Raw genomic sequence first — 288,358 nt, forward strand, 5'->3', positions numbered from 1 at the left:
ATCGTACAGCCCAAATGGCCTAAAATAGTCATTATCTGGCCTTTTACAGAATAAGTTTGCACCCCTGTGCTTGATCAACAGGGCTGCCTGCTTCCTGCTTCCTGGTTTTCCTTTTTTCATGAAAAATGGGCATCCCTTCCTCACTTTTTGCACCTGTTAAGTTCTTTGATGGTCCTGACTAGTCTTTTCTTTATAAGCAGAATGTATTTGGACTCGACCAAGCACATTTCTGTTGTTTTTCTCTACTTTATATATTCTCAGAACTATAATAATAATAATCTAAAATTTATTTTTCACAAATTAAAATTTCAACAAACTTCCAAAACATTTAAAGGGTCATTCTCAATTTCTCTCCTCCCATTGCTGCAGGTGAGTAATTTCGGGGGCACAGCTATTTATTCTCTTCTGAGGGTCACCGGCTTGCAGATTACCCAAAATGCCACTAGATGGCGCATAAATCAGGACTCACCTCTCCACCGCCTCCACCCATCCTCGTCTCAGAGTCGGTATTTCAGGATTTCAAGACTGAAATGTGCTTCTCTCCAAATCAATTAACTCTTGATAAGCAGGGAAAGATTACATTAGGACCATTTTCCAAATGCAAAATACTCAGAAACATTCCAAAATAAGTTATACATATTTTTCTGAGCTAGCAGGTTAATTGATTATAAAATAATAAAACTATCACCAATTCAGGATTTTTACTAATGCTTCATTGTTTGAATTAAAATGGTCAATAATTTTATGGGAATTTCCTGGCGGCCCAGTGGGTAGGACTCCGTGCTTCCACTGTAGGGGGCACAGGTTCCATCCCTGGTGGGGGAACTAAGATCCCGAATGCCGGCAGCGTGGCCAAAAAAAAAAAAAAAAAGGTCAATAATTCAGAATTATTTTCCATTTAATTAACACAGATGTATTTATTAGCACAAGGCCTAGGGCCTGCAATACTATTAGGGGGCTCATGAAATTGTGTTACTGTCTAAGATCAGAAGAAATAAATAAATTTTTAGGGTGAAAATTATATTCATTTTACACCAACACAGTCCTAAAATGTAAAATATTAAATTTGTATAAAACCAAAATAAATTTAAAAATTAAATTGTATTTAATTTACTTAATAAATTAAATTGTATTTAAATAAAAATTTAAAAAATAAAATTTAAATAAAAATTTAAAACGATTTTTTTTCTTTGGCTGCTCTGTGAGGCTTCTAGAATCTTAGTTCCTGGGCCAGGGATGGAACCCCTGCTCCCAGCAATGGAAGTGCGGAGTCCTAACCACTGGACTGCCAGGGAATTCCCTTTTTAAAAACAAAAACAAAAACAAAAACAATTTTTATGGAGGAAGGCAAAAGTGCCTAAGGCTCATGGAAGACTTGATGTAGCCCTGGGTATTAGATTTCCTAAAAGTATTCCTTTGTTCATTTCAGATATCGATGCTACAGGCTTTGCCTTTCTTGGGTATTCTTTTCACACGGATTGTAGAGGACCCTGTAAATTCCTGAACCATATCCCCTTGGCACTTATTCCCTTCCTTAGCTGCCAGACTTTGAATTCCCTGTACATGTGGCAGATTTGGAAGTACTGGGAAATTAACGCCTCCTGGTCAAAACTCTTGAGCAAGATGATTGGGGGCTGGTGGACAAACATCCCACTTCCCTTGTTGCCCCTCAGAGACCTCCAGGTGGGATAAAATTGTAGTGGTCCCACTAAAGAATGTCACTGGCCACCTGGCTCTTCAAGGATTGAGTCATTGGCCACTGCAGTCACTGACCTTCAACACACCCTGAAAGGGTTTAGGGCGGAGATCAGGAATGAGGGTCTCTGTGCTCTGGGAAAAATGACAGAACAGCCCTTCAGATAGTTAGATATTTTCAGGAGAGATTTTTTAAAAATAAATTTATTTATTTTATTTATTTATTTTTGGCTGCATTGGGTCTTTGTTGCTGTGCACAGGTTTTCTCTAGTTGCAGCGAGTGGGGACTACTCTTCATTGCGGTGCGCGGGCTTCTCTTGTTGCGGGGCATGGGCTCCAGGCGTGCGGGCTTCAGTAGTTGCAGCACACGGGCTCAGTAGTCCACGGGCTCAGTAGCTGTGGCTCATGGGCTCTAGAGCACAGGCTCATTAGTTGTGGCGCACGGGCTTAGTTGCTCGGCGGCATGTGGGATCTTCCCAGACCAGGGCTCGAACCCGTGTCCCCTGCATTGGCAGGTGGATTCTTAACAACTGCGCCACCAGGGAAGCCCCAGGAGAGACTTTTATGAACTCAATTTCTTGCATCTTCCCATACTTAGAAAAGCACTAAAATCATTAACTAAGGTAACTGTGCCTTGTGACCAGCAGTAATTTTCTACCAAGATGTGTGCTTGATTGCACATCCCCTTCTCCAGAATTACATATATGCTGACCTGCCCCCCACCTCTTCGGAGCAGTTGCTCAGAGCTCTCTGAGAGGTTGTCTCCTGGGCTATAGTCCTCAGTAAGTCCCCAAATAAAACTGAAACTCACAGCTCTCATTTTGTGTGTTTTTATTTCAGTCAAAACCTTGATAATACACTTTTATTGTCTGTCTCCCTTCCCCACTCCACCACCCATGGCTTTGGAGATGAGGCAAGGATTACTTAGAGACTCTAAGAACTATAATAATTGTGTGACATAATAGAGATGCTGAATATGGCTACAGTGGTAATCATATTACAATATATCAATGTAACCCAGGCCCTGGTGACCACCATTTTACTTTTTTTCTTTTTTCTTTTTTTGTATAAGTTTGGCTTTTAGGTTCCACATATAAGTGAGATCATACAGTATTTTTCTTTCTCTGTCTGACATCATGCTTGGCATGATGTCCTCAAAGTCCATCTATATTGTCAAAAATGGCACTATTGCCTTCTTTCTCACCACTGAAAAATATTCCAATGTGTCTATGTACCAGTCTTCTTTATCCATTCATCTGTTAATTGGCACTCAGGTCATTTCCATATCTGTAATTTTCTCGTCTGTTGAAGAGCTGTTAGCTGGGTGATATGAGGAAAACAGTGACCTCATTTCTGAGTCTCTCTTTCCTTTTTTTCTTTTTTTCTTTTTTTTTGTAAAACAGGGATGATTATCCTATCTCACTGGTATCTGTTGCTTAGCAGAGCCTTATTAAGTTGTCCTATTCCATTTCCTTTGCTTTCTCCTCTCAGGTTCCTGAGAAGCAGTGGGAAAATGCCACCTGGCTGGTAACGGAGTTCATGCTGGTGGGTTTCTCCACCTTCCCAGGCCTGAGGACCACCCTCTTTGCACTGTTCTTCCTCACATACTTGGTTACCCTGAGTGGCAAAGTCACCATCATCACCATGATACATGCGGATCGGACCCTGCACACTCCCATGTACCGCTTCCTGGCCGTGCTGTCCCTCTCTGAGACCTGCTACACGCTGGTCACCATCCCCAGTATGCTGGCTCATCTGCTCATGGAGAGTGGAGCTATCTCCATCCCTCGCTATTGGGCTCAGATGTTCTTCTTCCTGGGCCTGGGATGCAGCCACTGCTTCCTCCTTACCCTGATGGGTTACTACCGCTGCGTTGCCGCCTGTCATCCCCTGTGTATTGGGTGATCATGAGACCCACAGTTTGCCTCTACCTGGGAGCCCTGGTTTTCTGCTTCGGGTCCTCGGTGGCCTTGATCGAGACCAGCCTGATCTTCTCCTCGCCCTTCTGCTGCAGCGAACGCGTGGAGCATTCTTCTGCGACAGCACCCGGTCCTGAAGCTCAGCTGCTCGGGGAGTGCCAGCAAAGCGCTGGCCATCTTCTTCCTGACTATCCTCGTGGTGCTGGTCTCCTTCCTCCTCATCCTCCTCTCCTACACCTTCATTGTGGCTGCCCTCCTGAGGATGCCCTCAGCAGCCAGCTGGCACAAGGCCTTCTCCACCTGTGCGGCCCACCTCACCGTGGTCATTGTGCATTTTGGCTGCGCCTCCATCATCTACCTGAGGCCTGAGTCCAGAGGAAACCAGGACCAGGACCGTCTGGTGGCTGTGCTCTACACGGTGGTGACACTGCTGCTGAACCCGGTGGTATACACTCTGCACAATAAAGATGTGAGGGTGGCATCGAGGAGGACCCTGGCGCGAAGCCGCGGAGTTTTAAAAGTAAACACTCGTCCTAAGTTCTGGCCCGAGCTTTTTCATGAACACTTGCCCTGCCTGACCCTCAGTTCCCCCACCTGGAAAACAGAGGCCACTCCCATAACCTTAAATGAAATAGCCTGGGTGAGACAATTTACAAACAGTGCCTGAGACCCAGCATGAACTCCATAAAGGCTGCCCTTTCCCTTCGTCTTCATTTCCTTGACTTTGCTGGGTTGCGATGCGGTCTGCAGCGCATGATGGTCTCTAGTGGAGGGCGGCCCTGACCCTACCTGGTGCTGGCGGGCAGTGGAGGGCAGTGCTTTACCTAGCAGTGAACAGGGGTTGGCACCCGGTCCAGCATCCTTTTATTTTGTCTCGCTCAGAAGTAGTTCACTTTTTTTGGGGTGTGGCAGGGGGGGAATGAATGTTACCAACCAAAGGCTGCCTTTATTTTTCCTGTCACACTTAAATGATGTTTTCTTGATTGTTGGCCACCTCCCTCCCCCTTGGGTCTTTTATTTCTTTGGTATATGATGGGGAAAGAAAGAAAAAAGGAAGAATTAAAATTTTTTTATTGTAGTAAAATATATATAACAAAACTCATCCTTTTATCCTTTTAAAATTTTCTTATTGTTGAATTTTATGAATTCTTTGTATATTTTGGATAACAGTCCTTTATGAGATATGTCTTTTGCAAATATTTTCTCCTAGTCCGTGGCTTGTCTTCTCAGTCTCTTGATACTAATTTTTCCAAGTATTTATCACTAACTAAAATGATCTTATTATCTATTGTTTGTCTCCTTTAGACAGTGTAAGGTCTTCGTACAACCTCTCACTACGGTGTAAGGTCCAAAAATAACGTGTATTTCCAGTGCATAGCATGGAGCCTGGTATTTTGGATGCAGCTGACAAATATTTGCTTATTGAATGAATGGATAAGAACTGTTAACATTTTTTAGTTTGCTTTATTCTTTTTGAAAATGGCATTAAGCTGTTTTAAGTTCTTCCATCTCCTTTTTAAAATTTTGAAGCTCAATTTCAAATTACCGCCATTTTCATCTTCAAAATTAAGGATACTGGTTAGCCACTTACAAGAGCATGAGATGAATTTCTACTATTTAATCATTTTTAAGTGTACAACTCAGTGGCATTAATTACATCCACAAGTTAGTGCAACCATCACCACCATCTCTTTCCAAAACGTTTTTCATCCTCCTAAGTTGAAATTTTGTGCCCTTTAAGTAATGAATCTTCATTCCCCCATCCTCCCCATCCCTGGTAACATCTAACTTACTTTCTGTCACTGTGAATATGCCTATTCTACATGTTTCATATAAGTGGAATCATATAATACTTGTCCTGTTGTGTCTGGCTTATTTCACTTAGCATAACTTTTTTTTTGTGTGTGGTACGCGGGCCTCTCACCGTTGTGGCCTCTCCCGTTGCAGAGCACAGGCTCTGGACGCGCAGGCTCAGCGGCCATGGCTCATGGGCCCAGCTGCTCCGCGGCATGTGGGATCTTCCCAGACAGGGGCACGAACCCGTGTCCCCTGCATCGGCAGGCGGACTCTCAACCACTGCGCCACCAGGAAAGCCCTGGGCTCCTTCTTAAAGGCTGTAAGAGTGCTTAGAAACACAGGCCACCTCCTGCCCACTGAACCAGGGGGTCTGGAGATCTGGGTTCCAGTTTAGCTTTGAACCACTTGCTGAGACGTGGGAAGGTCCCTTTCCTTCTCTCTGTCTCAGAGGTCATTAAACGAAGGTCATTAAACCATGACACATGGTTTTTTCCCTCTGACATTTTTAGACCCTATGCTTTCTCTGAAACTCATAAATATGAGGATTGATGAGGAAAGGTCTAGTAAGTTCACTGTTTCCCAAAATGTGAAGCTCTTAACAGTAACATTTCCTGCATGTGGCATGAAAGAAAACTTTGAGTTACACAGGCAGAAATTTATTCCCTTCTCAGTTCTCTCTGAAGGCTGATGATTACTTCAAGGAAAAATTTCAGTTTGGTGCTAGTGTATCTCTTAAAAACATTATTTATTGGGAATTCCCTAGCTGTCCAGTGGTTAGGGCTCCACACTTTCACTGCCAAGGGCCCGGGTTCAATCCCTGGTAGGGGAACTAAGATCCCACATCCCGCGTGCTGCATGGCACTGCCAAAAAAATTTTTTTTTATTTACATAGTGTGAGTGTGTATAATATTCTGTCTATATACACACATAAATATGAAGTTACATGTATAATTTTATTTTTAAAGCATCATATAGTAAAATAGATTTTTTAGTGTACAGTTCAATGAATTTTAACACATGCAACCACCACTACAATCTGGATACGGAACAGCTCCATCACCCCCCAAAATTCCTCATGCTACCCTCCATGTGTCACACTTTCTGTACCCCCTGGCAGCCATTGATCTGTCCTCCTACACTATGGTTTTGTCACTTGGAGATTATCATATCAATGGAGTCACACAATATGTAACCTTTTGAGACTGGTTTTTTTCACTAAGCATAATTTTTTTTTTTAGCAATTTAGCATAATTTTTTTTGAGCTTGTGGGTAGAGAATGCTTTTCCCCTTAAGTTTTTTTTTTTTTTTTTTTTTTTTTTTTTTTGGTCATGTCACGCAGCTTGTGGGATATTAGTTCCCTAACCAGGTATTGCACCTGGGCCCTCGGCAGTGAAAGCACAGAGTCCTAACCACCGGACAGCCAGGGAACTCCCTCCCCCCACAAGTTTTATTGAGATATAATTGACATATGATATTGTATAAGTTTAAGTTATACAACATAATGATTTATTATTTGTATTTATTGTGAAATGATCACAATATGTTTAGTTAACATTCGTCACTTTACATGGTTATAAACTGTTTTTCTTGTGATAAGAACCTTTAAGATCTACTCTCTTAGCAACTTTCAAATATACAATACAGTACTGTTAACTGTAGTTACTACGCTGTACCTTACATAACCAGGATTTACTCATCTCATAACTAGAAGTTTGTACCTTTTGACTACCTTCATCCATTTCCTCCACCCCTCACCCCCTGCCTCTGACAACCACCAGTTGGTTCTCTGAGCATAACTGTTTGAGATTCATCCAAGTTATTGTGTTACCATATTTTGTTCTTTTATTGCTGAGTGGTGTTCTATGGTATGGATGGACTATGGTTTGTGTAACCACCTACTGAGGGGCATTTTGGTTTCTCCAGTTTTTGGCTATTACATATAAAGCCACTATGAACAATCATGTGCAGGTTTTGTGTGACTTAGATTATTGAAAACCCCTTCTGGTTTCCCAACTCACTTAGAATAAAATTCAACATAAGCACAGTGGTATCTGGGTGGGCCCCCAAAACTACACCCTGTGATAGGCATGAGGGAGCCATGTGGTTGAAGCACAGGGCCCATTCTTGAAGTGCTTCCAGTCTGGAGGCCCAGGCAGCACTGCTTGAGTTCACATTCTGCCTCTATCACTTACAAGCTGTGCAACCTTGGGTAAGTTCCTTAACCTCCCTGTGTTTCAGTTTCAGCATCTATAAAATGGGGATATTGCTAATACACCTCCCTTCCAGGGCTGTTGTGAGGATTAAATTAGTTCATATGTCAAAAGGGCATGGAACAGCGCCTGCACATAGTAAGTGCTTGACATAAGATAATCACTATTTCATTATTGGCTCGGGAAGTTTAATTGGGCCCAGAAGGCCCTTCTAGGACATTTGCATTTTATCCTGTTAATATTGGCAAGGAGAGTGGGGTTGAGCTGGTAGGTGAGAGACAGTGGGGAGAGGGACTGGTTTGGAGACTGTTGGAATAATCCAGAGCAGCTCTTATAGAGAGGCGGGTAAGAGCCTGTTTGGAGTGGGTTCAAGAAGAATAGGAGAAGAGCTTACGGAGACAGCTTACGGAGACAGTAAGTATAGATGGATTTTGCTAAAAAAAGGAGCAAATGGACAGTCACAAGTGGAGAATGTAGGGCCATCGGAAGGTTTTTTTTTTTTTTAATGGGTGAAATGAAAACCTAGGAATGATTCAATATAAAATAAAATTAACGACGGGGTGGAATCCTTGGAGGGAAATCCCAGAAGTTGACAAGGGATGGAAGTCAGTCTTGGAGGGAAGAAGGGCGCTCAGGACCAGAATTACTCCCCCTGTACTGATGGGGAGATCATTTTCCAGATGCCAGACGGCTGCAATGTGAAGCCCTGGTTGGAACCGGGGACCACTCAGAGGGCCCATTCCCCTGCACCGGAAGCAGAAAAACTCCAAGAGTCCGGGAAGTGGGCAGGGCTTACAAGGGTAGGGGCAACAGCGTAGGCAGGGATAGGGGAGAGGGGGCGGGCCTCTGCCTTCGCAGAATTGCGGTGGGATGGGAGGCAGGGCCTGGAGCTAGAGCGAGGGGCAGGGTTTGTTCGGGGTGAGAGTCCCGGATGGTGGACACTGGGCAGTGGGTCCGAAATGGTCCATGCTCGGCCAACGCGAAGGGGCGTACAGCACGCCTGGTGTGGAAAGCGGGCTGGGCTCGAAGGCCCGGAACCTGCGGGCCTGCAACGCTGGGCCAACGCAAGGCCGAGGAAGGTGGATCGCGCCAAACTCCCGGCTACTGGAAGCCGCAGAGGGGCCTGGCCTCTTGTAAAAAAAAAAAAGCGTGAGGCCTGCAGTGCGAGCCAATGGGAAGCGAGGGAGGGCGGAGCCTGTGCAAGGGGCGGCCAGTAGAGACAGGGCTCTTATAGGAGGTGCCCTGGAGCTGAGCGCACGCGCGTCGGGCCGGAATACAGGGCGCCCCGGATCCAAGTGGGCAAAAGGGGCAAGGCCACAGCTGTCCGGCCCAGCCTGTTCAAGCCGCGCGCCTGTTCACGTGACACGAAAGGAGAGGAATTCCTCTGGAGTCAGCGCCGTTTCCTGTAGGTGAAGGTTAAAATGCCCCGGGGGTTGGAGAAGCATCCCGATGCAACCTGACCTCAACTCGAGGCCTGGGGTCGGGGGACAGGCTCGGGCCCGGGCGCTCGCTAGGGGAGGGGTCTGGCTTGTGGAGAGGGTCGTGCACGCTAACTTGGGGGCGTAGACGTGGGGTGGGCTCACCACTAGGGCTGAGATTCGGGTCATTGATGTCAGAGAGGCGGGGCTTCCCGCCGATCCTTTGAGAAGTAGGTAAGTGGGAAAACAGCTATCTTGAGGCTTTGTCGCCGCATTGACCTGTGGTGACCTCTTTAGGTGGTTGTGGTGACGTAAGGGGGGTGGGCTGGCGTTGTAAGAGGCGTGGCCAGGTCCCTGAGAGGTTTGGCCTGGCCCGGAACCTGGGGATGTAAGGGGCGTGACCGCGCAGAAACTCGTGCCAAGGGGCGTGGCCCGGGATCTGGGCTGGGAGAGGGGGCGTGCCTTCTTCTGGATAATTTAATTGTCGCGCAAAAGTCCTAGCCCTGCCCTTTCTCCCTTAGGTGCCATCTCATGGAGACGCCCGCGGCTGCCGCCCCTGCTGGGAGCTTCTTCCCCTCTTTCCTGCTCCTGGGTTTCGCGACGCTAGTGGCCGCCTTGCTGGGCGCCGCTCACCGCCTGGGGCTCTTCTATCAGTTGATGCACAAGGTTCAGGGGAAATACAAGGGCGACGGGCCGGGGGCAGCCAAAGGAATGGACTTCCAGCGTTCCTTCCAGCTAACCCATTTTATAGGCGGGGAGAGTGAGGTCCAATTAATCCAGAGGGACTGGTCGGGAGATTCTTTCCAGGATCCTGTCGCTGTTGCCGAGCTGCTTACGGGGCTCTGGACTTTGTCTCTAGGAAGAGGTCACAGGGAGTGCCTGGGCACTCAACCCCCCGCCCACCTCCTTCCTCAGGGACCTCGAGCCCTTTTCACGGAGCAGTGTTCCCTAACACGATGGGGTCAGAGTGCTGAGAGCAGGCACCAGAGGACGTGGACGGCTGTGACGCTTGTGACAGTTGCTGTCTGCTGAGCTCAACGCTTTAGAGGGATTTTCCCACGTACCCAGTACATCCTGGAATAGATACTCTTGTTTCTGTCTTCATTTTCCACAAGAGGAAACCGAGGCTCAGAGAGGTTGTGTGATAGCTTGTGTTAGGAGACCTGTTCGGGGAAAAGCTGACCCCACAGACCTTGCTCTGAACTACTTGCCTCCACTCTCAGAAATGGACCCCTTCCCCAGACCCTCTCCTTAGTCTTTCCTCCCCTAACCTGGAGCACCCTTGACCCCTCCCCAGTCCCGCCTCTCCTAACCAGCAGCAACTTGAGGATTTGTGGGGATTTAAGGCAAAGGCCTCTGGCGTGCGCTGCTGTGCAGAAGCACTGTCTGTGCCAGCGGGCTGCTCCCATGGCAGGCACGTGGCAGCTGGCAGCCTGTTACCTGGGCCCAGGGAGTAGGAGGCAGTCTGGAAGGCTGGAGTCAGCAGTCACGTTACGAGGCCCTGATACTGGAGAGCAGGCCGTTCTGGAGTCCCAGCAGATGGCCCCTGGCCAAACTCCCTTGGGTTCTGTGGATCCACCTTCCCTAACCTCTCTTCCTGCTTGCTCCACCATCCCTGAGGCGGGCAGTGTTACAGAGTGGGGTGCTTTAAGATCATTGGTTCTATGGGACTTTGAATCTTGCTCAGGAGTCTTGATCTCTGTAGTTGTAAAAGGATATAACGTCAGGAGGATCTGATAAGATGATATGTCCTACTCTGAGCCAGGTGTATAGTATAATATGTGCCTAAGCAACACCAAGCTTTCCCTGCCCTCCGACCCTGCTCCTGCCCTCCTTCCTGGGGGAGGGGGATTGTCCCTCTTCCCACCTGCCCTGGTGCCCGTGCCCTGGTCCTTGACAATCTTGCTTCTCCCCCTTTTCGGGCCCAGGTGGACAAGGCAAGCATCCGGCATGGTGGGGAGAATGTGGCAGCCGTGCTGAGGGCCCATGGCGTGCGGTTCCTTTTCACGCTGGTCGGCGGGCATATTTCCCCACTGCTGGTGGCCTGTGAGAAGCTGGGCATCCGCGTGGTGGACACCCGCCACGAAGTCACAGCCGTCTTTGCTGCTGATGCTGTGGCCCGCCTGACCGGTGAGGGCAGAGTGGAGAGGGCTTGGGGCTGGTGAGACTGGGATGTCTTTGAGGGGCGGGGTTTTTTGATGGGGGGAGTGGCCAGGAGGGTGGACACAGCTGTGACAGGGTTTGTGTTTCAGGGACAGTGGGCGTGGCGGCAGTGACAGCGGGCCCCGGCCTCACCAACACAGTGACTGCGGTGAAGAATGCCCAGATAGCCCAGTCCCCAGTCCTGCTTCTGGGTGGGGCTGCCAGCACCCTGCTGCAGGTACCCTCTTCTTGAGGGGTGTCAGGGGCCCCAGGGAGCCTGGAAGTTCTCACGTGTTGACTCCCTGGACTCCTGTCTCCACCAGAACCGGGGCGCACTCCAGGCTATTGATCAGATGTCCCTGTTCCGGCCACTCTGCAAGTTTTGTGCTTCTGTGCAGAGGGTGCGGGAGATCATCCCCACCCTGAGGGCCGCGATGGCTGCTGCTCAGTCGGGCACCCCAGGTGCGGGGCGGGGGCTGGGCAGTGGTCAGGCCCTAGGGCCTGGGGGCTGGGAGACACAGCAGACGCAGCATTCTCCCTGTCCCTGCAGGCCCGGTGTTTGTGGAACTGCCTATTGATGTGCTGTACCCCTACTTCATGGTTCAGAAGGAGACGGTGTCAGCTAAGCCGCCCAAGGGCCTCGTGGGTCAAGGGGTCTCCTGGTAAGTAGCCCAACTCCTACCATACCCTTCCCTATCTGCTGGCTTCTCCTGCCACCTCCTGCTAGCACCCATCTCTCCTTTGACTCATTCATTGATCTGCACATCAGTTGAGAGGAGCCAGCCGTGGGAAGAGCATTCCAGGTAGAGGAAATAGAATATGCACATGTCCTGAGGCAGGAATGAAGTTGGTGGGTTGGGAAAGCAAAGTGGCCCATGTGGTGGCAGCAGGTGAGCAAAGGGGAGACGGGCAGAGGCTGAGCTCAGAGCAGCCAGCAGGAGCCACTTGGCAGACCTGGGGCTTTGTTTTTAATTTGAGATCCATTGAGAGGCACTGCAGGGCCTTAAGCATTGGCACGGGATACCCTGGTTTGGGTTTTTATTATGTTCCCTCTGGCTCTTGCTGGAGTGTGGACTTTGGGGTTAGGTGGAAGCTGGGAAGCCAGGGAGGAGGTGTGGCGGTCACTGGGATGAGAGATGATGGTGGTCTGGAATCTGGGTGGTAGCTGTGGGATACATCTGGATGGATCACATATGAGTGCCTGGACCTCCAGCAGGCCAGGATAAGGGAACAGTGTGTCCCTATGGGCCCATGACATGGGCATAGCTCAGTCTGGGGCCACTATGGGACTTTTGAGTGGTGAGTGGCCAGGATGTTGGAGAGAGCAGGTCAGTGGGGCTGGCCTGGGACAAGCTTGAAGGTTTTCCTGGAAGAGCTACAAGTTTCAAGGGGGAGTTTCTTTCTGTTGACGGGATAAAAAGGGTTCTAAGCAGGGGCATAGGCCTAGCAGAGGTACATGAAAAGGATCCATTTTTGGTCACCACGGAGGTGGGCCTGGCTGAAACAGGGTGCAGAAAGGAGAATCAGGGCTTCCCTGGTGGCGCAGTGGTTGAGAGTCCACCTGCCGATGCAGGGGACATGGGTTCGTGCCCCGGTCCGGGAAGATCCCACGTGCTGTGGAGCGGCTGGGCCCGTGAGCCATGGCTGCTGAGCCTGCACGTCCGGAGCCTGTGCTCCGCAACGGGAGAGGCCACAACAGTGAGAGGCCTGCGTACCGCAAAAAAAAAAAAAAAATGAGAATCAATTTTCCTCCTCCTCCTCCTCCTCCTCTTTGCCCTCTGTCCCTTGCATTTGCCTGTCCTTGCCCCTCTGCCTTCCACTCCCCCTCCAAATATTTAGCGAGTGCTGCTATGTGCTAGGTACCTGGATGGGCATGAACAGGACAGACAGGTCCCTGCACATGGGTGTGTGAGAAGCACCACGAGGGCCAGCTCAAGGAGTAGCAGGTTTACTCACATGTCTTTTATGACAACCCTTTGAGTTAAGACTCAGAGGTATTATTATGCCCATTTCATAGATTAGGTAACTGAGACCCAAGGCAGTTGAATGACTTGCATGAAGTTGTCCAGTTTGTTAATGGCGCACTAGGATTCAGCCCGGAGGAACCTTCAATGCTTTATCCACAGAGCTATGTTCCATCTATAATGAATGAAATGAAAGTCCAGAGAGATGGGTTCGAATCCCAGGACTGCCACTAACTAGCTGTGTTAACCTTGAACAAATGATTAAACCTTTTTTTTTCTTCCAGTTTTATTGAGATATAATTGACATACACAGCACTGTGTAAGTTTAAGGGTTACAGCATAATGATTTGACTTACGTATATTGTGATTAAATATATGACGTCAGCTTCCTCATCTGTAAGATGGACCAATGTTGCCTTTTCTCTCTAGACTGAGATTCTGTGATGAATAAAATGAGATTATTTTGATAGTGCAAAGCATAGGCTGAAGTATAAAGGAATTAACCATTATTATCTTAAATAAGAATAGGGCTGGGCTTCCCTGGTGGTGCAGTGGTTGAGAGTCTGCCTGCCGATGCAGGGGACACGGGTTCGTGCCCCGGTCCGGGAAAATCCCACATGCTGCGGAGCGGCTGGGCCCATGAGCCATGGCCGCTGAGCCTGCGCGTCCGGAGCCTGTGCTCCGCAACGGGAGAGGCCACGGCAGTGAGAGGCCTGTGTACAGCAAAAAAAAAAAAAAAAAAAAAAAAAAAAAATAGGGCTGAGTCCAGTGTCATACCAAGCGTAAGGCAAGGTGTCTCCCAACCTTCCTCCAACATGATTAGGGAACTAGCCCCTTGCAAGGCTGGCTTGTGCCTTGCCTCTTCTTTCCATGCTAGGGTTCCCCATGGTTCCATCCTTGGTCTCTTCTCATTTTCTGCGATCTTTACTCCTCCTTGAAAGAGAAACAGAAGCTTCAGGCTCTGACTAATTCTAGCCGGCTGATGCCCACATGTGTATTTTTGGCTGGATTGGGTATCCTTGAGGGCAGGGCTGAGCAGGATTTATCTTTGTGTCTCCAGGGCCCTGCACAGGGCCTCATGGAAAGTCAGGGCCCTGTGACCCAATGAGTAAGGAGACATCAGAAGCCAGAGAAAGGCAAGGGTATGGATGATTGTTAATAACTCCAATTAATCGAGTGTTTTGCAACGTGCTTTATATCCTGAGTGGCTAGATCACTGAACCTTGGGAGAGATGCTCCCTTTTACATTTTACAGAGGAGGAAGCTCAGAAAAGTTGAGTCACTCACCCACAGTCACACAGGAAGCAGCAGAGCCAGAACTCAAGCCCACCTCTGTCTGACCCCGCAGCCATGGCCCCTGATTCTGGCACTCCACGCCGGTGGCACTTGTTTTTGAGGGTCTGTGTCAGGTTGGGGTGGTCACCAGAACCTTCTGAGAGGAAATAGGCCACTGGGCACTCAGCCACTGGGGTCTGTCTATCCCTGGGCTGTTGCTTTTGTACCTCTGTTCCTGTCCTACTGCCTTCCTGGTCCCTTTCCCAGCCCTTCTCCTCCTTCAGCTTCTGGAACCCTGGTATGACTCCTGGTAACTGACTCTTCCTCTCCCCTTCACAGGTACTTAGAGAATTACCTGGCCAACCTCTTTGCAGGAGCCTGGGAGCCTCAGCCTGAGGGGCCTCTGCCTCTGGACATCCCTCAGGCTTCCTCTCAGCAGGTGAATTGCCTCTGTGCCCTGGCCAGGGACCCCCACCTGCTGTGTGGCTTCTCTCTGAACCAGTACTGGGGCTGTGATCTTGGGGGCTGATGGTGACTCAGGGTTGGCTATTTGAGCCCCACCTCTTGCCCCAGGTTCAGCGCTGTGTTGAGATCCTGAGTCGGGCCAAAAGGCCCCTTGTGCTGCTTGGGAGCCAGGCCCTGTTACCTCCAACACCCTCAGACAAACTTCGGTGAGAAGCCTCAGGCTTGCCCTTACTGTCACATCCCTGGTCCCCTGGGGCCCTGTGAGGAGGGGCAGGCCCTTGGCCACACTCACTTCTGTTCTGCCTGGACCCCTAGGGTTGCTGTGGAGACCCTGGGTGTCCCCTGCTTCCTGGGCGGGATGGCGCGGGGACTGCTGGGCCGGAACCACCCCCTTCACATCCGGCAGAACCGCAGTGCCGCCCTGAAGAAGGCAGATGTTGTCGTCCTGGCAGGTGGACGTCATCCTCCCACCCTCCCTTTCCTTTCCCTCCCACTAGGCACCTCCCTAATCGTGTAACCCTGCCCCTCCTAGTCAGCTACTGGCTGGCACCCCACTCTCATAATCACCCACCCTCCTACCTCTCACCACCCCCCTTCCCCTGGACCTGAAATTCAGGTAAACCCTCGCCAGGTTGCAGTTGTGTCCTGTGACCCAGCTTTACACAAAGATAGCGGGCACCTGTGGTACTTTGTGTACAGCATTTGCATTTGTATGCCTTATACAGCATTTACACAGCACGTACACCTATGGCATATATATTTTTACATAAAGTGCTTGAATCCTGCCAGAGACATAATAGTTGTATCAGTTAGCTATTGTTGTATAATAACCACCGTAAACTCAGTGGCTTAAAATGCACTTATCATTTCTCAAGACCCACCTGGGGTTAGGTGGTAGTTTTTGTCATTTTGGTAGGGCTCATTCCTGAGTCTGCACTCAGAGAGGCGGGAAGTCAGCTGTGCTGATCCAGGCTGGGCTGGCTTGTAACTTGGGGGTTGGTTGCTGGCCTAGCTTGGCCTCAGTTGGGGTAACTGAGTTCTTTCACTCTCCCCTACCTCCTCCTCCATGCTTCTCATCATCCAGCAGGCTAGCCTGGGCTTGTTCACTTGGTGGATGTTGAGAAACATGCAGGGCTTGGGGAGCAAGGTTATTTGAGAGAGAGCGAGTGGAAGCTGCAGGGCTTCTGGGGGTCTGGCCTCAGGAACGCATGCCATCACTTCTCTCACATTCTATGGGCCAAAGCACGTCCTGAGGCCAGCCCAGGTTCATGGTGTGGGGAGCTGCAGAGTCTCATTGCAGGTGACACTGGTACAGGGAGAGGTGAAGACCTTTATGCATTCAGTCTACCATGATGGATTAAGTAAGGTAGCGGGTACTCCCCAGGATGCTAGCCCTTTGTCCACCGAGACTCTGTCCTCTACCCCAGGAACGGTGTGTGACTTCCGTCTGTCCTATGGCCGTGTCCTCAGCCGCAGCAGCAAGATCATCATTGTCAACCGTAACCGGAAAGAGATGTTGATGAACTCAGACATGTTCTGGAAGCCCCAGGAGGCTGTGCAGGGTGAGCCCCTAGCAGCCCCTACACATATGTGTTCTTTCCGGTCCCTCTCCTCCTGGCCTCTGCTGCAGCTGGCTGGAGCTGGGTGCTGGTGACCAAGGCCTGGACCGTGCCCCAGGGGGCCCCGAGTCGGCCAGAGACGCATATTTGGTCCTTAGACTGATGGGGTGCTTCTGGATGAACTAATGGTAGGGTGGGCACCAGAGGGAAGGCCTGGGAATGTGCGTGTGATCACATCCCCTGTCTGTACTCTCCCATGTCGCCTGCTGCCCTTAGGACCTGCCCCGAGGTCTCTCTTGTCCTGTCGTGGCTCCTCCACCCCTGTTCAGTCCTCTTCCACGGCCTTTCCATGCCCTGCTTTGACCATCGTTCCAAGGACGTTGACTCTACCCTGCGCTGCAGGCGAGAGGGAACTTGCGTCAAGCAGAGAAGTGGCACCATTTGCATTCATGTTTGGGAAAATCCACTGTAGCAGCTGGTGGGCAGTGAGTTGGAGGGGACTGGGTGGAGGCAAGGGGGCTGTTAGGGCCAGGACAGAAACGATGAGGCCTGGAGTGGGGATGGAGAGGGAGGAGAAACTCAACTTCTCTGAGCCTCTGTGTGATCATTTCTAAAATGGAGATGGTGAAAAGTACATCATCACTGGCTTATTTGTTCACTCTGCATGCCTGGGTTGTAGAGATGTGCTTGGAGGATGGAGGTGTTTTTAGTGACGTGTTTCAGAGGCAGAATTGACAGGACTGCCTGATCTGGGGTGTGATGAGGAGGCAGGAGACAGAGGCTGATGTGAGTTTCTAACCCACTTTGTGCTCCCTAAACCTAGTTTCTTCGGCCTTGCTCTCCCTCACACCCCTGTTGCCCTAACTTGGTTCCGGCAGGCTCTGGGGTGTGTTTCACTCATTTTGTGCTAGGACCCCCCTGGCCTGCTTCTTTGCCTCCTGTGCAGATGCCTGTTTGCTTCCTGCTGTCTTTGGGCCTCTGGTGCTTGAAGGGCAGGAGGAGGCCATCTCCCTGCAGCTGTGCCCTCTTCCTTCCCCAGGAGACGTGGGCTCCTTCATGGTGAAGCTGGCGCAGGGCCTTCAGGGCCAGACGTGGGCCTCAGACTGGGCAGAGGAGCTTCGGCAGGCTGACCGACAGAAGGAGCAGACCTTTCGGTGGGGGCTGGGTAGAGTGGACTTGGGGGGTTGCGGGTTCGCGGGGGCCCATGCCACTGGCTCTGCTGACCTGCACTGCTCCATCACAGGGAGAAGGCATCGATGCCTGTAGCCGAGCACCTTAACCCGGTGCGGGTACTGCAGCTGGTGGAGGAAACTCTGCCTGACAACTCCATTCTGGTGGTCGATGGTGGGGACTTCGTGGGTACAGCCGCCCACCTGGTGCAGCCCCGCGGCCCCCTGCGCTGGCTCGATCCTGGTAAGGGCGGGCCTATGCATGGGGCAGCTTGCACTGTCGGGGCCCCTTCACACCCACCCGCTCTTGGTTTTTCTAGGGGCCTTCGGTACTCTGGGGGTTGGTGCGGGATTTGCACTTGGCGCCAAGCTGTGTCAGCCGGATGCCGAGGTGAGTCAGAGCGTGCTGGGGGCAGGAGGCTTGCTGCTTTCTGGGCCGTGAACCACCCCAGCCATCCTTGGTACCCCCTCAGGTCTGGTGCCTGTTTGGCGATGGAGCCTTTGGCTACAGCCTCATCGAATTTGACACCTTCGTCAGACACAAGGTGACCGGATGACCAAGGGAAGCTCATAGCCTGGGGTTCTGGGAGATGTCACCAGGGGTGGAGTGGGCTGGGGAGGGAGCTGCTTGGCTGGCAGGGGTCCTGTCCCTGTCTTTGACCTGTGGCTGGCCAAGCCCTGGGACTGAAGGCTGTGGCCTGGTCTCATCCTCTCCCTGCAGATCCCAGTGATGGCTTTGATAGGGAATGATGCTGGCTGGACCCAGATTTCCCGGGAGCAGGTGCCCTGTCTGGGCAGCAATGTGGCCTGTGGCTTGGCTTACACTGGTGAGGGGCCTGGAATGGGTGGGAAGGGGGAAAGCTGTTTCAGGCCCAGCTGAATGTATGTTCCTCTCCCGGGCTAGCTGCATGGTAGGCTGGGTTCTGCCATCATCCTGACTTCATCTCCCCTTTTAGGTTATCACAAGGCAGCCATGGGACTGGGAGCCCAGGGCTTGCTACTTTCACAGGAGAGTGAGGATCAGGTGGTCAAGGTGCTGCATGATGCCCAGCAGCAGTGCCAAGATGGCCACCCAGTTGTGGTCAACATCCTCATCGGGAGGACGGACTTCCGAGATGGCTCCATTGCCGTGTAGGGCCTCATGGGTCAGTGCCCTTGGCTCTCTTCCCACCCCTGGACTGTGCCAGGCTGGTTTCTCATCCTTGCTTGCCCTGGGCCTATCCTATGAGGCCCAGTGACCCTAAAACCCTCCCTGAGGACAAGGAGGGGCTGGAGGGGTCAGAGCTCAGAGAGCCTCCTTGGCAGCACTGGAGAGCCCTTGGGCCTTTTTCTTTGTGGGCTCAACTGTGTCCTTTCTCCCCTTCTCTCTTACACATTGAATAAACCACCTCTGGTCCATGTGGGCCCAAGTACTCATCCCAGAACCTGTGCATACTGATTTATTGTCCACAAAGATGGAAGTGAGGGAAAGAGGGAGGAGACAGGAGGGGACCCTACTCTCCCACTGGAACTCTGGGGCTCACTGAGGCACCATTACTGGGGATTTCAGGGTGCCTGGGCACTGCAAACTCTTTCCCCGCTCTGTGGTCCCTGAAAGAGCCCCACATGCCTGCTCTAGACATGTCCATGCACACTAGTCCTCACACACAGACACACACGCGCGGAGGCAATAAATATGTTCCGTACCAAAGTGCCCCCAGCCTGACACTTCAGGTGGGGCCCCTCCGAAAGGGAGGTCTTACAAGTGCTCAGTTTGTTCAGGAATGGGGAGGAAGAATTGGGGAGGGGAAGGGCCATACTCTGCTATCTACTTTTGCTGGTTTGAGGCAATCATGGGGTTTTCCTTGGAAAAGAGGGTGGAGAAACCAGCTGTTTTCCTATAAGCCTCAGGCTGCCCCTATCCAGCCAGAGCCCAGGATAGGGGCTTTCCCCCACCCTGCCTCAAACAGTACCTCATGATAGTCTTTGGGCCCGCCGAGGGAGAAGCAGAGTGCAGTGCTCAAAGCTAATACTGATTTGGTTGGCAGCAGCAAGAGAACTGACTGGGGGGTGTCTCACCATCCCAGGGTGATGCTCACAGGAACTGGCGTTTCCCTGGCTAAGGGGAAGCAAGAGAGGCCAGCCTGCCCTGCAAGCAGAACTGCCTTTTGGCAGCCGGGGAGAAGCCCTTGGTACTCAGAAAAGATGGCCACAATAGCTGGTCCCGAAAATTCCCAATCCCCGGCCTTCGCAACCAGTGCCCAAATGTTGAGCACTGGAAACGAGGAATGATTCTCAGCAATGGGTTGGCTGGTCACTAGGCAACTCCCCAGGAACCAGGGGCTAGGCCTGAGCTACAGGTCTGGTCCCCCTAGGTCGTTAGGGCACCGCCTTAGCAACCAGGAGCCCGGCCTTAGTAATCGGGGTCCGGCCCCGCCCGGCTCACAGACACACGTTGATCTGCTTGGAGAGCTCTCTCTCCAGGTCCATGATGAGGGCATCAAAGTCTTTGAGGTTCAGGTGCGGGTTGAAGGGAGCCTCGAAGTCGTCTTCGAAGTCGGTAGCGACCGTCGGCTCGCCAGCCTCTTCGTCCTCGTCTTCGCTGTCGCTGCCCGTCACGTGGTCGTAGTCCGGCCCGGACAGGAAGTCCCGCCCACAAGGCAGGAAGTCCCGCCCGCAAACGCTCCAGTCACCGGCGTAGCGGTTGCTCGGGGGGCTCTCGGGGCCGCCCCGGCCGCGGGGCCGAGTCACCACTTCGGGGCTCGCTAGCGGCAAGTGAAGCGGCGGCTGTCGTTTGGGCCGCAGGTACGGGACGAGCTCCGGAGCCTCTGGGGGCCTGCGCGGATCTGCGGAGGGAGAGGGAGGGCTTGGATGATGTAACGCCCAGCGGTGGCAACTAGACCTCTGATTGGCTGCTTAGGTAGCTAGGCCCCTGATTGGCCGGTCGAAAGGCAAGGCCTTCGACCGGATCAGGATTTCACTGGCTGAGCTAGAACTGGTTGCTGAGGCAACCAGGTACCAGCTTACTCGGACTAGGGGGCGTGGCTTGCCTGAAGCTCGAGACTCTAATTGGCCACTGGAGAAAGTATCGTAGCGGCAGCCTGGCTAAGATCGGCGGCGCGGGGGCGGGGGCCAGCTCACCTGGCCAGGCTTGCAGCAGGTAGTGCAGCACCTCGATGTGGCGCTTGAAGTCCACTGCATTCGAGAGGCCCGGGCCAGAGCTGCGGATGCGGGGCCTGGCGGGTGCCTGGCGCGCCGGCAGCAGCACAGGACCGAAGCAAACGGCAAGGTTCTGCGGAGTCATGCGGTTGTGGGCGTGGAAGGAGGAGACAAGGCGCAGGTGGTCCAGGAGAAGCGTCAGTGTAGCCTGAGAGGAGAGGGTTGGGAGAGCATAAGGTGGGCAAAGCCGGTCCCCTGTCGCACCTGAGGGAGACTAAGGCGGTTCAGAATGGGGAAACTGAGGTTCAAGGTCTCATAGCTGGGTGATGACCCAGCTAAGACTTAACCATTAGGTATTAGTATTATGATCCCATTTTGCTGGAGGGAAGACTGAAGCGAAAGGTAACTTAACTTTGAAATGGCAGAACTTGGGCTTGAGCCTACTCTTCTGTGTGTTAGGCAGGGCTGGTATTAATCCCATTTTATAGATGAGGATATTGAGGCACAGAGAGGGTCGGGACTTGTCCAGGATACCACAGCCAGGAACTTCCCTTATGGTAGGTTGACACACCTGTGTTCAGAGTCTGTATTTTTGATACATCCGGCCTGTGAAACCTTAAGTAACTCACTCAACTGCTCTGGGCTTTGGCTTCCATATCTATAAAGTGGGGATACTAATAGCACCTATTTTCTAGAATTGTAACAATGCCACACATTCATGGCCATCACAGGCCCAGGCATGGGTGAAACATTCTGCTGATGTCAGCCCACTCCCTGTCTCGCCTGCTCCCACCAGGCCCAACTCACCCTCTCCACATCTGGCAGGCAGCTGAGGAGCCCACGGGTGCCCTCAGTGCTGGAAGGAGCCCTGCTTGGGGGCTCTCGGGCCATGGCCTCCAACACCACCTGATAGAGGGGCTGGGTGATGAGCGGGGTAGGCAACTCCCGAAGATAATCCTTGAGGATGCCTGTGGATACAGGGCCCACTCTGGTCAGGGCACCCCTGGTTTCTGAGGCTGGAGATTCAGCTGGGGCTGGGAGCAGGGGAACAGGAGGAGGATAGGTGCAGGAAGGTAAAAACAAAGCCAACAGAAGGGGTGAGGTCCCAGAGGGACCACAGGGACTGCCTTGAGGTGAGGGTTGAATGGGGTGCAGGCAGGAGAGAGAAGGGGCATGCTGACCAGTGACGACATTGATATCGGGGTACAGGTCCTCGGAGAGGCAGACAGCTGCACTGTCCCGCTCAAAGGCATCTCGAAGCTCTTTCTTCACAGCTGCTGAGCCACACAGACGGTACAGCCCCACTACCTGGGGGTAGGAGCAGAGAGATGTCCTCTTGTCAGGGCCACAGACTGATCAGGGCCCTGTGGGTGAGGGCCAGAGGCCTAGATCACAGTGGCAATGGGCTGAGACATTGGGGGCTGGCTGTAGCTTCACTGGCTGCCTTCCTGCTCCTCTGACACCTGTCATTGGGGATCCCACCTGGCTGCCTGGACAGCCTGGCCCTGTAGACCCTCTGGATCACTTGTCCTGGCACCCACCTCCTTTGACTCAGGAAACTCTGACTCATTTTCAGCTTACTTGTCACCTCCTCTGGAAAGCCTTCCCTGACTACCCCAACCAGCGGGTCAGGTCCTGCTTTAAGCTCTCCCAGTTTCTTTGCTCTTCTCCCAGCCACAGTTTTACATATGTGATTTATTAGAGTCATGTCTTTTCCCCCATCAGACTCATGTCTTTTCCCCCATCAGACTCTGAGCTCCAGAAGGGCTGGGATCCTATATTACTAAATGAACAGATGACCCATGAATTCTGGGCTAGGTGCTAGGGTCTGGAGGGAGCGGGTGCTCCTGCCCTTGTCTAGGCTGGGATTGGAGCCAGGAGTTCCTCAGGTGGGGTAGGGGGAAGCCTGGCCTCCATACCCTGGGTGTTCTGAGGAGATGTTCTGAGGTCTGGGGCCTAGCTAGGGTGGGGTGAGGGACTTACCCGTAGCCCTCGGCGCTCAATCTGCCCAACACACTTCTGGATGATGAGGGGCACCTGGCCCGGGGACTGCTCCCGCTCCACCAGCAGTGGCAGGGGCAGCCCGAAGACTCGGGGCTCAGCTGTGCCTGGAGCTTCCTGTTGCTCCGACAGGGTCAGCTTGGCGTACAGCAGCCCTTGGGGCTCCAGGCGCACAGCCAGCTGCTGGGCCTCGCACCCTGAAGACACAGGGGACCTCCTGAGTCTAGTCTGCCCCCACAGGCTCCTGTGCCCTGGTCCCTACTCCAACCCATGCCCCATCCTGGGCTTAGTACCCTGGGCACTCTGGAGGAAGGAAGGAGCCCTGAGCTGAATCCTGTGCCCTACACCTCCTCCCCTGCAGCCATACATCCTACCTCGGAAAACCGTGGGCAGCAGCACAGTACCCTGGGCGCAGGGCCGGTGCCGCCGAACGCCGGGGTCCCATGCCAGCACCAGGGCCCGCAGCAGCCGCGCGGCCTCGAGTTCCAGGTGGAAGGTGTGGTCCAGCCGCAGGAAGTCTGGCCCCCCACGCAGTGGCCCCGTTCGGGCCCGGGCCACCCCATCCACCTGCAGCAGGCAGCAGAGGTCTCGCGGAGTGGCCCCAGGTGCCGGTCGCAGCCCCCCCAGCCCGTACAGGTGCAGGCTGAGGCGGCCCCAGAGTGCAGTGGGGGGCGTCCGGGCCGATGGGCCCACCTCATAGGGGCGGAAGGCGGTGGGCGACGGGGGCCCCGCTGGGCGCTCAGGAGAGTCACCATCACTGAGGTAACCGGCCCTCAGGCCCCGTGCGCCCTCAGACACTGCCGCCCGCCCCGGGGTCCCCACGCTGCTGTCCAGGTGGTAACGGCTGATGACGGACCCCGTGGGGGCGGCTCGCTCACGCTCTCGGACAGCCCGGGTGCTCCGCAGACTCAGGCGGCGCCGCAGCTCGGGCAGCTTCTTCATCTTCATTGAGAGCCGCCTGGCCGGGCCTGGGGACTTGGTGCGGGAGGCTTTGGTTGGGGGACTGGCGGGGGCTGCGCCTATGGGGAGAGCAGACCTCAGGGTCCAGAAATCTGGGCTCGGGATGGGGGTGAGGCTTGTAGTCATCTTGGGGGTCCCTGGGTGTCTGGCTTGTGCTCACCTGGGGAGGCCAGGCTCTCCGGCTCAGCTGAGCCTGGCTGTAGGCCTGGGAGCTCAGGTGCCGGGAGTCTGGGGTCCTCCTCAGGGATGGGGTTGTACCAGATCTCACCAGCAGGCTCCCTACTGCCAGCTGCCCCCAGCCCCAAGGTGGCCTCATCTGGTGGCTTGGCCCCGCCCAGCACCCATCGGCGGCTGCTGGGCTCCAGGCTCTGCAGGTAGGCACCCCGAGCTGGGCTCCGAGATGCCTCGGGGCTGGGGGGCCCCTCTGCTCCAGCCTGGGATCCTTCCGGGGCCTGGGGCTCTGGTTCTGGAGGACTGGGCTCCGGGCGCTGGGCTGGGCGGCCTGGCAGAGAGCAAGGGGTGTGAGACTCAGCCTCCCACTGCTCCCAGAGCAGTCCCGGCCCAGGGCTCTTCCCCCAGCAGGAGAATGCACTCAGCACTGACACTCCACACATTCATTTGGAATGGGTGGCTGCAGGCCAGCAGTCTCATCTGTTACCAGCTTACGGCCTCCTCCCCAGTCTCCCTGGCCCTGGTATCCCAAACAGGACTCTGTCCCTCTGCTCTCCAGCCTCAGAGGTCCGGTGGGGCTTCTTTGGGCCTGGGCCCTGCATTCCCCACTCTACTTCCCTACACCTCTCGTTAACTCTGCATGGAGCCCTGCCTTTGTCCCTTCTCACTGGGTGGCTTTGGGCAAGTCACTTTCCATCTCTGAGCCTCAGTGTCCTCCTGTGAAATGTGGGGATTTGATGCCACCCTTCAGGGAGGCTTCGGGGAGCTCGACATGGAGAGCACTTCATAGGCACTCATATCTTGGTCAAGCACATAGCCCACAGTGGACGCTGCCTAGCTTGCTTGGAAGACAGGAGCAGGCATGACAGTGAGTGAGTGCCTGCTGGGTTCTCCCATACCTGCAGCATGTCACTCCCCACCTCCCTGCCTGTCTTCCAAACCCCCGCCACCGTCTCTCAGCCCAGGACTGACCCCTATGGTCAATGCCTCCCCCTTGGGACTTCCCCTTCCTGCTCCATCCTCCTCTCTCTGACATACCGGGCTGTTTCCTGTGTGTGTTTGTGCGTGGGCACCCCTGTCCCTTCTCTCTGCTCTGGGAACCTTGGGAATCTTTGGGAAGGGCTGGGGGGAGGTCAGATCCATGGAGTCTTCTGCCCTCCCTCCTTTAACTCCTTCCTTTCCGGGACTTCCTGTCCCACGCAGCTCTGATTTCTTTAAGGTCCTGCCCATTTCTTTAAGGACTCCCTCCTCTGGTCACTTCAGATTTCCACTCCCCAGGACTCTCATTTAGTAGCATAGTCCACAGAGCTGTTAAGTCACTTCACTGGCACTGGGTAAATGACCCAACTGCTCCGTGCCTCAGTTTCTCCATCTGTATAAAGGGGACAGTTTCTTGGGGCTGCCTAAGGTTGGGTGTAGCTGCAGTCACTGGTTAATAGGTGAGAGGGGGTGGGGGGTAGCTACCATGATTGATGCACCGCCTCTCTCCCTCTGCAGGAGTACGCCCCCATCTCCCATCCCAGGTCTCTAGGGCTCAGGGTGTCCCCTGCCCGGCCTGAATAAGCCCCAGTTTCTAGGCCTCCCAGCTCCTCCTCCCCTGCACTCTCCAGGCGCTCTGCCTCGGCCCCATTTCCTGTCAGGGGCGAGGCCCCCTCCCGGGCCTCCCAAGGAGCCGAAGCCCTGGCATCCCTGGCCAGGCGCACATAACGGTTCGCGCCCCCTCTCCCCCCAGCCCGTTACTTTCAGGACCTTTGCGTGCCCCGGCCCCCAACCCCGGCCCGCAGGGGGCTCCGCAGGGCTTCCCCTGTCCCTCCTTGGGGCCCCGGGACCCAATTCCAGGCCGGGTGGGGTTCGGCGCCCCTTCTTCCCCACCTCCCCCTCTCACCGCGCTCCTTCGCGTCCGACTTTTTCCGGGGAAGTTTCTCCCGGCCCCGAAGGCGGGAGAAGGTTTTCCTGAGTAGCGGCTCGGCCATGCTGGGGCCCGGGCCGGGCGGAGTGCGCGCCCCGGGCTCCGGCCGCGCCGCCCCCCGCCCCGCCCGGGCCTCCCCGCCCGCCCCCCGCCCCGCGCCAGCAGGAAGCACATTCCGGGAATGCTTGGCCCAAACTCTTTTTTTTTTTTTTTTTTTTTTCCCCTTCCCGCGGCCTGAGCGAGCGATGCTGGGAGATGTAGTCAGTCGCCCGGGCCGGGACGGGGAGGGAATGGGGGCTCTGTGCTACCTTCCTGGGCTCCAACTCTGAATATCTTGGAGCAGTCGCGGGCCCTAGTCTTTCCTCTTATCCACCCTCCGTTGGTGATCGCATACAGAAAGTTCTCCGGGGTTTACTTCCAAAATGCATCCTGAACAAATCCCTTCTCTTTCCTCCCATCCACTGCTCCAGCCTGGTGCAAGCCCTGGCACCACTCTTTTTGATGACACCACTTCTTCCTTAGTTTCCCGGATGCCCTCTGGTGCCTCCCTCCGCCACCCAGTTCTCCACTCCCCTTTCCCCCAAATTCCAGTTACTACTGCTCTTTAACAAACCATCCCAAACAGCCGTTTCATGATGCTCACAGATGCTGTGGGTCAGGAATTGGGGCAGGGCAGGGCTGACATTGATTGTTTCTACTCCTCAGTTGGAAAGACTTAGAGGCTTAGGGGTGACTCAACAAATGAGGGGCCAGAGTCATCTGGAGGCATGTTCACTTGCAGTTGATGCCAGGTGTGGGCTGGGACCTCTGCAGGGGCTGTGGACTAGGGCACCTCCACAGGCCTCTTGGTGTGAACTGGGTTCCTCCTAGCAGGTCAGTAGTCAGGGTAGTTGGGATTCTTACACAGCCACCCAGGGCTTCAAAAATGAACAAGGCAGAAGCTACATTACCTTTCCTGATCCAGCTTGGAATGTCACACTGTGTTACTTCTGGCACCAGATTGGAGGGGAAGGAACATAGACTCCACCTCTGTCAATGGGTGGTGTGTCAAGGTGACCTTGTAACATTCTTTGTGCAAGAGAATGTGGGGTGGGAGATATTATTGTGGCCATTTTGGAAAATTTAACCTGCCTCACTCCTATATTCCATTCTCCATGCTGTGCCCAGAGTGGACTTAAAAACCTGAAATCAGATCATAGCACACCCCTGCTGAACAGTCTTCCCATAACTGCTCACCCCACCTAAAATAAAATCCAGATTCCCACAAATAAAATACAACCACAAGACTTCTGGCCTCATATCCTTTGTTGTCCTCATGGCCCACCATGACCTTCTTTCTGATTCTCCTTCACATCAAACTGTTCCTGCCCCAGTCCCTTTGCACTTGCAGTTCCCTCTGCCTGGAAAACACTAGTTCATTTGAAGCAGCCCTCCCCTCCCTGACCACCTACCACTGTCCAGTCATTATTACATCACTGTGTTTCATTTCTTCTAACACTTGCCACAGGTTGAACTTTATAGTTCAATGATTTGTGCTAGTTTATCTGTCTCCTTGTTCAGACTGGGGCTGACCAGGTAATACTTGTCTGTCTTATTCACTACTGAATGTTCAGGTGGGAGATCAGGTGCCAGGTGATGGAGGCCTGTACAGAGGAGATTGTGTGTGTGTGGTGATAATATGTCTTGGTGCAGATCTCTGTGCTTATCCTACTTTGAGATCATTGAGATTCTTGGACGTGTAGATTCATGTCTTTCATCAACGTTGGGAAATTTTGGGGCCATTATTTCTTCAACTATTCTTTCTGTCCCTTTCTCTTCTCTCCTTCTGGGATTCCTGTTATGCATATATTGATATGGTTGATGGTGTCCCACAGGTCTCAGGCTCTGTTAATTTTTCTTAAAATTTTTAAAAAATAAATGTATTTATTTTTGGCTGTGTTGGGTCTTCATTGCTGCACGCGGGCTTTCTCTAGTTGTGGCGAATGGAGGCTACTCTTTGTTGCAGCGCACAGGCTTCTCGTTGCGGTGACTTCTCTTGTTATGGAGCATAGGCTCTCGGCATGCAGGCTTCAGTAGCTGTGGCATGCAGGCTCAGTAGCTGTGGCTCATGGGCTCTAGAGTGCAGTCTCAGTAGTTCTGGCACACGGGCTTAGTTGCCCTGTGGCATGTGGATCTTCCCAGACCAGGGCTCGAACCTGTGTCCCCTGCATTGGCAGGCAGATTCTTAACCACTGCACCACCAGGGAAGTCCCTAATTTTTCTTGGATGTGTGTGTTTGGGAGGAGTCAGGTTGAGAGTGGAGTGCACACCATCAGATCCCTGCCCAGATGCCTTTGAGGCAACTGCCGACAGTGGAGAGAGAGGTCAGGGGTCAAGACAACACCTCTTCACAAGTTGAGGGGAAGGGCTGTAGGACTAGTGTCCTTTGGAGTACTCTAACTCAGAGGAGCTGGAGACCAATGTAAGGGTGAGAGCAGTCCTTGGCCCCACCCATGTCATGTGAGATGATTGAAGGAAGCTCACAGGTCACATCAATATTTGTTATTTTTTTGGTAAACCCTTTGGCAGGGTTTCTGTACTTTTCCTGTTGCATTTATTTGGCTGCATGTAGCTCATTTAATTCACAGTTGGCAATGATTCTTTCTCAGCAATCAGAAATTCTTGATAAGTGAGAACAAATGATCTACAAACTGTATACAATGATTATGAATGCTAAATTTCACACTTTGTGAAGTTTGTACAATTATTCATCTGAATTTTACTAGTTGCTGTTTGGATTTTGGAGTGTGTGTGTATGTGTTTTCTTTCCTGCAAATATTCACATTGTTGGCTTATGTGCTATGCTTATGATTCTTGATGGATAAATCAGCCCCTGGCAGATACAGGGATTTGTTGAAATGCAGGCAGGGGGGTAGGTCAGGTTTGAGTGGAGCCCTACACCTCTGTGGCAGACAATGGAAGTTGATGGATAGGTACCCTAGCTTCCTCACCCCTTGTATGGGGTGACTAAGGTGTGTTTTCCACACTGATTCTCAGAGGTCCCCATGGGATTGAGTTCCAGCTTCCCCCAGTGGAAACTTGCATATCAATGCACTCTTTACTGATTCCCTTCCCTTCCCTGTCTCACTTCTCCACCTCCTTTTCAGCATCTCCTATATCACTTTCCAAATAAACTACTTGCCCTTGAATACTTATCTCAGGATCAGCTTCTGGGAGACACCAAATGAAGACATTCTCTCTAGGCCTCAGTTTCCTCACTCATCCAAAGGGAAGAATAACTCCCCCTATTACCAAGGTTATGGGAATAGGAGGTGTTGGGAATGGGGCATGTGTCTGTGGGCTAATTCCCCCATCTGCTACCTCTCTGGGGGTCCTCCGTTCCTGGGAAATGGAAGATGGAGCTGGTTATGGGGAGTTTCCTCCACCTCCTGTTTTTATTCCAGTTGTCCCCACACTGGAGGCTCACATGCATCTGTCATCTTCTAGGATGAGGCAATTGCTGCAGCCTGCACAGTCCTCCTTGGTGGGGAGTCCGTCCTCAGAGGCACCAGGGAACAGGTGGCTGCCCAGAGATGTCCACTGTGGTGGCATTGAGGAACTAGAGGGACAGAGGGTGGTTGAGTTACCATGAGGCATCTTCCTGAGGCAGGATGTGGTATCACCTGGGAGGCAGTCAGAGGGGCGGCATATCTTGGACAGAGCCTCCCAATGGCCCTTGGAAAAGCCCTGCCAGACAGCTGTGGAGCTGAAGCTGAGGTACAGCAGGGCCCCCTGTTGCACACACAGTACCTCCCTTTTATTAGCTCTGCTGGGCTTTCTTGCTGGCAAGGCCTCTGCGCAGGCCCTGGCACACATTTGGCAATTAGCTACCTGCAGCCATGTCAAGAGCTGCCCTAGTGACCAGCTTGCAGGGCCTGGGGGTGCTAGTGTGGCCACCAGGGCCTCCTAGATGCTGGTTGTCCCAGAGGTAAGGAGGCGACCTGGATAAGAGTGGCTGATCAAATGAGGACAAGAAGCCTGGGGTGGACAGGACCAGGCAGAGACCCCGTGTCGTTCTTTAGCTCCTCCCTCTTCCCTCCCAGGTCTCGGGCTCTCCTGCACATTCCAAAGAAAGGTCTGGCCCTTGACTGGCTCCTGGGAGGTAGCCTGTAAGCCTCTGGAGTATCCTACCTGGTAAGAATCTCTTTGTATACCTGGGGGCCATGCCAGTTAATTTATGCTAACAGTGAGATTTATAGCGGGGGCCTTGGGCCACACTGTATCAGTTTAACCTCTGGAGGGGCCAGAGACTAACTAAGATGAGCCATGTAGGTGGTCAGCCATGTCTATGTGGCTGTTATGGGCTGGATTGTGTGCCCCTCCCAATTCATATGTTGAAGTCTTAACCCCCCAGTACTTTAGACTGTGACTGTATTTGAAGATAGAGTCTTTTTAAAAATTAAAAAATTTTTTTTTGCTGCAATGGGTCTTTGTTGCTGCACACGGGCTTTCTCTAGTTGCAGTGAGCAGGGGTTACTCTTTGTTGCGGTGTGCGGGCTTCTCATTGTGATGGCTTCTCTTGTTGCGGAGCACAGGTTCTAGGCACGTGGGCTTCAGTAGTTGCAGCACATGGGCTTCAGTAGTTGTGTCTCGCGGGCTCTAGAGCGCAGACTCAGTAGTTGTGGCACATGGGCTTTGTTGCTCCATGGCATGTGGGATCTTCCCAGACCAGGGATTGAACCCATGTACCCTGCATTGGCAGGCAGATTCTTAACCACTGCACTACCAGGGAAGTCCCAGAGATAGAGTCTTTAAACATGTGATTAAATAAAAATGAAGTCTTTACTCTAATCCAATATGACTGCCTTCCTAAGAAGAAGAAATTTGGACACAGGCATGTGTGCACACAGAGGGAAGATGAGGGGAAGAGAGAGGGAGAAGATGACCATCTATGACACCTGGATCTTGCACTTCCAGCCTCCAGAACTGTGAGAAAATAAATTTCTGTTGTTAAAGCCACCTAGTCTGTGGTGTGTTGTTATGGCAGCCCTAGGAAACTAAAACAGTGACCAACCCCTAGTGAAAATCCTGGGCACCAAGACTCAAGGGAGCTACCCTGGTTGGCAGTACACCATGTGTGTTGTCACACATTATTGCTGGGAGAATTAAGCACTGTCCACGTGATACCACAGGGAGGGGACAACTGGAAGCTTGTGCCTGGTCTCTCTTGGACCCTGCTCCGTGTGCCTTTTACCTTCGCTGATTTTAATCTGTATCCTTTCCCTGTAATAAATCATGAATATAGGGCTTCCCTGGTGGCACAGTGGTTGAGAGTCCGCCTGCCGATGCAGGGGACACGGGTTCGTGCCCCAGTCGGGGAAGATCCCACATGCCGCGGAGCGGCTAAGCCCGTGAGCCATGGCCGCTGAGCCTGTGCGTCCGGAGCCTGTGCTCCGCAATGGGAGAGGCCACAACAGTGAGAGGCCCGCATACCACACACAAAAAATAAATAAGTAAATAAAAATAAAAATAAACCATGACTACAACAACTTTGCTGAGTTCTGTGAGTCCTTCTAGTGAATCATTGAACCTGAGTGTCGTCTTGGGGACCTCCCACTACATAGATTCATAGAGAAGGAAGTGACTCCCCAAACCTCTGGCAAATGTACATTTGGAAGTAGGAGCTCCCTTTCCAGGACCTTGGGCTCAAGCCTTACTGAATCCTTCCTCATGCCTTGTTGGAAGTGGCTTTCTACCCACTCTGGTGGTACGTTTTGTCCCCCAGAACCCCACATGAGCACAACTTGAACTGTTCCAAGCTGCAGCATGATCTTGGGAAAGTCACCACCTCAGAGGCCATCCAGCATCATGGTGGAGGGAGGGATCAGGTTTTAGGGTCATACCAGGCTGGATTGGAAATCCTCCCCACCCCACCCTAATCCAGCATGTGACCTTGGGACAGTCACTTTCCCTCTATGATCCTCAGTATATGAATCTCTAAAACTGCTTTAAATACCAAATAAAATCCCATATGGAGAGAAAGAAATGTTATTGTACTTTCATACTGTCCAGGGTCATTCTGCTCCTTCAGATATAGATAAGATTGGCTCAAACCTCTTCCAACATCTTTGCTGAGATTTTGGCAGATCTCTAGATGATTTTCTCATGATCTCCTGTTGTTGCTGAATTAAATAGTTTCACTGTAAGCTCAATGTTCCTGGTCTATAGGATGAGGCACTTACTCCTCTCCTTGATTTCATCAGAAACCCACTCACCAAGGCCCCTGGGTGTGGAATGGGTTTTACTGAAGTTTAGGAGAGTGGAGGGGAAGTTTACATTGCAACTGCAGCAATTTATCATTGACTGCTAGACATCTCTGTTCCAACCCAGCCTACCTGACCACCTCATGTGGCATCCTAGAGTCTTGCCATCACATTACCTTTCCATCCATCCATCCATCCATCCATCCTCCCATCCATCCATTTGTTCATTCATTCATTCATTAATTCACTCAACAAGTAAATTTTGAGTGGCTGCTGAGCCCTGTGAACCATGAAGCTATGGCTCCCTGGCTCTCAGCTCACAGTTAAGTGGATGAAATAGACATTCATCAAAGAGTCACACAAATGAATGTAAAAATCATTGATATGGTGAGGAGAATGAGGGGATAATGAGCACCTGATGTAGCTGGGATAGGAAGGGGGTGAGGGGAGGTTTCCTTAAAGTGGGGTTTGCATTGAAATCTCAAAACTGGGGAGGCATTAACTCAGGGTGGGAGTGGAGAGACAGGAGCAGCATATACAAAGGTCCTGTGGCACCATCTTTGTTTATCCCTTCCTTTTCTGATACTGGGATTCAGCTTGCCTCACCTCTCACTTTTTAGTCCCTTTTGGTCTCCCTGCTGCTTGTCACTTGCATCTGTCTATACAAGGGTTTGCAAACTAGGGTCTGAGGGCCAAATCTGGCTCTTGAGCTATGAACGGTTTTTAAATTTTTTAAATGGTTGAAAACAAAAGACTACAGTTCATGAACCAAATTTCATGCTACTTTTGATAATTTTGTTTTGTAATTAAGACTTTCAAACCTAGTGCCCATGAAGGAAGACTTAGTGATAACCATAGGATTAACATGTCCAGTGATACTTAATTTTAGAAAGTCCACATTAGACGGCAGATTTTAGACAGGGTTTTCTGGGATGCAAATTAACTAGGGTTTTTCTGTAATCGTGGAACCTAGACAGTTGATACAGAAGGTGGAACCTTCTTCCCGATTTCCTCTTTGTGAGATGAAGTCAAGATATTTTGGTAGTTGTTATCTTTGGGAGCACCTGTTGCAAGATAGCCAGCCATATTAGGAGGGTTTCTGGGGTGGGGGAGGGGAGGGGAGAAAAGGAGTAGACAAATACCTGTCACTAAAGCCCAAACAGCCAGATCCATTTCTACCATATGTTTTACTTTCTTTAAAACAAACAAAACGAAACACCCTACATGCTATATTTTATTGCTACAATTTGGGGAAGAGGAATACACAGAAGGTAAATATTATTTGAGAATCTTTCTGCATCATTTTGATGACTTTAATACATTTTTCAATGCAATGGTTAAAAGAAGTACTATATTTTGTGACATGTAAAATAATATGAGATCCAAGTTTCAGTGTCAATAAGGTTTCATGGGTGCTCAGCCACGCACCTTCCTCAATGTACTCTCTACCGTGGCTTCCTCGCTATAACCTCAGAGCTGAGTTGTCATTGCAACAGAGACTGTATGTCCCATAAAGCTGATATTTACTCTCTGGTCCTTTACAGAAAAAGTTTGCTCATCCCTAACCCATGGTATAACTTAGCAGCAGGCTTGCTCTGAAGCACCTGCCCTCCCATACATCTGCTTAACCCTTATCATTGTCCCCTCTGCCCTTTGTCCAATCCCTGTGGTGAGGTCTGACCACAGCTCCCTGCATACTCACTCTCCCCTCACTGTGGGCTCTGTCCCACCAAGAGAACGTTGCACATGCTGTTTGCTCCCAGGGGATGATTACACCGGAGGTGGGTGGAACTGGGCCAGTCCACAGCCAGGATCTGTGTTTCTGAAAAAGAGCAGCTTTTAATCCATTTTGTGAAATGGCACTATCGCCACCTGATGGCCATTTACTCCAACTGTAGCTGCAGTTCTTTCAAAGCATTTGACATGAACCATCATCCTCTCCAGGACCCTGTCTAGGGCAGGGAAAAATGGAAAATGCCCATGGAAAAATGCCCCAGATATGGTTCGCTCATATTTCTGAACAGATGGCCTATTCAAGTTCCAAATCTCTACAGCTTCCCTCCATCCCCCATCTATCCCAGTGATCCTCAAACATTAAGGCTCATGTAACTCCCCTGGGGTTGTTAAAATTACGATTTAGTGGTCTGGTATGACATCTGAGTCTTCATTTCTAGCAAACTCCCAATAACATTGATGCCTCTGATTCATGGACAACTTTGAGTATCAGGCTTTACTTTTTTTTTTTTACTTTTTTTTTGACTGTGTTGGGTCTTCATTTCTGTGCGTGGGCTTTCTCCAGTTGCGGCAAGCGGGGGCCACTCTTCATCGCGGTGCGCGGCCTCTCACTGTCGCGGCCTCTCTTGTTGCAGAGCACAGGCTCCAGATGCGCAGGCTCAGCAGTTGTGGCTCATGGGCTCAGTTGCTCCGCTGCATGTGGGATCTTCCCAGACCAGGGCTCGAACCCGTGTCCCCTGCATTGGCAGGCAGATTCTCAACCACTACGCCACCAGAGAAGCCCGGCTTTAGCTTTTCTATAGAAAAGAGGTCAGCAAATCCTTCTGTAAAGGGCCAGATAGTAAATATTTTAGATTTTGCACATTACAGGGTCTCTGTCAAGACTACCCAACTCTGCCTTGTAGCTTGAAAACAGTCATATATGATACATAAACTAATGGGCGTTGCTGTGTTCCCATAAAACTTTATTTATGGGTTCTAAAATTTGTATTTTATATAATTTCAATCTGTCACGAAATAGTCTTACTTTAAAAAAATTTCCAGGACTTTCCTGGCTGTCCAGTGGTTAAGAATCCACGCTTCTACTGCAATGGGCACGGGTTCGATCCCTGGTCAGGGAACTGGGATCCTGTGTGCCGTGTGGCACGGCCAAAAAAAAAAATTAAAAAAAAATTTTTACCAACCACTTAAAAATGTAAAAACCATTTTTAACTTGCAGGCCATACAAAAAACAGTCTGTTGGATGGATTTGGCCCATGGACTGTAGTTTACAAACCCCTGCTTTAGACACCGAGTTCTAGACAATATCGTGTGTCATTAAGACCTGGGGCTATGGGATGGGTCCTCTGAATCTTCGCTATGGCTTATTAGCAGCTTCACTTTTCAAGCCTCAGTTTCTTCATCTGCAAAATAAGGAGTTATATTACCTACCTTGTAGGGGTTTTGTTTAAAATTTAATGAGGTAATGTATATAAAGGGCTTAGTCCTCTACAGGGCACATAATAAATCTCAGCTGTCGATGTCATTATTGTCGTTATTCTGAGACCCAGATATTGAATCCATGCAGCTTGAATCCTTCAGCTTTTTCTCCAGTTGTAGCACAACTCCCTTAACCAGAACACAGGGTAGTCATGGACTTGAGATGATATATCTGGGCATGGTCTTTGCATGATGCTGGCCCTTCCTAAACAAACTGTATCAGTTTCTTAGGGCTGCCATAGCAAATTACCACAAACTGCATGGCTTAAACAACAGAAATTTATTTTCTTAAAGTTCTAGAGGCCAGAAGACTCACATCAAAGTTGTCAGCAGAGTTGGTTCCTTCTGGGAACTGTGAGGGAGAGTCTGTTCCTTGCCTCTCCCCTAGCTGCTGGTGGTTTGCTGGCAACCTTTGGTGTTCCTCGGCTTGTAGAAGCATCAACTTGATCTCTGCCTCCATCTTCAGATGGTATTCTCTCTAGGTGCATGTCTGTGTCCAAATTCTCCCTTTTTATAGGGACACCAGTCATATTGGATTAGAACCTACCCTAATGACCTCATTTTACTTTGATCACCTCAGTAAAGACCCTATTTCCAGATAAGGTCACATTCTGAGGTACTAGAGGTTAGACATCGACCTATCTCTTTTGGAGGACCCAATTCAACCCCTACCACTAACTCTCCATGAGTTCCAGGCCACTCCATACACTGGTTGCTGATAGCACTGGTAGAATCGTATTGGGTTTGGAGCCAGGTGATGGACATCACAGGAAACACACGGACTATGGAGCTAATCCAGGGCCAGTGTCCTCCCACTGTGCTCTGTGCACTCCCTGCTTCAGGACCACCTGGAGAGCTTGTTAAGGATGCAGACTCCAGGGTCCAGTGCCAGGCTGTTGAATCACAATACCCATGATCCAAATGCCAGCATCTTCTATGTCCCAGTCCGGGAAATGGGGTGGCTGTTTTTATGCCAATTATCCCCATGCAAAGTCAGGACCACAAGGCCCCCTGTGAGACTGAGGCTGGTGGCTGCTGGATCCAATAGCAAGTGAGCTAATCTCAACAGATCCTCTCAAAGTCCTCCCCCAAGTCACTTAGGAAGCACAGTGATGTAATACCTGTGGCCAATACACATTGTCTTTATCAATATTAAAATGAGTGTAGCTAATCTTTCATTCCACTAGGATTATCCATGTAGCAATACTATAAGCCTGATACTCTAGAAAATTTAAGGTTACTTCAAAGTCTTCTCTGCTACTCTGATCTTTGGGGGAAGATAAACCATGGGGATAAACCATGCTACCCTTCCGGTAGCACTTCATTTATCTCATATGACACATTTACTAAGTTGCTCTGTGATTATTTATTGACAGGTCTGTAACCCCCACCAGACTCTGAATGCCTTGAGGGCAGAGATGGGATGTATCCCTGTGTCCCAGGCACTGAACCGTGGTCCTGGAACATGGTAGGTGCCGAACAACTATTCTGCCCTAGGACTGAGAGGGGGCTACTTTGCCGATCAGCTTCCTCAGGGCTGCCTTCATGTCCTTGTTCCTTAGGCTGTAGATAAAGAGATTCAGCATGGGGATGACCACCCAACACATCAGGGCAACCGCCTTGTCCTTCTGGGAGGAGTGGGAGATGCAGGCTGCAGGTACACAGTGAGATGGTGCCATAGTATAGTGACACCACGGTGAGGTGTGAGCTGCAAGTGGAGAAGGCTTTCCATTTGACCTGAGTAGAAAGGCTCTTGAAGACTGCTTGGAAAATGGAAGTATAAGAGAAGAGGATGCATGCGAGGGAGCTGATGCCCAAGATGATGCCGAAAGGAAAGATCAGCAACTCGTTGGTGTGTGTGCCTGAGCTGGAGAGCTTCGGCAGGGGTATGAGGTCGCAGAAGAAGTGGGGCATTTCAGAGCCGGCACAGAAGGTCAGTTGAGCCATGAGGCAGGTGTGCACAAGGGACTGGAGGTTGGTGATCAGCCACAGCTCCCCCACCAGCAGCCCGCACACACGGGGGCTCATAATGGCCAAGTAGAACAGAGGGTGGACAATGGCCATGAACCTATCAATGGCCATCACAGCCAGGAGGAAGCTGTCTATGCTCCCGAACAGGTGGAAGGCATACATCTGGGCAAGACAGCATACATCTGGGCAAGGCATACAAAGGGCATGGCTTGGCTCTGAGTCCAGAGGTTCACCAGCATCTTGGGGACGGTGGTGGAAGACAAGAAGACATTGACCAGGCACAGGTTGGAGAGGAAGAAGTACATGGGTGTGTGGAGGTGGGTGTCTGTGGTGTTGGCCAGGATGATGAGCAGGTTTCCAAAGACGGTGACCAGGTACATGAGAGGAACAGCCCAGAGGAAGATCTGATGCTCTGACTTTTCCGAGAGTCCCAGGAGGAGGAATTCTGAGACTGCTGTTCAGTTTTCTGCTTCCATGGACAGTCTGTGTCTACTGTGAAAGATAAAAGGGGAGAGGGAAGAGACATAAAGCTGGGAGTCAGAGATGGAGTTCCAGTCTCAGCTCCCTACAGACCCGCAGGTTCTGTGAAAACCCATGGAATCCTTACTGTGGATCCTCCCTTCTGTGGATTTCTGTTTCCCCACACAAAACCATCCATGTCCTTCCTCCTTCCTCCTTCCTCCTTCCTTCCTTCCTCCTTCCTTCCTTCCTTCTTTCTTTCCTTCCTCCTTCCTTCCTTCCTTCTCCCCTTCCTTCCTTCCTTCCTTCCTTCTTTCCTTCCTTCCTCCTTCCTTCCTTCCTCCCTCCCTCCCTTCCTTCCTTCCTTTCTTCCCCCTTCCTTCCTTCCTTCCTTCCTTCCTCCCTCCCTCCCTCCCTCCCTCCCTCCCTCCCTCCCTTCCTTCCTTCCTTCCTTCCTTCCTTCCTTCCTTCCTTCCTCCTTTCTCTTGTAGTTTGTTAATTTATATGGTAGTATTTAAACAATATAATTGCAGCAGCAACTACAATCAGCACAGTCAGGTTGGGGATTATTTAAAATAACTGAGCAGGAATGTTTCAGCTGGCTAGTGAGTAGCCTTCTGGCCTCAAGAATTCATCATACTGGGACAGCATTCAGTATATTTTCAGGGGAAACAGAGATGTTGGGTGAACCCAGAAAGCTGGTTAAGTGGAAGTTTTATTATTTTTATTTATTTATTTTTGGCTGTGTTTGGTCTTCGTTGCTGCATGCGGGCTTTCTCTAGTTGTGGCGAGTGGGGGCTACTCTTCATTGTGGTGCATGTGCTTCTCATTGAAGTAGCTTCTCTTGTGGAGCACGGGATCTAGGTGCATGGGCTTCAGTAGTTGTGGCACGCAGGCTCAGCAGTTGTGTCTCGTGGGCTCTAGAGCACAGGCTCAGTAGTTGTGGCACAAAGGCTTACTTGCTTCATGGCATGTGGGATCTTCCCGGACCAGGGATTGAACCCGTGTCTCCTGCATTGGCAGGCGGATTCTTAACCACTGCGCCACCAGGGAAGACTATAAGTAGAAGTTTTTTGTTTGTTTGTTTGTTTGTTTGTTTTGCGGTACGCGGGCCTCTCACTGCTGTGGCCTCTCCCGTTGCGGCACACAGCCTCCAGACGCGCAGGCCCAGCGGCCATGGCTCACGGGCCCAGCTGCTCTGCGGCACGTGGGATCTTCCCGGACCGGGGCACGAACCCGTGTCCCTTGCATCAGCAGGCAGACTCTCAACCACTGAGCCACCAGGGAAGCCCCATAAGTAGAGGTTTTAAAGAGAGCTTTCACAGTAAGAAAAGAATATCTGGAGATTTAAAGCTAATGGCGTTTTGGAAGTATATTTGCTCTCAGCAGTAGCTTCGCAGGACAAGAAATTTTATATTTTCCTATGTTCTAGACAAACTGTCACTGCCAAATGAAACAGTTTTGCACCCTCAGTAAAATAGACACTGTTGTGTATATCATGTCAAACAGCTGTTCAAAAATTTTATTCAAAATAAAAAGTGTCAGACCCAACACGGACTATTCAAAGATAAGCTGTTTCCATAACAACGAGAAAGGTGTGATCAAATGCCTACTTGATGGAAAGCAGAATGTGCTATATGTGTATTCCTGGAGTTAATATGATGCAGAAAAGCCAGTTTGTAAAATAACATGCTGACATGAACTGATATGAAAATATCGACTAAAGAAATGAACACGAGAGAACAAGGTGTAAAGAAATGCAAACACATAGGCATGTTTGATACTATTCTCATTCACCCATTTTCAGTTGCTAATGGATTTGATCCTAGTTTTATTTCCCCATCTATTTGGAAAGTCCCCATTATTTATTGGGGCTTAGAGGCTTCATATCAAAAGTCTAGAGAAAGCAAATCTTTGTTGCATTCATACAAGACCACCAAAGCCAGTTGCATTTGCCTTTTTTTTTTTTTTTTTTTTTTGCGGTACGCGGGCCTCTCACTGCTGTGGCCTCTCCCGTTGCGGAGTACAGGCTCCGGACGCATAGGCTCAGTGGCCATGGCTCACGGGCCCAGCCACTCCACAGCATATGGGATCTTCCCGGACCCGGGCACGAACCCGTGTCCCCGGCATCGGCAGGCGGACTCTCAACCACTGCGCCACCAGGGAAGCCCGAGTGTATCTTTTTGAATTATGGTTTTCTCTGGATATATGCCCAGGAGTGGGATTGCAGGATCATATGGTAACTCTATTTTTAGTTTTTTAAGGAACCTCCAAACTGTTCTCCACGGTGGCTGTACCAATTTACATTCCCACCAGCACTGTAGGACGGTTCCTTTTTCTCCACACCTTCTCCAGCATTTATTGTTTGTAGACTTTTTGATAATGGTCATTCTGACTGGTGTGAGGTGATACCTCATTGTGGTTTTGATTTGCATTTCTCTAATGATTAGTGATGTTGAGCCACTCTCCTTTTTATTACCTAACTGATTCATGTTCATGTTTCAGGAGACAACTTTAATGTGATCTTTTTTAGGGCAACCTTTTATGACCTGCCTTCTCCCCACTGAGTAAGGGCTTCCTAGTTTTATGCATCCATTACACGTTGGTCTTCTCCTTTATAAAACTTCTGATTACTCAGGTCAGAATCTGTCCTGTCTTTTTATGGAGTGCTCACTGTGTGCTAGGAACTATCTTAAGCACTTTAAATGGATTATCCTATTTCATTCTCATAGCCCTGTGAGGTAAAAACTGTTATTATGAACATTTTAAAAATGGAAATAGGGCTTCCTTGGTGGCGCAGTGGTTAGGAGTCCGCCTGCTGATGCAGGGGACACGGGTTCGTGCCCCGGTCCGGAAAGATCCCACATGCCGCGGAGCGGCTGGACCTGTGAGCCATGGCCGCTGAGCCTGCGTGTCCGGAGCCTGTGCTCCGCAACGGGAGAGGCCACAGCAGTGAGAGGCCCGCGTACCGCCAAATAAATAAATAAATAAATAAATAAAAGGAAATAAAATTGACATACATTATATTCGTTTCAGGTGTACAACGTAATGATTCAACATTTCTATCCATTGCAAAATCATTACCACATTAAGTCTAGTTACCACCTGATTATGACCATTTTACATTTTGAGGAAACTAAGGCATGAAGAGGTTAAATAAGTTAACCAAGGTTTTCCAATGAATACTCGGCAACACCAGAGTTTGAATGGATTTCTGACTCTAGTGTCCATGTTCTTTACTAATTCCTGCAGCATAGAAGGACGAGAGATAAAACTAGAAAATTAAGCAGGGCCTTCCCAGAGCAAGATGGGTCTGCTATTTCCAGGCCACTCTGACACTCAGGGCTTACCCCAGAAAACAGCCATCATTAGGTCTCATGGTAGTTCTCACCAAATAGGGTTATGATGGTTTGCAGGGAAATATAAGGATTGAGTCAGTAGGTGACTCAGGTGATGAACTGGGGAAGGTGGGAGCAGAAAGCTGATTAGTGGTGCATGGCTATGCTTCTGGAGCAAAGCGACAAAAGGGGCCCTGGACTCCTGCTAACATAAGGTGGGAACTGAAAGGAATGATATATTTTTTAAAAAAGAAATTATTTGTTTATTTATTTATTTTTGGCTGTGTTGGGTCTTCGTTGCTTTCTCTAGTTGCAGTGAGTGGGGGCTACTCTTTGTTGCAGTTCACGGGCTTCTTATTGTGGTGGCTTCTCTTGCTGCAGAGCACAGGCTCTAGGTGTGTGGGCTTCAGTAGTTGTGGCACATGGAGTCAGTAGTTGCGGCTCACGGGCTTAGTTGCTCTGCAGCATGTGGGATCTTTCTGGACCAGGGCTTGAACCCATGTTCCCTGCATTGGCAGGCAGTTTCTTAACTGCTGCACCACCAGAGAAGCCCAGGAATGATATTTTTAAAAGTGTGTTATTTAGAAAATATTTGGCTGTCATAACTGGCTTAAGAAATAGAAGATCGTTGGGAACTCTACTCAATATTCTGTAATAACATACGGTAAAAGACTCTGAAAAAGAATGGATATATGTATATGTATTACTGAGTCACTTTGCTGTACACCTGAAACTAACACAACATTGTAAATCAACTATATTCCAATAAAAATTTTTTAAAAATAAAAGATAATAAAAAGTTTACTTCTTGTGTTTTGTATTTATTTACCAAAATTTATAATATTTATAATGTATTTGTTGTTTTGACCAATTAAGCACAAATAAAAATAGTTGTAATAAAAAAAGAAATAGAAGATCTTTTTTTATTTCACGTGAAAATAGAGATAGATGGCGCAAAGCTGGAATGGAAGCTCAGCAATCACCAGGGAGAGAAAATCCCTCTATTCTGTTGCTCTGCTTCCCTCAATATGCAGCTTGTATCTTGTGGCCCAAACTGGTTGCTCCAGCTCCCATCATCACATCCCACATTCCAGTTTGCAGGAAAGAGGAAAGGGGAAGGGCAGGGCATGTTCCTTTCCTTTACGGGAATGATTGAGATATTTCACATATCACTCTACTCACGTCTCATTGGCCAGAATATAGTTCCATAACCATACCTAGCCTCTCAGGATTCTCCATGTCCTCTCAGCCCATCCTCAGTTGAGATCTTCCTTCTCAGGGATCTAGTGGTGTCCTGGTTCCTACATGTCAAAGCCATAGCCTCATGGTTTGATTCCTCAGACTGACTGCAGCTCTAGAAAATGAATGGAATCATGAAGAGAGTTCTCAGCAGGGAGTCGGGGGAATTCAACTTTAGCCCTAACCTTCTACAAGCTCAATGTGAGACTTGAGACCTGCGTCAAATTGCATCAGATTTCTGGATCTTACGTCTCCATTTGTAAATGAGGTGATTTAATCCCTTTCCATGTATTCTATCATCTCCTTCTAGGTTCCAGAACATTCCTCACCATCTTCCATAGAATTCCATGGAATCTGGTGGGCTGACTAATGTGGGGATGCTGGTAGGCATGACTGACCCCTAGCCCAGCTGGTTGCCAGGCCCTGCCTAGTGCAGAGGCTGCCAGCTGCTGGTGGGCTGGGTTGGGTCCCAGCATGGCTGGCTGCATGGCCTGGCAAGTCCTGGTCCTGGTGTCAGCCTGCTGGTGAGCGGGGCTGGGGTGGAGAGGGTTCAGTGCTGGTATCCACTAGTGGGCAGAACCAGGTCCTGGGGTCTCTAGCTGTAGGTCCTGAGGATCCTGTAGTTGGTGTTGGCCCACTGGTGGGCGAGGCAGCATTTCAGGGTTAGTGATGGACCACTGGTGGATGGGGTTCGATCTCGGCTTGGCTGGCTGAGCAGATGTCCTGGAGCTGGTGTCACCCTTGGTGGTCAGGGCTGGGTCCCAAGGTGGCTGGCTGCAAGGCCTCAGGGTCCCAGGGCTCATTTCCTTCTTCCTTTATCCTTCCTGTTTACCACCGGTGTGAGGAGGACAGCCATCGTGGAATACAAGGTGAAAGCCATAGCAAGGTAATCATGCAGACCCCTTTCTCATTCCAGGCCTAGACTGCATACTTTAAATTTTACCTTGCTACACTGTTGTGCTGGGTCTCTGTGGTTTAAAAAACAAATCCATAATCTAACTAATACAGAATTTGGTACCAGGAGAAAAGTATTTCCTCGACAGAACCCCAAATTTATGACGTTGGCTTGGTATAGTGATTCTCAATCAGCAGCAATTCTACAATTCTGCCCTTCCACCTGGGGTATTTGGCAAAGTTTGCAAACATTTTAGGTTGTCTTCAGTTGGAGGGAGATGTTACCGGCATCCAGTGGGTCAAGGACACTGCTAAATATCCCACAGGACAGACCCCCAATGAAAAGGATCATTTGGCCCCAAATGTCAACAGTGCCATGATTGAGAAACCCTCAGGAAGTGGTGAGGATGCATGTATATAGGCTGGAAAGCTAGTCACTCATGTTCTACTGTGATAAAACATTTGGTAAGGCTGTTAATTACAATGTGTGCAGAGCCTGTGGTTCTAGAGGAAATGGTTTTTAAAAAACTTAAAATGTTGGAGTGTGTGGACTACTTCTTGCCGCTGTCAGCAAAGTCGTATAAAAACAAAAGGTGGACTCAGAGTGGAGCCAGCCAGTGTGCTGAAGGAGAAAACATCATGCTGAATGAAAGAAACCAGACACAAAAGGTCACATACTGTCTGATTCCTTTTATGTGAAATGTCCAGAATAGGCAAATCCACAGAGGCAGAAAGTAGATTAGTGGTTGTCAGAGGCTGGGATGAGGGGGGAAATCTGTAGTAATGGCATAACGGGGATGGGGTTTTTATTTTGCAGTGATGAAAATGTGTTTGGAAGTAGATAGTGGTGATGGTTGCAGAACATTGTGAATGTAGGAATCAAAGCTCTGCTGAAGGAGAGTTTGATGAGGGAGGGAGGGAGGGAGAGAAGGAGAGACAGAGGGGGTCATCTTGAAAGTTTAAGCATATTAAGTATGTTTAGATGAACTCATTGGCTATATTTATTCCTTACACATGGAACTGACCAGAAATCAATAGACCGAAAGTATACTAATTTTTTGAGAGAATTTTATTATTGAAGAAATTACAAGTGTGTTTTTGGTCAAAAAGCCTATAATTGTTCAAATCCCAAAACATCCTCTGGCTCTAAATCTATACTAGCAGGAAATAACCTTTGAAATGTGCACCCTCCCTCCTCAAGTTTCCATCTCTTATGCCCACTTAAGATGTATTTTGGGAGAAGGATGGACAAGGAAGACCTCTCAGAGGCAAAGCCAGGAGTCACGGAGGACAGTGGGTAAGGAAATTTCTCTAAAACAGAAGAATGAAGTGAGAAAGCGAAACGTTCAACCTATCATCAGCTTCTCCCTTTTCCCTTCATGGCTAAACATGGATATCACATAGCAATGTCAGAAAAACACCTCGCATCCTGAGAAAACCACCCCTGAGTTGCACCTTGTCTTTTCTTAAATCACTCAAAAGTTTTGCTTAGTACTAAACCCACAATAGATTAAATATTGGGACCTGTGTTAGGCAGCTTCTGACATTGTTTCCAATGGTCCCCACCACCTGGTATGCACTCCCTTGTGTAACCTGCTCACCTGGAGTGTGGCTAGGCCTAGTGACTCAGTTCTAATACATAGAATATCTTGAAAACAATGGGGTGTCGCTTCTGAGATTAGGTTACAAAAGACTGTAATTTTTGTCTTGCTCTCTCTGACTGTCTCACTTGCCTTCCTTTTCACACTTTGATGATGGGAGCTGCCAGCTTGCAGAGACCCATGTGTCAGGGAACAAAGGGAGGTTTCCAGCCAATAGCTTGTGTGGACTGAATCCTACCAGAACATTGTGAGTAAGCCTGGAAGCAGAGCATCCCCCAGTAGAGCTGTCAGATGAGACCACAGCCGCAATTGACATCTTGACCTCAGCCTAGTGAGAGACTTTTGGACAGAAAACTGAGAGATAATAAATGTCGTTGCAAGCCACTGAATCTTTGGGTAGTTTGTCACATAGCAATAGATAACTAATACACTGTATGTTGCCGACTCCTTAAAAGAAAACAATGTATTACTGATTTTTTGCAATGCTGACCCCTACACATAACCGCAATAAGGAATTGTTATTCCCCCCCAACAATTAGAATACTGAACAAAATAACCACACTTTTGTGGGTTTAGCTTTTAAATACATATCAAATATTAATTCTGAGAGCCAGTCCTCTGAAGGGGTGACTTCCTTGCAAGTTAAAAAGAAACAGTTCTCAGCTCTCAAATTTAATCGAGTTTTCCTTTCTACCACTAAAAAATTGAGATATAATTGACATCTAACATTGTGTAAGTTTAAGGGCATGACATACTGATTTGATACATTTATGTTGCAATGGGATTGCCAGGGTAGTGTCAGCTAACCCCTCTGTCGCATTACACAGTTACAATTTCTTCTAGTGGTGGGAACAAGGAAGATGTATTCTCTTAGGTAGTTTAATGTTTATAATACAGTTGTCTATAATTACTATACTGTGTATTAGATCTCTAAGACTTACTTATTTACTAGCTGCACATATACGCCATTAAACAACTTCAGTTTTTCTTGAACAAAAGGAGCCTACTTGATTGCCAGAGAAGAAAGTCTTTAATATTCTGCACAGAAGAATTTGTCATTTGCTAATAACACATGATTGTGTTAACTCTTCTCCCCATTTCATAGTAGGGGTTTTAAATCACCACTCTCCTGTTGAATCCCCACACTGATTATTTGATGTGTATGGGGCAGATAAATCACTGTTTGGTTTACTAACCACAAGAACATGAGTCACTGCATTTGGACCTGATGGAGAGAATTGCTCATTGCTCAGAAGTCCTAGAGTCGGAGGTAGCGCTATTTATGAAAGGATCTTGGGGTGTTAGCCAAAATGGAAAGAAGAACGAACTGGAATAAACACTCCCCACATGTTACATTTCCTTCCAGGATTTGGTCAAGAATTTTTGACTTTGCAAATTCATAGGAGCAGAGAGTAAAATGGTGGTTGCCAGGGGCTGGGAAGAGGAAGAAATGGGGGAGCTGTTGGTCAAAGAATACAAACTTTCAGTTATGCAAGGTGAATAAGTTCTGCAGATCTAATGAACGGCATGGTGACTATAGTTAACAATACTGTATTGTGTATTTGGAAGTTGCTAAGAGGGTAGATTTTAAGTGTTCTCACCACACACACACACAAAGAAGAATATAGTAACTATGCCAGGTAATGGATGTGTTAGCTTGATTGCGATGATCATTTCACAAAGTATACATATACCAAACATTAAGTTGTACTTGTTAAATGGATACAACTTTTATTTGTCAATTAGTCCTCAATAAAGCTCTTAAGAAGAAAGAATTTTTGACTTTGAAGATGACTCTGAGAGGCATTTAGTTTAGTCCAGGGTTTCTCAATCTTAATACAGTTAACTGTTTTTGGCCAGCATAATTCTATGCCATGGTGGGGGTCTGCCCTTTGCACTGTAGGACACTTAGCAGCACCTCTGGGCTCTATAGATGCCAGGAGTATCCCTTGCCTCTTACCTCCTAGTTGGGACAACCAAAAATGCCTCTAGACATTGCTGAATGTCCCCCGGGGGCCAGAATTGTTCTTAGTTGAGAATCTCTGTTTTTATCCAAAAACAGAGAACTACTGAGAACTTTGTTGAGAACTACTGTTTTAGTCCTGTGTGATTCTCCTCAGTACAATGTCCCTGGCAACTTCTAGTCCGTGCTTGACTATTTCTGTGTCAGGGAACTCACTACTTCACAAAATTAACCCCTCCCCTCCATGGTTGGACATCTCTGAAAAGCAGCAAGATCTTCCTTAGAGTAGAATAAGAATGACTGTTAAAGGATACAATTTCTCCTTTTGGGGGCAATAAAAATGTTTTGGAGCTAGATACAGGTGGTGCTTGTGAATTCAATGAATTACCACCGAATCGTATACTTTAAAAAGGATAATTTAAAGTCATATGAATTTCCCCTCAATAATAAAAAAAGTACATGAGTTTTTACTATTTATGGAGACCTCCCTACTACCAGGCACTGGGGTCAATGACAAACAGTATGACCTCAGTGAATCCTGACAGCAACTTGGTGAGAGAAGTAATTCTATTATCATGGTTTTACACAAGAGAAAACTGAGGCTCAGAGAGGTTAAACAAGTTGCTTAAGGTAACACAGCTAGGAGGGGTCAAGCCCAGGTCTGCCTCTCTCCCCAGCTGATGCTGTATTGTTTCCTCTGCCAGTCTCTTATTTTCCAGGAAAACTGGGAAGATAATACGGGAGCTAGCAGAGTCATGGTGAACCAGCTAATTACAAGGAAATCTTTATATTTCTAAAACTGAAAATTAAATAAGGCAACACACATAGAAACACTCTGCAAACTTTAAGTTAATCCACTTGTTCAGTGGTTCATGTAACAAATATTTACCCAACGTTTGCTATGTGCCTGGTGCTGGGGATACGGAGGGGTAAGACAGATAAGATGCCTCCCTGCAACAGACGTTGGTGCCACATCCATATCTCCTTGGCACCATCCCCATACATACTACACTGGCCTTCCCAACTGCTAGCCCCTTCAGCTCCCTGCCTGAAGGCTATCTCTGGCCACTGAAGCTTGCTTGGTCCATGCAAAGCCAGAAGCGCAGCCCTCAATCTATGACTGACTAGAGTTGATGGATAAGTACCCCAGCCTCCTTGCTCCTTGGTTGGAATAACTCTGAGATGCATGCTGTCCACAGTGTCTGAGAGGTCCCCAGCAGGACTGAGCCTCAGTTGCCCATGATGGTAATTTGTTTAACACCTGTTACTGGTTGCCTTCTTTTCCCTGCACCACTGCCCTGCTCCTATCCTGGGACTTCCTCGAATTGCCTTCCAGATAAATTTCTTACACTTGAATTCTTGTTTTCAGGTCTGCTTCCAAGAGTTCTAAAAATAAGGCAGTACCTCAGGGGCTTGATAATTACTGGACTATCACACACAAATGGGACAAGAATTCTAAGGAAAAGTGCAGGGTATTATGGAAATGTATATATAGGGGTTTGATCTAGTCTGTGGAACCAGGGAAACTGATGGTACTAGACAGAAAAAGGGGTAGGAAGAGAATTTTCTTTTCTTTTCTTTCCTTTATTTCCCCTCATTACAGCTTCAAGTAGCATTCTTAGAAACATCTTTATAACAAGAGTTCTTAAACGCTTTTCTACATGCTTTACAAATGGCTATAACTTTAATTTACTGACATAACACTGTCTTCAAAGCAGCTTGCAAGTAGCATTCTTAGAACCATCTTTAGAACAAGTGTTCTTAAACACTACATGAATGGCAGAATGGGTATAAGTTCCATTCACTGATGTAACACTGTTCCCAATGCAGCTTGCAAGTAGCAGTCTTAAGAGACATCTTTATAGCCAATGTTCTTAAAACTTGTCTACATGCATGGCAGAATGAGTATAACTTCCATTCACTCATATACCACCGTGGGAGAGAATTTTCTAAGCAGAGGGAGTAAAGTGTGCAAATTCTTGGGGGCAAAAGAAAGTCTGAAGTGTGGAAGAAACTGTGGTAGGCTGCACAGTGCTCACTTCCCCCACCTCCCCTAAAGATGTTCATGTCTAAATCCCTCAAAGCTGTGAATATGTTACCTTGGTAAAAGGTACCTCGCAGATGTGACTGAGGATCTTGAGATTGGGGAGGGTATTCTGCATCACGCAGGTCGGTCCTGTGTAATCACAGGTTTGCTTACAAGAGGCAGGCAAGAGGGTCAGAACCAGAAGAAGATATAATGGCCTAAGCGAAGAGTTAGTGTCAGATTTAAAGATGCTGCTGTGCCCTTGAAGATGGAGGAAGAGGTCACAAGTCAAGGAATGCAGGCAGCCTCTAGAAGCAGGAAAAAGCTAGGAAATGGGCATTCCTTCAGAACCTTCAGAGGAATCATGGCCCTGTGGACACCTTGATTTTGACCCAGTGAAATCCAGTTTGGACTTATGACTTCCAGAACTGTAAGATCTAAATTCACATTGTTTTAAGCCCCTAAGTTTGTAGTCGTTTGTTACAGCAGCAATAGGAAGCTCACACAGAAATAAAACTGACTGAAGCGCCAGGTGTCAGAATACGGTGGGGGAGTTGCAGGAGACTGGGCGGGGGGAGCGGGTGGTGAGGTCACATTGATATGGTCTGAATGTTTGTACCTCCCCCCAACTTCATATGTTGAAATCCTAGCCCCCCAAAATGATAGAATTAGGAGGTGGGGCCTCTGGGAGGTGATTAGATCATGAGGGTGGAGGCTTCATGAACGGGATTCATGTCCTTATAAAAGAGACCCCAGGGCTTCCCTGGTGGCGCAGTGGCTAGGAGTCCGCCTGCCGATGCAGGGGACATGGGTTCATGTCCCGGTCTGGAAAGATCCCACATGCCGCGGAGCGGCTGGGCCCGTGAGCCATGGCCACTGAGCCTACGCATCCGGAGCCTGTGCTCTGCAACGGGAGAGGCCACAACAGTGAGAGCCCCGCGTACCGCAAAAAAAAAAAAAAAAAGAGACCCCAGAGAGCTTCCTGGCCCCTTCCACCATGTGAGGACACAGTGAGAAGGTGCCTGCTATGAGCCAGGAAGAGGGTTCTCACCAGAATGCAACCATGCTGCCACCTTGATTTTGTACTTCCCAGCCTTCAGAACTGTGAGCAATAGCTGTCTGTTGTTTATAAGCCAGGGCTGAGATGTGTTTGTGTATTATGGGGAAACACGGCAACAGGAGGTCCAGTTAGGAGGTTGTAGGACCATCCAGGCAAGAGCTGATGGTGCCTTAAACTGGAAGGTGAAGGGGATACGTGGGGCAGGGGATGGAGGAAAACAGATGGATTCAAAATTATTAGGAATAAAATCAACAGGGTGTTTGATTGCAAAAAATACCCCCTAGTTCTCAGCATAGTGGCTTGCTTCAGCTAATGCTACTGAATGATGTTGACTGAATGACTAAATGAATGACAGGGATGCACCCAGTGTCCAAGGGAGAAGTTGCAGGACCCAATTATGGTTTTCATGGGCCTGAGGACCTTTCACCTTCATGGACCCCTTCCTCTGTAAAACAGGATAAAAAATTATTTTTTAAAAAAATTTATTTATTTTAAAACATTTATTTATTTATTTATTTAGGCTTTGTTGGGTCCTAGTTGTGTCATGCAGGATCTTTCATTGCGTCATGCGGGCCCTTCATTGCAGTTTGCTGGCTTCTCTCTAGTTGTGGTGCATGGGCTCCAGAGTGCACGGGCTCTGTAGTTGTGGCACATGGGCTCCAGAGTGCACGGGCTCTGTAGTTGTGGCACATGGGCTCCAGAGTGCATGGGCTCTGTAGTTGCGGCATGCGGGCTCTCTAGTGGTGTTGCGTGGGTTCAGTAGTTGTGGTGTGCGGGCTTAGCTGCCCCACAGAATGTGGGATCTTAATTCTCCCAGCAGGGATTGAATCAGCGTCCCATGCATTGCAAGACAGATTCTTAACCACTGGACCAGCAGGAAAGTCCCTAAAAAATCATTTAAAAACTGCATTTGTATAACTTATATGAGGTCCCTAGAGTAGTCAAAATCATAGGGACAGAAAGTAGAGTGGTGGTTGCCAGGGGCTGGGGGAAGGTGAGGATAGGGGATTATTGTTTAATGGGGGTAGAGTTTCAGTTCTGCAAGATGAAAAGAGGAATGAATGGCTGGTGATGGTTGCAGAACAGTGTGAATGTCCTTAATGTCACTGAACCAGACACTTAAAAATGGTTATGATGGTAAATTTATGTTATGTGTATTTTACCACAATTAAAAAATTGAAAAATAACCTGCATTGGTATAAAGATAAATATAATCCAGGCTGAAGTTATAATTTTAATAATTTAAATATATATAATATTTTATATAATCATATCATATGACATACTATATTGTACATAGTGTAAATATATTATATATTATATACTTATTTTTATATAGTTATATGTTTCTTCTGACTTTAAAGAAATTAAAAAGAAAACATTTTTGTGGGACCCTCCACCAGTGTCTGCTGTGGCCAATGCAGAAGTCAGCCCTGGGAAATTGGCAGCAGGGAGGGAATACATTTCAAACATGGTGTGCATCAGACTCATTAGAAATGCAAATTCCTAGACCTTGTCCCCTGAGATTCAGATTCTGTAGGTCTGGAGTGTGGCCCAGGAATCTGTATCATTGAAGGGCACTGTAGGTGTTCTCATGCAAATGACACCTGGACCATTCTTTGGGGCCAGTGCAGTATCCCCATGTGGGGACATCCCCACACCTTTGAAAGTCCAGACTTAACCCCTCACTTGCTGGGTGGCATTTTAAGTCTTGTCACTGCTCTATTTCTTCATCTCTAACATGGGGATGATGACATTCACCTTTTAGTGTCACTGAGAGGCTCCCTGGGTGCCCACAGCTCGACTTACGGGCAGCAGCCAAAATCTCAGCTCTGAGGGGATTCTGCAAATGCTGTTGGGGAATATTGGGTGAGCTGAAGTGACAAACTGGGTCTGTGTCAGCTAGGATGAGGGTGGCAGGTTGCAACCCAGAGGGTAAGGCATTGCATGCAAGGTGTGCATCCCCATGCAAGGTTTGCGTCCCCATGCAAGGTTTCTGGGGAAGATGGATGGACAAAGATGCAGACAAAGGGGAAAGTCCCCAGTCCCAGGAAGGACCTGGAAGGGGCTCAAAAGTCAGAAGGGTGGTGATGACTCTATACGCCAGGAGGATGGATGGATTGTGCCAATGGGCTCCCTTTCTCTTTTGTTTTGACCATTAGAGAACAGTGGCCAAGAGAGGAAGAGGGGATAGAGGCATTTATTCCCCCGGCATCCACATGGCATTTCCTTCCTTCTTGCACTTAGGAACACCAGACAGTACTTTTCTCCTTCTGACCACCTTGCCCCTTCATACTTACGAGTGGTAAATGTGGATCCTCACAATAAGTAACACCTTGGGTACTGTGTTATCCCTTGAGGTTTCCCTACATCCTGCCTACACCCCTGCAACTACAGTCCATTCTCATTACTCGTGGAGGTTACGTTCTATAAAGTTGCCCAAATACTGAACCATCACTCCCAGGAGAAACACAAAAAGTAGATTCTTGTGAGCCTCTGGTCCCATATTTGTCAACTGATCCATACATAACCTTGTCTTATGTGTGTTTCTGCTTAAAGATGACTTATTTAATTATATATTGTTCAATAAAAATATTATATGTTAATGTGAGTCATTAATATTGAACTCAAGGGCAACAGCGCTATAACTTATGCCTGAAGTGAACCTGTGTAACACACGCATTTTCTCTGTAAGGCACGTGTCAGCCTTCTTGTACTTAGGAACATGAGACAGCACTTTGGCACGATGATTAGGAGCTGTTTAAAACAGTGAAATCACGAGCAAAAAGCCGAAAAATACAAAAAAAAGTGCCAAAAAGTAGACTCGAAAAGGACGCTTGTTTAGGGATGAGACCTGAAACAGGAAGGCGGAGCCTTGCCTTGCTGTACCTTCTGGGCTTGTGTGGTCCAGACGCAAAAGTCTTCTTCTGCTCTGTGCATGCTCTCAAATGATCGGCGAAGTGCCACGGTATTGGGGGTTTCGAATAAACTTTAGTGAATTAGGTGAATTCACAAATACAGAATCTTTGAGTCATGGGGATCAGCTGTTGTTTCTTTGTTAAAATTCCTTCAAATTGTGTGGGCTCTCTGCTTCCTGTTGGCATCCTGATGGGTACAGGGAGGAAGTGCCTGAAGAACATTCCCAGGGAAATTAGAATCCCAGGGAAATTAGAACCCTAGGGAGCCCCTGATGGTCCCCAGGCTGTGGAGTCCCTCTTGAGATAAGGGAGCTGGCTGTGATGCCCAAGGACTCTGAGTCAGATACTGCTGGTTTGAACCCCCAGCCCTACTCCTCAGCTCTGTGATCCTGGGCACTCAGCTCTCCCTTTCTTCTGTGTATTTTCCTGTCAAATGAGCATAATTTGCTCCATCTATGCTAGGTTGTTATGGTGAGCCCATGGATGCTTATAGTCTGGAGCAAGAGAGAGCGAGCGTGGGGCTTCCCTGGTGGCGCAGTGGTTGAGAGTCCGCCTGTCGATGCAGGGGACGCAGGTTTGTGCCCCGGTCTGGGAAGACCCATATGCCGCAGAGCGGCTGGGCCCGTGAGCCATGGCCGCTGAGCCTGCGCGTCTGGAACCTGTGCTCCTCAACGGGAGAGGCCACAGCAGTGAGAGGCCCGCGTACCACAAAAAAAAAAAAAAAAAAAAAAAAGAGAGCGAGCGAGCATGGATTCAGACCCAGGTTTAAATCCTGCTTTGTCCCTTGCTGGCTCTATGACCCTGGGCAAATGAGTTCACCCTCCTGAACTTCATTTCCTTCTCTGTAAAATGTTGACTGGGCTCGGTTGTGACCATGTGACTTTGCCAAAAGGATAGGGCGATTTTTAGCATATGCATGGCCAGTCTCATGAGAGAGGAATCATGTGTGATTTGGTCCTTGCTGTATCCCCAGCACCTAACACAGTCTCTGGCATGAAGCAGCTGCTTGGGAAATATTTGAATATTTTGAAGAACCTGCTTGAATGAACACCCCTTATTCTATGTACACTACACCCTGGAACCTCTCTGTGAGAGCAGATGATTATCACAGCTTGGTATGAAGAGTTCTGTGATGGGAGGGCGTCCAAGAGAACAGAGAGGAGAAATTGAACTATGCCTGAATGGGTGGGTGCAGTCAGGTGGGCTTCCTGTAGGAGACCACGCTAGAGCTGCATCCAAAAGGAAGATATTGGCTGCACTTGATCAACTTGTGAGCTCCCTGAGAGCGGGGACCATGTAAGCCTTGCTCACTGCTGCACTCTTAGCCCCTGGTTCAGAGCCTGGCACTTTATAGGGGCTTAATAAAGGATGCTGTGAATTTTGAAGTATCCCCTCCCCCAGGTAAATGGAGAAAAGGGCAATGGGAAGCAGGGAGGGCTCAATTCCACCTCTGCACTGGAGTTGCTTGGGGTCTGGGAATATAAACAGCCTCCACTAGAGAGAGCTCCAGGGGAAGCTTCATCCCTGTGTGTGTGTGTTTTGTCAATAAAGGCAGAATCCGAGTTCTGCTTAGACAGCAGGCTGTAGAGTTAGGTATTAAAATTCCATCTCTTCTACTTACTAGCTGCATGACCTTGGGCATCTGCTTAACCTCACTGTGCTTCACCTTCCTTAACTGTAAAATGGGAATAACAATTCACCTGCAGTTGAGGATATTTTATGAGGCCAGAGAGGAACAGTGACTTGCCTAAGGCCACACAATCTGAAATCGGGGAGCCAGGATTTGAACCCTAGAAATATGGTGGCCAAATCCATTCTATTAACTTCCAGGATACACGACCTATAAAGTGTTGTAGGGTAAGTGACCAGTAGGTGCCTAATAAGTGGTAATTATTACGTTATTTTAAATTATAATTCTGCTAGAGGGAGCTCGGAGAGAGGATGGGTCAGGAGAGAGGGAGGGCCACTGGGCTGTGGCCGACTGGGGCTACGGTGCGCCTGTCACTTGCGGGCGATGCTGGACTCCGCGCGCGTTGGTGTGCGTGGGTCCCAGTCGTTGACCAGGCGCTGCGCCTGCTCATAGCATACGTGCGGGTGCCGCTGGCGGAGGCGCAAGCGCACCACGTTGCAGTCCACGTCCTGCCCGATCTTCTTGCAGTTGAGGCTCCAGGTGAGGTCCCTGCGCATGGAGAGCAGCTCCTCCAGGTTCTCCTCCACATGCGAGATGCGGCGCTGCAGTTTGTCAGTGCCCTGGAGATGGGGAGGGGCCGTGTTGAGAAACAGGTGAGCCCCAGCGAGGTGCTCTCTGGGAAGTGAGGACACACCTGAGCCAGGTGTGTGTGTGAAAGGACAACAGCTGAAGAGGGGACGGACCTCAGATGGGGGGGCGCACATCTGAGTCAGGTGTGCGTGTGAAAGGGCCTCGCCTGGGAAGGAGCACAGCTAGGAGAGGCGAGCCTCGAATGGGGTTGGGAGTTACACACCTGGGCCCGAATGTACTTGGAAAAGAACCTGTGACAGGGTGGGTATGAAGGAGGGGATGCACCTGCAGTTGCGGGGAGGCGCGGACCTTGGATAGAGGTGGAGCAGAGGTTGAGGGAACTTATTTGAGACAGGTGTGGGTATTGAAGAGCATCCTTCTGGTCGAGGAGTTGAAGGACTCACAGACCTGAGTGAGGGGGTCTTACCTGGGCTAAGTGTACTTGAGAAAGGAGTCTTACCAGGGCAGGGCCACGCCTGGAGAGGGTGGGCAGGCGCGGAAGGGGGACGGACAGGGGCTTACCTGGGCGAGGCGCACGGCCTCCGGGAGTTGGGTGCCCACGTGTCTCTGATACATGCGAACCAGAGGTCTGTCCAGTTTCTCTCGAGTCTCCAGGTGACTTTTTGACAGAGGACCCTGGCGGAGTGTGGTGTGTAGAGCCGTGAGGACCAGCCTACCCGACGCCCCTGGCCGCATCCCCGCAGACCCCTTTTCCCAAACCGTACCTTGATGAGGCCGCGGGTGATGTGCATCTCCTGGTTGAATTTCGTGCACTGGTGGATGGTTCCCCTCATTAGTCCTAAGGTCATGTTCAGTCTATCCTGGGTGGGTGGGAGCACAGGGAGAATCACATCGGCCTCCTGTCCCCTCTCCTCCTGCGTCCCCCTTCTCCCTCCTCGGTGCTATAGCATCCTAGCCTCCAGCCGCCAACTCGGAGCGGCGCCGGCGGGGCCCACCTTCAGCTCCATGGTCTCGCGCATTTTCTGCGCTAGCGAGGCGCACACGCGGTCGCTTATCTGCTGTTGCCGCTCTCGGAGGTCCTCCTCGTTCTTTGCCATATCTAGCAAAGTGTCCTCGGACTCCATTAACAGTCGCTTGGCTTCGTACAGCGCCGTGGCGCACTCTGACGGAGTGAGGAGGAGGGACGCGTGTGAGGTGTCAGGGTCTCCTTTTCCCAACCCAGGCTTTCTGCGTCCCCCTCTCTATTCTCAGGTGGTGGTGGGCCCTGGGCAAGGGGGCTTTACTGATGGACTGGGAGAAAGTCCAGGGGAGGGGCCAAGAGCGGGGTTAGTATGAGTAGCATCAGGGTGTGACTGAACGAGTCGGAGGGTGGGAAGCAGTAGTGCGCAGGGGAAAGAGCTAATCAAGAACGTGCGCTCTGCTGGAGAATGGCACCCCGATCTCTTGGTCGAGGGGGGCAGTTACCCGGGGAAGGCAGCAGCCAAGAAGTGGGGGAGAGGTGAGTACCAAGTAAACCCACTATAGTGGACTCCTTTCTGTGGGGTTTTACCTGGGGTATAGGTGCCCACAGGGTCTGGAGGCGGGGTTTTCAGGCCCTGAGTGTGCGGCGTGGGAACTCGGGAGAGGTTCACCCAAGAGTGGCGGCCGGCCTGCTCCAGAATCTTGTCCAGCGGCTGGTTCATTAGCTCCACAGCTTGGAGCCTCTCCTTACAGCAGAAGACCAGAGTGTCGCGGCAGGAGGCCAGGGTCTTGGAGCGAGGAAGGAGAGAGAGGCAGAGGTCAATTGTAAGCTGGGAGATTGGGGGAAGTGACTCGTGATCTCTCAGCGAGTGGCTGCAAAGTGTTTTGCCTCCAAATTGACTTTCTCCAGTTCTTGTTGCAGCTGGAAGGGAGCAACCCATTTTCAAGTGGAAGCTCAGATGCCCAATACTCTCAGCCTCTGTCCAGAAGCCTTCAGTGGTCCCCGGGTGGGGAGTAAGGAACAGTAGGGGCTGGTGGCAGCTTTCCTGTTCCCAGTATTAGTTGCTTGGGTTCTGTGCCTGGCTCTGCTCTGGCACCCTGAGAAAGCCTCTCCCCCATCAATTTCCCCATCTGTGAAGTGGAGAGGTATTTAGCTGTACCTACACTTCGGTCTTCCTGTGCCATCTCTTCTCCTCAATTGCATTCAGGGCTCATCCCACCCCCATCCTTAGTCTCCAGGTCTCCCTTCCTCTTTTCTACTCAGTATGAAGCACCCTCAGCTGTCTTCAGAGTTCCTCTTTCCAGGCTCTACTGCATCTGGACCCCCATCCCTACCCAAATCCTACTTCCACTATTATAAAATATATTGCATTCCTTAGATATATGTGATTATTTGAAAGTCATATTAAAACAGAAGACTTCATATATATATCCATATAAACACCACATTCATCAAAATATAGAATATTTCCATCACCTCAGAAATTTCCTTGATGCCCTGTACCTCTTTCCCACTAAGCTGCTTAGTAGATTAGTTAAGGGCTCAGTAAACTACAGACTTTGGACTGGCCATCTGGTTTTGTAAAGAAAACTTCATTGGAACATGGCCATGCTGATTCATGTACATATTGTTTCTGGCTGTTTTTGTGCTCCACTGGCCAAATTAAGTATAGATCTTTCTCAAGTTATGACAGGGTTACATCCCAGTAACTGTAAGTTGAAAATAGTATGTTGAAATGCATTTAATACACTTAACTTACCAAACATCATAGCTTAACCTAACCTACCTTAAACACGCTCAGAACGCTTATATTAGTCTACTGTTGGGCAAAATCATCTAACACAAGGCCTATTTTATAACAAAGTGTTGAATATTTCATGTTATTTATTGAATACTGTACTGAAAATGAAAAAAGAATGGTTGTATGGGCTCAGAATGGCTATAAGTGTATCCATTGAATATTTCATGTAATTTATCGAATAATGTACTGAAAGTGAAAAACAGAATGGTTGTCTGGGTACAGAATGGCTATAAGCGTGTCAGTTATTTACCCAGTGGCTGACTGGGAGCTGTGGCTCACTGCTGCTGCCTGGCATCATGAGAGAGGATTGTACTGCATATTGCTAGCTGGGGAAAAGATAAAAATTCAAAATTTGAATTACAGTTTCTACTGAAAGTGTATCACTTTTGCACCATCATAAGTTGAATCATTGTAAGTTGAGGACCATCTGTAATTGTGACAGAGACTGTATTGCACACAAAGCTTAAACAATTTACTACCTGACTCTTTAAGAAAAAGCTTTTGAAATTTAGAACTTCATATAAATGGAATCATACAGTGTGTACTTTTAATGTCCAGCTTCTTTTGCTGAATATCATATCACTGAGATTCATCCATTTAGGTAAAAAATGGATTTAAAAAATCTTTCATTCATTAATGAATTCAAATATTCATTAAGCCCTTCCTGTATGCTGGGCAGTGTGCCAGGTGGCAGGGATGCAGTGGGGAAAAATGATCCAGTTCCTGACCAAAGGAAGTGAGAGGGTCAGCATGTGCAGATAAGATTGGATAGTGAGTGAATCAGAGAAATGGGGATTATCTGAAAGGGTGCATGGGATCAAAAGAGGTTTTTTTTTATTGTGGTAAAATAGACATAGAAATTTGCCAAGTAAACCATTTTAAGTGTACAGTTCAGTGGCATTAAGTATATTCACAATGTGCAACCATCACCACTGTCCATTTTCAGAACTTTTCACCATCCCAGATAGATCTGTATCCATTAAAGGATAACCCCCCATTTGTTCACTGGTGAGAATGATCCAATAAAGAAAGAAATATTGATGATGCAGGAGAAGGGGAGAAGGTAGGTGTGGCAGGTAGATAGAATTATAGAACTGGCACAGGAAAAATGAGAGAAGTTTTCCTCAGTGGTTTCCATGCATTGGGGCCATTCATTGAGAATGAAGAAGGAGCAGGGAGTTGGAGAGATCTGAAGGAAGAGAAGGTATGAAATAACTTGCACAGCGGGACAGCAAGCCTTCTAGAGGCACATGGTGAGATCTCTGGGAAAGCTCTGAGTGTCAATTTGAGATCTGAGTTCATGATTTTAAGTTGAAGCATGTCTATTTGGTGTGAGCATTTTTCTCCTGGGTTTATATCTGTCTGTCTTTTCCCACCTCCCAATTTCCCTTTCTCTCTTGCAAGCCCTTCCCTAAGGGGGCCACAGGGTCTTCTCCCTTGTCTGTTTCAGACTTCCTTGAAGGGTTTTTTCAGGATCACCAGATTTAAAGGAATATGACAGAGGCCTGGGGGTGCCGTAGGTTGAGTGCAATTAAGGTTCAGCACCACGGACAGTAGGTGCACCAGCTCCTAAATCCTTTTCCCCAACTCCACTCTCCCAACCCTGGCCGGTCCCTTCTTTGAATGCCCCTATAATATGAACTCCTTGAGGGCAAGGCCAGTTCTGTACTGTTCACAACTTTGTCCCCAATGCCAAGCACGGTGGTTGGGACACCAGGGTACTGGATTAATATTTGTCAAATGGAAGAGTCAAAAGTACACACAGCCTCCATGAAACATAAGTACTCTCCCATCTCCATTAGTGATCTCATAAGGAAACCCTTGTTGCAAGAGTGAAGGATTCAGTGGGAGACCACCTCTGGCTGGAGCTGACAGAGACAAGCACATAGTACAGTGTAAAGAGCTCAAGACGTCTGAGTTGAATCATGAGGAAGTTCTCCCACTCTTGGGTACATATCCAAAGGAAATCAGGACCTCAAAGAGAAATAGCTCCCATGTACATTTCAGCATTATTCACAACAGCCAAGACATAGAAACAATCTAAATGTCTGTTGACAGATGAATGGATAAAGAAAATGTGATATAATATAATATATAATATAGTAATATAATAATATTAGTAGTAATTACCAGTAATAACAATATTACTATATTTTATTAATACTATTACTATACTAATAATATATAGCAATAATATTAATAATTAATATATTATGTAGATATCAATATACTATAGTATATAATAATATATAATATATAATGAAATATTATTCAGTCTTAAAAAAGAAGGAAATCTTGCCATTTGTGACATCATGGATGAGCCTGGAGGATATTATGCTACGTGAAATAAGCCAGATGCAGAAAGGTCTCACTTATATGTGGAATCTAAAATAGTCACATTCAGAGAGGGAGAAAGTAGAATGGTGGTTGGCAGGGGCTGAGGCGAGAGAGAAATGGGGAGATGTTGGTCCAGTTGTACAAAGTTTCAGTTATGCAAGATGATTAAGTTCTGGGGATCTAATGTAACTATAGTTAACAATACTGTCTTTTTTTTTTTTTTGCGTTACGCGGGCCTCTCACTGTTGTGGCCTCTCCCGTTGCAGAGCACAGGCTCCGGACGCGCAGGCTCAGCGGCCATGGCTCATGGGCCCAGCCGCTCCGCGGCATGTGGGATCTTCCCGGACCGGGGCACAAACCCGTGTCCCCTGCATCGGCAGGTGGACTCAACCACTGCGCCACCAGGGAAGCCCAATACTGTCTTTTATAATCGAAATTTGCTAAGTGTTCTCACCACACACATGAGGTGATTATGGTGATTATTTCACAGTGTACACATATATCGAATCCTCAATTTGTACATTTAAATATATACACAATTTAAATTTGTTAATTGTATCTTGCTAAAGCTGGAAAAAAAAAGACACCTGAGCTGAAACCACAGCCCTACCACTGGCTAGCTCCATGCCTTGGGTGAGGCCATGTCTTTCTGAGCCTCAACTTCCCCATCTCTAATGAGGGGATCATAGTTCTATTTCACAGGAGGATTTTAAAGACTTAATGACTGCAGAGGGCTTGGCACAGAGGGGGATGTTCATTACTATTTTGAGGCCCAACTCCATCTCTCAGAGCTCCAGTCTTTCCATTTCATAAAGTAGAAATACAGTGAATGTCAGGTCAGGGTGGGGCGGGTGTGTGGGTTGAGGGATTTGCTGTTGCTACAGTCCCCAAGGTTAGAGCAGTTTGCCCATTAGGTGGCCAAGGATCCCCCTCCAGCCCCCTTAAAGTGGCCCCAGGTATTCCCAACCTTGAGCAGGGCCTCTGATTTTTCCATATCTTTCTCCAACTTCCTCTTCATGCTCTTTAGCTCCTCTTTCTCCCAGATAAGCATACTGTCAGCTTTGTCAGGGATCTGGAAAACAAGGAGAGAATCTTTCACACCTTTGGGAAAGGGCTGGAGGGAGAGTTCTCCTTCCAGAGTAGTAGAGGGTTTGCCAACCTCATAAACTCTGGCTTTGGGGAATGGAGTTGGGGGCACTCTCGCCTTTTGGGGATCTCACTCTCTGAGAAGTCTTTACCTTTTAGGGGGTTCTCACTTGGGGTAGGTCTTACCCTCTAGAGAGCGGGGCTGGGGGCTTCTCCCTTTTACAGGTAGGAGCCCAGTGAGCTGGGATGGAAGTGACTTAACCTGGGGAAAGGTTATCATCACTTTCTGGGGCTGAGGGTCCCCCTTCCTTGGTGATGGTCTTATCTTCTCTCCCTGGCTAGAAGTGGAGGAGTCTCATCATAGGGATGATGAGGGTTTGCCTTCTTGAGGTCTTACTATCTGGATCTGAGGGCTGGGACTAGGAATCCCACCCCGTGGGTGGGGGGGTCTCATCTCTCCCCAGGGAGGCTGGAATATTCTCCCCTTTTGGGGTGGGGGTCTGGGGTTTCACTGTAGGGGGAGGATTTCACCAGGCCTGGGACTAGGGGTCTCACCCTTTCCCCCTGGCTAGGGGCTTAAGTCTCAGGTGCAGGGGCTGGGAGTCCAAGGGTCTCAATCTTTACGCAAAATCTGCTCCTTTCCGCCTGGGTGAGGCCCCGGGAGGGGTTCTCACTCTCTGAGGCTGGTGGGGGACTTTGGTTAGGGTTTTAAAAATAAGCATTTTGAGGAGAGTTTCATCTGGGTTGGGACCAGGACATCACCCACTCTGCTCAGCTGGGGGCTTCGTGTGTGTTTTCAATGGGATTGGGGCACTGAGGGTCTCATGCCTGTGGGAGGGTCTCACCCTCTGTGCCTAGGGACTGGGTGAGTGATTTCATGTGTGGGCTGGGGGGTGTAGATTTTACTCTTTGGAAAGGATTTCATCTAGTCTGACTCAAGGGTCCACCTTCTCTCCCTGGCTGGGAGACTGGGATAGATTCCCGCTCTGGGGCAAGGGGCCTGAGAATCTCATCTCTTTAGGAGGATCTCCGTCTCTGGCGCTGGGAACAAAGGCACCTCATCATGGGGGTATTTTCTTGTGCTCTCACTCAATGGAGCTGGGACGGGTTGGAGAGTTCTCTCTATAGGGTGGGTTTTGCCCAGGCTGAGCATCTGGGAGCGGAGGCCTCAGTCTTTGCGACTGAGCTGGGGGGAATGGTGGTCCCACCTTCTCAGACTTGGGCCGGTAGCCCCGCAGCTTGACGCTCTGCTGGTTAATAAGCAGTGCCTTGCGCACTTCGCTGAGCCTGTGGTCGGTAGCCTCCCGCTGGCGCTGCAGCAACCGCAGCTGCCCATTGATCTGCTGCTGGGCGCGGCTGAGGCGGGCGGCAGTGAGGCGCGCCCCACGAGCGTGCGCGTGCACCACCTCGGCCGTCTGCAGGGCCCGCGCGTCGCGGTGTAGGGGCAGCGGCAGGCGCGCGTGCCAGGCAGGCGGCTTCATCTTGCCCTTCCACAACGTGACGCCCTCACCCGGCGGTGGCTTCTCCGTGGTGCTGCCACCTTTGAGCGTCTCCACGCGGAAGCGCCAGGGCAGGATGTGGGCGTCCCGGCAGAGGTGGCGCGCCATGTGTGGGTCCCGCACACTGTCCTTGGGTTGCCACATGGTCGCCGCCTCTTGCCCACAGCGGTCGGTCAGCTGGTGCGCCTTCTGTGTCAAGGCCTTGGTCGCCTCGCGCCATGCTGGAGGCCCAACACGCGTGTCCTGGCTGTGCTCAACCGGGGGTATCAACACGGGCATGGTCCCTGATTGGTGTCCTCGCCTGGCCCGAGGTCCTCTCCAGGAGGGGCAGGGACCCCCAACAACACGCAACTCCTTCCTGGCCTGAAGAGTGAGAGAAGCAGAGCGCCCGTCACCATGACGACCGTGGCAACAGAGCAGGCAGAGTTCCAAAAGTGGGGGAGGGGAAAGGCTACAGAGAAGGGTTGGATGGACTCTTTGCTTTGGAGCCAGGCAGAGGTGGCTTGGAATCCTGGCTCTTTGAGAAAACCGACCGCATCTAGCCCACCCCTCACTGTTGCTTCTTACCCTCCAGGAACACGGGCCTTCTTCCAGCTCTGAGGACATGCTAAGGTCTTTCCCACTTCAAAGCTTTAGATTTGCTGTTCCTTCTGTGTAGTATACTCCTTTCCACCTCCTTCCCATGGCGGGCTCCTTTTCAGTCTTCAGAACCCAGCTTAAATATTACCATCTTAAAGGAGTCTTTCCTTAGTGCAATATCTAAGCCCTACTCTCTCCCATCACTCAGGATTTTTAGTGCAAGCCACAGCAAAGGAAAAGATGGTTTCCCGGTCAGAATCACAGCCAAAAAATACAAAGACACGTGGTGGCTCCTGAGTACACCATGGCTACCACTGCAGAAATCTCAGCTGCTGGTTGGCTGTCCCTGGGAATGGCACTGTTACTGCGACCAGCAACTGAGTCAGTTCTCTATAGTACCTGCTTTTTTGCCTCCTTAGTTCCCAGGGTCCAAGGTGGCTGCATCTAATTGCCTGAGCCTGTGTCACATGATCATGCCTGAGCTACAAGGGAAGCTAGGAAAGTGACTCATGTCTGAACTTCCTGTTTCTATGGCGGAAGGAGGTTTTTGTTTTCCACCCACCAAGACTTACATGGTGTATAATTCCTCCAACATAGGAAGCCTCTCAGAGTCTGGGGAAGAAAAAGAGACAATTGCCCTCAATCTCTCTCCCATAATTCTCCATCACATCACCTTATTTATTTCCTTCTAGCAGTGGCATCTTTATCTGGGCCATTGATAGGCATCTCAAACTCGACAGGTCCAAAACCACACTTTTGATAAATCTCCCTGATCTTTTTCCTCTGCTAGTGTTCTTTGACTTGATAGTTTACCCACCATCCACCCCAGTTGCTCATGTTAAAATCTTAGGAAGCTTCCTTAATTTTTTTGTGTCCACATCCAATCCATCAGCAAGTTTTGCCTGTCCTACCTTCAAAACTTATCTCCAATATGATCTTTTTTTTTTTTCTCCATTGCTACCAGCGGCATTCTTATTCTCATTCACACCATCATCTACCTGGTCTCCCTGTCTACCCCTCCTCCCTTGCCTCCCCAAATTCATTCTCCACACTACAGTCAGCACTATGTTTTAAACTAGAGCACATCACTTTCTCGCTTAAAAACCCTTCAGTGAATCTCATAGTACTTAGAATAAAATCTGAGATCTTTACTCAAAAGTGTCACTTCCCTGAACTAACTCATCTTCTATCTTCCACCCCCAGGTCCACTCTGCACTGTGCTCCAGTCTCTCTGGCCATCTTTGTGTTCCTCTAAAATGTCATGCTAGTTCCTACCTCAGGGCCTTTGTACTTGCAGTTACCCTTTTGGCTGAATCTCTTTCTCTCAAGATTTTTGCCTGGCTGGGTTCTTGGTCTCCTTCAGGAAGGTCTCACCTCTTAGCCAGGTCTTCCTTGACTACTCAAAAGCAGCTCCCTTAGTCTTACATTCTCTTTACATAGTGTCTTCATAACACTCACTACTACCTGAAAATGTCTTATCCATTTATTTGCTTACTGAAAAAATTTTTTTTGTCTCCCCCACCTACCCTGGAAGAATCCAAGAGTCTCTAGAGCAGGAACCTTGCTCTCAAGTGCCCAGCACAGCTCAGGGCACACAACAGGTCCTCAGTACACATGGGATGAAGGAATGGATGGCCTCAATCACATGCTGTGATAATTTTACTTGCTTCTTTTTTTTGAGATGAAAGTTTCATAAATAAAATTAACCATTTAAAAGTGCACAATTCAGAGGCATTTAGTACATTCACAATGTTGTGCAACCACCACTTCTACCAGGTTCTAAAACATTTTTATCATCCCCCAATAAAATCTTGTTCCCAGTCCCCTCTCCCCTCAGCCCCTGGCAACCACTATCTACTTTCTATCTCTATGGATTTGCCGGTTTTGTATATTTCATTTAAACTAATCATACACTGTGTGACATTTTGTGTCTGGGGCCTCTTTCACTTAGTGTGATGTTTTTGAGGTTTGTCCAAGCTGTAGCATGTATCAGTACTTCATTCTTTTTTATGGCTGTATTCCATTATATTTATATACTGCAACTTGGTTTACTCATTGATTCATTGATGGACATTTTATGTATTTTTTACTTGTCTCCTTTGTCTACCGTCCCCATCAGACTGTGAGATTCATGAAGGCAGTGACCTTGCCTATTTTATATATCACTGAAACCCAGCACCCAGCACAGATGGTGGCTCATAGTAAGTACTCAATAAACATTTATTTAATGAATACATGAGTGAAGGAATGAATAAGTGTTTTCTTATTGAGTGACTGAGAAACGCAAGGAAGAGAAAGGAATGAATGACCCTGGCTTTGCAAAATCAAAGGATCATTAGTAATGGGGAGGAATAAGATGGAAAACTGAAGGCTCCCAGGTCAGCCATGCTGGACACCCACCAGGAAGAAATGGGGGTAGGTAACCTTTGGTGATGGAGGCTTGTTTCAAGGATTCTCAGGAATGCGGGTTTAGTACACACATTAGCCCCTGGGCCCAATGGTATCTGACTCAACAGATCTTCACTAGAGTCAGGATAGTACCATGGTCAAGATTCTGGAGTCAGATGACTTGGGTTAAAATTATGATCCTGACACTTGCCATCTGTGTGATCTTGGGCAAGCCACTTGACTTCTCTGTGCTTCCGTTTCCTCATCTGTCAACTAGGATAATAGGATTGTGGCATGGATTAAATGAGTTAATAAGAATGACGTGCTTAGCATGGTAACTGACACAGAGTAATCATTATGAAAGTGTTTACATTTCATTTTTATTAATTGAATAAATAGACGAATGAGCTATTTTATTTATTTATTTTTTATTTTTATTTATTTTTTATTTTTTATTTTTTTTTACTTTTTCGGTACGCGGGCCTCTCACTGTTGTGGCCTCTCCCGCTGCGGAGCACAGGCTCCAGATGCGCAGGCTCAGCAGCCATGGCTCACGGACCTAGCCGCTCCACGGCATGTGGGATCTTCCCGGACTGGGGCACGAACCTGTGTCCCCTGCATCAGCAGGCGGACCCTCAACCACTGCGCCACCAGGGAAGCCCCGAATGAGCTATTTTAATACCAGGCCATGCAGAGAGGGTTTCACAAAGAACCAGGGAGATAGCTCATTTGGGACAATATTCTGGACTCAACCATCCACCTTTGCTCTGTTCATTTAATGCTTCCATTTTCCTAACTGGAGGACTTCACTGGATTGGGTTGCTGCCTGGTGTATGGAGCACATCTATTGGGCAGTGTTTGTGCTAAGCTACCCAAGGGACACCTGTGTCAGACCTACATATGGAGGATTTTGGCTCCAACTTGGATCTTTGGTGAAATTCATTAGGGCGATGGGTGAGGGTGTGGTCTGTCCCATTCTGGCTTTTAATTGGTTCTCCTCTTTCTTGCCAATATACTCCTAGTGTGTATTACGTCGTCTGAGCATTGAAATTGGTGCATACTACTGCCCATTGCTCAGTCTGCCAACTTCTCATTTTCATCTTCCAACACAAGTTTGACTATATCAACTTCTAAAACTCATCTCCAGTTCCTGGCTTCGGTTGTCCGTTTTGGACACATTCTTTTTCCTATCCTGACACACATGTCCATTTTTAGGAATAGGTGAACCATCTTCTGCACTGCTTTCAAAGTCTGCTGGTCAGAGCCTGGGTTGGAAGGTGCTAGAGACTGAAAGTTTGTGTCCTTCCAAAACTCATATGTTAAATCCTAATGCCCAATGTGATGGTATTTGGAGGTGGGGCTTTGGGGAGAGGATTAGATCATGAAGGTGGTGCCCTTGTGAATGGGATTAGTGCCCTTTTAAAAGAGACCCCAGAGAGCTTCCTCACCCCTTCCACCATGTAAGGACATAGCGAGAAGAAGCTGTCTATGAGCCAGGAAGCTCTTACCAGACACAAAATCTGCCAGTACCTTGACCTTGAACTTCCCATCTTCCATAACTGAGAAATAAATGCCTGTTGTTTATAAGCCACCAACCTGTTATTCTGTTATAGCAACATGAACTCAGTAAGACAGCAGGTGCCTGGAAGGAACCAGAGCAGGGATGGGGTTGGCTCTCAGTCTCCAAGAGATTGAACTATGTGTGGCTGAACAGAAATAATGAAGTTTAAAAAATGCTACAGAAACACTTACACACATGAGTTGAGGGCTGGGAAAATGTTTCACTACTCTCCAAGCCCAAATACCTTCTCAAGCTAACAGATAAATCTGTTTTCATGATATGAAAATAATGTATGCACATTGTGTAAAACACAGAAAATATGATGAGGAGAATAAGAATCATCTGTAAGTTTACCATCCAGAGATAACTATTCTGAACATGTTTTGATTTCACTCTAGCCATTTCTCTATCTCCCCCCCTCCATATATATAGTTACAGGTGTACACATCTCCCTCCTCCCAACATACTAAAGCTCAAATATTTCTAACTCAGGCCAGTGGGGAATAATATTTGTAAAATTAGCTCTCTGATTTTTATAACGAAGAACGCTTTACAGAGATTCCTTTTTGTAGCCATCTTTGGTGGGACCACCTGTTCTATATAATGAGTCCTACAAAGTGGGGAGCAGAATTCTGCCCTTGCTTTGAATAGAGTGAAAATGCAGAATGTATGAAGGAGGATCTTCTAAAACTTCTGGCTTTTCTTTCCTTTTTCTTTTGATGTTACATGGAGATGCCCTTCACTCTGAAATCTTGGCAGGTAATTATCAGAAACCCTTTTTTAGGTCCCCCGATGTCTTCCCTTCTGGGGCACCAGTTTCTACTTTTAGTAGGTGCCCCCTTTCTCTTGGAGATAATCACATCAATTGGTCTCTTGTTCCAGGGGGATATGACCTAGAATCAGTTTTGTCTTTGAGAAATGAGGTCGCTTTCCTGGGGGAGGTGTCAGGAGACTGTGGGAAGCCCCAGGCTGGGAGAGGAGGTTCTTCCTGGTTTTTCCTGGTCACCTCCTGCAGAGGTGGTGACCGCGCTGGTCAGTGAGGGATAAAGACTGGTCCGTATGTCTCTAGCCCCCATCAGTCCTCTGAAATTGTCTAGGCAAAGGTTATCAATGTCCTCCTGCAACTGACCAATTCTTAGTTTCTTTTCCATCCCATTCAACTTGACCTCTAGGCAGTATTTGAAATTATCAACCACCTGTAACGTGAATATCCTCCCCTATACTCTTTCACAGTCTTCCCTTTTGCCTTTAGTCTTGGTCCTTCACTGGCTGGTTGTCTGCCATCCACCCTCAAATATTGAGTGTTCTTTAGGTGAGTTAAGCAGTCTTGAAGATGGCTCCTAGTGGTCCCCACCACTGATCTTCATGTCCTGGGTAATTCCCTCTTTTTGAGGGTGGGCTGAACCTAGTGACTCACTTCTAACCAATAGATTATAGTGAAAGTGATAGGATGCCCTTTCTGAGATTAGGTTATAGAGAGATCATGGCTTCTGTCTTGCTCACTCTTTCAGAAAAGGAGAGGCCACATGGCAAGGAACTGAGGGAACTTCTGGTTATCAGCCACTGAGGACCTAACATTCTCAGTCCAATATTCTTGAAGAACTGAATCTTGCCAATGACCCCATGAGTAAGCTTGGAAGCATATCCTACCCCCATCTAGCCTTGAGACTAGATAGATGCCCTGGCTGACATCTTGTCTGCAGCCTGGTGAGAGACCCTGAGACAGAAGACCCAGCTAAGCTCTGCCCAGATTCCTGACCCACAGAGACCCATGTAATAAATGTGTTGTTTTAAGTTTTATGCTGCTAAGTTTTGGGATAATTTGTTATGCAGCAATAGCTAGCTAATACATTAGATTTCCATTCTCCATTCACTTCTCATCCATCACCTTCTCCCTGGAAAATCTCATCCACATTAGTGGATTTGGGTATCACTTATTTGGTTAGGATGACTGTGGCTTTAAGACCAATGGGTAGGTTTAGTGAGATGAGCCTCAAGTTTAGAATAGCATCCAAATTCCTTACCATGATCTACAGAATTCCAGTTCTTTACCATCTGGTCTACCTTTTCTTCCCCCTATCCCATCACTTTGTCCTTGGATCATGAAGCCATGCTGATGCTCAGATCCCTCAAACTTATTTAATTTCATGGTCTTTGTACTTGCTTTCCCCCTCTCTAGAATATTCTTCCCTCTCTGGAATGTTTTTCACCTGCATTTTTATATAGACCCTCTCATCTTTTAGGTCTCTGCCCAGGTATTATCTCTTAAAGGGCCTTTCCCTGACCATCTGAAGTATCACACTGCCATGTTGTACTGCATCTCTCCTACATCAGTTTGTGATTCTCTCAATTCCATCTCTAAATATCAGCTCCTTGACAGGGACCTCACCTGTCCTAGTCATCACTGAATCCCTGGTGCCTAGCCCAGTTTCTGGCACAAAGCAGGTTCTTAATACTTATTTGTTGAATGACTGAATGATGGTGGCCCTACCATGCTTGGACTTAATTCATGTGTGGACCAACCAAAGACTTTCTGCTGCTTCTGCCATGGGCATTCCTGTTCTGGTTGCTCAACCTCCAAGCGTCCTTCTTATGAGGGAACCCAACTTAGGTGGGAGGCAGGGCAGATGAAGGGCCTTGCCCACTTTCGTGGGTTGAAGTGTGTCTTCCCCAAAAGATATGTGGAAGTTCAGACTCCTTGTACCTATGAATATGACCTTATTTGGAAATAGGGTCTTTGAAGATGTAATTAGTTAACATGAGTTTTTACTGGAGTAGGGTGAGCTTTTAATCTAATGACTAGTGTCCTTGTACGAAGACTATGTGAAGAGACAGAAACACAGACAAGGAAGATGGCCATGTGAGAAAAGAGGCATGGACTTGAGTGATGCCTACAAGTCGAGGAATGCCAAGGATTGCTGGCAACCACTAGAAGCTGGAAGAGGCAAAGAAGGATCCTCCCCTACAGCCTTGGAGGGAGCATGACCCTGCCAACCCAGGGTCAAACCAGTTTGGTTTCAGAATTCTGGGCTCCAGGACTGTGAGAGAATAAATTCCTATTCTTTTAAGCCACCCAGTTTGTGGTAATTTGTTATGGTAGCCCTAGGAAACTAATATAATGGTGTCTGTCCCTTTAAGTCTGGGATCCCCTGACTACTTCTGGCCTGTCTCTACATAAGACTTCCTATCACCTGTGCACACTGGAAGCACCTCTTCAATGCTCAAAATGCAGAACCAGAGAGAATCAGCCATTTCTTCTCCTGGCTGTCTGAGCTCATCTTCTAATTTCTAGGTTTCCCACCCTCACCTTCACCTTCCTCTCTTCTCCTGCTGGGGCCTCCTTTAAACCAAACTCACCAGATCCCCTGAGGCATGGAGCTCACTGATATGGTCCACAAAGATCTGCCTCCTTGGGTTCAGAGCAGGTTGGAGGTAGATGGAGAGAGGATGTGAGGGTCCACCAGAAAAATCTGTCTTTCCTAATGGATTGATTGATTGATTGAGTTATTTGACAAATATTTACTGAGCACCTGCTCTGTGTCAGGCACTGGGCTAAGAACCAGGAGAAGAGAGTGACAAGACAAAGTCCCTTCTCTCATGGACCTTCCCATCCTGTGGGGGAGACAGAAAATGAAAAGCTAAAATAAACCACCAAGGTCATGTCAGATAGAGGTAATTGCTTAAGTTGCAGTGACAAATCATAATAATGACAGGCAGAACAACAAACTGCCAAAATGACATGATTCTTATTTTTTTTTATTGTGGTAAAACATACACAGCATAACATTTACCGTCTTCACCATCCGGACGTGCAGGCTCAGCGGCCACGGCTCATGGGCCCAGCCGCTCCGCGGCATGTGGGATCTTCCCGGACTGGGACATGAACCCGTGTCCCCTGCATCGGCAGGTGGACTCCCAACCACTGCGCCACCAGGGAAGCCCCATCTTCACCATTTTTAGTGTACAGTTCAGTGGCATAAGTACATTCACATTGTCATGCAACTATCATAACTGTCCATCTGCAGAACTTGTTCATCTTCCCAAACTGGAACTCTGTCCCCATTAAGCACTAACTCCCTATTCCCCCTCCCCGGAGCCCCTGGCACCCACCATGCTACTCTCTGCCTTTATGAATCTGACTGCTCTAGGGACTTCATATAAGTGGAATCATAAAGTATTTGTCCTTTTGTCTCTGGCTTGTTTCACCTAGCATAATGTCCTCAAGGCTCATCCACATTGTAACATATAGGCATGATTCTAATTCTGAACTGGGAAAAATATCCCCACTTGGAAAGTAACCCACCAACATTTTTTTTTCTGTTTCTTTTTTCTCCCATCAACATTTTTTTTAATTTTTAAAATTTTTATTTTTTTATTTTTTTTACATCTTTATTGGAGTATAATTGCTTTACAATGGTGTGTTAGTTTCTGCTTTATAACAAAGTGAATCAGTAATACATAGACATATGTTCCCATATCTCTTCCCTCTTGCATCTCCCTCCCTCCCACCCTCCCTATCCCACCCCATAGGTGGTCACAAAGCACCGAGCTGATCTCCCTGTGCTCTGTGGCTGCTTCCCACTAGCTATCTACCTTACTTGGTAGTGTAAATATGTCCATGCCTCTCTCTCGCTTTGTCCCAGCTTACCCTTCCCGCTCCCCATATCCTCAAGTCCATTCTCTAGTAGGTCTGTGTCTTTATTCCTGTCTTACCCCTAGGTTCTTCATGACATTTCCCATCAACATTTTAATGATGATTATGAATAGGATTTTGGTGACTTTTTTGTTTCCTTCTACACTTTTTGCATTTCCCAAATTTTCTACAATGAATATGCATTACCTCGATCACAAAAACAGTCTTTTAAAAATTTGCCCTCTGTTTATCTCTCTCTCTTCCCTGCTAGCAATGCTGCTAGGGCTCCCCAGCTCCTGGATGTGCCACCGAAGACACTTCTACTACTACAGTCTACTCATTGCCCGTTTATTTTTTTATTGCCTCTTCTAAATACCTCTCTAGACAGGAAGTCTCAGCAGGAAGCAGATATACCCTCAAACTGGGTAAGTTGAGGAGAGTTTGGTGAAGGTGTGGTTGGAGAGCAAGGAAACCACATGGGATGGCACAGTAACAGAGCTAGCAGCACCTGGTTAACAGTTGTCCATCCCTGGAAGAACATTCTGGAGATGTGGGAAGCAAAAGCAGAGAGAGAGGAGGGAGCAGTTACTTCTAGAATTTGGAGTGAGCCACCTGCCAGGACCTGTGGTCTACAGCAGGGGTCCCTAATTTTTTGGCGCCAGGGGCCGGTTTCGTGGAAGACCAATTTTCCATGGACGGGGCGGTGGGGGCGGGTGGTGGTCCAGGCAATAATGTGAGCAATGGGCTCCCTAGCCCGCCACTCACCTCCTGCTGGGCGGCCCGGCTGCTAACAGGCCGCGGACCCAGTACATGGCTGGGGGTTGGGGACCCCGGTCTACAGTCTAGGGGCACAGACATCTGCAGTGAGTGTGTAGGGAGGAACCTGAGGGAAAAAATACCCTGGCCTCACTCTCCTCCATCCCTCTGCCCTCCTGAAAGGGTCTCCCTTGCCAGAATCCAACCTCAAGTCAGAGAGCGAAGGGAGCCTGTTGGTATGATCCATGAGGGTCAATGTCCTATAGGACACAGAACGAAGGGAAGATGGAGAGTGTCTTAGGCAGCATTATGGAAGTTCTCCAGGGCCATTTCTCATTGAGATAGAGGTCTGAGCACAGTACTGGGCTTCCCCACTCAGTACAATGCTGGGCACAAAACAGGTGTTCGTTAATGTTGAATAAATAATCATGAACTAGAAGGAGACAGATTTTTAAATTGTAAAACACACTTAAGGTTTACCACTGTAGCCATTTTTTCCAGCTTTATTGAGATATAATTGACACATAAGATTGTGTAAGTTTGAGGTCTACAATGTGTTGATTTGATATATTTATTTGTTGCAAAATGATTACCACCATAGCCATTGTAACTATTTTAAAGTCATAAGTTAGTTTTATTCTTTTTTTTTTTTAATTTTATTTTTTGGCTGCGCCACGCCGCATGCAGGATCATAGTTCCCCAACCAGGGATCGAACCCGCACCCCCTGCCTTGGAAGTATGGAGTCTTAACCACTGGACCGCCAGGGAAGTCCCTAAAGTCATAACTTAGTGATGTTAAGTACATTCAAGATGCTGTGTAGGTATCACCACTACCTAGCTCCAGAAATTTTTAATCAGCCCAAAAGGAAACCCTGTACCAATAAAGCAGTCACTCCCCATACACTCCTCCCTCTAGCTCCTGGTAACAACTAATCTGCTTTTTGTCTCTATAGATTTACCTATTCTGAATATCTCAAATAAACATAAATGCAGGCTGAATTTTGGAGGTAGGTAACTTACACCTTCATCTCTGACTTTCTTCTCCCCTCCCCCCCTGAAATTCTGCTTGTAGTTTCAGACACTTTGCTTAGCAGGCCACTCTGGTAATGAGGGTGGGGTCGGAGTATGGGGGCCTAGCCTTCCTCTTCCCCCTCCCTTGCTCCCTCTGGAGCCCAGGGGATGAGGGGGCAGCTGCCAGCGGATAATGAGACCCCTTTCTCCCTTAATGACTCTGGGGGCTGCGGGGATGCCGCAGGCTAGCTCTGCCCTAATTAATTAATAGGGAGTGCTTTCCACAGAGGAATTAGCCTCGATTCCTCCATCTCAGGCTCCTCTTGGCTCAGCCGTGGCTCAGGCCCCACCCCACAGCTGGAGCAATCATCTGGGACAATCTGGGGATGCTCTATCAGGGCTGGCCTGCCCTCCTAATACTAGGGCCAGAGCTGGAGCCTCTGGTCAGAGTGGACCTGGGGTGGGCTCACAATCTGGCCACACCATTTATTAACAATGTGGGCTGTAACTTAACTTCTTTGAGCCCCCTTTACACCTATAAAAGGGAGCCAGTAGCCTTTCCCTTATTGAAAGAAGAGAGAGAGACACAGGGCCAGGCTGAGGGTGAGGAGAATGAGGCACTCACCTGGGCTGCAAAATGTTTAGGAGAGCCAAAAGAAACTCTGTAATTAAGATAAATGATATTAGAATATTATTATTGGAATATTAACTTTGAGAAGTGATAGATATGTTTATGGCCTTGATGGTGGTGATGGTTTCATGGGTGTATACTTGTTCCCAAACTCATCAGGTTGTATACGTTAAATACATTCAGATTTTTACATGTCATTTTACCTCAGTAAAATGCTTAAAAGAAAAGAAAAGAATAGGGCAGTGAGATGTGTGTAACTGTAATTTTGAAATAATGAAATAAGTCAGATTTTTTTCTTTATAAATTATTATTTGGGGATATAGTTATGTTATCTTTTCCCCATTCAGAGATAATAAAGATATTCTCCTAGAAAAAAGATAAATAATATTCCAATGTGAATAATTAAAAAGTCACACAAAATTAATGCAAAAATCCATGGTAAGCAAAATATCAAAATGTTAAAGACAGAAATCAGTAAGAGTATTGAGCTGAGCCATATGGAAGTCTGAAGCACAAGGAAAAACCAGGAATTCTGATCCTGTCTTTATTTGAAATGTTGGTATTTTGTTAATTGTGGATTTTTTGCATTAATTTTGATTTTTAAAAATATTGCATTGAAATATTATTTATATTAAATATCGAGTTTTGGGGGCACTCCTTTACTTTTCCTTAAATTGAGGTGAAATTCAAACAACATGAAATTAACCATTTCAAAGAGTACAGTTCAACTACTCAGCCATAAAAAAGAATGAAATAATGCCATTTGTAGCAACAGGATGTAACTAGAAATTATCATATTAAATGAAATAAGTTAGAAAGAAAGATAAATGCCATATGAAATCACTTATATGTGGAATCTAAAATATGACACAAATGAACCTATCTATGGAACAGAAACAGAATCACGGACATAGAGAACAGACTGGTGGTTGCCAAGGGGGAGGGAAATGTAAGCTTTTATATATAGAATGGATAAACGACAAGGTCCTACTGTATATCACAGTAAGATGTTACAAAAACCCAAAAGAACTTTTGGGCCAACCCAGTATATTCAATATGCCACGATAAACCCTAATGGAAAAGAATATTAAAAATATATAAAAATATTATATCTATAATATGTATATTATAGATACAACTGAATTACTTTGCTGTACAGCAGAAATTAATGTAACATTGTAAATCAACTATACTTCAATAAAAAATATTAAAACCGGGCTTCCCTGGTGGCGCAGTGGTTGAGAGTCCGCCTGCCGATGCAGGTGACACGGGTTCGTGCCCTGATCCGGGAGGATCCCACATGCCACGGAGCGGCTGGGCCCGTGAGCCATGGCCGCTGAGCCTGTGTGTCCGGAGCCTGTGCTCCGCAACGGGAGAGGCCACAACAGTGAGAGGCCTGTGTACCGCAAAAAAAAAAAAAAAAAAATTAAAACGAAAAAATAAGTACAATTCAGTGGCATTTGGTACCTTCACAATACTGTTCAACCATCATCTCTATCTAGTACTGAGCATTTTCATCATCTCTAAAGGAGACCCACCCCCATCCCCAGGAAACCACGAATCTGCTTTCTGTCTCTATGGATTTGCCTGTTCTGGACAATTCATATAAATAGAACCATACAATATGTGAACTTCTGTGTCTGGATTTTATCATTGTGCATAATGGTTTCGCGGTTTATCTACGTTATAACATGCATCAGTGCTGCCTCATACATTTTGTACCCATGGTGAGTGCTTCACTTGCCTCAACCTCATCCAAGCCCTGAAGAATTATAGCAGCTAATTTTGTTTTTGGATTCCAATCTTTTTTATTTTAATAACAAATGCTCTCCTGTCTGTGCTGTGATGCCGATACCATGCTCTTTATTAAAATGATGTTTTTATTGCATACTAGCAGAGGACCACGGGGCATGATGGCATTTTGAGTACCCAAGGAGAGGACCTTCTTTTTTCATTGTGTCCTTTTCTTTCTGTTTTATCTTTCTGGGCCCAGATCCTCTTTTCTAAACTCATCTTTCCTTGGCTCCACCTCTGAGGACCCACTCCTCCACGCCCACCTTGGGTCCTGAGCGCCGCCCCTTCCTGCCGCTGCCACCCCTCATCATCCAAACTCATTCTCACACATCCTTTACTCTCTCCTAACCACCTGCTTTTCATTCTTGCACATCAACCCCATCAGCCCACTTCTAGCTTCTCCTGCCTTCACTCTGTGTCCCTTGCTTTTGCCTCTGCTTCTCTTTGTGTCCTACTGTCCAGTCTCATCCCTCCTGCCTCCATGTTTCCTTCAATCTCTAATAGCAGCTAATTTTTATTGACCCCTTCATGTACGCTTCATTTTAAAACCTGAGATATAACTGACATATAACATTTTGTAAGATTAAGGTGTACAACATGTTGATTTGATACATTTATATATTGCGATATGAGTATCATCATAGCATCACATCACCTAATTATCATTTCTTTTTTTGTAGTGAGAACATTTAGGATCTACTCTCTTAGCAACTCTGAAGTTTATAATACAGAATTGTTGATGATAATCACTATGCTGTGCATTAGATCTCCAGATCTTATTCATCTTCTGGTTCATGTAACCCTCGCTACAACTCTACAGATGCAAAGGCTGTGAGCATTCCCATTTTACAGATAGGAAAACTGAAGCTTGGAGAAGTAAAGCAACCTGTTGTAAGCCTACAGAGCTAATTATTGGGGGGGAATGGATGGAATCCAAACTCAGGTAACCTGATTCCAGGTGCAGTGCCCTTAATACTATGTAGGGAGAGTACCCGGGCAGTGCCTGGCATAGAGTGGGTTCTTGGTACATGCAGAATAGCTCAGGTCATGTGGATCCAAAAAGGGTAGGCTCTGCCTGGGCCCAGACTAGGCTCCCTGATTTGCTTCCCAAAGGCTTCCTAGCTGGGGATAGGTAGATTTTGAATAGCCTGTTGGAATATGTTGGGGAGAGATGCACACACTACCATCCTTGCTCTGCGTCAAACTCCCCAGGCATGTCCTGCTCATAGCTTTTGCATTTGCTGTTCCCTCTGCCTGGATTGCTCTTCCTCCAGATATCCTCATGGCTCTCTCCCTTATCTCCCTTGTGCCTTTGCTCAAATATCACCTTCACACCCAGACCTTTACCCAGTAAAGAATGTTACTCCTTCCCTACCCTTCATACATTCTTTTCCTGATGATTTTTTTTCCATAGGGCTTATCACCATCTGACAACAGTTTGCAAAGTGTAGTCTTGCATAACCCTAAGCTGTGGTATCCCTGAGATTCTTTCAGGGGGTCGTTGTGGTCAAAACTATTTTCATACTAATTTTTAGGATATTAGGATACCCTAATTTACTAGGTTATTATTTGCTTTTTTCACTATGCTAATGTATGCACTGATGGTACAAAAGCAATGGTAACAATTGTAACATCTTAGCATGGATCTTAATGGTAACATCTTAGCATGGATCCAGGCAGCAACACCAACCTGTGCTAGGAATTGTTATATTCTTTGCTGTTGCACACTAATGGTTAAAAAGTCCAACGAAAGCCAGTTTTGCTTTATCATGACCTTGATGAAGCAATCCCTGGTGGCGCAGTGGTTAAGAATCCACCTGCCGGGGGCTTCCCTGGGGGTGCAGTGCTTGAGAGTCCGCCTGCCGATTCAGGGGACACGGTTTCGTGCCCCGGTCCGGGAAGACGCCACATGCCGCTGGGAGGCTGGGCCCGTGAGCCATGGCTGCTGAGCCTGCGCGTCCGGCGCCTGTGCTCCGCAACGGGAGAGGCTACAACAGTGAGAGGCCCGTGTAAAAAAAGAATCCACCTGCCAATGCAGGGGACACAGGTTCGAGGAGCCCTGGTCCAGGAAGATCCCACATGCCGCAGAGCAACTAAGCCCGTGCGTCACAACTACTGAGCCTGCACTCTAGAACTTGTGAGCCACAGCTACTGAGCCCATGTGCCACAACTACTGAAGCCCACATGCCTAGAGCCTGTGCTCTGCAATAAGAGAAGCCATCGCAATGAGAAGCCCGTGCACCGCAACGAAGAGTAGACCCCCCACTCGCCGCAACTAGAGAAAGCTTGTGCACAGTGACGAAGACCCAACACAGCCAAAAATAAATAAATAAATAAATAAATACATTTATATAAAAATTTCATTTGATTAAATCACAGCTCTTGAGTGCATGTCTTTATTTTGCTCCGATTTTAATTGGAGTATTCTTTTTTTTTAGAGACGATTTTTTTAGAGCAGTTTAAGTTCACAGCAAAATTAAGCAGACGGTACAGAGATTTCCCATACACATCCTGCCCCTACTCGTGCACAGCCTTCTTAGCTCTCAAAGTCCCCACCAAAGTAGTGCGTTTGTTACAACTGATGAGTCTACATTGACAGGTCATTATCACCCAAAGTCCACTGTTTACATTAGAGTTCACTCTTAGTGTTGTATGTTCTAAGGGTTTGGAAAAATGTAAAATGGCCTGTATCCATCTATACTATCATACAGAGTAGTTTCACTGCCTTAGAACTCCTCTGTGCTCCATCTATTCATCCCTTCCTTTCCCCTAATCCTTGCCAAGCACTGATCTTTTTACTGACTCTGTAGTTTTGCCTTTTCCACAGTGTGGATTCCACAGGAATCCCTCCATGTCTTTTCATAGCTTGATAGCTCATTTCTTTGTAACTTTGAACAATATTCCGTTGCCTGGATGTTCCACAGTTTATTTATCTATTCACCTACTCAAGGACATCTTGGTTGCTTCCAGGTTTTGGCAATTATGAATAAAGCTGCTATAAACATCCATGTGTAGGTTTTGTGTGGACATAAGTTTTCAACTCCTTTGGGAAAATAGCATGGAGTGAAATTACTGGACCATACAGGAAAAGTATGTTTAGTTTTGTAAGAAATTGCCAAAATGTCTTCCAAAGTGGCTGTACCAGTTCATGTATTTTTAATATCCAATACGATGAAATGAAAAGTATGCATAAAGCATTTTTGTTTCATGTTGAAGTACCGTGGTAGCTGTTCCCAGAAAAAAAACACTTGTGTGATTATTCGAATTGCAAGCTGAACAAGCCACTTTTTTCATGGAATACCATTTTAAGACAAACCTCAGTTATTCCAACATGGGTATTTGGGAGACATTTTCACAAAAATGAAAGAAATGGGTCTGTCACTTCAAGGAAAACAGCTGATGGTATTTATTGTCAATGATAAAATTTGGACTTTTAAGTGAAAATTAGAATTTTGAAAAACTTATATTTGCTACTGTAATCTTGACGGCTTGCCAACCTTTAAAGACTTTTCTGATGAGATCAGTGGTCATATTAACAAATATTACTTTTTGATATTGAATAATGAAATGTGTTAATATTTGGATGATTTGTGTAATTCAGGAACTAATCTTTTTCAGATGACTAGTGAATGATGTTTAAAAAGATGCACTCAATAGATTTTAATGTTAATAGAATACTAAAGGTTCACTGATAGTTTCAGATTCCACTTTGCAACTATCCTTTAAAACGTGTCAAGTTTTGGTGTAGTCTCAAAGAATAGCCACGATAACTGAAAAAGCTGATTAAAATATTCCTGTCTTTTCCAACCACCTGTCTGGGTGTTTCTGTTTAGAGACCCCTTATTTAATATATATTGTTGATTCATTAACGTTGAATTCACAGCCAACAGCACTGTAACTCATGCCTGAATGAAGTTTATCTAACACATGGATTTTTTCCATGAGGTGTGCACAGCACAGTCTTCCTGTGCTAAAGAACATCAGACAGCACTTCAGCACTGTGTCTGGGGCCACTTCAAACAGCAAAATCAACAAAAAGCACAAAAATGGGAAAAATGCAGCATTAAATAGACCGTGGAAAGGACATTTTTTACAGAATGACACCTGAAACAAGAAGGTAGAGGGTTGCCTTGTTTGACCTTAGCTGGAAACTTCACCTTAGCATATCAACCAGTTCAAATTTTTTACCATGCTGAGCATGTCTGCTAAAGACCACAAAAGTGCCATGGGTATCTATTTTGGGGTCACAGATAAATTTTAGCAAGTAGGTGAATTTGCAAATATGGAATCCTCACATAAGGAGGATCAACTGTATGAGAATCTTGCTTTTTTATTAAGCTAGTCATTAAACAATTTGTAAAAGTGTAAAACATTGCCACTCTTCTAATAATTCTTTTCTTGTTTTGGAAAATATAGTTATTTTCATAAAATCTGCTATTTATGTTAACATGTAATGAATTTATTATTATGCTAAAATGAATAAACAAATATTGAAATACTTTCTCAGATTTATTTCCAATAAAGATTAATAGGTATAACTTATCAGACAAAAACTCTTTCCAGTCCTCCATCATCATTTTTTTCCCCTCCGTGATTTTTTTTAACTAATAGACACAATTTCTTAGAAGAGTTTTAGATTTACAGAAAGATTGAAAAGATAGTGCAGAGTTCCCATATCCCTTCACCCCCCAAAAAATTTCCCTTATTATTATTCCCCTATCATGAATATCTTCCATTAGTAGACACACTTGTTACAATTAATGAGCCAATATTGATACATTAGTATTAAAGTCCACACCCTATTCAGATTCCCTCAGTTTTCTCCTAATATCCTTTTTCTGTTCCAGGAACACATGCAGGACCCCATATTACACTAGACAACATGTCTCCTTAGGCTCTTCTTTACTTGTTTTAGACTTTCCTTGTTTTTATGACTTGACAGTTTTGAGGAATACTGGTTAGGCATATTGCAGGATGCCCCTATTGGAATTTGCGTAACTTAAAAAAAAATCATGATTAGACTGGGGTTGTGAGTTTTGGGGGGGTCCTCCTTAATTCTAAGAGTGTGAAGTGGTTTCAAGATCCAATAGTTTGAGAACCACTGGTGTTTCTTCTTATTATTTTGTGTGAAAGGGCAAGGGGTGCTCTGTCTTCCAGCCTCTAGCACAGCTTGAAGCATAGTGGGTGGATGAACGATAAATATGTGTGGAGTGAATGACTGTATAAACCAGGACCTCAGGGGCAGCTCGAGGCTCAGAAAAGGATGCAGAATCATCTGTGCACAGCTGGTGACTGAAACAGAGGGAGTGTGAAGGTTTCAGGGAGGAGTTGCAGGTGTGGCCCAGGAGAACCTGACATCTAGGGCAGGGGTTCAACTTCAGCCAGACATTGAAATCATTTGAGGCGCATTAAAATATGCCTGAGCCCCTCGCCCAGGGAAGCTGATGAGATTGGTCTGGGGTGCCACCTGGGTATCAGAATGTTTAAAGGCTCCCCTGGCGATTCTAAGGTACAGCTAAGTTTGAGAACTGCTTATCTAGAAGGTATTGTGTCAAGAAGGAGAGTGGGGGCTGTATGCACAAAGAATTGGAATTGGGGTGGCTGCTCCCTGGCTGTGTGACCTTGGTCAAGTTATTGAACCTCTCTGAGAGCCTGTCCCCTCATCTGCAAATGAGGGTAATGATATCTACTGCATAGGGGTGTGTAGATTAAATATGAGTAAAAGAGCCTGCCTAGACTAGGAAGTTGCCGTCAACAATTGCTCAGTAATAATAGCAAACATGTATTGGGTTTTTATCACATGCCATGCTCTGTGCTCAGCTCTTAAAAATGGCAATTCGTTTTCAGGAGAGGTAGGAGATATTGGAAACAGCCAAGTCAGTGCCATTTGGGAAGAAAAGCAAAATCAACATTGCCCGGTGTATCCTAAAGAGTGCAAAGAATAATATTAATTACAATACGAACAGCAGTGATTTGCCTCCCAATTGCACAATGCTTCACGCTGCAGGGAGGATTTCCATGCTCACGCACTTCAATTTTCTCAGCTTTAATTTTCTGTGGGGTCGGCAGAGTCATCTCCGTTGTTTAAACGAGGAGACCGGGCACAGAGAGGGAGAGGGGCTGGCTCAAGCTCATACAGCGGCCAAGTGGCCAAGGATGGAATGTGCGCCCCGAGGGAGAAGAGAGGCAGCCGAGCCCACGCAGAGGCTGCTCTCACTCGGACGCTCACGCCCGCGCCTTCCTCAGACCTCCGTTGAGGATGCGGGCTTGGGCCCAGTGGTGCCAGGGCCTGGTCCCCGCGCTCTCCAGGGATGTTCTGGCCTTGGGAGTGCTCAGGAGGCGGCGGGAGGCTGGGGCTCGGAGGCGCGGCTCTGAGCTGGGGGGCGGGGGCTAGACGAGAGAGAGGCCAACCACCCCGCGTACCCCAGGATCCCCTCCCTCCCCAAACAGGCGGCGCCCTTTCTCCCGAGCTGCAGCTGAGCCAGGGCTGGGCGCGGGGGAGGCTGGGGGCATCCCGGAGGGGATCCCGACCCCGCCCCCCACCTCCAGCGACCCGGGGCCCCCACACCCACGTGAACGCAGGGCTGGCGCCGATCCCACTAGCTGCACAGCGCGTCGCGGCTCCGCGCGGGTACCTCGGCCTTTTGGTCCTGGAGCCGGCGCTGCGCGGTCTCTGGCGGGTCCCCCCTGCCCTGGCCGGGCGCTTCTCTGGGCTCCGGCTTCTGCCTCCCGGCGCAGCGCGTAGGCGGACACGCGGACTGGCCGCCCCCGCAGCTCCTGGCCCTGGTGAGTGGGAACACCACGGCTCCTCGAGGGCGGGGGCTCTGAGGTTCGGTGCAGGCGGGATCCGAGGCCGGCTTGGCCTACCCTGGGGTCGGGCGGGTGGGGCGTCCCCTGCGCCCACGTTCCCATCTCTCGGCTGCTCTTTGTCTCAGCTGCTCCCTGACTCTTAGAGTCGTAGCCTCCGCTCATCTCCCCGTAGCCCTGATCAGTTTCCTATCGCCTTAGTTAACCCAGATTCTCCCTGCCCATCTCCCTTCTCATCCTGTCCCTCTATCCCTGGCCTCTACTGGTGGGCAGGTTTCCATCTCTGCCTGATGCCTGGTCCTTTTCCAGGGCTTGGTTCCCTTCCCTGTCTGGGGCTTATTCCTCCAACTCCGGAGGGACCTGGTTGTGACAGACTTTGGCCATCGCTGCGGGGGGCGGGGGGCTGGGTCCGAAGTTGTGTGTGGGGTGGTGATGGTGTGTGTGTGTGAGACTGAATTTATGAGTAGGGTTGCCTTCCCAAAGAGGTGGATGGGCCTGAATGTTTAAATGTGGGAAGGAATTTGGATGTCTGAAGTTTTGTGTCCCAAGTTGTGCGTGTGTGTAGGAATGGCATTTCTGCAAATGTCATATGGAGTGTCATTTACAAGGGTTGTTGTGCAAGGACGTGAAGGTGTATATGTATGGGGTTGTGTGTCTGAGGAGGGGTGTGGGGTTTTGTGTCTGACGGCATTCATGAATGCGTCAAGTGTGTGTGTGTTTGTGCGTGTAGGAATTGTATGACTGATGCTGCATGAATGGAGTTGCATTTCTTTTTTTTTTTAAATTGAAGTATAGTTGATGTACAATATTATATAAGTGACAGGTGTGCAACATAGTGATTCACAATTTTTTAAGGTTGTACTCCATTTATAGTTATTATAAAATTTTGGCTATATTCCCTGTGTCGTACAATATATTCTTATAGCTTATATATTATAGCAATATAGGTTATTTTATACATAATAGTTTGTACCTCTTAACCCCGACCCCTAAGTTGCCCCTCCCCCCTTCCCTCTCCCCACTGGCAACCACTAGTTTGTCCTCTATACCTGTGAGTTTGTTTCTTTTTTGTTATATTCACTAGTTTGTTGTATTTTCTAGATCCTACATATAAGTGATATCATACAGTGTTTGTCTTTCTCTGTCTGACTTATTTCACTTAGCATAATACTTGGAGTTGCATTTCTGAAAGTGTGTGGGTTGTATGTTGAACAGTTCTGTGTGTGTGAAACTGTGTGTGTGCAGTTGTGTCTATGTCAGTTGTACACAAGAGGTGTGTGAGGTTGTGTGTTCAAGTGTGTGTATGTGGTGTGTGATGTATGTGATTTCCTCCTTGTCTTTCCCTCCCTTCACTCACTCCTCAGGCTAGCAGAGTATTGAGATAAAATGTATGGAAAGCATCCTTGTTTGCCCACTGTAGGTTGCTTCAGCTTTAGAATGTAGGAGTTCCTTCCTTTTTGCCCCTGGCTCTGAGAGATGCCCCTCTCATCACATCTAAGAGTCTGGAGGTTGTGAGAACCAGGTGGGGGACCCATCCTTGAATCCCTGAAGATCCTGGAACACTAGAAGGGCCGTTTCCTGAGTAGGAAGCCTAAGAAGCAGGGCCAAGAGAAGGCCTAGGACCAGGAGAGACTAGAAAAGAGAGAACCCAGGGTGAGGGGAGAAGGCCCCCGGGGGTCCAAGAGAGACTGAGAAGGGGCCAAGTGGTGGCCAAGATCCTGGGAAAACAAGTTCAAGTCAAGCATTTCTTGGCAAGTAATGCAGTCAGGACCAAGCAATGTTGCTGGGAAGACCGTCTCCCTTGTCAACATTTTTCTCAGTCCTCAGTCATGTGTCTGTTGGATTTCTGCTTTTTATTAACCTTGGTTGTCATCTATTTCATGCTCACTAGGTGCTGTTCTAAGTGTCGCGTGAATTGGGCCATCAAAGCCACACAGAAAGTGACCAGTTCCTGAAAGGTGGAGTGGGATTTGAAACAGAGCTCATGTACGCTTTTCCTCTAGGCCAGGGATCTCCAAAATTTTTCAGTAAAGGGCCAGAGAGATTGTATGGAGACCCATAAAATCTCTGTTCCAACAACTCAGCTCAGCGCTTGTAGCACAAAACTAGCTGTAGACAGTACATAAAGAATGAGTATGGCTATGTGCCTATAAAACTTTATTTACAAAAACAAGCAGCGGGCCAGAACTGGTCCTTGGACTATGGCTTGTACATCTCTGCTCTGTACCATTTTTTGTAAGGAAGAGATAGGAAATAGACAAAACTAGCTCTGGAGTTTTTTGTGACTAGTTTGGATCTCAGCTGAACACTCCCTTGGGACCCATGGGCAGCTTCATGCTATTTCTTGGTGACTGAGAACATACATCTTAGAGATGAGGGAATAATTACACAGTTCCCATGTAGTCTGTGGTCTCCTGTCCGGGATTTTTCACAGCCAGCTGAAAAAAAACATCACGGTTTCAAGTGACAGATCCTTTGAAGCAGGACCCCAACTGGGGTTTGACATTGGGAACCAGGGCTTAGAGCTGGAGGAAGCAGGACCAGGAAGGCTGAGGCAGATAACCCCATCCTTGGGATATGGGGAGGGTGAAGGAGGACAAGAAACATAGTGATCTCAGAAAAGTAGCTGCTCAGCCAGCAGCAGCCAAAAAAAAGTTCAGGGAACTACCTATTGGTCTGTCTCTGAAAGACTCCCAGCCTGATCTGGATGGATTCAGGCACTGGGGTTGGGGTTAGGGCTTGGAGGGGGTTGGTGGCAGGGAGAGGTATCTGAAGCACTGATATCTCAGAGAGAAGCTGGGGGAGGCCAAGTTCTCCTTACCTGTACAGCCACCCCAGGCAACCCAAATATGCACAGTCCAGCACAGGATACAATATTTACTGTCTTTCCATGGCTTGGGGAGTTTTTTCTAGGAGTTAAATGAATCTAGTATATCTGTCGGGAAGCAGAGAGCACACTCAAAAAGGGGAAGTGAAAATTAAGGACTGTTTACAGGGTTAAACCAGTAAAGTTGGCACAGCACTCAGAGATCTGCAAGAGTCGGGGAGCTGTAGGGAGGGAGCAAGACGGGGACCTGGGGAGAGCTGTGGCTGTAACAAAGGATTGCCTTTATTTTTTATTATAATACATTTTGATATATAACATTGTGTAACTTTAAGATGTACACCATGTTGTTTTGATATATTTATATATTGTAATGTGATTTCCATTGTGGCAGTAGCACCTCTATCATGTCACGGGAGCCAAGAACACTCAATGGGGAAAGGATAGTCTCTTTAAGAAATGATGTTGGGAAACTGGATAAACAGATGAAGAATATTGAAATCAGACCCCTATCTTACACCACTCACAAAAATTAACTTGAAGTGGATACAAGTCATAAACATAAGGCCTGGCACTGTAAAACTGCTAGAGGAAAATGTAAGGTAGAAGCTGCTCAACTTTGGTCACAGCACTGATTTTTTTTTTTTTTTTATATGACACCAAAAGCACAAACAACCAAAGCAAAAACCAAGTGTGACTACATCAAACTTAAAAGCTTCTGCACAGCAAAAGAAACAACAAAATGAAAAGGCAACCTACAGAATGGGAGCAAAATTTTGCAGACCATATATTGGATAAGGGGTTAATATCCAAAATATATAAAGAGCTCATACAACTCAATAACAAAAATCATAAACAATCTGATTGAAAAATGGGCGGAGGAACTAAATAGTCATTTTTCCAAAGAAGATGTCCACATGGCCAAGAACTGCAGAGGATTGTTCAGTGGGAGCTGTGGCCTTAGGTAGAGGAATACAGTTAAGGCCAAACAGGGGCCTGGCAGGGGATGCTGAGAGAATGCTCCACCTACATCTCCTCCCACCTTCCATTCTCCTGCTGTTTTCTATTGGCCAGACTGAAAGGGCAAGGAAGCCCGGGCAATGCCAACTGTAGTGGTTAGCCTTTTGCCTGGGGATGAATCTATAGGGATAACAGAATTGTCAATATGCCTACAAGAGGGGTGTTGCCACCTTTTGCTGTGAGATCAGTATAGGTAAGCCTGCTTATCTTTCTGGAATAGGAGGTGCCCAGGGCCCACGATACTTTTAGGGACACCCATGCAAACGTTTTCGCTTCTTTTAAAATCAGAACAAAGAATTTAACTTTCAAGTCAAAGAAAATGTTTTAATATGTAATATTACTGTTCTCATCTAAAAAATGGGGGTGAAATTTACACAACAGAAAACCAACCATTTTCAAGTGGCATTCAGTGGCATTTAGTTCATTTGCAACATTGTACACCAATCACCTTGATCTAGTTCCAAAATAATATATTCCTTTTTATACCAATTTGGCATACCAAATTATACCAAATATAATTTTAATATATATTTTAATGGAGGAAGGGGCCATGAAGGCAAATTTTCCTCAGACTCATGAAGGCAAATATTCCTCACAATTTCCAAGCTGCCCTATACATGGAAGGTGTTTAGTTGGTAAAAGGATAGGCAAGTTTTATTTCTTATATGCATTTTATTTAATATGTATTAAGATATAATAAGCATTTCAAGTAATGATCTAAAGTTTCCACTTTGGATTACATTTATTTAGGTAAGTAAATAAGATGACATGGATATGGCTGAATGTCAAGAGTCTGAAGTTTGGGAAACAGTGCCTGGCACCCCAGAGTGACTCTGGACATCACATTTTTCTTCAAAAATGGATCCTGAGGAGGTGCTGGGATCAAGAATTATCACCATTTCCATGCCATGGGACTCTCCCTCCCCCTGTTGCCCACTTGGGCATTCACACAGAGCAGCTGCATTTATTGGGCACGAATGGTTTGCCAGGCACCTGCTGATTCTGTCGTTGAGGAAAGCCCATTTGGTGGCACCTCCAGGCTAGACAACAAACTGTATTAATTTGGGGGGCTAACCACAGAGTGCCTTGTTTAAGGCGCTGAGTGAAGTTGATGCTCAGCAAAGATTTGTTAGTCTGGTTTGTGAGCTGCGTCAGCTCTCAATTACTTGTGATGATCTCATGAAATGAGGGGTCTGGAGTTAGAGAATGGCAAAAACGTCCATTATATGGTGACCTACTTCTCTGTCTCTTGCCAGCCATGCCTGGGAGTGATTCTGAAGACCTTGATCTTTTTCTGCCAGGACATGACCCTTGAACCCCTGGCAGTGTTCTCAGGTGGCCCAGCGCAGGCACATCCCAACAGACCGACACTGCCCCTCCCCTGCTGTTTGGACTCTCTCTGAGTTCATCACCAGCTTCTTCCACCCTTCCCCTCTTCCCACATCCGCCTTCTGTCCGGCCCCTCACCAGGCCCGGGCCCCTTTGTACCCCGCAGGTAGACGATGAGCAGCCATGGCAACAGCTTGTTTCTGCGGGAGAGTGGGCAGCGGCTGGGCCGGGTGGGCTTGCTGCAGCGACTGCTGGACAGCCTGCGGCAGAGGGCGCTGAGAACGCGCTTGCGCCTGCAGACCATGACGCTCGAGCACGTGCTGCGCTTCCTGCGCCGGAACGCCTTCATCTTGCTGACCATCAGCGCCGTGGTCATTGGTGAGTCGTCTGGGAGGGGCGGGCTCTGCCCCTGGAGGGCGAGGACTTGAGGGAAGTTTCCCGCACAGCATATTTCTTCCCTCCACTTACTTCTTCTCACCTGCACAGGTGCACACGTCCACCATTCCCCCTCCCCAGGACGTGCTCACACAAATAGGTATACATTCTTGCAAACACATCTGTGGGTACACACTATGTCTCATCTATATGCGTGTGTATATACAGGCATAAGTGTACACCATACAAACGCACACTTTCTGCATATGAACACACACAAACATGAACACGTTTTTATGCGTGCACAAAACATACAGGTGCAAAAAAGTAAACACACACTTGCACACATATACTAGAACTTATAAACACGTTCACACACACATGCATTCCTGTGCACACACAATGGCACACTTAAGAGCTTGAATACATGTGTACCCCCGTGCTTGAAAACAGTAACATACACACAAGTCATACCTGTATACACACATAGGAAAAACATGTGCATCTCAGATACATGGACCCTCATATACAGGCACAGATACATGTGCACAAGTGAGTACACACTATCACATATGTGTGCATATGTACACATGAATGTGTGCAGACATTTACACACATATCAACATAGTAACATAAATTCATACATTCCACAATGTACACACAAACATGCACATTCATAGAATGTTTCTCTCTTTCTTTCACCTCTACCCACACACACGCCCTTCTTGGGATGGATGGATGGCCCCTGCTTGGGACTCAGTGACCAAATTCAACTCTACAGACCCCTCATTTTGGCCCTAGGGGTCAGCCTGGCCTTTGCCCTGCGCCCATACCAGCTCAGCTATCGCCAGGTCAAGTACTTCTCTTTCCCTGGAGAGCTTCTCATGAGGATGCTGCAGATGCTGGTGCTGCCACTCATTGTCTCCAGCCTGGTCACAGGTGAGAGAGCCCAGGCTAGTGTTGGCGTCCAAGACCCATCCCAGAGTCCAAGCTGAAACCTGGAGCCATGGCTGTTCCAAGCATGGGACCACCTCCCCAACTCAGGACCTCAAACATGGAGCATGCACGTAGCTCTGAGTCTTTGGCCAAAGCCCTGATCCCAATCAGACCTGGGTTCCAGAACCCAGATGATCTGCAATACTTATCTCAGTACCTTTCCTGTACTTTTCCTTGGAGGTAAAATACCAGCCTGAGAGGGGCTTAGTATCATCCAGAGATGAAAGGAAGGCTGTTGTGGGGCAGCCAGGGAAGGTAGCTGGGATGTGGTGTGGAAGGTAATGGGGTGGGACGTGGATGAAGGTGTTTGAGATACAGATGACAGGGTGGTGGGTGGAGGGGGGGTGGAAGTATGGATGGCCTATGCAGGGGTTGGCAAACTTTTTCTGTAAAGGGCCAGGTAGAAAACATTTTCAGCTTCAAGGACCATGTGGTCTCTGTTGCAACTCTTCAATTCTGTTGTAGTGCAAAAGCAGCAGCAGATTAGTTTGTAAGCAAATGGGCATGGCAGTGTTCCAATAAAACTTTATTTACAAAAACAGGCAGCGGGCCAGATTTGGCCCATGAGTGGTTGATTGCCAATCTCCAGATTTGGGGATGGGTACGAAGGTAAAGGGAAGGAAGAATGATTTCTTTGGGTTGGGTTTCCTTAGAAGCAGAGACTGAGAAGGGGCTATTTGCACAAGTGATTTATTGAGGGGTAGCTCTCAAGAGGAACCTATGAGGAAGTGAGGTGAGCAGGATGGGATGGGGAAAGAAACTAAGTAGAAATGTGGGTTCAGAAGAAGGTTGGCCTCTCAGCCTGATCCCACGGGGAGCTCTGGAGAATGTGCAACACTACAGAATTGTTCTCCACAACTCTGCCACCGTCTAAATCAAAGGAGCTGGCCTTTTGAATCCCTGTACCAATCAGTCACTGGCTGTAGGTCTCCCATGGGGACTTGGTGGGTGAGTAAACTCTGTTCTGCTGAGGGCAGCCCTCAAGAGAAGGGGGCAGTATGAGTTGTTAGCAGCCAACATGCTCAGCTGTGGAAGGATAGGTGTATCAGCATGATAAAGGGTGTCTTGATAGGGGACCAAAAGTATCTACTACAGATAGTGTATAGTGAGCTGGGTTGGAGGGAGGTGTGATTTTGGGGTGGATAGGAGGATGAAGAGAGCAATGCAGATGAGCTTATGGTGCAAAATAGGGGTGAATAGAGGATGGAGTGGGGGTTGAAAATGTTGGCTTGGAATAGAGAGAAGGTTAGTGAAGTGGTGCTTGGAATAAAGGATGGAGTGGAAGGTGTATTTGGAACATAGAATGGGAGTTGGAGGATGGCGGTGTGGGGTGGGGCAAAGGAGGAGGGATGCTTGGTGGAATGGTTGTAGCAGTGTGGGGAGTGTGGAGCAAATGGATGGGAGAGTCGGTGGTGGGGTATGGATGGGGCTGCTCGGGCTGCACCACCTGTCCTCCAGGTATGGCGTCCTTGGATAACAAGGCAACAGGGCGGATGGGGATGCGGGCAGCAGTATACTACATGGTGACCACTGTCATCGCGGTCTTCATCGGCATCCTCATGGTCACCATCATCCATCCTGGGAAGGGCTCCAAGGAGGGCCTGCACCGAGAGGGCCGGATCGAGACCATTCCCACAGCTGATGCCTTCATGGACCTGGTCAGGTGACGTCCTTTCTAATTTTGATGGGAATTCCAGCCCTACATGTAACAACCTATACTCAAGGGGAGACAAAGGGGACTGGCTAATCCAGCCTGGAAATGCAACACCCAAGTTGGGCCTAGTTTTTTTGGTACCTATTTTCTGTCCTGGAGCCTTGCACAAATCCTCTGAGAGCAGCTTACTCCTACGGATATGATCTTTTGACCCGTAGGCTAGGGAGGCTATAGTTGCAGCATCTTGAGATGGGCTCAGGACAAATAGTATTTGTCTGGTGTTCCCAAGATCCATTCGAAGGTGAATGATTCTCTTAAAGTAGCAAGATTTTGCCTGCCAGAATCAAGGCTGGTCATAGTTCTACCCTAGTCACTGACTTGGGGGGAACCTAGCATTGGAAGAGCTCAGGAGCTTTCCGTGTTTTTTTTTTGGAGACATCACTGTGTGTGAATTGAAGTCCCTGAGGTGGCATGGGGTCGTACCAAAGGGCTCAAACAGGCCTGAATTTGAGGTCCATCTGTACCCCTTAGGAGCTGTGTGCCTTTGGGTCACTTACATAAATTCTTTGTGCTTTGGTTTCTTTGTATGTAAAATGGGGACATCAATACCACTCACTTTTAGGATTATTGTGGTGTTTAAATCAGATCACATAGGTAAGGCACTTAGCTTGGTTTTCAGATGTTGGCTGCTATTATTACCATTGCCATTGCAATTATTATTACTGTTATCAGTCTAGATTCTCTTCTAAGGTCTAACCACGTTCATTCATCTGATGTTTTTCTGCAGAAATATGTTTCCGCCCAACCTTGTGGAGGCCTGCTTCAAACAGGTCAGGGGGAAGTACATAGTCTGATCAAGGAGGTTTGGAGGGTTGGGGGAGCTTGCTGCTGAGTGAATGGTCCAGGAGTGAGGGATGGGAAGAAGGGCCTGACAGAGCATTGCCCAGGGGCTTTTGGAAGAGTCTGAAAGAATGTACTTCCTATTGGTGTGGTGATCAAGGCAAGGTTAGAGAGAAGGACTTAGGTCAAAGGCTGCCTGGGGATGGTAATGGAGGAGGAACCAAGGCTTCTGATCATAGACAGTTGAGGAGACAGACCCCAAAACCTGTCTGAGCATTGCCCAGGGAGCTTGTGAAAAATGCAGAATCTCTACTCATTCTTCCATTCATTGGTTGTTCACTCCCTCATTAACCTGTTTATGCACTCAATTTGCTATGCATTTGTCTATGGCCCAATATCTCCTTATTTCAGTTTAAGACGCAGTACAGCACGAGGTTGGTAACCAGAACCATTGTGAGGACAGAAAATGGATCTGAGCTGGGCACCTCCATGCCTCCTTTATCCTCAATGGAGAACGGAAGCAGCCTCTTGGAAAATGTCACACGGGCCATGGGCACCTTGCAGGAGGTGCTGAGCTTTGAGGAGACTGTGCCTGTGCCTGGCTCAGCCAATGGCATCAACGCCCTGGGCCTTGTGGTCTTCTCGGTGGCCTTTGGGCTGGTCATCGGTGGCATGAAACACAAGGGCCGAGTCCTGCGGGATTTCTTCGACAGCCTCAATGAGGCTATTATGAGGCTGGTGGGCATCATTATCTGGTGAGTGCTGGGCTGTGACAAGGGTGGGGTGGTGGTGGTGATGGCACACAGAAGAGTGTTGTCAGGGCTGGGAAGTGAGGCTGTGGGGCAGCTCCTGAAGTGGTTGTTGGGACCACTTGGCCAAAGTCATTTATATATGCATTGGTTAATTCACACCCTCACTCATTCACTTACTCATTCATTCATACCTTTGTGCAATGATTTATTCACTCATCCACTCCCTTGTTCATCTATTTATTCACTCATTTATTCATTTGTACTCAAGCTTCTGTGCATTGTTCATTCAGTCCATCATTTATCTATCTTCTCATTCTTCTATGGATTGGCCAAATTATCCATTCATTTATTTATTTATCTTCATTCTTCCATGAATTGGTTCATTCATTTTCCCATTCACTTGTTCATTTTTCTGTGCATTGGTTAAGTCACTCATTCATACATTCATTCACTCATAAATTCATTCACAAACTCATCCATGCATTAGTTAATTCTTTGATTGATTGATTGATTTACTCACCAAGTCATCTATTCATTTGGACTCATTCTTTGACTCACTTGTTCATCTCTACATTTGTTATTCTCTCATTCACTCAATCACATATTCCTTGCATTCATTCATCCATTTGCTTAACCCACTCATTCATTCACTCACCCATCATTCATGTCTCATTTGCTCATTTTCTCACTCATTTATCTGCTCACTGATTATTCCTTAATTGACACATTCATTCATTCATTCTTTAAATCCCTTCATTCTTTCAGCAGACATTTTCCCAGGCTGACTTTATTTTGAACTCTGGAATACAGAGATACATGGAATTCAGTCCTTGTCCTCAAAGAGCTTTCAAAGTCTTGGAGGAGACAGGCACATATTAGATAAATATAATACAAGAGTCAAGAGACATTAAAAAAGTATAGGGAATATGGATAAGTAAGCAGCCAATGAGAGATATGCAGTGAACTCTGTCTGGGAAGGTGAGGAGGAAGTCATGGAGACATCCACCTCTTAGTTGGGTCTTGAAAGGTGAGTGAGAATCCAACAGGACAAGAAGAAAGGAGAGGCACTTCAAGCAGAGGGAATAGAACATGCAAAGCTCGAAAGAACCTGAGTTGTTTGGAGAATGGTAAGGAGTTCAAGAAGGTGGGAGCCTACCTAGGGAGTGGTGGTGGAAGATGTTAACGAGGCTGTCTTCCCAAACTGGGGAAGACTTTGTACATCATCCCAAATAATTTGAAAGTTGGGTGGTGGGCTAGAGGCTAAGTTGAGAGCTTGGAAAAGCAGCTGAGGGGATTGGGAGGGGAAGCTTATCAAGGACGAGCAAGAAGATTGAAAAGGAATATTGAAAGCTCAACTGAATTGGGAACCATGAGTTTATAGCGATGTCCTTGGCACGTTTGGGAAAATATCCGTATGTGCCAGGTGGCTGAGTATAGGAGGAAAGAAGTCATATGCAATTGATCCAGAGTTGAGGAATTTTGCAGAGTGTGAGAAAGGAAAGATGGAGGTGAGGGATTTGAGAAAGGAGTTTACAGGTTATTCACAGAGGTAGGTCTGGAGTTGGAGACAAGTCAGCAACCACCCACCAGGGCTAACCTCAAGCCCAGCTTGGGGAATACAGGTGTGACTGGAGGAGTCCCCTGTATCCTCATTCCCACAACCTCAGCTTGGGTCTCATCATTTCTGACCTAAGCTGTTGCACCACCTCCCCAAGCAGTCCTCACCTCCTCCAATACATCCCCCATGACAATGACCAAGTGTAGACTTCAATTTCTAAAGAGAGAGAAATAACAAAGGAATCCTGGTGATGGGTGAATTATGGCATCACTGGCAGAAACTCACAAAACTAAGCAATGGGCTGTTTTGAGTGGAAAAGAGGTGAACCCCCTATGAACTTGCTTCATCTGTCTTCTCTACTCTTCTTTTCACTCACTGCTCCAGCTATACTGGTCTTCTTTCTGCTCCTCCAGTACTTCTAGCTCACATCCATCTCAAGGTCTTTGAACTGTGCCTGCAATGCTTTCCCCTCAAATATGCATGGTTCCTTTTCATCATTCAGGTATCAGCATAAATGTCACCTCTTCAGAGAAGCCCTCCCTGACCACTCATTCTTACAGCCCCACTCACTGATTCTCTTTTGTAGTTATCACCACCTGAAGTTTTTAATGACATATTTCTCTGTGTATTGCATAGTTCCCCCATTAGGATGTAAGCACCATGAGGGCAGGGACCATGTGACTGGAACATAGTAGGTGCTCAATGGATATCTGAGTGAATGAACAGATAATTTAATAAGACAGGTTGTTTATAATTAATTTTTTATTGGAGTGTAGTTGATTTACAATGTTGTGTTAGCTTCTGCTCTACAGCAAAGTGAGTCAGTTATATATATATATATATATATATACATATATCCACTCTTTTTCAGATTTTATTCTGTATAGGTCATTATAGAATATTGAATAGAATTCCCTGTGCTATACAGTAGGCTCTTATTAGTTATCTATTTTATATATAGTAGTGTGTATATGTCAATCCCAATCTCCCAATTTATCCCTCCCCCACATTTCCCCCTTGGTATCCGTAAGTTTGTTTTCTACAGCTGTGACTCAATTTCTGTTTTGTAAATAGGTTCATTTGTACAATTGTTTTTTAGATTCCACATATAAGCAATATTGTATAATATTTAAGACAGGTGGTTTAAGATGTCTGTGGGAAATCCAGGTGAAATAACTTAGGGCTGGTGAATGAGTGAGAATATGTACTTATAGGAAAGAGAATAGGGGGATACAGGTTACAAATGTAGAGCAAAGAGTTGGGGGAAGTGAATAAGGGAAGTTAGAAGGCCAGAGATAGGGAGTGTCTGGGCAATGTCTAGGGAAAAAACCCTGAGGACAGTGATTATTTCGGGGGACTTGAATCGGGGGGTGGGTGAAGGAGAGACCTTATAAGAATGTATATGTTGGAGTTGTAGGAACTCTTCCGCTCTCTGCGGGCGAGCTGTGGGTAAGCAGGAAGAAAAGGTGGGGTTTATTTGTGGGACCCAGCCCCACTTGTTATTGTGTGGGGAAGGTTGGAGTGGAGTAGGGTGCCGTATGGTGTGTGTTGCCTGGCTCCAGGGTCTATGTCGCAAAGCCTGGGGGATGCTAGCTCCAGGCTTGGAGGGGAGGTCATGAGGGAGGCCTGACAGGTGTCTGGCTTGGCCCAGGTATGCACCTGTGGGCATCCTGTTCCTGATTGCTGGCAAGATCCTAGAGATGGAAGACATGGCCGTCCTGGGGGGTCAGCTGGGCATGTACACCCTGACCGTCATCGTGGGTTTGTTCCTTCATGCCGGTGGCATCCTGCCTCTCATCTACTTCCTCATCACCCATCGGAATCCTTTCCCCTTCATTGGGGGAATACTGCAGGCCCTCATCACTGCCATGGGCACGTCTTCCAGGTATGGCCTTGCTCCTCACTACTGGTACCCTTCCTAGGTTCACTCTTTGCCTTTCACAGGCTCTCTTAGGAGTCCTGCCCTCTCTGCCACTACAGAACCTCATCTGGGTTGTATAGTAATGTCAGGTGCTCTTGAAGGTCTCCAGGTGGCTCAACAGCTGGGCCCTGATCTTTTTCCTGGGCTGGCTCTCCTAACCCCTTTCCTTCCTTTTCTGTTTCTCTATTTATTTGTTTATTTTTAAAATATTTATTTATTTGGCTGCACTGGATCTTAGTTGCAGCATGTAGGATCTTCGTTGCCACGTGTGGGATCGTCATTGTAGCATGCGGGGTCTTTTTAGTTGCGGCATGTGGGATTCAGTTCCCTGGCTAGGGATCGAACCCAGGCCCCCTGCATTGGGAGCATGGAGTCCTAACCACTGGACCACCAGGGAAGTCCCTGTTTCTCTATTTAATATGGAGGGAGAACCAGCTGCAAATTTTGAGGTTAAGACAAAGGGTCCAACATGCCTCATGATCTCAGTCATTTTCTACCTCATAGGGTCTCATCTCCCCTTGAGATGGCCTCTGGGAGCCCCCTTGGCTTCCTTCTTTTTTGTGGTTTCAGGGGTTTCATAAAGAGCTCCCCTCTTCACCATCAATCAAATTCAAAACAATCTGAGATGTATCACTAGAGCCAACCAGAAGGAAGAAAAGTATCATTTTTATTGCTTGTAACACTTATTGGAGAATGTGCCTTTTGATCTGTGGCCAAAGAGGATTGGTGCCATTGTACCCCAGAATTAAACTCACTGGGTTGCCACAGGCATGGACACCCAAAGATCCCCTTTGTGGGTTCAGGATTCTCACTGCATGATATAAAGCTGACCAGACAGAGCACATGTTTTATGGACCAGCTGATCCCACATGGGGAGAGAGAGACCTAGAAGGTTAGTGTAGCTGAGGTCACTCCCTGAATAAACATGGGAAGTGGGGAATAGGAGTCTTCTGTAATACCCCTCTCTTAGCCCTGAGGTGTGGGAGCTGAGAAGGCCCTTTGCCTCCTTTCTGGGAGTGGATAGTTAGAGTGAACTGGTGACATGAACTAGTGTCTAGTAAGTAGCCCTCAGCTATTGGCTTTAGGTGGGTCAAGAGACCTTCAGCCTGGGGGACCTCATTGCTGTGTGCTCTCTGTGTCATGAGGAGTTCCTCTCCCCCACGCACAGTCATCAGCCTCTGAAATGTTAGACACCTGCCATCTTCCCCTTGCTCTAGCTCCCACTTTGCCTTCCAGTGTTCTCAGGGGGAGCCCTCCCTTGGCCCATCGTCACCACTTATTCTCAGCCCTTGGGGTTCTCTCTCCCAGCTCTGCAACACTGCCCATCACATTCCGCTGTCTGGAGGAGGGCCTGGGTGTGGACCGCCGCATCACCAGGTTTGTGCTGCCTGTGGGGGCCACCGTCAACATGGATGGCACTGCCCTCTATGAGGCCCTGGCCGCCATCTTCATCGCTCAAGTCAACAACTACGAACTCAACCTGGGTCAGATCACAACTATCAGGTGAGTTGGCTTTGGGTGGGACCTGCCAACAGCTGAGACCTAAGAAGTCATTAGCTTGGCTGGGGGTGTTGGAGGGAAGGGAGTCACAGCAAGAAGTAAAGGGAGCCTTTGGATGTTGGAAGGGGGATGTGTTGAGGGGTGCAGGAAAAAATAAGACATGGTTCCTGAACTCAGGGAAGATCCAGTCTAATGAAGGAAAAAGACACACTGATGATGATGATGATGATGATGACAGTGTTGGTGATGATGATGTAGATTACAGAGGTGATAGTGGTGATGATGATGATGGCCAACATTTATAAAACACTTGCTGTGTTTCATACACAGCATTAAATATTTTACAAGTGTGGGCTCTTTGAATGACATCTCATGACGTCCTATGCATAGTTCCATTACTGCCCTTGCCAAATTAAAAAAAAGATTATCTGCTTATTATGGGTAGCGTAAGAGTTTTGGGAATCCAGAGAAGGATTATCTAACTCAGCTGATGCTGTATAGCTTTCTTTTTCTTTCCATTTTCTTAGCCTCTCACTGAATAATTTCAACATGCAAACAGGTGTCTCTTCCATCATCTTCTTTTCAAAGTTCGCTGACCTTTGGAATTCCAGCCACCTACCCTTGGGGCCATGTCCTGGACTTTGCCTCTGCTTAGCCTGCTCTGACATCTCGAGTATGTGCATCATGGCCACAGTCTCCAATCTCTCCATCCTCTTACTTTACTTCCCCTATATATTTTCTTTAATTCCATGAAAATTTTTGCTTCTTCAACTCCTCTCATTCCCTCCATTATGGTTTCACTTTCCCTTTATGTGTTTTAGTTCAGTGCCTCTCAAACTTTTATGTGCATACTAATCACTTGGGAGTCTTGTTCAAAAGCAGATTCTGATTCAGTGGGTCCGGGTTGGGGCTTGAGATTCTGCATTTCTAACAAGTTCAGAGGTGATGCTGATGCTGCCGGTCTAGGGACCACACTTGGAACCATGAGCTTCCAGACTTAGAGTATGGAGCTTCATTCTTTCATTTTCTTGAGAGCGTCTTTGACATCCTTACCCCTTAGTCTTTCCAAATCCTCAACATTGGGGATTTCAACCAACCACTTTATCTGTTCCTATGTCAAGGTGTCTGAACCCAGCTAGAGAAAAATCTGCCCACTGTGGTGATTACTGCAGTGACCACTACAAGACGACGCATTACATTATCAGCTAAGTGTATTTCCACTCAGAAATCCCTTTATATCAGTGATTCAAAGTCTTGGCTACACATTAGCATTACCCAAGACCACCTACTCCCTGAGGCTCTGACTTTGCTATGGTGGGGGTAGGGTATAGGCATTGGTATTTTTGTGAAAACTGCCCAGGTGATACTACTGTGCATCCAGGGTTGATAAACCACCCAGTTGGTGGCACCATTATCCATCCCTCATTCCAACTCTTCACTCTATTTATCTTCCAGCTCCATTCTCCAATTTTCTTCCGTGTAAAAGATCATATTGCCTTATACCTCAGGAGTGTCACTGAGGTTACTGGGTGTGAATGGACACAACTTTCTGCTCCCACAACTCAAATTTATTGTGGTATGCATCCATCCATGCTTTCTTTCCCCTGATCTCAGTTTAAGCATGGATCTGTTGCTCTATTCAAAACTAATTCCTCTACAATTCCCCAAATCTCATCCCTCCTATCTTCTAACTCTGTCAGCTATTCCATTGCTTACTTGCATTTTCAACTCCACTGCCTCTACTTGACCTTTCTCTATAGCATATGAAGGCATGCTGATGTCTCTCACATATTATAAAAATAAAGACCTTAGACCTAGAATGCTAATGATCTCAGGGAAGCTGGACTCCAGTGCCCATGCTCTTTAATGGAGCATCCTACCCTCCCTAACAGCTCTCTGCCCCTCTTGGCTACATAGGGATTGTGAATAAAGGCAGGTACCACAATGTCATGCAGTATAGTACAAAGCTGGCTTGGCTGGAAATACTGATAACTGGGGTCAGCAGCAGGATGGAGTGCTCTCTCTTTTTATAGGGGTTCTGAGAGACCACTCTGCAGATAAGGAAAACAGGCTGAACTCGGGTCCCAATGGCTTAGGGACATTCAGGGATACAGCTTAAATCTGGGCACTATGACTGGTAGCATCTGGAGGTTCTGTGAGATGTTGAGCCCATGTGAAGTCCCTTCTACTATGGGTAGAGGAAGTCCCAGCTACCTTGTTACCACACAACCCAGAGATCGCCTCTGAGTCTTTCTTCAAACAATCTTCCTTGCCTTTACAAAAGAAGGCTGTGGTATGAGAAGCCTTTTCTAGGGGAAAGCAAGGATGCAGTGAAGATGACATGAAGATAATTTCAAAGGAACACGTTTTGATTTGTTTGTTTGTCTAGCTTAGGGTCCCAAACATTGCAGTGAGCACTTTTCATGGGAACTTTCACATTCTGGGGAGTAGAGAAGTCATCAAAAAGGGTAAGGACTTTTGAGGGGTGTTCTTAAATGGATCAGGGAACTGAGCATCACTTCTAGCTTCTAATCTATGCAAAGAGCTTGGTGGCAATGGTCAGCTTGAGACCCATCAGGTAATTGCTTCAGAATTTAGAGGCAGATTGTGATTGGATGGTTAGAGATTCCTAGTTTGGACTGAAACTTAACAAAGTTTGAGTTGGATTATTGGATCCAGGTGGAATTAGCTGGATCTTATCATTCCATTGAGAGCATGATGCCTGCCTCCCAAGGGCATGCACAGATCACTGTTTATGTCAGGGCCAGCACTCAGAAGAGATATTCTCTCTCACTTAAGATAATAGTAATAATGACCCTTCTTGGGGCCCTATTCTCAAAGCACTGTTCTATTTTACTGCTCATAATAACCCCTCAAGGTAGGTATATGTCTACCATTCTATAGATGAGGGAATATAGGCTCTGAGTTTATGTCCAAGGGTGTACAGCTGACAAATAAAATCTGCTGGACCCCAAAGTCCATTCCCTGTTCGTGAGCCCAAATGTTTGCTCAATCACTGTTCTGTAAGAGATATCATCTGTGTTAAGCATCTTGAGTAGCTCTATGTTCACGACTATAGAATTTGGGAAAGGACTTCAGAAGCCACCGGTGGGGGGGGCATCAACCTCAGGGCCCTAACACCTTTCCTGGCAAGCCCAGTGGTTTTATAATTCTTCTTAGCACACCATGCTAGACATCCGAATTGATGCAGGAGCTAAAATCTAGCCTACTTGTGATCCAATCTGACCCTCTACTTGATGGTAGATCACCATCTCTTTCATTTTCTATGTGTTTTACCTTTTAGTTTTCCAAATCCTTATATGTGTAGATGTCTAATTTTTTTAAATTCACTCAGCACCATAGACAATTTCTTCTTTTGACTCTAAATTTGGTCCACCTTCCAGAGTTCTGTTCCTGGCAGCTGGACCTGTCTATACTGGCCTACCTAATTCTAGCACATGTGCACATGGGGAACTCAAGCTTCTGTTTTACGGCTGCTGCCCAGGTTGATTCTTCTGCCTTCTTCCAGTCCCCAGAAGCAACTGGTTAAATCCTTACTCTTGCATCTGCAATATGAATTGTTTAAAACCTCTATCACTGGGTGGACGTCTAACCAGATCCCAGCAAAGGACGAGGGAACATAACTGCGTTGGCATTCAATGAAAGTCGCTTTGGATTTGCTCTTTATTTTTGGGAATTTGATTTAAGATGCCCTGGGAAACTGACCCCTTCCCTCCTTTTGTGTCTCTTCTGACACTGCCTCATCTCTCCCTTCCCTCCTTCTGCCTCGCTGTGTTCTCTCTCCATGTGCAGTATCACGGCTACAGCAGCCAGCGTTGGGGCTGCCGGCATCCCCCAGGCAGGTCTGGTCACCATGGTCATTGTGCTCACCTCGGTCGGCCTGCCCACTGAAGACATCACGCTCATCATAGCTGTGGACTGGTTCCTGTGAGTGCTCTTCAAACTCTGGTACTATCTGTCCTCGGACCCACCACTCTCCCTGCAGCACTCCCAACACATGGGCTCTTATTCCAGCAAGGACAGAGTTCTAGAATTTATTTATTTATTTATTATTATTTATTATTATTATTATTATTTTATCTTATATGACAAACAAAATCTATTTTCAGCTCTCGAGGTGAGTTCTAGAATTTTAGAATGAAAAGGTGGCCTGGGGGAATATCCCAAGACATGTGGATCCCAAATTCTATAGAGTTAACCTTGGGAAGTGGGGCAGGGAGGAGGTAAGCAATGGCGTCTTTACCCGTTATCTAGAAAAGCCCTGCTGTACCTGTTTTATGTAGAAGTCACCAAAAAGGTGATCCTTGGGGGCAGAGCTGGCTTGCAAATTTAAGAAAAAATTCTCAACTTTCATTTTTAATTAATTAATTTATTTATTTTTGGCCACGCTGTATGGCTCGAGGGATCATAGTTCCCCGACCAGGGATTGAACCTGCACCTTTGGCAGTAAAAGCGCCGAGTCCTAACCACTGGACCGCCAGGGAATTCCCTCAACTTTTAAAAATAGGAGGTTTACATATAAAAATCTGGATTTTTGTCCCCACTTGGGAGCTGTCACCTGGATCTGAGTCTCATTTAGAAGGTCTTCAGTCTGGCCTTGTTTACTCACAGTGGTTACCTTCCTCATCCTGTATGCTGTTCAGCTCATAACCCCTAATTTTCTATATCAGACGTATACTTTTTTTTTTTTTTTTTGCGGTACGCGGGCCTCTCACCGCCGCGGCCTCTCCCGTTGCGGAGCACAGGCTCCGGACGCGCAGGCGCAGCAGCCATGGCTCACGGGCCTTGCCGCTCCGCGGCATGTGGGATCCTCCTGGACCAGGGCACGAACCTGTGTCCCCTGCATCGGCAGGCGGACTCTCAACCACTGCGCCATGAGGGAAGCCCCAGACGTTTACATTTTTTTAAAAAAAGAATTGCATTGCTAATAACAAATGTGAGCATATCAGAGCTTGGTCCACCCTGTGTTAGACTGGAATGTGAACCCCAACTTCTAGGCACAAGCACCTCCTGGCTGCTGCACCCTCTTCTCTGTGGAGCTCTTCAAACCTTGATTAACGGTGGCTTGTCTCTCCCCACCCCCACCCCCGCCCCCTCCAGTGATCGACTTCGCACCATGACCAATGTGCTGGGGGACTCTATTGGAGCAGCAGTCATCGAGCATTTGTCTCAGCGGGAGCTGGAGCTGCAGGAAGCTGAACTCACCCTCCCCAGCCTGGGGAAGCCCTACAAGTCTCTCATGGCACAAGAGAAGGGGGCGTCCAGGGGACGGGGAGGCAACGAGAGTGCCATGTGAGAGCCCCCAGCTCTGCCGCCTAGAGGAGGGAAGGGGGCTGGGGAGGGGGTTCCTGGGGAAGACCACTGCATGAGTGACTGTGCACTGAACACACATGTTCTTTCCAGCGCGTCTGGGGGAAACTGAGATAAAAGAGCAGGGATGAAAGATGTCTAAGGGCTCTGTTTCTCTCTGGGCGTATGCTGAGAATTTGTGGGAGGGTGATGAGCAAGGCAGGGGAGGAGATGTTTTCCCTGGGATTGGGGGTAAGGGGAGCTTCAGGGTCCACAAGGTGAGCGATCAGCTCATGTTCCTCATTTTCTCAAGGAGTGGTGGAACTCAAGAAGGTAAAGGAAAACTACTATTTCTCATAATAAAACAATATCCATGACCTCTGTGTCGGGAGTCCCTATGACCACCTTCGGGTTTGATGATTTGCCAGAAGGACTCACAGAACTCGAAAAAGCTCTGATGCTCACATTTATGGTTTATTGCAGTGAAAGGACAGAGATTAAAATCAGCAAAGGCAAAAGGTGCAGGGGGCAGGGGCCAGGAGAGACCAGGTGTGAGCTTCCAGTTGTCGTGTCCCAGTGGAATTGCATGCACAGCTCTTATTTCTCCCAGCAATTATGTGTGACAACACATATGAAATACTGCCAACCGTGGAAGCCCACCTGAGCCTTGGTGTCCAGAGATTTTATCAGGGTCTGTCCTGTAGGCATGGAGTTCCTGCTGACCTTCACAACTCTTTAGTCCCCCCAGAGGTCAAACTAATACAGCATTGCTAGGGTCCCAGGTAAACAAAAACAGGCATTCATCATCAGCTACACTGTCAGCACAGACTACCTGGCATGGATTAAGGCCCCAGGTAAACAAAGACACTTTTATCAGGCAGGATATTCCAGGGGCTTAGAGATCATCTTTCAGGAGGCAGTCTAGGGCCAGTCCTTTATTTGGGATGTGCAGGCTTTGAGCACCCTTTATCCTCCGAGTTAACCCTTTACTTCATACACCCCATGGTTGGGAATAGGGGAAGCAGCTCCCATGGGGATGAGTAATTGGGACTTGTAGCCCTGACTCCTGACTTCTGGAACTAATTGTCCTGGACATCCCCATGCTGGTCTCAGGGGGCTCTGTGTCTCCTTACTACACAAGGGTGGACGTTGGACTTTTAGTGTTATTTTCTTACAGCCTAACAAACCAAGTGGGACGTTACATGAGACCTTACTAAAGGTGTGGGGAAAACACAAGTAAACAGAAGGTAACATGATTCTAGCTGCTATAGATATAACTCAACTCCATGATCCTTTTGTCCAAGAAACATGACATTAATTTTTCTAAATCAAATCAAGCTTCATTTGAGCACCTACCTCTCCCAAAGAGGGGAGGGAAATTAAAGCATGGGTATGTTTTGAGATGTTCCATCCTCCATTCCTTAGGATCCTAAGAGAACCCTTGAGCATAAGCAATTGAGAGAACTTGGGAGAAGAGCTCCAGAAATCTTTAATGTATTTTCAGTCACCATGGAGACAATTGTGGTCGAAGTTTGGAAATAGTCCATGAAAAGGCAAAAGGCTCCTCCACTTATAAAACATCCTAGTCTACATTTGACCATGGGTAACTTTTTTTGAGATCCCAGTCTCAACCCAGAATTTCAGCTTCTAGCCCCACCCACCCCATGGTCAGTGTTCTGTGTCCCCAGAGGGCTCCTCTGGAAGCAGGGTAGATTAGTTTTCTAGGGCTAACATGACAAAGTACCACAGACTGGGTGGCTTAAACAACAGAAATTTATTTTTGTTTCGGAGGTTGGAAGTCTGAGGTCAAGGTGCCAGGCGGGTTAGTTTCTTCTGAGGCCCCTCTCCTTGTCTTATAGATGGCCGTCTTCTCACTGTGTCTTCACATGGTCTTCTCTGTGTGTGTGTCTGTGTCCTAATCTCTTATCAGGACACCAGTCAAATTGGAGTAGGGCCCACCTGAACGAACTCAATTTAACTTAACTACCTCTTTAAAGACCCTCTCTCCAAATACAGTCACATTCCATGGTATGGGGAGTTAGGACTTCAACATATGAATTTTGGGGGGACACAACTCAAGCCATCACACAAGGTGTGTCATACCATCAAGGGATGCATGACTTATCTCATCCAATCCTTGGAACCTGCCCCAGCTCTATTTTCTTTGTAAGTCTGGGTTTTAAAGAATAAAGGAGCAAGGGAAACATAGATCACTTTTTTGTTGGGGGGGGATTGTGGCTTGGATTTGATTTTATCCCCTGGGGCAAGAGAAATATAGATCATTTTTGAGGGGAATTGTGGATTGGATTGGATAATCTTTTCATTCTTTCAATCCTTCATGCCAGCCAGAACAAGATAAATTTATCTCTGACCACAGAAGTTATCTGTTGTAAAATATGTGACCTGTTTTCTGGGTTTATTCTGAAAAGAGAAGATGGATGTAACATGGGGTGTGATCAAAGGCAGGCTGGAAGCTACAAGCAAGAGATGGAAACTCATGAGGATGGAATAAAGCCTGTGACCAACTGTGTTGCTTCTGACCTCAGTGATGAGGGTATTCTGCAGAACCCAGAGCCCTTTGTCATGGAGATAAACACACACACTTGGCCCAAGAGGCAGAGAGATTCAAAGAGGATCTAGCAGAATGTAGAACAGTTGCAGCTTCATCTGTTGCTTCATGTCAGTGAGGCAAATCAATAGATCTTCAGTAGTATGTATGTGTGTGTGTTTGTGTGTGTGTGTGTGTGTGTATTTCCACAAATGGCAGCTGCTTCCTGTAACCCTCCAAATATTCCAAGAATCTTCCTTATCGTCTGTATTAGTTTCCTGTGGCTGCTGTTACACATTACCACAATGTGGGTGGCTTATAAGAACAGAAATTAATTTTCTTACAGTTCAGGAGGCCAAAAATCCAGAGTCAAGGTATCAGAGGGGTGCACACCCTGTAAAGGCTTTAGGGGAGGATCCTTCTTTGCCTCTTCCAGCGTCTGGTGGCTCCAGGAGTTCCTTGGCTTGTGGCCACATCACTCCAATTTCCGCCTTTACATCATAGGGCTTTCTCTTCTTTGTGTCTTCTCCTCTTCTGTATCTTATAAGGACAATTGTCATTGGATTTAGGGTACACCTAAGTAATCCATAATTATGTCATCTCAAGATCCTTAACTAATTGAAATTGGTGAAGACACTGTTTCTAAATAAGGTCACATTCACAGGTTCTGGGTAGGCATATCTTTTGTGGGGCTGCCAATCAAGCCACTGTATGGCTCAGGAAATGTAGCTCAGTCTATTTAAGACAAAGATTTTAGTGGTCCCAGGCGGTGGAGTTGTGAGTCAGGCAAGGGAAACAGCCGTAAAGGGTATGTTTATCAAGCCAGTTACCAACATGGTCAACTGGGATTCCTGCTGGGGAACGACTGGAGTCAGTGTAATATATGTGCTTCAGACTTATCTCACCCAATAAGCAACTGAGTTATACACCAGCTCCTGTCAGTCTTTGGTTAAGGAGTGATTCCTGGGGCATTAATTCTCTGTGCACGTGGATAGGGAAGACTAGAGAAATTCTTCAGGCAAAAGATGCAGATGTGAAATTTTGAAGCCAGACAGAATGCACTAAAATGGAAAATGATGATGGGATATCTTGTATATTATGCTTCTCCATCCTACCTTCCTGGAATGCAGTTGCAATGGCTGGAAGGGCAGAAGCTAGTTTGTGATCATGAGGGTGAAAACCCCATGCTAAAGGTGGTAGAGCAGAAAAGTAGAAGGATCCTGAGTACTTGAGGGCCAGCCTAGAACTGCTTAGCTGTAGAATTCATGTTTCAGGAGGGAAAAAGCTTTTTTGGTTAGGCCATGTAGTCTGGTTTCTACCATATGTAGCCAATTGCATTTTAAAACAGGAATAGGAGAAATTTGCTAGCAACATATCTGATCGCCTTGATGGGGCATCCTTGTAGAGTGTTATAAAGAAAAGGCAGGGCTTCCCTGGTGGCGCAGTGGTTGAGCGTCTGCTTGCCGATGCAGAGGACACGGGTTCGCGTCCCGGTCCGGGAGGATCCCACATGCCGCGCAGTGGCTGGGCTCCTGAGCTATGGCCACTGAGCCTGCGCATCCGGAGCCTGTGCTCCGCAACGGGAGAGGCCACAGCAGTGAGAGGCCCGCATACCGCAAAAAAAAAAAAAAAATAGTTTTAAAAGAAAAGGCAGCATCCTTCTACAGTCATACTCTCTGATAGAACTCTGTGAAATGTTCTCTATCTATATTGTCCACTATGGTGGACTAGCCATGCATAGCTTATTGAGCACTTGATATGTAGCTAGTATGACTGAGGCACTGAATTTTTAAAGTCTTTATTTATTTTTCATTATTTTAGACTTAGACAGCCATATGTGGCCAATAGCTACCATATTGTATTGGACGGCACAGTTTTAAGGAATATTGTCTTTGGGGTAATGGAGCTATTTTAGTAGCGTTAGGAGAGGGAAGAACAGAGCTCTGATCCCTGTCCTAGAGTGTAGTGTTCAAGTTTCTTTATTTGACCTCATATCTATGACTAAAGTGAAACTGAGGGTTCCTTCTAAGGATGAGTATTTCTGGCTGAGACTCCAAAGCTGCTGTACCTATATGACCCCTTGAGGAGTCACATTCCGCTTAGAGCAGCTGAGACCTTGAAGTGACAAAGCTCAAGCCCTGATTTATAAATGACTGAGGAAAGGAGCTTCTTGTCTTGGAGATAAGGGAAATCAAAACCACAATGAGATATCACTTCACACCTGTCAGAATGGCTATCATGGAAAGACCACAAATAACAAATATTGGCAGGGATGTAGAGAAAAGGGAACTCTAGTACACTCTTGGTGGGAATGTAAACTGGTGCCGCTGGAGTTTGTATATATAAACTGGTGTGTGTGTATACACACACACAATGGAATATTACTTAGCCATAAAAAGAATGCAATTCTGCTATTTACAGCAAGATGGATGGACCTACAGAGTATTATGCTTAGTGAAATAAGTCAGAGAAAGACATATTCTGTATGCTATCACTTATATGTGGAATCTGAAAAAAAAAAAGAATGTGTACACAAAATAGAAAAAGACTCACAGATATAGAAAAGAAACTGTGGTTACCAAGGGGGAGAGGGAAGTGGGGAGGGACAAATTAGGGGTATGGGATTAACAGATACAAAGCACTATGTATAAAATAGATAAGCAATGAAGATATACTGTATAGCACAGGGAATTATATCCATTATCTTATAATAATCTATAATGGAGTATAATCTGCAAAAATACTGAATCACTATGCTGTACACCTGAAACTAGTATAATATTGTAAGTCAACTATACTTCAACTAAAATAAAGACAGAAAAAACCAATAAGAATAGAAAACCTTATGATAAAAGATCAAAGTATGTAAATAAAAATTTTAAAGGAATAGATACAAGTAACTATATATATACGATACTGTGCTCACCCTGATCACAATGAAAGGAAGTCAGATTAAAATACTAGGGGAATCTTAATAAATCTTACTCTAGGGTTTGATTTATTTCCGAGCCTACAGCCTCAGAGACAGAATATTTCTTGGTGGGGGAGCTGACTTCCAGAAATAAGAGTTTTTATATTAGAGGGTTCCTGTTTCCTTGGAAATTGAGCTATTATTAAAATAAGATTTGACTAGAGACAACATAATACTGTGCTTAAGAGAGTGGTCTGATTTTTTTCTCTTTTTAAAAAAATTAATTTTTATTGGAGTACAGTTTATTTACAATGTTGTGTTCGTTTCTGCTGTACAGCAAAGTGAATCCGTTATACATATACAGATATCCACTCTTTTTAAGATTCTTTTCCCATTGCAGAGTATTGAGTAGAGTTTCCTGAGAGTGGTCTGATTTAGACAGCCCTGGGTTTGAGCCTCCCTTCATCACATGTATGACCTTGCGCTAGTTATCAGATTACCATAATCTCTTACTTCCTCATCTGTAACTAGGGAAATGATAGTCATCACATAAAAGCCTTATTGGAAAACCTCAATGAGATAATGTGTTTAAAGTGCTTAAACAGTGCTAGCATATACCCAGTGTTGCTATTTTTGTTATCTATATCAATATCAAAAACGGAATCTATTTTCTAGCTCATAATCTTTTATTAAATCAACACATTTGTACTTTTTGGTCCCGACTCTGTGTTTAATCATGCACTCATCCATTTTTCATGCCATTCAACAATATTCACTGGCCATAAACTTCTTCCTAAGAAATGTATGAGGCATTGCAGTTTCAAAGATGGATAAGATATAGCTCAGCAATTCAAGATATCCATATTATGGATGAGTAGAGAAATTCACTAAGTTTGATGTGACTGAAAGGAAAGTGAATCAGAAAAAAAGGCATTTTGAGTTGATTTCATTCACATAATCTCAGAAAACGTCTCTGTAAATGAGTTTGCAGGGCAACATTTCCATAATAGGTAAACATCCCGTCACTTCGAGGATATATATTAAATACATGAGAATCTATTTTTTTAAGAAATTTAAGTCATCACTGGATATAACTGAGAAAATAACCATGTTTTATTCATATGAAATTAAAATGATTACAAAGTGAAAAAGGGAACCTAAGATATAACCTGAAGGAAAGTAGAGAAGGCAGTGAAGACCCAAGGAAAGTTTTGCTTTAAAATATGAATATTAGGAAAGATAAGCATATTAAATGAAGGAAGCCAGGATTTATAGTCCTCAATATTATGTGCCTAGTTACTTATGGGAGTCCTATAAAGGCCCCATCATTGAGAGATGGTGCCCTGCTGAGGAGTCTCACCAGAGCTCCCTTCATGTCCCTGTTCCTCAGACTGTAGATGAAGGGGTTCAGCATGGGGGTGACCATGGTGTACATCACCGAAGCCACCAGACTTATCCTAGAGCATGAAGTGGCTATAGAACTAAGGTAGACCCCAAGGCCTGTGCCCTAGAACAAGGAGACCACTGAGAGGTGAGACCTACAGGTGGAAAAAGCTTTGTACTTGCCCCTGGCTGATGAAATTCTCAGGATGGAAGAGAAAATCTGAGAATAAGAAAAGAGGATCCCAGAGAGAGGAAAAACACTTAGGACAATTGTCACAAAATACACCATTATGTTATGGATGAGTGTGTTCATACAGGCGAGCTTCAGGACTTCAGGAAAATCACAAAAAAAGTGTGCAACATTCATGTTTCTGCAGAAAGCCTCAAAAGGGTCAAGGTCTTGAGCAGGGATCCCATGACACTGATGCACCAGGACCCCAGAGCCAGCAGCCCACAGAGCTGGGTGTTCATGATGACCGTATAGTGCAGGGGATGACAGATGGCCACGAAGCAGTCATAGGCTATCAAGTCAGGAGTAAATTGTCTAGGCATCCAAACACAATGAAAAAAAATACCTGGCTGAGACAGCCTGCATAGGTGATAACTTTGCTCTGTGTCTGGAGGTTTAGCAGCATCTTTGGATTGTGGTGGAGATGAAACAGATGTCAGCAAAGGATGGGTTGGAGAGGAAGAAGTACATGGGGGTGGGGAGGTGGGAGTCTGAGACAATGGCCAGGATGATGTGCAGGTTCCCAGTGAATGTGATCAAGTACGTGGGTAGAAACAGCCCAAAGAGGAGAGGTTGCAGGTCTGGGTCCTCTGTGAATCCCAGGAGGAGAAGGTCTCTGACTCCTGTTTGGTTTCCTCTTTCCATGAGTCTGTTGGGCTTGCCAACAAGGAGGAAAAAAAGCAATACAAAATTTACTCTAAATAAATATTCCCCAGAGTGACAAAAATATATATCCTTAATCCAAACCCAGGGAATTCATGAAGTCATTCATTTTGGCTAAGGATTGACTTTCTTGGATGACAGATTGTGGTTACTGTTGCTACCTAGAAAAATTGTCTCTAAGTCCAGCAGTTCTCAAATTGTGGTTCCTGGCCAGCACCATCAGCAACCCCTGGAAATGTTAGAAACGCACATTTTTAGGCTCATCTGACCTACTGAATCTAATACTCTGGGTGTGAAGCCAGCACGCTGTGCTTTAAGAAGCTCTTCTGAGAATTCTCACACACACAAATTTGAGGAGCACTGCTCTAGTGCTTGCCTGCATCACTAAGCAATCATCCTTTCCCAGCTCCCTGGGGACTGCTCTTGTATTTTCTGCTTAGTGTTTATGAGAAGGAAATTCCTTAACTCTAGGCAGATCTTCCAATCATTGAGAGGTTCTTTCATTGTGCTGCCTTTCTGTCATTTCTATATCTTAGATCCTCTGGACCTTGGGTGCTCCTTCTGTTAAAAAATAATAACCCACATTATCATTATTCATCATTTACATTACATTTGTATTATCACTGTCCCTATATAAATTCGACCAAAATTGAATTTCTAAATATAGTGTCCTAGATCTTCTAAATATTGAGTTTGTCTTCATCTAAGTTCATCTTTTATTTTTAGCTTTACTGAAGTATAAAACGATTTACAAAAAATTGCACATATGTGATGTATATATATCTCTGTAAGTTTGGACATAGACATTCACCAAATACCATCACCACAATCAAGTTAATAAACATATCTATCACCTCCAAAAATTTCCTTGTATTCTTTTTTTTTTTTTTTTTTTTTTTTTTAGGTACGCGGGCCTCTCACTGCTGTGGCCTCTCCCGTTGCGGAGCACAGGCTCCGGACGCGCAGGCTCAGCGGCCATGGCTCACGGGCCCAGCCGCTCTGCGGCATGTGGGATCTTCCCAGACCGGGGCTCGAACCCACGTCCCCTGCATCGGCAGGCAGACTCTCAACCACTGCGCCACCAGGGAAGCCCTCCTTGTATTCTTTTGTGTGTTTGTTTTGTGTGTGTGGTAAGAGTCTTACAATCTGTCCCCTAACATATTTTTTTTACATTCAAATAACTGTATTAAATGAATTGAATAAATATCTAATACTATCCCAAAGAAAATGTATATAATAACAATAAATTAATCACACCAAAATGAGTCTGTAATTTAAGATGAAATGGACAAAATCTTGGAAATAAAGAATAGGAAAATATACCTTTTAATACATAGTGGAGGAAGAAGTACTGAGGTTACAATTTTATCCTATATATAAAGGATTCAATCATGCTCATTAAAAAGATATGGTATCTTTAGTTGAATATGAAGGAATGTGTTCTACATCCTGAGAGATGATTGCTATTTTTATTTTATTTATTTATTTATTAACGTTTTTATTGGAATATAATTGTTTTACAATTGTGTGTATCTGTTTTATAACAAAGTGAATCAGCTATACATATACATATATCTGCATATCTCTTCCCTCTTGCGTCTCCCTCCCTCCCACCCTCCCTATCCCACCCCTCAAGGTGGTCACAAAGCACCAATAATATTAATTTACAAAATCTGTTTATCTTTAGGTCTTATTGCATTGGTATGAAATTCCACAATACTGTTCAAATTTATGTTGGAAGAGTTGGAATTCTTATTATTCTTCCTTCCTTTCAAGGGAGTAATCCTAGAGTTTTATAATTTAATATGATGTTTATCATAATTTAGGATATATCTGTATGCATTTTTATCAACTTAACTTGCATTTTTTATTCCTAGATATCTTAGAGGGTCTTTTAAAAATACAAATAAGTGTTTCCCAATTGATTAATTTAGAAAAAATAACATTAAATCTTATCTCCACATTCCCTAATAAATTTCAAATGTTAAGTGTGGAGCAAGGAACCATATAAGCTATCAGAAGAAAATAAATAAAATACATAGGTAATATATACATGAATATATATAATCTTTAAAAGTAGAAGCTCTCTCTGAATAAAAAGTCTTCAAAGTGAGAGAGTGGCATGGACATATATACACTACCAAATGTAAAATAGATAGCTAGTGGGAAGCAGCCGCATAGCACAGGGAGGTCAGCTAGGTGGTTTATGTAGTCTACATAACAAACAAACATAACAAACCTAGGTAAAGCAGAAAATTAAGATAGCAGAGTTAATGAATTAAAAAGAAGAAAATTTCTAGAACTGAGACATTCCAGAGCTAAGTCTTTGGCAAAAGCAAACATACAGGCAAAATTAGACAGAAGTCTAATGAATGGGATAAAAAGAAAGATAGAAAACAGAAATGTCTAAAACTAGGAATGAGAAAAATAAATATACATGTAAGAAAATGCTGAACTTTGCAAGAAAATATTACTTAAAACTCCATGTCAAAAACTGGAAAATCTCGGGCTTCCCTGGTGGCGCAGTGGTTGAGAGTCCACCTGCCGATGCATGGGACACGGGTTCGTGCCCCGGTCCGGGAAGATCCCACATGCCGCAGAGTGGCTAGGTCCGTGAGCCATGGCCACTGAACCTGCGCGTCCAGAGCCTGTGCTCCGTAACGGGAGAGGCCACAACAGTGAGAGGCCTGCGCACCGAAAAAAAAAAAAATTGGAAAATCTCAAGAAATGAATTTACTTTGGGCATAAGTGTCCAAAGATGATTCAGGATGGAGAGTAATAGATCAATAATTAAGGAAGAAATTAAGTAAACAACACTTCCTTCCAAAAATACCTTTGTGGGAACTTAGGGCAGGAACAATAGAAGAATTCCCCTTTAAGTATTAAGGAAGATAAGAAAGTCTATCATCATGATTACTATCAACACCCAGGAAGTTCCAGCCAATGCAATACAAGGAGAAAAACATACAAGAGATGTAAGTATCAAAAAAGCAATTCTTTTTTGTTTGAAGATGACAGATTGGCCGAAGATAATGAATTGGCAACTTAAGATCTCTTTTGACTGGATATGATTTTAGTAAGGCAGTTGATACAAAACAAATGTGTAAAAACCAGTAGTCATTTTAAAGTGACCTTTGGTGGCACTCAGAATGTTTTGCAACCATTGCTTATATCTAGTTTTGAAACATTTTCCTCACTATGGGAAATCTCTGTACTATCTTTGTAAGCTTTCTGTAAATCTAAAGTGATTCAAAAATAAAAATTAACATTAAAAAAGCGGGTGCAAGAGAAACCCCCCCCAGCAGTGTTCATATGTACAGTTAAGTCTCTCAGAAAGTAGATCACAATCATTCTGCATATTAACAAGAATATAAATTTCTTGGAACAGGGACTGGAAACTTGCAAATACACAATAAATAAGCCCAAATTACTTGAGGACCTCCATGTAGCAAGTATTTGTGCTAAATTTTATATGGCTTAGCTCATTTTATCATCATCATTATTGTTTTGACTTAACAAATGAGTATGTGTTTACAGTAACCCAATGATAATTATTAATATGTATAGGTGCTCACTAGGTGATAGAGACAATTAAAAAACTTCCCTTGCATTATCTCCTTTAATTTAATTTTCATATTAACCTTATGAAGTGGATACTATTATTATCCTCATTTTACAAATGTGGAAACTGAGACAGAGAAACATTAAATAACTTAATATCACAAAGCTGTTTGAATGGACTAACTAGGCAGAAGCCCAGGGAATGTTTCTTGTTTGAATGAGTGAATGAATGAGTAAGATTTGATAGATAAAAGAATACAGGAGAATGTGATGGAGAATAGAGGTACTTGGCTCCTGAAAAGCGGCTAAGATGGCTGGGTAAGAAAACCTGGAGAGATGTTGGGGGCTGAGAGGTCGGTTTCCATTAGGAAGGTGAAAGATTCTCAGAATAATTGGGTTCCAGAAGAGAGAGGAAGGAAGCTGAAAGGAAGAGAGATTAAGAGAGACTCAGGACTTGAATTGTGTACAATATTTTAAGTAAATGGGCTCTTACCATTTTGTTATCCTCATTTGTGCCACCAAAGTTATTACCCTGAGAGGTCTGTCTGCCTCTATCCCTGTTTCCCACAGCACACACTCTAATGCTATCACTGAGCCTCTAGATCCTTGGACACTTTCTTTCCTGGGTGATGGATGTTCAACTCAGCTTCCAGGAAGTGCAGGGAGATGACATCAGGCATCAGTTCTCTGAAAGAGCACAGCTGAACTCCCTCCTCCCTTGGACAGTGGAGCTGTAGTGAGAGGCGTTAAGGGGCATATTTACTGTTTCTACAGCCTCAGAGGTTGAATTCTCACAATGCTCATTAAATTAATTGTTCCATGTTACTCTATTCTCTGAGCAATTTGGTTACCATGAGAGAAGAAGCCAAAATAGGAAAGAACTTCTTTTCTGCTTGCTTTGTACCCATGGGAGCATCTTGGATGTGAGATATGCGTATCCCTTCCTCAGGCCACTTAGTCATGGTGTTCTTTTCTCCATGGGTCTGACCTCCCTTGTCCTTTCCCATGAGCGTTTAATTTGAGATGGAATTTCTTTGTCTATCAAAGGCATGAGGGCACATTTTTCAAGACTAGTATTCCTCCATACTGAATCTCAAGCATCTTGACTTGGAGTTGTGAAACAGGGATCTGGGTCACACCCAACTACCAACAAAACCAGTCCATTGACTTTGCCACAACTTCTGTTCTTACTATTGAATGTGCAATCTGGAGAAAGTTCCAGGCATGCAATAAGAGAAATAGTGTGAGAGGTGGATTGGCTGGCTGAACAGTCAGACTCTGTGGGTATATACGGCTTTTCATGGTCAAAACTTGACTTCAGGGTCAAGTCCATTGGACGGTCCTCAGTATTCTAGTCCAGACAGAATGGACTATCTTTGTCAACTCACAAGGTAGTGACTTTTTTTTTTTAACTATATGATACCTCTTATATGTGAAATCTAAAAAATAAAACAAACTAGTGAATATAACAAAAAAGAAACAGACTCATAGACATAGAGGAAAAACCAGTGGCCAACGGTGGGGAGAGGGAAGGGGGAGGGGCAAGGCAGGGGCAGGGGATTAAGAGGTACAAACCACCATGCATAAAATAAATAAGCCACGGGCTTCCCTGGTGGCGCAGTGGTTGAGAGTCCACCTGCCGATGCAGGGGACACGGGTTCGTGCCCCGGTCCGGGAAGATCCCATGTGCTGCGGAGTGGCTCGACCCGTGAGCCATGGTTGCTGAGCCTGCGCGTCTGGAGCCTGTGCTCCGCAACGGGAGAGGCCACAACAGTGAGAGGCCTGCGTACCACAAAAAAAAAAAAAAAAAAAAAAAGTCACAAGGCTATACTGTACAGCACAAGGAATATAGCCAATATTCTATGGTAACAGTAAATGGAGTATAACATTTAAAATTGTGAATCACTGTGTTGTACACCTGAAACTTATATAATATTGTCAATAAACTATACCTCAATAGAAAAAAAGAAAAAAAAAGAACACCAGTATACAAAGGAGTGACTGTTATAACTCAAATCAAATATTAAAATATTTCCAAAATATAAGAACAGTGGGATACGTAGGGCATCCCCCCCTTTTTTAACATCTTTATTGGAGTATTATTGCTTTACAATGTTGTGTTAGTTTCTGCTCTATAACAAAGTGAGTCAGCTCTATGTATACATATATCCCCATACCCCCTCCCTCTTGCATCTCCCTCCAACCCTCCCTATCCCACCCCTCTAGGTGGTCACAAAGCCCCGAGCTGATCTCCCTGTGCTATGCATCTGCTTCCCACTACTTATCTATTTTACATTTGGTAGTAAATATATGTCAATGTTACTCTCTCACTTTGTCCCAGCTTACCCCTCCCACTCCCTGTGTCCTCAAATCCATTTTCCACATCTGTGTCTTTATTCCTGTCCTACCCCAGTTTCTTCAGAACCATTTTTTTTAAGATTCCATATATATGTGTTAGCATATGGTGTTTGTTTTTTCTTTCTGACTTACTTCACTCTGTATGACAGACTGTATGTCCATCCACCTCCCTACAAATAACTCAATTTCGTTTCTTTTTATGGCTGAGTAATATTCCATTGTATATATGTGCCACATCTTCTTCATGCATTCATCTGTCGATGGACACTTAGGTTGCTTCCATGTACTGCCTATTGTAAATAACGCTGCAATGACCATGCAGCACTACTTACATGTCTTTGAATTATGGTTTTCTCAGGGTATATGCCCAGTAGTGGGATTGCTGGGTCATATGGTAGTTCTATTTGTAGTTTTTTAAGGAACCTCCATACTGTTCTCCATAGTGGCTGTATCAATTTACATTCCCACCAGCAGTGCAAGAGGGTTCCCTTGTCTCCACACCCTCTCCAGCATTTATTGTTTGTAGATTTTTTTTTTTTTTTTTTTTTTTTTGCGGTACGCGGGCCTCTCACTGTCGTGGCCTCTCCCGTTGCGGAGCACAGGCTCCGGACGTGCAGGCTCAGCGGCCATGGCTCACGGGCCCAGCCGCTCCACGGCACATGGGATCTTCCCGGACCGGGGCACGAACCCGCGTCCCCTGCACCAGCAGGCGGACTCTCAACCACTGCACCACCAGGGAAGCCCGTTTGTAGATTTTTTGATGATGGCCATGCTGACCGGTGTGAGGTGATACCTCATTGTAGTTTTGATTTGCATTTCTCTAATGATTAGTGACATTGAGCATCCTTTCATGTGCTTCTTGGCCATCTGTATGTCTTCTTTGGAGAAATGTCTATTTAGGTCTTCTGCCCATTTTTGGATTGGGTTGTTTGTTTTTTTGATGTTGAGTGGCATGAGCTGCTTCTGTATTTTGGAGATTAATCCTTTGTCAGTTGCTTCTTTTGCAAATATTTTCTCCCATTCTGAGGGTTGTCTTTTGGTCTTGTTTATGGTTTCTTTTGCTGTGCAAAAACTTTTAAGTTTCATTAGGTCCCATTTGTTTATTTTTGTTTTTATTTCCATTTCTCTAGGGGGTGGGTCAAAAGGATCTTGCTGTGATTTATGTCATAGGGTGTTCTGCCTATGTTTTCCTCTAAGAGTTTGATAGTGTCTGGCCTTACATTTAGGTCTTTAATCCATTTTGAGTTTATTTTTGTGTATGGTGTTAGGGAGTGTTCTAATTTCATTCCTTTACATGTAGCTGTCCAGTTTGCCCAGCACCACTTATTGAAGAGGCAGCCTTTTCTCCACTGTATATTCTTACCTCCTTTATCAAAGATAAGGTGACCATATGTGCGTGAGTTTATCTCTGGGCTTTCTATCCTGTTCCATTGATATATATTTCTGTTTTTTGTGCCAGTACCATACTGGCTTGATTACTGTAGCCTTGTAGTATAGTCTGAAGTCAGGGAGCCTGATTCCTCCAGCTCTGTTTTTCTTTCTCAGGATTGCTTTGGCTATTGGGAGTCTTTTGTGTTTCCATACAAATTGTGAAATTTTTTGTTCTAGTCCTGTGAAAAATGCCATTGGTAGTTTGATAGGGATTGCATTGAATCTGTAGATTGCTTTGGGTAGTAGAGTCATTTTCACAATGTTGATTCTTCCAATCCAGGAACATGGTATATCTCTCCACCTGTTTATATCATCTTTAATTTCTTTCATGAGTGTCTTATAGTTTTCTGCATACAGGTCTTTTGTCTCCTTAGGTAGGTTTATTCCTAGGTATTTTATTCTTTTTGTTGCAAAGGTAAATGGGAGTGTTTTCTTAATTTCACTTTCAGATTTTTCATCATTAGTGTGTATGAATGCAAGAGATTTCTGTGCATTAATTTTGTATCCTACTACTTTATCAAATTCATTGATTAGCTCTAGTAGTTTTCTGGTAGCATCTTTAGGATTCTCTATGTATAGTATGTCATCTGCAAACAGAGACAGTTTTACTTCTTCTTTCCTCATTTGGATTTCTTTTATTTCTTTCTCTTCTCTGATTGCTGGGGCTAAAACTTCCAAAACTGTGTTGAATAATAGTGGTGAGAGTGGGCACCTTTCTCTTATTCCGGATCTTAGAGGAAATGGTTTTAGGTTTTCACCATTGAGAATGATGTTGGCTGTTGGTTTGTCATATATGGCCTTTATTATGTTGAGGCAAGTTCCCTCTATGCCTACTTTCTGGAGGGTTTTTATCATAAATGGGTATTGAAATTTGTTAAAAGCTTTTTCTGCATCTATTGAGATGATCCTATGGTTGTTCTCCTTCAATTTGTTAATATGGTGTATCACATTGATTGATTTGTTTATGTTGAAGAATCCTTGCATTCCTGGGATAAACACTGCTTGTTCATGGTGTACGATCTTTTTAATGTGCCGTTGGATTCTGTTTGCTAGTATTTTGTTGAGGATTTTTACATCTATGTTCATCAGTGATATTGGCCTGTAGTTTTATTTTTTTGTAACATCTTTGTCTGGTTTTGGTATCAGGGTGATGATGGCCTCATAGAATGAGTTTGGGAGTGTTCCTCCCTCTGCTATATTTTGGAAGAGTTTGAGAAGGATAGGTGTTAGCTCTTCTCTAAATGTTGATAGAATTCACCTGTGAAGCCATTTGGTCCTGGACTTTTTTTAGTTGGAAGATTTTTAGCACAGTCTCAATTTCAGTGCTTGTGATTGGCCTGTTTATATTTTCTATTTCTTCCTGTTTTAGTCTCAGAAGGTTGTGCTTTTCTAAGAATTTGTCCATTTCTTCCAGGTTGCCCATTTTATTGGCATATAGTTGCTTGTAGTAATCCCTCATGATCCTTTGTATTTCTGCATTGTCAGTTGTTACTTCTCCTTTTTCATATCCAATTCTATTGATTTGAATCTTCTCCCTTTTTTATTGATGAGTCTGGCTAATATTTTATCAATTTTGTTTGTCTTCTCAAAGAACCAGCTTTTAGTTTTATTGATCTTTGCTATTGTTTTCTTCATTTCTTTTTCATTTATTTTTTATCTGATTTTTATGATTTCTTTCCTTCTGCTAACTTTGGGGTTTTTTTGTTCTTCTTTCTCTAATTGCGTTAGGTGTAAGTTTAGGTTGTTTACTTGAGATGTTTCTCATTTCTTGAGGTAGGATTGTATTGCTATAAACTTCCCTCTTAGAACTGCTTTTGCTGCATCCCATAGGTTTTGTGCTGTCATGTTTTCATTGTCATTTGTCTCTAGGTATTTTTTGATTTCCTCTTTGAATTCTTTCAGTGACCTCTTGGTTATTTAGTAGCATATTGTTTAGCCTCCATGTGTTTGTATTTTTTACAGATTTTTTCCTGTAATTGATATCTAGTCTCATAGCATTGTGGTCAGAAAAGATACTTGATATGATTTCAATTTTCTTAAATTTACCAAGGCTTGATTTGTGACCCAAGGTAGGATCTGTCCTAGAGAATGTTCCATGACCACTTGAGAAAAAAGTATATTCTGTTGTCTTTGGATGGAATGTCCTATAAATATCAATTAATTCCATCTTGTTTAATGTATCATGTAATGCTTGTGTTTCCTTATTTATTTTCATTTTGGATGATCTGTCCATTGGTGAAAGTGGGGTGTTAAAATCCCCTACTATGATTGTGTTACTGTCAATTTCTCCTTTCATGGCTGTTAGCATTTGCCTTATGTATTGAGATGCTCCTATATTGGGTACATATATATTTACAATTGTTGTATCTTCTTCTTGGATTGATCCCTTGATTATTATGTAGTGCCCTTTGTCTCTTGTAATAGTCTTTCTTTTTTTTTTGCGGTACGCAGGCCTCTCACTGTTGTGGCCTCTCCCGTTGCGGAGCACAGGCTCCGGACGCACAGGCTCAGCAGCCATGGCTCATGGGCCCAGCTGCTCTGCAGCATGTGGGCTCTTCCCAGATTGGGGCACGAACCCGTGTCCCCTGCATCGGCAGGTGGATTCTCAACCACTGCGCCACCAGGGAAGCCCTGTTGAGGCTTCTTTTGTGACTAAGCATGTGACCTATCCTGAAGAACCTTCCATGTACACTTGAAGAGAATGTGTATTCTGCTGGGTTTTGATGTAAAGTCCTGTAGCTATTAATTAAGTCCAACTGATCTATTGTGTCATTTAAGACCACTGTAGTCTTATTGATTTTCTGTCTGGATGATCTGTCTGTTGATGTCAGTGGGGGAGTTAAAGTCCCCTACAATTATTATATTATCATCAATTTCTCCCTTTATGTCTCTTAGTATTTGCTTTACATATTTAGGTGCTCCTGTATTGGGTGTTTATATGTTAACAAGTGTAATATACTCTTCTTGTATTGATCTTATTATCATTACATAATGTCCTTCTTTGTCTTTCATTATAGACTTTGTTTTAAAGTCTATTTTGTCTTATATTAGTATTGCTAACGCTGCTTTCTTGTCATTTCTGTTTCCATGAAATACCAACTTCATTCTGTGAGGTCATCATTACCCTGATACCAAAACCAGACAAAGACATGAAAAAAAAGTAATATTACAGGCCAATATATCTGATGTTTATAGATGCAAAATTCCTCAACAAAACACTAGCAAAGTAAATTCAATCATATGCTATGATCAAATGAGATTTATTCAATATTCCCAAATCAATCAATGCAGTACACCACATTAACAAAAGAAAGGATAAGAATCACATGATCGTCTCAATAGATGTAGGAAAAGTATCTGCCAAATTTAACATCCGTTCATGATAAAAACTCTCAACAAAGTTGCTATAGAGGGAACATATCTCAACATAATAAAGGCCATTTATGACAAACCTATAGATAATATCATATTCAATGGTGAAAAGCTAAAGCTTTTCTTCTAAAATCAGGAACAAGACAAGGATGCCTGTTCTCACCATTTCTATTTAATGTTGCAATCAGACCAAAAAAAAAAAAAAAAAAAGAAATAAAAGGCATACACATTGGAAGGAAAGAAGTATAACTGTCACTATTTATAGATTACATGATACTTTATATAGAAAACCCTAAAGTCTGCATCAAAACATTATTAGAACTAATAAATGAATTCAGTACAGTTGCAGGAGACAAGATTAATATATATAAATCTATTGCTTTTCTATACACTAATAATGAACTATCAGAAAAAGGAAGCAAGGAAACAATCCCATTCACAAAAAGAATGAAATACCAAAGAATAAACTGAACCAAGGAGGTGAAAGATCTATACTCTGAAAACTATAAAATGCTGATGAAGGAAACTGGAGATAATACAAAGAAATGGAAAGATATCCCTTGTTCATGAACTGAAAGAATTAATATTGTTAAAACATCCATACTCCTCAAAGCAATCTAAGAATTTAGTGCAATCCCTATCAAAATAACCATAACATTTTCCACAGAACTATAACAAATAATCCTAAAATTTATACGGAATCACAATAGACCCCAAATAGCTAAAGCAATCTTGCAAAAAATGAACAAAGTTAGCGGTATCATGCTCCCTGACTTTATACTATACTGTAAAGCTATAGTAGTCAAAAGTACTGGCACAAAAAGAGACACATAGATTAATGGAACAGAATAGAAAGCTCAGAAATTAACCCATGCACCTATGGTCAATTAATCTACGACAAAGGAGGCAAAAATATACAATGGGGAAAAAGAGAGTCTCTTCAATATGCGGTGTTGGGAAAACTGGACAGCTACATGTAAAAGAATAAAATTAGAACATTTTTTCAAACTGTATTTAAAAAAAAACTCAAAATAGATTAAAGACCTGAAAATGTAAGACCAGAAACCATAAAACTCCTAGAAGAAAACATAGGCAGTACACTCTATGACATAAGTCTTAGCAATATTTTGGGGGATCTGTCTTCTCAGGCAAGGGAAACAAAAGCAAAAATAAACAAATGGGACCAAATTAAACTTAAAAACTTTTGTACAGTCACGGAAACCATAGACAAAACAAAAAGACAACCTTCTGAATGTGAGATAATATTTGCAAATGATATGTCCAATAATGGGTTAATATCCAAAATATACAAAAAGCTCATACAACTCTGTATCAAAGAAACAAACAACCCAATCAAAAAATGGGCAGGGCTTCCCTGGTGGCGCAGTGGTTGAGAGTCCACCTGCCGATGCAGGGGACACGGGTTTGTGCCCCGGTCCGGAAGGATCCCACATGCTGCGGAGCAGCTGGGCCCGTGAGCCATGGCTGCTGAGCCTGTGCGTCCGGAGCCTGTGCTCCGCAACGGGAGAGGCCACAACAGTGAGAGGCCTGCGTACCGCAAAAAAAAAAAAAAAAAAAAAAAAGTCTACAAATAATAAATGCTGGAGAGGGTGTGGAGGAAAAGGAATCCTCCTACAATGTTGGTGGAAATGTAAATTTGTACAGCCACTATGGAGAACGGTATGGAGGTTCCTTTAAAAAGCTAAAAATAGAGCTAGCTTATGATCCAGCAATCCCACTCCTGGGCATATATCTGGAGAAACCATAATTCGAAAAGACACATGCACCCCAACGTTCATTGTAGCACTATTTACAATAGCCCGGACAAGGAAGCAACCTAAATGTCCATCGACAGATGAATGGATAAAGAAGATATGGTAGGTTGTTTCCTTGCAGCCGCGAGCTTTGGAGGCCGGGAGCGGTGGAACTCGGGTGGGCTGAGATCTGTGCTGGGAAGGGCACCGGACTTGTATCAGAGCAGCACTTAGGAGACACGGTGCAGTCGAACAGAGCCATCATGGGGACGACAGCCCCAGGGCCCATTCACTTGCTGGAGCTCTGTGACCAGAAGCTCATGGAGCTTGTCTACAACGTGGACAATAAGGACATAGTGTGGCTGGAGGAGATCGAGGAGAAGGCCGAGCGCACGTTCACCAGAGAATTCAGCAAAGAGCCCGAGCTGATGCCCAAAACACCTTCTCAGAAGAACCGACGGAAAAAGAGATGGATTTCTTATGTTCAGGATGAAAAGAGAGACCCCATCCGGAGAAGGCTGTCCCACAGAAAGACGCGGAGCAGCCGTCAGAGCTCCCGGCACCTCCGTAACAAGGACAAGCTGGCTGGCCACAGTGGTGGGGAAGAACGGCTCTGTCCTGCGGCGGGTGACCCGTGCTGCGGCCGCAGCTGCAGCGACCTCCGCGGCAGCCGCCCCTTCGCCCACCCCTGAGTCTCCCACGGTGCTGACCAAGAAGCCCAAGGAGAGCCTGGCCCAGTGCCAGTTGGTACCCATGGTGGAGACTGGCATCAGCAAGCGCCGGAGCGCTGAGCAGCACCTCAGCCAGCTCCAGTCTGCCCAGGCTCCGTCCCCCACCCCGTCTCCGGCCACGGCTTCGGCCTCCCAGATCGCCTGGACCTCGGAGGACTCAACACCCCAGAAGACAGAGGCCGGGAGACTGGAGTCTGTCCCCGTGAGCTCCCTGATAACTACACCCCAGGACCCCAAGGGCCGAGGGGGCGGGGCAGAAAGTTCCGCCTCCAAGCGCAGAATTGCCGCGACCTCCCCAGGCCCGCAGGACTTGCCCAGCTCTCCGGCCTCCCCGTGGCGGGAGCGGGTGCTGGCTCCCATCCTGCCGGATAACTTCTCCACGCCCACGGGGCCGCGGGTCGGTGCGGCGCAGCCTGATCGCCCTGTCCTCCCCGGGTCCCCAGGTCTCGCTGGCTCAGAATTACTCCCTGGTTTCCAAAGAGAAGAGCACCGTCCGAAGATCAAGCAGAAGGATTGCCAGGAAGGCCACCAAAAAGCCGGCCGCCTCCGCCCGCATCATCTGCCACAGTTACCTGGAGAGGCTCCTGCATGTCGAGGTGCCCCAGAAAGCGAGCCCCAAGGCGGAGGAGCCCAGCAAGGAAGCTGAGCCGGAGGAGACGGCCGAGCCGGAGGTCCCCAAGAGCAATGGCAGTGCCTTGCGGCTCCGCAGTGCCACCAAGATCTCCATTAGCATGCCCGGCTCGCAGCCTGCAGCTGGCGGCCGGGGAACGCCCTCTGAAGGGCGGCAGGAGGCCGAGACTGACCAAGCAGATGGCCCCAAGAAGCCGCCTCCGAGTGTCAGGAGGAAGCGCAGCTACAAGCAGGCAGTGAGTGAGCTGGACGAGGAGCAGCAGCTGGAGGATGAGGAGCTGCAGCCCCCCAGCAGCAAGACCCCTTCCCCGCCCTGTCCCGCCAGCAAGGTGGTGCGGGCCCTCCGGCCCCTCCTGTAGACCGTGCAGAGGAACGAGCTGCTCACGACCCCAACCTCGACCCCCAACAGCAGCATCATGAAATCCTTCATTAAAGTGCAACGCTCCCCTGCGCGTGGACCCCAAGGAGGAGCGGCAGAGCCTGGAGAACCTGCGGCGTTAGGAGGAGGCCGAGCAGCTCCGCGGGCAGAAGGTGGAGGAGGACAAGCGGCGGCGGCTGGAGAGGTGAAGCTGAAGCGTGAGGAGAGGCTCCCTAAGGCGCTGCAGGCCCCGGGAACGGGTGGAGCGGATGAAGCAGGAGAAGAAGGAGCAGATCGAGTGGAAGTTTGCTCAAATCAACGAGAAGACGGAGAAGGCCAAGGAGGAGCGTCTGGCCGAGGAGAAGGCCAAGAAGATGGAGGAGGAGGAGGCGCGGAGGCTCAGGTGGCTACAGCAGGAGGAGGAGGGGAGGCGCCCCCAGGAGCTGCTGCAGAAGAGGAAGGAGGAGGAGCGGGAGCGGCGGCGGGAGCGGGAGCGGCGGCGGGAGCGGGAGCGGCGGCGCGGGCGGGAGCGGCTCCAGGCCCAGAGGGAGCTGCAGGAGAGGGTGGAGGCTCTGCGGCTCCAGAAGGAGCGGCTGCAGAGGGAGTTGGAGGAGAAGAAGAAAAAGGAAGAACAGCAGCGCCTGGCTGAGCAGCGGCTGCAGCAGGAGCAGGAGAAAAGCCAAGGAGGCCGCGGTGGCCAGCAAAAGCCTGAACGTGACCGTGGACGTGCAGTCTCCAGCTTGGACCTCGCATCAAATGACTCCACAGGGCACCCCTCCGCCCCCCACCAAGATCAGCCCAGATAACTACGGGATGGATCTGAACAGCGATGACCCCCCCCGCCCCCCGATGACGAGGCCCATCCCCGGAAGCCCATCCCCAACTGGGCCAGAGGCACCCAGCTTAGCCATCATCCAGCAGTACTACCACCCCCGGAACCTCCTGCAGCTCTTCGGAACCATTCTCCCACTGGACTTGGAGGACATCTTCAAGAAGAGCAAGCCCCGCTACCATAAGCGCACCAGCTCTGCCGTGTGGAACTCGCCGCCCCTGCAGGGCACCAGGGTCCCTGGCAGCCTGGCCTACAGCCTGAAGAAGCACTGAGCCAGGCCCTCGGGCCTGCTCGGCAGTCTCAGCCTTCATCTGTGTCTATATGTCTGTGTCTCTGGTGCCATCCTGCCTGGTATCCTGTCGCTGAGGGTTCGGTCAAGTGTATATAAACGTCCTCTGTGTGCTACAGGGGGAAGGCGGCTCGGGCCTGTTGGGAGGCTGAACTTGTTGGGTGTTCGGGGAAGACCCAGGCCCAGCCTTGCCAGGTCTGCTGACAGCACTCTGTAAATAGATTGTTAGAGTTCAGCTGAATTTTAGCCTCTAGTGTTTGAGAGCTAGAGTAATAAAGTCTATTCCTTCAAGCCTGCTGTGAGTATCATGAAGACTGGGCTTCTCTGCAGAAAGCCCTGGACCCTGGCCCCCGTCTCGGGCCGCTGGATGGGCTAGAGGAATAGGAACTGCTTATTCTCCTGGGGTGTGCGTCAAGGTCACCTGAGTCCCACCCCCAGAGATGCTGATGGAGTGGGTGATTCTGATGCCAGCCATGGACAACCCTGAGAAACACTTCAGTTACTTTTATGTTGGGGCAGGTGACAATACTTCCTGTTTTTCTGGGGAGCGCCCTGCCTGTAAAGGGGGCCTCATTCAGTGGTAAGACCTGGAGTTGAGGTCAGGAGAATTGGGCTCTTGACACAGCTCTGCCACTTAAGAGAGGCCCTGAGCCCCTCCACGCCTCAGGCTCCACCCGCCCTTGCTACACGGATGGTGAAAGGACTTAAGAACGTGGATGTGCTGCTGAAGCAGGATATCTGGGTTAGGAAGGGAACATCTCTTGAAACTCCCTCAGGACCAGTACGTGCAAGTAGTTGAGATGTTTCTCCAACAAATCCAGGCAGCTGCTAATTTAATGCTTAGTGTTCATGGAAGCTGGCCCTGCCCCATCACTGCCAACCATGTTCTAAACGTGCCACAGCTTCATCATCTCCTACTCCAGCCCCTGGAATGGGGGTTGGTGAATTTGGGCCTATGGGCCAAATCAAGTCACAGTCCATTTTTGTAAAGTTTCATTGGAACCCACCCAGTAGAAATGAATTCCTGTTGTCTCCAGCTACTCTGCTGAGGGCAGAGTTAAGTAGTTACAACAGAGGCCTTATGGTTCGCAAAGCTGAGAATATTTACTATGAACCTTTATAGAAAATGTTTGCTGACCCTGCTTTAGGACAAAATCAAGGCTGAATATAAGAGAGCTTTTGGGCTTCCCTGGTGGCGCAGTGGTTAAGAATCCGCCTGCCTGCCAATGCAGGGTATATGGGTTCGAGCCCTGGTCCGGGAAGATCCCACATGCCGCGGAGCAACTAAGCCCACGCGCCACTACTGAGCCTGCGCTCTAGAGCCCGCGAGCCACAACTACTGAGCCCACGTGCCACAACTACTGAAGCCCGTGTGCCTAGAGCCCGTGCTCCGCAACAAGAGAAACCACTGCAATGAGAAGCCCGCGCACCGCAACGAAGAGTAGTCCCTGCTTGCCACAACTAGAGAAAGCCCGCACACAGCAACGAAGACCCAACACAGCCAAAAATAAATAAATAAAATAAATAAATTTATAAAAAAAAAATAAGAGAGCTTTTTTTTTTTTTTTTTTTTTTCTTTTTGCGGTATGCGGGCCTCTCACTGTTGTGGCCTCCCCCGTTGCGGAGCACAGGCTCCGGATGCGCAGGCCCAGCGGCCATGGCTCACGGGCCCAGCCGCCCCGCGGCATATGGGATCCTCCCAGACCGGGGCACGAACCCGTATCCCCTGCATCGGCAGGCGGACTCTCAACCACTGCGCCACCAGGGAGGCCCGAGAGCTTTTTAAAATGAGTAAAGAGTGAATGCACACAACCGGCTGAAATCTAGAAGATTCCACCAGCAAAGAAAATCATTTTACAGTTCATTCAAATATGGTGCGAATTTAAATTTGTTCCATATGTTCTCTGATGAGAAACTGTTGTGTTGAGTCAACTGGTGAGTGTGTCTTTGCCTGAAACCACAACGTCAATGTCAAAATATTACCTCTTATAAAAACATATTTATATAGTGTGTATTTTTATAGTGTTTGAGAAAAAAATTGTTATTCAGCAAAAAGGTATTTACAGGTTGTGCTGTATCTTCACTAGTACTTGATATTGTCAGTGCTTCTTATTTTAGCCATTCTAATAGACACGTAGTGAATTCTCATCGTGGTTTTAATTTGCATTTCCTTAATAGCTGGTGATGGTGAACATCTGCTCATGTGCTTACTTGCCATCTGTGTATCTCCTTTGGCAAAGTGTTTGTTCTTTTTCTTTTTTCATTCCTTTTTTATTGGGCCATATTCCCTCTTTCTTCATGTGCCTTGTGATTTTTTTTTTTTTTGCCATGTCACATGGCATGTGAGATTTTAGTTCCCCAACCAGGGGACCAGGTATCAAACCTGTGCCCCCTGCAGTGGAAGCACGGAGTCTGAACCAGTGGACCACCAGGGAAGTCCCTCATTTGTTCATTTTTAAATTGAGTCGTTAGTTTTCTTACTGTTGTGTTTAGAATCTCTATGTATTATGGATACAAATCTGTTGTCAGATACGTACTTTGCAGTATTTTCTCCTAGTCTGCAACTTGTCTTTTCATTCACTTAACCGTATTTTTCACAGAGCAAGCATTTTAATTTTTATGAAATCCAATTTATCAACTTTTTTTCCTTTTATGGATTGTACTTTTTTTGGCTTCATGTCTAAGAAATCTTTGTCTAGCCCCAGTTCTCAAAGATTTTCTCCTATATTTTCTTCTAAATATTTTATAGATTTATATGTTACATTTAGGCTTATGATCTGTTTTGAGTTAATTTTTTTTAAAATGTGAGGTTTATGTTTTTTGTTTTGGGGAGCATATAGATGGATGTCCAGTTGTTCTAGAGCCATTTGTTTAAAAGACTATTCTTTTTCACTGAATTTCTTTTGTATCTTTGTCAAGAGTCAATCAGCCATATTTGTATGGGTCTATTTCCAGACTTTGTATTCTCTTTCATTGATCTATGGGTCTCTCCTTTTTACCAATACCACATGGCCAAGATTACTGTAGCTTGTATAAGTCTTAAAAATCTGGTAGTGAGGCTTCCCTGGTGGCGCAGTGGTTGAGGGTCCGCCTGCCGATGCAGGGGACACGGGTTTGTGCCCCGGTCCGGGAGGATCCCACGTGCCACGGAGCAGCTGGGCCCGTGAGCCATGGCCGCTGAGCCTGCACGTCCAGAGCCTGTGCTCTGCAGCGGGAGAGGCCACAACAGTGAGACGCCCGCGTACCGCCAAAAAAAAAAAAAAAAAATCTGGTAGTGTGATTTCTCCAACTTTATTCTTTTCAAAATTATTTTGGCTTTTCTATCAATTTTGCCTTTCTGTATAAATTTTAGAATCTGCTTATCTATACAAAAACACTGCTGGGATTTTGACTGAAATTACATTAAATCTATATAAGTTTGGGGAGAATTCGCATGTTTATGATAGTGAGTCTACTAATCCATGAACATGATATATCTCTTAATTTATTTACATCTTTGGTTTCTTTTATCAGCATTCTGTAGTTTCAGCATGCAGATCCTATATAAGTTTTGTTAGATTTATAGCTAAGTATTTATTTTCTTGGAGCTGTTATAAATGGTATTGTCCTTCTAAAAAAAAAAAAAGAGGGCTTCCCTGGTGGCGCAGTGGTTGGGAGTCTGCCTGCCAATTCAGGGAACACGGGTTCGAGCCCTGGTCTGGGAGGATCCCACATGCCGGGAGCGGCTGGCCCCATGAGCCACAATTACTGAGCCTGCGCGTCTGGAGCCTGTGCTCCGCAACAAGAGAGGCCGCGATAGTGAGAGACCCGCGCACCGCAATGAGGAGTGACCCCCACTTGCCGCAACTAGAGAAAGCCCTCGCACAGAAACGAAGACCCAACACAGCCATAAATAAATAAATAATTTTAAAAAAGAAAAGATATGGTATATATGTACAATGGAATATTACTCAGCCATAAAAAGAATGAAATAATGCCATTTGCAGCAACATGGATGGACCTAGAGATTATCATACTAAGTGAAGTTGTGATATTGTTTATATGTGGAATCAAATAAATGAACTTACGTACAAAACAGAAATAGACTCACAGACACAGAAAACAAAGTTATGGCTACCAAAGGGGAAAGGCAGAGAAGAATAAATTAGGAGGTTGGTATTAACACATATACACTACTATATGTAAAATAGATAACCAACAAGGACCTACTGTATAGCACAAGGAACTATACTCAATATTTTGTAATAACCTATAAGGGAAAAGAATCTGAAAAATAATATATATGTATATAGATATATGTAACTGAATCACTTTGCTGTACACCTGAAACTAACATGACATTGTAAATCAACTATACTTCAAATTTTTTTAATTAAAAAAGGAATCTGGGGCTTCCCTGGTGGCGCAGTGGTTGAGAGTCCGCCTGCTGATGCAGGGGACACGGGTTCGTGCCCCGGTCCGGGAAGATCCCACATGCCGCGGAGCAGCTGGGCCTGTGAGCCATGGCTGCTGAGCCTGCGCATCCGGAGCCTGTGCTCCGTGGCGGGAGAGGCCACAACAGTGAGAGGCCCGCGTACCGCAAAAAAAAAAAAAAAAGAAAAGAAAAAAGGAATCTGAGAGATCAAAGTGAAAAAAAAGTGGGCAGAATACCTGAATAGACATTTTTCCAAAGAAGACATACAGATGGCCAACAGGCATACGAAAAGATGCTCAACATACTAACCATCAGGAAATAGCAAATCAAAAGCACAATGAGATATCACTTAATACCTGTCAGAGCAGCTATCATCAAAAGACCAAAAATAGCAAGCGTTGGCAGGATGTGGAGAAAAGAGAACCCTAATACACTGTTGGAGGTTATGTAAATTGGAGGCTATGTAAACACAGCCACTACGGAAACCAGTGTAGAGGTTCCTCAAGAAACTAAAAATCCAGCTATTCCATCACGGGTATATATCTGAAGAAAACAAAAGGCATAATTCAAAAGGATACATGCACTCCAATGTTCATAGCAGCATTATTTACAATTGCCAAGATTTGGAAGCAACCTAAGTGTCCATCAATGGTTGAGTGAATAAAGAAGATGTGATATATATATATATCTAGTTATCTATCTATCTATCTATATATATACACACACATATAATTATATATCTAGTTATACATATAATTATATACCTTGTCATAGACATAGGTATAGATAGATATAAAATGGAATATTACTCAGCCATAAAAAGAATGACATTTTGCCAGTTGTAACAACATGGATGGATCTGGAGAGTTTTATGCTGAGTGAAGTAAGTCAGAGAAAGACAAATAGTACATGTTTTCACATATCTGTGGAATCTAAAAACAAACAAATGAATGTAATAAAACAGAAACAGACTCACAAATACAGAGAATAAACTAGTGGTTACCAGTACGAAAAGGGGTAGAGGGAGAGGCAATATGGGGTAGGGGATTAAGAGGTACAAAATACAAGGTATAAAATAAATAAGATACAATATAATATGTTGCACGGAGACTATAGCCAATATTTTATAACAACTTCAAATGGAGTATAATCTACATAAATATCAAATAACTATATTGTACACCTAAAACTAGCATAATACTGTAAATCGACTATACTTCAATTAAAAAAAAAAGTATTCCCTGTCTATGTGACTTTGCCGAACATCGGAGTAGACCAGGAAGGAAGGTGTTTTGAAAAACAAGAATGGGGGTCGGAGACCTGTCTAGGTGGAGCTTGTCTATTTCCACACGTTTGTAGCTCAAAGAACTCTGTGTGGCCTGGGGCAGGGCAGTTGTCTGGTACCCACTGAAAACTGGGTCTGACATTGTGAGCAGTGGCAGAGGTCAGGTATTTAAGAAGGCTTCCCACCTGCTAGTGGAGGTAAGATGAGAGCAGGTCCAGGTCAGCTTAAATGGAGAGCACTGAGAGAGATGCATCTCCTCTAGATGTCACGTCATGGATCGCCATGTGCCAAACAAGCAGAGGGTTTGAGACTGTTTCACATTCCATAGTATGAGGCTCTGGAGCCCCTTGAGAAGGAGCTGTGTTGTCGGAAGCCATCCTGGAGCCATTGCACCATGACAAAGTCATGAGCAACGGAAGGCGAAACTGCAAGGCAGAGCCGTGCCAGGAAGGTGGACTACAGCTCCGTTGTTATGTTTTATGATAATAAATTTACATACAGGGGCAATTTGGGGGGGATGTTGCTCCACGTGGAAGAAAAATTCCTCTAGGACTCCCCCTCCTGAAACTACCACAGAATGGGAAGTACCCACTAAAGCCCCGGGGAAATAGGTAAAGAATTAAGAGCCTGGAACTAAGGGGATGTTTTTATGAAAAACACCCTCTAGTATGGAGTTACGGCCATGGGCCGGAGTTCCTGGTGATGACATAGGAAATTTATGGTTCTATTATAAAGGAAGATTAATTATAGAAAAACAAATGACTAGAGCAGAATTCGTTGCCAGGATAGGGAGAAAACACTGTCTCAGTTGAAGAAAACAACAAGAAAGAGCATGCAGGTACATTGTAAATATTTTCATGGAACCATTGTAAAAGGTTGCTCATGCAAGAAGAAAAATAGGAACAAGTAGCTCCAACTTTTACAATTGATATAATCATATAACTGCTTGGCTTGGTTACTAAGAAACAACCTGTGATTAATGGGAACTTGGGGAAATATTTTAATAGGACATCTAGAAACTAGGGGATATTTGTTTTTAAAAATCTTTATAGAATATTTTGAGGTTTGATTGTGCTAAGATTGTTTGGCCACGTACCTGGTAATGTAATCAACTACAATATATAAACCTGTGATTGTAAACAAAAAAAGAAGAATGAAGAAGAAGAATGAAGAATAAAGACATGAGAGAAAGAAACATGCAATGCTGAAGTAATAGAATTATTTCCTTCGCCGACACTATCCATCCCTCGGGTATCCCTGGACTCGCTGGAGCTGGACTCCGGCACTGTGTGACATAAGGCAAAGTGAGGCAGCAAGACAAGACTGTTGGCCAAAAAAGCTGAGAGTGACCCGGTCCCATCTCTTCATTGCATGTCAGCCCACTCTACATTGATGCTTCCAGTGTTTGGAATGTTCAAAAGCTCATTCCCTCCTTCACTCCTCTCCCCACACTCTTACCACAAAGCCAGAACTATTTTCCTTGAATTTTTCCTGATAGAAGGGGTATGACAATCAACCTTGAAAATGTTTAATTACTTTATTCATTCACTGTATCTTTAAAATAACTTCAGTTCCTGTCTAGCGTGGAATGGAGGCAGACAACAAGGTAATTCAGTGTGAGCTCACTGCGATGGCTATTTGGAACTCCTGAAGCAACAGGCAGAATGCTACTTCCAGGGAAAGTGTGACTTCCTGTGGGGAGGGAGGGAGGGAAGAATAGGAAAGGAGAGAAGGAGAATATTCTTTTTATAAATCTTATAGAGGCCTTGTTGTATAAATGTGAATACGTGAATTTGCTCATTTTCAGTAAGGCAGAAGTTGATAGAACAAAGAACAAACGTGAAGTGAATTTACACCAGAGGCCCTAGAAAGTGGGAAGTATAAAGAAGACAAGATGTGGTTGGAGAAAAGGGGATAGGGAAGATGAATCAAAGGAAGGGAAAAAAAAGAATCTAGGAAAAAACAGTCAGTTCAGTTTGGGGAGAGAGGTGTTGGAACCACATGTGTGTGCCGTGTAACAGGATGTAGAACTGCCTGGGTGTGGATTGGGGCTGGATGTCCATCTCTTTTGTACAATAAAAGGGAGAAACAGAACAAGGAATGGTAGGTCAGACTAGCTGTTTCAGGTGAGGCCTCTCCCAAGACTTTGATGAAATCCCCAGGTAGGTGGCCATGGGGCTCAGGTCTGCAGTTTCAGAAACTCAGGTTTCTTGATTTATTCATAAATCTGAGGAATCAATGCAACCAAAATCCCCAAGAGACTATGTAAATGAAAATTCCACTCCCTGACAATTCACACTACTGTCAGCAGAGGGCGCCCCTGCCCAATGAAGACTAAATGCAAATTAAAAACTTGCTCCAAGGCAGTTAATCTGGACAGTAGGGTTATGGATGAACTTTGTTTTCTTTTTATTTTTCTACATCTTACAAGAGTTATACAATGCAAATATACACTACTTATGAGATCAGCAAAATTATGTGAAAATAAGATTTATTCTGCAACTTTCTGTCAAATGTTATAGAAAGTTATATATATTTGCCATATTACAAAATATTAATTGTCATATCACCTCAATGGAAGTGATATGAGTCTTCTTGGTACTAGTCTTTCAACTTCTCTATGGGCTTGAAAATTTTCATAATAAAAACTTGGGGAATATTTTGAATATAAATTCGAAAAAAAAAAAAAAGCTTGGGGAGGAAATAAAAGATATTCACATCTATTAATTCAAGGACCACTTCTACCTAAAAAATAGAGCCAGTCTCCTAGATAGCAATATCCTCACCCCTAGGAATTGATGAGTAAATGTTTAAAAATTCTTATTCTCAAAATATTTGTTTAAACATTCCCTTCTGGTTACATAAAATCTTACATTTCAGTGACAGAACATAGTACCTAAGGCCACCAGGTACCACTGTCCCTTAACAAACTACCCCAAAACTTGGCATCATAAAACAACTGTTTTATTTTGCTCCCTATTTGTGGGTCATAAATTCAGGAAGTGTTTGGCTGGGCAGTTGTCACTTGGGGTGTCCCATGCAGTTTCAGGTAGATGTTAGCAGGGCAGCAGACGTCCAAGGACCCGCACCCACCCACCTCGCCCCGGGCTGGATATGCAATGTGGCTGACTCACAGGGCTGTAGCCTCTCCAGCAATGCAGTCTCAGGGTCATTGGACTTCTTACAAGGCAGCTCCACACAGCTCAAGGCTCAGAATTTGTGCAGTCCAGCAAACGAGGCAGAACCCAGCTCCCCTTTTATGACCTGGGGCCTCACTCCTGCCCACTGCATGGTTTCGTGTAGGCCAAAGTGGCTAGTACCACCATGGTAAGGGAAGTTTTAGCTGAACACGTGGCTGCCTCTCCATTTCCCTGTCTCCCCCGCAACTGGGGGGACTAGACCAAGTTCTGGTGACTGGGAGATGAGGGAAGGAGATATGCACAAATTCTAGGTTTCATTCTAAAAAGAAAGTCTTGCCCTCCCCTTCTCTTTCCTTCCTATCTGACTGGAGCCAGGGCACCATCTTTGACTGGGTGCTGGGAACCATGTGTTGAAGATGGTAGGACAAAGAAACGGAAGACTGAGTTCTTGGTGGGTGTGAGTCTGCTATAGCAGCCTCAAAATACCACCCACCTGGACTTCTGAGTGAATGAGAAATAAAATATCTTATTTAGGCCACCATCGTGTTGCGTTTCTGTGTTTTGGCTACCAGACTCGATACCCTATAAGGTAAAAGTCTGCTGCTTTTAATACAAGTGCATCTCCTGGAAGGGACACACAGATCCCTGTGAAACAGAGCAGGACCCCATGGGGCCTTTCTGGGGACAGATCTCCACCACCCCCACTCTTGTTGTGAAAAAGCTTTAGTTTTCTAGGCCTTCCCTGAGTTCCAAGGAGCAAACTTAATCAGAGAAGTGAGAAAATGCAGAAGCACTGGAAAGCAGTCAAGCAAGATTCTGTGCCTCAAGACAGGAGATGTGGTGTCTGTCCCCATACCAGCAAGGGACCTGACCTCTGCTCGTAGGTGGAGGGTGTGTGGGAGAACAGACAGAGATTCAAGGCCCTGACTGGGCTGTAGGCAAACCCCTGATCTCTAAGGAAATCCTTTCAAGTAGCCTGAAGTCCCAAGTGTTTGTTAAAGATATTTAAGGAAGAGGGTAAATGATTAAAATTATGGTGAAGGTGAATATTTGACATGGTTATATGTAAATGTTTAACTTACATAAAGCTAAATAAATATTTATGTAAATTTATGGCTTTTATAGATGATTTACCTATTTATCTACATATAGGAGAAAGATGCCTGATAGGAGTAAACAGAGACGGGACTGGGGGTGGGGTATGTATGTGTGAATGTTTTATTATCTGCTTTCTGATTTCTGAATGTATTTCGCTTTTGTAACAAGAAAAAAGGAAATGATAACTTTCACTTTAAAAGGTTGTTGTATCAACAATCTAAACTCAGCATACGCACCCCCAAGCTCCCCTTCCCCCCACCCCACCTCCACCAGTCCCAATCCCCATCCTCAACTCCGCCGTCAGCCCTACACCTGGCCCCCCTACCACGCCCCCAGGTGCGACCCCCAGCCCTGGTCCGGTTTTGAACAAACCCCAGGGGATCAACCCAAGGCTCAGGGGGACCCTGGCCAGAGACTCTATCCAACACAACTGTCCACACCAGGATGACTCAGCCCACAAATAAAATCCCACCTGAATGACCCAGATAAGAGAAGAGGACCTAGGCCGAGAGACTTGTGCAGTGGAGGGAAGGAGGAAACAGCAGTGGTTGGAGAGAATGGCAGGAAGAGAAAGAGGAAGGGCTTTGGGTCCCTGGCAGAGGCTAAAGGGCCAGGGCCAAGGCGCAGGAGTGGTGGGATGGCCCAAGCCGTTTCTGGGCCCACAAACACACCAGGTCCCCGTGAAGCCTCCTGTGGGCAGCTGAGATGCCGACAAACCCTCCGCCCACGGGAACTTGCAACCTGCAAGCACCTGGCCAGTCAGTCACCAACGTTTCAGTGAGGGCCTGAGGTAGGAGGTAGATGGGCCCCTGGGCTGGACAGCTGGTATTTGTCAAGTGGAGTAAAATTGGAGCTTTTTTTCCCTAGAAACTCCAAGGCCAAAGTTAATGGCAGGAGCTGAGCTCTGCTGGAGTAAAGAGATAAGAGGACCACTCCTGAGACCAAGGAGACCTCCCTGACTACGCATGCGCAGAAAGGCTCCTAGGGGGTCAAAAAGGAGGGGGTGCCACCCCACAATAGGTGATGCCAAAACTCCCACAGGCCTCCATGCTGGAATCCATCTTGGCAAAATGTTGTGCACGCATATGGGGAGGGTCCTAGGGCAGGTCAGGTGTGAGAAAAGAAACAAGATAATTGGACAAAGGTAAACAAAGACCGGGAAAAACTGCCCTATATAAATGATTTAACTGCCTTTTTACTGTGCTCCTTCCCACCAGGGAGGACACCTACACCCTTTCTCTCCTGGTGTATATTTCTGCCTTGCTTCTGTCTTAAATAAATCAACAGTTTCTCTGTGTACTCTCCCACGTGTTATGCTCTGTCTCTGATAATAAACTTTGTACCTGTTTTTTTACAGTTTTTGCCTCATTGAGAAATTCATTTTTCAAATGGGGCAAGAGCCAGGGGAACTTTGCTCTAGCCCCTGGTGGTCTAGCGGTTAGGATTCCTGGTTTTTCACCCAGGTTACCCAGGTTCATTTCCTGGGCAGGGGACTAAGACCCTGCTTTAAGCCACCACTCACTGCCCTCTCCCGAGATCGGGCCCACCTGGCCAGGGAGCTGTGTTGAGCTGGGTGAGCTCTTTGGTATTATCTTTAATCTCCAAAGTCAAGGTTAGCAGAATTCCTGAAGGATTTAATGACACCATGTTTTTCCATTTGGTATGTCCGCTTGCTTTGTTATCCACAGGAGGATCATGCTCTATGAGGGTTGGCAGCCATGCACATATGCATCACACCTGAGGATGCCTTGGCATAGTGAATGTGGCCTCTCTGGGGACCCACATCAAAAGGAAGAGAAACAGGACACAGAGACTCCTGAAAGTGCTCCTCACTTGAGAACAAACCTGAGAAACCAGTCTGAATCTTCTGAGGGTCTCCTCCTCTACAATCTCCCTGGGAGGGCTGTCCTCCCACCCCACCTGCTGTTTGGCCTGGGAGCCCAGGCCCACCCACCAACCTGGAGCCTGTGGGAGGGGAGACCAGAGTACAAGGAAGGCAGAGCAGACGGCCTTGGAGGAAAGGCTGTAAAGGAGAGAAAGGGAAGGGTCCTGATTAAGTAGTGATTAACAAGGGTTCCATTCAAATCCTGGCTCCACCCCAAGCAGGTGTGTGGCCTCGGGCAAAGGACCCTCTCTGTGCCCTGTTTGCTTCTCACCTGTAAAACGAAGCAGTACTTAACTACCCATGATCTGAGGATTAAAGGAGTTCATTACCCATATCTCTTTGAGGATTAAAGGAGTTCATTTTAATTTGTGGAGCGCTCAGAACAATGCACTTGGTAAGCAACTGTTAATTTAGTGCTAAGAACATGGATTCTGGCAGCCAAAGCACACATGGCCCAATTGTGTCCAGACGGAGAGCCTTGCAAATGGCGGATAATGATCATCTCTCTACCCCCAAACAAGGTTTAAACATCCATCTAAAAGCACGTGGGAAGACAAAACTAGCTCTACAACAATCTGAAAGGTTAAGATGAATGTCTGACCCTGGTTCCCTTAGCCCAGAAGGGAGGCCAGAGTTGCTCCCTCAGTGACCTGGTGACACCCCCTTCTCCACAACTCATCCATCTGGTGGGAAGCTCGAGGATGGTTTCTGTCAACAAAGTCACCTAGCCCAGGGTTTTCAAACCCACTGATGAAATCAAGTTGGTAGGTCACAAGCAGCATAAAAAAAAAATAGTGGAAAATAGAAACTCGCAGGATAGTTTCAGGCAGTTTGCCATCTATGTGTGGGTGTCTTGGGTGGCAGTGTAAACGGCATCCTCACACTCTTAGTGCTATACTGCCAGCGTTGATCCAGTTGTCAGCTCTGCGCCCTGGAAGGTGCTGGAGGCTGCCTAGCGGATGCTGCCTGGGCCAGCGGAGGGCATCCCACCCAAGGTGCCCATTTCAGGAGGGACTGCCTGCATTCTCTCTCGGACCAGGGCTCGAGGGCCCCACAGCCCACCTCTAGAGAAGATGAGCACGGGGGGGAGTGGAGCCTTGGGCCTCTCCACCTCCAAGCCTGGCCTTTCTTTCCCGCCTAGGCCCCTCCTTAGCTCTCCTCTGCCTTTTCTCCTATCTTCCCGTCATCTGCTTTCCTTCCTCCAACTGACCTACTTCCTCTCGCCTATGCAGCCCCCTCCTTTAGTCCTCATTCTTTTCCTTGCTTCCTCCACCTTTCTCCTCCCTTTTCCACCCCCAACTCCTTTACCAGGACACACAAACACACACAGTTTTTCAGACAATTCAGGCTTTATTTTTGAAAATAATTCTGTAGCTTCAACTTTCTTCCATGAACTGAGGTCAGGCAAGAAAGAAAAACACACACGTTGCTCTCCAACCCGCCATCTGCGTCCTAACCTGTGCACACGGGAAGGGAATGCTTGGGGGAGGAGGGAAGGAGGCTGGGCTGAATGGTCTTGGCTGCTGTACCTCACACTGAGAGGGCCTCCAGAAGCCACAGGCCGGGCTATCATGAACCGTCCCAGAGCGACGGGGAAAGGACTGGTTTTCAGAAAGGACGGGATAGGGGGAAGTCTGTTTCTTGGAGGAAGGATGAGGGAGCACCCAAGGCTTTTCCCCCCACCCCAGCGGGTGAGCTGAGGAGAGGTTCTGCTTTTCCCCTTCACCGTTTCATCTTAGGATCATGACCTGCTAGGCTGCAGGGAAAGAAGAGCTGAGAGGCAGTCAGGGATAAAGGAGAGGGGGAAGAAGAGAAATACAGGCAGGAGGGAGTAAACCCTGACAACCTAACAGCTCTGCCCAGACCCTGATGACGATGAAACCCCTTTGGTTAGTCTCATTTTGGCCACAAATACAACTCCTTCTCACATAATCCAGCCTCCCACCGTGCTCCAGTTGGGGGAAGGTGGAGATGGTGGGGGACAGGTACAGGAGGAGGGCTCATACTCTGGTTAGGATAGCCAGGACAGGGAAAAGAGGCCTGATCAAGAGAACTAAAGTTGCCAACCTCTCCACAGATGTCCTAGGAGAAAACCTGGAACGTGGATTTTGTGGCCCCCAACAAGCCCAAGTCTCTCCCTACCACACAGTGGTTTCCTGCTTAATAACTCCCCCAACATACCCCAGAAAGATTCCCCTGATTTGACCCCCTTGAGAACGGGAGAATAACCCTCACCTTATCATCTGTGCACTTGAATGCCACTCAAAAAAAGAAGAAGAAAAAAAAAAAACAAGATAAATGGACCCAAGAGAGAAACACAGAGAGGATGATGCAGCCCAGGGACTGCGGTCCCATCTTAGGCCATGATATGGCCAGGAGGGGCCCCAGGAGGGACAGGCAGGTGCTGCTAATTCCAGCTAGGATCATAGCCGTCCCAGGTCTGGGGTGGGGCGAGGTGGACACGGCGGCCCCGGAACAGGAAGCTGACGATGCCCTGGTAACCGGCCCTGGGGACACCAGACTTGAGGTCATCCATGACTCCCAGGGCCTTGGCGAAGGCTTTGAAGCTGTCCCTGCTTGTGTACTGCACCCGCACCTCCCCCAGCTCACTCCGCTCACTGGTCCTCACTTTCTCCACCTGCAGCAGGGGAGCACCGTAGACACGTGCAAGGAAATCCCTGTCGTAGGCCTCCTGTCGCAGGTAGGACAGGTCCAGCTGGGTGAAGGGCACGAAGTGCTGGTTCAGCTTGATAAACTTGAGATGCTGGTCAAAGAACTGCCCATGGCTCACACCTTTGCGGCCAAAGGTCATCGTTCTGGAGATTTCAGGCCGCACACAGGCCCGGCCCTGCCGCTGCTCTGGCCGGCGCATCCAGTCGTCCCAGAAGGCCTTGGGCCACTTGGGCTCCAGCTCAGCCCAGAGCTCGGCCAACAGCAGCCAGCCCAGGCCAGGGAAAAAGTCTGTGCGGTAGAGCAGCTCAGGCTTGCCTGAGTCCACCATCTGCTCCTTGCCGTTGTCATTCCAGGCAGACACACACCAGAGGGAGGGGTCGGCCCTCAGCAGCGGGTACGTGGCCTGGAAGTACTCGAAGAAGTCTGGAGCCACCTCCAGATCATCCTCCACCACCACAGCCGCCGGGAACTTAAACTTGTGAAAGACCTGGCCCAGCGCCCAGCGGTAGTGCCGAGCAATCTTGTAGTAGCCCTGGAACTTTCGGTGGTCGGGTGGCACTGCGATGTTGCTCAGGTCAGGCTGCCGGATGTGCGTGATGGCGCTGCCGTAGGAGGCGATGACCTGGGCTGTCTCCTCATGCCCACAGTCCTGGCTGACGATGACGGGGAAGTGCTCGGCCGAAGGCCGATAATGCAGCAGCTTGTCCAGGCAGCGCCGGACAGTGCTGCGGTCACAGGCGATGACCAGGATGGGGATCACAGCTGGCGGAGAGGTCACAGGCACGCGCGGAAGGACAGGTGGGGCCACGGTGGGCACCCTCCACCGCTGGCTCCACCTAGCATGATGCTCCCTGATCTGCTGCAACAGCCCCCGCTGCCGCTCCAACTCGACCTCAGCGTCCTGGGCCAGGCGGATCACCTCACGGGTGAGGCTGGCGGGGTCGTCATCGAGAGCACTGTCTGAGGGCAGCCTGCTAGGTGCCGGGCGCGTCCAAAAGAAGAGGAGCAACAGGGCGTTCCAGGCCACAAAGAGGATGGCGCCCCACAGCACAAGCCCTGCAGACTGCTTCTTCAGCATCCTGGCCCCCACGGGGGAGGCGGGCAAGGGTGGGGCTCAAGGCTGCCCTTGGCTTGCCTGGCTCACACTCCCACAGTTCTAGGGATGTTTCCTCTGGGCTCCAGGATTAGGAAGCAGCCATGCACCTGAGGAGAGGAGAAAAACAACCATCATCACAAGGCATGGGACTGCCCTGGAGTGGAAGAATGGGGCACAGAAACAGATGAAAAAGTGCAGGACAAGGAAGGCCAGGAGGCTAACTCCAAAGCTGTCTTAAAAGATAGCTGCCTGGTCTTCCCTGGTGGCGCAGTGGTTGAGAGTCCGCCTGCTGATGCAGGGGACACGGGTTCGAGCCCTGGTCTGGGAGGATCACACATGCCGCGGAGCAACTAGGCCCGTGAGCCACAGCTGCTGAGCCTGCGCATCTGGAGCCTGAGCTCCGCAACAAGAGAGGCCGCGATAGTGAGAGGCCCGCGCACCGCGATGAAGAGTGGCCCCCGCTCGCCGCAACTAGAGAAAGCCCTCGCACAGAAACGAAGACCCAACACAGCAAAAATAAATAAATCAATTAATAAACTCCTACTCCCAACATCTTCTTAAAAAAAAAAAAAGATAGTTGCCTGTTCCCTAATCTGGAGGGTCAATCTGTGTGGAAGAATAGGATTAGGAGAGCATGTTCCTGCACTACAAAATGAGCTCATGAGTCCTCTGAAAAGCAACGTGGTTTTTTTTGGGGTGGAGGGGTGTAGAGAGTGATGTTGGTGGAAGAGAGGAAGCAAAGGAATCCCACTTCCCCCTTCCCTACCTGACAGATTTTGTTTACCATCTTCTGTCCAGAGCTTAGGAGAGGTGGGGGTTAGACCATCAGCCGCCCATGCCTCAAATCAAACTGCCCAAAGATTACTGATTTTAAAACTCTAATATCACACCTCAGGGCTAAAGCCAGCACCTAACCTAATAAGGAAGCACCAGAGGCATTCTCACAAAGGTCAGGAGCAAAGCCAAGCCACCCCAGATCTACACGACTATTTAACATTCTGCTGGAGGGATCAGCCAATGCAACTGGACTGCAGAACACAATTATAGGCAGAAGAAGTGGGAAAGAAGCAAAAGTATCTCAATGTACTGTTGCTATGAGAATATGCCTGGAAAACTCTAAGAGAATCAATGATAAATCCAACCTAAACAATCAAAGAATTGAGCAAGGTAGTGGGATATAAAAATTAACATGCAAAAATCAATAGCCTTCATATCCACAAATAATAATTCATTTAAAAAACAACAAATGAGAAAACCCTATTTATAATAGCCATGAAAATGATAAAAACTATTTAGGAATTAACAAGAAATATTCAAAAACCTACATGAACCTATAATTCCCAAAAAGACACAAAGTAAGACTTAAATATCCCTTGTTCTTGGTTAGGACATCTCAGCATCATCAAAAGTCTCAATAAAAATACTTTTTTATAGAGCTAGACAAAAGTTCGTAACAGAACATCTAGGAAAATGATGAAAACCAACGAGCGGTGAAGAGGGACTAGCCCTACCAGATATTAACATACTAAACATTACAAAGCCTCTATAATTAAAAGTATGTGGTGTTGGTATGTAAACAAACAGATCATCCAAAGGAATAGAATTTAAACTCCAGAAATACAGCCAACTACACGCAGAAATCTAGTGTATGATAAAGGGGATATTTAGAATTACTGGCACAAAAAATGGTCTTATTAATAGTGTTACAACAATTATATAGCTACTTGGGGAAAAAAAATAAGATCCGTACACAAGAATAAATTCCAAGTGGACTAGACATCTAAGTAGAAAAATAAAACCATACAAGTGCTAAAAGAAAATATATGTCAATTCCTCTATAACCTTAGTATAGGGAAAGGCTTTCTAAGTATGACTTAAAATGCAGATGCAGTAATAAATAAAACACTTTTTGCATGGCTAAAAACACCATAAGCCAAGTCAAAAGACAAATAACAAACTGGGAGAGAATATTTGCAACATACATCACAAATAATAAACCAATACCCTAACAGACAAAGAACTTTTTAAAAACTGAGGGGAAAAAAGGCCAAAACTCTCGTCTATAAGACTAGGGCAACTCACACACAAAAATATTAAAATGGTCCTTAGACATATGAAAAGGTATTTAATTTTACTCATGATAAGAAAAATTCTAATTAAAACTATACTAAGATAACATTTCTCCACCCATCAGACTGGCAAAAATTCAAACACTTGTCCTATTCTCGTAACAGAGTCAGTTGAAGAACAGAAGTTCTTGATTTTGATGATGTCCAATTATCAGGGTTTTTTCTTTTATGAATCATGCTTTTGGCGTTGTATCTAAAAAACTTTTGCCAAAGTCACAAAGATTTTCCCCTATGTTTTCTTTTTTAGGTTTTATAGTTTAAGGTTTTACATTTAGGTTCACGATTTATTTTGAGTTAATTTGTGTATATGGTGTGAGATATGGAACTAATGTCCTTTTATAGCAGTTTGGCAGCTAGTCAAAATGCTAAACAGAGAGTTACCATATGACCCAGCAAGTCCACTCCTACATACAGACCCAAGAGAAATGAAAACATATGTCCATACAAAAACCTATATGGAGTGTTTATAGCAGCTTTATTCATAATTGCCAAAAAGTGGAAACAACTCAAATGCCCATCAACATGGGAATATGGATAAACAAATTGTGGTTTTCCCCGTGGAATGGAATAATATTCAGCAATTAAAAAGGAATGTACTACTGATACACATGAGACATGGACGAATCTCAAAATAATTATTCAAGATGTAAAAGAGTACATGCACATCAGTGGCTGCCTGGGGATGGGGGCAGTGAGAACATCAGGGGAGGTATTACAAAGGGACACTAGGAAACTTTGTGGGATCATAGTTTCATGGGTATATACATATGTACAAACTTATGAAAATGTACATTTTAACTATGTAAAGTTTACTGTATATCATTTATACCTCAATAAAACCTTTTTAAAAAGATATTATTGGGTCAAATGACAAAATTAGAATATAGACAGTAGATCAAAGTATCAGTGTTGACTGAATGATAACCATAATGTGGTTATATAAAAGAATATACCAATTCTTAGGTAGTACACGCTGAAGTAATGAGGGGTAGAGGGCCATGGTAGATGCAACTTCTCAAATGGTTCAGAACAAAAATATCATGTATGTATATGAAGAGCAAATGGAGCAAAATGTTAATAGATGGATCTGAGCAATGGGAATATGAGTATTCTTATACCACTTTTATTCTTGCAACTTTTTTATAGTTTGAAGTTATTGTCAAATAAAATTTCTTAAAATCAAATATAGGGACATAGCCCACAGCTCTGACTCGATTCATCCAATATGGCCCCAGCTGGGCACATCAGTAAGAAGAACTGGGACACAGTCCATTTTTCCTGAACTCCTCAATCACGCCATGACATGCATCACACACCTGCTCTCTGCCAGGCTCTGGGAAGGGACTGGGACACACATCTAACAAGAAAAAGGCATGGTCCTGCCAACCCCCTCACTCTACCAGACCTCATTACTGAAAGGATCTACCATACCCTCCCATTCCAGGACAGCTGCCATTCCTGACCATGCAACTCTCTCCCTGGCATTCCTGCCTCTGGTCTCAACACTTCATATCCCAAAGCTTCAGGTCTGCACTCTCTTGTGCCGACTGCTCTGCCAGTTCCCCTCTGCCTCACAGACCAGTTCTCTAACCCTAGCTAAAACCTTGGGTCCCAGATTTCATCTCTGTGCTCCTGGACTCTCAAGCAGGCAGATCCAGTACCCAAGGATCAAAGGGCTGATCTTTAAGAGTCTCTAAAGGGAATGGATTCTGCCTCCCTCCTCAGAGACCCCTCCAGCCCCTGCAAGCACTACCACCCCCTCCTAGAAACCATACACCCTGACAACTCCATAGCAGCAGTCTTCTCAGAAACCTCAAGTCCATTTCAGTTTTACTGTGTCATTAAATTTCCATTTTATTAGTGCTCATATACCAATTAGGGTTTCCTAGAAGAGAAACACACACAGATTTCCAGTTTCTTCCTCACTCCCCCTCAGGATGTGGTCAATGTTGGAGTCCCTAACCCCCAACATCCTGCCTCCCAGCTGACTGGGCAGGAATAGTCTTTAGATAAAGAGATGGGGGAAAGAAAAGAGAAACTGACTCCATCAGCCGAAGTGTTGGCTTCAGGGCCGGAGGAGCAGGCTTGTCTCTGACTTAACAATGAGCCACCTCAAACCAGCAGGCTCTCAGAGTGGTAACAAAACCCCACGGGACCACATCCTCTCTACCCTGCACCCTGCTCCAGACATTAGAATTAGGTGGCCCACACCCACTACCCCGAGGCCTGGAAGACCTCCCAACACCTTCTAAGCCAGGCAGATCAAAGCAATCTTCTCAGCCCCTCTGCAGACTGTATTCCTAGCAAGTCTATAAACCTCGAGAAATGTTAGACAGCCCACAGGAAACAGCTGCCCCAGTCCAGCCAGGCCTCCACCTTAGCCCTCAGGCCCTTGTTCTCCACCCCACAACCCTTTTCTCTAAATTCTCAAACAGGACTTGCTTCTCTTGCCACAGGAGTACGTGATGCACCTATTCCCAGGCCCCACCCCTTCTCCACACGGACTCACCCAGAGTCCCAGTGCCATTTTCTACTGCTTCTCCACATATTCTCCAGGGCAGGATCCTCCACTCTGCCTAGAAGTTAGTGGTGTGTGAATACACAAGCGCAGGCACTCTCCAGCAGCTGGCTGTGCCTGAGGGATGAGCAAGTCCAGAAGGCCAGCTTTTGGCCAGCAGAGCCCATGCACTCATCCAGGAAGCACTGCTCTGAGTCCTACCATCAGGAGGGTGTGGCAGTAACAAGGGCAAGTCAAACAGCCCAGGGCAATGCTTGGCATCGCTCCGATGTACATCGCTGAGACTCAGTCTTCTCACCTCTAAGATGGAAACCATAACGGAATACCTCATTGGGTTGCTGTGAGGACTGGGTGAGATAATTCACATCAGGTGTTTAGAACAGTGCCCAGCATATGACAGCGTAAATGCTAGCCAGTCACTCTGCTAGCCAGTCCCCTCTCTCGCTGGCTCTCTTTACTCCACTCTACTAGATTCCTTCCAGGACCCAAACACTCGAGCCTGCCTCAGGGCCTGTGCATGTGCCGGTGTGCCTGGTCGGCTCTTCTCTCTCTTCTTCACCTAGTGTGTTCTGACTCACACCTCGCCAGGACACCTTTCCTGATGCTTTCGGACCCTGTGAGGTCCACTTCCCCTTCACAACCAACAGCACCAGCACAACGCTGTGCTCAACATCTGTCAAATCCCCTCTACTACCAGCTACCTGAGGAGGCGGACCCGCTCCCCCAGTGCTGCCAAGCTGCTATGTTAGGATCCTCGACATTCAGATTTGCCTGCAACAAAAAAGTGGCTTCCATGTGGATGCCACACACCCACAATCACTTAACTGCAATTCCCAAGTCCAAAAAGTGCTGAAAAACAGAAGTTTTCCACACTTGTTTGGCTTCACCTCATTTGGAGAAATCTGATCTAACGTGAGGCTACTTACAGTCTTCATTTACCCCATTTATATGTTTTGCTACAGAAATAAACATGTTGGATTATCGTATGCTGCTCCAGACCTTCACTACACCATAAATGCACCAGATCATCTTTTTTTAAATCCAAAAAATTCTAAATTCTGAAACATATCCAGTCCCAAGAATTTCAGAATTATGAAAATGGAAGAGAAAGTGACTCATTCACTGCCATCATCCCATTTCAGGATCTCAAACGCTTTAACCTGAACTCTCTTTCCTTATTATTAAATACTGAACTCTTGAAGTGGCTCCTCAGCTGGTTCACCTATCACGCACCTTGCTTCCCTCTAAGCAATCTTCCCAACAGTAACAGAGCATCCTTCTCCAAGTACACAACTGGTCCCAACACCAACCTGCCTTACAGACCACATTGCCACTCGCCCACAGGCTAAAACGCAAAATCATTATCACGACACACAGGGCCTTCACAACAAACTGCCTCAAACATTCCTTTTCAACCTCACCTCCAACCACTAACCCCATGAACCCCGTACTCTGGCCTCAACAGGCTACTTTTTCCCTCAGTAAGTACCCTTTGTACATTGCTTTCTTTCCTCTGGCTGGTCCCGCATCCTGAAATATTATCCAAAGCCCCACCTACAAGCATTATACATCCTTAAGAACCCAGTTCCTTAACATCCAGGCAGAGCCAGGCTTCCCACAGCTATACTCCCACCGTACTCTCTCCATACCTCCTGTCTTTCCTCTCCACACTGTAACAGAACCTGTGGCTGTACCTACCTGGCTCTCACCTTACTCCTTAGAAAAAAGGCTCTATGATCTGTATACCTATGACAGTGCTTGGCACATGTACAAAGTTCAAGTAGCTAGATGGAGGGCTGCTTGCATTATTCACTAAATCGGGGAGAAAGAAGACCAAACTAGCAGCCTAGCAGTGAAAGATTACGTTTCCCGAAGATGACTACCAAATATCCCATCCCACATGTTCTTCTTACAAAGTGACAATGACACTCCTCCCTCTAGAGCTGGGGGAGATGGGGTCTATGTTCCCTCTCTTTGATCTGTGACTACAGAGGAAGTGATGATTATGTGACTTACAAGACTAGTTCATGAAAGGCAATACAGTTTCCACTTGGTGCTCCTGAGATGCCTGCTCTTGGAACCCAGCCACCAAGGTAAGAGGAAGCCCAGGCCATGTGGACAGGATACCTCTAGGTATTCCAGCTGACAACCACAGCTAAGGTCCGGCTAACAGTCAGCATCAGCCACTAGACATGGGAGGAAGCCTTCCAGATGATTCCAACCCCAGCCACATATGACTGCAACTACATGAAAGACCAGGAGCAAAACCACAGTGATCCAAAACCTTGGATCACTTCTGACTTACTCACAGGCCAGGGGTATCACGAGTCGCTGCCTAAATTCAAGCGAAAAGGAACACAGATTCCCCACCACCGGGTGGGAGGAGGGCAATGTCCTATTGTAACAATGTAGAGTGGGATATTTAAAGTTGTGGCCATTTTGGGAAAATACAATTTGCCACATCTTCCTTTTCTAAAATAGAAGAACAGTCCTTAACCTTGACCTGAGTACCTGATGTTCTGTTATTAATGACACTTGCCTGCAAGGCACAAACTCACACTAGTTTTTTTTTTGCCAGAGTTTTCACAACTCCTTCAGGGAAGTCACATAGCTGGTCCACACCACCAAGTACAAAGACATCTGCACTGTGGTGGGAGATGCGGAGTGAGCCTTTTTAGTGAATAAGACCCTCAACGAAAACCCAGGAGGTTCTGGGCAGGTTCCACCAACTCCCGTGGGTCTCAGCTTCTTCTTTTCTTTTTAAATTACTTTTTATGGAGTATAGCGGCTTTACAATGTTGTGTTAGCTTCTACTGCACAGCAAAATGAATCAGTCCCTCCCTTTTGCATCTCTCTCCCATTTAGAACACCACAGTGCATTAAGTAGAGTTCCCTGTGCTATACAGTATGTTCCCATCAGTTGTCTATTTTATACATAGTATCAATAATGTATATGTGTCAATCCCAATCTCCCAATTCCTCCCACCCCACCCCTTTCTCCCTTGGTGTCCATATGTTTGTTATCCATGTCTGTGTCTCTATTTCTCCTTGGCAAATAAGATCATCTATACCATTTTTCTAGATTCCACATATATGCATTAATATACAATATTTGCTTTTCTCTTTCTGACTTACTTCATTCTGTATGACAGTCTCTAGGTCCATCCACCTCTCTACAAATGACCCAATTTCGTTCCTTTTTATGGCTGTGTAACATTCCATTGTATATATGTGCCACATCTTCTTTATCCATTCCTCTGTTGATGGACATTTAGCTCAGTTTCTTCTTTTGAGGAACTGCCTATGAGCTGTGAGATCCCTTTTTAAAACTCTGATTCCTATGGTATTCTCTAGCCAGTTCTCTCTCTGTGACAAGAAAATGTTTCTTAAACAGCAAGAGAACACCAGATAGTCAACTTCTCACTGTAAGCAATAATGGAGAAGTCTTATTTAGCTTTTAGAAAGTATGGAAGTTGAAGGAATGTTGACAGACCTTCCTTTTTATCTCTGTGTTGCTTAGTACGTTAAAAAGCACTGCCTGAAAAAAAAACAGAAAGTATAGAACATGCCACAGATAATGGAGACTTAACTGAATCACTTTCTTGTTCATTAGACCTCTGCTAGACTCCTGTACCTTGTACCAGGATCCATAATTTTAAAAGGATGTTAGAACTGAAAGGGAGTCGGAGAAGATACACTAAATAATTGAAGGACTTAGAGAATAAGACCTAGAGGAAAGGGATGCAGGCTAAAGGGATATACGATGCTAGTGCAGCAAAAAGCATGAAGACCTGGGAAACCAAGTAACCTTGGGCAAGTCACCTGTTGTTTAGTTCCCTCATTTGAACAGGGAGAGGGTTGATTTGGATCATCTCCAAGGCCCCTGGGCTCTGATGATGAAAAGGACAGTGACAATTTCCCCAGTGTCCCAAACAGGAAATGAGTTTAACCTGTCACATATGCCACTGAGGTTAGACATACTACATTGCCTTCTAATCTGAGAAAAGGACAGGGGAGATCTGAGAGGCCTCAATGGTCTCGGGTAATGGGGTCAGGCAGGGGTGATTCACAGTTCGAGGCAGACGCAGGGGGGATGTAAGCATCTAAAAGAAAAGTCTACATGGTCTGAAAAGTATTATAAACGACAGAAAATAAAGCTGGACAATCTCAGCCAGTGATGTTCGTAAAGGGAGGACTAATTAAACACATCACAGGGTCAAAGGTTAACCAAGGTGGAGCCTAACTCCAGGGTTCACTGTCCCGTGGGGACACAGACCAGCCGGCCACAGCCCCTGTGCTCCAGGGTTTATAAGATGGGGCCCTGCACGTCTCAGGGGCCCCCTACTCCACACACATCAGCAAACAAGTAGGAGAAAGTTTTCTTGACAATTTACTTATTTCTACATCGAGTCAATTCTTCCTCCCGGCAGAGGAGAAAGAACCCCTAGTAACTTTTGGAATGGACGCGCGGGTGGGGTCTGGGGAAAGGCCACCTCGCATTCCGCTCCCCACACCCTCTCCAGCGACCCCAACTCCTCCAGGCCCCACACCCACGTCGGCCCAGAGGCTGAGTTTCACGACCAGCCCCCTCCCCGCGGAGCCCGCCCTCTCTCACCAGCTGGAGGCCCGGGATTCCGAAAGCGGAACGCAGAGCTCCACTTCCCGGCTCCAAAGGGGCCCGTGGCCGGGACCCGGGGCGGCCCGGGCCAAGTCCCTCTCTCGGGCACCGGGGCTGTCGGGGGGACACGGAGGGCTCGGAAAGGGACAGCTTCCCAAGCCGGGACCCCAGCCCCGGAGCGCCCTCTCCGCTCCTGCGGGGCCTCCTTCAGTCAGACCTCGGTCCCATTCCGGGGACAAGCCCGAGAACTGACGGACGCTGGCGTCCCCCGGCCCCCACTCACCAGGTCCTCCCAACTTCCCGGCCCTGAACTTGGCCCGCCCCGGGGCTTGGGGAGCGAGCCCGGTGCCCCGGCGCGTTCCAGGCGCTAGCGCGGAGGCCGCCGGCGCCTTCCGCCAGGCAGGCTCTTCCTGCGGCGCTCGAGGGCCGGACCGCCGGGCGGGCAACGTGGCCCTTCCCCGGGGAGGGCGGGGCGGGGCAGGCCGAGGGGCGGGGCCGGCTGCCCCTACTCGCCCGGGACCCCTTCTCCCCGGCTGGCCTCCAACGCCCGACCTCTCAGAACGACTCGGTCTGGACACCCCAAGTTTTCCGGGGTCCCCAACTTCTGGAGATGCTGTGGAGACAGCTGTTACCTTTGAGCCCTTTGCCGCTCTCAATCGCAACTCCACAGGTCGATACCCATCAACCCAACCACACTCAACCCATTCCAGTCAGACTTCTCGCGTCTCCCCAGCCCCAGAGCCCAGGGCCTCGTGGGGTTGAGGGGAAGAGCCCTGCCAGAGGTAGGCCAAGCAGCCTGCCTCAGTAGTGCGTTCACCAAACCCGAAGCCAAGGATCCTCCCCACAACCCCTGGCTTCCAGGAGGGAGGAGTCCAGGGCATTTGAGAGGCTAGAGGGTGCAGGGAAGTAAGAACAAGAACCAGGATGCCAAAAAGGAAGCCAAGGAGGAAACACCTGCGGCCAAAAATCTATAAAGAGCAAGCTGGCTTTTTTTTTTTCTTCCTGTTTTTTGTTTTGTTTGTTTTTTCCTTTCGGGGTGGGTAATGAGTGCTGTTAGTTTGGAGCAAAAGGGCAAAGAGAGACAGACCTTTCCCTAGGGTAGACCCTCCAGACCTAAAGAGGAAAGGCCTCAATCAGGCTTTGTGGTAGCCCTGTGAAAGGGGGTGAGGGAGGACCCTGGAAAAGCCTAGATGTCTGTATCTGACCCTAACAAGTGAGGGTGGGGAGCTGAGAACTACTGGCTACTCATGCAGATGACTTTCCTGAGAAGGACTGAGTCCAGGGCCAGCCCTACCATGTGATCAGGACACACTCTGGCACCAGCACGTGCCCCCATCCACTTCCCTCCCCTGTGTTCCAGAGCAGGGAGCACAGAGCAGGCCAGAACTTTGTGGTATATGGTTACTGACTTCACTCACTAACTTGTTTCTAGGTGAAACTAGGAATTAGGTGGGGTTTTAGAGAAACAAAGGCAGGACATGCCCTAAAGGTCCCTGCATGGGGCTGAGGAGCTAAAACAAAATTGCACAGAGGCCATCACATGCCAGACCTGCATCCTGCCCCACCCCCAGCCTCTCCTTTAACCCTCCTAGCAGCTCTGCAGAGTACACATTGTCATCCCATTCTACAGATGAAGAGTTTGAGACTCAAGCTAAGTGCCGACTTGCTGAAGGTCACAAGACCTAATGAGGGTCATGGCCAAGTTTTAGACCCAGGCATTCCTGCTTCCAAAGATGACACTCATTCCCTCTCCTCATGCAGCCTTGAGTGCAAGTGCTCTTTGTTATAGCTGTGTGTCCAGCATGACAGGCACACAGTGGGGCAGCAGGGAAATCCTGCAGTTGGAGCCCAGCCCTGAAGGAGAAGAGTGAAAGAAGAGCGGACACCTCAGTGAGGCTGGACTCGTGTGTGTGTGTGTGTGTGTGTGTGTGTGTGTGTGCAAGGTCTCCAGTTTAGCTGATTGTGTGGACTGTGGCAGGAGATGGGAGCCAGCCAGCTCCCATGTGCCAGCCAGCAGCCAATGCTTCTGTACCCCTGCCCCTTCTCTAAGCTTTTCCTCATGTAGGAGACATGGAAGGCCTACATACTAACACTCCATGTCAAGGCAAGAGGGAAAACCAGTTTCTTAAAATGTAAAAAGTTGAGAAACGCTGTAGAGCCAAGATATCAGGAGCTAAAATCACTGTCCCGGGACAAAGGCCACAGTGGGATGCTGAAAGGTCGGGGAAACCAACCAGCCCATGAGATGTCAGATTCCCACCTCTACCAATAATCCTTTTCCATCTAAGGCTGTTCAATGGGGAACAGGACAGGTAACTGTGTACCAAAACTCTCGCCCCATCATTATAGTCCTCTGTTTAAATTCCAAGGCTCACAGGAAGATCTAAGAGTAGAAATTCCATGACTGTCCCAAAACAAAGGGCCTGGTTAGAGAATAAGAATGAGCTGAATTCTTGGATGGAAGCAAGAGAAAACATTTGGTCTGAGAGGCAAGAAATAGGGTGATGAGTGCCAAATTGACCTGGGAAAAGAGGCCCTGGGCTCCTGATGGAGGTTTCATGCAGAAGGGTTATAGGGGAAGGAGGGCAGAAACAAGGAGCCAGGTGCCTGAATTCTGGGGATGAAACTGTTAAAGGATTATGTGAAAATGGAAGGAATAGGAAGATCTGGTCCCAGCCAACCCCAACTACTTCCAAAAGAGGAGAGGAGAGATAAGAAGGAAGTGAAAATTGTTCCAGGAAACTACCCTCCCATAAACAATGCCCATGATACCCTGAATTTTTGTATAATTTGTAAAGAATTCATGCTCTGAACTTAAGAATTCATGCTCTGAAACCATCAGTAGCGGTAAAAGCAAAGTTTTAAATCAATGATGTATCTATTTTTCCCTCTCCCTTCCTCTCAATATCCCTACTCCCCATAAAGACCCAGAAACTCAGTTCATTAAGATAAAAGAAAAGAGAAAAGATTAATACAATAATCACTGAGCAATGTCTGTGAAATGGAACTTTTGGTTAGACACCTACAGTTGCTTTTGGGGAAAAAAAGGGTATAAATAAATTCAGTTACAACACACACACAATATGTGGTTTCAGTCTATCATTGTGGATAAGTAGCTGGACACCCAGTGAGTGCTGTGCCCTGACATCCTGGTACCCCTGTGAGAAGGCTGTGACTGTCTTGAGAGGACTGTCTTGTGGAAGGGTCAGGCTGAGGGCAGGGCTACTGCTTTTGGTGGAAACAACAGGAGAGAGGAATTCTGGCTCACTCCAGGGAAGAAACATCTTACCAGAGAGGCTGTCTGACAGGGCACTTGAGTTCCCCTCCCTGGAGGTTTGCAGCTGAATCCGAATGGCCCTTCTCAGGTCAGATGCTGTAGGAGCAGCACAGCACTGGGCAGGCAATCACAGCATCTGCCACTGCACACTTAGGCAAGCCCTTCCTAATCAAGGCTTCTGTAGCTTCCCCTCATGTATCAAACTGGGAGAATAATCCCTGCTCTGTTCCCCCCACAACAATGTGGTGACGAAAAACTTACACAACACAACAGCCTGGATACTTCACATAATGTAAGCACTGTACAAATACAGCACGACTCTGTGGTACTTCAAGTGCTTCGAAGCACTCACCGTCCTCCCAGGCACGATGAGGGCTGCAGAGGCATCCTGGGACCACACATCCCTGAGGGATCACTGTGATCCCGGTGTCTAAGCAAAGACTAGCACCAGGAATTTGCTGGACAAAGCTAGGGGAGGTGGCAGGTCCACCCTGAAACCCAGACCTTCTAAAGTAGAAGCCTGGCCTCAAAGGGGCTACCTGAGGCATCAAACTAGAGAAGAAACATCTAGGGCCAGGAACTCCACCCAGGTCTGCCTGCCCAGCCCTCAGACCACTGGAGGACTCAGGGACTCTTATGGCGAGGAAGGAAGGGAAAACAGAAATTAAGTCTTAAATATGTGATTTTCAGCTTGCAAACGACCTCTGTTATTGTTGCCAGCACCCAGTGTATGTGAGGCCCAGGTGTTACACAGCTAGTGAGAGGCAAAGAAATGCTAGAAGCCAAGCTTCCTACCCCTTGCCCAGGCCACCATACCCCACTGTCTGTCAAAATTCCCAACACCTCTCCCTTCTGCTGTTACCGTCACTGAGAAAAGCAGGCATCTTGGCAGAGGTAAACTGGAGTTCAAAGAAGGAGTGAGCTGAAAGTAAGAAGGTAACCATGAAAGCCTATAGATGGCTAAAAAATGGCAGTCTGAAAAACTCTGGCATCTTAAAGAGCAGGAGAGAAGACCACGATATGGCACAGGAAGGAAAGGCCCAGTGCTCCATCTCCTAAACAGACACGTGGTCCTTGAGACTTCCACTTTCCTCCACCCCTCTTTAATCTGCTACCCCAAAGAGGCACACTTGCCAAGCTGACTGGAGAGCTCTGAGAGCCAACAAGGTATCTGGCAGAATCCCTCAATTTCAGTTCTCCTTGAACCCGTGCACCTTTGCCACCCTTCATGATCCCAGGTGTTGTTTAACAGCAACAGGATGAGACAAATTCAGGGCAGGCTTTTAGTTAAGGACAAATAAGGCTTTTGCCAGAACCCTATTTCAATAAAAGAACAAAACTCCTAATTTAGAGTTTTTCTCTATGTAACTATACAAGCATATGAAGCAACGGCAATGTTACTGTTTTACATGTACACGGCCCTGGATACTTCTCAAAATCTATCATTTATTTGTTCCTTGTGAACAACCTGTGAGGGACTTGGAAAGTTAGTTATCCCCATTTTGCAAGTGAAGAGAACATGGCAGAGCTTAACCAACATACCTAGGGGTGTACACTAAGAAAGGCAGAGCTAGAACACAATCCTGATTCCCAAACCTGTGCTCTCTTCCTCTGCTCTTACCATGAGGTTTCATGGCCTACACTCCCTTATAGGGGAAGGAGGAGAGGCAACTTAGGAGGTTACCTAGACCATCTGCCACCTGCCCCCCAAGGCAGTTCTATTCAGTTAGCTGCCCCAAACACAGCAGCCTGCCTCAGCCTGGGTAATCCGTTCCAGAGTTGTGCTTAGCCCAGACTGACTTGGAATCCTACTATCTCAGCATTGAAAAAGCCCTTACAAGTAATCTAACACAACCTCCCTTCAGAGGCCTAAATTATTTTCATGTTCTCCTTGGTCTAACCTCACAATTGCCATTGCTCACAACCCCTTACAAGGTACTCCTACCTGGGTAAGGAGCAGCTGGGAACAAGCCTGCACCCCGAGAGTGAAGGAGAGGTGAAGTTTCCTGTGTACCCCTCAGGGTAAGGGTTCACATCACGGCAATTCCTCAATGACAGTGTCCCCAGACTTACCCCACTCAACATTTTCGGCACAGGAGCAGCAAGACACCAAGTGGGAAATGAAACAGGAACCTTACCTTTCTTCTCTTCTCTCAGCTGCTCCCCTGGAGATCATCAAACCCCCATCCAGCACTCCATTTCCAAACTGAGAATCCCAAATCAGATACACCAAACAAAGTGAGGCTTTTCTCCTCTTGTCCAGGTCCAAAGTCCATGGCTGAGTGGACTCTGAGGGGGAGGAGTCTGGGGGGGGAAGGGGTATGTCCAGGCCCCTCCCCCCCCACTGCAGGCTTCAGTGTCCCTCCCAGAGGTCTATTACATCCCTTCATTCAGCTGGTTTATTAAGCCCAGAGTCTGGTGATTGGCAGATCCCCAGTACTATCCCATCTCTTGTTCAGGGAGGGGAAGTCATCCACTGTGAGGGCTGGCGAGTCCGTCTTCTGCTGAGGCTCATGAGAGGAAACAGGCCTTAGAACCGACATGGTCCAGGAGGCTGATTTCTGTGTTAACCTGCAGAATATTTAAACATCATGACACTCTCTAACCTATTATATACCCAAAGGGATTTCTAAGACTCCCTACCTAAATTAGACTCCTTGACTCTATCATCAAAAACTCTTCCTTAAACACTCCACAAGGTTATACAAAGTTCCTGCCTCACTCACATATTGCACCCCAAAACAGTCATCTCATCAATATGTATACACATATAAGGCTCAAGATAAAGGAAAGACAGCACCTAACCGCACTACAGGAAAAGTAACCAAAAGCACTAGTGTGTGGAGACTGTCTTCTAAGAAATACAGAAAAGAACATTCTCCTCCTGTTCTCGCCTTGTTAGTGCCACACACTAATCGCCCTACATCTCCCAAGCTTCTTAGGGTGTGCAGTGTTTTAATCGGCCAGCTCTCCCAGTCTGAACTAAATCCATTCCACACTTAGATGCTGGCACCTTCTACAAGCATTTTTTGCTCCCTTCCCTTCACCCGCACCTCCCCCTCTGCTTCCAAAACTGTGCCATGGATGTAATTCCCAATCTCCGTCAAACTCCTTCCCGGGGCCAACTCCTGAGAGCACCCTCCTGAAACGTTAGAAGCCTGAGTCCTACCAGCAATAGCCCCAGTGATGTTCCAATTTTTCAGTCCGGTGGCCCACCCTGGCCGCCCCCTCCCTTCTAAGTGTATTCCTAAACACACGTACACACACACACGCACGCACACACACACAAACGCGCGCGCTCTCCCCCTTCCTTCCTGTAGGGGCGTGGCGCCCACAAGAACGCCCCCCTACCCAGCCAAGAATTTAACTCCTCCCACCCCTCTCAGAACCCCGCGTTCGGTGTTCACGGGGAAGGAGGGTGACAACGCGACCCTCTCTAGGTTCCGACCCCTACCCCTCCGCTGCCCAGACGACCCTCGCCCTATCTGCGCTGGGTCTTTACCTGGGTCCCGCCCCCATCCCCCCCATCCCCCCCCCCCCCAACCTCAGCAGGGAGCCGCGGCCCGCCCCAGGTCAGACTCCAGGGCCCAGGCCGGGTCCCGGTTGCCCGCCCAGGCCCCACCCCCTCGACCCCCGGCGGCCCGGCCCTCCCCTCGCACTCCTTTCCCCCCCTCCCACCATCTACCGCAGCCACTTCCGCCCGTCCTCCGGAAGTGAGTCCGTGGCAACTGCCACCACCCGTCACCCGCCTTATCTGCCACCCCGCCCATCACCACCGTCACCAAGGGAGCAGGACTTGAGGTTGCTCTGCAGTCACTATTAACAGGACTGGGGACGAGGCGTGGGCAGGACAGGGTGTGAGTGAGAACGGAGCTGGGGACGACAGTAACGGCCGTGCAAGAAGGGGCGGGACAGAGTTTGTGGCGGAAAGCGGGAGCTCGCGTCAAGTGGAGCCGCGCGGGAAGAAGAGCGCATGCGTCACGACGCCTCGGTCGGGTGGCGAGGGTGGGTGCTTGGACTGCCTGGCCTGAAGGGAGTTGGGCGGGAAGGGGGCGGAGCGAGGAGCCCGGAAGTGGGGGCGGAGCCGTCCTGGGGCCGGTTCACCTAGTCTACCTCGGTGTTAGGGTAGCTTAGCAACCGCCCGCTTGTTCAGGGTTCTGGAGAAAGCCCAGAGTGCCCCCCTCTCTGGATGCGAGTCCTGGTGAGAAGCAATTCTGGAAGCACCAAGGCTTGTGTTCACCCGTTCCTGTGCTGAGAGCTCTGTAGCCGTACTGAAGGAAAGCTGTTTTGTTCATTGCTTACTGTTTCTCGCTGCATCCCTCACGGAGGCAGGACCTTCCTTGGGTCTGAAAAGAGAAAGAAAAGAGTGAGACTACTCATAAAGTAAGCCCCCCACCCCGCCCCGCGCGTCCCCAGGACAGCTCTCTGTTGTACACGCTTCGTGTGAAACACTTTTCAATTATTAGTACCCACAGGTCGGGACCACGGTTACCATTCCCTGAGCAGCAGAGAGCTCTGCCCGAGGTTACGTGGCTAGAAAGTGATAGAGGCTGGACGCGAACTTCCCAGTCTGTGACACTAACCTACGTTGCCACTATCGTGTGCCACCTGTGACCAGTCTCCTCTTAAACCTTTCTACACCTTCAAACATTGGACTTCCAAGTTCCAAAATTTCCCTGGTTGCTTTTTTCTAAATGTATTGGTCTGACTTGCTTTTGACTTCAAACTGAATCCAAGAGAAGCTACTACTAATCTTTGTTCATACGTCATCCAATTAATGACGTGTTCTAGAATTTTGCCAGGACTATGGACGGATTCGCAGCCTTTGTTTTTTCCCCCTCTTATTGAAAACTGGAACTTAGGCTCCAGTCTTCTGGCATATCTTCTTTGATACTGTGATTTATAAGAATAAATATATTTCTTTGGTCTTTGTCTAGTTTCTGATACCGAGCTCCTAAAATCCTTGGAATTTTCATAAGTGATAAGAGCACTAGGAGGATCTTTTGTTCCAGTATTTGATCTTTGACCCTAGTTCCTGACACAGGGCCACTGAAACCCTTGACATTTCTTGGGTGATAGGAGTGTCATTTTTTCTAATGAGGCAACTTTGGATGGGCTCCTGGATAGCTTCTGGATGGGGGCTGATCATTGGAAAGACCAAGCTGTGATTAGAAGGTTGGAATTTTTAAGCAACCCCTCCCCAGGCACTCCCCCACCCCCGCCATTTTCTTGAGATGAGAGAAGGGTTGAAAATGGAGCTAATGATAGATTAGGCTTAGGTGATGAAGTATCCATTAAAATCCCAATAGTATGGGGTTCAGAGAGCTTCTAGGTCGGTGAACACATCCACAAACCGGGAGGGTGCCACACCCCCAACTCCAGAAGGACAGACGCTCCTGTGCTCGGGACCCTCCCAGGCCTTGACCGCTGTATCTCATCTGGCATTCATCTGTATCCTTTAATAAACTAATACACATAAGTGTTTCCCTGAGTTCTGTGAGCTGCTCTAGCAAATAATCGAATCCAAGGGGTAGGAGGTCACGGGAACCTCCAGGTAGAACAGAAGTTGTGACTTGCAATTGCTATCTGAAGCGGAGTCAGTCTGGTGGTACTGAGCCCCTAACCTGTGGGATCTGATGTTATTCCAGATTGTGTCAGAATTGAGTTAAATTGTAGGACAAGCAGCCGGTGTCACAGAGAACTGCTTGGTGGGAGAAAACCTCCACACATTTGGTGTCAGAAGTTAAGTGCTCTGTATGAGTAGTAAAGAAGACACACAGGATAAAAGACTGGGTTTTTCTAGTACATACGTTGATCTGACTTGCTCTTAAGGCTGAATCCAAGAGGAGCTACTACTAATTTTAGGAGTTCATCCATTTAATGACATGTTCTAGAATCTTGCCAGGACTATGGACAGATTTACAGCGTCTGTCTTTCCCCCCCTTTTTGAAAACGAACCTAGGTTCCAGTTTTCTGGAATATCTTCTATCCATGTGATTTCTCCAGATTACCAGCAGTGACCAACTTGCATATTTTCAATACTGGGAGTATAATAGTTGCTAGGTCAGGAGTCATGAAATGATTTTTTTTTTTTTTTTTTTTTTTTTTTTTGCGCTACGCCGGCCTCTCACTGTCGTGGCCTCTCCTGTTGCGGAGCACAGGCTCCGGATGCGCAGGCTCACCGGCCATGGCTCACGGACCTCGCCGCTCTGCGGCATGTGGGATCTTCCTGGACCGGGGCACGAACCCATGTCTCCTGCATCGGCAGGCGGACTCTCAACCACTGCGCCACCAGGGAAGCCCTGATTTTTTTTTATTTGGAAGGATGTCATAATATTAGAAACATTCTTAAAACAAAATTTATATTGCTGCTACACTCAAACAATACAGGTCCACAAATAAGTTCCTGATCTTTTCGCAATAAGCTTTCTCATCTGAATTAATGTTAACTCCACTTCATTTTCTCAGGCCGGAATGCCAAGAGCCATCCTCATCTTCCTCTCTTACATCCTCTATCCAGTCTGTCAGGAAACCCTGTTGGCTCTATCTTCAAGCTCTGTCTAGGATTCAACACCTCAGCATTCTCACGGCCCCGTTCATCACGCACCTGGACAACCAGGTCCCTCTGTCCTTACTCCCCTTCTCCAGTAGCCTAGTCTTCACACAGCAGCTAGAGGGATCCTGGCATTTCTCTGCTTAAAACCCCACAGTGGCTCCCCAGTTCACTTGGAATAAAAAGCCAAAGTCCTTACAGCAGCCTACAGAGCCCAACAACAACTGGCCTGCTTACCCCTAACTTGCTCTCCCTTTGCTTACGCTGTCTCAGCCACACTACCCTGATTGCTATTCCTTGAACCCACCTCAGGGCCTTTGCACTAGCTGTTCTCTCTGCGTATAAAGCTCTTCTTCTGGATACTTTCATTACCCTTTCAAATATTTTCTCAAATGTCACCTTTCTCAGTGAGGCCTTCCCTGGCCAACCTATTTAAACCCTGCCCCTCACCCACAGCACTGCCAGTTTCCCTTTACTCTGCTCAATTTTTTCAGTAGCACTCACTTACCATCTCCCAACATATTTATTATGCTTACTGTTTCCCTTCTGTCTCTCCCTGCTAGAATGTCAGTTCCATGAGGGGAGGCATATTTGGCTGTTTGATTCCTTGCTGTATCCTAAGTCCCTGGAACAGGGCCACGTGCCTGGCCCTTAGTAGGTGCTCAACAAACATTTGTGGAATGAATGAATGAGCTTGAACAACTATTTTCATGGAATATTCTTATCCTGCAGATACCTGAACATAGTGATAAGCATATAGTATGCATATTTTGCATTATGATATTTTATCATCATAAAATAGTATCATGTTTCTAAATACTTTCAAAATTATAACCACTTTTTAAAACGTACTTAGACTTTTTGCATGCTTGTTATAATAAAGCAAACAACAGAGGTGTGTAAAGAAAAAGTTAATATCGTCCCACCTCCACTAACCCCTTCCTGCTGAAGGGAACTACTTTTAAATTTAGTGGGTATCTTTCCAAATATTTTCTCCATACCCACATATATATGTAACAGATACAGATGTCACAGTTCAAAGACAAGTATGACTGAACTGTAACTTTATTTTGTATAACACAAGGCAGTTTCTATTTTTAGGCCTCATTGCTTTTGATAGCAGAAAAACTGAATCTGGTTAACTCAGGATAAATGTTAGCACTTTATGATTTGCTTATTTATTAATGATCAGTTATAGTTTAATTCTAGTGAACTCTTTTCTCCCTTCACCTTTACAAAATTACCAGGCTTTTAAAAATTATTGTAAAAAGTATATATTCATTACAGAAAAATAGTAAATCACAAATAAGCAAAATTTAAAAATAACCATATGTAAAGCCAGCAGCCAGAAATAATGTTTGTTCTGTTCATATATATGCATATTTGAGATCCTATTATAATTAGCTTTTATTGCTTTATATATTGTAAACGTTTTTCCATATCAGAAAATATACCTCTATGGCATTTTTAATGACTGTGTGATCTCCCATGATACAAATGTACCATAATTATTGTCCCTGTTTTTGTACATTTGGTTTCCAACTTTTTACTTTTACGAAATTACTTGTAGCTAAATGTCTGAGCATATCCCTAATTATTTCCTCAGGATAAAATCCTGAAACTGTTGTCAAAAGGTGCAGTCACTGCTGAAGGCTTTTGACGCATGTGAGACCTACAGAAAGGTGTCACTGCTTTGACTCCAGCGAGCAGGAGGGTCCTTTTCTTCGCACCCTGCCAGCACCATCTTAAGTCTTCCCTATTATCTTGTTTTTCGATGTTTTCTTGGATATTTTCACAAATATATTTTTTCCAACATATATTTTTCAGATGATACTTATTTTGGATTCATTTTAGAAGCTAGATACTCTTTTATAATTTAATGGGCTCCTCCTAACCTTTTCAAGTATTCTTTGTACTGATTTTAGTCCAAAGTCAGATAGATACAAAAGTCAGTTTGTATATTTGCTATTTGTCACATGTTCTTTTATCCTGGAATGTATTTTAGAATTCTGACCCATAAGGAAACAGCCATATTCATTTTCTCCTTTTATCTTATTGTACCTCTTAGCAACTTCTGACCCACTCATCTGTGCACCTCTGACTGTGCACCTCTCCTTCCAACACTCTTCCCCCTTGACTCCCATGCCACCACACTCTCCTGGGTGCCCTCCTCCCTCTCTGACCACTCCTTCTCAGCCTTCCTGACGAGCTTCTTCCTCCTCCCTCTTATTCTGTACCCAACACTTTCTCTTTAGATGATCCTGTTACCAAACTCAGGTCTGGCTGCTCACTGCTCAAAAATCAGTACTCAAGAGAGACAAATGTTGGTAGAAAGGAAAGTTACTTTTAATCCGCGTGCCGGCAATCTGGGGAGATGGTGGACTCAGTTTCCCCCCAAAGCCATCTCTGAAGATTCTGCTCAGCCATGAAAGTTTTTAAAGGGAAAAAAGGAAGTAATCTCAGTTAACCACTGAAACAGGGGGTCAGAATCGGCGACTTCCCACTGTGTGCATGTTTGTCGACTTCCTGTGATTTTTCTTTAGGTGCTATCTTGTTCACACAGTTTGTTCGCGAGGTTACTGAAGGGGAAGCTAGGGAAGAGATCTGGTCATCGGTTACTTATTCTTCACTTCTACTTCTTTGATCTACAGAAAGAACCCACATGTTAGGCAAGGTATTATGTGATCAAAAGATTTGAAAGGTGTGCTAGGGCCAGAGATGAGTAGAGCATGGGGATGCCAGGTTTAACGTTAGTGTCAAGACAAAAGGGGCCTCCCGCAGAGAGCTGTTTCCTGCAAAGAGCTCTTTCCTGCCAAAAGTTGCTTACAATCCCACAGAAGTCACGTGGCTTCCATTATCAACTCTGTGTCAGAGACACCCAAATAAGCCCCCCAGGTCCCTTCTCCTCCATCTTCCAGGCCCATATATCCAGCTCTGTGCTTGATATCTTAACTTGGTCCCCTCACAGATAGCTCTAATTCAAGTGTCCAAAACTGAACTCACAGTATTCCTCCCAGCTCCTCTCCCAGTATTTCCCTTCTCAGTGAGTAGCTCCCTTATCCAGCCAAATGCTTGTGCCAGAAATCCAAGTCCTCCACAAAGTTCCCACATCCAATCAATCAGCACACCCCTCAAAGTTCATCTCCCAATTATTTCATGACTATGCGCTTCTCTCTGTCTCTTCCCAACCTGGGCCAGTCAGTACAGCTCATACTGTGACCATAGGAATTGGGTCACACAGGACTCAAGCCTGGCCAGCCAGCTCCTTCCTGAGATTTGCTGAATTCAGAGTAAGTTTCTCTCAGGTAGCAAAGCTCAAGCATGAATGGCGATAGTTTCAGATTTTCTACTTAAAGGACAAAAGTCTTGGAGGACACTTGCTCAAGATTTGTTGGCCCTGCTCAACCTTCTGACCTTCTGACATGAGTTGATGCTAGGAGCATTCTGAAGCCACTTGATGTTTCCCTTTGGGAGAAACAGATTTTTCAGTCTGTTGCCCATGTAGGTTTTCCATTATCCATGAAGTGCAGTACACTTAACCAGAATGACTTAGTTATACCAGTTTTTCCTGGACACATTACACCCTTTAAATCTGCAGGTACGAGTTTTATTTTATTTCAGTTATGCCACTTACTGCAGAATTTCCTTTAGCAAGTTACTAACCCTCTCTGTGCCTTAGTTTTCTCATGAATACAGTGGGGATGATAACACTACCTAACATTATTCAATTATCATGAGCATTCAATGAGATCGTGCATGTCAAGTTCTTCACACTATGCCCAACGTATATAGTAAGTGCTCAGTAAATGTCGGTTACTATTCTTACGATTAATTCAGAAAAGTTTCAGGCTAGTACTTCTTTACTTTTTTTTTCTGTTTCATTTGTTCTATTCTCATCTTAGGAATACCAATTTTGTATATGTTGGGACTCATTTGACTATCTTCCACCTCCCTCATTTTTATGTCTTTGTTTCTTTGCCATTTTTCATGTTTTATGAATAGTTTTTTAGTTATGCTTATTCTATTTTTGATGTTTCTAATGTTCGCAGGCAAATATCAGGTTAATACAATTTAGTTAATACTAAATTGTATTAACCTGATAACTAAAACTCTAACATTGTACACCTGTTTTTTGGTTGGTTTTTTTTTTGCATCCTTCCAAAGTGTATGGTTTAGTGGTTTTTGGTATACTGGCAGAGTTATACAACCATCACCACTAATCCAGAACACTTTCATCACCTTTGAAAGAAACCCCATGTCCATTAGCAGTCGCTCCCCATTTCTGCCTCCCTCACCCCTGGCAACAATTGATCTACTTTACATCTCTACCAGTTGGCCTGTTCTGGACATTTCATATGAATGGCATCAGACATTATGTGTCTGGCTTCTTTCACTTAGCAATAGTTTTTAAGGTTCATCCATGTTATAGTATGTATTAGCACTTCGTTCCTTTTTGTGGCTGAATAACATTCCACTGTATGTATGTGGTTTATTCAGTCGTTGGTTCATGGATATTTAACTTGTTTCCACTGTGTAGTATCTGTTTTTCCCAGTGTGATATAAGGAATGAATAAAGAGACTGGACCACAGCCTCCACATAAAAGCCTACAGAATCCCCAGATGAAGAAAGGTATTTGGGAGGAATTTCTGTTTTCTGGAAAGCAGTGGATACGGGCCAGTGCCCTCCTAGATGTGGGGAAATCCCAATTTTAAATGATCTGTTATCCCTACTCTTAGTATGCACATAATCATCACACCATGTTTCTTCTGTGTCAGGTGGAGACACAGTCCTGACTATAGGCATGTTCTGACTTTCCCCTTGTCTTCTCACTCACTCTGTCCTTGGCCTGGTTGGTTTTCCTTCCTGAAATGCCCTGTGCCTATAGGTCTCTCTTCATGTGTGATTTATTAGTCATTATACCATTTTCTAAAATCTGCTCCCTTCAGCACTTCCAGGAGGTGAGGGTGGACTTTCTGGAACACTGAAGACAGATAACCCCCATTCCCTTTTTTATGTTCCTTGTGGCTAAAAGTAAATAAATAAATTAATAATTGGGTGTGAGGGCCCAGAGTTGCACTGCAAATATGGAACTGAAGAGGATGTGACAAGCCCAGACATCTCCAGAGCTAAGGTGTAAAGCTGAAAACTGTGTAGATGCTGTAAGGAATCTGAGTGAAACTCAGAATATTAAGCAGTGACTTAGGATGAAGGCAGGGTGGTGGATGGAGGACACTTGGGAATTTCAGTTCAATCATGGGATGAAAGCTATTTAAGTACACTCAAAATCATAGCACTTTCTTGCTTCATTTCACAATGAAGGATGAACTTACTATCTTGTGTCTGGTCTTCCCTTATTTCATCCTAGTATTATTTTAATTATGTTAATTTGGGGCATTCCTTCCCAACTAGATTATGAGCTTCTGAAAGGAAGAGACCCTGTTTACCTTATCATACTCATATATTCCTGAATTTGTTCGATTCAATAAACATTTACCTGCCAGCTCAGATTCTGGCTCCTCTAATTTCAGTGGACTCAGGAGATTCGATTTCCTTTCCCAAGGCTCAGATTGTAAAATCTGTCCTTCATTCCTGGCAAGGCATTCATGAGGATCAAATGAAACCAAGACTGTGAGAACCCTTTTAAAACTGAAAAGAGCTATGTAAATATTTATTGTGTTTAGAAGTTTCCAGATAGCAATCAGAAAGTGTCAGGGTGCTAGTAGCTTTGAGCTTTCAGGGGAGAACCCCTCAATGCCCTCTCCATCTGAGAACAGAGAAAGCCCTCAGCATCCCCTCCCTTAGGAAGCTGCTTCTGTTTCTCACCTGGCCTCTCCCTTTTTCAGGGCTCTCAAAGTGTTATCATGTTATAGAGAAAACCAGTCTGCTTTTAAACACCTTTCTTTAACAATATTATAAGCTCTAATTGTCACTGGGTTGGTGGGTTGGTGGGTTGGTTGGTTGGTTGGTTGGTTTTAAATCTGAATTTGCATTTAAATCAGAAGCATTTTTCTCAGGTCAGTATTCCCTTAGACCAGCTCCATCAGCAGGGGTTGTCCAGTTACCTAGTGAATATTTGAAACCTCAGATACTGATGCCAGGAAGCTGAGGTTTTCCTGTACGGGCATCCACTGGTGGGGAGTGATGGGGAGAGGGGTGGAGAGGGAGAAAGAGTAGTCAAGTGAGAACACTCTGAAATAAAAGTGTCTTTTGCCTTCAGGATGTATCAGTTCACAGGGAGAGAGGAGACTGGTTCTCAAGAAAGAACAAAGAAGCTTACAAGTAAAACACTGAAGACATGCAGAAGTGCTGGTTTAAAGAATAAAGAAGTGTTTAGAGGGATGTAAACTTAAATTAGGAATACTTCCTGAGGGTAGATGGCGCAGCAGCAAGGTCTTGAAGGGAACCAGGAGAGAGGAACCCCTGGTTTAGGTGTCATAAATCCTCCCTTACTTCAAGTAGAACCAAGCTCAAATAGGAATATTTCTAATCCTTATCATCGAAAGTGGGCCTCGTGCCAGGAGCTTGGATGCTTGTCCTGATTGCAGAGACCAGGTTTCACACACCCCCATCAAATCCTTTAAAGCATTTCCTTGTGCAAGAGCAGTTGAAAAGTACTTTGGGGAAAACAATTACAACTGTTACCCCCCCAACCAAAATTACAACCTTTTCATAATTCCTTTATCTTTTTTGAAATGGGTTTTAAACCAGAACAACTATTTTTAATTGTTAGAAACATTTTAAATAACTGTCAGTAATAGTCTTTATTAATCATAAAAAGAGAAACACATACATTAGCCTTTGAAAGTACCATCTCTGATATTAGGCCCTTTTAGTATTTAAAAAAAAAACAGCAGAAAAGAGCAAGCAAAAGCATGTGAGGGACAATAACATAACTGGACTGAACAAAACAAAGGCTGAGAAGGGAGACAGAATGAAAGAGAAATATTTAAGTTGGGGATGGAAGTCAGTGAAGGAGGTCTAAGTAATTAATAGGACGAGAAATATAGATATCTACATGCTAAAACAGGCAAGAGAGAGCGATCAAAATTCTGAGTCATGAGAAGCAAGAAGAACTACAGTCCTGCAGCCTGTGGAACAAAAACCACATTGACAGAAAGACAAGATGAAAAGCCAGAGGGCTATGTACCAGATGAAGGAACAAGATAAAACCCCAGAAAAACAACTAAATGAAGTGGAGATAGTCAACATTCCAGAAAAAGAATTCAGAATAATGATAGTGAAGATGATCCAGGACCTCGGAAAAAGATTGGAGGCAAAGATCGAGAAGATGCAAGAAATGTTTAACAAAGATGTAGAAGAATTAAAGAACAAACAAACAGAGATGAACAATACAATAACTGAAATGAAAAATACACTAGAAGGGATCAATAGCAGAATAACTGAGGCAGAAGAACGGATAAGTGACCTGGAAGACATAATGGTGGAATTCACTGCTGTGGAACAGAATAAAGAAAACAGAATGAAAAGAAATGAAGACAGCCTAAGAGACCTCTGGGACAACATTAAATGCAACAACATTCGCATTATAGGGGTCCCAGAAGGAGAAAGAGGAAGGACCCGAGAAAATATTTGAAGAGATTATAGTTGAAAACTTCTCTAACATGGGAAAGGAAATAGCCACCCAAGTCCAGGAAGCGCAGCAAGTCCCATACAGGATAAACCCAAGGAGAAACACGCCAAGACACATAGTAATCAAATTGGCAAAAATTAAAGACAAAGAAAAATTATTGAAAGCAGCAAGGGAAAAACGAAAAATAACATACAATGGAACTCCCATAAGGTTAACAGCTGATTTCTCAGCAGAAACTCTACCAGTCAGAAGGGAGTGGCATGATATACTTAAAGTGATGAAAGGGAAGACCCTACAACCAAGATTACTCTACCCAGCAACGATCTCGTTCAGATTCGATGGAGAAATCAAAAGCTTTCCAGACAAGCAAAAGCTAAGAGAATTCAGCACTAGCTCTACAACAAACCAGCTCTACAACAAATGCTAAAGGAACTTCTCTAAGTGGGAAAAACAAGAGAAGAAAAGGACCTACAAAAACAAACCCAAAACAATTAAGAAAATGGTAATAGGAACATACATATCGATAATTACCTTAAACGTGAATGGATTAAAAGCTCCAACCAAAAGACACAGGCTTGCTGAATGGATACAAAAACAAGACCCATATATATGCTGTCTACAAGAGACCCACTTCAGACCTAGGGACACATACAGACTGAAACTGAGGGGATGGAAAAAGATATTCCATGCAAATGGAAATCAAAAGAAAGCTGGAGTAGCAATACTCATATCAGATAAAATAGACTTTAAAATAAAGAATGTTACAAGAGACAAGGAAGGACATTACATAATGATCAGGGGATCAATCCAAAAAGAAGATATAACAATTATAAATAAATATGCACCCAACATAGAATCACCTCAATACATAAGGCAACTGCTAACAGCTCTAAAAGAGGAAATCGACAGTAACACAATAACTGGGGGACTTTAACACCTCACTTACACCAATGCACAGATCGTCCAAAATGAAAATAAATAAGGAAACACAAGCTTTAAATGACACAATAGACCAGATAGATTTAACTGATACTTATAGGACATTCCATCCAAAAACAGCAGATTACACTTTCTTCTCAAGTGTGCACAGAACATTCTCCAGGATAGCTCACATCTTGGGTCACAAATCAAGCCTCAGTAAATTTAAGAAAATTGAAGTCCTATCCAGCGTCTTTTCTGACCACAACACTATGAGATTAGAAATGAATTACAGGGAAAAAAACGTAAAAAACACAAACACATGGAGGCTAAACAATACGTTACTAAATAACCAAGAGATTGCTGAAGAAATCAAAGAGGAAATCAAGAAATACCTAGAGACAAATGAGAACGAAAATACGATGATCCAAAACCTATGGGATGCAGCAAAAGCAGTTCTAAGAGGGAAGTTTATAGCAATACAAGCCTACCTCAAGAAACAAGAAAAATCTCAAACAATATAACCTTACACCTAAAGGAACTAGAGAAAGAAGAACAAACAAAACCCAAAGTTAGCAGAAGGAAAGAAGAAGTCATAAAGACCAGAGGAGAAATAAATGAAATAGAAACAAAGAAAACAATAGCAAAGATCAATAAAACTAAACCTGGTTCTTTGAGAAGATACACAAAATTGATAAACCATTAGCCAGACTCATCAAGAAAAAGAGGGAGAGGACTCAAATCAATAAAATTAGAAATGAAAAAGGAGAAGTTACAACAGACACCGCAGAAATACAAAGCATCCTAAGACACTACTACAAGCAACTTTATGCCAATAAAATGGACAACATGGAAGAAATGGACAAATTCTTAGAAAGGTATAACCTTCCAAGACTGAACCAGGAAGAAATAGAAAATATTAACAGACCAATTGCAAGTAATGAAATTGAAACTGTGATTAAAAATCTTTCAACAAGGGCTTCCCTGGTGGCGCAGTGGTTGAGAGTCCGCCTGCCGATGCAGGGGACATGGGTTTGTGCCCTGGTCCGGGAGGATCCCGCATGCTATGGAGCGGCTGGGCCTGTGAGCCATGGCTGCTGAGCCTGCGCGTCCAAGGCCTGTGCTCCGCAACGGGAGAGGCCACAGCAGTGGGAGGCCCGCGTACCACAAAAAAAAAAAAAAATCTTCCAACAAACAAAAGTCCAGGACCACATGGCTTCACAGGTGAGTTCTATCAAACATTAAGAGAAGAGCTAGGGCCTCCCTGGTGGCGCAGTGGTTGAGAGTCCGCCTGCCGATGCAGGGGATACGGGTTCGTGCCCCGGTCTGGGAGGATCCCATATGCCGCGGAGCGGCTGGGCCCGTGAGCCATGGCCGCTGGGCCTGCGCATCCAGAGCCTGTGCTCCGCAACGGGAGAGGCCACAACAGTGAGAGGCCCGCATACCGCAAAAAGAAAAAAAAAAAAAAAAAAAAAAAAAAAGAGAAGAGCTAACACCCATCCTTCTCAAACTCTTCCAAAAAATTGCAGAGGAAGGAACACTCCCAAACTCATTCTATGAGGCCACCACCACCCTGATACCAAAACCAGACAAAGATACTACAAAAAAAGAAAATTACAGACCAATATCACTGACGAATATAGATGCAAAAATCCTCAACAGAATACTAGCAAACAGAATCCAACAACATATTAAAAGGATCATACACCATGATCAAGTGGGATTTATCCCGGGGATGCAAGGATTCTTCAATATACACAAATCAATCAATGTGATACACCATATTAACAAATTGAAGAAGAAAAACCATATGATCATCTCAATAGATGCAGAAAAAGCTTTTGACAAAATTCAACACCCATTTATGATAAAAACTCTCCAGAAAGTGGTCATAGAGGGAACCTACCTCAACATAATAAAGGCCATATACGACAAACCCACAGAAAAAATCATTCTCAATGGTGAAAAACTGAAAGCATTTCCTCTAAGATCAGGAAAGAGACAAGGGTGTCCACTCTCACCACTATTATTCAACATAGTTTTGGAAGTCCTAGCCACAGCAATCAGAGAAAAAAAGAAATAAAAGGAATACAAATTGGAAAAGAAGAAGTAAAACTGTCACTGTTTGCAGATGACATGATACTATACATAGAGAATCCTAAAGATGCCACCAGAAAACTACTAGAGCTAATCAATGAATTTGGTAAAGTAGCAGGATACAAAATTAATGCACAGAAATCTCTTGCAGAGAGAAATCTCTGGCACAAAGACAGAAATATAGATCAATGGAACGAGATAGAAAGCCCAGAGATAAACCCACGCACCTATGGTCAACTAGTCTGACAAAGGAGGCAAGGATATACAATGGAGAAAAGACAGTCTCTTCAATAAGTGGTGTTGGGAAAACTGGACAGCTACATGTAAAAGAATGAAATTAAAACACTCCCTAACACCATACACAAAAATAAACTCAAAATGGATTCGAGATCTAAATGTAAGACCGGACACTATAAAACTCTTAGAGGAAAACATAGGAAGAACATTCTTTGACATACATCACAGCAACATCTTTTTTGAACCATCTCCTAGAGTAATGGAAATAAAAACAAAAATAAACAAATGGGACCTAATGAAACTTAAAAGCTTTTGCCCAGCAAAGGAAACCATAAACAAAATGAAAAGACAACCCTCAGAATGGGGGAAAATATTTGCAAATGAATCAATGGACAAAGTATTGATCTCCAAAATATATAAACAGCTCATACAGCTCAATATTAAAAAAAGAACAACCCAATCCAAAAATGGGCAGAAGACCTAAATAGACATTTCTCCAAAGAAGACATACAGATGGCCATGAAGCACATGAAAAGCTGCTCAACATCACTAATTATTAGAGAAATGCAAATAAAAACTACAATGAGGTATCACCTCACACCAGTTAGAATGGGCATCATCAGAAAATCTACAAACAACAAATGCTGGAGAGGGTGTGGAGGAAAGGGAACCCCCTTGCACTGTTGGCGGGAATGTAAATTGATACAGCCACTATGGAGAACAGTATGGAGGTTCCTTAAAAAACTAAAAATAGAACTATCATACGACCCAGCAATCCCACTACTGGGCATATACCCTGAGAAAACCATAATTCAAAAAGACACATGCACTCCAATATTCATTGCAGCACTATTTACAATAGCCAGCTCATGGAAGCAACCTAAATTCCCATCGACAGATGACTGGATAAAGAAGATGTGGTAGATATATACAATGGAATATTACTCAGCCATAAAAAGGAATGAAATTGGGTCATTTGTAGAGACGTGGATGGATCTAGAGACTGTCATACAGAGTGAAGTAAGTCAGAAAGAGAAAAAGAAATACTGTATATTAACGCATATATGTGGAACCCAGAAAAATGGTACAGATGAAATGGTTTGCAGGGAAGCAATTGAGACACAGATGTAGAGAACGAACATACAGACACCAAGGGGGGAAAGCAGCAGGGGCTGTGGTTGAGGTGTGATGAATTGGGAAATTGGGATTGACATGTATACACTGATGTGTAAAAAATGGATGACTAGTAAGAACCTGCTGTATAAAAAAAAAAAATTCTGAGTCATGAGGAAATATACACTAGCACTCAGGAAATCATAGCATTTCCACCTTGAAACTATTACAACCATATTTGAACCATTCTAATACATTTTTTAATACTAAAAAAAATACCATCTCTGATCTTTTGCTAGGTGTGTGATTCAGTGTTTTCCACCTTGTTTTGGGACAAAGGTGTGGTTCTCACATGCCCTATCCCCCACCCCCAAACCAATATCAGACTCCTCCAGAATAATGGAAGAACAGAAATTAAAGGTAATCCAACACCCCTAGCAAACACTCATTAGGTATCATCTGGAAACTGTTCATGGCAAAAAGTTAAAAAATTTTTTAAGGAGCCACCAGGTTCTTGGAGTTAATCCACTCCTTCCTCTGCCTGCCACCTCCCAGTTATCTCACTGCTGTGTGGCAATCACCTCTGCATTGTGTCATGCACTGATTCACTCCTGGTAACTGTTAAAGGACTGAGCTGTTCAGGTGATTGCTGCTTTTAAATAAATCAGACCCATTTGAGGTCACGTCTTGGGGAATATTAAACTTGCATTCTGACATGCCTTCTTGAGTGGGCGAAAAATAATTGGAATATCAGTAGAGAATTGGGTGTGATGTATGAAATGGAACGCATTACTCAGCTGCAACCCAGAGCGAGGAGATTTCAAGTAAAACATTTGATTTACTTTTTTTTTCTGGGCTTTGTCAGTACCTGAAAAACCAGAGGCAGTTTGCTCCAGGGAAGAGATCGGGGATGGCTGGTCTGAGGAGCACGGAGACTCCAGATTCATCTCCCCTCCCTCAGCTTGGGGTGCCACTTCTTCCTCCTCCACCCACCAAAGTCCTCAGAAGTCCTCTATTACCAGCTCAGATGTCACTCCCTCCTTGAAACCTTAGTAGCTGTCAGTGCTGATTCTTCTTTGCCGTGCATTGGAATTCATTGTGGTACAGCTGTCCCTAGTCTCACTCCTTTCCTCATCCCTCAGTTCCGCCTCACCCCCAGCAGTATCTCGAGAGACTCCGGTGGAGTGTGAGCAGCCACAGAAGAAATCAAAGTTTAAGTGAAGCCCTTTAGCATGGAAATCCTCCCAGGGAGGCTGTGGAATTGAAACTAAGAAAGGTAGAAAAGAAAAATACAAAAGGTTGAAGATTTAACCTGATAAATTTTGAGAAAAAGAAGAAATGTGGTGTAGTGGATGAGGCAGGACTTTGGGCTCAAATCTGAATGAAATTTATAGATTCCACTCAACCAAATCCCTAGAGAAGAGATAGCCAAGAAATGTTAGAAACTTGGTTGCAGATTGTACAGGTTTGAACAAAGAGGGCCAAGTTTGTGGGTTAATGGAAAATAGAATAGGCATTCCAAGAATAATACATGGTGTTCCCATTTAAAAAGTAAGGAAGTGCCATCTGAAAAGTATGGGAAAGTGCAAGTTTAGGTCTGTGTAGAGCGACACCATGCATGGCATAGCCATTATGTTCACACTCAAGGTCCTCATGCCTTGGATTCAACTGCCAGCTCCACCACAAAACTCTGTGCCGTGGGCAATTATTTAACCTCTCAATGCCTAAGTTCCCCCCACCTGCCAAATGGGAAATGAATAATGGCCACCTCATGGTACTCTTGTAAGGACTGAAGGAGTTGCCAGCAATGGTGCCTGGCACATAGTGAGTACCAATATCATGTTACTTTATTATTATAAAATTTGAAAGATCTACTTGGTGATTTATTTGGAACAAATAAACCTCAGGAATAACCTTATCAAGTCCTCCACAGATGATGAAACACAGTGTCATTATATGACCTTTATAAGCCACTTGAAATGAATTTTATTACCTACTAGTCTCTTTGGGTCGTTTTAAAATGGGCTTTTATGTATTTAAATCTTGTCTTCCAGTATGACTCTTGAATGCAGGAACTTCTGCCTTAACCTTACATGACACTAACAATGTGAGGCACATATAGCAGAGCTTAATAATACCTGTTAGTTTCTTTAAAATACAAAATTTCAAATGTACCCCAATGACAATCATTTACACATTAGCAATGACTCATTTATTTATTTATTTATTTATTTATTTATTTATTTATTTATTTTAATGCCACTTTGGAAGACCCAGATGGCCCTGGCAGAAAGGTCTGGATGAGTAAGTGTTAACAAAGGGAGAGGAGGCCCCAGAAGGAATTGTGACCTGGGCAGCAGGTCTCGCTGGGTCTTGGTAGTCAGAGGGAAGAAGGCGTGTTTACTGAAAAAGTTTGATGAAAGCAAACAGAAGGTATACCAAGGACAATGGCCCATAATTTTCAACTGCCCCTCTCTGTCCAGCTACAGCAGACTCCACTTCATGTGTGATTCCACAAATGTGGAGCCCCTGTCCTCGGGCTGCTCACAGCCCATTGAAGAAACAGACAGGTCAACAGCCTCACAACACAACCCAGGCCATGGAGGGAGGCCCTGCAAAGCCCCAGAGCTCAGAACTCAACCTGAAGCTTTGACCAGGAGGTGACATTTGTCTTTCTTGTTAATCAAACATTAAGGGAACCGCTGGGAACAGCAGGGAGGCAGGGAAGATCGAGTCACTTCACTAAACCATCCATTTGTGAGCCATTTCTAAGTAACCAATTTTCTGCCGGGGGGTGGGGAAGGGGAAATGAGAAGAAAAACCAAGTCCAGTGGTCCTAATTCTGAGGGGATGAATAGACTTGGCCTACGTGGGACAGAAAGTGTGCTTCGATGGAAAAGGCAAGACTGTCCTTTGGGATGTAAAGAATTGGGGGCAAGGGGAGGCAGAGGGGGCTTGGGGATGTAGGCTCTGGAGGAGTGAAGTAGGAAGTGAGTTCCTGTCCTCCCAGTGGGCTCTCCCTCACTGAGCGGATCACTTGCAGAGACTGGAGTGACTACACGAAGGAGAGACTGGAGTTCTGTTCAACAGCTGGATAGGGCTGGTGACTGTCCCTTTGCCACTGAGCTACAGGTGGCAGTGGGACAGCATATATCCCAGAGGTTTGGCATGCCAAGGTCCAGGAGGACTGAGGAGTCAAGTGGACACAGCAGGAGCAGGGTTTGTGCCACCTTGCCAATCCACTGAAATACACTGCCCTCCAGATGAGGGAACCCTTCAGGGGCTGCGGGGTGTGAAGCCAGCGATGAAAATTGAGGGGAGCAGAAGGAGACTGAACTAGGTGTCCCCCCTTCCTCCCAGCGGCAGTGCCCACATCCTGTCCAGCCTAGATCCATCCATCAGATTGAGGACCTTCAAAGTAAAGGGACAGGGCGTGCAACCAGTTGAGTTGCCAGATGAAATACTGGACAACCAGTTAAATCTGAACATCACACAAGGAATAATTGTTTTTGCATAAGACATACTTACACTAAACAAAGACAAACAAGGAATAATTGCTATATTGTATGACACATACTTACACTAAAAAATGACAAACGGAATAATTACTGCATGAGACATACTTACACTAAAAAAGACTACTCCTTGTTTATCTGAAATTCAAATTTAACTGGGTGTCCTTTTTTTAAAAAATTTGTTTTGCTAAATCTGGCATTTCTAGTAACAGGACAACATGCTAAGTGAACCTCAACATTTTGAGGATGGTATTAAAGTAGTAGGGTCTTGTCATGTCTTGGCAAAGGTGGGAGCTTCCACAAATGGTGCTGACTTCTCCAGGCTCTGGGATTTGGTTACTAACTCCCAGGTGACAGTTCCCTCTCTAAGCACTGGGTCCCTCTTCCCTCTGGGAGCTGTGAGACAAAAAGAGAAAAGAACTATTCTACACAGCCTAGTTTGATTGGCCAGCCAAAGCAATAGGCAATAGCTCAGGGGTTTCAAACTGCGGGTCACAACTCCTACAGGTTGTGAACCCAGGTCATGCCAGCATTTTGAGTAGGGGGTAGGGTGGGTTAGGGGAGGCAATCAGAGTGTACTGCCTGCAGTTTATCTCAAAAAAATCTTCTGTGTCTGTGAGTCACTGTGCATGTACATAGTTAATGATGTTTCTTACTGTGGTCATGGTCCAAAATGTCTGAAAGGTACTGATATGATGTTGAGACTTGCAGGGCATTATTGTGAAAACTGTATTGGATCAACAGCCAGGATGATTTGGTTTCACACTCACAGGATAGGGTAAGCTTTGCCTTGTTCTGGAAAAATCACCCTCTGGAACCACCTTATCTTTTCATGGAATCTGCAGTCTCTGCATATAGATGGCCAATCCTTCATTTAAATCACTTAGAGTTCCCAGTGTTGTTCATTTTGCTGTAATCACTTACTAAAAGCGTACATTGGAATCATATATTGTTGTACCCAATCTTAGGCATTAAATATAAGTGTTAATGTGGAACTAAAGGCACTGTCCAAATGGCCATAGTGGTTTTTCACATTTGTTTTATTTCCTCCTCTAAAGGGAAGGCTTTTCGACTTTGAAATCCATGGAGATTACTTAGGATAATTCCCCAAAGCTACCCTAAATTGTTTTGAAAGAGTCATAATTTCTCTCATGCAAAGAATATATGATGCTTTTACTTAGAAAGAGGAAGAAAAAATGTTTGCAGTTTCACTTTGAAATTTTTAAAAATTCCTATAACAATTAGCTCTTGATTCAGAAATTATAAATAAAGCTATTTTATCATCCACTGTTACTAAAACATTGTGTCCTGTGATGTTTTAGTCTTTATTGTTCCAGGGATTTAATTTTTATCTTGAGCTCTTTTGTAGGAAAATAGCTTATAAATCTTAAGTATCAATACTTATTGTCCTGTACCAATTGCTCCAACCTCTGTTTCTCCAAATTTTACATTTATGTGTGGATGAAGTGGATTTGCCATGCTTTTTTCAGTGGACAATACTGGTTGGCCATGGAATGTACAGGCTTCGGAAGCAGATACACCGGGATTTGAAACTAATTCTAACACACAGGAACACTGTGATTTTGACAGGCACATAAGGCCTTGGAGCCTCAACATCCTTAAATGTAAGATGGGAAAAACCAAAGTACCTAACCTGTAGAGCTGTTGTGGGTTTATATGAGAGAATAAATATAAAGCCTGGCATGGGAGAGACAATGCTATACATTCACCAAATTCCATTTCTGTTTCCTCTTTATGAACTTGACACCACATTTTCAACCTCCCTTGTAGTTAGTTTGGGGCCGTGTGACTGGGCTGTGGTGTGGGCAATTTCTAGGCCTGGCTACCTAACCTGGCTACTATGGGGGCACATGTTTTAGCTCATGTGGCTACAAGACAAAGGAAGATTGCCCAACCCACATAAGACTTTATATAAGCAAGAAATCAACCTTTCTTTGTAAAGTCATTAAGATTTTGGGGTTTGTTACTGCAGCATTGACTAGCCTACTCTGACTAATACACTTGAGATATATAGAGAGATATAGACTAGATAGATAGATAGTAAACAGCTAGTAAACTTTAGCATTTAAGTTATCTATGAACCTTAAAGTATGGAATGAGTCCTTTGATATATATTAAGAGAAAAAAAGCAAGACAATATATACTGTGCCACATTTTGTATAAGAAAGAAGCGGAAATTAAGATGTACATATGTATTTGCTTATCTTTGCAAAAAAAAAGTATAGGAAAGGAGAAACCAGAAACTAATAAAAATGGTTATCTATAAGGGGTAGCTTGGAACAGGGTGGACATGATATTCATGGGAGTGAGACTTCTCTGACTAAACGTGTTTATACAATATTGGTTTTTGAACCATGTAGTTTACATATTCAGAAATAAGAGTAAATCATAAAGGAAAAATGCCCTAAAGTTGGACCTTAAAAGAAACAAATGGCCGCCCTAAAGTTGGACCTTAAAAGAAACAAATGGCTGCCCTAAAGTTGGACCTTAAAAGAAACAAATGGCCCAATTCTATATGAAACTGGTTATTCAAACAACAATAAAAAAGAAACTTATTTGGGGTAACCTAAACAATCTACTCTGACTGTACATACAGTAATATTATTGGGAACAAGGAATTTCCAGTATAAGAGGTTAAAAATAAAATAAAAGAGAATTTAAGAAAAAAATTATGTTGAATGCCAATGACAATATGAACTCATACAATTCATATTCCCCCCCCCATATATATATGTATATATGGTCTCCTAGTTGTGTGCCTAAAAGAGCCTAGAAAAAACACTCTAGTGGCAATGAGTCCAACTAGCCCCCCTGTCTTGCCTCTCCCAATATAATAACTGGCACAGGCAAGAATAATCAAATGGGTACTACAATCACTACATGAAAGGTGGTTGGGCAATAGGTTATTCCCACAGGGGCGAAGTACCACTCCACAGATCATTATTAATTTCAAAGGGAAAGATGTTCCTTTGGTACCCGATGCAATGTACACCCACCCCCACAGATGCATTTGGCCTTGCCTGTCCCTCAGGACCCACTTGCCCTGATTGCTGGATAAGCTGGCCTCAGTGATGGTTGTAAAGTTTCGGCCTCCACCTTGTCACCTCATCTCCTACAATGACAGACGTCTCTGCTTTGGCAAGGCCGCCATTACACCTTCCAGGGCCGAAGCTGCAGCTGCTCCCATGGCCAGGTCCAATGCAGCAGGACCCATGGAGGCCCTGGTTTTTCCAGTGGCTGCCCAGAGGCACCTAGTAACACAGTCCAGAAGTACAGATACATCAACACCCCACAGGCTTTATCCTGGAGGAGTCCTCCAGGATGTAATAGTGTCACACGGCAACTCTGAAGATGTCGCACATGACCAAGTGACCAGCCAGGCTGCTTATGAAGCCACTGCCAGCTCAGCAATGAACCACCTTTTATTCGTTTTCCTCCTTTTCTGCCTTAATTCTTTTTCCCCTTTTTGGCTCCCATGGGATCGTACCCATCATAAAACACTAGCATGTAAACTTTGCCTCAGTCTCTGTTCCCAGGCAAGTGCTTCTCCATGGAAGTATGGCAGTCACTTTCTCAACCCAGTCATCACCTTTAGCATCACTAGTAGTGGAAAAACCCAACATGTTAACCTCTTCATGAGACGCCTCTGAAGCATTCTTGCAAATGACGTTTAACCCAAAACTAATCAAGCCTCCAGACTGAATTTCCATTTTAAGGGCAATACAGGCATAAAAGAAAAAGTTAAAGAACACCGTCAGGAAACAATCAGACAAATGAAGAATGTGCAACTCTCTATAAACCCCTGGCCTGGACTCTTCAAAAGTCGATGTCATAAGTCAAAACCAAACAGAAGTTAAGGTGGGGGAGATTTTCTAGGTTAACCTCCAGATAGACTCCACAAACCTTGATTAGATCACAGGTGAAACTGCATAGAAGTCTTTAAGGGACAATTAAAAATATTTAAATATGTGTCCACTGACAGACGAATGGATAAAGAAGATGTGGTACATATATACAATGGAATATTACTCAGCCATAAAAAGGAATGAACTTGGGTCATTTGTAGAGATGTGGGTGCATCTAGAGACTGTCATACAGAGTGAAGTAAGTCAGAAAGAGAAAAACAAATATCGTATATTAACGCATATATGTGGAACCTAGAAAATGGTACAGATGAACCGGTTTGCAGAGAAGAAATTGAGACACAGAAGTAGAGAAAAAATGTATGGACACCAAAGGGGGAAAGTGGCGGGGGCTTGGTGGTGGTGGTGGTGTGATGAATTGGGAGATTGGGATTGACATGTATACACTGATGTGTATAAAATGGATGACTAATAAGAACCTGCTGTATAAATAAATAAATAAATAAATAAATAAATATATATTTAAATATGGCTTGGATATTAGTTGTGATTGTAGAATGATTGTTAATTTTCTTAGGTGTGATAGTGGCATTGTGGTTATACAGGTGATTGTCCTAATTCTTAGGAGATGCATGCTGAAGTATTTAAGAATCATGATGTCACACTGACAACTTAGTTTCAAAACTGATGTGTCTTGGTGTATGTGTGGTTGGGGGGTGGGGAAGAAGGAGAGAGAGCAAATATGGTAAAACATTAACAACCATTGTATCTAGATGGAAGGCATAACGTACTTGTTAAGTGTTTTTAAATTTTCACAATAAAATGTCGGGAGATAAACACCGAAAAAATCTAGGTAAAATGTAGGATATATTCACATTTGAAGAAATGTTTTAAACCACGTTTTATTTTCCTCAGTTTCCAGTAAGCAGCCAATACTTTATCAGGGATTAATTCATCCACCTCAAAATGGATAGTCACACCCAAATTGCTATGCTTTCAAAAGCTTTTTACCTCTTGCATGTCTCTAGCAATTTCCCAAGGAGAAAATATTTGATGCCATTACACACACCTCAATTCTTAGTTGGCAGAATAACCAGCGAGCAGTACAGAGCTGCTTCCTTTGAAAAACCTTTCCAGGGCGCAAACTGTGAGTACTGAGGCACTGAGGCACCATGGAGAAAATGTATTTTAGACGTAAATTTTGATTGATCTGATAGAGGCATCAGTCATCTTTTCCATGCATTGCAAATCTCGTATAGGATTCAGATAGGAATAGCATCATTCTCTACAGCTGTATTGGCAACAGATAGACACGAATTAACAAATATAGTAATATACACAGTTATTTCAGGCTTCTATTATTAGCACCACCTCTTGACTCATGGGGAAAACTCCTCCCAAACTTTTTTTGTTAATGTGACTATTGCATTTGTTTTGACAGAATTTTCTATTATCACCATTCCTCCTACCCACAACTTGCACTTTATTCCCAAGATGCCTCCAGACAGAATTGCTACCCCCACGCCCTCTTCTGCTCTCACCAAGGTGACTGGCCCCAGGTTAGCCAACCTTCAGTGCCTCCACCCATGACAGAGTCCCAGGAAAGCGTGCCACCTCACATTATATTCATGCTAACTAGGCTGGCTAGGCAATGCTCTGGACTCATAAAGGAGTCCCCCACAGGTCAGGTTGTTTCTGCTCCATCCAGGGAGGTGTCCTTCTTATACCCACAGAATGGTCATAGTACACTAATAATGCTCATTTCCCCCTATTTAATAGTAGAACTCTTCAGTTAAGGCTGAGTTCATGACCACAGCATTAGGTTTCTGCTGCATTAATGCTGCATAATAAGCAACCCCCAAATCTCAGTAGTTTCCCAAAAAAAGCCATTTATTTTTCTTTCAGATCAGCAGAGGCAGCTCTGCTTCAGGCTATGACTGATTTAGGGCTGCTCCACTTGTCTCTCATCCTCTGGACCAATGGCTACCTAGGGCAAGCTCTTCTGAATGGAGGGTGGCAGCTGTGCCGGTAGGGCGAACAGAAACACAAGGGGCCATTTAAGGCCTTGGCTCAGAACTGATATGCTGTCACTTCTGCCACATATGCCTCTGGCCGAAGCCCAAAATCAATGGGGTAGGGAAGTACTCTCCATCTTGGTGAACATCGCCAAGAGCGGGGAGGAGAGGAAGAATTGCAGGCAGATCATTCAATTGACCTCAGCTTTCCTTGCAGCTTGGTGTGTCCTTGCAACTAAGTTTTGGCCAAAGGGATGTGAGGGGAAGCAATGTGTGCAGCCTTGCCCTTGTAAGGATCGGAAATGCCCTGTCTTTCCCCTGCCCATCACCTGGGGGCATGGTGGGACTGCAGCAGTCATCTGGCCCAGAGGCAGATGGCACAGCCAGTCCTACCTCTGGACTGTTACACATATGTCATTTACACTGCTGGATTTTTGCATCTCTGTTATGGCATCTTAGAACCATAGTTAGCTAGTACACCATTCATTCATTCATTCAACAAGTATTTACTGAGTGTCTTCTCTCTGTCAAGCATTGTGCTAGGCCTTGGAGGAAGTGACAACGGGCAAAAGCAAGACAGAGACTAATGGATGTTGCCTTCCTTAGGACAGAGTAGCCTAGAGAAGGGAACAAATAAACACCAAATCTCAGTGAGTTAATGTGCTTAAAAGTCTATTTCTTATTCATGCAAAGTCTAATATGGTGCTTGGTGGCCCTCCTACATCTTCTAGTCAACTAATTTTGAAATATAAACTTCCCAGGTTTCTGGAACAGTGGAAGAGAGAGCTGGAAGATTACAGAATTTTTTACATGCCAAGCCAGGAAGTAGCTTATATCACACCATCCACATTTCCTTGGCCAGAACTCAGTCACATGATCACCCTTAACTGCAAAGGAAAGTGGGAATAGTAGTCCTCCTACAAAGCCAGGAAGAGGAACTCTGCCACAGATGCATAGTTATAAACTAGGAGAGGACTCTGCTCTGGCCTCAGCCTTTTTAGATTAGCTCACTTACCTCCTGAGTATGTGTGTGGCTGTGCCATTCTCAGAGTAATCCCTGAAATTTGCAGGAAAGCAGTTCAGAGCAGCATACAGCGGTAAATCAACTTCCTTCACTTTCTCTGATTCTTGTCGGTTCCAATCTACCACCATTCATTTCTGAGAACGCTGTTTTCTTCCCTCCATTTTATAATTCTCTCTCCTCCTCGTAAGTTGGGCTTCTCCATAGAAGCAGAATAAAGAGCATGTGTCTGTCTGTCTATCTATCTACTTATCATGCATGTGTGTGTGTGTGTGTGAGAGAGAGAGAGAGAGAGAGGAAGAAGGAGAAGGAGGAGGAGTGGGAGGAGGAGAAGAAGAAGAAGAAGAGGAAGAGGAAGAAGAAGGGGAAGAGGAAGAGGAAGGGGAAGAAGAAGAAGAAGGGGAAGAGAGGGAGGAGGGGAGGAGGGGGAGGAGGGAGGAGGAAGAAAAGGAGAAGAGAGTGATTGATTTTAAGGAAATGGCTCATGCAATTATGGAGGCTGGCAAGTCCAAAACCTGCAGGGTGGGCCAGCAGGCTGGAGAGCTGCAGGGAAGAGTTGATGTTGCAGTTCAAGTCCAAAGGCTCACAGCTGGCACAATTCCTTCTAGCCCAGGGGAGGTCAGTCTTTCTGTACCATACAGGCCTTCAGCTGATTGGACAAGGCCCACACATATTAAAGTCAATCAATTTGTAAATCTCACCCAAAAAGACTCTGACAGAAACATCTAAAATAATGTTTAACCAAATATCTAGGCACCATGGCCCAGCCAAGCTGACACATGAAATTAAACATCACATCTTCCAAGGCTAGTTTTTAACACTTTATATTTCTTGTCTAAAGTGGGAGGCAGAGTGATATGGGGGGAAAAAGTCAAAGGGTGGGTTCAAATCCCAAATCTTACTCATCTGAACTCAAGTTTTCTAATTTGTAAAATGGGAATAAGAATGGTTACCTTGAGTGGATCTGTAAAAATTAAGAGATCATATATGTGAGACACCTAGACTTATGCCTGACAAATGGTGACAATTATTAAGTTTTCAATTTGAAAAGAAGGTTCATTGAACACTCTATGTATCAGTATTTTTACTGACGCTTTTTATTTGCAGGTGACTCTCTGCCCTTTTTGTTTTCCTTCTGAAACTGAGCAGTGTATCAACAAGAAGAAAATTCCCTGCTACAGTGTATAGTTCTCATGTGGTTTTGCCATCTCCTGGTGCTTGAGTTGCCAGCAGTCAGCTGTGTCCTGGACGCTTTGCCTTCCTAATTTTCCATGAGCCATCATTGATGACCCATGGAATGGCACATGTTTGAACAACTTATTTAGGTACTCCAGAGAAAAACCAAGGGGAAAGAGAAGTGAGGAAGAGTGATAAGAATAAAGAAAAGGTGGGAGTTGGTAGGAAATGATGCAAGGAGAAAAAGGAACAGAAATCATACTTTCTACTAATTTTCTTTGTGTTCTTGTGTCAGTTTATAAATTAGCATCTGACTGACTGGACAAACCAACTTTTCTGATACTCTCATCCAGCCAGGCTACAGATTTCTCCATTGGGATGGAACTCAGGAAGCTTTAAAAGTGGGCCAAAGCCACATGGGGACATGTGCCATAATAAGCAACATCGTCATTCATAAGTTGAGTGTTGCTGAAGGCTTGGAGTAAGTAATGTAGAGGGTATCAAACAGTGCTCCTTTTAGACTTGGTTTCCTAGTTAGGCAACTGGCTAAGCCACTTGTACAAAAAGACCCCAAACACATTGGCTTCAACAAGACAGGCCTCCGTTTCCCTTTTAGTTAACAGTACAGAGATGGGCAGGTAGACGGTACAGAGTACTAGCTGAACTGCTCCACAAGGTCACTGGGTACTGAGGCAGGAATGTCGGCATTGCCATCATCAATACATGGTGTCTACCTGTGGATCCAAGATGTCACTCCAGTGCCACTTCAGTTGTCCCCTTTCCCAGCCAGGTGGAAGGGGCAGAACAAGCAGAGGGCTAAAAAGCTTTTTTTTAAAGGACATTACCTGGAAGTTGTCCTTCAATTCTGCTCACATCCCTTTGTCCAAAAGCTTGAAGGGAAGCTGGGCACATGCCCTGCCAAAAACTGCAGGGAGGGATCTGATCACTACATGGAAGAAGGCAAGACTGGGTGCCTCTGAGTAGCTAGGAGTCTCTGCCATACCTAATTCTTTGGAGGTTATTCAAATCCTTCATAAGAATCTGACCCAGTGGGCAACACCCCAATTTTCTCTTCTCTATCTGAGAAGCTCCCCTATCACCTATTTGAGGTTTCTATCTAAATTTCTATCTGAGAAATTCGTTTTTCTGCTTAAAAAGAAGAGAGACGCTCAAATCAGTGAGGTGACTCAGCCAAAAGCACTTGTTACAACTTGGAACTATGCCTGAACCCCCGGCCATGGCCATTCTGACTCAGTCAGGGGAATCTGAGGTGAGTGGTGGTGGTACTGTCCACAGCCAGGCTCCACCTCCTCACATAGGAAGTTCATCTGCTTTCCCACCCTCCCCCCACCCAATCTCTCTCCCACACTCATACCTAACAGTTCTCAACCTCAGGAGAAGATACCAAGAATACCAAGATTGAAAAATTCCATTTTGCTTCAAGGGCAGTTACTGGGTTTCCTCATGAAATGTCTTCACAATGGATGTGCTACATCTTCACTCTCCCCCAGTAATTACCACCAAAGTCCCCCTTCACCCAGTGTCTTCAGAGGTACTAGGTGAGGTGGGATGGGAGGGGGGGCTAGTTATCCCCATATTTGCCTCTTCTTCTGACATGAGGATAGTATTTGTCAGGTGTCATGGCTGCCCCCACCCCATTTCCAGGACTCCCCTCAAGGCAAATGCTGATCTCCCCTTGAGCCAAGTGTGCCTGTCACATCCTGCTCCTCCAGGAAGGTCCTGCTGACTGGAATGCAGGCTGGATCTGGGGTAGCCTCCTTGGCCCACAGGAAGGAAGCAGCACAAGAGAAGGCTGAGTAACAAGATAATGGGAGCCTGAGTCCCTGAAGATTGCAGAGCCACCATAGCAACCCTGAGCTGCTGTTTCAGACCTTCATCTTGTCTAAACTACCTTCATTTAAGATCTCACTTAAAGCATCCATCACCATCCTAATTGGTGGTGATGGGGGAGGTGGATGAAATACTACTTTCCAGCTGTCAAAGATAAAGCTAGATACTAATCAAAGCAGTAAGAACAGATTTTATTCGATAACTATTGCAATAGGGAAGAGGGTCCAGTGTAAACTAAACTCTATTTCAATTTGTGTAGAACTGGGCGTTTTAAAGGGAGAATGAGGGAGTAGGGAGGAGGAAATGAGGAAGGGTGGGAGCAGAGTCAGGGAAATGGAAACAAACAAAAAGCGGGATTAAGCCATTGGGATTTGCTAACTGACATTTACGGAAGCTAGGCTCCTACCCTCCTACAGAGACTGGGAGACAGGGACCCTATCTTCAAGTGTTGGCTGGAACAAACAGAACATTCTTTTGAGTTTTCCCAGGCAGGAACTTCAGGGGGCTGGAGTAGTCATCCTCAGGGACATGGCCTTGAGCTGTTAAAAACTATGCTAGTGTTTGTCTGTCTCTAAATGCAGGATATGGGTGGAGTCGTTATGCACCAAGAGCTCCTTCTGCAGTGCTCACAGTCCACCTCACTCCCATATCTGGGATCTTTGTGGGGCGGCCCCAGGATAGCTTGGCGCTTAGGACCTCAGGAGAGCGAATCAGATCCAGGGCTTCCTGGCTAGCAGCCCCACACATGCAGGCCCTCTCCTCTGCAGGAGACAGGGCAGCCAGGGGAAAAATCATTGGAAAACAAGCTAGGAGAAAAGGAGCCGCAGTTCTCATCCTTCTTCTTGGTGTCTCTCATGGTTTGATAAGCTAGAATGGGCCTTTAGTCAAAATCTGAGTCCCCTGCTTCCTTGAGCTGTGGAGCAGGGAGGAGGGTGGTCTGGATTGCACTTCTGGAGGCTCCGAAAGCGCAGCGGCAGAGATCGGGGTCTGAGCTATGACTTCAGGAGCGCCCCCCCAGACCCCCCATGCCTCATCTTGCTCCCTAACAACTCCTCTCCTTACCCCACCACCAACTCCTAGCCCCCATCCCCTACCCCATCCCCAGAGTACTCTCCTCTCTTTCACACCCGTTCTTGACCCCAATTACCATGTGTGCTTGCTGGTGCCTTCCAAAGTCAGTCTTTCTCCAGCTGTGCGTCCATCTACCTGTAAATTTCTCCCTCCTCCTTTGCTTGGCTAACACCTACTCAACCTCAGCCATCAGCCCTCAGCTGTCAGCTTGAACACTGCCTCTTCATTTTGTCTTTCCCTGAACCTCCAAACCAGGTCAGTCTCCACTCCCTCCTAACTCTGGATTTCTATCATTTCTGCCACCATTGCTTACCTGTCTCCCTGTCACTGTCATGACCATCTAATGGTTTTACATACTGGAATGAAGCAGCATAAAGGTAGCAACCCTCTCATTCTTGCCTCATCTCTAGCACCAAGGAGGGACTCAGGAAATTTCAGTTAGATAAGCAGATGTGGAAACCTGATTGAATGGTGGAAAAGAGGTGTAGAGCGGGAGAAAAGTGAGGCCCCAGCTGCCATCCACTCTTCCCTGAAGTCTGACAGTGCAAGGAAGCACATGAAAAGAGAAGTATTTCAGGGTACAACAGAGTAAAGGAAGGCTGACTTAACACTGGGGTCAAAGCCAGCATGTTTGAAAGTGGAAGCTAGGGAGCCAGTGGAGAGGAGAAAGTTGAGAAGGTGGGGAGGGGCATAGAGTTGAAGGAAGGGGACCTGGTTTAGAAAAGGCAACAAGAAAGTAAAGTATGCTCAAAGAGACATAAAAAAGCAGGCATCACAGGTCTTAGTAGTGTACCTGCCCTGTAGTATTGTACCTGTTGCACAATAAATGTTTGAAGGGGAGAGGTGAAAAATTGTGGTTGCCTATTTCAGATGACCTCAGTCTTCTTAGGGAAATAGGAGGGTAGGTCTTATGAAAAATGGGCATTGAGAATCAAGAAATATTCTCTGGTGGTGGGATGAACTGGGAGATTGGGATTGACATATATACACTAATATGTATAATAGAGATAACTAATAAGAACCAGCTGTATAAAAAATAATAAAATAAAATTCAAAAAAAAAGAAATATGCTCATTTGTTAGTGTATTAGTTAGGACTGACTAAGTTCTATAACAAGTAGACTCAAAATACAATGGCTCTACAGTGTAGCCTCTATGCTATAGAAATTTAATTCTTTACCGTTAGCAGTCCAGGATGGGTATTCAGGTCAGTGGGTAGTTCCTCTCTTGTTGATCATTAAGGCACACAGGCTCCACCATGCTCTAAGGTCTAGAGAAAGTGGGAAGAACATGCAGAGCATGCAAAGGAGGTTCTCATGGACCTGGCATGGAAGGAACACACATTTCTGTTCACATTCCTTTGGAGGGATCTTAGTCATGTGTCCTCAACCAACTATAAAAAGGGCTGGAAGATATTAGTCTAGCTGTGTGCCCACAGGAGAGAACAGACTTTGATACACAGCTAGTGGTTTTCACCACTGTGGTAGGCAGAAAAATGGACCCCAAAGATGTCTACATCCTAATCCTTAGAACCCATGAATATGTTACCTTACATGGCAAAGGGACTTTGCAGATGTTTAGGACCTTGATATGAGGTAGTTATTCTGCATTATCCCCCTGGGTCCAGTGTAATCACAAGGGTCCTTGTAAGTGAAAAAGGGAGGTAGGAGTCAGTATCAGAGTGATACAGCATGAGAAAGACTTGTCTGGCCATTGTTTGCTTTGAAGATGGAAGGGGGCCATGAGCTAAGGAACTCAGGTAGCCTGTAGAAGCTAAAAAAGACAAGGAATGGATTCTCCTCTAAAGCCTCCAAAAAGAATACAACTCCTGCTGATACCTTGACTTTAGCACAACTTCAGATTTCAGACCCATTTCAGATTTCTGATTTCCAGAACTCTAAGATAATACATCTACATTGTTTTAAGCCACCAAATTTTGGAGATTTGTTACAGCAGCAAGTGGAAACTAATACAACCAAATTCGGTAATTCCTTTTTTAAAGAAGTACCTATTAATGGTATGAAGCGTTATTTTAAATTTTAAGAAGACAAGACTATGTGTTGACTTTCCACCTTATGCACAAGCCTATTGACTGCCTCATGAACTCTCGGGAACCAGTCAGGGCTGGAGGACTTTAATGTGGAGAGGTTCTAGAACAGCAGTTCCCAAAATGTGGTCCCCAGACCAACAGAATCTGCCTCTCCTAAGAACTTATAGAAATGCAAATTCTCAGCCAACCCAGACCTACTGAATCAGAAACTCTGGGGCCCAGCAGTCCGTGTTTAACAAGCCCTCCATGTGATTCTGACATTTGCTCAAGTTTGAGAATAGGACTAAGGCTCTATTCTAGATTGAAAGAAACTAAAAAGAAGCAAAAATGAATTAGCAACACATAATTCTAAACTGGGTCTTTTTATTCCAAAGGACATTATTGGAACAATTAAAGAAATCTGGATGGAGTCAGAGCATTCATAGTAATGAATCCATGTTAATTTCCTGATTTTGATGGTTGTGTGGTGGCGATGTAGGAGGTCCTTGCTTGTAGGAAATATACACTAAAAGTATTCAGATGTAATGAGGTGCCTTGTTAGGAACTTAATTCTCAAATGATTCAGGGAAAAAACAGTTTTAAACTATAATTTCCATTTTTCTTTGAGACTATTTCAAGATTTTTTTTTAATTTTGAAAAAAAAAAAACCCAGCAAGATACCATTTGTCAAATATCAGCTTGGCAAAGGTGAAAAACATGTGTAACACCTAGTGTTGGTGAAGGTATGGGAACCAGAAAGTTTCACACACCATGGTTGGAATTATAAGTTGTAATATTTTTGGAAGGCAATTTTACAATATCTATCAAAAATTTAAAAGCAAATTTTTCTTAGCAATTCTGCTGAGGGTAAGGAAATATATTTTATTGCAGTACTCTTTATACTAGAAAAAAACTGGAAACAACTGAAGTGTTTATCATTAGGTGACTGGATAAATAAATTATGGTATAAAATATGCAGTGAGTTACTTGGCTTTAGACCACAACTTCTAAAGGTCCTGAACCAAGTTCCCTTTTGCTAAAAGATTTAAAAAGTCTAAGGAAAGGCTGTGAAAGAATTCTGTAGAAAGTTATAAGGCGCAGGGTTGAGAGCTTGGCAGATAGCAGTGTGACAGTCAGGTTCCAACCAGGAACATATAAACCACTCTAAGTATTTGGATGGAGGGAATCTAATGCAAGGGATTGGTGACATACTCAGGGATCAGAGAAAGCTGATACAGATACAGCTTTTAAAATAACAATGCTCAAGGAAATAAAAGACAAATTTGAGAATTTGGCAAATTATAAGAAAGGAGGGAGATGGAAAGTCCATAACTGAAAAATAGAGTATATATTTAATAGCAGATTACACAGTGAACTGGAAGATAAATTATATCCAGAATGAAGCCTGGGTAGGGAGTGATGGGACAAAGGGATGGAAATGAGAGATTAAGAGGCATAAGAGATACAGTGAGAAGGTCTAACATACCTTTATTTGGAGTCCCAGAAGGAAAGAGAAAGATAATGGTATAGAACAAATATTCAAGCACACAGTGGCTGAAAATTTACCAAAACTGAAGAAAGATACATATCTACAAATTTAACAGCCCTAAGAATCCCAAGCAGGATTACTTACTAAAAAGGTAATCCATACCTAAACATATCATAGTAAAACTGGAATAAACTAAAGACAGAGAAAAAATCTTAAAGAAGCCGTTAACAAAAGAACATATTAAACAGGCAGATGAACAGCTGACTGCTCCTCAGCTAGAGAAGAAGTCAGAAATTGGTGGCTTGATGCCTCTAATGTGACAAAAGAATGTGATGCTCAACCTAGAATTTTATTCCCAGAAAAAATAACTGTTAAGAACGAAGGTGGGGGACTTCCCTGGTGGTCCAGTGGTTAAGAATCCGCCTTCCAATGCAGGGGACGTGGGTTCGATCCCTGGTTGGGGAACTAAGATCCCACATGATGCAGGGCAACTAAGCCCGTGCGCCACAACTGCTGAGCTCGCATGCTCTGGAGCCCATGTGCCACAACTAGAGAGAAGCCTGTGTGCCACAACGAAAGATCCTGCATGCCACAACTAAGACCCAACACAGCCAAATTAATTAAGTAATAAAAAATAAATAAATGGCATTATTCAATTCCAAAAAAAAAGAACAAAAGTGGAATAAGCTGTTTTTAGGCAAACAAAAGTTGGAAAGTTCTACCTCTAACAGGACAGAATGTTTTAAAGAAAGTTTTTCAGACACAAGGAAAATGACTGCACAAGGAAAGTTAGGGAGGGAGAGAAGAATGAAGAGCAATGGAAAGTAATTATAACAGTAAATATATGGATAAATCTAAATAAATATTTGGTGTAGAAAATAATAATGTATTTTAATACATATCTATACATTTATACATACATAATTAAAATTCACAAAAACAATAGCATATAAGATGAGATAAATAGTTAAAGTATTCTAAGATCCTTGCGTTGTCTAGGATGAAGATAAAAGTATCAATTATCACTAGGCTTTGATAAGTCAAGAATGGATCTTTTAATTCCTTGCCCATTAAAAGAATGGAAAAAGTGTACAACTTCCAAATCAACAGAGGGAAAGATAGAATAATAGAATAATTGTGATAGAATTCTAATAGAATAATTCTAATCCAATCTGAAAGCAAGAAAAGAGATAACAGGGCTTAAGATTATGTGGGATAAATAAAATCAGTGAATAAGATTGAAAGCAAAACATAACAGAAGTTGTATATTAAAGGCCTAATGCTCTTGTTAAAAAAAGTTATCAAACTTAAAACAGCAACAACTATATGCTATTTCCAAGAGGCACATTTAAAATAAGGACACAGAAAGGCTGAAAGTGAAAGTATGGAAAGAGCTATGCCAGGTAACAATAACCAAAAAGAAGCTGATGTTATTAATACCAGAAAAAAATAGCCAAAATAAGCCAAAGGCATTACTACAGATAGAGTTTTACTTCTTAAAGTTTCAATACACCAGGAAGATATAACAATTCTGTATTTTCATGCACCTAATAACGACTTCAAATATATAAAGCAAAATTCACAGAACTGTAAATAGAAATGGATAACTCAACAATGATCTCATTAATCAATAGAACAAGCAGATAAAAACTCATGAGCAGAGAAGATCTGAACAATACATTACAAAATTGATCTAATGTCTTTATCTAGGTGACTGCACCCAGCATTTGCAGAACACATGTTCTTTTCCAGTGCCTGTGAAACCTTCACTAAGGTCAAATACACACTGGGCCATACACAAATCTCAACAAACTTCAATGGATAGCAATCATATAGAGTATGATTTCTGACCACAATGTTATAACAAAAAATATAACTAAGAAGTCCCTATATGTTTAGAAATTAAAAATATACTTCTAAATAACCTGTGGGGGCTTCCCTGGTGGCGCAGTGGTTGAGAGTCTGCCTGCCGATGCAGGGGACACGGGTTTGTGCCCTGGTCCGGGAAGATCCCACATGCCACGGAGCGGCTGGGCCCATGAGCCATGGCCACTGAGCCTGCGTGTCCGGAGCCTGTGCTCCACGACAGGAGAGGCCACAGCAGTGAGAGGCCCACATACAGAAAAAAAAAAAACAAAAAACCTATGGGATCTGTTGTAATTATCTGTGCTTTCTGTTCTTTCTTATCACACCAGAGGTCTATCAATTTTAATTCTCTTTTTAAAGTACCAACCTTGACCTTTGATCCTCTCTGTTGTGTTGCTTTCTGTTTCATTGATTTTTGCTCTCATCTTCATTATTACCTTCCTTTAACTTTAAAAAAAATGGGATAGATCATTAGTTAACTTGACAATAATGTTCGTATGAAGTTTTACAAAAATACAAAGTGCTTTTTAATTAATCCTCAGAGCAACATTGTGAGTTGGGTCTTTTCCCTCATTTTACAGATGGGGAAATTATAGACATAATTATTGCATTCACTGAAATACTGGCCCTAAGGTTTGCATCCAAGACCAGAGGAACTTCTCCTGCCCATCCCAGGGCCTCCTTTTATTCTTTGAGAACTTAAGGAACACTTACCCCATGGTTAAGATGGTGGAAGCTTGGCTCTCACCAACCCTTACTTCAGTAATCGCCAGCACATCTATTGCCAAGAAAACATAGAGGTGGGGAGGAAGTGGAGAGCAAAATGTGTACAACATGAGTGGGCAGGCTGCTTAGCCAGCAAGGAAAGTGTGAAGCTGCCCTTGACCCACCCATACTCTTGATCACTGGACTAGAGCTGGAGGCTCCTCCTGTTGACCCCTTTTCCAGAATAAAAAAGACAAAGCATGTTTGCTTAGAAACAGTGGATTTCTTGCTTAGAAGCAAGATACCACTGAGTAAACTTATCCAAGAAAATTTTTTTTCTCAAATATTGTGTAGGGTGGCCCTTGGAGGATTTTCTTGGCTTGAGGAAGGGCCTAGATTCCATTGCCTGAGTGTCCAGATGTTTGAATCCTTGGACAGGGGTCACCACACTGCCAGACTTACTTCCCACACCCTTCTACAAATGCTTCTCAGTACAGGCACATTTCTAAGGGCTCTAATAACACTAACTTCTCCAACCTTCATTACAACCTCTGAGGTTGTTACTATTATTATCCCAAGAAGAGGTAGATGAGGACACACAAGCAAAAAACAGAAGGTTTAGTTACTTGTCTAAGTCATCCGGGAATAAGTGAAAGAGTCCTTATTTGAACCCAGGCTTCATGGCGGAGAGACTGTGCTCTTGGCTACTACACTATGTCACCTCTCTACAAGGGATTCACACAAACTCCTTCCTGAGCATAACTGATACTATTCATAGCCTGAGAAGAACTGCCAGGTCTAAATGGGAACACTCAAAGGAAAGAAGAATCGAGTTAAGTGTTCTGACTTCCTTCTGCATTGTCTCCAGCCAAGGCCCTCAGCTGAGGCTGGGGAAGAGGCATGGAGAGACCTCCCAGGGAACTCCATGGGAAACCTTAAGTTCCTGATGCAGACTTCACGTCCCCACTGTCTGTCCTCAGCTAACTGATCCTCAGGTGACCATTTCTCAGTTTGAATCTCATAAGGGAAAAGTTCCTTGCATTGCATGACTGGTATTCAGTACCATTTCACCCTTAGTGTCTCTGTACGTAAACCAAGATGAAATTATTTTTCAGGCTTTCACTTTCCGACAAATTTGCTAGAAATAGAGAGCACACTCCTATGGAAGCCTTTTCTAAACTCACTGTTTATTAAGGTTTTCTCTTCCTGTTTTATTGCTCCTCCCTCCGCTTGCCCTTCCTGTGAATTCCATATGAACTGAACTCATTTCAGAGTCTTTCCCATACTCCCCACATCCATAAGCTGTGAGACCTTTAGTAAGTTTTGGTTAAGTTTTTCCCCTCCCTAGGAATTTTCTCAGTTCACATAAAATTTCTAATTTATTGGCAAAAAAAAGGTGACATAGTATCTTATTGTTTTAATGTCTGTAGCATTTGTAACATAAAACTTTAGAAATTTGCTGAGACTTCAACTAAAAGGGAATTTTTTCAAACTGTTGCAACAGGGAGTTTTAAAGGGAATGTCTCATCAAACTTGAGGAATGAAAGCGGTTTTATAGGGGAAAGAAACAAAAGCAGCATTGAACACTGCGATTTGGGTGGGTTTTGGTCAGGTCAGTATTGCAATCTTACAGAAATTAGTTTTACTTCCTGATTTGGCTCATTGTGCCTGTTACATCCTGTTCCCGGAATTGTTGACTCAGGAATTTAGGAGTGAGCTATTCTCTCAGAATAGCAGAGAGCAAGGAGGTCACTGTATATTCAGAGAAGAAAAATTTACAGTTCTCTGCATTCCCCCTTTTTATTCCTGACTTTGGTTATTCATGCTTTCTTTTTTTCATGATCAGTCTCACCAGATTTGAAACAGACATTTGGCTCTGTTCTCTATATTTTTCTATTTTGTTTTTTTCTGCTCTTTATTACTTCCTTATTTTAACTTTCATTAGGATTTATTTTGATTGTTCTACTTTTTGAGATGTTGCTTTGGTGATTACCAGGTTTTCTGATTTTCTGAAATATCTTTCTAGGCTGTAAATTTCTCTCTAAGCACTGCCTAAGCAATATCCCTCTGCTTTTGATATGTAGTATTTTCATTGTCCTTCAGTTGAAAATACTTTCTTCTTTGAACCATGATTTTAAAGTGTATTTGTAAATTTATGAATATAATAGACATGTTCTAGGTATTTTTTATTATTACTTTCTAATTTAATTTCAATTATTTAAATTTTGTTGAGATTTACTTTATGGTCCAGCATATATGTCAACCCCACCCCCCCCAGCTTTATTGGAATATAATTGACACATGCCATTGTGTAGATCAATTTTTGAAAATGTTTCATGTGTTCTTGACAAAAAATATGCATCCTTGATACACTGGTGCATAGTTCCATGCATATGTGTTAGAATGCTTGTTAATCTTATTGTTTAAATCTGTGTCTTTACCAATTTGTAGTCTGCTTGTCCTATTAACTAAAGAGAGGTGAAAAAAAATCTCTCATCATGAGTGTGGATTTTATATTTCTCCTTTGAGTTCTACATATTTATTAGGTAGATACTAACTTATAACTGTTCTATCTTCCCAGTGTTTTTTCTTCCCTGAAAATTTGTCTTAATGTAACACCTCCCTTTATCTCTAGGAATGGTTTGTGCCTTGAAGTCCCTGTTCCATCTAATATTAGTAGAGCTACACCAGTTTTCTACTGGCTTCATATAACTTCTTTCCATTCTTTTACTTTCAGACTTTGTGTCCTTATATTTGAGTCTTTTGTAAGCAGCAACATAGTGGGGTTTTGTACTTTCGCCCTATGTGCTATGGTCTATATGTTTGTGTTTCCCAAAAATTCACAGGTTGGAACCCTAATACACAGTGTAATGGTGTTAGGAGGTGGGGGCCTTTGGGGGGTGATTAGGTCATCAGGGTGGGGCCCTCATGAATGGGACTAGTGTTCTTATAAAAGAGACCCCACCTGACTCCCCAGCCCCTTCTGCCATGTGAGGATGCAACAAGAAGTCTGCAACCCTGAAGAAAGCCTTGACCCAACAATGCTGATCTCCAATCACTCTGGACTTCCAGCCTCCTAAACTTGAGAATTAACATTTTTGTGGTTTAAAAGCCACGCAGTCTGTGGTACTTTGTTATAGCAGCCCGAACAGACACTGTCTGACAATCTTTGTCATTTAGTGAAATTAAATTAAATGTAAATATTGGTATTTTGTGGAAGATTTACCATCTTCTTTTGGTCTTTTTTTTTTTTAACATCTTTATTGGAATATAATTGCTTTACAATGGTGTGTTGGTTTCTGCTTTATAACAAAGTGAATCAGTTATACATATACATATGCTCCCACATCTCTTCCCTCTTGCGTCTCCCTCCCTCCCACCCTCCCTATCCCACCCCTCTAGGTGGTCACAAACCACTCAGCTGATCTCCCTGTGCTATGCGGCTGCTTCCCACCAGCTATCTATTTTACGTTTGGTAGTGTATATATGTCCATGCCACTCTCACTTTGTCACAGCTTACCCTTCCCCCTCCCCCATATCCTCAAGTCCATTCTCTAGTAGGTCTGTGTCTTTATTCCTGTCTTACCCCTAGGTTCTTCATGACTTTTTCTTCTTAGATTCCATATATATGTGTTAGTATACGGTATTTTTCTCTTTCTGACTTACTTCACTCTGTATGACAGACTCTAGGTCCATCCACCTCACTACAAATAACTCAATTTCAATTATTTTTATGGCTGAGTAATATTCCATTGTATATATGTGCCACATCTTCTTTATCCATTCATCCGATGATGGACACTTAGCTTGCTTCCATGTCCTGGCTATTGTAAATAGAGCTGCAATGAACATTTTGGTACATGACTCTTTGAATTATGGTTTTCTCAGGGAATATGCCCAGTAGTGTCACCCTTCTTTTTAAATTTACCTTTTTGCTTAAAATATTCTATTAGTATTGAAATCTGTTGTATTTTTATGATTCCTCTAGATTTTACAATATTCACAAAAGTAACCAAAACCTTCACCCTAATACCGCAATCCTTTTTACTCTCTCTTATTTATCAGTCTTGTCTGGTATTTTAAGCCTATCTTAACAACTCTACATTTTTATTGTTTGGTATAAAATGTTGTTACATTTGCTCACATATTTTGTTCTTTCTTTTTGCATCTCAAAACCCCACCTGGGATCACTTTCCTTCTATATTAAAGTGCATTCTTTAAAATTTCCTTTAGTGAGGGTCAGCAGGGAATGAATGAAACAAATTGTCTTAAAATGTGCTTATTTTGTCCTCATTCACAAGAGGTATCTTCATCAGGTATAAAATTCTAGGTTGACAGTTATTTTCTACCTTTATACTGACATTTTCATTCCACTCATTTGGCTTCCATTGTTGCTGTTGAGAAGTCTGTTCCTTTGAAGGTAATTTTTAAATCTTTGGCTGTTAATTTTTTTTCTTTGATTTCCTGCAGTTGCACTATGATGCACATAGATATGACTTTGTAAATTTATCCTATTTGTGTTCTTTGAGCTTTTAAATCTATAGACCTGTTATTTTTCATCAGTTCTGGAATATCCTCAGCCCAATTACCTTTGTCCCTTTTCTTCCGTCTTTGCCTTCTAAGACTGTGGTTAAATATATGTTAAAACTTCCTAGTGAGACCATCCCATCTTTCTGTGTTTTCCCATATTTCTCTATATCTATGCTGCATTCTGGATAACTTCAAACCTATCTTTCAGCTCACCAATTCTCATTCCTCCTGTTTCACCATCTGTTGCCAAATACATCTTTAAATATTTTAAGCAGTCGTTTTCACAAACGCACCCAATAATTCTAATGTGACATCTGCGTGGGTCTGTTTTTCTGCTGGTTTCCAGTCATGCTGCCTTTTTCCTTATATGCCTGATTATCTTTGACTGCTTGCTGACTATTTCCCCTGAAAAATTGTTACCTGAGGTCTAAATTGAAGGAGTCCTCTTCTGAGGAAGTTTTATTTGCTTCTGCCAGGCCTCAGGTTGTGTTTACCTGGGTTGTAAGGGTTGGTCAGGGACCACAAATTGTCAGGATGTTCTCTTTTTCTTCAACCCTATTGCTATGCTCAGTAACGAGGTCAGTCTCTAAAGTACCCTGGGGGTGGGGAGGGGGATGGGTCTAGATTTGGATTTTTTGTCCTGAGGGTGTAGTACTCTGGGAACCCAGTTTAACTTTAGAAAAGTCACCTATAAGATTCATCATCTTGGGTGAACCTGGCCCTATCATCCTTCTCTCTCTCTCTCACTCTCTGTGGCTGGTGAAATGGTGCCTAACGCTGCATCATCAACACAGTCTGTGGCCTAAGCTGCTTTGGTGTTCACCTCTGATGACGAGATCCCATCTTAAAACAGCTCTACCTGTTTAAACTGCAGTCTTTTCATCCTCCATGCTCTTTTAAGGGGAAGGGAGGGCACACCACCTGCATTTTAAAAAACAGGTGGGAAACTGATCCAAAGAACCTAGACTACCTTCACCAGAAACAAAGTACTGTCTCATCTTTTCAACATCATTTTTTCTTTTCTAGACTTTGAGATTTTCCAGTCCAGATTTTTAGATTTATATACTTTATTTCTATCCTTCTAGTGCTTGCCCATGACATTTTACCATATTTAACTCAACAAAATCTAGAGTTAAACAGCATCTTTACCCTCCTCCTAAATAATACAAGCACTTCAGCCTGCTTTCACACAAATGTCCCAGCTTCCAATTTACCTACTATTGTCCAATATTCCAATTCTACTTATCTTTTAGCCTTGAGAATTAGACATGGCATTTTAAGAAACACAGTGTTTCAATTTACCTACACCTTGGCAATTTTATTTTTCTTCTTGCATGTCAGACGTCCTCTGGGAGGTGGTGGTGGCTGGTGGTCCCTAAACTAGCTCAAGTCCTGAGGTGGGCTTGAACAGATGCAGCTGCACCAGCTCACTGGATCTGTTCTTCACAGTCTGCCTGGAGTGGCTGGACACCTGAAGACCCCTCCTCATCTGGGATCAGTCCAAGCACCACATATCTGGCCCTAGGTAGACTGTGGGCCCATTTTCCATGTGTCCAAGTCAATGGAGGCTGTAATAGGAACATGAGCACCAGGAGGTGCTCAGTGGGCTGGGGCACTCAGAATCCCCATTCCTGTGGTAGCTGTCTTCTCCCTTGTTATTTAACCTGTGTCTCTTTCAAAAGTAGGTGATGCATTAGGTCCACATGGAGCTCATGTAGATGAGTGTGTGTGTGAGGGGATTGGGGACTTCAAGCCACAGGCACACCAACAGCCCAGGCCACATGGAAACCTTAAGTAACCTGATCATCTAAAACAGTTAGAGCTGGCCCTATATTCAGCCAATGAAAAGATTGGTCGATGCTCAGTGACTATTGGGAATCAATAGTCCATGGCCTCTTTCCTTTCTGCCCACTGTACACCAGAACTGCCAGGGACTAGCCACTCTGGACAATGCGTGAGCATTTCCAACGCTCCCTTTGATCAGGCCATCCTATTTTTCCCATTCTTCTCTTAAAAGGACCCAACTCAACATCCTGCTCAGATGTCATCAGTGCCTCCCTTCCCAGTAGGTGGAAGTCACTTTCCTTGGAAAGCCCACAGTTTAGTTCAGCATCCATTAGGGTGGCTTTGCTGTGGTCTCTCTCCTCTATCTACTCCTGCTTCCTAGTACCTAGGACAATGGATGCGCCTAGCAGATCCTCAACAAGGATTTGCTGAATAAACTAATACAAGTCTGTGGATAGGGTCAGGTTTGCCAGTGCTGCATGTAGAGAAGGACAAAGAGCAAGTGTGGTCATGACATTTCAAAGTGGAACTGAGTGGCGGAAATGCTCTTTCCCTCTCCCTTTTCTACAACCACCCCTCCCCCACCTCCACCCTCCTCCATCAAAACTTACCTTGTTTGGAGGCAAAGTGAAAGAAATACTTCTAAAAAGAGGCATGGAAACTGTATGTATGGAAACAGGAATCCTAGAGAGAATCAGAAAACTATCTGACCAGAGACTATTCTCTTGTAAAGAGTGGATTTTGGAGCCAGAGAGACCTGACTTACAACTCGGTCTCTACTGATAAGCCCCACGTGGAGTATTCTCAGACAGGTTACTTAATTCTCAGAAGACTCGCTTTTCACTCTTCGAGTTACCTAGTTAATAGTCTTATACATAGTTAACAATATTTTGTTAAATTCTATCTGTTCCCAAGAGAACTGTTTCTATGTTGTGACTCCTCACTCACACAGCCTGTCCACTCCCAGGGGTCATGATCCAGCCCTAGTATGAGGATTAATCCAACGTGCACTTCTCCTGGTGGAGGCACAACCTAATCTCTCATGAACTGTGAGCCACTAGCCCTGTGGGATGAGTCCTCTGGGCACTCCTTGGTTTGGATCTGGTATAACTTACCCCCCAAAGATAAGAAACACAAATGGCTCTCTCTGTATGATACTCCACCTAAAGTATGTCAGAGCCTGTTTACTTTTGAAGAATTCCTTTATTGGAGTTTCACCTTACCTTGCCACAACTATCTGGCTCTTCATGGCCGAGAGTGAGCCCTGAATAAAGTATTCACAACGTTTTACAACAGACAATACACACACGCAGTGCATGAAATCTTTACAGTAACACAATCAAACATTTAACAGGATTAAGAAGCATGAATTTCCTCCTATTCCTCCATTACTGGCAGCTACTTAGCTTTTTAGCTCTTGCAATAAAATGCTCTCCTTCTCATCATTCCTATTCATAGGAATCCCTGAATCAATTCTTTTTGTGTAAGGTACAAATTCATGTTGAAGATGTGTTCCATTAGTTATTGAATGTGCTGAATTTCTGTCCATGGTAGAACTCTTCATTTGTAGCATAATGTGTGAGGTTTTCACTTATCACACATTCATCATTCATTGAGAGGGTTCATTTGAAAATTTTTAAAGTTTCACCCATTCAATAATGTATAGCACAACATTACAACAGTCCAATCAACTTGAATTTATTTATGAGTGACTCTCTCCCATCTCCTGTTAGATTTATAAGTCTACACTTTTTACATTTCCTGCAATGAAATCCAAATTTTGTTTCAGAAGTTGTCATCACTCCCGGCAAATCAGTTAAATCAAAGTTATTCTTCATGATCACTACGATATTAATTTATATTCCCTGAAGCCTGCCTCTCCCTGAATTTGCCTACTGGAGGTCCTTCTTGGATCTTTTCCACTGACCAATGGTAATTGGAATTCAAAGCTATACCTGAATTTCCTACATTTCTATTCACATAATTTACCCAAATAAGAACTTTCTGATGGTGACTATGGGACTTCTAATTGAAGTCTTTTTCTCATCTGTGTCTTTTATGTCCAGAAACACCTACTTATTTTGAAGGTTTTCTCATACTCCATAACTTTGATAGGTTTTATCCCCAGTACGAACTATTTTATATTCCATAAGGGCTCAACTACTTTGACACTGGAACCTTCCTTGCTGGCTATGATTGAAAATCACAGAGAAGAAAATTACTCATGGTTTCACTTATACTATGTAAATTATAAGCCATGAACAAGGACCTCAGACACTCTTATACTCATAAGATTTTTCTTCCATTTGGGTTCTCTAATGCTAGATAAGCTCTGCCTCCTACAGAGACATGCTCATCCTGGTCCCATCCAGAGCATTCCCTCCCTCGTGAGTTCTCTTCTGTGATGCGCTACTATGACTTCCCATATTTGTCACATTTAAAGATTCCTCCCCAATATGGGTTCTTTTATGCTTGGTGAGATTCGATCTGATATTGAAAGCCTTTCCACACTCGTTACATTGGTATGGCTTCTTTCCAGTGTGGATCCTTTTGTGTTGGTCAAGGACTGATCTGTAATTGAAGGATTTCCCACACTCACAATTATACGGCTGCTGCCCACTGTGGACACCTTTATGGTTGATAAGACTTGAGTGTGAGATGTATGCCTTCCCACACTCATCACATCTATAGGGTTTCTCACCTGTGTGGATCCTTCTATGCACTGTGAGGCCTGAGCTGTTCCTGAATGCCTTCCCACACCTATCGCACACATAGGGTTTTTCCCCTGTATGGATCCTTTTGTGTTGAGAAAGGAGAGAGCTGTAACTAAAAGATTTCCCACACTCAACACATTTGAAGGGTTTCTCCCCAAGATGGACTCTTTTATGGCTTATAAGAGTTCTGCTTGAGAAAAAAGCTTTTCCACATTCATCACATGTGTAGGGTGTCTTGCCAGGGTGGGTACTTTTATGGTTAATAAGGCTTGAGTGTGAGATGTACGCTTTTCCACACACGTCACATTCATAGGGCTTCTCACCAGTATGGATTCTTTTATGCACTTTAAGGCTTGAGTTGTTTCTGAAGACCTTCTCACACCTGTCACACTCATAAGGTTTCTCTCTAGTGTGGACCCTTCTGTGTTGAGAAAGGAGTGAGGTGTAATTAAAAGATTTCTCACACACATCGCATTTGTAGGGCTTCTCCCCAAGATGAATTTTTTTGTGATTTATAAGGGTTCGGTATGTGATGAAGGCTTTTTCACACTCATCACACTTATAGGGCTTTTCCCCAGGGTGTACACTTTTATGATTTATAAGGCTTGAGAGTGAGATGTAGGCTTTCCCACATTCTTCACATTTGTAAGGTCTCTCCCCAGTGTGGATTCGTTTATGTACTTTAAGACCTGAATTATTTCTGAAGGCTTTTCCACACTCATCACACCCAAAGGGTTTCTCCCTTGTATGAATCCTTTTATGCTGTTCAAGGGCAGAGCTGTAATTGAAGGATTTCTCACAATAACTACATTTATAGGGCTTCTCCCCAAGATGGATTCCTTTGTGGTTTTTAAGGCTAGAGCGTGAGATATAGGCTTTTCCACACACATCACACTTATATGGTTTTTCCCCAGTATGAAGCCGCCTGTGGACTTTGAGTCCTGAATTGTTTCTGAAAGTTTTTCCACACACATCACATATATAAGGTCTCTCTCCAGTGTGAATCGTTTTATGCTGAAGAAGAAGTGAGTTATAACTGAATGATTTTCCACACTCCTTACATTCATGGGCTTTCTTCCCAGGGTGAATGCTTTTATGAACTGCAAGGCCTGAGCTATAGCTGAATGCTTTGCCACAGACATCACATTTGTAAGGTTTCTCTCCTGTGTGGATCCTTTTATGCACTATAAGGCCTGAGCTGTTCCTGAAGGCCTTTCCACATTCATCACATTCATAAGGTTTCTCTCCAGTGTGGATGACTTTATGCTGAATGAGGAGAGAGCTATAATTAAATGATTTCTCACACTCATCACATTTATAAGGTTTATCTCCAAAGTGGATGCTTTTATGATTTAGAAGTGTTCTGCAAGTAATGAAGGCCTTCCCACACTCATCACATTCATAGGGCTTCTCCCCTGTGTGAATCCTTTTGTGGACTCTAAGGCCAGAGCTATTACTGAAGGTTTTCCCACAGATGTCACATTCATAGGGCTTCTCACCTGTGTGGATCCTTTTGTGGACTCTGAGACCAGAGCTGTTCCTGAAGGCCTTCCCACACTCACCACATTCATAGGGCTTCTCCCCAGTGTGAATCCTTTTATGCTGGTCCAAAACAGAGCTATAATTGAAGGATTTTCCACACTCATCACACTTACAGTTCTTTTCCCCAGAATGGGTGCTTTTGTGGTTTATAAGGCTGGAGTAGGACATGTAGGCTTTCCCACATTCCTCACACTTGTACGGCTTCTCCCCAGTATGGATCCGCTTGTGGACTCGAAGGCTCGAGCTGCTCCGGAAAGTCCCCCCACAGTCATCACACTCATAGCGTTTTTCACCAGTGTGCATAATTTTATGTTGAACAAGTCGGGAATTATATTTGAAGGATTTCCCACAGTCATCACATTTATGTGATTTCTTAACAGCACTGGTTTTCTGCTGTAGAATGGGATGAGAGTTTCCATTAATGCTCTCCACACGTTTGCCTTGTTCACTGCTTTTCTGTTCTATACAGACAGGCTGGTGTGTAACATGTTTTGAGCTCAGATGTAAGCTTTTCTCAGATGCCTCATCTTCCTGTTCTGTCTTTATATTTGCTGTATTCTTGGTTTTGCCAATCTTTTCCCTGATGCCACTTTTGTCTTCCTTCATTCTTTTCCCCTCAGGCTTTTCCATCTGATTCTCTACCTTGCTATCCCAATCACAAGTTTCACCAACCTTAGATTTCTGCATATGATCCTTGTGAAGACCTTCCACTTTTGGCCACACAGATTCTGCATTTCCAATATTTTCACACTTTTCAGTTGATTCCTCATCCTCAGTGCCCCTCGTCTTCAAATGTGACACTAAACCAAGAAAATGAAAATGATACCTTCACTTTAGAAGAAACTGAAGGAATTACATCCAAATTCACTTATTCACTCAACAAATGTTTATTGACTACATGCTGTGTGATAGGTACCATTTTTAACTGCTGGGGATACAGTGGTGGACATGCCAAAATTTCTGTCCCTGTGGAGCTAATGCTAAAATGCTAGAGCCCTGGATTGTCAATGGAACAGAGAGCTTTTCTATTCTTGCATAACAGCTTAGCATGAGGCCAAGTTGAAACGGGTTGGAATGACGCACAGAACCAAAGGCAACATTGATCAATTTCTGAAAAATGCCACCTAGTCTTGGAAAAACAAACAGTGGGTAGAAGTAATTTCTGAAAAACAGGAGACTGAAAGAGTAGTAAAACAAAAGCCAAGAAGACATAATCAGCAGAGGGCAGGCAAGCAAAACTAAAGGAGAAATCAATACATGAGTAGAGGTATTGGGGAATTGGTTATGAAATCATGAGGACAGTCATGTCAGACATGAGAAGGAAAACAAGCTGCTGCTGCCTGTCGTTGGTGTGGCCCTCCTAGATTTCCCTTCCAAGGAAAACACTGACCCTGGAGAGCAGTTAGTCAGGGAGGAACTCTATATGGAAGAACACACTCTGGCTTGCCAGGCAGAGGCTTTCACTCCTACTTTATGAACAGGCTAACTGCAGTCAGAGCATATCAAAGATCAGAAGCTAAAACACAAACCATCAAGCAAAGGATAGTAATACTGCCTAGGTTCAAATACCTAGCTGTATGACCTGTATGAAAGGTATTTAACCTCTTTATGCCACAGTTTCCTCATCTGTAAAATGAGGGCAACAGAACTGTTTTGACTATTACATTAAATAAATAACATATATAAGGTATGGAGAACAATGCCAGTCACTTGGGTAGTTCTATATGCTATACCATCTACTTTATTATTTAATCAAGGTCAGGTTACTGGATCAGGGCTAGAACCTGAGGATAAACCACAGGACTCAGGAAAGGTAAACCCCTTCTCAAAGCAGATTTTAGGGCCCAGGCAGTGACTCTCTGTTCCCCTGAAGGCACTCTACACACAGCTGGCACTCCATCAGCATCCACCTGCTAAAAGACTGACTCTTGAGAACAAAAGAAACACTTCTAAACTAGTTGTTCCCCAACTTTAGACCTTTGTGATTAGACTTAGTTAAAATTCAGACTTTCCCTCTTACCCTGGGTATCAGACCCTCTTGGCTGGTACTCTGTAGTTCTACTTAGAAACTATATGTGAACATGTGACGAGAAAGCAAGGGCACTAAAAGTAAGATATATACTCTGGAGTAGACACATATAAAGAATCACACTCATGATCGAACTTATTCTTATGGGATTGGAATGATGGACTCTGAATGAAAATTTACAGAACAGGAGGAGCTAGAAACCCAGAATATCACCAGGAAGATAAAACAAAGAATCACTCAGTAGACATTTTAAAAAGGTGGTTCATGTGAGAAAGCTTCACAAAATGACTATTAAGTAATATTAGGTAAGAGATCATTAGAAGTCACTGAGGAATGCTGGCATGACCTATTTCCTTGCTCCCTTTCTTTACTTCCTTGGGCAGAGCAGTCCATGCCATTTAAAATGTGAGTGCTACTGGGTGGGCAGTGGAATTCCAGACCATCAACAGCAACACACCTTTCATCTGAATCCTGCTCCCATCACATCAGGGACCCTGCTCCATCCATTCCCTTTGGCCTTGGCCCCTCCACCTCTACTCACCCTCAGCCCCGAGAAGAGAAAGATGTTCAAGTTTCTACAGCCATAAAACTAATCCCCTAAAACTGCCAGGGAAACACACAAAATTTGTCAGGGGGAAAAAAAGAAAAGGAAGAGCTACAAGGGAGGAGAACTAACCATACTAGATATCTAAATATGCCAAAAGGCTGCTATAACTAAAACAGTGTGGTATTGGTATATAAATAAACAGAATAGAATAAAAATTCAGAATAATCCCAATTACACATAGAAATCAAGTATATGATAAAGATGGTATATCAAATTATTGAGGCAAAAACGGTATTTTTAATAGTGTTGGAACAAGTATAAAGCCATTTGGAAAAAAATAAAATTAGATCTATTCTTTACACCATTCACAGGAATAAACTCCAAACGTAGCAGATCTCTAAATATTAAAAACACTATACAAATGCTAGAAGAAAACATGGGCGAATGCCTTCATAACCTAAGTATAGAGAAAGTTTTCTATGACCCAGATGCAATAAATGAAAAGATTAATAAATTGGACTATATAGAAATAAAAGTAAAATTGCATGGCAAAAATACCATAAGCAAAATCAACACATAAATAACAAGGTGGAAGAAAATATTTGCAACATACATCATATATAAGTGTTTATATAAGTGATATCTCTAACAAAGAATTTTTAAAAGTTGAAGAAAAAGAGACTAAAAATCTTACAGAAAAATGGGCAAAAGACATGAAGACAATTCACAAAAAGAAAAACTAAAATGGCCCTTAAACATGTTTTCAATTTCACTCGTAATAAGAGAAATGCAAATAAGAACTATACAAAGATCCCCTTTCTCATCTATCAGATTGGCAAATATTCAAAAACTTAACAATATGCTCTGGGGGTGAGGCTGTGGGGAAACACGCATTCTCATCCATTACTGGGAATGCAAACTGGCATAACCCCTGTTGAAGGAAATTTGCCAATGTCTACACAACTATGTATGCATTATTCTCTAATCGAGAAATCCCATCTAGGAATTCAAACCAAAGATACACTTCCAACAATACAAAAGTACATATGCACAAAGTTACTCATCGTAGCCTTATTTTTAATTACAAAATTTGGAAGACTACCTACACGTCCATGCACAGAAGACTGGTTAAATAAACTACAGCACATATACACACTGGAGAACTAAAAAAGAATGAGGAACATTTCTATAAGTTGATAGGAAGCAATTTCCATGATAGGTTGTAAAGTGAAAAAAGCATATATGCTACATTCTACGTAAGAAAATTAAAAAAAAACAAGCATACAACTGCTTATCTTTTCAGTAATGAGAAAATCCACAGAACAGTGAAGCCTGTTACCTATAAGGGGTAGGGCGGGGGAACAGAACAGAAGGGAGAGGGGAGAGAGATGCTCAGAGTACAGCTTTTTGTATAGTCTTTACTCATGGAAGCATGATCATGTTCTGCAGATTCAAAGAATAAAATTAAATCAGTGAGAAAATGGGAAAGTGAAACCAGAAAGTGAACAGAAACAAATTAACTCATTTGTGTTTCACATGAATACCATAACAAGAAGGAAACAAAAAGAAACAAAGAACTAACCCATGTCACTTGGGTACATAGTATGTGACTATACTATATACTCTCAGTCTTGGGAAGGCTGGAGGGGGAAGTGGGGAAGGGCTGCAAACAATCCTTTTTAGCAGGTTTGCTTTCTGTAGTGGAATGGGCAAAGCAATTCACAAACAATTTTAGATCTATTATGAGACTGAGTAAATGTGTTGATTTAGTTGAGAGCCAGTGCCCTCCTGGAGGAAGAAGGAATATAAAAATATGGAACAGGGGAAGATAAGAAAGAACCCTTTGTGGACAAATTGGAGGTACTGGTGTAAACTCATGATTTCTAAATTATATATAAATGTGCACATCATATAAATGTATATTCACATGTATTTAAATTTGTATGTATACATGTGTAAATGTACATATATTCTCTAGCTCTGTCTGCTGACAGCTAAGAAGCAAAAATACCTGAGTTAACGAGCACACATCTAGCACCTTGTTCTGTGTCTCTACTACCATAATCTAGTAAAAGGAAGCAGGAGGATTCCAGGCTGGGGGCAGGATAGGTACAAAAGGAGCTGAGACATCCTGTTACGCCAGCAAATAAGGAGATGCTTAAAACAAAAGAAAAATGTGGGCACAAGATCTAGCTTCAACATCGAATTTAGGCTCCATAATTATGTAAAGAATTGTAAGCCATTGAAAATAGGATTTCATGAGTCCATACAGGCACACACAGGGGAGAAAGGGAGGCCTCTTGCTGAGAGCAGAATGCCAGGGCTGGTTGATAAATGTGGAGGGAGTAGTAGAGTTGCAAGAAAAAACTCAGCATTCTGCAACTATCAAGGTAAAGACTGGATCAGGGGAGAATTATCAATGGATTCTAAATCTAGGGGGAAATTCTGACAAGGAGCAGGATATATGCATGGTCTTAAAATATTCCCCCACAGACCACAAGGGGTAAAATAGTAATTACACAGTGGAGAGTCTTGGCTAGGGGTCTTAAGTTAATATTGCCAGTGGGGGCAGATAAACATCATGTGCTTCCAGAAGTGATGCTCTGAGAAGGACACATCACCTATAAGAATGCATTACCTGAAATGAAACAAGGAAACATCAGGTAGATCAGATAAATCCAAAATAAAGAACATTCTACTAAAAGCTATTTGTATTCTTCAAAAATGTCATTTTCATAAAAGACAAAGAAAGGCTACAAAAATGTTCCATATGAAAGAAGGCTGCAGAGATTTGACCACAAATTCAATACCTGACCTCACCTGGATATGTAGTGAAGGGACAAGCTTTATAAAAAATAATCGTGCCAACTGATGGAACTGGAGTATGTATGATAAGTTAGGCAAAAGTAATATCAAATTTAAATTTATTCAAGTTGACAATTATACTGTAGTTATGCAAGAGAATATCCCTATAAATATACACTGAAGTGTTTAGGGATAAAGGGCCATGCATGATGTATGTAAGTTACCCTCAAATGGTTTAGGAAAAAAATAGATAGATAGATAGACAGATGGATAGATATGCATGAAAGAGCAAGAGAGAGAAGACAAAATGAAGTAGAATGTTAACCACAGGTAAATGAGTAAAGGGTATTTTTTTCACTATTCTTACTCTTGAAATTTTTCTATATATTTGAAATTATTTCCAAATACAAAGTTTTAAAATGTCAAAATGTAAATTTAAAATTCTCTCAATTATATCTTCCCCTCCAGGTACTGCTTTCGCCATCCTGTCTCCTGTTCACAGTTGTGTCTTGGAAAAGTGGTCTTCACGTCCCGTCTCCCCTCATGCCTCATCTATTTAATCTGAATTCTTCCACTCAGACCATGCTGCATTAGCTTCTTCAGGGCCAGGTGCCGACTCCCCCTCCTGCTAGCCCTTGGATGTTCCTGGCTCCCTGTTCCATCTTGAACCTCTCCTCTTGTGACTCTACATGCTCTCCCTGGGCAGTCCCATATATATGCGTGGCTCCTACAAGCTGTCTTGCAGAACCTCATCTCTGGCCCACACTCCTCTCTTCAATTATAGAGCCTCACGTCCACCGTCTCGGGCACTTCTCTTTCCCCCGCCACTGCACATCCAAAAGACCGCTTAAGGCCAGCTGATTCCACTGCCTACACAGTTCTCATGTCACCACCCCCCACTCCATTCCCACTGCTAGGCTAGGGCCTTAGTTTAAGCCCTCCTAAATTCCCTTCTGAACTCCTGCCATATTCTCCCTACCTTCGTTCTTATCCCTTTCCAATTCTCTTCCAATAACTGTCAAGAATTTTGTAAAATGCACACGTGAACACTCCCCAGTGGGTGTTCCCAGGCTACCTAGTGTGCTTGAAGCCTTCTGCATCTGGCCAGCTGCAATGACTTGCTAAACACCAAAGGGGCCATGCTAATTCACCCCTTGCTGACACCACACTTACTAATGCTTGACCCAGATGGACCCTTTCCCCTCTCTCTGACAGGCTAATTCTCAGTTCCCTTCATGTCCTCTCGGATTCCTTGTTTGGTTGGCTGCTGACTGGCCGGGTCTACATGAAATCACAAATACTTCACTGCTTACCTCTCTAACCTAGGCAGACTCCAGGAGTCTCCCTGTTCTAGCCCTGCTTAACCTCCTCTGTTTGGGTGGAAGCAGAGTTTCCCATCATCTGACTGTAATTCATCCAATCCCCTTAATGACAAATCAAAACAGAGCAATATAAATGTGTAGCTTCATTGAAAACAGATGGTTTGCAATGAAATTCATATTAATCAATACTAAGACTAAGAAAAGTTCAGTCAAAAACACAGGCAGAAAAGCACTAAAACATAATGATGGTATTAGAAGTGGGAAGTCTGTGGGAGATACTTAGGTTACGAGAGTGGAGCCTTCATGAATGGGATTAGTGTTCTTAGAAAAGAGATACCACAGAGACCCCTTGGGGCCTTGGTCTTGGACTTCCCAGCATCCAGAACTATGTAAAATAAATTTGTTGTTTATAAGCCACTTAGTCTGTGGTATTTTGTTATAGCAGCCCACAAGGACTAAGACAGCTGCTAAATTGTAAAGACAGCCAAGAGAATAACAAAATATTAAGTTAACCTTACAAACAATACTGAAGATACATTCTAGTATCTCAGTTATCTCTGCGACTGAGTGTTTCCCAGCAAACTTATATAATGATCCATATCCTACTTTTCTCTCCAGCCACTGGGCTAGTCCTAGGGACACAGAGATGGATAAAACAAGTCCTGGCCAATAAGGACTTGCAAACTAGTATGAGAGTCTGGCAGGAAAACAACCAACACATGATAAAAATGGCAGACACTAGTCATGGATGAGGGAAGAAGGGGTAGGGATAGACTCTGCTTCAAAGAACTAGGAAGAACTTCAAGAAGAGAGGAATAGTTCTAACAGAGGGAAGAGCAGGTGCAAAGGGGCTGGTGTCCACCACCCTCTGGACATCTGGAACAGAAGCTGGCAGGCACAGCTGGATAAGTGGGCAAAAATAAGGGCTGCACCAGGCCCTGCCCATCATACTAAGGAGTCCAGACTTGATCCCGAGGGGTTTTAGGCAAAGAGGGACAAACTCGGATATGCATTTTGAAAGATCACTTATTCGATCAAATCAGGAGTTAGTAAAGGGCCAGACAGAAAACATTTTAGGTTTTGTTGGCCACATACAACTCTATTACTTGTTTTTCTTTTCCTTTTTTTCTCTTTGCTTTGCATTTTAACATCTCTTTAAAAATGTAAAAACCATTCTCAGCTTGCAGGCCATACAAAAACAGACCACAGACCCAGAAGTCTACCAATTTCTGTTAGATAAAATCAAGGAATCAGAATTAACTTAGGATGGTATGAGATAATGGCACTGTGGCCATTATCTTTTTTTTTTTTTTTTAAGACTAAAGTATGCTAGGATAAAATGGCATGATGTCTGGAATTTCCTTTAAAATACTTCAACAAAGAAAAATGAAAAAGGGAAAAGGGAAACAAATGTAGCCAAATCCTAATAATTGTTGAATCTGAGTGATGGATGTATGGAGTTCACTGTACTATTCTACTTTCCTGTAATGTTTACATTTTTTCATAATATAAAATTAAAAGAAATACACATCACTCATACTAGTTGCAATGGGAGAATGGATGGGGGGCTGGGGGAGAACTGAGTCCTGCAGTCTAGAAGGAGGTTATTATAATCCAATCAAGACTGATGTGGTGGCTAGCTCATGTGTCCCCTATGACACAAGAAAGGAATCCCTCCAAAAGCACAACTCCTGCATAGAGAGAGGGACAGACAGGTTTAATTTCTTAAAAGTTCTCAAAGCTGATGATGGGGAACTCCTCTCTAATCAGTTTTCAACAGAGAGAGAACTGGTTACATCCTAATAACCTAGTTACATCAGTTAAAAGTTTCACCCACAGAAAGCCATCCACTCCTTCCAAATTACACATGACCCACACCTCTGGGCAAATGTGTGCTTCATGTTGTTCATATTCTACCACCAATGCCTAGAAAAGAACATGCAGATAGTAAGAATCTGTTTGTAATTCTTACTATCCGTGCCCAGGAGAGTCAGGAGCCACTTCTCAAGAGAGTAGACAACTCACAAGAGAGGAACTGTGGCTCACTCTGGTTGAAAATTCCTGCCTTAACAACAGACTTCAATAAGCAACAGGTGCAACACCTGCAGCTACCGTGGATTTTCAGAGCACCAACCATATTCCACAAATCAATCTACCATGTGAATTATGTCTTAAGTTCTTGCATATTATACTGGACTTGGAGGTGACCAGAGAAAGAAAAAGAGAAAATAAGAGGGAATGTGAGGGCAAAATGCTTACCAACTCAGAAGACAAAAGTGGGAGTATGGGACAAATGAAAGATGAGACTAAGGAGTGAGAAAAGTGATATGCAGATGGAAAGAGAGAGTACGATTTGTGACTTAGTTATTGCATTAAGTTTACAAGTATCAGAATTGTAATTGGTTAACGTAAGTTGGTTCTACTGCTTAATCCTTATGATTAAAGGTGATTTTTCCTTAAAGTAAAGAATGAAATAGAGCACCCTCAAACTTGGTAGGGGAGAAGAGATTTCTAGTCATCCTAAGGAATAAGGTAAGCAAAGGAGATTTTCTGAAGCTAAAGGGGCAAAGACTGGCTTGAAGACAGTCATTAATAGATGGTTGATTAGGCTACTGTAAGGCTAAGTATCATAAACACAAGTCTCAGGAGAGAAAAGCTACTTGGTTTAATTTGTTCTTTAAACACTCTACATGACTTATGATAATAATGTATTGACATATTTAACAATCTACCAATAACGGGCAGAGTTAATGTAAAACAAAATTTTTTTATCATTGTTAATCCCTTCTTTAAAAACCCTTGCTCAGATAAGCCCTGGTACAATGTCCCTGGGTGTGCCATTGTTTGATGTAACAAAGAAACTGGAAACAACGCAAATGGCCTGAATAGATCTAAAAAATTACAGGACATCCAAAACATCCAAACAATGTCCAGTCCAATACCACAGCAATGTATTAAAAAAAAAAAAAAAAAAGGCTCTTTGTGTTCTGATGACCTCTAACATAGATTTACCAAAAGAAGCAAGGGGCAGAACTCTGAACAGTACCTTACCACCTGTGTAAAAAAAGGAGGAACTAACTACATTCAAATCTGCCAGTGTTTGCATAAAGAAACTCTGGGAAGATACACTCAAATGACCTAACAAATGTGGTTGGTTATCTACTGGGGTTGGGACTAGGCAGACGGTTGGGCAGAAGAAAACCTTTTCACTGACATCTTTTCATATTTTTAATATCTGAACCATATGAATACATTACATAGTCAAAAACTTATTTAAGAAAAAATCCTCGTGCTTTCAAAAAGAAAACACTCCTGGTGGCCTCCTAGTCCAAAAGTCTTAGAGCAGCACACCCAGCCCCGGCATTCCCCATTCCTAATTCACATCCCCACGCCTGGGCTCCCACAGGCTGTCCCCAGGTCTAGGAGCCCCCTCGACCTTCTTCTCCCTGGGACCTAGTCAATTCCTTCTCATCTTGAGAGAGGCAGCTACAGGCAGCCTGATCCCCTGTCTGTAAAACAGGTGAGCTCCCCTAGGGCGAAGGCCGAGAAGCGCCTCCCAGCAGCTCGATCCATACCTGCGGTAAGAGTCTCTCAACATCACTGCCCCATCAGAGAAAAATAAAGGTGTGTGTGTGGGGTCCCTCCAACTCTTGTATTCACTCTCAAATCCCAAGGCCAAACTGAACTGCCACAGGGGCTTATTTTAGAGCACTAATTTTCAGGGTTCCCCTCCCGCCCGAAACAGCAGCGAAGTGTTGAAAAACACGGGTGCGAGGCCCCAGCCCTCCTGCACGAACCGGGCAGCCCCAACCCGGCGCTGACCCGCTCGGACAGCCGGAGGTGGGGCGCGCAAGGAGCCCATTATATTCCAGGGGCGCGCCCTAAACCCCTCGGCCGGCCCGAAATCTTCCCTCCCCTCCACTTCCCCGAACGCGCTTCCTGATGTATGTGTGGGGAGGGGGCGCGCTTCCTCCCGGATCCCGCCCGAGACCCGAGGGGTAGCTAAGACCCTGCCAAGAAGGGGAGGGCGTGGCAGGCTAGGGCCGGGGGCGGGAGCCCGGGCGGCCTCGGACTCACGTACTGGCTGTGGGGGCACCGCGGGAGCCCGGCCGCCGGCGGGACAAAAGCGCTGACGGCCCGGCCGGAATAACTCACGCCGGCTCTGGGGCACTTCCGAGTCCTCTCTGGGAGGTTGGAGGACTGACTCGATGATAGTTCCCGTTTCGGGCACGTGACCCGAGGTGCTTCGCGACTGCGTGGGCGCAGAGGGAGTGTTGTTCCTTTACTATCAAGATAAATCCAGTGCTCGTTGTGGCGCGAGCAGGGGGCGAACTGACGAAGTTCCAGTTTTCAAGGACTTTACGTTCTGGGGTGGGGCAGACAATAAAGCAAATAAGTGGCTCGGTAGAATAAACACCCGAAGACCTCTATTTAAACGTAATTTGTTACAAAGTGAGGCTGTGTGGGCGACCCCGGGAGGGAGGAATGAGGGCAGAGGAGAGGGCGGGGACTGGGGCCCCTGAGGGTCTTAACAGGGGTGGCGCGGCGGCTGGAGAGCTCTTTCCCGCAGAGCGAAGCGAAGCGCTCCCGGACGGGCAGCTCAGGGACCAGACCTGACCCCAACTCTGCAGCTGCGGCAGCAGGGCAGTGACCTCCGGTGTCGGCTTCTGAAACCCCAGCTTGAAATGACTGAAAAGCGATCCTTTCTTTAAAGTAGCATCTAAATATCTTTTAAGTTTAAGTAATTGCAGAAGACATTTTGAGGGCACATTGTGAATACTGACATTAAAAAAAAAAAAACCACCAAACTGCTTCTCATTCTTTAAGATGCATCCAAAGGACTCTAAATACGTGACGATTTGATACTATTATCAGCTATTATACGTGACGATTTGATACTTTATCCACTTTATTACAGTCAGGAATTTTACATCTTTTTGAGTATTTTCCTTGAACCTATATCTTTATGTCCCTCACAGGGTTTTTATCCTAATCTAAAATATTTTAGTTCTATGTGCATCACTGAATTTTTTTTTTTTTTTTTTTTGGTGGTACGCGAGCCTCTCACTGTTGTGGCCTCTCTCGCTGCGGAGCACAGGCTCCGGACGCGCAGGTTCAGCCGCTCCGCGGCATGTGGGATCTTCCCGGACCGGGGCACGAACCCGTGTTCCCTGCATCGGCAGGCGGACTCTCAACCACTGCGCCACCAGGGAAGCCCACATCACTGAATTTGATTCTAATGTAAAATAGTTTTGTGCTTTAAGTCTTATCGTTCACGGGCCTCCCTGGTGGCGCAGTGGTTGAGAGTCCGCCTGCCGATGCAGGGGATATGGGTTCGTGCCCCGGTCTGGGAGGATCCCATATGCCGCGGAGCGGCTGGGCCCGTGAGCCATGGCCGCTGGGCCTGCGCGTCCGGAGCCTGTGCTCCACAACGGGGGAGGCCACAACAGTGAAAGGCCCGCATACCGCAAAAAAAAAAAAAAAAAAAAGTCTTATCGTTCACCCTACCATGCATTTCCATAACAAAATTAGAAGTTTACAATTTTTTCTCGTGTTAAATATTTTCTAATTATTAATAAAAGTATATCTATTGCACAATATTACTATCAATTCTTAGACAAAAAGTGAAATGCTTTGGAAGCACAACTTTTAATAAGATGGATTTTTTAATAGTTCAATATATGCAAGTTACTTGGATGGATTTTACTTACCGCTGTAGTTGTTACAGGAGAGTAGGTTCTTGCCTCACGGCAGAAAAAATTCAGAGATGAGACATGGAGGTCAAGAAAGAAAGTGAGGATTTAAGCGCTAGCTGGTAGGCTCTGAACGGAAGAGCGGGCAGACGCAGGTGAGTAGCTACCCTGAGTTTCTTTGGCAAGCCGGTGATGTGGGGTGCAGAAATGAATGGAAGGAATATTCACTGGGGAGGGAGAGGTTTGGGGTCGTATTTCCTGATTTTCATCCCAGCTCCACCTTCCCGAGGAGAGGAGTGATTTTTGTCCTTATTTAGCCTTGATGGTAGTGTCATGGCTTTGGTGCATGATGGGAACTTTTTATCTGCAAGGCTAATTTTATTGTAATGAGGGCATATTGAGCAAAAAGTTACATTTGGACACTGGAGATTCCCACCTTTTCTCACCTTTCTTTGCCTCCAGGACACATCACCCCAAAATATGTGGTTTCCTGTCAGTCTGGAGGTTCCTGCTTTTCTTTGTTTGCCCAAGGAGCCCCGGTGTTCAGAAGATATATGGTTTCCTGCCATTTGGCCTGTGCCCCTCCTTTCTGTGATCATATCTAGCTATCTGCCTGCTCTGAGTGAGCAAATGTTCAGCATCATTTCCACACTTCTTTTACATTTTTTATAGATGCAGGTAAATAGTGGGAATAGAAGGGGATTCCTTGTAGCAATGGGTCTTTGATCCATCTGGCTCCATATCAGTACGAGGTGTGCTCTGTCATAGAAAAGACCCAGGCAGCTTCAAACCCTGGGAGCAGAGTCCCAGGACTTTTTCAGCTGCGTGGTTTTAGGCAAAAGCACATGCACATGTTGAGGCCTGGGATTTTTAGCTACCCCCAAAAGTAGCCTAGAACACATGTAGGTATTGAGCAGTTGAAAAGTGGCTAGTTCTCTGAGCATCTGAATTTTTAATTACAGTTAATTTAAATAGTCACATGTGGCTAATAGCCCCTTACTGGACAGCAAGGCTCTAGATGTTGCTTTGGGCAGTCCTCACATGCCTCCAGAAAGATTCACACTCTAGATTGAAGGTTGCTATGTTGGGCTTGCCTACCATACATGGCAGAGGAAGACTGTTTTTATCCTTTATGTAGCAAAGTAGAAAAATATTTATGTCCAGGCTGGGTGGCTTTGCTCAGTGAAAGGTATTTGGTGGGGTGGGGAGTGGGAGACAGGGATCATTGAGAAGCCCGCATAATCTTGATTTTCATTTTAGGTAATTTTTTTCCTCCGTGAGTTTTGCTATACTCCAGGCACCTTTTGTTTGGCCTTGTGTCTACACACACACGCAGGCGCGCACCTTTTCCAACACCTGTCTCTTCTGTAAATCTACAAATCAGAGCAGTTAGACCTCCCCTGTCCACTATGTTAGCCACTATCCACATATGGTAAGCATATTAAACAGGTAGTCTGAATTGTGATGTGCTGTAAATGTAAAATCCATACTGGATTTCGGACTTGGTAGGAAAAGAGAATGTAAAATATTATTATGTTGATTACATAATGAAATGATAATATTTTGGTTTTATTGGGTTAAATAAAAGATACTGTTAAAATGAATTTTCACCTGTTTCTTTTTACTTATGTGTCTACCAGAAAATCAGAAATCACATACATGGCTGGCATTACATTTCTAGATTACGTTTCTAGATGCTGCTCTAGAAGGCCAAAAGGTACGGCAATGACTGCCCAGAGTTTGCCCTTCCTTTGGGGTTCATCTGCCCCCTTTGGAGTGGTTCAAGTAGAGATTAATGTTGAGCTATGCCCAAAGGAGCTTGCTTACAACTCCACTTTTAGTCCTTGAATTTGGTCAAAAGTCCTTCTTCCACTATGGCATAATATCAACTCGTTATGTAAAATTTGGAAAAAAAAGAAAAATTAGGAAAACTAACCACTTTTAATCCTGTTACCCAGTGGCAACCACTGTTAACATCTTGGTAAACTTCTTTCCCTTTTTATCGCCAATTTTCAGTTTTAGATAGTTATAATTGTACTATATCTCCAATTTTTAGATAGCGTTTTTACAAATAAAATTATACATTATCATTTTCCGTGTTGTTACTCTTTGTGATATTCTACTGACCTATAATCTCTTCCTTCTCTGCTTTTAATAATTTAAGTTCTTACTAAGTCTTTAAAAAAAAACATAAATCGGTGCTGTAATACATAGTAGTGTGCAAAAGCCTTTCCTATGTTTTCCTTGGAATAGTTAGTAAGAAGAGTCAAGGAGCATTGGAAGCAATCAGAGCAGAGAACTGGACAAAGATGTTACCCCCTCCTACCATTATTTCCACTGCAGCTGGATAAGGGAAAAGAAAGCAGAATATAAACACTGGAAAGCAGGGGTATCATTATCCTATTTGTAGATTAAAAGATTTCATTTTGAAAAGCCCTAGAGATTCAGCCAAAAAAAAAAAATCTAGAATAAACAGGAAGAGAATTCTGTAAGGGGTGTGGTTCCAAATTAACATACAGAAACCAATCATTTCCTTATGTACAAACTAGAATTAGAATAATGGAAGGAAAGATTATGTTTACAGTAGAAACAAATATACAAAAGGCCAAATACCCAGAAATTAACAAGATATGTGAAGACCTATGTGAAGAAAAGTTACATTGCTCCCGGGGTCACAAAAGATTAGCTAAACTTATGGAAAGATTCTCAGATGCACCATTCACAGACATGGATTCAGCATCAGAACAATGTCATTTGTAAATTAATCTGTAACTAATGATCCCAATAAAAAATAGCAATAGAGGGTGGGAGGGAGGGAGACGCAAGAGGGAAGAGATATGGGAACATATGTATATGTATAACTGATTCACTTTGTTATAAAGCAGAAACTAACACACCATTGTAAAGCAATTATACTCCAATAAAGATGTTAAAAAAAATAGCAGTAGAATCTTCTTTAGCAACATACCATTTATTCTAAAGTTCATGTGGGAAAATGAACAAGCTCTTACTTGTTTGTTTCTAGCTAGAAAATGCCTGAGAAAAATAAAATGTGATGGGGGAGCACTGTTACAGAATATCAACAATTAAGTTGGTGTAATTATGAGACATAAAGTCTGAAAATAGACCTAAAGAGTCATGGGTATTTAGAGTCTGATAAATGTTGTACTTCATATCAGTGGGGAAAAGATGGTGTGGGGACAACTGTCAAGCGTTAGAAAAGCATGTTGGGGGCTTCCCTGGTGGCGCAGTGGTTGAGAGTCCACCTGCCGATGCAGGGGATGCAGGTTCGTGCCCCGGTCCGGGAAGATCCCACATGCCGCGGAGCGGCTGGGCCCGTGAGCCATGGCCGCTGAGCCTGCGCGTCCGGAGCCTGTGCTCCGCAGCGGGAGAGACCACAATAGTGAGAGGCCCGTGTACCGCAAAAAAAAAAAAAAAAAAAGCATGTTGGGATTCAAACCTCTGTTCTTATACCAGGATAAACTCCAGATGTGTCAAAGAATTAAATGTAAAACTTGCCCACACTAACCATCACTGCTGCTGCTAGCACCTCCATAAAAATATTAGAAAAAAGAAACACAGGACATTTTTTAGATCATACTGGAATGAGGAAGGTTTTTTTTCTTTGTTGCTCTAAAACAAAATCCAGAAACCATAAAAGTGAAGAGTAATCAATTCAAATACACACAAATAAATTTTATTTTAAAACCACCATAAGAAAAGTGAAGAATCAAATGGCTAACTGGGAAAAGGTATTTGCATTTTGTATCACAAAGCGTAAATTTCCTTGCTACACAAAGAGCTCTTCCAAAACTGAAAGACCAACAATCTGATAGAAAAGTGGGTTCACAGAAACGTATGTACAAATGATTCATAATAACAATGCAAACCCAAACTTCACGGAGATGCCATTTTTCTCTTATCAGAATGGCAAAGATCCAAAAGTTTGAGAACACACTGTGGTGGTGGGAAAAGGGAGGAAGCAGCCCTCTCCTGCTGTGCTGGAGGAAGTGCAGACTCTCCTAACACCCAGGAAGGCACTCGGCAGTACGGATCACCATGCATGCATCCTTTAAAAAAAAAAATTTTTTTTTTAAATTGAGGTATAGTGAGCTACCAGAAAACTACTAGAGCTCATCAACAAATTTGGTAAAGTTGCAGGATACAAAATAATACACAGAAATTTCTTGCATTCCTGTACATTAACAACAAAAAAATCAGAAAGAGAAATTCAGAAAACAATCCCATTTACCATCGCATCAAAAAGAATAAAATACCTAGGAATAAACCTACCTCAGGAGGCAAGAGACCTGTACTCAGAAAACTATAAGATACTGATGAAGGAAATCAAAGATGACACAAACAGATATAGGGATATACCATGTTCTTGGAGTAGAAGAATCAATATTGTCAAAATGACTATACTACCCAAAGCAATCTACAGATTCAATGCAATCCCTATCAAACTACCAATGGCATTTTTCACAGAATTAGAACAAAAAATTTTTAAATTTGTATGGAAACACAAAGAACGCCCCCCCCCCGAATAGTCAAAGCAATCTTGAAAAAGAAAAACAGCTGGAGGAATCAGGCTCCCTGACTTCAGACTATACTACAAAGCTACAGTCACCAAAACAGTATGGTGCTGGCACAAAAACAGAAATATAGATCAAGGGAACAGGATAGAAAGTCCAGAGATAAACCAACACACATATGGTCAACTAATCTATGACAAGGAGGCAAGAATATACAATGGAGAAAAGACAGCCTCTTCAATAAATGGTGCTGAGAAAACTGGACAGCTACATGTAAAAGAATGAAATTAGAACACTCCCTAACACCATAAACAAAAATAAACTCAAAATGGATTAAAGACCTAAATGGAAGGACAGACACTATCAAACTCTTAGACTAAAACATAGGCAGAACACTCTCTGACATAAATCACAAGATCTTTTTTGATTCACCTCCTATAGTAATGACAATAAAAACAAAAATAAATAAATGTGACCTAATTAAACTTAAAAGCTTTTGCACAGCAAAGGAAACCATAAACAAAATGAAAAGACAACCCACAGAATGGGAGAAAACATTTGCAAATGAAGTGACTAACAAGGGATTAATCTCTAAAATATACAAACAGCTCATGCAGCTCAATATTAAAAAAACAAACAACCCAATCCAAAAATGCGCAGAAGGCCTAAATAGACATTTCTCCAAAGATGACATACAGATGGCCAAGAGGCACATGAAAAGATGCTCAAAGTCACTAAGTATTAGAGAAATGCAAATCAAAACTACAGTGAGGTAGCATGTCACACTGGTCAGAATGGCCCTCATCAAAACATCTACAAACAGTAAACGCTGGAGAGGGTGTGGAGAAAAGGGAACCCTCCTACACTGTTGGTGGAAATGTAAGTTGGTACAACCATTATGGAGAACAGTATGGAGGTTCCTTAAAAAACTAATATAGAACTACCATATGATCCAGCAATCCCACTCTTGGGCATATACTGGAGAAAACTGTAATTCGAGAAGATACATGCACCCCAATGTTCATGGCAGCACTATTTACAATAGCCAAGACATGGAAGCAACCTAAATGTCCATTGACAGAGGAATGGATAGAGAAGATGTGGTACATATATACAATCGAATATTACTCCGCCATAAAAAAGAACAAAATAATGCCATTTGCAGCAACATGGATAGACATAGGGATTATCATACTAAGTAAGTCAGACAGAGAAAGACAAATATCATGTGATATCACTTACATGTGGAAGCTAATAAAAAATGATACAGATGAACTTGTTTACAAAACAGAAACCAACTCACAGATCTTGAAATCAGACTTACGGTTACCAAGGGGGAAAGGCAGGGAGGGATAAATTGGGAGATTGGGATTAACATATACACACTACTATATGTAAAATGGATAACTAATAAGGACCTACTGTGTAGCACAGAAAACTACTCAATATTCTATAATAACCTACATAGGAAAAGAATCTGAAAAAGAATGGATATATGTATGTGTATGACTGATTCACTTTGCTGTACACCTGAAACTAACACAACATTGTAAGTCAACTACACTCTAATAAAAATTAAAGAAAAAAAAAGAGAGAGAAACTAGTTCTTCAAGTCAGCTATGGCTTGACCATAACATTGGATGTCAATGTCAATACCTGCAAGAAAATTGAAGTATAGTTGATGTACAATATTATATAAGTTACAGATATATAATTAGTGATTGACAATTTTTAAAGGTTATACTCCATTTATAGTTTCATAAAATATTGGCTATATTCCCTGTGCTGTACAATATATCCTTGTAGCTTATTTTATTTTTTTTAATTAAAAATTTTTTTTTTATTTTTGGCTGTGTTAGGTCTTCATTGCTGTGCACAGGCTTTCTCTAGTTGTGGTGAGCAGGGGCTACTCTTCATTGCAGTACACAGGCTTCTCATTGCAGTGGCTTCTCTTGTTGCAGAGAAAGGGCTCTAGGCACGTGGGCTTCAGTAGTTGCAACACACAGGCTCGGTAGCTGTGGCATGCAGGCCCTAGAGCAAGCGGGCTTCAGTAGTTGTGGCGCATGGGCTCAGTAAGTGTGGCTCGTGAGCTCTAGAGCACAGGTTAAGTAGTTGCAGCATGCGGGATCTAGGGCACACAGGCTTCAGTAGTTGTGGTGCATGGGCTCAGTAGTTGTGGCTCACAGCCTCTAGAGTGCAGGCTCAGTAGTTGTGGAGCACGGGCTTAGTTGCTCCACATCATGTGGGATCTTCCTGGGCCAGGGATCGAACCTGTGTCCCCTGCATTGGCAGGTAGATTCTTAACCACTGAACCACCAGGGAAGTCCTGTAGCTTATTTTATACATACTAGTTTGTACTTCTCAATCCCCTACTCCTATCTTGCCCCTCCCCCTTCACTCTTCCCACTGGTAACCACTAGTTTGTTCTCTATATCTGTAAGTCTGTTTCTTTTTTGTTATATTCACTGGTTTGTTGTGCTTTTTAGATTCCTCATATAAGCAATATCATACAGTAATATGCATACATCCTTTGCCTTGGTGACTCTGCTCTAGAAATTCACCATACTGGTGTAGTCATGCACTCATAAAATGGTGTGTGAAGAAGTCATTCACTGCAGCACTTTTAAAAGTAAACGATTGAAGAAAACCTAAAAAGTCCAAAGTAGGAAAGTAATTAAATAAATTCTTGTACATCCACATGTACTAGTTTGCTTGGGCTGCTATAACAAAGTACCATAAACTGGGGTGCCTCAACAGCAGAAATCTATTGTCTCACAATTCTGGAGGATAGAAGTCCAAGATCAGTGTCAGCAGGGTTGGCTCCTTCTGAGAGCTGTGAAAGAGAATCTATTCCATGCTTCTCACCTAGCTGCTGGTGGTTTGCTGGAAATCTTTGGTGTTCCTTGGCTTGTAGACACATCACTCCATCTCTGCCTTCATCTTCACATAGCATTCTCCCTGTGCGCATGTCTGTATCCATATTTCCCCTTTATGTAAGGAAACCAGTTACACTGGATTAGGGCCCAACTTATGTAACAGAGAACAAATCTGACTCCACATTGGATCTATTCCTTTAGCTCTAAACTTTGTGCTCTGTTGCCTGTGCTTAGTCATGCACATTTTTTACCTTCTGTAAAAGTCATGCACATTTTTTACCTTCTGTAAAAAATGTTGCCTATAGCCTGAAATATACAGGATAGCCCATTCTTAAGGCTCTGACCTTTAAAGGTATAACATTTTCCCATTAAAAAGTTGCAGAACAGAGAACAAGTTTTGTCTTGTTGGAGGTTTATAGGAACATTGTGACCAACCTACTTTGACAGTTGCATGAACAAAGGATTCCAGTGCCAAGAAGTTTGCAACCATCAGCCACACACCCTCCTTTTGGTATAAAATAAGCCTGAAAACTAAGATGGTTATTTGGGACACTAGTTCCCACCCTCCTGGTTGGATAGCTTTTCAGATAAAGTCGCTATTCCTTGCCCCAACAACTTATCTCTCAATTTATTGGCCTGTTGTGCAATAAGCAGTACAGGCTTGGAACTGGAAACATCTACTCCACTGTGACTTCATCTTAAATAATTATGTCTGCAGTGACCCTATTTCCAGATAAGACTACATTCTGAGCTACTCAGGGTCAGGAGTTAGGACTTCAACAGAAGAATTTTCAAGGGGATACAAAACAACCCTTAATACCATGCAACAGACTAATATTCACCCATAAAAAAGAAATAGGGAGCTCTTTATGAAATGGTGTGGAAATATCTAAGATGCAAGAAGTCAATGTTCCAAGTTATCATATGCTATACTTTGTGTAAGAAAGGATGAAAAGAATATGTACATATTTGTATACATAAAAATATCCCTGTAAGTTTGCACCAGAAACCACTAACATTGGCTGTCTGTGGGGAGGTAGCTGGGTTGTTGGAGGAGATAGGTGGGAAGGAGAATTTTCAGTGCATATCCTTCTTATACTCCTTGCATTTTGAATCATGAGAGTGTAGTATTTATTCAAATTTTAAATTTAAGCTTAATAAAACTTAAATGGAATCAGACTGCTAAACTACTCTCAAGAAGGATTATATCAATTTACGAGGCCCCCAGCCATAAATACAGAGCCCTTTACACACACACCTCTCCAGGATTAGGTTTTAACAGGTGTGTTTTTTTCTCTAAATTTCCAGGCAAAAAATCATATTTTGTTTAATTTGCTTACCCTTATAGTGATCTCCTCCTTTGACCACTGGCTCTTCTTAGATCAAGTATCATCTTGACACCTTTTGCGGAGTTTTTATACATTGTAGGAATGCATTATGTATTAAAGAATTATAATTTAATTTAATTATAAATTAAAGAATTTGCTATAAATGTTGCTATTCTCTTTGCTGTTTGCCTTTTAATGTCAGTGATTTCCTTTCACACAATGAAGATTTAAATGGATGTGTAAAATTCCTATGTGGCACTGTTGAGCTGCAAGAGAGACAGGGAAGAACCTGCAGAAACATCAGTTATCAGGGACTCTTAAGGGGTAACTCACAATCCCTGGAAAAAGATCTGGAAGGGACAGTAGTTCTCCTACTGTTCTCATTTTTGGGGCAAAAGTAGATGTATCTTTTTTTTTCAGAAGTCCTGGCTGAAACTTGTATCTGCAGTGATAATCAACAATATTGAACACTCTTATGGTGTGTATTTTGTACTAGGTACTATTCTAAGTGCTTTACATATATTGAATTTTCTCATCAACCCTATGATGAAGGCACTGTATATACCACCCTGCGTCCTATAGATGAGGAAAAAAAGAGGGTAAGCAAATCACCCAAGGATACACAGCTGGGCAGTTTAGAAGCAAATCACCCAAGGATACACAGCTGGGCAGTTTAGAAGCTATGATCTTTGACATCTTTGAAACATTGTCTTGAAAACATCTTTGGCACTTGCTGGTCCAAGCCCAGCTGACTGATCTCCTCTTGGAGATGCATTTTTCTCCACTTGTTGCTCACAGACCGCAGGACACCAAGACCAAGTAGGAGCCAATTTTTTTTTTAAAAAGAGAGAGAATTAGACTTCCTGTTGTAAACATGGATTAACTCACAGTTATATAAGACTTTGGGGAAGTTGAAAATCAAAGGAGCTCTTTATTTCCCTAATTTGGAGAGCCAGCCCTTAGAAAATGGAACCCTGCTCCAAGGCATCTCTCTTGAATCAGTGTTGGGCTCTGGGTTTCTAGGTAATTGTGTAACCCTGGGCTGGTACTTAACTGCCCTGGGTCTCAGCATCCTCATCTGGAAAATAGGTAATAACAGTACCTACTTCATAGAATTGCTGTGAAAAATAAATTAGTATATATAAAGCAGTTAGAGCAGGGCCTGACATATAATAAGCACTATATCAGTATTAACTACTATTGTTACTGGGGTCACATTCCTATAGGCATTGGCTCCTGAGGGGAGTAGATCGTCCTCCTTCATTCCCCAGTGAAGAGAAAGATATTGAGACAGGACCTGAGGTCTTAGAAGTGCAGCTTTATGCAGGGTCAAATGTTGACTCCTTCTCCCTGGGTCTGGCTCTCTTGGAGCCCAGAGAAGCACTTAGAGGAGAGGCCTGCCTCTAGCAGGGGGGTATCTGTAAGGGACCCAGACTGCCTAGGATCTGTGGGTATCAAGTGTAGCCAGTGGTAGGTTTTTCTCCCAATAGTGAGGTCTTGTGAAACATCACGGCCTGTTCTTGGCTGGGTTAGAGAAAATTACAGAAAAGGCTGAGGTCCATATTTTTACCTGCGTGGTGGGCACCAGTGTTCCTAAAACTCTGGAGATGATCTGTTTGTACAAAGCGATCTAACTAAGCTGGAGGGAACAGCAGTGTAGACACACATACAACCTGGACTTGCCCTGGAGAATACATGGAATATCCCAAAGACCTAGAGAGAGATACTAGAAAGAGACAATGGTTTAGTCAGGATAGGTTAGACTAGGATGCATTAACAAATAAACCCTCCATCCCAGTGGCTGAACATAAGAAGATTTATTTGTTGCTCATGTAAAGTTCAGTGTAGATCAGCCTGCCCTCCTTCATCTTGTAGCCATAACATCTAGAATACATGGACTTCAGAGTTGTCACTGTAAAGAAGAGAAAGCTGGAAGATCCTGTGGAGTGTTTCAAGGGGCAGGCCTAGATGTGCCCTACATCACTGACGCCCACATTTCTTTGGAGAGAACCAAGTCACAAAGCTCCATTCTAACTGCAAAGGCGGCAGGGAAGTGCGGGAGCTGGTGGATATTTGGTGAACACTAATAGTCTTGTCATAGTCAGGGAACCTCAAAAAGGGGAAAAGAGAAAGGCTCTATGGCCACACTGAACTCTTGCACCATCATTTGGCATGATCCAACGATGTGGTCAAAACGTGGCCTTACTTGTTACACAAGTTGGCAAAACTTATATTCAATTGACATAGGAGTCTTCCCTTAAAGTTTGGGGGTGGGGGGCTTTCCCTTCCAAGGTCCTCATGGCATGGCAGCAAGTGATCCAAGAGAGAGGTCAAGGCAGAAGCCACAGTGCCCTAGTCGCTGAAGGCTTTTTTTTTAATGCCCTAGTCTCTGAAGTTGCACCCTGCTATTTAGAAGCAATCATTAAGGCCGGCCCACATTCAGGGAGAAGGGAATTAAACTCCATCTCTTTATTTTTCTCTTCAAGTTTTATTGAAATACAATTATACAGCACTGTATAAGTTTAAGGTGCACAGCATAATGATTTGACTTACATACATCATGAAATGATTATCACATATAAGTTTAGTGAACATCATCTCATACAGATAAAAAATTAAAGAAATAGAAACAAAATTTTTCATTGTGATGAGAACTCTTAGGATTTACTCTCTTAACAACTGTCATATATAACATACAGCAGGGTTAATTTTATTTTTTATGTTGTACATTACATCCCAAGTACTTATTTATCTTATAACTGGAAGTTTGTACCTTTTGACTACCTTCATCCAGTTCCACCTTCCCCCACATCCCACCTCTAGTAACCAAAAATCTGATCTTTTTTCTATGATTTGTTTGTTTGTTTTTGAAGTGTAATTTACCTACAGTATTATGTTAGTTCCTGTTGCACAACATAGTGATTTGATATTTTTATACATTTCAAAATGATCACTATGATAAGTCTAGTTATGATATGTCACCATACCAAAATATTGCATATAAACCCCATCTCTTGAAAGGAAGAATATAAAAGAATTTGTGGACATATTTTAAAACCACAACAGTCTTCCTAGAATTTATTTTAAAATATGATTTTCCTGGGAATCCCCTGGCGGTCCAGTGGTTAGGACTCGGCACTTTCACTGCCATGGGCCCCGGTTCAATCCTGGTCTGGGAACTAAGATCCCACGAGCTGTGTGGCACGGCCAAAAAAAAGAGAGAAAATTTCCCTCCCCTGCAAAGAACTGATTGTCCCACTACCATTTACTCATTTACCTTCCCAGTTGATATGTAATACTTTATTTATTTATTTATTTTTGGCTGCACTGGGTCTTCGTTGCTGCATGCAGGCTTTCTCTAGTTGCGGGGAGCAGGGGCTACTCTTTGTTGTGGTGCACAGGCTTCTCATTGCAGTGGCTTCTCTTGTTGCGGAGCACAGGCTCTAGGTGTGCGGGCTTCAGTAGTTGTGGCACACGGGCTCAGTAGTGTGGCTCATGGGCTTAGTTGGTCTGCAACATGTGGGATCTTCCCAGACCAGGGCTCGAACCCGTGTCTCCTGCATTGGCAGGCGGATTCTTAACCACTGTGCCACCAGGGAAGTCCCTGTAATACTTTATCATATAAATTACTACATAGAAAAAGTTCTGCTATGGGGCATCTATTTAGTTGCAATGGCCTGTCTGCAATTCCCATGTCCAAGTAGCATTAATTATTGCAGTGATCATAAAGCTAAGCCACAAATTCCCTAGTGCTTCAGACTTTAGACATATAAATGATTACAGTATATTCTACTAAGTGTAACAATAAAGTGGTTGGGGCGTGGGGGTGGATAGTAAAGTCTCCTCAAAAGAGGATTTGACACCATCTATCCTTGAGGGAGCAGCAACTAGCGTGATAGAGACCCTGTCTCAGCCTAGGCAGTGATCATGCTGAGGGTGAGGTAAACCGGGTGTGTGTGTGTGTGTGTATTTTGAAGGGAGAGTTCAAGAACAGGAACTTCCTTACAGATCAGAATGGGGGGAGGTGGCAGTAAGAATTGTAGCTGGATCCCATCTTTTTTTTAGAAATCCCAAATTCTCAGGTCCTGTGACTTCATTCTGCAGGCATGGGGTACCATCTGCTGAAAGAACTGAATCATGGAAGCAGCAACATCTCATTTGCATCCTGTAGAGATGTGCACTCCCCCCCCACTCCACCCAATCCAAGATGGCACAGCATGGGGCACTGGGTCAGAAGATGGGCTGTTGGGGGGAGGGAGGTGGCACAGGCATCACCTGTGAGCACATCCAGGACATCTGTCAGAACCAGCAGAAGGGGAGAGGGGGAGGCTTCTGATTGCAGAAGGGGTGGGAGGCTATTCTGGAACTGAGCTGTTTGCCCCTGGGATCTGGACACCACATGGCCACCGATGCTGATCGTCAGTGCCAGGACCTCCATCCTCCACCCTGAGAAGTTTCAATCTGGCCACATATGGGGTCCACAGCAAGGTACCCTCTCTCAACCCCAAAAGACACAGAAATAGGAGGAAGAAGGCTACCATCTAGGAATTAAAGTACTAAACTTCAGTATAATAAAGAGAATCAGTTTTGAGGAGATAAGCCAAGAAATTGTCTATACAAATGTGTTTGAGCTTATAAACATCCCAAATCCCAATGATGCCAAGAGTGCAGTCTCAGAGAGTCACTCTGGGATGGGATTTCGGTTTGTGGACTGTGGATTATACTGTTGCACGCTTCCCCAGTAGTTATTCTACCTCCCTTCTTCTTGGCTAACAGAGCCCCCAAATTATAAGGGACAGCAATATGCCCAGACTGTTCAGGATTGGTGTAATGATTCTTATTGTTTTTTCAGATACTCAATTTCCCAGCCTTCCCCCTTGTAGCCAAAGGAGGCCAGGTAACCAATTTGGGCCATTGAGGTGTTCAGGGGAAGTCTGCTGTGGGTTTAGGAAAGATTTTGTTTTTTATTAAAAGAAGGAAATCAGCACAGAAGAAAGGTGGCTGATACTGCCTGTTCCTCCTTCTTCCTGCTTAAAGGTCCGTATGATGCCTGGAGCACCTGCAGTCTTCTTGTAACCATGAAGCAGCACACAGGAGAATCCAAAGGCAAACAGCTGATGAGTGCAGGGCAGAAGATAGAGTGTGATGGCTAATTTTGTGTCAACTGACTGGTGCCCAGATATTTCTATTCTGGAAATTCACATTTTAAAAACTTAAAAAAACTTGAAATATAGTTGATGTACAATATTACATAAGTTACAGGTATACAACATAGTGATTCACAATTTTTAAAGGTTATACTCCATTTATAGTTATTATAAAATATTGGCTACAAGCCCCATGTTGTACAATATATCCTTGTAGCTTATTTTATACATAATAGTTCATACCTCTTAATCCCCCATCCCTATATTGTCCCTCCCCCTTTCTCCTTCCCCACTGGTAAACACTAGTTTGTTCTCTGTATCTTTGAGTCTGTTTCATTTCTTGTTATATTCATTAGTTTAAAAAAAATGTTTTTTAGAGTCCACATATAAGTGATATCATATAGTATTTGTTTTTCTCTGTCAACTTATTTCACTTAGCATAATACCCTCCAAGTCCATCCATGTCATTGCAAATGGCAATATTTCATTCTTTTTATGGCTGTGTAGTATTCCATTGTATATATATGCCACATTTTCTTTACCTCTGAATGAGATTCACACTTGATAGACTGAGTAAAGCAGGTTGCCCTCCCTTATTTGGGTGGGCCTCATCCAATTAATTGAAGGCCTGAATAGAACAAAAAGTCTTACCCTCCTCCAAGTAAGAGAGAATTCTTCCTGTCTGATGGCCTTCAAACTAGGACGTTGGCTTTTTTCCTGTCTTTGGACTGGAACTAAAACATTGGCTCTCTTGGGTCTCGAGCATGCTGACACCCTGAAGATCTTAGAACTTGCTGGCCTCCATAACTGTGAGAGCCAATTCCTTATAATAAGTCAATCTCTCTCTTTCTCTCCCCCTGTTGTTTCTGTTTCTCTGGAGTACTCTGACTAATACATGGGGTAAGCCTGAGTTTCCATCAATGCCACTGGTCTGCTGCACCAGTCCTGATGTTGGTCTGCATCACCATGCTCTTGACACATGACAAAATGAAATGTTCTCATTGTTCAAGCCATTTAGTCAGTCTTTCATTACTTGCAGCAAAAGCATTCCTAAATAGTCCTGGTTAATGGATATGAACTGTCTTTCATTCTCAGCTCCAGTGTACAAAATAATCACCCTGGGAAGATCCACCCTCCAGAAATTGTTTTAATAGCTCTGGGTAGTACTTAAGACTGTATTTGTCACAAGCATCCAAGGAATTATATTAGGTTCTGAGAAACACTGAACTGCAGAAAATAGGGAGGCAGTAGGCATAATATCAATAGTAACGTGGAAAATACTCCTATTGAAAGAAAGAGCAGGATAAAAAGCATTATACTGTAAATGATTTACCTATTTAAAGAGACATGCAGAAGAACATTCTCTACAGCGGGGCAAAAAGGCTAGAAAGAAATTCATTTCTAGTGGTGGGATTTTGACATTTTTGTTTGTTAGCTTTTCAAAACTTTTCAAAACTTCGGTAAACAAAGCCTGCCTTAGTAGTTTTGGCGGGGGAGAACATACATGTACTTAAAAGAACATCCTTCTCTTAGTTGTCCTTGCCCATCCTGGTGATCTTCTGACTATGAATCCAGCTTCCTGGATACCAAGGCATCTCATGATGCCTGTCCATGTGCATATTTCAGTCCCTGACACATAAGATTTCCCATTGTAAATGAATAAGTTAACATTAGTGTTGTTCTGTCAACTGTGAGCCTGGATAATGTGAATCAGATAAGACAGACAAAACTGGCTTTGTGTCATCTAGACCCTGGCTTGTGGCAGGGCCCTTTGGCAGGGCTGGCAGGACCAATAAAGAGAAAATTACACACCAGCATCCACATTAACTGCAACCAACATTTTAAGCACCTACTGTGTGCCAAGTGCGGGACTTAGCACTTCACAGACCATCTCATTTAATCCCCAGAACAATCCTGTGAGGTAAATACTGTTGGCACAAAAACCAGGAGGAACAGAGAGGATGGATCTAGGTGTAATTATTAGGAACACCAACTCATAGGTGCAGATTCGGGTGGAAAGAAAGATAAAATATCCTAGGAAAAGTTAAAGCTACAGAAACAAAAAGTGTTTAGGGACTGGACAGAGGTTCTGGGGGGAAATGCAGCCTGTGATTCTGCAGGTACAGGGGGGCTCCTTAGTGTAAAGATAAAATAAAATCCCCTAAGGAAAAGTAAAACTAAGAGGAATCCTCTGTGGAAGGAACATAAAAAATGGACCCAGAGTGGCTAACAGGGACCCAAAATAAAATGGAGCCAGGTGGTTATGACAGGCTGGGGGTGCAGTCATATATTCTGTATTCTTAGAAAAACCACAATCACACAGCTATAAGGACTTCTGATTCTGCTAAGGATCCTGCCTGGAAAGCCCCTAACAAGAAGCTCCAATGACAACAAATCATTGAGGAGTTTCAGTCAAGCTCTAAGGACTTGTGGTCAGGCTTCAAGAGCCATCCAAGTCTCTTACAAGCCTCCCAACTGTGGCTTCTGTGGTTTTTGCTTTTAAAAATCCATCGCCTCCTCCACTCCCGGGAAATGTACTTTCAGTCACAGCCAAAGGCTGCATATCCCCAGTTTGCAAACCTTTCAAACAATAAAGCTGTCCTTTTGCTTTAAGACAACCATGACCCTTTACTGGGATTTATTTCTGATTTAGGACAACAGTAGCATTGTAAAGGGAGAGAGTTATCCCATGAGCTTAAAAAGGATTAAGACTCACTTTGAACTGGTATTTACTTAGAAGTGTAAGGGAGGAATAACTTTCCCTCTACCCTTTTACATTCAATGACTAAGGGCATACGAATTTAACTAACAAAAGACAGATTAACAGGAAAAAAAGGTATATAATTCTATTAAAATTTTACATGCACAGGAATTCACAGAAGAGACAAGAAACTGCTGTCAACCCAAGTTCATATGCCTCACCCACAGTGAAGCCAAACAAACCAAAATGTTGAAGTTTGGATCAGAGAAAGTTTTATTGCAGGGCCAAGCAAGGAGAATGGGCAGCTTGTACTCAAAAGACCCAAACTCTCCAACAGCTTTTAGGGAAGATTTTTTAAAGGCAACATTTGGGGTGAGGGCGTCAGGGTGCAGGACTTTCTTCTGATTGGTTGATGGTGAGGTAACAGGGTGGTATTCCAGGAATCTCAATCATCAACGTTCTGGTTCGGACCAGTTTGGGGTCTCAGCATGTAGTTAAGTTAAATTAAGGCCCCCTGAGTAGGGGCCTTAGTTCCTGTTGAATATTCAAAGATATGTAACAGATTATTACATACATATAGATTGACATATATATATGTAAGTATATATATATATATATGTATATCACTTGAGGAGGAATTAGTACTGTTTTTATGCTGAACTATTATTTCTGGACTGCTTTTCCTTTGTTTCTGCATTCCCTCACTTTCCTAATTAGTAACTGCTTGAATCTGTTCTTTGGAACTCAGGAAAGGGCTAGGAGACTAAAGCCTTTTCCTACAAACTCAAGGGGTGGGGGGTGCAGTCTGGCAGGGCTTTTGCACAAGAAAGGCCCTGCAGCATCCTGCTCAGTTTCAATCTCCTCTTTTCCTTGATACTCCTCAAAGGACAATTTCTGGATAGGTGACTAGGAAATATATGTGGGAACCAACAGAAGATAAGGGTTATTTTAGTAAGGCTTATTTTTGCAGACTTATCTGGGGTGCAGACTCTGTCTTTGGGGATGAGTGGCTTTCCTCTTCCAGGTACCCACAAACAGAGCACCGCCTTCCCATGGGGAAATGTATGCCTTGTTTTTAGGCAGATGGGGCAGAGAACTCTTTTCTGTACCTGGTGATTCTCAATTGCCTTTAGCTCAAAACGAACCTTATGCGGAAGGAGCCTATTTCGGGATGGCATAGTCTGGTCCCTGCCAGAGGTAGTAAGGGTCACGCAAAGAAGGGTTAATCAATGATCTTTCCTACATTTTACCCCCACTTAAATAACTCTTCACCGTTCCAGGAAAAAAGAAATCCACCATGCCACGCGGAAATTTCGATTCTGGAGAGGACACCGTGTTGCTCACGCTGCAGGTGTGACTTCCCAGATCCCATCCGGGGAGACTGCGAGAGGGCGCAGAGAAAGCCTCTTAGCCAAGCTCTCACCGCTTCCCTGTCACTTCTCCTTGGGGTTAAGCGAGTTCTGCTACCGCTCGCTCCGCCCTCCCGCAGCCAGTGGACCGCGCAGGACGAACAGGCGCTTGCCCACCCTTTCCCTCCGCAGCATCCAGAGGCAGGGGAACACGTTCTCTTCCAGCCCTTCCCTCTGCGCACCTATCTGACGTCCCGGAGTCTACAACTGCTTGGCCCCTGCCCTGTACCCCCAACAACTGCGGCCGTGACCCCAACCTTTGAGCAAAGGGAACCAAGACAGAGAAGCCACCCGGGCGCTGCGCTCTACAGGCCCTCTGGTGAAGTTCTGGTTTCGCTCTAGGAGGCCGGGAGGACCGCGTCTCACTGGTTCTGGCCGCCCTGCTGACCCACAGAATTTAAGTTTTCTTTCGGAGCTCTAGTTTACCATGTTTCAAAGTTAAACCTAAAACCAGGCGTGGCTGTAGACTTCTAGGAATGAACTGAAATTCCTGCAGAATGAAACAAGCATTTTCTGAGATCCCCAGTCGTGGCCAGGAACAGAAAAGGCTGGTAAATATATAAATCCCATTAGTGAAGCAGAGAAACTAGGGGTCCTTGGAGAAATGGCTGACTGGGGAGGGAGTGAACCTGAAACACCTGGGCCAGGCAAGAGGAATCCGGGGCCAACCTGAAGCTACCCGCTTTGGGCAAACTGATTTGCACTTCAGTGAGAATTGTAACTGCAGTGGACCAAACACGTCTAATAAATTTAAATCCGCGGATTGATAATGGCATCAAAAAATATCCAACATCTTGAAACTGAGAAAACCCTCCCCCACTTTGCCAAGTACAGAGGCCCCTCCGTGTCCCCTGCTTCTTGTTTGTAGAAAAGCTGAAATCTCCCAGGCCTCCCTGAGTCACAAAAGAGCAGGCTCCAGTAGTTAATGATTAGGACAATAGAGTCACAGAATCTTTCAGTGTCTGATACACATTCCTGAGTTGTTTTACAGATGCTATAACTGCCACCAGAGGGAAAAAGCTAACTGCACGATGACCAGACTGTAGCCGTGACGTAAGCTGCTCTATCTTGAACAGTACGGGGTCTGTGGCTAGCACAATTCCACGAACTGGCCTCAAGAGAATGGGATTAACATTATGGGTCATAATAACCTATATCTTTGTGGGCATCAAAATAACTGCAGCTTACTCTGCCCATATATGTAAGTGAACAACTAAAATTGTCAGCAAAGAGATGCTACAGACCCAGGTCGACATCTCCACTCTAAGTGTCTGGCGCCCTATGTTAGCATGAAGAAGTTACAGAAGATGGACCTTTGCCCCTAATTCTATAGAAATGGAATGATGTCTAACAGTGGAGATTTATAAGCAGCCCTTTTGCCCCTTCCCTTTTTGCCTAGATCACTAGGTAACATTTAACCTAACTCCTGACTTATGCTCCACTAAATGCACACAATAACTTGCCTAATCTGTTGACTCTTTCCCTAGATTAAAAGAAGTAGGAGCAATCACACTACTGGGCATATACCCAGAGAAAACAATAATTCAAAAAGGCACATGCACCCCGGTGTTCATTGCAGCACTATTTACAATAGCCAGCTCATGGAAGCAACCTAAATGCCCATCGACAGATGAATGGATAAAGAAGATGTGGTACATATATACAAGGGAATATTACTCAGCCATAAAAAGGAACGAAATTGGGTCATTTGTAGAGACGTGGATGGACCTAGAGACCGTCATACAGAGTGAAGTAAGTCAGAAAGAGAAAAACAAATATCATATGTTAACGCATATATGTGGAATCTAGAAAAATGGTACAGATGAACCGGTTTGCAAGACAGAAATAGAAACACATATGTAGAGAACAAACATATGGACATCAAGGGGGGAAAGTGGGGAGGGAGTGGATGGTGGTGGTGGTGGTATGAATTGGGAGAGTGAGATTGACATATATACACTAATATGTATAAAATAGATAACTAATAAGAACCTGCTGTATAAAAAAATAAATTAAATTTAAAAAAATTAAAGAAGTAGGAATGAAGAATTAAATAAAGTATGACTAGCTCTCTACACCCAGAAGCCCCCTTAGCAATCCTGCAGACAGATCACGCAGATGAGATAACATCCTCTGGTGTGAGTTCACTTCTGCCTGGTTCCTATCCCCTTGGTGATGTGGGCCCTCTGGTGTGAGGTCACAATTGTTGGATTCCTCACCTTTATATGCTGTGGGACCTCTGGTGTGAGGTCACTCCTGCCTGGTTCCAATCCCCTTGGTGATGTGGGCCATCTGGTGTGAGGTCACTCCTGCATGGTTCTAATCCCTTTGGTGATATGAGCCCTCTGGTGTGAGGTCACAACTGCTGGGTTCCTCAAATTTTTATGATGTGGGCCCTCTGGTGTGAGGTCACTCCTGCCTGGTTCTCATCCCCTTTTAAATGTGGGCCACCTGGTGTGAGGTGGATCCTGCTGGGTGCCTCATCCCATTGGTGATGTGGGCCCTCTGGTGTGAGGTCACTCCTGTTGTGTTTCTCACCTTTTTATGATGTGGGCCCTCTGGTGTGAGATCACTCTTGCCCGATTCCCATCCCCTTGATGATGTTGGCCCTCTGTTGTGAGGTCACTCCTGCCTGGTTCCCATCCCCTTTGTGATGTGGGCCCTCTGGTTTAAGGTGGATCCTGCTGGGTGCGTCATCCCATTGGTGATGTGGGCCCACTGGTGTCAGGTCACTCCTGTTGGGTTTCTCACATTTTTATGATATGGGCCCTCTGGTGTGATGTTACTCCTTCCTGGTTCCCATCCCCTTGGTGACATGGTTCCTCTGGTGTGAGGTGTATCCTGCTGGGTGCCTCATCCCCTTGGTGTTATGGGCCCTCTCGTGTGAGGTCACAACTCTTGGGTTCCTCACCTTTTTATGATGTGGGCCCCCTGGTGTGAGGTGGATCCTGCTGGGTGCCTCATCCCCTTGGTGATGTGGGACCTCTGGTGTGAGGTCACTTCTGCCTGGTTCCAGTCCCCTTTGTGATGTGGTCCCTGTGGTGTGAGTTCACTCCTGCCTGGTTCCAGTCCCCTTTGTGATGTGGGCCCTCTGGTGTTAGGTCACAATTGTTGGGTTCCTCACATTTATATGATGTCGGCCCTCTGGTGTGAGGTCACTCTTACCTGGTTCCAATCCTCTTGGTGACGTGGGCCATCTGGTGTGAGGTCACTCCTGCCTGGTTCCCATCCCCTTTGTGATGTGGGCTCCCTGGTGTGAGGTGGATCCTGCTGGGTGCCTCATCCAATTGGTGATGTGGGGTGGGCCCTCTGCTGCGAGGTCACTCCTGCCTGGTTCCAATCCCCTTGGTGATGTGGGCCCTCTTGTGTGAGTTCACTCCTGCCTGGTTCCAATCCCCTTGGTCATGTGGGCCCTCTGGTGTGAGGTCACAACTGTAGGGTTCCTCACCTTTATATGATGTGGGCCCTCTGGTGTGAGGTCACTCCTGCCTGGTTCCAATCCCCTTGGTGATGTGGGCCCTCTGGTGTGAGGTCACTCCTACCTGGTTCCAATCCCCTTGGTGATATGGGCCCTCTGGTGTGAGGTCATTCCTGCCTGATTCTCATCCCCTTTGTGATGTGGGCCCCCTGGTTTGAGGTGGATCCCCCTGGTTGCCTCATCCCATTGGTGATGTGGGCCCTCTGGTGTGAGGTCACTTCTGTTGGGTTTCTCACCTTTTTATGATGTAGGCCCTCTGGTGTGAGGTCACTCCTGCCTGGTTCCCATCCCCTTGATGATGTGGGCCCTCTGATGTGAGGTCACTCTTACCTGGTTCCCATCCCCTTTGTGATGTGGGCCCCCTGGTGTGAGGTGGATCCTGCTGGGTTCCTCATCCCCTTGGTGATGTGGGCCCTCTGGTGTAAGGTCACTTCTTCCTGATTCCCATCCCCTTTGTGATGTTGGCCCTCTGGTGTGAGTTCACTGCTGCCTGGTTCCAATCCCCTTGGTGATGTGGGCCCTCTGGTGTGAGGTCACTCCTGTTGGGTTTCTCTCATTTTTATGATGTGGGGCCTCTGGTGTGAGGTCAATCCTGCATGGTTCCCATACCCTTGGTGACATGGTTCCTCTGGTGTGAGGTGTATCCTGTTGGTTGCCTCATCCCCTTGGTGATGTGGGCCCTCTGGTGTGAGGTGGATCCTGCTTGGTGCCTCATCTCCTTGGTGATGTGGGCCCTCTGGTGTGAGGTGGATCCTGCTGGGTGCCTCATCCCCTTGGTGATGTGGGCCCTCTGGTGTGAGGTCACTCCTGCCTGGTTCCAATCCCCTTGGTGATATGGGCCCTCTGGTGTGAGGTCACTCCTACCTGGTTACAATCCCCTTGGTGATATGGGCCCTCTGGTGTGAGTTCACTCCTGCCTGGTTCTCATCCCCTTTGTGATGTGGGCCCCCTGGTGTGAGTTGGATCCCCCTGGTTTCCTCATCCCATTGGTGATGTGGGCCCTCTGGTGTGAGGTCACTTCTGTTGGGTTTCTCACCTTTTTATGATATGGGCCCTCTGGTGTGAGGTCACTCCTGCCCGGTTCCCATCCCCTTGATGATGTGAGCCCTCTGATGTGAGGTCACTCCTACCTAGTTCCCATCCCCTTTGTGATGTGGGCCCCCTGGTGTGAGGTGGATCCTGCTGGGTGCCTCATCCCCTTGGTGATATGGGCCCTCTGGTGTGAGGTCACTACTGCCTGGTTCCCATCCCCTTTGTGATGTGGGCCCTCTTGTGTGAGTTCACTCTTGCCTGGTTCCAATCCCCTTGGTGATGTGGGCCCTCTGGTGTTAGGTCACAATTGTTGGGTTCCTCACCTTTATATGATGTGGGCCCTCTGGTGTGAGGTCACTCCTGCCTGGTTCCAATCCCCTTGGTGATGTGGGCCCTCTGCTGTGAGGTCACTCCTGCCTGGTTCCCATCCCCTTTGTGATGTGGGTCCTCCGGTGTGAGGTGGATCCTGCTGGGTGCCTCATCCCACTGGTGTTAGGTCACTCCTGTTGGGTTTCTCACATTTTTATGATGTGGGGCCTCTGGTGTGAGGTCACTCCTGCCTGGTTCCCATCCCCTTTGTGATGTGGGCCCCCTGGTGTGAGGTGGATCCTGCTGGGTTCCTCATCCCCTTGGTGATGTGGGCCCTCTTGTGTGAGGTCACAACTGCTGGGTTCCTCACCTTTTTTTGATGTGGGCCCTGTGATGTGAGGTGGATCTTGCTGGGTGCCTCATCCCCTTGGTGATGTGGGCCCTCTGGTGTGATGTCACAACTGATGGGTTTCTCACCTTTTTATGATGTGGGCCCTCTGGTGTGAGGTCACTCCTGCCTGGTTCCCATCCCCTTGTTGTTGTGGGCCCTCTGGTGTGAGGTGGATCCTGCTGGGTGCCTCATCCCCTTGGTGATGAGAGACCTCTCGTGTGAGGTCACTCCTTCCTGGTTCCCATCCCCTTGCTGATGAGGGACCTCTCGTGTGATGTCACTCCTTCCTGGTTCTCATCCCCTTGGTGATGTGGGCCCTCTGGTGTGAGGTCACTCCTGCCTGATTCCCACCCCCTTTATGACGTGCCCTATGGTGTGAGGTCACTCGTGCCTGGTTCCCATCTCCTTTTTGGTGTGGGCCCTCTGGTATGAGGTGGAACCTGCTGGGTTCCTCACATTTTTATGTACCACACAGTCTTGATTACTCTTGCTATGTACAAAATGTTGAAATTGGGTAGACTGATTCCTTTTACTTCATTCTTTTTTGAAATGATTTTAGGTATTCTTTGATTTTCCATATAAATTTTAGAATAAACTTGTCTATGTATACAAGTTATTTTTCTGGGATTTTGATGCAAATGCACAGGTTTACTCATATATTACATTGGAGAGAATTGGTATCTTCACTATGTTGATTCTTTCAATCCATGAAAACAGTTATGTCTTTTCATTTATTTGAATATTCATTGATTTCTTTTATCAGTATTTTGTATTTTTCAGCATGCAAGTCCTGTACATGTTTCAAGAGATTTAAGTCAAAGTATTTCTCCTTTTTTGAGCAATTATAAGTGGTATGGTATTATAAATTTCAGTGCTCCCATGTTCATTGCACAATTAATTTTTGTATGTTTATCTTGTACCCAGTGATCTAGATTAACTCACTTATTATTTGTAGGAGATTTTTTTTTCCAGTATGTGGGCCTCTCACTGTTGTGGCCTCTCCCGTCGCTCAGCGGCCATGGCTCACGGGCCTAGCCGCTCCATGGCATGTGGGATCTTCCCGGACCGGGGCACGAACCCGTGTCCCCTGCATCGGCAGGCGGACTCTCAACCACTGCGCCACCAGGGAAGCCCTACTTTCTTGCTTTTTGTAGTTTGATGATTTTTTGTAGTGATGTGCCTTATTCTTTTCTCTTTAATTATTACTTTGAGGTTACCATGAGGCTTTCAAAGAACTTCTTAATGTTATCACTGTCTATTTTAGGCTAATAACAGCTTAAGTTCAATAACATATGAAAACTCTACATTTTTACTCCTCTTTCCCCTATACTCTATGTTACTGCTGTTAGAATTTACTTCCTTTTATATTGTGTATCCATTAACATTTTTTGTGGTTATAGTTATTCGTAATACTTTTTTCTTTTAATTTTTATACTAGGGTTAAAAGTAGTTTTCATGCCACGATTACAGTGTTATAATATTCTGTGTTTGTCTATACATTTACCTTTTCCAGGAAAATTTGTACCCTCATATAATTTCATGTTGCTGTTTAGTGTATATTCATTTCAACTTGAAGAATTCTCTTTAGCACTTCTAGTGGTGACAAACTCCCTCAGTTATTGTTTATCTATAAAAGTCTGTATCTTCTTTATTTTTGAAGGGCAGTTTTCCGGGTGTAGTATTCATGATCGGCAGTTTTCTCCTTTCATTAGTTTGAATATATGATTTCACTCTCCCTAGTCTGCAAGGTTTCTCCTGAGAAATCCACTGATAGTCTCCTGGGGGTTCCCTGGCATATGGTGAATCACTTTCTCTTGTTGCTTTCAGAATCTCTCTTTGTCTTTGAGCTTTGACAACTTAATTATAATCTGTCTCAGTGTAGATTACTGGATTAACCTATATGGGGATTTTTGGACTTCATGAATTTCGATGTCCATTTCCATCCCCAAATTTGGGTAGTTTTCAACCATTCTTTTTAAAAATAGGCTTTCTGCCCCCTTTCACTCTCTTCTTCTGGGATTTCAATAATGCATATATTGTTTCATTTAATTGTATCCCATAAGTCTCAGATTTTCTTCATGATTTTTTATTCTTTTTTCTTTTTGCTCCTCTGTCTGGATAACTTTAAATGACTTTACTTAGAGGACATTAATTTTTTCTTCTGTTTGATCAAGTGTGTTGTTGAAGCTCTCTACTGAATTTTTCAGTTCAGTAATTGTATTCTTCTGCCATAGAATTTCTGTGCTTTTTTAATGGTATCTATTTCTTTGTAATATCTTCTCATTTTGTTCATGTATGGCTTTCCTGATTTCATTTAGTTGTCTACCTGTGTTCTCTTGTTGTGCACTGAGCTACTTTAAAATAATTACTCTGAATTCTTTGTCGGGTAGTTTGTAGGTTTCCATTTTATTACTTTTCGTTACTGAAGCTTTATTAGCTTCCTTTGTAATGTGATGTTTGCCTGATTCTTCATGATTTGTGTATCCTTGCATTGGTGTCTGTCATTTGAGGAAGTAATCACCCCTTTCAGTCGTTCCAGGCTGGTTCAGCTGAGAAAGACCTTCACCAGTCAGCCTCACCTGGGAATCTAGGTGGACCAGCTGGTAGCATCCTTAGGTAATTGGGGTCTAATGGTGGGGTCTGTGGGGTCCATGGTCAAGTGGGGCCCATTACTGGTGCTCTATGGCTGGGAAGGACCAGCCATAGGTTCTTCAGTTGGGCAGGGCTGCTGGCATGTCTTTCTAGTCAGACAGGGCTGCTGGCAGGGTCAGTGGGATTGGCTCCATGGTTGGGTAAGGCTAGCTGGAAGGACTCTGTGGTTAGGCAGGGGACACATTTCAGCATGGCCACTCACAGAGGACATGAAACTATCACCAAGATCTGAGTGAGCAGACCACTAACTACCTAGTTCATTTGTTTGTTTGTTTCTGAATGTTCCTAGGTAGTCTAGCCATGGCAATTCCCTTAGTGTTCTGAGTTTTGATTACTGTTGCTTTGTAGTGTATATTGAAATCAGGAAGCACGATGTCTCCAGCTTTGTTCTTGTTCAAGATTGTTTTGGCTATTCAGGGTCTTTTGTGGTTTTATATGAACTTTAGGATTGTTTATTGTATTTCTGTGAAAAATACCATTAAAATTTTTATAGGGGTCGCATTGAACCTGTAGATCACTTCAGTAGTATGGACATTTTAACAATGTTAATTCTTCCACTCCAAGAACACAGGATATCTTTCCATTTGTTTGTGTCTTCTTCAGTTTCTTTCATCAATATCATATGGTTTTAACATCTTTCACCTCCTTGCTTAAATTTATTAAAATATTTTAATTTTTATGCTATTGTAAATGCAATTGTTTTCTTAATTTCTTTTAATATGTGTCTTGGCGTATTTCTCCTTGGATTTATTCTGTATGGGACTCTCTGTGCCTCCTGGACTTGATTAACTATTTCCTTTCCCATATTAGGGAAGTTTTCAACTATAATCTCTTCAAATATTTTCTCAGTCCCTTTCTTTTTCTCTTCTTCTTCTGGAACCCCTATAATTCGAATGTTGGTGCATTTAATGTTGTCCCAGAGGTCTCTGAGACTGTCCTCAATTCTTTTCATTCTTTTTTCTTTATTTTGCTCTGCATCAGTTATTTCCACTATTTTATCTTCCACCTCACTTATCCGTTCTTCTGCCTCAGTTATTCTGCTATTGATCCCATCTAGAGTATTTTTTATTTCATTTATTGTGTTTTTAATCGATGCTTGATTCATCTTTAGTTCTTCTAGGTCCTTGTTAACTGTTTCTTGCATTTTGTCTATTCTATTTCCAAGATTTTGGATCTTGGAAATAGAATCTTGGATCATCTTTACCATCATTATTCTGAATTCTTTTTCAGGTAGACTGCCTATTACCTCTTCATTTGTTAGGTCTGGTGGGTTTTTATCTTGCTCCTTCTCCTGCTGTGTGTTTTTCTGTCTTCTCATTTTGCTTATGTGACTGTGTTTGGGGTCTCCTTTTTGCAGGCTGCAGGTTCGTAGTTCCCGTTGTTTTTGGTGTCTGTCCCCAGTGGCTAAGGTTGGTTTAGTGGGTTGTGTAGGCTTCCTGGTGGAGGGGACTAGTGCCTGTGTTCTGGTGGGTGAGGCTGGATCTTGTCTTTCTGGTGGGCAGGTCCACGTCTGGTGGTGTGTTTTGGGGTGTCTGCGGACTTTTTATGATTTTAGGCCACCTCTCTGCTAATGGGTGGTGTTGTGTTCCTGTCTTGCTAGTTGTTTGGCATAGGGTGTCCAGCACTGTAGCTTGCTGGTCGTTGAGTGAAGCTGGGTGCTGGTGTTGAGATGGAGATCTCTGGAAGATTTTCGCCATTTGATATTATGTGGAGCTGGGAGGTCTCTTGTGGACCAGTGTCCTGAAGTTGGCTCTCCCACCTCAGAGGCACAGCACTGACTCCTGGCTCCTCAATTTGGGATGATTTGTTGTCTATTCATGTATTCCACAGATGCAGGGTACATCAAGTTGATTGTGGAGCTTTAATCCGCTGCTTCTGAGGCTGCTGGGAGAGGTTTCCCTTTCTCTTCTTTGTTCTCACAGCTCCTGGGTCTCAGCTTTGGATTTGGCCCCGCCTCTGCGTGTAGGTCGCCGGAGGGCGTCTGTTCTTCGCTCAGACAGGACAGGGTTAAAGGAGCAGCCTCTTCGGGGACTCTGGCTCACTTAGGCCGGGCGGGAGGGAGGGGCACGGAGTGCGGGGCGAGCCTGCGGCGGCAGAGGTCGGCGTGACGTTGCACCAGCCCGAGGTGCGCCGTGCGTTCTCCCAGGGAAGCCGTCCCTGGATCCCGGGACCCCGGCAGTGACGGGCTGCACAGGCTCCCGGAAGGGCGGTGTGGACAGTGACCTGCGCTCGCACACAGGCTTCTTGGCGGCGGCAGCAGCAGCCCCAGCGTCCCACGCCCGTCTCTGGGCCTTTAAGCAGCGCTCTTAATCCCCTCTCCTCGCGCACCAGGAAACCAAGAGGGAAGAAAAAGTCTCTTGCCTCTTCGGCAGCTCCAGAGTTTTCCCCGACTCCCTCCCGGCTAGCTGTGACACATTAGCCCCCTTCAGGCTGAGTTCTCGCCGCCAGCCCCAGTCCTCTCCCTGCGCTCTGACCGAAGCCCGAGCCTCAGCTTCCAGCGCCGCCCACCCCGGCGGGCAAGCAGACAAGCCTCTCGGGCTGGTGAGTGCCGCTCGGCACCGCTCCTCTGTGCGGGAATCTCTCCGCTTTGCCCTACCCAGGTATGTGGGGAGTTTCTTGCCTTTTGGGAGGTCCGGGGTCTTCTGCCAGCGTTCAGTAGGTGTTCTGTAGGAGTTGTTCCACGTGTAGCTGTATTTCTGGTGTATCCGTGGGGAGGAAGGTGATCTCCACGTCTTACTCTTCCGCCATCTTACCCAGAAGTCTCTTCTTAATTTCTTTTGTAGATAGTTTATTAGTGTATAGAAATGTAAGTTACTTTTGTATATTGATTTGCTATCTTGCAACTTTACTAAATTTGTTATTAATTTTAACAGTTTTTTTTTTTTTTTTGGTGGAGTCTTTAAGATTTTCTGTATGTAAGATAATGTTATCTGCAAACAGAGACAATTGAAGACTGACTTCCTGCAGGGGAAGGCCTTCACCAGTCACCTCTGCTATGGAGTCTGGGGCATCTTAAATTTTTTCTGGTGATTTCTTCTCTGGGATTGTGTTTGTATTTCCCCAGTTAGGAAGGTTTCTCTGTTTCTTTTTTCGGGAGCTTATAATCTCTTGCTCCCTCTGGTGTCTGTCTGCAGCACTTCAGAATTTATGACACTGCTGCCAAATGCCCCCTTCTTCATTCTCAGAAGCCCCTAGGCATCCAGATTATGCTGGTTCCCTTTGGTTCTCCACGTCAGGAGAGACAGAAGCCAGTCCCTCAGTCTATCCCGCAAAGAACCAGAATATTGGACACATGTTTCCCTCTTCCCCTCCCTCCCAAAGGAGAAATCACAGTTTGGGTGCTTTCTTCCATTTGAACTGTGCTTTGCTGGCAGGGGGATGGGTGGTAGTAGCTAAAATGCAACTGTTTTTCTTCTCCAGTTCAAAACAGCTGTGCTCAGTTTTGCACTCACCTGTGGTACTGCAACTTCCTAGCTGGTTTCTGGAGTTCCTATAAATGTACTGCGGTCCATATATTGTTGTTAAATTAGTGTCTCTTTGAAGGAATGAGAAGTGGAACGTCCTGTTCCACCATATTTTTTACTACACTACCCTGCCTTCATTTTTATTTTTTTAAAAAATATTTATTTATTTGGCTGCGTTGAGTCTTAGTTACGGCATCTGGGATCTTCACTGCTGTGTGTGAGATTTTCATTTCATCGTGTTGGATCTTTTAGTTGTGGCATGCGGGATCTAGTTCCCTGACCAGTGATAGAACCTGGGCCCCCTGCATTGGGAGCGCAGAGTCTTAACCACTGGACCACCAGAGAAGTCCCATGCCTTCACTTTTAAAGTTTGACTGCTGATAGCTTCCAGTCTATACTACCACCACCCCTTTTCCTTTTACCTCACATCTAGGCAAGCTGAGAACAGAGCCTGAACACTCCCTCTTTTGGCATCAGAGAGAAGTTCAAACCATGGAAACGCTGCCTCATTCATGAAGGAATTTTCACCCCATCTGCTTCCCCTAACTGTAGTGAAAGCCAAGTCAGTTTCCTTTCTTTGCTTTCTTTTGCCATTTTTCACACCTGCTTAGGAGTCTGCCTTGCTTTCCCCAGAAAGCCTCATTATGTGACTAACAAACTGCCTCATATCTTTTTGATGCATGTATGACATCATCAGTCTCAACAAATAAACCAAATTTTGAGAAAGGCAGGAGGAAGATCCATTCTCCCACTGAAGGGTGACCACTGCAGTATATCTTCTTCTATCCTTTCCACTCACTCTACCAATGACATTGTATTTGATATGAGTTTCCTATAGACAGCACATAACTGGGTTGTGGGTTGTTTTTTTTTAATCTATTCTGCCTATTTATTTCCTTATTTATTTAGCCGCATGCAGCTTGTGGGATCTATGTTCCCCGACCAGGGATTGAACCCCAGCTCTCAGCAGTGAAAGCACGGAGTCCTAACCACTGGAATTCCCAGTGCCAATGGAATAATCAGGGAATTCCCATGGCCAATTTCTTCATTAGCGTATTTATAGCATTTAAATTTAAGGTAGTTATTGGTATTTAGAGCTTAACTCTGGCATTTTATTATTTGTTTTATGTTTGTTTCCTCTGTTGTCCTTCCTCTAGTTCTCTTTTCTTGACTTCCTAGGGATTACTAGAACATTTTTAGAATTCCATCTAGATTTATTTCCACTATTTTTGAGTACATCACTTTGTATAGTCATCTTAGCATTTCATCTGGGTATTAGATATAAATATATGTACCACAACCTACTAGTACTGACATTTTATCACTTTGAGTAAAATGTGGAATACTTACTTCCATTTAGTTCTCTTTACCTTCTCCACATTTGAAGTAAAATTTCCTTATGTATTTCTTCTACCTATATTGAGCATCAAATCAGATAGAATTATAACTTTTGTTTAAATCATGAAAGATAATTTCAAAAACTCATGAGAAGGGCAATCTATTGTCTTTACTTGTGATCATTCTATTTTTTTCCTTCATTCTTGATGTTGTAAGATTCCTTTTATCATTTTCTTCCTGTTTTAATAATTTTCTTTAGCCATTCTTTAAGACTAAGTCAACTAGCAACATATTCTTAGTTTTTTTCATCTGAGAATGTCTTCATTTCCTTCTCATTTCGAACATCTGATTCAGTCCGGTGTGGCATCAGTCAGTTGCCTATTCTTAAATTGAAAATTGGATATTTTTAATATTACATTAGTAAATCCCAGATCCTAGTCAAAGATGCTTCTGTTTTATCAGGCAGTCACACTGTTTGGGTTTAGCACTCAGGTCCTCATCCACTTTTTGCAGTAGTGGTTTCAAGAACTATTTAATTTTCACACTGTGCTGTTTTGGTCTGCTTGGTTTACTTGGTGATGTTGGAGATTCTTACTGATCCCTTCTAGTGCTTCCTGTGCAAGTAGAGATGCTTCCCTAAGTCAGACTTCCTGGTATCTCTAGGTGATGGAGGGGAGTCCCTGGCCCATAGAGAAAAAGAATGATTCCCCTGGCCTCTTGTCAGTGGAGGCTCCTGCTGAATCCTTTGGCTAGTACCACTTTGCCCACCTGATGTTGTCAGTGATGTGGGTGTGGAGTGAGCCTACTTGGGCCACATTCCTTTGCTGAGTAAGGGGGTGAATCATAAGATGCTTGGCTGCTATGTTGTTCCTCCAGACCTATGCCCCTAGTCAGTACATCTTCTTCTTTCAAATTTTCAGTGTTTCCTTATGGTTGCCTCATGCTATTTCCAGGGTTTGTAATTTTATTTAGATGGATGCTCAAGGGGAGATAAGTCTATGCTATCCTATCCAGACCCCTTTCTCCGGTGCTTACACCATCATTTCTTTTTCATCTATTCAACCAACAAACATATATTAGGGTTTGTGCACTGATAAAAACCCCAGGGAATGTCAGAAAACAGCACATGGAGGCTAATTTCTGTCTGGTGAGGAGAGATGAGCAGAAACAAATGATCAAATAGAGGTCACCTGTGTAGAGAGTCTCACCTTGGTGTCCCAAGTCATAAGAGTGGAGGTCAGACTAAATTCTACTCAGGATTCCAGTTATTTCTGTTGAATCAACTTCCCTATTATCTATCCCCTTACTGTAGCCTTCTTCTTTTCTTGTTCTCTTCTTCTACTTGTGTGACTTTAGTGCTGCCTAGTTTGCCACTCCACACCTGGGAGATTCCAATCATCCTTCTTCCATGCTGCTGCCTTGGAGTCTCTCTAAGATGCAGGTCTGGTTGTAACTTCCTCCTGCCAAAAGTCAGTAGACAACTCTACAGAGCTACAATTCCTTCAGTGGCTATGGGGAAACTGTCTACACCTTTATTTCAGTATATTCACAGTCTCCGTGGTCTGCATCTTGGTTTCATCAGACCTCACACCCATTCCCTCTTACACATCACAGTCTAGAACTACCAAAGGTCTTTGAACACATCACAGCATACCAGCTCTCCTTATCATGGTGTGTACTTGACCCTATACCTATCATGCTTCTCCCTCTCATCCGATTGTCTACCAAATATAAGATAAAACAAAACAAAACCCACCTATTTATCTGAAACCACAGGGTGTAAATGATGCATCCAGGAAGCTGTGACTTCCCCTGATATTAATTACTCTCTACTCTGTGCTAACTTTACTATGCTTCCATACTTGCCCTTTTCACAATGAAATATTTTTGTTTACAGTTGTTTCCAAGTTTAGTTAGTGAGTAAACAGAGGCTCTGTCTTACTCACTTCATCATATTTAGTATTTAGGAGCAGTCAGGCATATAGTAGCTGTTAAATGTACGTTGAATGAACAAAGTCCATGAAAGGGCTTACAGCAGTGTTATCAGTCTATATTTATAAAAGAGAGTGAGAGGGCTTCCCTGGTGGCGCAGCGGTTGGGAGTCCATCTGCCGATGCAGGGGACACGGGTTTGTGCCTGATGCAGGGGACACGGGTTTGTGCCCCGGTCAGAGAAGATCCTGGGCCCATGAGCCATGGCCGCTGAGCCTGCGCGTCCGGGGCCTGTGCTCCGCAGCGGGAGAGGCCAGAACAGTGAGAGGCCCGCGTACCGCAAAAAAAAAAAAAAAAAGACACTAAAGAAAACTGAAATAAGAGGAGAGACATAAAATCTTTCAGATAAAATATGTGTAATTTAAAGATATCATTTCTCCCAGAATTAATCTATAGATTCAAAACAATTTCTTTGAAAAATCTCAGTGGAGTTTTCTTAGAACTTGGTAAGTGAATTTTATGTGGTAGAGCAAATAGCCAGGAATTGACAAGACACAGCAGAATAAGAACAGGACTGGGAATCTTAGTCTCATGTATATCAAGACATATCCCAGAACTGTGATGATTAAGCCAGCTAACATTTTGGGCGCAGAGATAGCCAAGTGGACCAATAGTAAAGAACAGAGAGCCAGGAAACAAATCTAAGGTTAAACAGAAACTTGATGTAGACAGGGTTGACATTGTGTGTTAAAACACAGTCCATTCACGAAGGATGTTGGGAGAGTTGTTATCCATTTAGAAGAAACTGAAATTGATCTTGTACCTCATTTTACATAAAAAGATAAAATACACATAGATCAAGTTTGTTTTTTTTTTTCCGGTACACGGGCCTCTCACTGTTGTGGCCTCTCCCGTTGCAGAGCACAGGCTCCGGACGCACAGGCTCAGCGGCCATGGCTCACAGACCCAGCCGCTCCGCGGCATGTGGGATCTTCCCGGACCGGGGCACGAACCGGTGTCCCCTGCATCGGCAGGTGGACTCTCAACCACTGCACCACCAGGGAAGCCCCAGATCAAGATTTATACAGATCTACATGCTCACCAGCATCTGATGTCAATATTCTGGGTTCAGCTGTTCTAACAGCCCAATGAGTGAAACCATAGGCACCAAAAGAGTAAAGTGCCAGAGGTGGTCTTTAAAGATGGTGACATTGGAGGCTTCTAAACTCTCTGTTGCCAAATCTTGGCTCCCTGTGCACCGATGCTGAATAAAAATACGGAGACAGAGATTTGGAAGTTAAGAAAAAGAGAGGTTTTTTATTTTCTTTGCCAGGCAAAAGGAAGACACAGCAAGCTAGCACCTCAAGAACTGTGTCTCCCCCTGTCCTGGGGAATTACAGGGGGTCTTATAGGTGGAACTCTCTGTCCAGGGTAAGTGATAAGGATCAAAGTGGTGAAGGTCTTGCATTCTGCTTCTTCTTCTTGCAATATTTTAAAACAGTCACATTGTAACAAGGAAGAGCTAAATCGGACTCCATGTTTGATCTGTTTCTTTGACTTTAACCTTTGCTTTTCCTTGCTTTTGTTATTTTAATCATACATAATGGCCTGCCTCAGGGAACCCTGCCCCTCTGCCTGAATGTTAAACTAAAGTGCCTCTGTTCAGCGCCCAGTGAGATCATCTGACCCCGCCCACCACAGGATGGCTTCAAGAAAGAAGAAATTAACACATCCCCTCCCCGAGGCTGGCCATGCCAGGGGATATTGGCAAAACTTATGGCCCTTTTACTTTACTTCCACATCTCATCCCCCTCTCTGTGCTATAAAAGAAACTGACATGCAAGCCCTGAAAAGCTGGTTTTTCAGACATTAGTCTGCCATCTTCTCGGTCTGCCAGCTTTTCGCGTGGAGAGCAGAGCGAGCTTGAACTCGGTAACAACTGCTGGCATCAGGCAGCCTGGTAACTGGTTCCGTTCATCTCTGCGTTATCGGCCTTCGACCTTTTTCTGAAATGTAAACAGCCACAAGGGGTGATTTGCTACAAAAGAATGCAGCAAGAGTAAATGCCAGGTGGATTGTACAATTCATTTGGAGTCAGAGTAATTAGCTTTGTTTAGCTTTGTGAAGGACAAGTCTAGCTACAAGTGTTTGTCAGTAGTAACAGCTAAAGAGTAACCAAGATTGCTTAACTGTTTCAGGCCTGTTTATGTTGTTTCCCCAGCCTACTCATTGTTTGCTTATTTTCCTTGTTTGTCAGAAAAGTCTCATTTCTATATTTGCTACAACGTCCCCACCTGCCATGGACACACATAAGAGGTAGTTATACATGAAGCAATCCCCTCTGAAAGAAATCCAGAAACTGGCTGAGTGACTCCTACACATTGGGCTGATGAGCAAATACCCACATCAATACAGGTCGGAAAGGCTGGGACACACTCCTGCCAAAAACCCCACCCCTGGCACAGTGCCAAAAAATCAGAGCCCCCCCCCCCCAATTCCCAGTTTCTGTCTGAAGAGTGAAGGGTTTGGAATACACAACTAGCACCTCAACTTTTAAGGCTCCCATCAGAGGGATCGGCCTCCAAAACACCTAGCTCTGCAAGTCATGGGGCTTGTGTGCGTGAGACCCACAAACTACTAAAGAAGCAGTTATTAATGGGAGCGCACACTTAACTGCAGCTATCATCCCAGTGCTCAGAGCTGAGGGAGCAGGAAAAAAGTGCCCATCTTCCAGTCTTTTCCTGAATGGAGTCTATCTGCATACTTTAAAAGCTGCTACCTGAGGATCAGGCTTCTAATTTAGCACACATCTCAAGGCTGATGCAATCCTCCTCAGAGACCAGGGAAGCCTGCAGGCACTCCCCATCACCCTCTCTCTCCTGCCCACCCCAAGTAGCCATTGTCCCACTGAAAGGAGTTTGTACATATGTCTCTGCCTCAGCTTTTGTGGCTGCTGCCCAAGGGGACATCTCCCTTGGTCACATGGCTCTGATAGCCAACAGGGCTTCCATTCAGGAGTCCCACAGACTATAACAAACAAAGAAGCAGTTCTTAACTGGCTATCTCCCCAGGGCTCATTGTAGAGGGAGCAGAAATTCCCATCTCCCTGGTTTTTCCCTTAAAGGGGTCTATTTGCATACTTCAAAAGTTGCTACCCGGGCCTCCCTGGTGGCGCAGTGGTTGAGAATCCGCCTGCCGATGCAGGGGATACGGGTTCGTGCCCCGGTCTGGGAGGATCCCATATGCCGCGGAGCGGCTGGGCCCGTGAGCCATGGCCGCTGGGCCTGCGCATCCGGAGCCTGTGCTCCGCAACGGGAGAGGCCACAACAGTGAGAGGCCCGCGTACCGCAAAAAAAAAAAAAAAAAGTTGCTACCGGAGGGTCAGGCTTCTCTTCAAGCTTGCATCTATGGGCTGACTGCAAGCCTCTAGGGAGACAAGGGAAGTGTGGGAACATCCCCCTTGCCCTCTTTCTCTAGCTCACTCCGAGTCACCAGTATCTCCATGGAAGAATCTTATACACATGTCTGCTACCTGATCTTTTGCAGCTGCTGCCTGAGGGAAGTGCCCCTGGATCACTGGCTCTGATAGACAACAGGGCATGCATTCAGGAGTCCCACAGGACTGTGGTCAAAAAGCAGTTCTTAATGGGCTTAGGAGCAACCATCCCATGGTTATACATCCCAGCTCAACACAGAGGGAGCAGGTAAAAAAGTCCTACCTCCTGGGCTTCCCTGGTGGCACAGTGGTTGAGAGCCCGCCTGCCAACGCAGGGGACGCGGGTTCGTGCCCCGGTCCGGGAAGATCCCACATGCCGTGAAGCGGCTGGGCCCATGAGCCATGGCCACTGAGCCTGCGCGTCCGGAGCCTGTGCTCTGCAACGGGAGAGGCCAAGACAGTGAGAGGCCCACGTACCACCCCCACCAAAAAAAAATCCTACCTCCCAATTTCTGCCTTAGAAGGACATAGCATGTCCCCAGATGCTGCCTGAGGGTCTTGCTTCCAACTGGTCTGCATCTGGGTGCTGACTGTGGTCCTCCCATTTAGGACACTGATAGGTATTGGCACACCCAGAGCTACTGGGAGCCACTAAGAAAAAAGGCGGCTTGGCCAATCGCAAGGGTTTGAGACACAACCAGGAGCATGAACTAGGCTGACTGACGAGGTTCATGGCCTACACAAGACCACTGTGTCGAAACTAGGGAAGGCGGCAGCTTAAATCTACAATTATTTCAAAATGAAAAATTTAATTTAAAAAAGTGTCCGCTGAGTTGTAGTTCATTATACATAACAACTGAAATAAGATATGTTAAACACAGTTTCAGAGATTCAATTAGTGTTAGCCCCATCAAATAATAATTGAACAAAAGGCCTTAAAAATCCCTGTAGCTTCAAACATCAGAACAATCATCTTCAGCTTATTTAAACTGCAGGATGTCATCTTGTGCCATCCAAAGTAAATAAGGATTAAAGCCATGAACAAGAAATGGTCAAGGATAAACAAAACTAGACACTACTTAAGATAGTGAAGACAAATTTTATTTTATTAATTTTTAAGGTGGTGAAAACGGAGTTTATTCAGGAACAATTGCAATATGGAAAAAGAGACCTCAGAATAGAACTGGGTTCTATTCCAAATACAGAATGGGCAAATGGGAATTTATAAGCCAAGGAGCAGTTTGGGGTCAGTGATGGGAAATTTCTAAGAGAAAACATGAGAGATAGGGGATTCTGGTTATAGACCTAAGAGAATTCTTGCTGAAGGTGATCTCGGAGAGACAGCAGTGAGCGGTACTGAAGAGGGATCTTAGTTCCCTGCCCAGGAATTGAACCTGGGTAGCCTGGGTGAAAATCAGGAATCCTAGCCACTAGACCACCAGGGGCCAGAGGCTAGAAGCAAAGTGGCCCTAGCTCTTTCCCCCGTTTGAAAGCAAGAATGTTTCAAAGAGGCAAAAACTGTAAAAACCGGTACGAAGTTTATTATTAGAGACATGGGATAGCATGTTGGAGAGTACACAGTTTGTTTACGTAATTCAGAAGCAAAGCAGAAATACACACCTGGAGAGGAGTGTGGGCGTCCTGAATGAGGAGCGTAGTAAAGAGGTGATTTAAATCACTTATATAGGACAGTCCTTCTGTGTCTTTGTTTACCTTTGGCCAATTATCTCATTTCTTTTTTCGCACCTGATTGGTCCCAGGACCCTCCCCAAGATGTCTGCACAGCGGCAGAAAAAGCGGCAGGGGAATCTTCCACTTGCAGGGCCTACTGCTGGTAGATACCAGGGAAGAGGAGCTTCTTCTCTTGGGAGATGGGATGTGTGAAGACTTTTCACGCTGCAGCTCCTTCCCAGCCATCAGTGAGCCTGGTGATTTAGGCCGATGATCTTCACCCAGCACCTCTTTTGTTGGCCTCTCCAGCAGCAGGGAGCAGCATGCGGTTGGGGCAGAGAACACCATGGCATGGGATGGGACCTTCACCTCCCTCTCCTTTGGGGAAGGAAGTGGGAGGTGACTGGATGGTACCGGCTTCCTAACGTAGGGCAGAAGGCAGGCGCTGGAGCAGCAGGGTGGTCCCGATCAGATGTGGCAGCCTCCCAGGAGGGCAAAACCAGCGGGTGACAGCCCACCGGGGCCTCATAGAGGGCCGGCGGCGGCGGCGCGAGGTACGACATTTACAACATAAATTGCCCATGTAGGACCGGTTGTGCGCCAAGCTATCCGAAGTGGGAGAGCTTCTCCCTAGCTTCATCTCCTCTCAAGGTCTAGCACACACTGGACACTGGATAGCTCAGCCTGGTGCTTGTGACATGTCCATTTTACCTGTCACAGAGAAAGGGCGGGCAGGGCAGGGGGTGGGGCGGGGGGCGCATGCAAGCCCAGCCCATGGAGAAACCCCTGCCCAAGGGCAAAGGGCGGGGCCCCTTCTGAACTTTCTAGTGGCTGGGTCTTCTCGCTGTGGGTGGCAGGTGTTTGGCACGGGATGGGCCACCATGCGGAGACTGTTGGGGACTGTGGAAGGCTTCTCCTCCAGAGCTCACCCTGCCTGGGCACCAGCTCTGCAGGTCCCTCAGCCCTGCGTATGTATCGGCCAGCCCTTCCCCACCATGGGGCCCAGAGGCCAGAGCCTGCTCAGAGCTGAGGGCAGGAGGCACCCAGAGCTTGCCAGGGTGTGGGCCACCTCCTCCGGGGACCTCCCCAGCTTCTCTGCAAGGCCTGGAGACAGGATCGCCTTCTCCAGGGCTGCTCAGCTGCCAGCATCACCATGAGCCAGGTGGCGAAGGTTTCTGAGCAGGAGATGCAGAGCCCTGATCCGACCGGATGCTGCACCCCACGATGTCCCTTCCTGGCAGATAGGTTCTTTCTTCACTTTTTTTTCGAAATTTGGTAAAACAACATTTAAACCTTCAACTGTTCTTCAGGGTATACAGATGGTAGTGGCTTAGCTAGGATTCCAAGCAAGCCTGTGTGATTCCAGAGCTCGTGCTCTGGACTGTGGTGCCTCCTTATCATATATGCTTCATGTGTTACTTTTTTTTTTTTTCTTGTAGTCCTTATGGTACTTAGCCCTAAGTGCCATACCTGTAACGAACAGCTACACTGCCCTGTAGGAGGTCTTCTTTTGTTCAAAGCATGAATTGGTCATCCACCACACTGTGTTCTAATCTCAGAAGATACAGGTCAGGGACCACCAGTTGTCAACATAGCACCATTCCACATTTCTAATTGAGGCTTGAAGGCTGGATTTTCCCTTTGGTCTAGTTTGAAGGATCCAGATTTGTAAAGATTATATTCTAGATAAATCATGGGCTATCCTGAAAGAAATTCACCAGTAAATTATTCCAGTTTCTCTGGCCTTCCTGGAGTATATCCAGTATGACATCTCATTCATGTCTAGAAAGCAAATACATCATTTATTGCAACTTCAGCATGGAGCGATGTATTGGCTTAAAGTACAATCAACACAATTTGGTCATTGTGAGTATGCCAGCTGGGTCCATTCTTTACTACACATATGTAACTCTAGAGATTCTTATGCCCAAGAGAGGAGACGTACTCTTGGGTGTCTAGGACAAGGGAAACATGTGTTGTTATTCAGGAGCTGGAAGCTTCAGCATGACAGGAAAGAATTGAACAATCCTGGTTTACACATCACTTGACCTTGTTTAAAACTTGTTTCTTTGGCTTGCTTCATTGGAGTGTTTTCTCTCTCCTGGGGCTGACATTGTGTGTTATGTATCACACATGTGACATGTAGAAGTTTCAGAACCCAGAATCCTATAGATCAGTAAAAATGTATTTATATATTTTTGTTCAGAATCTATTGAAAATAACACTGGGCATAATTCATATATTGCAAAATTAGTTGGACCCTCTGCTCATGAGATTCTTTTTATGGTATGCCACAGCAAATTTGGATTTCCATCCCCAATAAACTTTGGGGTTGGAGGACACAAAAGCTTTTGCTCAGACCTAAATTCTGTCTGAAAGAAAAGGGTAAATATTATAAGCCCTTTCTAACCTCTCCAAGAGCAGAAATGATTTACAGCTGTGGCATTTAACCATAATTCCTCGATCTCATTTGAGAAGAGTTCAGTAAGAAACAGTGTCTTGATTTTTGTTTGTTTTGTTTGTTCCCTGTTTTCTTGTCTTACTTAACCAACAATCCATTGTAATTCATGAGTTAGTATGGCAGCAGGCTGAGTGTTCCTTGGAGCTCATTAAATGAACTTCTTTTCCTTAAAAAAAAAAAAAAGTTTAGTCAAGAAAAGAGTCTGTCTGGCTTCCCTGGTGGTGCAGTAGTTAAGAATCTGCCTGCCTTATGCAGGAGACACAGGTTCAAGCCCTGGTCGGGGAAGATCCCACATGCCGCGGAGCAATGAAGCCCGTGCACCACAACTACTGAGCCTGTGCTCTAGAGCCGCGAGCCACAACTACTGAAGCATTCGCACCTAGAGCCCGTGCTCCACAACCAGAGAAGCCACCTCAATGAGAAGCCCTTGCACTGCAATGAAGAGTAGCCCCTGCTCTAGCCCCCACAACTAGAGAAAAGCCCATGTGCAACAATGAAGACCCAATGCAGCCAAAAATAAATAAATAAAACAAAATTAATTAATTTTTTAAAAAAGAATCTAATAAAAAAGGAAAGAGGGCTTCCCTGGTGGCGCAGTGGTTGAGAGTCCGCCTGCTGATGCAGGGGATGCGGGTTCGTGCCCTGGTCCAGGAAGAACCCACATGGCGCGGAGCGGCTGGGCCCGTGAGCCATGGCCGCTGAGCCTGCGCGTCCGGAGCCTGTGCTCCGCAACGGGAGAGGCCACAACAGTGGGAGGCCCGCGTACAGCAAAAAAAAAAAAAAAAAAGGAAAGAGTCTGCCAATACTGTTGTGAAGCCAGTAAAATTGTTTTTTGTTTGTTTGTTTGTTTGGGGGGCCAATTACTCAGAGTTTAAAGTAAAAGGTATTGAACTATTTTTAGTATATACATTATGAGCTCTTTTAAAGCCAAAAATTATGAATATTATGATAGCTCAAACTTGAACTGAAAAGGCCAATGAAGCATCCTACAGGTTATAATTTCTAATAAGGTAAATATTGATTTCTATAACCTACATAAACAAAAATTCTTTGGGGACCCTTCAATTTTTTTAAAAAGAGTAAAGTGTTCCTGAGACAGCAAGTGAGAATACCACTGTGAACATGCCTAGCTGATATAGGTCTGTTTCTTGTCTTAACCTCATAAAGAGCCACTGTTAGGGAATTCCAAGCACCTATAAAAGTTCCTGACTGAACCTAGCTTTTTGGTTCTTTCAGCCCAGGTTGGTGGTTTTTGGTGACCTGAGGGACTTTGGCCACAGTTAGCTTATTTTCTCTGTTTTTTTTTTTTTTTTTCGCGGTACGCGGGCCTCTAGCTGATGTGGCCTCTCCCGTTGTGGAGCACAGGCTCTGGATGCGCAGGCTCAGCGGTCATGGCTCATGGGCCCAGCCGCTCCGCGGCATGTGGGATCTTCCCGGACCGGGGCATGAACCCGTGTCCCCTGCATCGGCAGGCAGACTCTCAACCACTGCGCCACCAGGGAAGCCCTAGTTGGAATTTTTTATAAGGAATCTCAAATTTCACTTTTAAAATCCTCTTGAGAGTAGGAAGCCAAGCCAAGGCCTTGCCATCAGGCTTCATCTGCAGTACCTATAGACTTAGGTAATTGCCCTCTTCTTGAGATCTACAAAATAGCCTAAGATTCTTAGGCCTACCAGGAAGGGACATTCCTTACTCACCTGTAAGGCTGGGAACACTGCAAGCCAAGAACCAGGCCAATTTTTCCAAGAGGGCTTTGTAATTATTAGCTTTATAAAGTCAACATTAGTCCCTTAAAACTGCCTGATCATATCTAATTCTATACATCATTTTACAGTCAGATATTCCAGCCAAGACTTGTTTATATAAAAAATTTTCCCAATTATGTCCTATTACAAGGAGGACATTCTTATTGAAACTATGCAAATAGCAATATTGTGATAAAAATAAGAATAGTTAATGAGTTTTTTAAATTAGGGAGCTATTAAGCAGGGAGAGAAAGATAAATGTTTCATTTCTGTTTACAAAAGTACAATTTTCTAGATTGTTATGAGCTTTTGATAGATTAAGAGAAAAGGGAAAGGGGTTTCTTACATCCAGAAACTAGAACGTTAAAGAACCAGCAATGTTCCAAATAAATATAAATAACCTATAATCATCCGTTTGTTCACTCAGTTCCATGTAATTCATTAACTTTTGTTTTGTTGATCATGGGCCATCAGTTTCATGGATCCATCAGCTTCTCCATCTTAGAAATCCTCACTAATTCCAGTGGTATGATCTCAAAGTTACTTAAGTAATGCCAGCAGAAGCCTACACCTGAGTTGAGTACCTGGCATAGTCCTTTTCCATGGGTCTCTGAGTTCCTTCCTTCCTTCCTTTCTTCCTCCCTCCCTCCCTCCCTTCCTTCCTTTCTTTCTTTCTCTCTTTCTTTTTTTTCTGTTGAAAACGAGCGCTCTTGCTTGTAACTAATTGAAAACAGTTTCACAGTAAAGCAATAAATATCTGAGGATGTAAAATGTAAAAAGACTTTAAAAGTCTGTGTTTAAAAATCTCATGAAAGTTTATTGTTTAAAAAATGTAATTGACAAGGAAATTTGGCTGTTTCTGTGACATACAACATTTTAAAATAGTAACTGGAATTATGACAGATAATATTACATTGTTGCTTAGTATTAGGCAAAGGAGCACTAGGACATTTCATAGACAGCAAGAGCATTGACAAATTTCTAGGAATTTTATACAATTCAAAATATTTATATTAATAACATTTTACCCATACAAATATAACCTAGGGAAGGTTAAGCATCTTTTCTTGACAATGCTTCTTATGTAATTTAATAAATCAAATGAACCTAATTAGGCTTAACATCTCTCTTTTTACCTGGTGAAAGAACAAACCCTTTGTGATTTTCCAGGGGGCCTCTGGGAAATCTCAACGTCAGTCTGAGATCCAGAATATTTTATTTAGAATTTGACTTTGGGAAAGCAAAATTGTCAAAAATGTCAAAAGCTTTGAACACTTGGATAAATAAAATAAGTCACTGTGAAACAACGTGAAGCTACCTATTTAAAGTAACAACAGAGTACTTCAAAAGAAAATATAAGCAGTAACATGATTAAAAGAAAAAACAAAACTTTTGTTCTTTCAAAACTGAGAAAACTTTGGCTCTCTCAAATAATCAAGTACATGATAAAGCCAACACCAGAAATAATGTTAAGGCACAGAATCTTTGTTTCCTAGGCAGATTACTTAAAAGGCAAAAAAACTTTTAACAATCTCTTAAGAGCAGACCAATAATTAAAGAAAACTTTGTCATTTTAACAGAGGAAAACCAAACTCTAGCTTTGTATCAGTAATGATACTAAAGATCATTTTTAAAAACCCTTTAAATAAATCCATCCAATCTTAGCCAGCTTGGACCACGAGAGATGAGATTCCTTTTTCACAATCCTTCTAAAACTTTCCCTATCCAGGTTTTATCCTACACTTTCCTCTTTCTCGTTCTGGAACAATCAGTCATTTTATTTTAGGACAAAATTATTCTTTTTTTCTGAACAAAACATATCCTAGAGGAGACCTTCAAGATGGTGGAGGAGTAAGACATGGAGATCACCTTCCTCCCCACAAATACATCAAAAATACATCTACATGTGGAACAGCTCCTATAGAACACTTACTGAACGCTGGCAGAAGACCTCAGCTTTCCAAAAAGGCAAGGAAATCCCCACATACCTGGGTAGGGCAAAAGAAAAAAGAAAAAAAGGAGACAAAAGAGTAGGGATGGGAGGGAACTGTGAAGGAGAAAAAGTTTCCACACACTAGGAAGCCTCTTCACTGGCAGGGACGGTGGTGGGAGGAGCTTCGGAGCCACAGAGGAGAGTGCAGCACAGGGGTGCAGGGGGCAAAGCGGAGAGATTCCCGCACAGAGGATTGGTGCCGACCAGCACATAGCAGCCTGAGACGCTTGTCTGCTCACGTGCTGGGGTGGGTGGGGGCAGGGAGCTGAGGCTCGGGCTTTGGAGGACAGACCCCAGGGAGAGGACTGGGGTTGGCTGTGTGAAGACAGCCTGAAGGGGGCTAGTGCACCACAGCTAGCCAAGAGGGAGTCCGGGAAAATGTCTGGACCTGCTGGAGAGGCAAGAGAACATTGTCTCGGGGTGCACGAAGAGAGGGGCTTCCTGCTCTGTGTGCCCACAAACAACAGAGCACCACCTAAGCAAACTCCAGAGACAGGTGCAAGCTGCGGCTATCATCTTGGACCCCAAAGACAGGCATGGACTGCTACTGCTGCTGCCTCTGCCACCAAGGATCCTGAGTGCAACTGCAGGTCACTACCCACACCTTCCCAGGAGCCTGTGCCGCCCACCACTGCTGAGGGTCCCATGATCAGGGCCAACACACAGAGAACACACAGGGCGCCTCAGGCTGTTGCAATGTCACGCCAGCCTCTGCCACTGCAGGCATGCCCCACATTCCAACTGTGACTACTGTACCCCTCCTTCTCCCTGGCCTGAGTGAGCAAGAGAGCCCTAATCAGCTGCTGCTTTAACTCCCTCCTGTCTGGACGGGGGACTGAGGGCAGTCTATACACAGAGGTGGGGCCAAAACCAAAGCTGAACCCCAGAAGCTGTGTGAACAAAGAGAAATAGAAATTTCTCCATGCAGCCTCAAGAGCAGTGAACTAGATCCCTGCAATCAGCTCGATAAACCATGCATCTGTGGAATACCTGAATAGACAATGAATGTTCCCAAAATTGAGGCTGTGGACTTTGGGGGCAACTATGGACATGGGGTTTGCTTTCTGCATTTGATTTGTTTTTGGCATTATGTTTTTCTTTGTTTAGTTTTTAGTGATTGTTTTCATTTGTGGGTTTTTTGATTGGTTTTGTTGCTCTCTTCCTTTTTTTTTTTCTCTTTCTGTGAGTGTGTGTGTGTATGTTTCTTTGTGTGATTTTGTCTGTTTAGTTTTGCATTTACCATTTGTTATGGGGTTCTGTCTGTTCTTTTTTTTTTCTTCCTTTTCTTCTGAGCCGTGCAGCTGGCAGGGTCTTGGTGCTCAGGCCGGGTGTCGGGCCTGAGCCTCCGAGGAAGGAGAGCTGTGTCCAGGATGCTGGACCACCAGAGACCTCCCGGCCCCATGTAATATTAATCAGTGAGAGCCCTCCCAGAGATCTCTACCTCAACACTAAGACCCAGCTGCACCAAATGGCAAGCAAGCTCCAGTGCTGGACGTCCCATGCCAAACAACTAGCAAGACAGGAACACAAACCCACCCATTAGCAAAGAGTCTGCCTAAGTCATACTAAGAGTAGTATTCTAGGGGCCTCCCTGGTGGCGCAGTGGTTGAGAGTCCGCCTGCCGATGCAGGGGATACGGGTTCGTGCCCCGGTCTGGGAGGATCCCATATGCCGCGGAGCGGCTGGGCCCGTGAGCCATGGCCGCTGGGCCTGCGCATCCGGAGCCTGTGCTCCGCAACGGGAGAGGCCACAACAGTGAGAGGCCCGCATACCGCAAAAAGGAAAAAAAAAAAAAGAGTAGTATTCTTTTTCCACATGCTGCTTTTACCAATCCTAATACAGATGCCCATGTAATGAATCATAGTAACAAAAGTATATGTATTGGGGCCACTTGAATTATTTTTTTCTTATTTTAAAAATGTCTTTTATTGAGATTGATTTAGTCCATGTTAATAGTGGGCCTGACCTTTAACACAATTTGCAAATTTGTTTATTACTGACCCACTCGCTTTCATGACATTTTAGTGGATGTAATCTTGCAGCAAAAATGATTTATTCAGATTGTTCCAATGAAATTTTCCAGTTGAATAATTACTGGTGGAATGTCTCCTGGTATCAGTAGTGGTCGAAAGTGGTTAGGACTTAGTTTGTATGATATGAAGACAAAATGCTACTAAGAGTCTGCCTAAAAAGTCATACTAAGTTCACAAACACCCCCAAATACACCACCGGACATGGCCCTGCCCACCAGAGGAAAAAGATCCAGCCCCACCCACCAGAACACAGGCAACAGACCCCCCCACCAGGAAGCCTACACAAGCCACTGGACCAACCTCACCCACTGAGGGCAGACACCAGAAATAAGAGGAAATATGAACCTGCAGCCTGCGCAAAGGAGACCCCAAACACAGTAAGTTAAGCAAAATGGGAAGACAGAGAAATATGCAGCAGATGAAGGAGCAAGGTAAAAACCCATGAGACCAAATAAATGAAGAGGAAATCGTCAATCTACCTGAAAAAGAATTCAGAGTAATGATAGTAAAGATGATCCAAAATCTTGGAAACAGAATGGAGAATATACAAGAGTGTTTAACAAGAACCCAAAAGAACTAATGAGCAAACAAATAATGATGAACAACACAATAAATGAAATGAAGAATACTGTAGAAGGAATCAATAGCTGAAAAACTGAGGGAGAAGAATGGATAAATGACCTGGAAGATAGAATAGTGGAAATAACTGCCACAGAGCAGAATAAGGAAAAAAGAATGAAAAGAATTGAGGATAGTCTCAGAGACCTCTGGGACATTAAACACACCAACATTTGACTTATAGGGGTCCCAGAAGAAGAGAAAAAGAAAGGGTTTGAGAAAATATTTGAAGAGATTATAGTTGAAAACTTCCCTAACATGGGAAAGGAAATACGCAATCAAGTCCAAGAAGTGCAGAGTCCCATACAGGATAAACCCAAGGAGAAACACGCCAAGACACATATTAATCAAACTATGAAAAATTAAATACAAAGAAAAACTATTAAAAGCAGCAATGGAAAAGCAACAAATAACGTACAAGGAAATCCCCATAAGGTTAACAGCTGATCTTTCAGCAGAAACTCTGCAAGCCAGAAGGGAGTGGAAGGACATATTTAAAGTGATGAAAGGGAAGAACCTACAACCAAGATTACTCTACCCAGCAAGGATCTCATTCAGATATGACAGAGAAATTAAAACCTTTACAGACAAACAAAAGTTAAGATAATTTAGAGAATTTAATACCAAACCAGCTTTACAACAAATGCTTAAGGAACTTCTCTAAGTGGGAAACACAAGAGAAGGAAAAGACCTACAATAACAAACCCAAAACAATTAAGAAAATGGTAATAGGAACATACATATCAATAATTACCTTAAATGTAAATGGTTTAAATGCCCAAACCAAAAGACATAGACTGGCTGAATGGGTACAAAAACAAGACCTTATATATGCTGTCTACCAGAGACCACTTCAGACTTAGGGACACATACAGACAAAGTGAGGGGATGGAAATAGATATTCCATGCAAATGGAAATCAAACGAAAGCTGGAGTAGCAATACTCACATCATATAAAACACACTTTAAAATAAATCCTATTACAAGAGACAAAGAAGGACACTACATAATGATCAAGGGTTCAATCCAAGCAGGAGATATAACAATTGTAAATATTTATGCACCCAACATAGGAGCACCTCAATACATAAGGCAAATGCTAACAGCCATAAAAGGGGAAATCGACAGTAACACTATAGTAGTGGGGGACTTTATCACCCTACTTTCACCAATGGACAGATCATCCAAAATGAAAACAAATAAGGAAACACAAGCTGTAAGTAACACATTAGATCAGATGGACTTAATTGATATTTATAGGACATTCCATCCAGAAACAACAGAATACACTTTCTTCTCAAGTGCACATGTACATTCTCCAGTATAGATCATATCTTGGATCACAAATCAAGCCTTGGTAAACTTAAGAAAACTGAAATCATATCAAGTATCTTTTCTGACCACAACACTAAAAGACTAGATATCAATTACAGGAAAAAAGACTGTAAAAATACAAACACATGGAGACTAAACAATACACTACTAAATAACCAAGCGATCACTGAAGAAATCAAAGAGGAAATCAAAAATTACCTAAAAACAGATGACAATGAAAACACAATGACCCAAATCCTATGGGATGCAGCAAGAGAAGTTTAAAGAGGGAAGTTTATAGCAATACAATCCTACCTCAAGAAACAAGAAGCATCTCAAATGAACAACCTAACCTTACAGCTAAAGCAATTAGAGAAAGAAGAAAAAAAAAACCCAAAGTTAGCAGAAGGGAAGAAATCATAAAGATCAGACCAGAAATAAATGAAAAAGAAATGAAGGAAACAATGGCAAATATCAATGAAACTAAAAGCTGGTTCTTTGAGAAGATAAACAAAATTGATAAACAATTATCCAGACTCATCAAGAAAAAAAGGGAGAAGACTCAAATCAACAGAATTAGAAATGAACAAGGAGAAATAACAACTGACACTGCAGAAATACAAAGCATCATGAGATACTACTACAAGCAGCTATGTGCGAATAGAATGGACACCATGGAAGAAATGGAAAAAATCTTAGAGAAGTACAACCTCCCAAGACTGAACCAGGAAGAAATAGAAAATATGAACAGACCAATCACAAGCACTGAAATTGAAACTGTGATTAAAAATCTTCCAACAAACAAAAGCCCAGGACCAGATGGCTTCACAGGTGAATTCTATCAAACATTTAGAGAAGAGCTAACACCTATCCTTCTCAAACTCTTCCAAAATATAGCAGAGGGAGCAACACTCCCAAACTCATTCTATGAGGCCACCATCTCCCTGATACCAAAATAAAAGAGGTCATAAAAAAAGAAAGCTACAGGCCAATATCACTGATGAACATAGATGCAAACATCCTCAACAAAATACTAGCAAACAGAATCCAACAGCACATTAAAAGGATCATACACGATGATCAAGTGGGGTTTATCCCAGATATGTAAGGATTCTTCAATATATACAAATCAATCAATGTGATACACCATATTAACAAACTGAATGATAAAAACCATACGATAATCTCAATAGATGCAGAAAATTTTTTGACAAAAGTCAACACCCATTTATGATAAAAACTCTCCAGAAAGTAGGCATAAAGGGAAACTACCTTAACATAATAAAGGCCATATATGACAAACCCACAGCCAACATCATTCTCAGTGGTGAAAAACTGAAACCATTTCCTTTAAGATCAGGAACAAGACAAGGGTGTCCACTCTCACCACTATTATTCAACATAGTTTTGGAAGTTTTAGCCACGACAATCAGAGAAGAAAAAGAAATAAAGGAATCCAAATTGGAAAAGAAGAAGTAGAACGGTCACTGTTTGCAGATGACCTGATACTATACATAGAGAATGCTAAAGATGCTACCAGGAAACTACTAGAGCTAATCAGTGAATTTGGTAAAGTAGCAGGATACAAAATTGATGCACAGAAATCTCTTGCATTCCTATACACTAACAATGAAAAATCTGAAAGAGAAATTAAGGAAACACTCCCATTTACCATTGCAACAAAAAGAATAAAATACCTAGGAATAAACCTACCTAAGGAGACAAAAGACCTGTATGCAGAAAACTGTAAGACACTGATGAAAAAAATTAAAGATGATACAAACGGATGTAGGGATATACCATATTCTTGGATTGCAAGAATCAACATTTTGAAAATGACTATACTACCTAAAACAATCTACAGATTCAGTGCAATCCCTGTCAAACTACCAATGGCATTCTTCACAGAACTAGAACAAAAAATTTTACAATTTGTATGGAAACACAAAAGACCTTGAATAGCCAAAGCAATCTTGAGAAAGAAAAATGGAGCTGGAGGAATCAGGCTCCCTGACTTCAGACTATACTGAAAAGCAACAGTAATGAAAACAGTATGGTACTGGCCTCAAAACAGAAATATAGATCAATGAAACAGGATAGCAAACCCAGAGATAAACCCACACACATATGTCCCCCTTAGCTTTGACAAAGGAGGCAAGAATTTACAATGGAGAAAAGACAGCCTCTTCAATAAGTGGTGCTGGGAAAACTGGACAGCTACATGTAAAAGAATGAAATTAGAACACTCCCTAACACCATACACAAAAATAAACTCAAAATGGATTAAAGACCTAAATTTAAGGCCAGACACTATAAAACTCTTAGAGGAAAACATAGGCAGAACACTCTATGACATAAATCACAGCAATATCCTTTTTGACCCATTTTAGAGAAATTGAAATAAAAACAAAAATAAACAAATGGGACCCAATGAAACTTAAAAGCTTTTGCACAGCAAAGGAAACCATAAACAAGACCAAAAGACAACCCTCAGAATGGGAGAAAATATTTGCAAATGAAGCAACTGACAAAGGATCAATCTCCAAAATATGCAAGCAGCTCATGCAACTCAATATCAAAAAACAAACAATCCAATCCAAAAATGGGCACAAGACCTAAATAGACATTTCTCCAAAGAAGATATACAGATTGCCAACAAACACAGGAAAGAATGCTCAGCATCACTAAGCATTAGAGAAATGCAAATCAAAACCACAATGAGGTATCATCTCACCCTGGTCAGAATGGCCATCATAAAAAATCTACAAACAATAAATGCTGGAGAGAGTGTGGAGAAAAGGGAACACTCTTGCACTGCTGGTGGGAATGTAAATTGATACAGCCACTATGGAGAACAGTATGGAGGTTCCTTAAAAGTCTAAAAGTAGAACTACCACATGACCCAGCAATTCCACTACTGGGCATATACCTTGAGAAAACCATAATTCAGAAAGAGACGTGTACCACAATGTTCATTGCAGTAATATTTACAATAGCCAGGACATGGAAGCAACCTAAGTGTCCACTGACAGATGAATGGATGAAGAAGATGTGGCATATATACACAGTGGAATATTACTCCGCCATAAAAAGAAGTGAAATTGAGTTATTTGTAGTGAGGTGGATGGATCTAGAGTCTGTTATACAGAATGAAGTAAGTCAGAAAGAGAAAAACAAATACCGTATGCTAACACATGTATATGGAATCTAAAAAGGAAAATGGTTCTCATGAACCTAGGGGCAGGGCAGGAATAAAGACGCATATGTAGAGAATGGGCTTGAGGATTTGGGGAGAGGGAAGGGTAAGCTGGGACAAAGTGAGAGAGTAGCATTGACATATATACACTACCAAATGTAAAACAGATAGTCAGTTGGAAGCAGCTGCATAGCACAGGGAGATCAGTTTGGTGCTTTGTTACTGCCTAGAGGGGTGGGATAGGGTGAGTGGGAGGGACGCTCAACAGGGAGAGGGTATATGGATATATGTATACATATAGATGATTCACTTTGTTATACAGCAGAAACTAACACAATATTGTAAAGCAATTATACTCCAATAAAGTTGTAAAAAACACCCCAATAAAGCCCCCCCAAAACCTGTCCTACATTCCTTGCATACATTTCATGTAAAATATTTTTCCTTCACGCTTATTGTTTCTAGTAGTTTTATTTACATATATTGATTACATTTTTTAATCATTATGGAGAAAATTAGGAAGTAGACAGTTGTAAACTGTCATATATCAGCATTCTGCAGCAGACCAGCAAACTTTATAAGTAGAACATACAATTTTTATAGGTATATGTTTCCTTGTGGAACAATTTTTTTAGTGTGGCAAAAAAAGAACATGTTCATTAACAGACACAGATTATCGTTAGCCTTTCTGTACCATATAAAATTAAGAAGCCAAAAGTATATAAACTTAAGCTTATGCCTAATAATGAATGTTTCAGCATTTTATCTTACTTAGAAATGATCTATATATTTAGTGAATATCTATTACTTAAGTTGGCATAACTCTAAGGTTGCAAGTTACAAAAGAGATTTTGGAAACTACTTTTAAGTAAATACATTATAAAATGTAATTATTGTTGAAATAAAGTTTGTCAGAATAATGACTCAATTTGATTAAAATCAAATTTATAGTTTTTATAATCTTATACATCTGGTAAATATAATATTAACTTATTTGATTAGTAAACTCAAGTAGAATAAAAATGTATGACTATTAAATTTAATTCTAACAATTATGAAGACATGTCTTTTTAAAAATTAAACCTACAATATCAAACTGGTCTTATTTATCAAAGATTCACCTAAATCAAGTGAACTTAAGAAATATTTCTGTATTTTGGGGAGTTTTAGGAATATTTAATTTCTATAATCACATTTTTATCTAAGCCAATTCAAATAGAATTTCTTTAAGGGCTTATATACGTGAATTTGGTAATACCATCTGCAGGTAGGAAAATATCACATAACATACATGCATAAACATACAGACAGATATAAATAGAAATCTTATGGCTTTCATTCTGAAATTTTAGCTATGAGTCAGGCATAAAAATGATACAAAACTCACTAGTCTATGTCAGATTTGCTCCTCATCTCTTCCCACTTTATATTTTTATCAGAATTGTGTTTCTGGTAGATGGAACAAGTTAAAGTTACCTGCTCAATATAGGTACTAAAACATTTCATCATATCTCTGGGGGGAGACTTTTAAGATTTTCTTTTGCCCTGATGTATAATCTCACAGGGGCTGAATTTGGAGTGAGGCACAGAGGAGACAGTAAATGGCAATCCGGGTATCTCCAGATCCTGTATGAGTGGATAAAATATCTGGTCTGTTTCCCATTAGCTCTTTTTACGTTTTCAGCCTCAGGTGGTTGCTTTTTGGGTCCCTTGATCCCTTGAGAACCTCTGATGGGAGAGCAGGGGGCCTAAAATTTGAGTGACTTCAGGAAAGTTAGAGGCTGGAGTGGGAAGGGAAGGTCTAGTGGGTGAACAGAGGCATACAGGAGATGGGGGTTTGAGGGGAGACTTAGCAAAAGATTTAAGGGAGCTGAAGGGAAAACTGAAGGTGGTAAAAGGATGGAGGAGCAGAGGAGATGGGAAAGGATACATCTCAGATGAGATAGTTTGGGGGAGATATTAAGTTTCCCAGAGAAGCCACTGAAATTCCAAATTATCTTTAGTAAAGTCAGCCCACAGGAAAGGACGTGAACAGAATGAATGCCACTGTGGTGAAGCGTATTGGCTGCAAGGGTTTGAAAAGCGGGGGATTTCAGTTGGCTGAAAATCTCCCATGTTCTTTTTTTTTTATTTATTTTTGGCTGGGTGGGTCTTCATTGCTGCGTGCAGGCTTTCTCTAGTTGCGGTGAGCAGGGGCTACTCTTCGTTGCGGTGTAAGGGCTTCTCATTGCGGTGGCTTCTCTTGTTGCGGAGCACAGGCTCTAGGCATGTGGGCTTCAGTAGTTGTGGTATGAGGGCTCGGTAGTTGTGGCTCGTGGGCTCTAGAGTGCAGGCTCAGTTGTTGTGATGCATGTTCCGCAACATATGGGATCTTCCTGGACCAGGGCTAAAACCCATGTGCCCTGCATTGGCAGGTGGTTTCCTAACCTCTGTGCCACCAGGGAAGTCCTCTCCCATGTTCTTAACTAATGACAGTTTGCAAACAAAGAAACCTGCCTTTAACCCAGGCTTCCTGTCTTATGAACAGAGAATTCTGGGACCCTAACCCAGCCTCTGTTTGCCTGGGATTCTAACTCAGCTTGTATAATATATTCAGAATCTTAAGAGTCAAAATTTATCATTATCAGTTTTGACAGACTTTTTTTTTTTTTTTTGAGCACTGGATCAGGACTCAGACTCACCGATGGATTCCTGATCAGTAAGTCAGGAGTGAAGACAGAAGCTTCAGAGTTGTGCAGCTGGGGTCCTGAGTGAGTAATACTTTATTGAAATAGGAAAATGGAGCTCAACTCTGACTTATGCAGAGGTGACTGGCTGTTTGAAAGGGAGGATGAGGGAGTAGGGAGGGGGTAAACAGGGGCTCAAGCAGAGTCAGAAAAATGGAAATTTACAAGAAGAGGCACTTGTGGAAGCTGGCTCCTACCCTCCTACAGAGACTAGGAGACAGGGATCCTATCTTCAAATGTCAACTGATACAAACAGTAAACTCTTTTGTCAGCCTTGAATTTTCCCAGGCAGGAACTTTAAAGGGGGCTGGGTCATCCCAGGGACACAGCCTTGAGTTGTTAGAAATGATGCTAGAGTTTGTTAAGTCTCTTAGGTTGGGTGGTAGATGAAATCATTTGTGCTGGGAGACGACAAGGTTGAGGAGTAGTCAAGAATAGAGCTCAGAAGAACCTGAATTTGTTCAAGGAGTCTTTGCCTAAACCTCATGAATAAGTGAAAAAGTTAACGTTCATGTAAAGTGGTAGTCAGACTAGGAATATGAGGGCTAATGAACATCTTGCCCCCCAAATGCCAACCACCATATTGCTTTTCATAATAAACATGAATAGCAAAACAAGGCAGCCATAGACAGGACTGCAGGCTCCAGGGGCTGTTAGTCAAACCCAGGATGGGGTCAGGGTCAAACCACTGCAGACCTAGGCTAGTGGAGGCTCTCGGGACCTTGTCTCCTGGGGCAGCCTTCTGAGCTTTCCCATGTTAGGACAGTGATGGGGATCGGGTCGTAGGGCATAAATCAGGAGCCAGACCCATGCACTGTGCCTAGGGATGGAGATGTGGATCCTGAAGAGCCTCAGGAGAGGGGGCAGGGCTGGTGTTGGAGGATGGACTGAGTCCAGGGGGCCAGAGGGAGCATAGGGTCTAGGAGATGTGGTGAGTGGCAGAGGTGAGGGCTGGTCCTCTGTGTGTCCCAAAGGGGTAGGAAATATGAAACCAAGAACTGAGAGGAGTATGGGAGTGGGCTGGGCTGAGGAGTTAATTGCCTAGAAACAAAACAGCTAAGGGGACACTGTGGAAGGAGAGGTCAAAAACTCATCTCCTGGGAGGAAAGGAGAGAGAGAGCTATGGAGAAGCCTGGCTACACACATGCACATCCCCACACTCCTCACACACAGATGTATTTGTGTGTGTGTGTGGAGTAAAAAAGAGATGGGGGGGGGCTTCCCTGGTGGCGCAGTGGTTGAGAGTCCGCCTGCCGATGCAGGGGACACGGGTTCGTGCCCCGGTCCGGGAGGATCCCACATGCCGCGGAGCGGCTGGGCCCGTGAGCCATGGCCGCTGAGCCTGCGCGTCCGGAGCCTGTGCTCCGCAACGCGAGAGGCCACAACAGTGAGAGGCCCGCGTACCGCAAAAAAAAAAAAAAAAAAAAAAGAGAGAGAGATGGGGAGCGGGGAGATTCATTTTGTGAGCTCCCGTGTGGTTTATTCTCTTTCTATATGGCCAATAAACTGAGTCACTCACACATAAAACCTGACTTCACATCCCAGATTTGGTTGGAACTAAGTTCCTTTGCATTTTTAAAAACTTAATTTTATCAAAGTAATGCAGGCTCATGTTTAAAGAGTAAAATTGGACAAAAAACATAATAAAAAAAACAGTAGTCCTTTAACCTCCCTCCCTGCTTCATCTCTTCCCTAATCATCCTAGTTTTGTTGCCAGAGGGAGAACTTTGTGGCTTTTGGGTTTGGTTTTTCTGTAATTACTTCCTGACGTCTAAATTATGTGTTAATACCACCAGTCCCTGTCTATTGACTCTGCTCGAAGGGATCAGGATTAAGTCGTTTACACTACCTCCTCACCCCTCTTCCCGCGGGGTTTCATTTCCTCCCATACACACATTTACATTTTTGAACAATAATCTTTCAACTAAGAAAGTAAAAGAAGATCTTCAGAAATGAAGGAAATCAGAGAAATTACACTATCGAAGGACTTTTATGGAAATAAAATACTGGAGGATATTTCAAGCAAGATGAAGCCAAGGAAAGATAAAGTAGATGAGACATGTAACACAAGAAACAGTGATGTGCAATAAAATTGCCAAAAGTTGTGGTTGTTACTGTATTTGCTGCTAATGCACTCATGATTTTTAAATGTAATTTTTAGAAAATAGTTCCTAAAATAGAAGAAGGAAAAACTGTATTTGAAAGCATCTGAAACAAAACTTCCAGATTATTTCAATCAAACCTGGGAGTTTGGAAGGGGATGAGTAGAAAGGAAGAGAAGAGAGGTAAAGCATGCCCAATATTTTGTCTCATTCAGAAGTAACCAGCACTTCTAGACACTGAGGAAAAAAATACAGGCTTATACATTTTTAAGAGTAGTTACAAATAGAAATAGGTTCTAGAACTTTGAAACCACTAGAGGGGGCACCAAGAAAGAAAACTGTATGATCCAACCAGTCAGGAAAGAAAATAAACAAGAAGAAAGCATGTTTCATAGGAACATAAGGTAAAGGGACAAGAATAAGTCAAAGCAAATCAGTAGCCACAATAAATGTGACAAATTAAGTTCTCCTATTAAAATACAGAGACTTCATCTTGTGGCAGATACATTATCCATTGTTTGTGTTCTAACTTTGTTTATGGTATCTTTCATCTTAGAGTGATATAAAATTTTAATGTAGATAAATATGCTAATAATTTATTTTATAGTTTCCGGGGTCTGTTTCATGTTTTGAGTATAAATATGATTTTAAAGGCATAAATATTTAAGTAGAAAGAAAAATTTATTTCTTGCAAATGATAAAGTTGTCTACCTCGAAAACCCAACAGAATCCATTGAAAAATTATTTGAACTGATGAGAGAGCTTTAAAGGGTGGTCAGGTGCAAGATATAAACAAGAAGACAATGATTTTTCCCCATACACTAATAATAAGGAATAAAAACACTTTTTAAAATTCCTTTCATAATAGCCACACAATTTGTGAAATAAAATCTAGGAGAAAAAATTTTAACAACGTGCCTGAAGAAGCAAACAAAAAGACTATACTGAAGGACAAAAAGTGGACAATATTCTTGAATGGAAAATTAACATATATATAATAAAGATGTCAGTCATTCTAACCAAAATCCCAGGATGTTTATTTTGAAAAATAGAGAAGACGATTCTGAAGTTCATATGGAGAAGCAAATATGTAGATATACTTCAGTCACTTTAAAAAATGAAGGAAAATCAGAAGTGAGATGCCCTTCAAATACCAAAATGTTACTAAATAATGTGTTTCTGATGTGGGAAGAGATAAATAGGTAAACAGAACAGAACAGAGACTTTAGCAACAGATCCAATATTGTATAGAAATGTAGTAATTAATAAAGATGCCCCTTCAATCATGGGAAAAACTGTGGTTTTCTCTAACAAGTGATATGACATTTACTTTCCACTGGAAATTTTATATTCCCTCACCACACACACGCACACACACCTCTGATGAACATCAATGAAATAAAACCTATAGAATTATTAGAAGATACTAGAAATATTTGTATCGTGTTTATCATTTAAAATTATATTGAGGTCTTCCCTGGTGGCGCAGTGGTTGAGAGTCTGCCTGCCGATACAGGGGACACGGGTTCGTGTCTCGGTTGGGGAGGATCCCACATGCAGCGGAGCGGCTGGACCCCAGAGCCATGGCCGCTGAGCCTGTGCATCCGGAGCCTGTGCTCCACAACGGGAGAGGCCACAACAGTGAGAGGCCCGCGTACCGCAAAAGAAAAAAAAATTATATTGATATTCAAAACATGAAGCAGACCCCAGGAGCTATAAAATATTGTCATATTTATCTACATTAAAACTTTACATCTGGGCTTCCCTGGTGGCGCAGTGGTTGAGAATCTGCCTGCCAATGCAGGGGACACGGGTTCGAGCCCTGGTCTGGGAAGATCCCACATGACGCGGAGCAGCTAGGCCCGTGAGCCACAACTACTGAGCCTGCGCGTCTGGAGCTTGTGCTCCGCAATAAGAGAGGTCACGATAGTGAGAGGCCCACGCACTGCGATGAAGAGTGGCCCCCGCTCGCCACAACTAGAGAAAGCCCTCGCACAGAAACGAAGATGCAACACAGCCAAAAATAATTAATTAATTAAAATTAAAAAACTTTACATCTCTCTAAGATGAAAGATGCCATAAGTAAAGTTAAAACAGAAACAATGGGTATAATTATTCTAGGCAGTATCCAAAATATCTAAAGAACACCTATAAATTGATAAGAAAAGGTAAGCAATCCAATATAAATGAGATAGAACAGACAACTCACAGCCCTGAAATACAAGTAGACCATAAACATGAACGAGAAATAGGAAAAGACACACTAAAATAAATTTAGCAAAATGCAAGAGATTTATGACTTCAGCATTTATTAAAAGCATGCACAGAGATGGGCACCATTATACCCTGCTGCTAAAAGTGGCAATAGGTGTAACACTTTTGGAGGGTAGTCATCAAAACCTTAAACGCATGTTCTCTGTTATCCAGAAATCCCCTTGTGTTCTAAGGAAATCATTACACAAATGCACAGAACACATTCAGTGCAGCTTTGTTTGTGTGTAATAATGAATTTCTGCCCATCAGAAGCCAAGACAGACACGATAGAAAAGGTGCACAGAGCAACAAGAATGGGATGATGTGAAGCATCTCCCTTGCAGGCTTGAAAGCCAAGTCTGAACAGAGATAACTGTGTCCGTGACCAGCTCTCAGCCTCACCTGGGGCAGGTTCTCAGAACTGCACCCAGGCCGTAGGGTGTGCACCTCCCAAGGGATGTGGTGTCATGGAAACTCTGCCTTCTTATTACACTGGTGGAGTCACTCACTCACTTTGCAGCTTGAGTTCTGGATTGTGCAATGAGGGGCTTGGGAGAGGTGATCTCTAAGATATTCTGTCTCCTACATGCTGTGGAGGAACGTACTTCTAATTTTAGTCTCTTTGTTCCCTCCTCCATTTTCCTTCCTGGGGCCTGCTCAGGAGTTGGTGTGTTGTCCCAGCTGTGGGACAAACATTTAGTAGTCACCGGAAGAGGTCAACTCTGAATGATATCCCCCTTTCCGCCCCCCCCTCAGGCAGTTCTCAACAGGACCTGCATTCAGCTGGTGGCTTCCTTACAACCAATTTTCATTCTATATGGTTTTGCACATTGTAAGAGGATGCTGGCTAATTCTTTATCTGAAGGGAATTTCTCTGAGGCTGGAGTGCCCAATGCTGATGCCTTGGGGCAATACTCTTCAAGTCACCCCAGAAATGCCTGCTGACCTTGGAGACTGGTGATTGGGCAGTGGAAGGGTGTGTGCAGCCCTTGCAGCCCTTTACACCTCCCAGGACCCAGCTAAAGATGAGCGCCTGCAGTTCAGAGAGCAGGTAGGGTGCTTCTCCCTCTCTCTCAATGCATGTGTGCACTTCACCATCTGTGTGACAAAAGCACAATGGTGGGTGTCCTGCCAGCTGACAGTCTGAGTTTCTTGGAAAACAACAAAAGAAGGTATGTACTGAGGAAAGCTCAGGAGGCCACGCTTTGGGCTGGAGGAAGGTTGGTAAGAAATTAGCAAATCTTTCTGCCCCTGAGCAGTGCAGAGCAAAAAACATCTCCCTTAATGACCATCTCCTCTTTTGTGTATCAACTTATGCGATTACCTAGTATCCTTCATGAGGAGGAATCTCTGCTGGAACCCAAGAATATGCCAAGGGTCAAGGAGACTTGGCACTGAACACCGGGAGCCAGAACTGTAGATGAAAAGAAAATATAGTCACATAAAGACATTTGTAAATGTGGCCCCATTAGACATTTATACAAGTTCAAGCTGTATGGGGCAACTTGAAGAGTGAGAAGGAGGAAGTGTGTGCACAGAGAGAGGTGGAGGAATTCATCCATGAAGACACTGGAAGAAGTTTTTAGCAGGAACTTGGGGAAAGAGATTGGCAGAGAGAAGAGGTGGGTAGGACGCCGGGTGTAAATGCATGGGGGTGGAAGTGACCACCGTGGGTGCTTGACTCGTAAAGATTAGGGGCCAAGAATAAAAAGAAAGAAGGTTGGAAAAGCTAGAATGAGCACTGAGAGGTAGAGAGAGGGGTGATACAAATTTCTGCATGGACTCTGAAGATGAGGGAAAACATTTTATGTATTCTCAAACTCAGGAGAGAAGATGACTCCCCTCTCTCCCCCAAACCTGCATCTGTGCTCACAAGCTTATCTTAGGCTGCTCTTACTGCCATTTCTTTTGCTATTTTTCCTTAGCAGAAGAGAATGATTAATTCATATACTTGAGAATTTGGCATTACTTTTTGTTCCATCTCCCCATGTTATGTGTGAGAATGGCCTTTGTGCTTGGGGTGTTCTCCAGCTCCCACACCCCTGAATCCCCTCAGACAACCTCATGGTGAGGGCCGGTGTACATCAAAGAGAATTGGCCTAAGTGACCCAACGGAGTAGCTGTGAGTTCCCCACTGTCCAAGGGCAGGTGAGGGTCCCTCCCTTTTCAGTTTCAGTTCTCCAGGAGTCCAGAGCTCACTCTCTTTTTGGATACAGGTATTTATGCATTTCTTGAGGCCTTGGACTGGAGGTACCCACATGCAGCTGGTGGGAAGGGGCACTGGGCCGTGTCCCTGCTGGAGGATGCACCCTGAGGTGTAGAAAGTGGCAGGTGGGGTCTCCCTCCCATATCCCAGCAGTGCTGTGTCACAGAAGTGAACTCTGCCTGCTGCCTTTGCATTCTTGCTGTAACATTCTCACCTTTCCCCAGGTGGTGTGGAGGACCAGAGGGGAAGGCCAATGAAAAGCTCAGGACGAACCTTTCCAAACAACCCCTCCATACGACCATCATTTTCTTCTCTGGCCTGAATCACTTCAGGTCCTTTGAACTTCGAAATGGCTCTTGACTGCCCAGTAGATCAATGTTTCACTTCCCTGTGTGGAATGAAGAATCCTTTGTAATTTGGTCCCAGCCTTCCATTCCACTGAGGAGTTTCATAAATACTCGTGGCAAGCCCATAGCTTTTCCTGCCCCATACGTGCTAACTACTTTCCTCCACTCAGAGTTTCTGTCCCCCTCCCCTCGCCCCCATCATTTCCCTGATCCTGCTCTTTATTGTGTCAATTTTATGTTTAATCTGTCCCTGAGCACCCCTCTGTCTTCCCAGCCCCAGGGACTTGAGCTCACCATCTGAGCTCACCACTCAGCCCCTTTTGCTGTCCTGGGATGTCTCTATGCATGCATAAGCCTGGGATGCATGCACCAGCCTGCCTGAATATGGAGCATTACCTTCAAATTTGTGCCCCAAAGCTCACTGTTTTGACCTCCATCCACTAACCCAGAACCCTAGCACTTGCACAGATCCCTCCCCAAACAGGCATTTCTGAGAGTCTTCCATGTGCTTGAGTTACCCCGTGTCACACATCTTACTTGTCCCCTAGGAAGGATGTCAGTGTCGGGGTACAGCCAGGTGGCTGGCACCTTAGTCCACTGTGCTTCTCTCCCACTAATACCAAAGTTGCACAGTGGCATATGGCAAAATGGGGTGGGGTGGGGTAGTCATTGCTTCTTATTTTTTTGAGTTCCACTCCATTAGAGAAATCCCAGTACAGCACCCCACTGTATTTCCAAGTTGTATGTGAACAGCTCTTGCAGGTTTTACTTATGGCAAAGTTACCGGGTTATTTTTCTTACTGTCCTTACCCTGCAGACGAGGGTATAGCTGGTTAAGAGTTCAGCGCCAGACCTTTCCTAACCCTTAGTTAATGGATATTCCTGTCCTGTCTCTGTATCTTTTGCTATGATGGTGAAGAGAGCGGGACTAGTCAGGCATGGCCATCCTGCCTCCCTGGAGCCCCAGATATCCCGGGCAGCCAACTGGAGCGTTTTTTCCCTCCTCTGAGCCTCTGTAGTTTGCAGTCTCTACAAACCTCCCAGATACCTTTCCCCTCCTTCCAAGACCTTGGAGGGACATGTTCCATGGAAATTCAATTCATGGTTTTCCTCACACAGGCAGGATGTGACAGAGACTTCCTCGTTTTGTTCTATCTATCTTGGTTTTTATAGCAAAGGGCAGAGCAAGCAGTGTTGTGCCTTAGGTGGAAGGTGGGTGGGTAATTTTGTCAAAGATGAGCTGGTCCCCCTCAACTGAACTGCCAGCCCATGTCTAGGAGACCTTAGCATCTGGAATCTGGATACTTCACAATTGTCTCCCTTGCAGGGAAATTGAGATCACCAGGATTCATCTGCCATTTTGGACCCTTGGCTGCTACTTGCCAGGTATGTGCCTCATTCTCAATGCCTGTCTAAACCTCCACCTTTCAGAAATGGGAGGCAGAAATGAGGCCTTAGGAGGGAGTGCAAGATGGGTTGGCACCATCTCATCAGCTGAGCCTGGCTGCAGGATAGGGATGTCAGTGTGACCAAGGGGAGATGCCCATTTAGGCAGCTCCACTTGAAGGGGAAGGATTCTGACACATCCCATTTCCCCCTCAAGCCATGTGAAGCCTCAAAGAGGGTCCCTCCTTGGGACAATTCATCTCCTGTAGAGACAAGGGGTGGAAACCCTCTTGTGGACCTATTGAAATAAAAACCAGAGCAAGCCAGTGATCGTTAATTGACAGCTTGTGAAAGGCAAAACATTGCAGCAGGTGCTAGAAGGGGAGCGGGGTGCAAGAGAGCCAAAGCCCTATGCCTGGGGGCTCGTAGCTTAGGATACGGAGAGCGGGAGAAGGGCAAAGCACACACAGCCCAAGCTTACAAATTAGCAAAAGCAGAATAAAATAATCTTTAAAGAGAAACTCAAGAGCTGAAGGACTGGAAATCAAGGGAACATAAATGTTGTTTAGGAATTGGGGATGCAGGAGGAGAAAACTGGAATGGGGTTGGAGTGAGACCAGGGAAAAAATGAGAAGGAAAGAAGGAAGAGGAAAGATAGGCTTGGGTGGAAGTAGCCGCATCTCAGCAGCATTTCTTTGGCATCGGTGTGCACGACCCTTATTCCTCCTTGCGTCTTCAGAGGCTCCCTGGAGAGCAAGGAGCTTGTACCCCACCAGCAAAGCTTAGCTCCAGCCTGAGACCCCTTTTCTGGCTGTCCTTCCCCTCACTGGGTCCTCTCTCTTCCCCAAATATGCAACGTGGCCAGTCTCAACTTTCCCCAGCAAAACCTCCCCATTCTTTTTCTTTTCAGAAAAAGAATCTGAAATCCATTTACACTGTGATGCAAATAGCTGAAATCAGAAAGTGTTTCCCTTCAGAGGGGTAAGGATCAGAGACTTTCAACTGCAAAGGGAGGTTGGAAAAGGCAAACTTCAGGTAGCGACTGGGGAGTAGGGTGCCCTTTAGACCAGGAAGGGGCATTCAGCCCTTCTGAAGTCCCTTCAAGAATTTGCCAGACTGTCTCTTTCCTATTAAAGTCTTTAAAGTCAGGTCCGTAAGTGTTGGAAGGAAAGGTACCACAAGGCATTACCTCCTGCTAGAGGAGATGCTGTTGATAAGGGAAACTCCAGTTTTAAGTTGTTTTATCAGAAGTGGATTTTAACATTTTTATGCATTTGTTGGTTGGTTAGTCTTGTGGCTGACATATGGAAACTCAAGCCACTTCTTCAGTGCATGTGAGATGCTGTCAGGGTGAGCACTGCAGTCAGTGACCAGGCGATTCCTAACACGGGTCACAGTTTGGGGGACAGGAAAACTGAAGGTGCACCCAGCTTTGACACACGACAGCTGGTGAGGAATCTGTATCAAGAGAAGGGCAGAGGGGCTTCCCTGGTGGCGCAGTGGTTGAGAGTCCGCCTGCCGATGCAGGGGACACGGGTTCGTGCCCCGGTCCGGGAAGATCCCACATGCCGTGGAGCGGCTGGACCCGTGAGCCATGGCCGCTGAGCCTGCACGTCCGGAGCCTGTGCTCTGCAACGGGAGAGGCCACAACAGTGAGAGGCCCGTGTACCGCCAAAAAAAAAAAATAAATAAAAGAGAAGGGCAGAGCTTGGGAGGAACTCCCACTCCACCACATTCTAGCCGTGTGTGCAGGGCAAGTCACCTGGCCTCCCAAGGACACCTCAGTGTCCTTGCCTGTAATTTGGTCCTATAATAATAGTGATAATATTTCTGCTATAGGTAAGTACTTGGTCGATAGTAAGTGCTCGATTTATATTAGTTTTATTACTGTGGGCACATGCATGTTATATGTGTGTTTATGACCTCTTCCCCCTGCAGCCTCAGTGACTGAAATCACATGAATGTATCACAGCAGAGAACTGCCGTCCTGATAGTAATTCCAGTGTCTGGAACACACTGACTGACAGCTGGCAGCCTCCCCCTGCCTGGGAATATTGGAGCATGTGCTCCCGCTGTGAGGTGCCCCTACCCCCTGCTGTGGGCCTAATGCCCCATTGCTGCCTTGGGAAGGACTCAAGTTAGCACCTAGCACAAGTATTGACCAATTCCTCAGAGTCTGGCTGATCCAAATGGATCCAGAAACACGCTCTGAGCCCCTCTTGTTTTGGAAGGCATTAGCTGGTGCTGATATACCCTCATGGCTTCACCCCATGGGGTTCTATGTCCTTTGCTGCCAGTTTCTAGGCCTGTCACAGACACATTCCTGCCATCAGCCAAAAGGGCAAGAGGCTGGACTGTCCAGCCTGAGCCTGGACCCTGGCCCAAGGTCTCTGTTCTGCTGGTTATTGTGTGAATAATGATTCCAATAACTGCTGGCTATCAGCCAGGCACACTTCAGAGGGGACTCCTATCTCCTCCCTGAGGGGTCCCTTCTGAAACATGAATGGAGCCCCCCCAACTTGCCCCTCTGTCTTCCCACCTGCGTGTGGAAGGGCAGGGCCCGCAGACGCTGGCCCACTTGACTCCTAGGCCATTGCCCCTTCCTCCTGCTGTAGTCCTGTCCGCCACTGTCCTTCCAGCACAGAGGTCAGTCAGGGAGCCTCCCTTCCATTAACTCACCTGCACACCTCCTTAGACTAGTCTTCTGCTGCATGACCAGCAGCTTTTTAAGTCCTTCATCTACTGTAAGCTTTCTTTTTTTATTGTTAACAATTTTAGTCTAAGAATTTTGTCAATTTAGGTAAATTAAATAAATCAATTGAAAAACAGATGAAAGGAAATAAAGAAGAAAAAAATATATGACCACCTGAATAGTTGCAGAAAAATAATTTACTAAAAGCTAATACTTTTTTCTCTCAGCTTTATGAAGTATGATTGACAAATAAAAATTGTATATATTTAAAGTATACAATGTGATATTTTGATATGTGCATTCATTGTGAAATGATTATCACAATCAAGCTAATTAACATATCCATCGTCTCACATAGCTACCATTTTTTTGTGTGTGGTGAGAACACTAAAAATTTATTCTTAGAAAAATTTAAGCATACAATACAGTATTATTAATTATGATCACCATGCTGTACATTACCTCTTTAGAACTTATTCATCTTATAACTGAAAGTTTGTACCATTTGACCAATATTTACTCCATTCCCCCCTCCCCTTTCCAGCCCCTGGTAACCATCATTCTACTCTTTTTGAGTTCAACTTTTCTTTTTCTTTTTACTGTAAGCTTTTATATATAGAATGGATAAACAAGGTCCTACTGTAGAGCACAGAGACCTATATTCAATATCCTATGATAAACCATAATGGAAACAAATATTAAAAAATATATATGTGTATAACTGAATCACTTTGCTATACAGCAGTAATTAACACAACATTGTAAATCAACTATATTTCAAAAGAAATTTAAAGTCCTTCATCTACAACCCGCTAGTGATATTGCTGATAGTGTGGCTGGGACTCTGCAGCCACAGGACCCCAGGGACACGTGCCACCTCGCAGGTCTGTGGGAAAAGGAAAACCAAACAATGGAGTGGGGGGCCAGAGAGAGGGAGAACAGAGACGGGGAGCTGGAGAGTAGAAACTGCATGGGGCTTTCTGCTCTGGGGGTGCTATGATGGCATGAAAGGAGAGGGAGGCAGCCTCTGGAAGAAGATGGAGGCAGAGAGAGGAGCTGGCTTTTTAAAATATTTATTTATTTGTCTGGCTGTGCCGGATCTTAGTCGCTGCACGTGGGATCTTTGTTGCCGCATGCGAGATCTTCATTAGGGGCATGCGGAATCTTTTTAGTTGTGGCATGTGGGATCTTTTAGTTGTGGCATGAGAGAGCTTAGTGTGGCATGCAGGTGGGATATAGTTACCTGACCAGGGATCAAACCGGGGGGCCCCCTGCATTGGAAGCATGGAGTCTTAACCACTGGACCACCAGGGAAGTCCCTGACTTTTCTTTAGAGAGCACCCATCCCACCCATAGGAGGCTTAAGCTTAACAACCCTCTGAGTTGGACTGGTTTCTTCCATGGTTTAAGCAAAGAAATTAAGGTTCAGCAAGTTACATCATCTGTCTAAAATCTCACAACTAAATAGAGGAGAAATGTGGAGAGGCTTATGTATCTCCCAAGATGTACAGCTGCCCAGGCTCACTGGGTCTCACGCTGTGAGGCATTACTTCAGGTCCCAAAGGGGCATCAGGAGTGAAGAGGGAACAGCCCTTGCCTGGGGCTGGGTCTCCAGTGCCACAGACGAGGCATGGGGAGGGCTAGATGGGACGGCACCATCACTATGGTCTCAAAGATGCTACTGACTCAGTGGCAGTCGCCAGCTGACCTCCTGGGAGCTCCACCTGAAGTCTCAGGGATGGAAGAAGGTGTCCTAGATGTGGCTGGAGTTAAAAGGCAGCCAGGCATGCATCCTACTTCGGAAAGATTAGAACTCTGTGTTTGTTCCTCTGTCTTGTGGACCTGATGTTCCAGGTCAAAGGGAACTGGGAGCAAGTTTGGGCAGAGAGAAGGAAAATGCATCTGGGAATCCTTACAGGCTTCCCTTTGTTTGGGCAAAGTCACTAAATCCTAGCTCAGCCCCAAAACAATGCATGGCTCTGTTCCTGGCTCTAAACAATGCGAAGCTAAGAAGCTGCTTCCTCTGGGACCCATTGGCCTTGTCCTCTCTCAGCTCTGTGAGTCCAAGCAAGGCCAACAATGCCATAAGCAGTGCCGCCTGTTAAAATTAGAAGCAGCTCTCACATCTGGCTATGATTGAAAAGAAGCCAGGCACTGGAGCTTGCAAGAACCAGACAAAAAATAATTGAGGCAGTGACAGACGTCAGGCCTGATGCATGGGGTTCCAGCTCTCCTGCGTCACTCCAGTATCTCTTTGTCCCTCTCCAGGTGGCCCCCACTGCTGAGGAAAAGTGATGGATTTCCCAGTCTCCCTGGACTCCTACCAGCGAGTACGTCTTCCCAGCAGTCTCTCCTTCCTCACTCACCTCCTCCTCCTGCTTCAGCCCGGGGAGATGCACTCAGGTAACCTGTCTAATCTGCAGCCCAGACAGCCAGGACGTGAGCACCTCAGCTTCTGCCCACCCCTTCTGCAGGTGATCCCAGGGCTGAGATCTTGTAGCCTGGTACCAGGCTGTGCCAGGGGCTAAAATATAAGATTTCCATACCAGTTGTTAAAGAGCCACCACCCCCAAACACCATCCAGCCCCACAGTGCTCCCCCACCATCCCTGCAGCCACCCACAGCTCCACAGCTCACAAGCATGGCAGAAGGCATAGCAGCAGGGTGCCAGGAGATTCTTATTGGTCTGTGCTTAGGCTGAACCAGTTGGAAAATATTTTTAACTCCTCTCCTGCATATAAGCCATAGCTTTTGAACGGCAGGGAGGATCCTAATCTTACCATCTCTCATGAAGGAAGCAACTAACAGAGAGTGTAAACTAGTTACGCAAATACAATTCCCTAATTCCCTGAGCTGGAAACCAGGGATACCAAGGTGACTAGGCACAGCCCAGATCCTCAGTCTTTCAAGGCAGGGGGACAGACATGATATACATGGCTGTCCAGCTGTGTGACCAGAGCTGCAAGAGAAATGTACCCAAGGATTTGGGAGCACAACTAAGAGACCAGTTTGTTTTTTCCAGAAAGCCATGAAGGGCCATAGAAAAGAGGTATTATTTGAGTAGAGCCTTGCAGGATGCACATTCTCCAGGAAGATGACAGATGGAGAGTAAACTGAGGCAGGCTGTGCCCAGAAGAGGGCCAGGCGTCAGGCATGGGGGCAGGGACAGCTGGAGAAACCTGGAGAGGGAAGCTGGTAGGGATGGTATCAGGGCTACACCCGGTGGGCAATAAGGGTTCTCAAATGGAGTGAAGAAAGGTGCCCCCATGCTATATGGGCAAAGTGAAGGATGGGAGAGATTCATAAAGGAAGAATTTAGGGTGGGATTAAGCTGAGCTTTGAACGAAGGAAAGGAGGTGTACAGAAGCCAGAAAAAAGAATGAAGTCATGCTGGGTAGAGAGGCACTGCAGCAGGAATAGCAACTCTTGTGGAAATTGCAGAAAACAGGGAGTAGAGAAGCCATACCGAGACATCACTGCAGAGAACAATCAAATGAAAGATCCAGATAAATTAAAATCTTGAAAGCAGGATTTGGCCTTAGATAGGAAAACCCATGAAACAAGGAGCACCCCTAGATTACTTTAATACCCTTTGTTATTACAGAAGCTGTCCATGTGCATTATAAAATGTTAGAAAATCAGACAAAGCAAAAATAAGAAAACATCCATTCCCACCAGGCAGAACTTATCACTATCAATAATTTGGTCTATTTCCCTTGAGATCTTTTATTCTGCACATTTATGCAAATATGTCAAATTTTTAATCAAATAAGAGGATAGTGTACATATGGTTTTGAGACTTGCTTTTTTTTTTTTTGCCAAAGATTCCATTTAATTTAATTCCCTGGCCATATTTACATAACTGTCCCCAAAATAATATTTGCATTTGGTAGGTTCAAACCAGCTACCAGTCCAGCACCACACATTTGTATCTGGTTGTAATGTTCCTTGTGTATTTTTTAATGTGGCACACTCAACTTTTTCATGACAATTACTTGTTCAAGCAACCGGACCGGTCATCCTGTAGAGTGTCTCACCTTTGTCATTTGAATGGTTTACTGCAAAAAAAACATATTTGAGGAGTGCTGATTTGGGCCATTGTCTGGGTTCTCGTCCTAGAGGAGGTCAGAGTGGTAGGCCATGGGGAACCCATTCTGGCACACGTCGGGGATGAGGTGGAATTCTCGTGCCATCTGTCGCCGTACCGGGACGCCGAGCACATGGAGATCCGCTGGTTCCGGAGCCAGGCCTCAGACGTGGTGCACCTGTACCGGGAACGGCAGGAGTTCTATGGACAGCAGATGGCGCAGTTCCAGAACAGGACCAAACTCGTCACGGACGAGATCGCTGATGGCAGCGTGACCCTGAGGCTCCACCCCGTGGTCCCCGCCGACGAGGGTCCATACGGGTGCCGCTTCCTCTCCAGCGACTTCACTGGGGAAGCAGTCTGGGAGCTGGAGGTGGCAGGTGCGTGACCAGGTCAAGCCCCAACAGAGAGGAGAAAATGGTCCATTTGGAAACAGGTCAAGAGTAGATAGAAAAGAACAGAGAAAGGGAAAATATCTCTAATTTTTTAAAAAAAGTATTAAAAAGAAAGATTCATTAGAAAATGAACAAAAAAATGCACACAAAAAAGATACACAAATGGCCCTGAAACATAAGAAAAGATGATTACTTTTACTCATAGTGAGAAAAAGGCAAATTAAAGCTACAGAGATACAATTTTTTTACCCGTCAGATTGGCAAACATTCAATATTTGGATCACACACTCTTGGTGGAGGTGTAGGGAAGCAGGCCCCCTCCTTTATATTAATTAATTAATTTATTTATTTATTTTTGGCTGCATTGGATCTTCCTTGCTGCGCGTGGGCTTTCTCTAGCTGCGGGGAGTGGGGGCTACTCTTCGTAGTGGTGTGCGGGCTTCTCATTGCAGTGGCTTCTCTTGTTGCGGAGCACGGGCTCTAGGCGCGCAGGCTTCAGTAGTTGTGGCACGTGGGCTTCAGTAGTTGTGGCACGCAAGCTCTAGAGCACAGACTCAGTAGTTGTGGCGCATGGGCTTAGTTGCTCCGCAACATGTGGGATCTTCCTGGACCAGGGCTCGAACCCGTGTCCCCTGAACTGGCAGGCGGATTCTTAACCACTGTGCCACCAGGGAAGTCCCCACCTACCTTCTTGATGGAGTTCAAAGTCCTGCAGCTCCAGGTCAGGGGGATTAGGCAATGGCTAACAGGACTGCCTGTGTATCTACCCTTTGAACAGCAATTCTACCTCTAGGAGTTGACCCTGAAGATACACCTCCCACAGCTCCAGTATGAAAAAAGGCATATGTATAAGTTTACATTGTACAACAGTGGAAACTCCCTAAATGTCCAAGCACAGATGCTGAGCGTGGTCTATCACACTATGCAGCTAAAAAAATGAGAAAGAGCTCTAAGCTGATGTGAAGTGATTTATGTGATGTTTTTAAGAGAAAAAAGGAAGACGCAAAAGAGGTTCTATAGCATGTTAGCTTTTGTGTAAGAAAGGAGGAGAAACATGGCACAAAAGAAACAAGGATAAACTAGAAGCTAATGAAATTGGTTACTTAAAGGAGGAGAGGGTGCAATGGGATGGAAAGGATGGAGAAATGCCTGGGTTTTTTTTTTTTTTTTTTTTTTTTTTGGTGGTACGTGGGCCTCTCACTATTGTGGCCTCTCCCGCTGTGGAGCACAGGCTCCAGACACACAGGCTCAGTGGCCATGGCTCACGGGCCCAGCCACTCTGCGGCATGTGGGATCTTCCCGGACCGGGGCACGAACCCGTGTCCCCTGCATCGGCAGGCGGACTCTCAACCACTGCGCCACCAGGGAAGCCCGCCTGGGGCTTTTTTGATCTACTGTTTTTTACAGTATTGATGTTTAAACCATCTTAATGTTTTGCATATTCAAAATATAAAGCTAGCTTACTTGGATAGAGAGATAAAGAAGTATATATAACAAAGCCACTTGAGTGCCAGTGGGATTCAAGAGAGAGAAAAGACAATCTATTGAAATTTGGGGTGGGATTACTCTTCATTCTAGGGGGACTGTCCCTTGCATTATATGACTAAATATCAGTAGCCCTTCCCTATTTTCAAATGCCCTTCAGAGGTAGTGCTGTCCCCACATGCCACCGGTGATTTAGCCTGTCATTTATAGTCCACTGGTGGAGGGCTGCAAGCCCACAAATGTGTTAAGCGCAGTCACAGTCATGATGCCTTATGGTGACTGCAGATGGTGAATGGTGGCATGAACTTCACATACAACTTCTGGGAAGGAGCCTGATCTTTCCCACTCTTCCTGCCTCTCTCAGGGCTGGGCTCGGACCCTCACATCTCCCTTGAGGGCTTCAAGCAGGGAGGCATTCAACTAAGGTGCAGCTCCAGTGGCTGGTACCCCAAGCCACAGTCTCAGTGGAGAGACCATCAGGGACGATGCCTGCCTCCAGAGACTGAAGTCATCGTCAAGGATGCCCAAGGCCTGTTCAGTCTGGAAACCTCTGTGGTCGTCCAAGGGGGGGCCCACAGCAACGTGTCCTGCTCCATCCAGAACCCCCTCCTGGGCCAGAAGAAAGAGTTCGTGGTCCAGATAGCAGGTCAGTGGGTGCCAGCGCACCCTCATCTTCCTAGTCTTCAAGTTCTCCATGTCCATTATCCCAAACACCATCTATTAGGACACAATGGCCCTGGAGCCTGGCTGTGTATGGGGTGGGTTAAACCTGACACCTTGAAAGTCAGCCATAATATCAGGAACCTAATGAGTGTACAACTGACAACCCAAACAGTAATTGGGGGAGGCCCCAGAAAGCCAACGTTATGAACCAAAGACCAGGCACTAAAATCCAGAAACTCTAGTTATTAGAGGGCATCATGAGAGCCCATGTGTTCCTAATTTTATCCCTCAAACAATATTTATTGATCACCCACAATGGTCCCCAAACCCTTGGCCTCAGGTCCACATTCCAGCGGGGGAAACAGATACACAAAAGGGTAAATTACAGCACATGTTAGAAGATGTTATCTGAGACAGAGAAACATGAAGCAGGGAAGCATGCTAAGGCGGGGTGGAGTGTATATATGGATTTAAAAGTGGTGGATCAGGGAAGAAGACCAGTTAGGCACTGAGTTCAAAGGAAGACCATTATCTAGGATCACAGTTTTATTGTGAGGCGCCCATTTGAAGGATTTAACGTTCATGGCTCTAATTGTTTTAAGTCTTGAGGATAAACCCAACCTATGGGCCATGTTTCACATGGTCCAAATCAATAGTTATATTATCATAACAGAAAGAAATCTCACCCTTATAAGCGATAACTTGTCCTCAGGTAAGAGGACTTGATAAGCACCATGTGTCACACATAGTTCACCCGAAATTTACCTGGTAATTGGGTAAGGAGTAACATCTGTGTTAGCTAATTGTCTTTATCCA

General features: G+C 44.9%; 8 protein-coding genes and 2 pseudogenes across 20 annotated transcripts in view; 5 read left to right on the top strand and 5 right to left on the bottom strand.

Moving 5' to 3' along the window:
• The first annotated feature begins 446 nt into the window (after nucleotides 1-446).
• LOC309805328 (olfactory receptor 10T2-like) lies at nucleotides 447-9,354 on the top strand (annotated as a pseudogene). Its single transcript has 3 exons — nucleotides 447-506; nucleotides 3,136-4,134; nucleotides 9,337-9,354. The product of its transcript is annotated as an olfactory receptor 10T2-like (transcript).
• ILVBL (ilvB acetolactate synthase like) lies at nucleotides 8,849-19,037 on the top strand. Of its 3 annotated transcripts, none has more exons than XM_082620854.1 (16): nucleotides 8,862-9,026; nucleotides 9,561-9,705; nucleotides 10,968-11,169; nucleotides 11,292-11,419; nucleotides 11,505-11,643; nucleotides 11,732-11,843; nucleotides 14,760-14,859; nucleotides 14,994-15,091; nucleotides 15,201-15,337; nucleotides 16,313-16,447; nucleotides 17,484-17,598; nucleotides 17,688-17,857; nucleotides 17,934-18,004; nucleotides 18,087-18,158; nucleotides 18,335-18,440; nucleotides 18,570-19,037. In XM_082620854.1, exons 2-16 carry the CDS (start codon nucleotides 9,571-9,573, stop codon nucleotides 18,746-18,748), a joined length of 1,899 nt encoding a protein of 632 aa, XP_082476980.1. In that variant the 5' UTR covers nucleotides 8,862-9,026; nucleotides 9,561-9,570; the 3' UTR covers nucleotides 18,749-19,037. The 3 variants fall into 3 exon arrangements, with proteins under 3 accessions (XP_082476979.1, XP_082476980.1, XP_082476978.1); XM_082620852.1 differs by lacking the exon at nucleotides 8,862-9,026 and adding an exon at nucleotides 9,067-9,273; XM_082620853.1 differs by lacking the exons at nucleotides 17,484-17,598; nucleotides 17,688-17,857; nucleotides 17,934-18,004; ... (1 more) ...; nucleotides 18,335-18,440; nucleotides 18,570-19,037 and adding an exon at nucleotides 16,721-17,459 and having other exon boundaries at nucleotides 8,849-9,026.
• Nucleotides 19,037-25,924, bottom strand: SYDE1 (synapse defective Rho GTPase homolog 1). Of its 3 annotated transcripts, XM_082620842.1 has the most exons (8): nucleotides 25,769-25,898; nucleotides 23,873-24,214; nucleotides 23,127-23,771; nucleotides 22,735-22,949; nucleotides 21,933-22,059; nucleotides 21,559-21,719; nucleotides 20,734-20,959; nucleotides 19,037-20,438 (listed from the first exon to the last, which is right to left on the bottom strand). In XM_082620842.1, exons 1-8 carry the CDS (start codon nucleotides 25,854-25,856, stop codon nucleotides 20,035-20,037), a joined length of 2,208 nt encoding a protein of 735 aa, XP_082476968.1. In that variant the 5' UTR covers nucleotides 25,857-25,898; the 3' UTR covers nucleotides 19,037-20,034. The 3 variants fall into 3 exon arrangements, with proteins under 3 accessions (XP_082476968.1, XP_082476969.1, XP_082476970.1); XM_082620843.1 differs by lacking the exon at nucleotides 25,769-25,898 and having other exon boundaries at nucleotides 23,873-24,341; XM_082620844.1 differs by lacking the exons at nucleotides 19,037-20,438; nucleotides 20,734-20,959 and adding an exon at nucleotides 20,966-21,322 and having other exon boundaries at nucleotides 25,769-25,924.
• Nucleotides 25,925-36,740: 10,816 nt separating this feature from the next.
• OR1I1 (olfactory receptor family 1 subfamily I member 1) lies at nucleotides 36,741-37,694 on the bottom strand (the record flags this gene model as incomplete). The annotated part of the gene is given in 5 exon segments (XM_082620875.1): nucleotides 36,741-36,886; nucleotides 36,889-36,915; nucleotides 36,918-37,412; nucleotides 37,415-37,676; nucleotides 37,680-37,694. Coding segments are annotated over 5 exon segments (945 nt in total).
• A 17,023-nt stretch (nucleotides 37,695-54,717) lies between these two features.
• TEKTL1 (tektin like 1) lies at nucleotides 54,718-62,900 on the bottom strand (the record flags this gene model as incomplete). Its single annotated transcript, XM_082620865.1, has 7 exons — nucleotides 54,718-54,966; nucleotides 55,499-55,612; nucleotides 55,702-55,797; nucleotides 55,933-56,099; nucleotides 56,487-56,685; nucleotides 61,004-61,108; nucleotides 62,331-62,900. 7 exons carry the CDS (start codon nucleotides 62,898-62,900, stop codon nucleotides 54,718-54,720), a joined length of 1,500 nt encoding a protein of 499 aa, XP_082476991.1.
• Nucleotides 62,901-82,427: 19,527 nt separating this feature from the next.
• On the top strand, nucleotides 82,428-103,228 carry SLC1A6 (solute carrier family 1 member 6). 2 transcript variants are annotated; one of them, XM_082620859.1, is made up of 11 exons: nucleotides 82,428-82,760; nucleotides 84,673-84,767; nucleotides 88,121-88,332; nucleotides 89,131-89,268; nucleotides 90,784-90,988; nucleotides 91,767-91,809; nucleotides 92,231-92,574; nucleotides 95,781-96,014; nucleotides 97,359-97,553; nucleotides 101,364-101,498; nucleotides 102,672-103,228. In XM_082620859.1, exons 3-11 carry the CDS (start codon nucleotides 88,128-88,130, stop codon nucleotides 102,865-102,867), a joined length of 1,695 nt encoding a protein of 564 aa, XP_082476985.1. In that variant the 5' UTR covers nucleotides 82,428-82,760; nucleotides 84,673-84,767; nucleotides 88,121-88,127; the 3' UTR covers nucleotides 102,868-103,228. The 2 variants fall into 2 exon arrangements, with proteins under 2 accessions (XP_082476985.1, XP_082476984.1); XM_082620858.1 differs by lacking the exon at nucleotides 84,673-84,767.
• A 6,598-nt stretch (nucleotides 103,229-109,826) lies between these two features.
• LOC309804403 (olfactory receptor 7C2-like) lies at nucleotides 109,827-110,576 on the bottom strand (the record flags this gene model as incomplete). The annotated part of the gene is given in 4 exon segments (XM_082621750.1): nucleotides 109,827-110,084; nucleotides 110,090-110,227; nucleotides 110,230-110,345; nucleotides 110,348-110,576. Coding segments are annotated over 4 exon segments (741 nt in total).
• A 12,668-nt stretch (nucleotides 110,577-123,244) lies between these two features.
• On the top strand, nucleotides 123,245-125,954 carry LOC309803938 (inner centromere protein-like; annotated as a pseudogene). The gene has a single exon. The product of its transcript is annotated as an inner centromere protein-like (transcript).
• Nucleotides 125,955-139,062: 13,108 nt separating this feature from the next.
• Nucleotides 139,063-214,610, bottom strand: MGAT1 (alpha-1,3-mannosyl-glycoprotein 2-beta-N-acetylglucosaminyltransferase). 6 transcript variants are annotated; one of them, XM_082620868.1, is made up of 6 exons: nucleotides 214,530-214,610; nucleotides 204,418-204,545; nucleotides 192,837-192,916; nucleotides 158,346-158,389; nucleotides 156,182-156,614; nucleotides 139,063-141,608 (listed from the first exon to the last, which is right to left on the bottom strand). In XM_082620868.1, exon 6 carries the CDS (start codon nucleotides 141,481-141,483, stop codon nucleotides 140,140-140,142), a length of 1,344 nt encoding a protein of 447 aa, XP_082476994.1. In that variant the 5' UTR covers nucleotides 141,484-141,608; nucleotides 156,182-156,614; nucleotides 158,346-158,389; nucleotides 192,837-192,916; nucleotides 204,418-204,545; nucleotides 214,530-214,610; the 3' UTR covers nucleotides 139,063-140,139. The 6 variants fall into 6 exon arrangements, with proteins under 6 accessions (XP_082476994.1, XP_082476996.1, XP_082476995.1 ...); XM_082620870.1 differs by lacking the exons at nucleotides 158,346-158,389; nucleotides 192,837-192,916; nucleotides 204,418-204,545; nucleotides 214,530-214,610 and adding an exon at nucleotides 157,588-157,604; XM_082620869.1 differs by lacking the exons at nucleotides 158,346-158,389; nucleotides 192,837-192,916; nucleotides 204,418-204,545; nucleotides 214,530-214,610 and adding an exon at nucleotides 157,213-157,418.
• Nucleotides 214,611-283,203: 68,593 nt separating this feature from the next.
• BTNL9 (butyrophilin like 9) overlaps nucleotides 283,204-288,358 on the top strand; it is a gene marked incomplete at its 3' end in the record, with an annotated part of 13,124 nt that continues 7,969 nt past the window's right edge. Inside the window, exons 1-3 of the mRNA XM_082620864.1 lie at nucleotides 283,204-283,315; nucleotides 285,032-285,379; nucleotides 287,244-287,525. Of these exons, the coding sequence (XP_082476990.1) occupies nucleotides 283,207-283,315; nucleotides 285,032-285,379; nucleotides 287,244-287,525 (739 nt within the window). The 5' untranslated portion in view covers nucleotides 283,204-283,206. The remainder of the gene's footprint in view (nucleotides 283,316-285,031; nucleotides 285,380-287,243; nucleotides 287,526-288,358) is intronic.

This window comes from Mesoplodon mirus, assembly GCF_964341445.2.
Source record: "Mesoplodon mirus genome assembly, chromosome: 5".
Lineage (NCBI taxonomy): Eukaryota > Metazoa > Chordata > Mammalia > Artiodactyla > Ziphiidae > Mesoplodon > Mesoplodon mirus.

Excerpts from the sequence above, each read along its gene's own strand:
- SYDE1 (XM_082620843.1), bottom strand. The coding sequence starts at position 24,326 with ATGTGTGGAGTGTCAGTGCTGAGTGCATTCTCCTGCTGGGGGAAGAGC. Across the intron at positions 23,772-23,872 it reads GGAGAGCCTGGCCTCCCCAG|GCGCAGCCCCCGCCAGTCCC; the intron begins GTGAGCACAAGC and ends CTCTCCCCATAG. Across the intron at positions 20,960-21,558 it reads GCCTGCCAGATGTGGAGAGG|GCTACACTGACGCTTCTCCT; the intron begins GTGAGTTGGGCC and ends CTCTCCTCTCAG.
- MGAT1 (XM_082620868.1), bottom strand. The coding sequence starts at position 141,483 with ATGCTGAAGAAGCAGTCTGCAGGGCTTGTGCTGTGGGGCGCCATCCTC.
- ILVBL (XM_082620854.1), top strand. The coding sequence starts at position 9,571 with ATGGAGACGCCCGCGGCTGCCGCCCCTGCTGGGAGCTTCTTCCCCTCT. Across the intron at positions 15,338-16,312 it reads AGATGTTGTCGTCCTGGCAG|GAACGGTGTGTGACTTCCGT; the intron begins GTGGACGTCATC and ends CCTCTACCCCAG. Across the intron at positions 18,159-18,334 it reads ACACCTTCGTCAGACACAAG|ATCCCAGTGATGGCTTTGAT; the intron begins GTGACCGGATGA and ends CTCTCCCTGCAG.
- SLC1A6 (XM_082620859.1), top strand. The coding sequence starts at position 88,128 with ATGAGCAGCCATGGCAACAGCTTGTTTCTGCGGGAGAGTGGGCAGCGG. Across the intron at positions 91,810-92,230 it reads TGGAGGCCTGCTTCAAACAG|TTTAAGACGCAGTACAGCAC; the intron begins GTCAGGGGGAAG and ends TCCTTATTTCAG. Across the intron at positions 92,575-95,780 it reads CTGGTGGGCATCATTATCTG|GTATGCACCTGTGGGCATCC; the intron begins GTGAGTGCTGGG and ends GGCTTGGCCCAG.